This window comes from Aythya marila (assembly GCF_965140915.1).
Source record: "Aythya marila genome assembly, chromosome: 4".
Classification (NCBI taxonomy): domain Eukaryota; kingdom Metazoa; phylum Chordata; class Aves; order Anseriformes; family Anatidae; genus Aythya; species Aythya marila.
The window spans coordinates 2247859-2536216 of NC_139045.1; the positions used below are offsets into that span (position 1 = coordinate 2247859).

A 288358-nucleotide genomic window follows, 5' to 3' on the forward strand; every position below is an offset into this window, starting at 1 on the left:
TTGCGCAAATAGGCTTTCAAAACTGAAACAGTTATTGTAAGGTCATCCGCAGTGAATCCTGAAGAAAGATCATAAGGAATTGATGTGTTTATAGGGTATAGGACCAGTATAACTGGGTGCAGAGTCTAGAGTTCTTTTCTTGACCAAAGGCTAGGCCAGGAATAGAAAATTTGAATCTAACTTAACTTCTATTTCTGAAATATAAGTATCATTATATGGTGGTTATTTAACAGCAAAGTCTGTCTATATAAATTGAAGGAGAATATTTATAATCTGTAAAGTAATAGAGGACAGTGGAATACCTTGTCTTTCATTTTTAAGCTAGTAGAACTCATCCTTGTCAATTAGAAATGTTGCATAATAGGTACAGCTCAGTTCATAATTTAGATATGTATTTCCTTGCATTGTAATAAGTTTACTGCAAGAATTATGTTGAATATTCTTGGATAATTAATGCAACATTGACAGAATAGTTGTATGCTTGCATACTTTACTTAGCAAAAATGTAATATATGTCTTCTCCCAATGACCAGATGTACAATAAATCACAGCAATGATTTAATTCTGTGAAAGAGGAGTTAAGAATTGACAGCACTAAGTCAGGCAATGTCATACAGTTTTTCTGAACTGACCCTGCACACATGTACGATGGCAACACCTACACCAGACAAGGTGTCTTCAGTTCTGAAATTGAGAAACCAAGGAATAAAAGGCTCCCAGAATAAAAGGTTGTAAAATAAATAAATAAATAAATAATTCAGCCTCTCCTTTACTCAGGCATTTTGGCTGAATCCTTACATGCAAATACACTAATATAACCCATACTTGCAATGGGTGACTTTCATTTGCTGGCAGGGAAAAAGTAATGCTTTGTAGTCTGTGGAAGAAAATTTGACTTGGCACAGCTTTTTCTAAAAATGTTGCCTGTTATGTGAAAATCTCATCAAATATAAAGGTTTTTTATTGAAGTCAGGCCTCTTAAAACACCTGTCATGCATGGACATGTGCTCAAAGCCTCATAAAGGAAGGCCAATTTTATTTTTACTATTTAGTTATTAAAGATGAGGAAAACTTATACTGATTGGGTTAAAAATTTGTACAAATGAAGCTGCTCCCAACTTAATAGTTTTGATAAAGTAGTCTCAAGAACAAGACCAGATTTGTTCGCTGAAAGATTAGGTGAAAAGAAACTGCAACAAAAAAGCAACTAGAATCAATTCTCAGCTTTTACAAATCTGCTGTACATACAGTTCATGCATTAGACTATCAGAATTAGAATAAATGAAAGCTGCAGTTAGACTACCACAATTTTTTCCTATATTCATATGTGCCAAATGATCAGAGACTCTCACTAAAAGGAAAGTTTTAACCTGTTCCTTTGAGAACCATTTTGACTGATGAAGGGATGCTCTGGTCCAAAGACTTCTGAGAGGAGAAACCCAAGGGCCCCCTTCTGGCTGGGAGCCCTGCTGAGCACACCAAGGCAGTGGTTGCTAGTCACAAGTAGCTCAGGCTAGTTTTGCACATCCTACTACATAATAAAAATCTGTAAATCATGTACTCGAGAGCTTAACATTGGCAGAAGCATTATAGCTACATTAGGATGCAGAAGCAGATAATACGATATCAAACAGACTGGGATGTATTTACTTAAAGATGCCAGTAAGCCATGGCTGGAATACCTGAGTGGTATATCAAATTCACTGGAAGGGTCACACGTTTTGCTTTGAGCAAGATCATTTGAAGTCTGTTCATAAGAAAGCAAAAGCCTTAGAGCACTCGTGGTTGCTGTGCTCCACTCAGCTTCAACTCTGCTGTACACAAACACACGCTATCCAGAAGGGCTGTGTGTGTATAACTTTTTTATCCCTTGGTATAACCTTTTTTTTTTTTAAAAAAAAAAAAAAAACAAACAACAGCAACACAGAGTTTGGCTTATCACATGTTGTACTTCAACTAACAAAAACCCACCAAAACCACAAGTTTTGTTTCTGGTCCCATGTGTCTGGGTACAGGAAACCCACGTTTTGGAGCCAAACAGGAAGCAGTGTCATACAACACAATGAGCTGCACAGCACCACACACCTTGGATAATTAAGTAGCTGACAGTAATTGAAAATAACCCTGCTTCTGGCACAGTAAGTACCTTGTATTACTGGTTGATGTATTGTAGCTACTGACACATGACAGAATAATTTGTCTTTTATTCAACTCCAACACTGAATTATTGCAACTTGGAGTTGTCTGTGGCCTAGAGGGAGACATTGTGCCCAAGTTTCATTTGCTGTTATTGAAGGCAAGAGGTTTATAAAAGTTAATGAAATACAGCTAGCTAAGAGACTGCAGTGGGTCTGAATCTCAGAAGAAACAAATGCCTATCATTATTACACAGGCAGCAAAAATTCATCAGTCTTTCTAATCTATGATACAATAGATAATATTTAACATTTTTATTGCAACTTTGAATTTGACTTTGAAGTCATCTGCATGAGTTGTTAAGTTCATCACAGGAGAGCTTCTGCTGCAACAAAACCCAATCCTTTCTCCATTCCCTGTTAACAGGCTACCAATTTTCTAGCAAAACGTTCCAGGGAAAAGAAAACTTTGACACTTAAAAATTTAATCCTGTGTAAAACATGGAAACTTGTATAATCCTAGCATAGAATGAAAAGCATTTTGACAGAAAAAAATAACATTATAGCTCTGTAAGTGTTGAGCCATCAGTAAAGGACTTAACACCTGTTTACGTGGCTTGGTTGTGCAGTTTTAAAGTAAATCTCACTAATACTTTGAGAAAATCATGATGCTTTCTGGGATATACAAAGATTAAAATGTCACTGAACGCATCAAATTTCTGAAGATGCACTATTACTGATAATGGCTAAATAACTTTCCCTTATTACTAAGGAAAATGATTCTGTAGCAAACTATCCGTGAATGTCTGCATAAACAAGTCTGATTATTTTTCTTTAAACACTAAGATTTTCCACCAGCATAACTTCATTGTTCAAGCTTTTTCTCTTTTAAGTGAAACAAAGAAAGAATCACTGACCTTGAAACATTCCCTCCCATTACAGCAGTTCCCCTAGCTTTAAAGTCTGCTTCCAATGTTACTGCTGCTTTGGATGCAGCTTACACTGCACATTGCAGCAACTGCTATTCAGGCTGCTCAAATGGTTGCTGAGCAGGGGATGGGAAGACAAGAGGGGCTCCAAGATGAAACCTGTCTGTATGATATGTAAACTGCTGCTTGCACAACTCAGCAGTGTCTGAGGTCTCAGGGAAGATCTTTTCCTATAGCGCACAACACCAAGCTGATTTTCTTCTCCTTCAGTCTTCCTCACACACCACCTCCTCTACATTCATCACAGGAGAGCTGCTGCTGCAACAAAACCCAATCCTTTCTCCATTCCCTGTTAACAGGCTACCAATTTTCTAGCATACTTAACTTTGTGGAAGAGCAGATATAAGCATCCCTGATGGGAGGATGGAGTGGACAACAGAAGAATAACCAAGTGTGTTAGAACTAAATGAAAGTGAGAGAAAGGGAGAGAGTGTGAGAGAGGAGGGAAGGAAGTGGCTGTGCAACACCTCAGGTGAAGTTTTCCTGTTGCTTTTGATTTCTGTTACGTTATGAGCAAAAACTCCTCTACAGTTAAAGAGATCCCTTAAAACACTGCAGAGTAAAACCCATATAACCCTTTTCTCATTTATCCCCTGGTGAGCTCTTAATTGTTCTGCAGGCTGATACTACTGTCATAGCCAGTAAGAAAACCTTGGCCACCTTTCTACCTTTGCATCCAATTGCAATAGCTTAAGATCCTCAAATGCATTTATGGGTCTGTTTCTACCTTCAACTTTTCTTCAGCATTCAAAGCAGCAAGATCTCAAGCACTGTTGGTTTTAATTTGGGGGCTACTGTTTGTCATAGAAGGCATACTCCCACCCTTAAGAAAATTTGGAGGCAACTCTCCACCTGACAGCAGAAAGAACATCCAGGGAAAAAGCTTTTTATAACTTGCAAGATTTCCAACAAGTTAACTGCATGTTAAGTGCAGAAGTGATTTTCTAACTGAAAGTTTAGTCCACTTAGGAGCAAATAAATGAAGAATAACTTCACTTAGTATTTAATGTTCTATGAACTATTTTTTCATGCTTATGCTGCATTGCAGATTCCCTTGGTACACAGAAGCTACACTTTCCTCTGTTATAATGAAATCTTATTCCCTCCAAGGGAATACAACTTTTCCCCAAAATAAGCAGGATTAGAAATAATCTGGCAATCATGCCACCAAGAGTTAATAATTCATATTAAGTACAGTTGCTGGAAAGTTTTTTCAGTGTCTATTTATAAAAGACTAAACACTATATAAATCCTTGAAAATGATTGTATTAAACATTTAATACTCTATACTTCGGACTCACAGTGCTGTATGCACATTTGCCTAAGAACAAGTGTTCAGCCTGAAAGTACTTGCTGGTTCTGCACTGGTGGAGAAAGGTGACAGGGAGTCAAAGAGGTTTCTGAAATATAATGCTTCTTTTCAGAGTTTATAGTTTTGTTCTCAGTTGCTCATCCTTCAATCCTTTGACAAATACGCCTATAAACTGTCTGTTTACTGCCTTCTAATCTTGTCCAAGGGTTTTGTTAGATTGTTTTGATTCTACCATCTCAGTTTTGGCATACTTGTCCCAGGGGTCTAGGTTCTCCTTCCTCACATTTCCCCTCCCACCCCCATCTATGGAAAAAGATAGTCCTCATGCATTATGAATACTAGCAATGAGCTCTGAAATCACAGAGACTCCTACTGTGTATTTCTTAGGTGTGGAAACCTTTCTGTAATTGTACAGAATTTTGTACTCTCTTAATGCTTTCAAAAATTTTGTAGGTTAGAACATGCTCAAAGCTGATGTGATGTTCAAAATTATTTTTCTGCTAAGCCAAGCACAAAGAAAGACTGAACAATGCTTTTATGCTTTTCGTTATTGAAAAAATGCTGGTAGTGTTCAATCAGCAAGATTTGCCTTTCAGAACAATAGCTTCAAAAAATCTTCCTGCAATGCAGGACACCCTCCCAACGCACTCTGCAACTTTGTTATAGAAACATGCTTTTTGCAATGATGAAGTAATCTGTTGATTTTCTTTGGAGGACAACTGCTTCCAACCAAAAAGGGTGGTTAGAAAGTTAAAAATGAGACAAGCAGGTTTAAATTCAAACTCAGATGTTTAGTTTGGTGAACAAATTTTTGTAAAGCCAGAGTAGTGTAGTTTCTGCTGAAAATAAAATGCTTCAGGTGCTCCCAATACACATCATTGTGTCTTTAGCAATATGCTCAAAGAATTTCACTTATTCACCTCAGCGAAAGGGAACAGAGGTTTTTCTGTTCTGAAAGTTACATCAGAAGTCATGACATACACGTTTGAATAAATCAGACACTAAATATTGAATCAACTGTAGTTTCTGAGCTGTGCACAAGGAAATGTTAACCCTATTCTGATTTAATTTCAAATGCTACAATAGTATGCAGTGGTGGACATCAACAGCAAAACCAGAGCAAACCTTGCAGGGCAAAATAGCAAAACAAGCAATAACAAAGATGCTTTTATTTGCCCACCCCTATGTTTGCAGCTGCCAAGAAATTTGCCTGTTTGCACCCCTTCCTGCTCCCCTCATCATGTGCTGTTTACCTCTCATAGATATTTCTTTCTGTATATAACAATGAATTTGTATGGGTTTTAGCCTGAACCCTTGCTACCACCTGTGGCTAATGCTGACTGACACTTCTCAGTGCTTGCTGTTGATGTTAGTTTTGCAAAAGCTAAGCTGGTTGGAGTGCAATAGTCCATGCCAGACAAATGCCTCAGGCCAGTATTTCTGCTAGAAGTTCCTGCTAGAACAGCCTGTCATTTTCAAGAAAGAGTAACTACATTTTCCTCCTCACCTTCTTCCCTCTTCTCCCCCTCCCTAGAAGAGCTTGTTTCTTCCATACAGAAAAGCAAATACCTATTTTTGTTCAGCAGTAGTCAGATTTCCATACACATGCACTGGAGTCTGACAGTGTGTGATAAAGGCTACAGATGAAACTAGTTTTTATGTCTACAAACATTCACCTAAATTCAGAAAAGCAGAGAGATTTTTCTGTTTCTTCCTTTAGAGGCTTTAAGCTTACTTCCATTAATTTCCCAGAACACTAACCTTTTTCAAAAAAATCCATCTCCATAGAACATGACATCAATATCATTTGCAATTGATTGTCCCAGAGAAAAGATGAGGATCTAGTAGAATAAAATTGTGTGATCAGCATTGTCAGGCAGAGCTGCATTCAAGTTGAACAGGTTATATATCAGTTGATGCTTCCCAGCTAGATATGGGTGCTGGTTTTTCAGGACGCGATCAGTCCTGAAAGAAAATGTGATGTATGAAACACAATTGGAGTAAAGCCGCAAAGCAATGGGTACTAACAGTTCACTGCTCTTTTCCTCTCATTTCTGCTTTCTCCTCTCACCCTTTCCCTGCCCTCACACCCTGATTCATCCCACAAAAGTCAAGCACAGGCCAAGCCACACCTCTTAACTCTTCTCAAGGAATATGCTGGCTCCATATAGCTCTTCAGTGTCTCCTTCCATTTTCAGAAAATGGAAAAGAACCAACATTTTAAAAAGCATAAGAACTCCAAAGAAAACATACTATCACTCTGAAGCCAAAACATCTTTTGCTACATTTGTGTCCTGGTTTCAGTTAGAACAGAGTTGATTTTCTTCCTAGTGGCTGGTAGAAGGCTGTGTTTTGGCTTAGGATGAGAAGAGTGCTGATAACACCCCAATGTTTTAATTGTTGCAGAGCAGCACTTATACTAAGCCAAGGACATTTCAGCTTCTTGCTCTGTCCTGCCAACAGGCAGGCTTGGGGTGCAGTAAGAGCTGGGAAGGGACAGACCCAGGACAGGTGACCCAAACTGGCCAAAGGGGTATTCCATACCATCTGACGTCATAGAATCATAGAATATCTTGAGTTGGAAGGGACCCTTAAGGATCATCAAGTCCAACTCTTGACACCGCACAGGTCTACCCAAAAGTTCAGACCATGTGACTAAGTGCACAGTTCAATCTCTTCTTAAATTCAGACAGACTCAGTGCAGTGACCACTTCCCTGGGGAGCCTGTTCCAGTGTGCAACCACCCTCTCTGTGAAGAACCCCCTCCTGATGTCAAGCCTCATACTAAACAATATATAGGGATGGCTAGCCGGGGGAGAGGGCCGGACTGCTCAGGGTTAGGCTGGGCATCGGTCAGCAGGTGGTGAGCAATTGCATTGTGCATCACTTGTTTGTACATATTATTATTAGTAGTAGTATCATCATTGTATTATTATTATTATTTTCCTGTCTTATTAAACTGTCTTTATCTCAACTCACGGGCTTCACTTTCCATTTCTCTCCCCCGTCCCAGAGAGGGAGGGGGGAGGGTGAGCGAACGGCTGCTGGCCAGGTTAAACCACGACAGTCTTTTTGGTGCCCAACGTGGGGTCAAAAGGTTGAGATAACGGCAGATCTGACCAGAGTGTGTTAAACTAAAATTGGTGTAAGTATTAGACCTGCTTAATAGTCACTTGTCATAATGCTGATTGCTTTAATCTCAACTCTGCTGCGCCTGTTTTCCAAATTGAGTATTATAGTACATTATTTTCCGTATGTGCTCTCTGTCATGTTGTTTATCCTCTCTGGGCCCTGGTCTCAGATCATTATGGTACTGTGTGTTGTAACAGTGGCTTATGAGACGATGAAATATCTGGTCATGACTCTAACTTGGTATTTGTACTCAGTGACATCGTTGACTCTATACTTTGGAAACTGTATTTTGGAAACTATTAGCAATTATATCTGTTGCCTTTTTTCATTAGGGAGTCAATCTGTGGAGGGGAAAGGGGAAGATACTTTCTCGTACTTGATCACTCTCCCTTTCTCCTTCACCACCCCTGTATTCTCCTTGATCACTCTCCCTTCCTCCTTCACCACCCGAGCTTGTTACAATAGCTCTCCGAGATATTGAATATCCTTGGGATACTCAGACCAGCATAGTCTTGTTCTTCTGCCTCCTGAATACGCTTCAGATTCTGCTTAAAGTTAAACAACTACTTAGGAAGCTCATCCGGAGATCTGCCCGGAGGCAGTATAGTTGTGGGTGGCAGGGAGTATGGGAGGATATGGGCAGGCATCTAGAGCAGTTGGCACCCCCAGTGTTTTGGAAATTCACCCCTGAACAACTGCAAAATCCTCAAAAACTGGCAGAATGCTTGAAAAAAAGGTGTCGCGATTCGGGAAGTTCCAAAGTAACACAAATCATTGTAACGTGCTGGGGCCTGGCTCATGCCTATCGAGCTGCCACTGATACTGCTATCAACTTAGTGACAGACCCTGCAGCCACTCCAAGTCCTGTGACAGATCCAACGGCCACTGTGACCCCTACGGTGGACTCTGCAGCCGCCCCAGTCCCAGCTCCTGCAGCCGCTCCCGCTCCGGTTCCTGCAGCCGCTCCTGCTCCTGTGGCTGTATCAGAGAAACGAGCTGTAGCAGTGCAAGTTGACCCTGCAGAGAAGGTGAAAAAATGGTATAGAGATTCAGGTCGTTTGGAATGCAGAGAGTCTTCCGCCAAATCTAGGTATAGAGACGACAACAAGGCTGGGCCATCAGGGATTCAGGAGGAGGAAGATGAGGATGCCGAAAAATCAACAGTAACTACCCGAAGCCTAAACGAGCGTGAGCTATGAGATGTGCAAAAAGATTTTGGTCGCTGTATAGGTGAGCAACGACAAGCCTTTGAACAAATCAAGCAGGAAATAGTTCATGCAGTAGCCCTTGGGCCAGTTCGGACAGGACCAGATGTAAAGAATGTGCTCTACACTGCAGCCAGGGAGAACGGCCCCACCCGGAGCCTCTGGCAGAAAGAACCTGGGGAAACTCAAGGTCGGCCCCTGGGGTTTTGGAGTCGGGGATACAGAGGGTCTGAGGCCCGCTATACTCCAGCTGAAAAGGAGATATTGGCAGCATATGATGGAGTTTGATCTGCTTCAGAGGTGGTCGGTACTGAAGCGCAGCTCCTCCTAGCACCCCGATTGCCGGTACTAGGCTGGATGTTCAAAGGAAGGGTCTCCTCTACACATCATGCAACTGATGCTACATGGAACATGTGGGTTGCATTGATTACTCAGCGGGCTCGAATAGGAAACCCCAGTCGCCCAGGAATATTAGAAGTGATTATGGACTGGCCAGAAGGCACATACTTTGGGATATCATCAGAGGAGGAGGTGGGTTGTGCTGAAGAAGCCCCACTGTACAACCAGTTACCAGAGAATGAGAAGAAATATGCCCTGTTCACTGATGGGTCCTGTCGTATTGTGGGGAAGCATCGGAGATGGAAGGCTGCTGTATGGAATCCTACACGACGAGTTGCAGAAGCTGCTGAGGGAGAAGGTGAATCAAGTCAGTTTGCAGAAGTGAAGGCCATTCAGCTGGCTTTAGACATTGCTGAACGAGAAAAATGGCCAGTTCTCTATCTCTACACCGATTCATGGATGGTAGCAAATGCCCTGTGGGGATGGTTACAGCAATGGAAGCAAAACAACTGGCAGCGCAGGGGCAAACCCATCTGGGCTGCTGCATTGTGGCAAGATATTGCTGCTCGGGTAGAGAACCTGGCTGTAAAAGTACGCCACGTAGATGCCCATGTGCCCAAGAATTGGGCTACTGAAGAACGAATTGGGCTACTGAAGAACATCAAAACAACCAGCAGGTGGATCAGGCTGCTAAGATTGAAGTAGCTCAGGTGGACCTGGATTGGCAGCATAAAGGTGAATTATTTATAGCCCGATGGGCCCATGACACCTCAGGCCATCAAGGTAGAGATGCAACATACAGATGGGCTCGTGATCGAGGGGTGGACCTGACCATGGACGCTATAGCACAGGTTATTCATGACTGTGAAACATGTGCTGCAATCAAGCAAGCCAAACTGTCAAAGCCTCTTTGGTATGGAGGACGATGGCTGAAATATAAATATGGAGAGGCCTGGCAGATTGATTACATCACACTCCCTCAAACTCGCAATGGCAAGCGCCACGTACTTACAATGGTGGAAGCAACCACTGGATGGCTGGAAACATATCCTGTGCTTCATGCCACCGCCCGGAACACTATCCTGGGCCTTGAAAAGCAAGTCCTATGGTGACATGGCACCCCAGAAATAATAGAGTCAGACAATGGGACTCATTTCCGAAACAACCTGATAGACACTTGGGCCAAAGAACATGGTATTGAGTGGGTGTATCACATCCCCTATCATGCACCAGCCTCCGGGAAAGTTGAACAATACAATGGACTGTTAAAGACTACATTGAAAGCAATGGGCGCTGGGACATTCAAAAATTGGGATACACATTTGGCAAAGGCCACCTGGTTAGTCAATACTAGGGGATCTGCCCAATCAAACTTGTTACGTGCTGTAGATGAGGATAAAGTTCCCGTAGTGCATGTAAGAAATAGGCTGAGTAAAACAGTCTGGGCTACTCCTGCCTCAGGAAAAGGCAAACCTATTCATGGAGTTGTTTTCACTCAGGGACCTGGATACACTTGGTGGGTGATGCAAAAGAATGAAGAGGTCCGGTGTGTACTTCAAGGAGATTTAATACTGGGTGAGAATAGCCCATGAACTGAATTGCACCATGTTAATTACTATATAATACTGTATGTTATCACTACCATGACTACTATATACTCTACATGAAAATGGTGACTAATTAGAATGTATGGAAAAGAGTGTAACCTGAGCATGACATAAATGGTATGGAATAAGGGGTGGATAGATGTCCTGGTTTCAGTTAGAACAGAGTTGATTTTCTTCCTAGTGGCTGGTAGAAGGCTGTGTTTTGGCTTAGGATGAGAAGAGTGCTGATAACACCCCAATGTTTTAATTGTTGCAGAGCAGCACTTATACTAAGCCAAGGACATTTCAGCTTCTTGCTCTGTCCTGCCAATAGGCAGGCTGGGGGTGCAGTAAGAGCTGGGAGGGGACAGACCCAGGACAGGTGACCCAAACTAGCCAAAGGGGTATTCCATACCATCTGACGTCATACTAAACAATATATAGGGATGGCTAGCCAGGGGAGGGAGCCGGACTGCTCAGGGTTAGGCTGGGCATCGGTCAGCAGGTAGTGAGCAATTGCATTGTGCATCACTTGTTTGTACATATTATTAGTAGTAGTACTATTATCATCATTTTATTATTATTATTATTATTATTTTCCTGTCTTAATAAACTGTCTTTATCTCAACTCACGGGCTTCACTTTCTATTTCTCTCCCCCGTCCCAGAGAGGGCGGGGGAGGGTGAGCGAATGGCTGCGTGGTGTTTAGCTGCTGGCCGGGTTAAACCACGACAATTTGACTAAAGTTTTTCAAGGTAGAACACAGCCCTGGATAAACCAAATGTTTATTTCTTTCCCATGTAGGCAGATACCTCATCTTAACTTGTATTTTAGAACAACAAAGTTTTCAGGAAATAAACCATCTAGACAAATAACTGAGAATAAACTTGAAGATTAGAACAATCTGTTCCCAGTTTCTTTAGAAATTCCCTACAATTGTTTACTGTAGATTTTCCTTCTGGTTCACGCTGAAGCTAGAGTAAGATAAAAGCTAACTGATCATAGCTACCTAAAGAAAAAAAAAAATATCAAGAACTTGGTGTTTGGAACAACATATAGGCAAGATCTCTGAACCTTGTTGTTTCTGAAAGTAACAAAGGTGGTCCTAGGTCAGAAATAAAGCTGCCAGTAACATTTTCCCTGGTTAGAACTTGCATGCAACCTCTGTAGAGGTTCTTATTGCACTGGATTTTGAATGTTTCCACACCAGGTCTGTGAGGCAGACATTAGCCTTACAGCTTTTCTGTACTTTGCTCATTAATTATCTAAGAAATAGCTTTCCTACTTTCATTAAGCTTTTTCAGAGCATCTGGCTTTTCAGTTTTCAGAAAGGCTACAACCAATCCTTGTGTCAAAAAAAAAAAAAAAAGTCAATAAAGAAAAATCTCATGCATATACCATAGTTTTACACAGTTATCTTTGATAACTCCTTCTACCACTACACATTCATGCCTGGAACATCTTTTATTCATAATTTAATGCAGCCAGCCTCACTGGAAGCTGTTACCTCTCTTCTAGCTGATAACAAACAAGATACAACTGTCCCCCTAAGATTAATATAGGCTTATATATTCATTTGCACATGGGAGGGCTAGCAGGTGACTTCACCTGAGGGCCAGTAATGCAAGAGTTAGCTGCTATCCTGCCGCTAAGAAAAAGACAGCCAGGTTTGGTCCTGCTGTGGACTCAACTACAGCTGAAATAGCCAGGAGCAGTTCTGCAGGGGAGAATAAAGGGTTCAAGACCCAGTGGCTATCCTATACATATTTCAGATTGCTCAAAATGCATTTGGTCAGGCATTACCATAGACCTTTTATGGACATGACAAGCTGGAGGAATCTAGCTGGTAAGTTACAATCCAAATTTCATCAAGAAGGCATTTTAGAATAATCTCTAGACTATCCCTGTTTATTGCAAACACTGGAACAGATGCATTATCTGTTTAATCTGACTAACAAGTCCTCAACTACCTTCCTTCCAGCTCTCCTGTACTAGATGCATGGCTTGAAAGAGGAGCCCCCAGTTTCCTTCTGGAAGGGGCTGTGGGGGTTCCTCCAGCTCTGAGGCAGATAAGGATGGGAGGTGACAGAGCTGCACCATACAGCCCGTCAGTGTCAGCATGCAGCAACAAACTGCTTGGTGTTCTTGGAAGCCTCTCCTGCTTCACTTCTGGCCTCAAGTATGGCTCCTGAAGCTGGCCAGAACTGAGGAGGCGGCATACCAGTGACAAAAAAAACAACCTTTTATTATCTGCATGGTGTACAGGGCTCAGTATTTTCCCCCTAGAAACACATTGCACAGCCCGACTCTGACCTTATGGTACAGTACTGCCACAACTGGGGTCTTTAACAGATTGTTTAAGCACAGGTTCTGACACCAGCCCAGTACTATCACGCAGTACACTTCAGCCTGTCATAGCGTATACTTGATTTCTTAGACATTTAAAAAAAAGTGTTTGTCCTTTAATAGTTTACTATTTGCTGTTGTGTTAGACACAACTTTTAAAATACTATTTATTGGGCAAATATTAATGGAAACAAGGAACTCGTTGCACATAGTTTACATAACAAAACAGGTAAAGGTGCAAACAGAGCTAACTAGCCTACCACTGACCAGAATTTGCTTTCTGAAGATGAAGCAACTTAAGAAAAAAAAATCATGCAGCAAACATACTTAGAAATAGAAGACTTCAGATAAAGCAAACTTCTACTAGCTCCCAGACAGAGGAATACAAAGTAGCTTGGACACTTGCAGAGAAGTCTTGAAGAATACAGTTCTCTTCAACTGCTCAAGTCCTACACATAATTTAACTGAAGGAGATTTTTCTACACATTAAATTTTCAGTTACTATAGCTTTTAGATTGCATGTTACAGGGGAGCACTCTCATGAAAGACATTCTGTATGGCATCATGTACATTTATTTTTTATATTAAGCCATTGACAAACACTGATGCATGAGTTTCTAGCCAAATTCACTAGGTGCCAATGAAGCAAGCCTCCCTGTGCATAGAAACAATAGGCAGTGTTTGTTCCTCGAGGGCAATCAAGGAAAATCTTTAGGTTCAACCTTACTTAAGATGGGAAGCACACGAAGCTGTATGACATGTCTTTCTCCATTACCAGTATCATTCAGGCAACATGGTGAAAGAGCTGTCAGCTCCCATCAGTAGATTATTTCCTTTCTAAAGAGAAACAGCCTGCTGCAGTCCGCTCAAGTGGTCTCCTCTCACCAGGCTGAAGAAGGCAGGGGCCAGGAGGAGGCAGAAAAGTTTCTTCCAGCAGTTTTCCCAGGCAGGGATTCAGAACATTTTAATCACCACCTATAATTGGGTCAGTTCAGTCAATACTTTATACTCTAGCTCTCAAAATTGTATCCAAAAGGGAGAAGTATGTTTTCTTTAGATAAAGATTCATTTTGCTATATCAAACCTGAGGCCTTGTCCCAACTGCACATAAATCTTAGAGCACAACACATGGTTTGTAATAGGATCTGACCAGGGGAAAGCAAAACTGCTTTGAATGAGACCTGGTAAATTCAAGAGGCTGCAAGCAAACCTGCTTGGCCCAAGTCTTAAAGGGTTCTCCCCAGTGTCTTTTGAGCTGATTTAGAAGCCTGACTCCCCAGAACATATGTACAAAGAAGGTTGGAAGTCTTTACATCACAGGAGATTGCCTTACAAAATGCAGGGCACAAACACTTCAAGGCTCCCAGACAGATTTTTTTTTGACATGAAAGTTTCTTGTCATAAAGAACATTAAAACCCCACTGTACATTCTTGCATTATTTTTTTCCCTCTACCATACACCCAGTGACTCAGCCTATTACATTTACACTGTAGTGTAATTATGTAACATTTGCTTTTCTCAGAAAAAGGAATAGTTATAGCCACCAAACAAAACAAAAAGTTCTTCCTCACTAGCAATACCAAAGCCTATTTTCATCTCTGCTTACAGAGATTAGTTCTCATTTCCTTTTTCCCCCCCACTGGTTGTTGTTACGGCATTTGACCTAATTCTCAGAAGATAGGCCTGAGGGAACAGCAACAACAACAACAAAGTATTCATAAGCAGGAGTACTTAAGCAGACACATCTCTGCCCATATACAGAAAACACAAGCTCCTGTAAGTAAATTACAAAAATATTAGCCTTATAGATAGACATGCACCAAACAGCAATGGACAGGCAGAAGCCAAATATGACGGTACTCAGTTGAGACAGGTGCAGTTTGATGTTCATATGCAGATAAAACACAAGCAGGCATTTTACACAGAGTAATTTAGAAGGCATCAAAGAAAAAATAAAGAATACAGCCCCAAGCAGCTTCAGAATTACCTAAAATTGTAAAAGCTTAAAAGCAACGTAACTAAGGGTTCCTAAGTCATTTCTTATCACAAGCCTTATACTTTTTCTAATGCACATTTGTTTTTGTTTGTATGAAAATCACTTTAAATTTTTTTTTCAATATAACCATTCAGGCTTACACAATAGCAAATGAGGTGACACTAATAAAGAAACCAGGATAAGGTAACCCTCAATGACTTCAGATAACCAAAAACCCACAGAAGTCTTCTCAGGCACCTCCTTTAAGCATACTCAAACACCTACTGGTTATGTATTTCAGGGATCAATCTTGGAAAAAAGGCCACCTTCCCCATTACTAGAGGTTATACGGGAAGCCTATACTAACCAGGGGACAGAGGGAGAAGCAAGCAGACTGCTCAAACATACAAATTAATCTCTCCCTCTCAATAAGTTCAGTACCCCATACTCTGCTAGATGCATTTCTAAGGTAACAAAATACTCTTAAAAAACTCATTGAGAAAGGAAGAACCTGTGGATTTAGCATAGCACCTACTTTGGCTTACAGTGAAGCCCACAGACAGATGAGGCACTACCAGTGCAGACATTTCCAAGGGAAGCTGACTCACTGTCCTCCCAGCCAGGCCCCTGGGTAGCTCTGAAAGCCCCTGAGCTGCAGCAGCACAGAGCTGTACCCAGCCCAGACAAGGACCCCAGTGCCTGCAGCAGAGAGGGGACCCATGGCACTCTACATCAATCTGTAACATCTCTTTCAGGCAAAATATGAAAAATTCTAACCTACTAGGCCAACAACCCATACCTTCAGCACTGTGGAACAGGCTGCTTCATCCTTGCTTCTCCTCCAATCATCTCACACCTCATTCCCTCTAAGAAAGCTATACCTACCTAACCCCTAGATTTTTGTAAGAGCTGCTCCTAATTGTCTGATATCCTACAGTTGGGGCAGGTAATGAGCTCCCACTGCTGGGGCAAGTATCAAGGCACCTCAGCAGCCCAGGTTGCTGCTACTGCTCCTCTACAGGGAGAAAATAATCCCACCACCTCTGTGTGATGAGGGCTGCACTACTGGCATTTCAAACAATACCTTAGGTTCCCCTCTTCCAAAATGATTTGATCTGGAACAGACAATGTGTGAAGTCTTCTGTGAGTGTGTAAGTGGAACCTTGATCTTTACAACATCTTTTATGTCAAGAAATCACAGAATCACAGAATTTCTAGGTTGGAAGAGACCTCAAGATCATCAAGTCCAACCTCTGACCTAACACTAACAGTCCTCCACTAAACCATATCACTAAGCTCTACATCTAAACATCTTTTAAATGCTGCTCTGTGCATGCCCTGAAGGACTATTTTGCAGGGAGCAACAGTCCTGGTGCTGAATGTTGAAGGTTGCATGAGGATTGCCATGGCTGAGTTAATCTGGTCTCTGCACACCAGGCACTATCTTTGATAAGATTTGTGCAGACCATCCAGCCCACCTTTCAGCCTGTTTTTCTGTATAGCTCTGTATAGTGTGTGACTCTGTGCTGCAAAGCACCTAAGCTGCAAGAGCAGAATATTCTGATAAAATATTAACAAGAATGAAATAGTCAAAATGCTTCTCACACTATCCTCTAGTTGAGGACTTGCATCTAAATGTTTGATGTCACAAGGGTATATTTCTCGCTCTGTAAATGTGTATAACTCTTGTAACACTAAATGAAAATATGCTCCATGATGTCACACTGACACATTCATCAACTGTCCATCAGCACAAAAAGGAACTGACTCACAAGATCAAACTAGAATGCAAATATAAGAAGTTTCTAGCTGCTAGGAAAGAATAAACATCACAGAGAGAATCCCTCTGCCACAATCTGTTCTTTTATGAGAGCTCACTCAGGACATAGTGCAAAGTCACAGAACTTCCAGCTTCTGTAAGCAACTTGCCATTTTTGTGTGTGGTAAAATTCCACAGATTTATTCATTTATTTAGGTTAAAACGGGAAAGAAAGGAAGGATCACATAAGTGCTCAAATGACTGTCACACACACATATACAGGAGGGACTAGTAGCAAATAAGGATTTTAATTAGTCCCTGAAGTTAAAGGTTTACCAACATGAATCATGTTACAGACATAACAGATGCCAAAAAAAATTGAGCCTGTAAGGATAAAGTTGCAAAAATTATTGGTAAATACAGTAGTGTGGCCAGCTTTATAAAAATGTTTTAAAACTAAAAAGTGCAATAACATATGAAGAGAAGCAATGTGGGGATAGGGAAAAGGAAGGGAGGAAGAGAGGAAGGAAGGAAGGAAGCAAGGAAGGAAGGAAAAGCTATTTCAGATGATAGGAACACTGACTACCTTGAGGAATTGTTTATCTGATCTCTCACTTTCTGATACCCGAATCAAAATCCTGATGACCTGTACCTGTTTGCTGGTACCTATATTTTTCTATATAATCTTTAAAGTTATTTGGTATCTATAGCTCTCTTTAATATGCTTTGTATTCTGAAAAACAGCATCAAAGTTTATATTTACTGTTGTCCTCAAAAGACTGAAGTGACTTTCATCATCCCCCAGATCCTTCCTGAAAAGTTTAGATTTGTTTATTTTGTGAAGATTATATACAAGAAGTACACTTTCTCCTCTAATGGGGCAGGTAGATTTTTAACCTAATTTTTCCACTGATAACTCTCTATGAAATGTTTAGTGCTAGAAACATCATTTCCCAGGCTATACTGATTATTTTTCTGTAGGTAAGTTTTCTGTCATTCCTAAAACTTAATTCCTTGCCAGCTCCTAAAAACCAGGCATTTTTATACCGCCTTTGTTGGTCATGACAAACTTTAGTCTTGAATTTGTCAGAGTGGGGTACATACTTGGGTACCTGACTTTGTCCAGTCACCTGTATCTCAAACATCACAAGCATCATTATGGACTTGTGCAAAGGCACCGACCCAAGCAGAACCTGGGAGCCAGATCCATTTTGACAAAACCCCCGAATGACCTGGCTGTCAGGGCCTGGCATCTCAATCTGAGGGAATAGCTTTGCCAGAAAGATGCCCCGTGCAAGCCCACAGGTTCCCTTTATTTACAACAATGTTCCTCTTTTTCTGTGACTTCCCCCAAATTGAGGGTGTTTACAAATTTGCCCTATCTGTAATACAAATTGTCTTTCAAGCACTCCATCCTTGTGAATTATCTGACTTTGTGTGTACACTGACACTTGCTGGGTCTTCAAGAACTTAATCTTGTATCTTAGGCAATACCACCTCTCAAACTGTTTCAGATACATTAAACAAATCCCAGCTATAGATTTAAAAATATATTTCTTAGATCTTTATATCATAATGTCATTAGTAATAACAATATTTCAAATCTCACTTCTTACAACCTTATCTATATAAGCTCAAAATAACAATAATCTCTAATTAATGTGTGATAACTAGTAGCTGATAGCAAAAGGATTGATAATTCACTCTGAGAAACACTAAAAGCCTTTATGCAGCAAAAAGGTTTAATAGAGAAAGATTTGCAGTATTTGCACCCTACAGAACTTGGCAAGTTGTGGCATGTTTTCTACTCTGTGTTTTGCAGTGCTTTGCACACTGAGGAAAAGGAAAATTATTGCCTCATTCTGTAAATTCCATCTTGAAAATCTATAATAGAAAGAATAAAAAGGATTAAATAGGAAAAAAAAAAAAAAAAAAGAAAAGAAAAAAAAAAAAAAAGAGAGAGAGAACTGTGTTGTGTGAAGGTAAGAAAAATTAGATCCAGTTTCACAGGAAAGATTTACCAAACTTTCAATCAGTTCTTTTCACGGCAATTACCAGCATAGTTTTTATGAACTTCTTTAAGATTAGTTTTAATCACAAGGACCGGACCATTTCTTTAGATAAAGCTGGTGAGATTAAGAATAAATCCACTACTTTGAATAATGCTTCATATAATGAATTATATGAGTTGAGACTGAGTAACCTCTGTTAGAGGTAAATTTAGCACAGGAAATACTGCCTACCCACTTTGCAGAATCAAGTTCAGTTACATTAATTTTAATGCGTTACAGCAGAAAACATCAGACTTGGCTTTTCCAGCAAAACTTGAAAAGAAGATTGCACATAATGAATGTTTCACATAAGTCAAGTTAATTCTAGCAATGAGAACTAGCTTTTTGTCAGTATGATGTACAAGAGTTAGATTTCAGCCTGCACCACATTGGGTATTCATGTATGCAAGGAAACACTCCATTAGGCAGCTCCCAGTAGGCCTCTTGTTTATTGCTGTGTTATAGTGTTTTTAACAGCAAATTTCTAAGTACAGTTTTCTTTTGGTCTGCAGAACACCATAGTCTGCAAGTGGAACAGGAGTTTAGGGGATAACAGTAATCAGTGGAAAAGGTACACCAAACATAAATCCACATTTGTCATATTGTTGGCTTTGAAACCTCATTTAGGTGCCTCCTTTATAGGATGTGACAATTTCAGCATCTTAGGAGTTCATTTACATTGCCACTATGTACCTCAGATTTTTTTTAATTAGCCTTCATACTAAGGTAAAATAACTTAATCAACTTTGACTCAAATTATTTACAGTTTTAATAGATGGCAACATGTGGCTCCTCTGTTCTGAAATACAAGGAGAGTTCTAGCATACATGAAAGTGATTTAAGTGATTTTATCAAATTTATACAAGTCTATAGGTCTCAAGTATGGCTTTAAGATTTTCTTCATCTAATTTTATATTGCTTCTTCCCATTTTACTGTATTACTGAACTCAATGAAAAGTGGTTCTGTTTTGCTCATGTCATTTCAGGCTGAGCACAAAATGTACTGAAATGCATGTAAATAGAGGATTTTGCCCCTTTTTCATGACTCAAAGCTTAACTTGTAAATGGCAGTAAGAAAAAGCAGACTGAGTTCTTGCTTTATTTAATTCCCCAAGTGGCTCCTCTATTGTTCAATTATTATTATTATTATTATTTTCTGTAATTGCAGAACCTGGTAAATGGCTTAAATTTAGGCTGTTTGACCAGATTTTGTGCTCTTAAATTTAGATCGCTGACTTGTTAAATACATTCCTTTCAATACGTCCAGGAACTGACTGGCTGCTGTTAATCTCTTTGACATGATAATTATGCCTGCCATTGAGTTTACAGCTTGTACTTTGCACATCAGGGACTCAGAAACCTTTTCGTAAACCAAGGATATAGTTTAGGTCTATGATATTACTGGTATATGAACCAGTGATTAAGTACTGCCATGTCTTGGCACACTGGAGGCCACTAACTTGTCTTTAGCAGTGGCAACGGAAGTATGCCAAGCTATAAGTCTGTGGCACGGCATAGCCACAAATCACTTCCATGTTCCTGAAGATGTTGAAGGATTTAGCATGAAGCTGCTTGATCAGACTTGCTCTTTCCTCAGGTTTCTTTCAGTCAAATAATGCCTTGCACACTCAGCATACTACGCCTTTCAGTATACAGCCCATGTAAAAATATCCCTTTACCTTCATTTTCAACAAGTTAATGGAAAGTGGCATGGAAGTGATCAGGGTTTTAATTTTGTGCCAGTGTTGATCAATGTGGATAATGCAGACACATTTGCTGTCGAACTCAGCAAAACAGAGATGGAGTTTTCACCCTTAACACTGATAAATTTTATCATGGTGGTAAATAGGATGCACTGCATAAATTGACTCCCTCTTGCACATATAGGAAACTAAGGGAATCCTCCACGCAGAAGGTGCTCATAAATATTAGAGGAAGTATTCTCCATTGGAGTATCATGCTAAATGGTATTCCTGCTACTGAAGCAATGGTACTTTTAGTTTTTTATAATGTTTTGCTCAGAGGTTTCCCACTTTGTATCCCATGCCCTTTGTCGTTCACCTTTACTTTGTTGTATGAAATAACCACAAGATCCTGGGGGATATAAATTAATCGCACAGGTCTTTTTCTCTTCTATCTTGCTACTTTTCTAATGGGATTGTATCATTTGGATTTCTGAGTCCAGGTAGGCACAAGAAACTTCAAGTAATTTCAAACCGAAAGCTGTAAAATCTTCCAACAAACCTACTTACTTAAGAATATGCATCAATTATTACTACCTAAGAGAAGATAAAGAAGGGAATAAAAGGAAAATATACAGGATGATCCTATTTCTTAGACAAATTGAATAGTAAGTGTATGTTTATTTTTCCCAAAGGAAAAAGATACCAGAAGAAATGGATTTTTTTACCTTTTTGCTCAGAACTACATAGGAGGAGACTTCAGTTTTTTCAGAAAGAAAAAAAAGAAAAAAAAAAAAAAAAGAAGAAAAAAAAAAGAAAAAGAAGAAGTTCAAGAGCCAGAGCCATCACTGCATGTCTCTGAGCAATGTATACTAGTGCCAGGTTCTACTAAAAATAAATAAACAAATAAAACACAAGTATGAGTTAGTGAACTCTGAACTTCAGCTATAGAGGAAGCAGAAATGGCTTCCACAACACAACAATTCTGCTCCATGGGTATTAGTGTAGATGACAAGAAAAAGCAACATTTAAATGTTCAGAACTGAACTTTTCTTGCTGAAAGTATATTACCTGTGAGAGTAATTCAATATATTTTCAAAAAACATTATCCTGGTCTCGACAGTGGGGAAAAAAAAAAAAAAAAAAAAAAAAAAAGCAATATATTCTCAGCCCACGGGACAAAATTTACTTTTGCAAATGTAAACTCCAGCCAGAACCAGGACTGTCTGGCATAAAAGCATATTATCTGGCTGTAATGCAAGGTGACTTCATCTTTATGCAAACTGTTAATATTTAATTTAAGCATGTATGGTGAGCAAATATGTAAGTGTATTAATCCTTTGCAATCTTCTGATGTGTACAGCAGCTGCATGATTTGATTTGAATTGATTTTGTTGCTGACTCTGGTGACCTCCAATAAAAAAAATTGTTGCATTCACCACAAAGTGATTTATGATGGCAGGACTCTCTATTACATAAATACTTCCCAATGCATTAGTCAGAAATCCACTATCTTACTTCATTAAACCAACAAAAATAATCAATTCTTATCTGATTTACAGTTTTCTTATGCAAGGAAAAAAGATGCTACTTTTATGCCAAATGGAGTTAAAATGTAATATGAAATGTCTCTACCTCAGTATGTAAGTGCCACTAATCAAAATTAGAGTCCACATTCAAGATTTTAGCTCTGATCAAATTCCAGGTTGCACATTACAAGAATTAAATGCCGTACTTCGGCGCTTACAACTAAACATGCATATGCATGTTTTGATAATAAATAGTGGTGAGCATTAACACTGTGCCATTTTGATGTTAAATAGCCACCTAGCTTAAACCGAAGGCATTGCTTAAATACAAGCATTTTACAAATGCCATTAGGAGACAAAGTCATTACTAGCAATACATTAGTAACATACATTTTATGTCAAAACATCCTGAAGCACTTTACTGTCTGTATGCATATGCTTGTGAATGCTAATATGTGCGTGTTAATATTATACACAGGAATTGCTTCAATCACTAGAGAAACCCAGATATAACACTTGGTTTCTATACATAGAGACAGAAAACACATCTGCAGAAATAATGCACTTTGTTATTTAAAATGATAGATTCACTACTGAATCTATGGCTGCTTGTTACAATGCAGAGACTGTAAGGCTTCTCAACCAACTACATGGATGATTCATTGATAATTCTTCCAGAATGCCCAGTTCGCATGAAACTACTATCTTCTCAGCCTAGTCTCAAAAGGCAGAAAGAGTACGATACATGATATTATTTCATTCACGAATTCTAAAGGTTTTTGAAACTTCAAGTGAGACTGTGACACTGACAATCAAAATGATGATTCAGAAGCACCTCAAATTTTTGCTGTATGTAAGCCCCTCTTTGTTACCTCCAAGGCTCTAAAATACCTAAGTGTAATCCTTACAGTTACTCTGGTCCTGACAAAACAGAACAGCTCTCTGTCTAACTCAGATCTAAACCAGAAGTTAAGATTTTGCCTCTACAAAGCAAACCTGATCTAGCATGGAGCCTGAACTTCATTTTGCTGAAGAGAATTTTGAGAAGTCATTATTTAATCCATAATGCCATTATTTAATCCATAACATACAATGTTCAGTTCTTGGTGCAAAAGGCAAGAAGCTATGATTTTCCTCTCCCATATATATATTCCAGTCACTAAACAAAAAAACACGTTTTCTTTGCCTGTAGCCTCCCTCTGGTCCATTTACTTGGATAAAAATTTTGAATTAAAACTTCAAGGGATTGTGAAGGATTCACAATCAAGGGATTCATGGTGACATGACTTCCACATTCACTCTTGTGTTTAAAGTGTGAGGGAAAATTAAGATCTTAAGAATCTCAAGCACAAAATGAAAATGATTGTCTTTGTGCCTGAGTGATTTATTTACTGAGTTATTGGAAAGAGGTGAGTAGGAAAGAGATAGATCCCTAACATCTCTTCCTTTGGCAGCTATGCCTTACAAAGAAAGGAGTGAAGTCATCTCAGTCCTTCAGTTTCATGAATGGAAGTGGCACTTTCTTGAGGAGTGCCTTGAATATGACAAAACTCAGTATCTCCTGTACTTTGGATAGCTCTCAGTAGCTGTGCGCTGTCCAGCCTTACTTCAGGAGACTTTTTCCTCGGCATGTTGGCTGTGCTAAATTCCTGTCTAAGGGAAGAACACTGTTACTGCGGTACTGAGTTCATGCTCACATTTCTCTGAGATATAAAGTACAGGCAGGTCTTCACTGTAACCTTGCACTGTCTAGGAAGCCTAGACAACCTGCATAGGCTCTGAATGCTAATGCAAGAGCCCACTACCCAAACACAAGGCATTCTGGAGTCCAAGCCCTTTTTAAGATTCAGTGCAAAGATGAAAGATTAATAACAAACCCAAGCCATGCTTGAGATTCTGCTGATACACATACATCCCTGATCTTCCTGTACTGAGATGTAGTAACAGGTCTTGCCTGCTGCTATAAGGATCTACATTTCTGTAAAACTATCTGCATATATGCAGAGTACAGCTGGTAAAATCATGTCTAAGCCAAGGACAGCGGGCTGCTTCTGACTGTCTGCATACCTGTATCAGGCCCAGTAGGAATCACCTGCTTGACTTTCAGCAACAATGTTCAGCTATCAACATTTGAGCTAAGGGACCAGCTCATGTAACTATCAGTTTCTGGCATTCCTGTTCTTTGTTGGCACAGGTTATACATCAGTATATTATCAACACACACTGCTAGCATTACATAATTTGCTAGATGAGCTATTTTTGAGCAGTTGGGACTGGCAACACTTCAATTTCTGTGGTGTCTTTTTTCTGTAATGAATTGCAGGACTCTCTATAGATACCTGAAATATCAAGGGACAGACACAGGAATGAATCTGTGTGTCTTTCAGACCCTTGAGCTACATCAGTAACTCTATCAGCTGCCAGGAACTAAGAAGCACCCCCTCTCCGTCTGAAGAAAAACATTTGATCTTGATCACAAACTCTGTGCCTCACACTACTAACAGAAAGTTCAGGAAATAGTGCATAGTTTGGGGGAGGGGGGATACCAGAGGTATTTAAGAACTTAAGAACCAGAAGTATTTAAGAACTTAAAGACCTCTGAGATACTCTGAGGTATTTAAGAATTCTGCCTTCATTTTCTGTTCTCCCTATCTATGCTGAAACAACAGGAGGGAAAGGATAAAAATATTTGTATCAAAGGATTTTCTTTTCAGAAGTATGTATATTATTGCTTTTACTAAAGGAATTGAAAGTGTTTTCAGTTCCTCTAGAGATTTCAAGCATATGCACACCTACTATACCTATGGACTTTTTCCATTTGGTATATTTTCACCAAATGGTGAAATGTTGATATTCCTTTCAAGAGTTCCTACTATATTGATGTTTCTGGAATTAGAGTTTCTTTTATGCAGAGATGATGTTCCTTTCTGATGTTCCCTAATTCCAAGGTACCTACAGAATTCCATTGCAATATGCTATGAAACCATCTTCATAAAGATAGTTACAAAAAAACTACAGATGAATACAGGGAAAGAAAGGGAAAGAGAGGAAGAGGACAAAACCAGAGTTCCTTATAAGAAAATATTTCTCTTAGGCAAAGAGATTATTTAGCCTGATGCACTGTCAAAAGATTTACCTGTAAGACTGGCTCATTATTTTTATGTTAACTTGATGTATAATAGAAGGTATAATACATAGAATTCCTCATTTACTGTCTTCTTATGTGTGTCTCTGTCATTTTGACTGACATTGAGCCATGGCACTACAGAGCATGCATTCCTCAATGCCATACAGCAGGTGTTGAGATGGGACAGTAATACTCTCTTGATTACAAGGCATTTGAGGAGTGGACCAGGTAAAAGCACAGTTTGTAAGAGCTGACATCTGCAGAAATATAAAGTCAGGACAGGAAATTAGTTTTAATTTGGCATCCCCAAATTTCCAATTTAATCCTAGTGCTGAATACTTCAAATGAAGAGCAATGACACAAATAGTCCCCAGGACTTTTTAGGCGAAGGCTGACCAGCTGTTTCAAACATAGCTGCTCAAGGGTCATTAAGAGGGTAAAGAAAAGGGAAGTTTTTTTAACTCCTGCAAAACGATTTGATTGTTGCTCACCTGGCTTTATTTTTCACTGATGATACTTGGGAGTAAAAAGTGCTGCATGAGCTAAGTGCACTTGACTGCCTTTGTAATGGCAGTGTTGGTGGGAATTGGATAGACTTGGGTTAGAAAAACCCTGATTTGACAGAGTCCATTTTTTTCTATGCACATGTCACTAAATGGGAGTTGCAAAATAACAATAATCTTCAAAATATCTTGTTGGTTATAGAAAGAGTAAGAGTTTGTGCATGTTTTAAGTAGGGGAAGGCTTACTTTCAAAGGTCCCACTCATTTCACTGCTGATAACTACTGATAACTGATAGCTATCTTTAGGTATCTTTAACCCTGACTAACCTATTCAGGGTAATTAAATGACTTAACATGTACTTAAAACACCCTAGCAAAACATTGCAATAAAAAGCATTGTAATGAAGTTTGACGTCATTTTCAAAAGAATCAAGGATTCACTGTGGAACAATATGGGTAGCTTTCATTAGCAGGTGTAGTACTATCAGAGAGAAAGAAATGGTGTTTTGAAATTATAACCCACATGCCTTTTTCAAAGCAAATATTCAGGTACAAAGCAAACTATGTTTCTAGGTACTGCCTGCAGATATTACTTTCAAATGCCTTTTCTCCACTTTTTCTATTTTCCACAAATGATTTTGGTTTCAAAATGAAGTGAGCCCATTTATCTATTAGTTTCAGGCTTATCACATGAAATTAAACACGAGAATGCTCAGTAATTACAAATCACCTCGCCCTGGAAAATGGGATAATGACAGAGTCCTTGAAATCAATGAAGGTTAAAGCTGTGTGCATATAACAACGTTTCTATAAACCCCAGATAAGATGCTGATTAGGATATTATATCAGCTACATAACAATTAAAAGTTATATTTAAACCTGAAGGAAGGGTTTATTTTGAGCACTGCATGACCTCACAAATGTATCCAGCAAACAACCCCCCTAACTTGATGCCAAAGATAACAAATACTTTGTTCAAACTTGTCTTATGTCCACAGTCTTCTCACAGCTAATCATTCAGGGACGTTAACTATATGTGAGGTGTTACTGAAATAATAGTCTGTAGAAAATTGACGGGCCCAAAGTCTTTTTGTTTGTCTGTTTTGTGTTTTGTTTTGTTTTCTGATAGGAATGTGTAAAAGAACATTATATCAGCTAACACACAAATTTTCCAATATAATAGCTGCGGATTGTATCTAGGTCAATTTTGAGACTACTGGTTATTATTATATAAGTAGATCTTTTCTTCCCTTGTCCTGTCTGGTGGATATGCTGCCTAACACCTTTTTAACAACCAAAGACCGCTTCAAAATTTAGAGGAATCTGGGAAACCCCATCTGGTACCAGAAAACCTGATTCACATTATCTCCAGTAGTGAAAAATATGGAGAAAGATTCCTATTCTCTAGAGCATCAGGTAATGGTTCTTTCCTTTCCATAGTTATCCACATCGGATTTAGACCTGCATTCTCTATAGAAGTAATTAGAAGGACTTCTATCTAGAGAATAACGTGATATAAAAAGTAGTCACAAGGACTACATTTTCTAACAAAAGCCACAAAGCTCACAACAACAAAAGAGCCACCGATTTTACAGATTTTGCTTCCCAGTGTTGGGAATGGATTGTCTTTTTGCAATGAAGAAGCATGTGCTTTACTTTGAGCATATTGAAAGTCTCATGTGTTCCTTACCAAATATAAGGCTTCCCCAGACTACAGCTAAGGATATGCCCGAGACTTTCTCAAATGCTCAGAAGAATGTTATTTTTCCCCAGAAGTTTGTAGACAATTAGTAGCATACATGAGGATGGTAGCAGCCTTCTTGCACCTGTAGTGCCTGAGCTTTGCAAGGCTATATTTTTGTCAGTGCATGAAAATAATACACTCCATGTAGCCTGCTTAACTTTAGCTTGACCAGTAGTAGTTTTATTCTAAATAACAGTTTTATTCTAAATTACTCTGGAAGTATGCAAAGTACTCCTGACTGATGTCAAGCTGTTTTCATGAACAGTCCAAAATGTCCAAACTAAGAGAAAGTTACTCAGTGACCTGCCAAATCATCTACATGTAAGTCCTTCACTTTCATATTGTTGAACACACTAGACTTTCCACATGCTTAAATTAAAGCACATGTTTTTCTGAATCAAAAGCTGACTTGAATTATGCCTGGCCTTTTTACTTTTGTTTTAAAACCATCTATCTTCCCAGGGGCTTACTGAGGCAATAAATTGTCCATATGAAGAATGCTACTTTTAGTAATCACAGATTACTTCTCTTTTTGTTACTTTAAACAGCTCTAAAGACAACCTTCATCTGAAGTGCCTCTATTTTATTTTATTTGTTCAAGTCAGATCCAAAAGAGGTAATAGTTGTAGTTAAGAAAATGTGTTGTTCTTGCCAATTATAACAATATCAGTTCTGCATTTTCCTGAACAACAGAGTGTTTTTAGGAGTTTTCCACATCTGGAGCCAATATATCTAGGTAAGAAAAACAAAAACCAAAGAAGTTGAGCTCTTTGTGCTTTCCTTGAAAGTATTATATTATTTACCTGCCCTTCATCTGTTCCTTTCAATCAGTGGTCCCTTCCTTGTGTTTCCTTTTAGCATTAAGGACACAATTTCTGCACAGAGTGTGAAGCTGTTATGTAGTGGTGGCAGCTTTTTGTTAGTCTGTGGGTATGATTCCACTGCAGTAGAGAGGTCACTGCAGATTCTCCTGTAAAGCGATACTTCTAAATATCCTACAAGATCTTCCAGTTTGGCATTAGGAAAGATCCAAGTTTTACATAACATGCATGGATAAGCAGAAACTATTCTTGACCCTTTCCTCATGAACTCGCATTAATGATAATCGTGACGCTTGGAAATATTGTGTTTAAAGTTCGTTTTTTAACAAAAGTTTTGTATTTATTCTATGATTTTGCTTGATATAAGAAAGTGTGTATTTCTTCTATCAAAACTTCTATGTTTTGATCTCTCAAGCAATAAGATTCTCCAAAATGATATGCACAATTTCCTATTTGCCACTGAGCAAGAGTGTTTATACAGGCAGTACCTAAAACAATGTAAACCTATACTCTAATTTCTCTGCTTGTATTCCTGCAATTAAACCGTAATTGTGCCTTTGAAATGTTCAAAATACCAAATTTGTTTAAACATAACTTATAATTGGTAAAGATTTGCAGGCAGGTGGAGTTACTTTAGCGCACTTCAGGACCTTCTAGCAACAGGATTTTTTCCACAAGATCTGTTTTTCTGGTCAATAAATGGAAAATGAAATGTTGAGGAAAAAAGTCTGGCATTCTCCAAACAATGCAATTTTAGACACTTAAAATCAGAACTACCTTGCATCACATCCACACAGCACTGTCAGCATGTACATGCATACGAAGAAGAGTTTTGAATCTTTCTGAGAAGTCAAAATCCACAGATTTGACTAGATGTTCCTTTATCTTAGTTCTCTTTTGTGTTTAAATTTACTTTCATGAAGAATCTGTTAACTATAGAATTTGATATAATATGTTTCACTTGCAGCTGCTTTCAACTTTCACAGTCAATGTCCTGATCTATATGATCTATTTTTGTGTCTGTGATTCATTTCTATGACTGAAAAGAAAATCACCAGAGAATTGTATCGTATTGCTCCATCTCTTCATGAACAAAGATAGTGCAGTTCTAAAATGTTCAAAAGCTAAAAAGACCAATGTTTTCAGCTTAAATGGCCTATATTGGTCAGTCCAGGACTTCCACCTGGCAATGACAAAACACTGCAAGGCAATGAAGGCAATGAAGGTTACAAGCTCGCTCACTCCTCACCCTGTTGACCACACTACCCACAGCACAGAGCTGGCCCTGAGCATGGAGAGAGGTGCCCAAGCCCCGATTCAGAAATAGGCAGGAGAAAAACATTCTAATCCCCAGGGAAAACTTTGAGTTTTGAGCAATAAATTCAGCAAATGGACAAGCATCCTGACAGAAACGTATCCTTCCAAAAGACATCCAACTGAGTAGAGTAAGCTGTGTAGTCTGAGGTTTTATAAAGTTTTCCTGTAATTTTTATGGGTTTACGTTTTCCTGAAATATTCATTTATTACACAAATGAAGCACAATTCTGATTCGAATATAGAGATAACCAAGGAAGAATCTTCCACAAATAAAAATTTTAAACTGAGCAGCTGAATTTTAAGCTAAAATATCTACCTTGGGGTAAGCAAAATAGAGCTCCCGGAAGTCAGGCTGATGGGGCAGTGGGTCCAGACAGTAAGGTTCTGGTTGTTACAGGAATCAAAAAGACCATTGGGTTATTTAGAAGGTATTTCAACTGCTTTTGAGCTCACCTAAGAATACCAAAGTATTTTCACAGATAAACTAAACCAGCGTTAAACCTCTAAGAGAAAATACTTGACATTTCTCCATCCTAACAAAAAAAAGCCTTGGCATTACCTTTGCAAATTAGATAACATTTGCAAATTAAACAATATAGCAAGTCATTTCTATGTAAACTTGGCAGAACTTTCACCTCTGAGGGCAAGTCAGCAATAGAAACACCAACCAACAGAAAGGCTGAGTCAATAGCCTTCAATGTTACAAATCTATAAATTACCAAGGCTGTTAGCTGCACATATAGTATAGACAAATCTTTATGAAAAATGTTACATGATAATTCTTTCCATCTCAATGTAACTCTATTATTATGCCTTGTTTATGATGTCTAAGCCAGGGCTGATCTGTGCTTCTGAAGTTAATGTAACTCAACACTGCATCTAAGCACAGGGAAACTTTCTACATTGTGCATGCTTCTACACCAGTGACTAAATAACCAAATTTTCATTTCTCAGACATACTGTGTGGAAGGTTATGTTGTTTAAACAACAGCTTTAGACCCAGACAGATAAAATCAAAACAAAACACATTTGTTATTTTTTTTCTGTTAGCCTTAGTATCTGGGTAATAAAAAGATTCATTTTTCTCAAATGAGTCAAAGCAGCAGGCTTGTTCCGTGTGGGTAACTTTCTGCTTTTGTTGGGTGGTACGTTGGCAGCATCAATTGTACTAATGTTTCTGTCAGCACCCACAATAAATATGTTTCTTTATGGAAGAAATCACATTCCAGCCTACTCTGGAAAACTAAATATACATCTTTCATCACATCCAGATTGAAATCCAGCTACCACCTGGATTTGTGTAGGGTTTACCTAGTTAAATGCTCAGAACATTTCTTCTCCAAATATCAAATTAAAAATTAACCAAAATATATATTTAGGCAGAACAGCCAGTAAACCACAGACGTTTTCCCCTTTTGCTTCTATCTTTCTACTTTTTTGTAGTGTTAGAGCACATTCCCCTACTCCAAATTAGAATTCAGTATAGGCCATGGTCTTTTGGTATTGCTTTAAGCTGAGTTTACTTCCACTTGTTTTACGTGGTTACAATGCCCTAATGCTACTGCAGTCTCCTGCACTATTTTCAATGTTCTGCAATACTTAGAAATGGATACATGAATTTCAACAGGGTCAGAATAGGATCTGCATGTCTACTGTCTGTAGAACCTGGGACTAGAGTTCTGGCTGAGGGTTAAATCACCAGGTGTCCATACAGCTCCTGTTCAGGCTTATGGCCTCATTCCAGGGACAAATGAAGTGGCTTTCTGGGCAGTGGACCTCAGGGAAGAGACTCTGGTTCATGCTTGAACTCTGCCCCTCAATGCTTTGTGGATATACCTGGATACAGCAAGCTCTAAAAACCTGAAACTAAACTTCAGCTGCCAGACCAGATTTAGATACAGCCCTATGGTCTGTGCAGAAAGGTGTTCAAAAATTTAGATCTGCCTAAGATAATAAGTGGGCTTCCTTCTCCAGAAATCTAGACAAGAACCTTCCTTAACAAGAAATTTTCGGTACTGCCTTGTTCATTCCTTCCCTGGGGAGGAAATTGAAGGGGGAATCCATTTACCAGTGACACATCCTTTTTCTTCTAGATATGAGTGATGTCAGTAATCACACTTCCAGCAATATAGATTTTTTTTCATTTTAAATTATTCATACGCTTCAGAATGAGTCTCATTTCTAATTTTACTCAGAAGGTCTGACTGTTCTTATTTTTCATACTTTTCATTACTACAACTAGAACATAAACATCACAAAACTAACTCAAGCAGCATTTTGGGGAGGGTACTATTTTTTCATCTGGCAAATAATGCAGTTCTTCTACAACATGGTTTCTGCTGAAACAGAATGACATTGCAGCTGTGTCACTTAATCACTTTGAAAAATACTCCATATCTTCCTTTAGAGTGCAGTCATGGGTCTACGGATCTTCAAGCAACAGGAACCATTATGACAAAATTGTATTAACTCCTGTATAACATATTAATTTGGCACTGAGATCAATAGCTTCTGTAAAGTGCACCCTTGCAAATATCATCTGAATCAGACATTAAGCAGTGGGGAAGTTACTTTATCCATCTGTGAGCGAGTCAAAAGAATGATTGTTTGGAATCTTACAAGTCTATTCGATACTTTGCATTTGAATTTTGCAAGCCCCAGATTCCAGTCACAGTTCTTGTTATGGCTTTTTGTCTTTCATTGAAGAACACGGTGGGATCAGATTTCTTCTTTTTCTATGGGTAACTAGTTACACTTGGGCTTTGCTTTGGGGGCTTTATGAAGAAAATATCATGATGAAAGGAAATTCATTGTCTATTCAATTCATGTTTTGGTTATCTGCATTTGTGTGAGGCAACTGGTGTTAACATAGTAGAAGTCTCTAGAATTTGCTTGGGCCATACCATAAAAATCAAGATAGGAGTGGTAGACTAAAGAAAGATGTCCCCATTCACTCTCTTTCAGTTTTCTCCTTTAGAAATTCAGACTACTAGCTCTTTTTCATTTAAGTGCTTGGAGAAATTCTTGATGTCAGAAAATTTGAGCCAGTATTATCATATTAATTTACAGACTTTTAAAATCTCGTGCTGACAACAATTGAAGTGAGTGGCTTTCTTGCACTGCAATTAGTTTGCAATTAGCCATGACCCAAGGATGTCAGTGTTAGCTTTGCTCAGTTTGCTGGCCAAGGTCAGGCAACAGTGTTGCTACTGGAGATCTACCACCAGCACATAAATGCTGATGACTGTGGATAAAACATTATGGCAGGATTAAGTTTTCCTGATCTTTCTTTTTTTTTTTTTTTTTTTTTTTTTAGATTTCTGTAAGATTCCAGTGACATTCTTTCTTACCCTCAGTTCTCTTCTGATGATGAGTTACAGAAGGTATACTCAAGGTACGCTAACAAAAGTAGCATACCTTTCAACATAAATTACTGATCTGCCAAGTTGTATGTTTCAGCTTCAGTAAAATAACTCCAGGTACCATATATACCAACACAGCTTTCCGAGGTCTACTTTTTACATTTTGCAATAAGCTATCACTAATTTTTATTCATCTGTATTCAAGATTTCTAATTCATTACAGATGCCATTCATTCTTCAGCGTGAGCAAAGTTATCTCCTTTATCTGATACAACCACAACTATTAACCACAGTTATGTGAAAACTCCGAAAGCAACTCCCAAAGCAAAATATTGCTACATATGGTTTGTTTATTTCCTGTTGTTGTATTTTTCTTTTCTTTTCTTTTATTATTTTTTTTAGAGATGACACTATCAGAATTATTTCATTCAGTCCAGGCAAAGCAATGACAGAATTGAAACTAAGGCATATATTCTGTTCTCATAAAGCTCTACAACAGTATTAAAATTCTAGCTGAAGGGCAAAATTAAGCACATGCTTAACTTTAAACATTTAAGCAGACTTGTTTTGCTGAATTGAGGTCTAAAGCTCCCTAGTTATAATGGACAGCATAATTTAAACTTAGAAATACTGTGAATGAGCTAATGCAGAAATCAATGGTAAAACCTAATGGGAAGCAAGAACATTTGAAGTTTCTTTTTTTCTTTAGTTTCCTTTGCATATAATTATGCCCCTTTAGTATGGTTTTTCTTCAGTCCTCTACACCTACTACATCATAATTGTAAATCTACAGTTTTGAACACTAGTTAAGAACATATTCACAGCAAGAATAGTGGATGGGTAGACAGACCAAATGTGTTCAGGCACAAGACAGCAAATTAATACCCATTAAAAATAATAATGAAAAAGAGGGAGAAAAGGAAATGGAGAGGGAAAAATTGTTTGCTATGTGCCAATAAATAAAGTTGAGTGGAAAATGACACTCTCAGATGTATACCTATAGTCTTTCCTGTAAGCATTGCACCAACTTTTATATCACGTTATTGAATATTATATATATATTCCTTGACATTTTGAAAATTTTATATAAGCATATAGGAAAAAAATTAACAAGTACTCTGCACTTCATCCGTAAGAGTGCTGTAGCATCAGTTTTTGCAGAATAATAGGGTATTAAAGTATCCCTGGAAATGCCTGTTTACCTGCTAAATGGATGTGCACAGCACTAAGTGTAGATACAAATCCTCCAGGAACAGCTTTTCAGGTATCATTTTAGGTGATTTTGATTTTATTCATGTTCACAGATCTTTGTATTCAGGTGCATTGATTTTTTAACATGGGATCAGACTGCTGGAACAGGTGTTTATTAATGTTTGGTAAAACAAAATATAAAATTATGATGAAGAAATGTGCTATCCACTTATCAGAAAATAAAAAACAAACATATTTGATATTTGATTTCAAGTCTTTTCTTAGCCTGTTCAAAAGTACAACATACCGTATTTTAGCCATGCACGTAATCCAGAGGATTTCAGTTCAATCTTTGTATCACTTGAAATTCAAAGGTAGAAAAAAATAAAAATAATAAATTGTTATATTCTAAGTGCCTGGGAAAATACATAAAAGAAACTATTATATATAATGTAGAAAAGTGACTTCATGTTAGAATTCAACCAAGGCAAGTGTCAGGCACTGTAAAAATGTTACTCTTATGTTAAATGTGTTTGAAGTCTCCAAAACAATTTTGTAGTGACTATCACAAATTTATTTGCCATAAAAAGATGAAACGGACGGCCAATATTTAGTGGGTGGTATTTAAGGCCAGAGGAGATAATCAATATGACCAGAGTAATTTTTATCCATTTTTAGCGACCTTTATATAAGAGAGTAATTATGGAAGCTGAAAACACATGCAAAGGAGACTATGCTGTAAAAGCTGTTAAAATGTGCCCTGAGAAAGCACTGAAGGTTTGGATTAACAGTTTAACTAAATGCTGGAGCTGTGAGCTATCAGGGAACCCTTCCACCTCATTCCCTAAGTATAAGGTTGCTCAAAAGTACCAGTGCAGCTTAAATTACAAAATCAGAAGAGTTGCAGCTGTGTCCCTGGCTGGAATTAAAGCTAGAGTTGTGCTTATATAGAAGCAGTTTTATTTTGCTCCCATTATCTGCTAGAAAAAAAATAAATGAGTTAATTCCCTCTAGGGCAATGATATCTATAGATTGAGTGGGGTAATAGATCTTAATGTGTACTACTCTAAATAAACAGTCCAGTAATGAGCTTCCCAAGGAAGGCCAAACATAGCAGAAGAGACCCCTATAATGAAAACATAACCTTTCTCAGTGACACTCAGTGTTAGCCTCACTGCAAGGATACGTCCACATTCATTTTACAGAATCTGAGACAGTTCTCAGCAAGTGATGTTTCTGAGTTCCAGAAGTTGTGATTCCTAATTTGTGAAATGTTGTAGATGCCTTTCAAAATGCTGAGTGTCTGCTTCTACAAAACCTGTTATTTTGAAAGAGCTTTAAGTTGAGGAATCAAAACCATAATTGTCTTGAAACTTGAGGCACCTCTATGTTACTTAATTTCAAGTGGAGAATGCCAAAGATGAAGGTTTTGCAATCTTAACTAACAAGTACCTTTTTTCACAGATATATTGGGAGTAATTTTTTTTTTTATATGCTCAGCCTGCCTGTGGGGAGCATATGACACACAAAAATGAGCAAAACTAACAAACAAACTTGTCTTACTTCATATGTGAGCTGTACCAAACACAGCAGCAAGGTACACAACTGATAAAACACATTATGGATCTTAGTATTTCCAGACTCTTTGCAGAAGATAGTGGGGATCTCTATTTGAAGTTAGATAATTGGTATTCAGCATTATTTGTGTACAAAATGTATAATTCTTTGGATTTCAGGTTATTCATAAGCAACCAATACTCAACATGAAGAACATTTTGATTGAACATTTGGTGCTCTCAATATGGGTTGCTTCCTGATTGTATGCAGAAAATCAGAATGCCGATGCTCACGTTCACAATCCCAAATTTAATTGCTGTAACAGTTCTGCAATTGTTGCTTAAAATGTTTCTGTTTTGACTAATGTTCATTGCCTAGCTCGTACTCCCACAGGATGAGCTAACTCATTTGGCCCAAATATGAAACAGCTCGGTGATGGAGGGTGAGGAAGATGAAATATCCTCCATCAATTTAGAAGACAGGTTTATACAGGTAAAGTTCAAGGGTCACATTCACCAGGGCTGGCACAGGAAATCACATCTGACAACTGCAAGGACAGGTTCATCCCAGAGAGGCAATTCACTTGTAAATGTAATCCTCTCCTTTCCCTTTCACACTGGTTTCCCACTTGTGAGCACATGCTGTGCTCAGAGGAAGGAACACACCAAATTGATGTGTCCTCTGGCAGCTTTCAGTGCAACTGCTTCCTCTGACATCTGGGACAGCAGCAGCTTCCCAGATTAATGTTTTTCAATGTTGTTTCTATTTTTTTTCTTTCTACCTTTCCTTCCATTTTGAAACTTTCAGGATGCATGAGGTTGCGGGTAGCTGACAGAAAGGCAAAATATCCCATCAAATAGTGTTGTGGTATGGCAATAAAACAATATTCTCTCACCCATAATTCTTCAACTATGTAAGTAGAGTAGAATAATTTGGAATCCTGATCTTTTCTTTTTCTTTTTCTCCTCTCCCTCCTTTGTGCTTTACTGATAGGTGAAAGGCTAATTTAGCCTCGAGAGTGGTCTGTGTCCACCCCAGCTATTGTATTTCAATAAATAACCTTGCTGTGAATATGTTTTAATTAGTAATTTCATACACGGAATTGCACAGCTATAATACAGTAGGCGTGGGGGCCTATTGAAATGGTAGAAAAAAAAAGGCATAATTATTTTCAAAAGCCCTGTTGCAGGTAAAAAATTCCCCTGCTGGTGTCTGTTTTCTGTGCCCAATGTATCATTAGTACTTCACATTCACTCTGTTTTTATAAAAGGTTAGATGCTTGGGTTTCAGGTTGTACAGGATGCGTCACAGTCCTGGAGACTTGTTCATTCCTTATTTGCTGCTCCTTGCTGAGATGATTGTAGTGAAGACAAGATTTTGACTTCATTCAAAATTAGACCGAGTTGTTGCAAAGAAAAATAGGAACAACACCATGAGATTCAGAAGGATTTTCATAACTTGATGGGCCTGGCCTGGGCACATTTCCTGTGGTGTGGAGTAATGTAAAATAGGCCTAGAAACAAAAACTCAAACCCTTGAAACCCTTGCCATCTGTGTTACTGTTGAAGGCAGGTTGACAGAGGAAGAGATCTGAGGAGCAGTGAAAGAAAAACCTGTAAGGACTGTAAGCTCATTTCAGCACTGAGTCAGAGCCAGCAAACAAGATGCTGTGCTTCAGCCTGGAGGGATGCAATAGAGAATTAAGGGTGGGGGGGACAATATAATGTGCAACATGATTAAATCAGGCATTAGTTACATTTGTTAGGACTGCTGCTCCATAAATATGGCCATTGCTCTCAGGACACGCACCATGGCACAGAACAAAAAGGATGATAAAGGCCAAATGGATTTTTAAACACTGCATTAGGCTGCATTTGATGTGTGAGTTCCCTTGAAGGGCCTTTTTTTTTTTTTTTTTTTTATAGAATTCTCATGTTTGAGAAAACTGCCAGAAATTCACTGGCACATCAATGAAAACAAGAAAGTGTTCTTAAAATGTAGGCAATTTACACCTACTTGCAGAGACTGTAGTTAAGGAACACGCACATGTAAGCTGTCATATCTGCCCCCTTCAACTCCCTTGTCATGTCACTGTGGACATTTTGGCAAGTTTTCTGACCTGCACCGAGCCTGAATGAGTAGGCTGCGTTCAGCTGTCGTATGCGCTAGAATCCCAGCCAGGCTTTCAGCCCAGGGAAGAGCGCTCTGGAAGCCGAGGCCAGCGGGCAGAGCAGCAGACTGCAGCCCAGTCCTCGGGCTCTGCACAGCAATGGGTTTTGAGTGGCAGCTGCCACTTTATGTAGCGTGGTAGCATCATATATAATGCAGCTAACTGTGGTAATGTTTTAGCCGGTGGCATGGTTGTTCTGTCACAGAGATGCCGTGTTGATAGCTTTAGCAAAGTACCTAACAATAGTCAATGATGAGAGAAAAGCTTACAGCCTCAAAACAAATTCAAAGGAAAAGCAGTGAAATGGGAGAGATGATACTCCATTTGAAATTTTACTAGTTCAGAAAATAAGACTTTTAAAACCTTATAAAATTAGAGATTACGAAGGCAATTTACTGAATCTGCCATGACTTTAAATGTTCATCTCCCCAAAAAGGCTTGACAAGGTCTCTGCTTATGCATCCTGTTGCAATGCAGACTTGGCAGCTGCTCTGTTTGTCCCTCGTTTGTATTCCTTTGTTGCACAATTGACCAGTTCTTCAATTTCTTAAATCTTAGGCACCAGCATCTCCAAAGGAGAGGAGTCTGGCTTCCAGGGAGAAGGAATTGTATGTAGCTTCCTCAGGCCAGCACACCAGCATCCCTCCCTGTGGCAGCATTTTGCTGCTAATTCATTACCTATACATTGCTCTAGGCAGGAAGACATTTTCTTCAAGAGCAGCACACAAGTAGTAGTCTTGTTTCCAGAGAAACCTCAAGGTATAATTATAAAGAGAGGTTGCCATGAGATCACCTGCCCACATTCATTAACACTAAAGGTTGGGAGAGAGGGAGGATGTGGGAATGGAGAGGTTAGAAGACAGTTGGGTCACCTGGAAAACAGCAACCGTACAACCTGGGGTTGAAAACAGGGGAAACAGCAAACGTGAAAAAGGAGTTCCAAGCATGGGTGTTTAGTTAGTTATGGAGGAAATTAAGTTTAAGATGTATTGATGTATTTGTCTGGGTTTTTCTATGGGATGCTTGGGAAGAAATCTGAGAATGATGCATAAACTTGAAAGGAATGTATAACAGAATAATAAACCAGCACAGAGTTTAATGAGTAGAGAGAAGTGGAAGAGAGAAGATGTAAATGTCACTACCCACAAATTTTGTAGTGTATGCATTCTTGACTATCTATGCTTTAAAGAGGGGAGAGAAATCTTTTGGTGTTACAAAGTGGAGCAGTGTGTCTGGTATGTGCTGTGCAGATAAAGCTTACAAAATGCTGTGTATCATTGAGGAAGACAAAGCACAAAAGAAAGTTCTTCTGGGAAAAATAAAGGCTGAAATCAAGAAATAAACAGAAAATAACAACATTTATCCACACCTGCTGCCTTGCAGTTGAAGGAAATTGAACATCTTGGATGTGTCTATCTGCACTGGACACATAATTGCTGTTCAGTGTTCTCAGAGAAAGTCTGGAAAATGTGGGGTGATCAAAATCCCTGGGGCATACCCTCCCTTTTCATAAAGGAGGGTCAATGAAGCAGTGGCCACTTAGATCACCTGATGGTACGTCTCCCCTAGTAACCAAACCTCTACTTTTTTCCAGATACAGCACTCTTAAAAGTAAAAGAGGAGGAAACTCGTCCATTCCATTTATATTGCTGAAATCTGTCCATTCCACTTATTTTGCTGAAGTCTGGATTAGAACATATGCTTTTTACCCCCCAGGAAAAATGGTTTCTGTGAACATCTTGATTCACCCTTGGGAACTGTGTGTACTCCACAAAACTGTGCAAGGAAAGGCTGAGGGACGCACTGCCTTTTTTTCCACCTCCCACTCCCTTCCTCATTTGGCTCACTTATTGGGAGTAACAGAGAGAGGCCAGCTTTTATTTCTGCCTGACTTTTTCAAGGTTTTTCAGAGATGAGCAAATACCCAAGACTGCACACCAGTCTTAGTTCAAAGCACACTGATCCTACATAGAATTACTCCTCTCCTCCTTGCACTGTATGAATGGAATAAGTAGGTGATGGTCCTATGTGACTGAAGGCAAGAAAAGCAGATTGGTGAGGCTACACTTTTTGGATCTCCATATTAGCATGCAGAAGATGAATGCAGCCTCTGCCTTAGCCAAATGCAACAGGAACTTTTTTGCATATTTCTGATATGTGATCTTATCAGCAGACAGCTTTTTCTCTTCAGTACAATAAATCCTTGTAATTCTACAGTACAGAAATCTGACAGTACAGAAAGTAATCTTTATGATTGCTAAAAGTCTGTGCACAGCATATATTGCAGCTTACAATAATTATTTATTACTGGTGCTACCATTACAGAGTGTTTAATGTGCTCATGGCCAGTGGGCAGAAAATAAGCAATACCTAGTGACAACAGCAAGAATGCACTTCTTCAAGTGGCAAGTAACTTTTGAAAGTTCTTGTCAGACCGTAATATTTTTTCCCTCCATGCAAGAGTATGAAAATAAAAACTTTGGTTATATAAATCAGAGCAGGGTGAGCTCACTCCTGTGCCAAGAGGGAGCTGAATGAATCCTGTAGATGTTAAAGCTGAAAGGGCCTCCTAGATCATCTTGTTCTGCCTCCCTTCCTGTCGCTATTAAAAACTGCTGGTGTCACAGGAGCAGAATTTTAAATAGCAACTATGGAAAAGAAATACTGGGCTCTCCCCTCTGGCTGCTCATCAGTGCATTATTGTTTTCTACAGAATATTGACTACAGCTTTCTTTTTCTATACCTTTCTACTTTGTCACGTAACGTATCTAATATTCACGTGACCACCTCTGCAGTTATGGTTCCACAAAAACTTTCTCTAGATAAATTATTCCATTGTAGGACTGACCTTAACTTTTTCTCCTAATGCGTAAGATGAATTTTATTTTTTCTAGTTACAGTCCATTACACCTTTTAAGTACTCAATAATTCCTCGCTATCTTTATCATTAGTAGAGTTACATATTTATAGACAAATACAACCTTTCCTTATTGCTTCAATAAGGGGGTATGGAATTGACAGCCCTATGATAAACAGTAAATTCACTTGATAAAACAAGGAGTCATGTTGGAGACAACTTGCAAAGGCACAAAGAGGAATTAGTGATCCCAAGTGCCAGTATGGGGGGTATGCACACAGGTGTGTAAAAAAGGCAGAAAAAAAGAGAAAGGATTTTCAGCATGACAATTCCCCCCTGAGGAATGGTTCTTTAAAGGTGGTTTGAGAGAAGAAAGATATATCAGTATACAATTTGCTTTATTTCCTCTTCACAAAAACAATCAATCTGGGGACGAAATAAGGCATATGAGGACTACCTCTTTGCCATTTGGCATTGCATCGCAATGCTTCATGTTTCCCATATTTAGCTGCACAAGCATTAAACATTAAGGTTTCCTCTGCTCCCCTGTGTTAGGGCCTGAGCCCTTGGTTATGTCCTGGCGTGCTCTGAAAGCAGGTGGACATGAGCCATCAGAGGTCCACCAGCACCGGAGCTGCACTGCACTTCATGACCTGGCTGAGCTGGGCACAGTGATGCGCCAGGGCTGGATATGATCTTTGTCCCCAGCACTCTAAGTCTTTGCCAGCCCCAGCACCTCAGCCTGTTGCTATCCTCGCCACCACATCTGCAATTCATCATCTCATAAGCAATTCCCCCTCCTTCTGTTTTAATATTCCTTTTATTTTCCCTAAATGGATTATCGGAAATGTGTCCTTGAAAGGAATCTATCATTACAATTTCATGCTCATAGCTGACTCTATTTCCTGGTTTTCCAAGGGGTGCTCTTTTCTTTCCTGTATTTCTTATCTCACCAATATGCTTATTAAAGCTTTTGAATATCTTTAGACCATTTGCCTAGCATTGCCTTCCTGCTTTCTGAATGCCTAGCGCTCTTGTGATATATCATCTGAATGCAGGCTATTTTTTCCTATTATGCAAATTTCATTTTTACTGAGAGTTAAATCTGTTTTCATGTATATTAAAGTGCATGACAGCTATTATTGTTATCAGTAGCTGCAAGTTGCTTATATCCTAAAACAAGTAATGCTAATACTGGTGGTATACGCTTAGTAAAAATATAATAATAATAATAATACTTAAAAAGCATTGGAAAAATAGAAATGGTCCAGTGGGCTGACAAGCAAATGGCGAGATGATTCCTCAAACTGACTAATGTAAGTATTGCTGAATCTCAGGTTTTACATGCTATAAAAACTTTACAGGATGGTCTCACATTTGTTTTCAATTCATGTCTGGTTTTTGTTTTTGGTTTAGTTTTTCAAAAAAGGTTTATTTGTTTTTGGTTTTTTGTTTTTTGCTACAGTTCAAAGTGCCATAAAGTAGGTGCAGAGACAGTAGCATAGCAACCACAAAAAAGTAAGTTTAAACACTGAGAAAATGAGCTTGTTGCTTTCTAATAACAGGGCTTTCATGTTCATATCTTCTTGCTGGGTTTGAAACACCTGTTTTTATTTCAGCTGGCTGTTTGCTTCATTCTTTCAGCACAGGAAACTGTGTGGCAGTTCTGAATTACAATTAAGTACACCTGTTTTCTGGGGATATTCTTTGGTCATCCGCGAACGGTAGGCAGAATTTTGAATGATGAGGAAGTCATTTTGCTTTTAAATGATATTAGCATTTCCTTGAAATAGAAGTGTTTTTCAATATGACACAGAATTGATTTCTGTGATGGGCACAGTAATAAGCTCATTTTTGGCTGCTGACTTGGGAAAATTCTAGTGATCACATTAAAAAAATCCAAGCAATAATCCCTGTGATCTTTTAAATCCTTTGTTAGGCAGTTTGTCCTGTCTGCACAAGAAAGTGAACTCTGTTGACAGCTGAGGTACTGAGAGTTCAGTGTTTAGGCATACTGTTGGCTTTGCCCGTTTACCCAAACTGAGTGCAAAGCTGTGACTCACCTTGGATTTGCATCTTTGTTTTACAAGTTCTTGGTGTCTGGAGAAGTGGATGTGAAATGCTGACTTTAATAGCATTCCCTTCTAATACTATCTACTCTGTGCAAGCCTACACGGCCACATAACAAGAAAAGCAGTGTAGAACAAGTCAATGAAGACGACTTTTTACCATTTTCTTTTTTTGAATCTTAGTTTAGTAAACCTTAAATACTTTTGCATTCTCTATTACATTTTTAATTAGGGTAAGCTTTCCCGCAGATATGTTAACTGTAAGTCATGCAAAACCTTTGAATCGTAGAGTATACCACACCAGGTGCACCCTCTGATTGTTTTACCCTGAAACTAAACAATTTCTACCAAAGTGGAATCTCACTATGCCCACTCCAGTTAATGACAAGTGATCTTTTCACCCAAAATGCCTTCCAAGCTGTGAGCCTCCCAAACATACCCTAGAAGGCCCCTAAACATATACTGGAAAAAAATAGTTTCAAATATGCCTCTGCAGATTTTACAATTGTGTTGGCTTTTTTCCAATACATTTAAAGTATCTTGATGTTTCCGTTCTCAAATTATGTGATTTTTGGCCTCCTCTATGGTCCTTGTTAATGAGGGAATGTTAAAGGCTGAAGGGACTTGTTCATGGAAGCTGGATCTCTGTCAGACATATTGCAGTGCCCATAAAAGACAAAGATTAGGATAAAAAGGAAGGAAATAACTGGATAGCCCTCCCAATCATTAACATGATGGCTTCCTGTGTCTATGATCTGGATGGCTTCCAACCATCAGCATTTTGGATGAGTGGCTGAACAGCTGCCAGCTTGCTGTGCTTGACCCTGTGCGATTTCCCCACCACCCGTTGGGCCCCATTTGGGGTGAGGGGTGCCCAGAGTTTCTCTGGGGCCGTTGCACCCTAATATCTACTTCCACTGCTGCCTCTGTACAGCCCAGCTTACCGGTCTGGCAAAAGCTGTGGGGAACGAATGGCTTTCATCCTCTTGCAGGACAAAGAACTTTTGGAATGGCCCAAAGTGAGCTTCTGACCTCAGACTCACATGGAATAAAAATAATTGTCTATTCTGACACCATAAATACAAATATTAGGCTTTCCCTCTGTTTTTTTTCCAGCCCTGATTTTCCATGAACAGCAAGGGAAAACAAGAAGGGGAGAGGGAGAAACACCTTAAAACTTAAATGAATCTTTTGCATGACTAAGATTCTAGGACACATTTTGCTATATATCTTTCCATTTCTAACTCAATCTCTCTTTCTTTTTGCATCTTCCAACTCTAATTCTGTTGGCAGCATTTCAGTTGTTGTGGAAGTAGTGCTGTAATACCTCACACCAAGCCGTGCAAAGCCTTTAAGATTACGGAGATGTATAATGGACCTAAAATTCTTATGTCCATGTTATGGTGGGGATATCCATAGCCCAGAAGTTACACAGATTGGTTGTAGTTAAGCAGAGCAGAGCTCTGAAGAAAATACTACTATCCTTACTCCATGCCTCACTCATGCCTAATGGAAGACAGACCCATTGCCATAATTATGCTCTTCTTTGACTTATACAGTATTTCAAAACATGTTATTGACACGTCTTTATTTTCCATAAAGACTTTGTAATGGATTATCTTTACTATGACTTATTTGCAGTAAAATAATGACAATTAAAACAAGCATTGTTGAAGAATTATTGATTATTGAATAATGTGCTGCTAAATAGTGAAGTGTTAATGCTTTTTTTTTTCAAAAGTGTATTAGAGACAGTTCTATAGTTTAAGCTGGAGTTTCCTAATGTAAGATTTGTTTTTTATTTATTTTTCAAATTAAATCCATCTTGGAAAGAATGTATGCTTTGTTTATCTGGAATTTAGTAAAATCCAACTTCTGTCAGAAAGAGAACAATTTCATATATTTATTTAGCCTTTGGGATTTTCTCAGATCATCACATTTTCTAGGTAACTCTTAGAAGAGGGAAAAAGGAAAGAGGGTCATAAAGTGACTACAGCACAACCCAAAGCAGGAAGGGAAAGACTGAATTGACTCCATTAAAGCAGAATCTGAAACCAAAAAACAGCTGACCCTTTTTGATCCATTTCATGTTTAGCCAGCTAGGAGTAAAGAAAGAAAGGAAATGGAAATCGAGAAATTTTGTATGTAAAGAAGTTGTTCTTTTTCTCCCTCATGACGGAATGTGAGCTACCTGTTGCTTCATGGTAAGGTGTATTTCTGTCAATGCCATGTCCAAATCCATTGCAATTGGATGCAGTTCCATTATTGTGACTGTTTTTGAAATGACAGGCCTGAATTTAGCCCTAAATAGAATAGAAATTATACTTGCAAAACAAATATTAAGCTTCCTTTTTTTTCATACCCCCCTTTCAGTAGTCTATGTGACCACAGACTCACATCATTCTAGAAAGCATCAACCATACTTACTGGAGTACATTTCTGAATTGTAATTTTTAATCTAAAGTATCCTTGTGTTTCCCAATAGAGAGAGAAATACTAATCGGAAATACTAATTTTTGCTATTGCATCTATAAGAGTTGAAAACAAAAATGTTATTTAAACAGAGATTGACAATAGCTCTGCCAGGGACATATAAAATATTCATCTCCAAGATGTGATGCAACATTCGTAGAATCATAGAATGGCTCGGGTTGAAAGGGACCGTAAAGATCATTTAACTCCAATCCCCCTGCCATAGGCAGGGATGCCACCCACTAGGCCAGGTTGGCCAAAGCCCCATCCAACCTGGCCTTGAACACCTCCAGGGATGGGGCATCCACAGCTTCTCTGGGCAACCTGTGCTAGTGCCTCACTACCCTTACAGTGAAGAATTTCCTCCTAATGTCTAGTCTAAATCTATTCTCTTTTAGTTTAAGGCCATTCCCCCTTTTCCTGTCATTAACAATCTCAGTAAAGAGTCCTTCTCCATCTTTTTTATAAGACCCCTTTAAGTACTGAAAGGCTACAACGAGGTCTCCCTGGAGCTTTCTCTTCTTAAGACTGAACATTCCCAGCTCTCTCAGCCTTTCCTCATAGGAAAGTTGCTCTAGCCCTCCAGTCATCCTCATGGCCCTCCTTTGGACTCACTCTATGTCGTTCTTGTGCTGGAGGCCCCAAACCTGGTCCAGGTGGGGCCTCATGAGGGCAGAGTAGAGAGGGAACATACAGAAATATTTCACTGCTATACTACATTAAGCAAGGATAACATAGATGTATGGACACAAATGCCACCAGGTGTCATTAAGTCACTTTTAAATAAGCATTGAACATGCAAATTAATGAGACAGGAGTTGCACAGAAGTGCAGGGAAATGCTGTCTAAGAATTAGCTAAGAGCTGAAAACTGTAATTTAGAGAACATGGAACCTTCTATTAACCACAAGTTTCCTGTAACTCTTCTCCTTTGTTGAATGTACCTGCTCTCAGAGCCTGACTACTACAGAGAGCTACAGCCTGCTCCTTCCAACTCTTTCCAGATTCCTAAAGCAGTGGAGGAGAGAAAATGAGCTACATGGCCCCGTGCAGGTGCTGGCTGCTGGCACAGGATCCCATGGCAGCAGACAGGAAGCCCCTATAGCTGCATCTTGACCCCCGGACAGAGATGTAGATGGAGAAGTTAACATACAGGAAAAAAGATTCTTGTATTCATATGCCAAAATATTTGATAACTTAGATTCAAGTTCTAGATAAACAGTTTTTGTCACCCCTGATAGCACTTCTGGGGTGTCTCCATGCCAACTATTGGGAACAGGATTAATCTTCACATTTAACATTAGAGAATAAAAGGATTATTTGGAATTTAGAGCTGTTATATGAAGACAAAGAATAAGAAAATAGAAATAAGAAAAAAATAATATGTTACCCTTTCATTATTTATAGATTTCTGCAGTAGACATTTTGCAAGCTGTTTTATTATGTATTGCTAGCACTAAATACCATTAGTATTTACTGAACAGAGTCTCCCTTATAACTTTTCCTTGAACTAGTTATGAGATTTCGTCACTTACTCTGGTGGAAGTTACCTCAGAGCTCCTGCCTTCCCTGCATTTGACAGTAGACTGCTCCTGCACCTGGCAGTGCCTCTGTATCCCGATATCACTTGGCATGAGCCCACACCATGCCCAGCTCTGCCTCTGTACAGTCAATTCTCATGCTATAATTTGCATTCAGTCTGCACCTCCATTCACTTTCTCTCCTCACAGCCCAGTACATGGCCATCAGGGATCAGTGCAACTCACGACAGGCATCAGGATTCATGACTTTTTCTTTCCTATGCTCTCACAAAGAAGGTCAGATGCTTCGCTTTGCTGACAAAGTCAGATAATTCTGGAGAAAAGTAGCAAATAGCTGTTTTCATAGCTGTAATGAGCTATTGTATCCAATGAGATCATAGCAGATATACCTAAAATACACTTTATGTTTTCTCTTGTTTTGCTGTGGTTCTTTGGCAGATGGAAAGAGCTTTTCACATCCCTGTAGGAGCACTGAAACATATGCAATGGGCTGAAGAACTACTTTCGTATCTGTCCCTGCTGGTTGCTTTCCTTTCCTACTCCTTGAAGGTTTCTGAGATGGCAACAGTGAGAAACGCTGCTGTAAGCCTCCCTGGACCACTTAGGATGGCAAGCAGTTGCTGAAACAAACAGTGCTACCAGCTGAAACCTCACTGAGTGAACTATGGTGTGAGAACATTTACAGTGATTGTTGTTAGTACCACTACTAGATAGATTTAGAATAGATAGATTTAAATAAATAGATAGATTAAAAAAAAAAAAAAAAAAAAAAAAAAAAAAAAAAAAGTAAAGTAAAAGAAATAACAACTAAATTTGAACAAGTTAGGTGAGATAATCTGGGGAAAAACACACATTTTTTCTCTAGAGCAATTTGAAGTAGCCCCAAATTCTGATATCTCTGCTTACACCCTTGAAGTCCTTTTTGAGGGCATATCTGTGCTAGGACCGCAGGGTGTGTTTCCCCTGCAGCAGCTCAGCTGCATGGCACACTCATGCAGAGTCAAGACCCAAGAGTCCACCTTCCACAGCACACACCCTGAGCTTAGCTGGAAGCAGCTCATGAGCAGGAGTGAGGAAGCAAGGCAGCAAACTCTAAGAGGCTGTTCCATCTGGATGATCAAAGGACCTCCAGGTGAGGTATACTCACCTCAGGTATTCGACTCAGCCAGTGGCACTGCTCCTAGAAGGAACTGCATGGTAATATTCAGAAAAATACAGAAACCTGGCCCTAAGTGACCTAAACACATTTCAAAGAAGACGGCTCATTCTCTGCCTAAGACCAGCCAGGTGCAATGACTTTCAAGAACAGACTCCTAAGTCTTAAGCAAATATTTTTCATTAAGCAAGCTTCATTTTTAATGAGGTTTGAAAGTAAACAGCGTACTATTCAGAAAAATAATTATTAGTGTTTAAGTCAGGGGGCTTTTGCCGGTACTAATGTCAGTCAAAATCATGCTTCTTGAGATTTAATCACTGTCATCTCTAATCTGACTTGAATCTTTTAAGGACATTTGTAAAGGATTTTTCCCCAGATAAATTTTAGTGCGTTACCCAAAACACCGGGGACCCAGTTCTTTCCAACTGTAGAGATGTAGCTGCAAGGCTCCTGCTGCCCTGAAAGGGGTACTCACCTCTCCCCAGTCATTATCCATGAACTCACACCCAGCACAATGTGAACAACTTACAGGCAGCTTCTCAGTCACACTCAAACTCAGGTAAATAAGGGTAGGAAAGCAAGTTAATACATGCAGTTATTTTAAGGAGGCATGGATCTTTCCATGCTTCAACTTTTGAGGAAGCTGAGAAAGACTGCAAACCAGGGCCTCGTACTGACAACACATCAAAACCAGAAAAGCACAAGAGAAAATGAAAACATGATGATGCATTCACATGAAAAATGTACCAGATACAACAGAAATGCAGACAATTTCACTGTACTCAAGTCACATCTATTTAAAAATCCTGTTCCCAGGACTGACAACACAAAGTCATGTGCATTTTCTTATGGGTTTGCTCAACCAGCTTGAAGAGAGTATTACTACGATTCAGTTACTGAAAAGAAAATTATAAGCCAAAATGTGATGGTTTATACTTTCCAACCTACAATTAGGTAATCTAAAAAATTAATTTCCTTCACCTTTAATGAGGTTCTGTTATGTGGTTTTGTGTGCATTATTGTGGGTATTAGTCACAGCCTGACTGAAGGGAAATGCAGCATCAAATTTATTTTAATAGCATTTTCCTTAAAGTATATTAACACAGATGAATTGGCAGATCCCTAATACATGGCTTAAACCTATCTTTTATGCAATATTGCCCTCTATGGGAGTATAATATGTAACAGATTTGAAGGAAGCATGCTGCTATTCTTGTCTTTTTACATTTTTAGTATAATATCTACTTTCTTTAAATGCTTTTCTTTTTACCATAAAAGCTTTATCTATCAGGAAAATCATTCTATTACCCTCTTATCGTTAACCTATTTCATTCAAGCCTACATACCATATGGTAATAAATATATCCATTAGTTTTTTTTGTTTGTTTCTTATATATGGTAATTTCAGTTCAGTCTCACTGAACTGAAGTGTATATGCCTTTCTGCTATTAAAAACAAAAACAAACAAACAAAACACCAGAATCCACATAATGAAGTATTTGCATCAGTTGCATAAACAGGCAAACAACATTTTGGATATTATTTCTAAAGCGCCCAGAAGTTTGCAGAAAGCAAAGATGTAACTCCAGAACATCATTACAGAGAAAAACAGATAAGTTCAAATGTAACCCATCGAGCATGAGTAGTACAATAAGAGAAGGAATGAGGCGTGAGAAAGAAGTATAATGGTTAAGTCAAGTATCAAGAGCTTATTCACTTGGAGTGCTCTCAGTTTTGATTACTCCATCCGTGTTTTCCTTTGATCATTTTAATTAAGTCACCTTTATTTTCTTCCTATGAAAACAGAAATATTTTTAAAAGGAATCTGAATCGAAAAACAATTGTTTAAAGAACAATGATCATTGTGCACTGTTCTCACCACACAACACTTCATCTTCTCAAAAAAAACATCCTTTCTGCTGCACTCCTGATTTAAGAGAGCAGTGCTGAAAGTCTATAAATAATTCCTACCTCAAGGATAATGAATCTATAGCCATTAGACATTAAAAAATATTTTTTTAACTTATTAACTCTGTTCTCCTTACAGACATTGTAGAGATTTCTCATTTCTAAAGGAAGTCTGTGAAATATAAATATAAAATCATGATCTTGATTTCTTTTGTCAGATTAAAATTTCTTGATGCATGTTAGCTTTCCTTTTGTAGAGGCCAGCTTTGTATGTTTTCTTAAACATTAAGGCACAGCACAGTTGCACCAGTCTAAAAACAGACCGTAGAGGAAATACTTCCATCTTCCTGTTTTAGCACAGTTTCACGGTTTGGGGTGGCTTCTGTGATCTAATGCAGTTCAGTATATCATGTTGTGGCCCTCGAGGGAAATGAAGAGAGCACTCCCAGTGTACTGGCATAAGCTAGACCTCCTGCCAGACTGGAGGTGCTATGGAGCTCCTGTTTAATAAGGGCATGAGTCTGGCATGATCATTGGTGCCAAGATCCCTGTGCAGTTTTTAAAGTTAAGATACTGAAACCTTCCTGTAATGCAGAGCTAGCAGCAATTCCTGTGACACAAATACACTGGACCCAGAGTACTTATTTTCCTTACTCAAGTAATACCAACAAAGTTAACAGCAGTACTCATCTAAGGGAGGCAAATATGTTTGAACACTTCAAGACAAGCACAATTTCCTCATATTTTTTGCCAGCTTTAAAATATAAAGCTGCACAATGCATTCTGAAGACCTTTCTAGTACAGAACATCCATGCACCCAATAATCACCAGAAATAAATCAATTTACTTAAGAGAGGGAAGACCAAGACCCCTGGAATACCAGGGACTTGCCTCAGAGTGGTAATGATTTGCAGAGAAAGGCACAGAAGAGAACCGAAACTGATTTACAAAGGCTCTGGTCAATATCCCATGCCAGCTGGGGCATGTAGCTCATAAGCATAAGGCTCCTCCTATAGGACTAGATGAAGCAGGAAACAAATGATCATGGGATTTCTAAAATAAAAGGAGTTTCCTAAGAGGTGAAACAAAATACTCTGTACAATAGGATCCATTTATTACAGTAATGCCAGAATACCAGTTCTAAAGTGGTTTAGTAAAAGATTTTTTCACTTTGATTTTTTTTTTTTTTTTTTATTACTTATAAATTAGGGTATATATAAAAAAAAAAAACTATGCTTGTGAGAGGTAACCTAGGAAAAAGTCATCCTTAGAATGTAATGGAAGCTCGATATCTAGATCACAAAGACAGAAAAGTGAAAAGAGAAAGATAAATGTTCTTTGTAGTTTTTCCTTTGAAAGTATCATTCCAAGTTTCACCTTTTATTCAGAAGTGGATTAGAGTATTTAAAGAGCCTCTACAGACATGTTAAAGGGGACTCCCATTGGAGCTATGGTCTAATTAAGCTACTTCATGAACCCTTCCACAGTTTAAATAACTCCAAAAAAAATCACTTAATACCTTAAGCCAAGAGTTCAAGCTTCTTAATTCTTAATAATCATGGAAGAAATGCTTAGTTTCAGGATTTATATGTTGTCATTTCGTTTTCTGGATGATGTTCTTCTACATGATAGTGGCTTTGACGATAGCTATTTTGCATTTCTCTTTATTAGAAACCACGTGCCTCTAGGCAGCTCACCAGCCCTACTGCAACTTCACTGTACTGTTTGTTCTCTTGCGTGAGCTGTTAGCCATCGGATCTTCAAAGGATTTATTTCAAGTATTGACTTGCTGATTTATCCAACAGAAAATAATGTACTTCAGTGATACAACCCCTTTCCCCTCTCTCTCTACTTAGAAATCTAGCAAGGCTCAGATATGCAGCTGGCATATGACAACCAAATGATGATAGTATACAGGGATAACTGTTCTCATGGTCTCAAGGGTTGCAACAGTGCAGCAAGAATGAATTACTTCTTTCTTTCCCAAAATATTTCTGTAATTTCTTATATAATTGCTCCTTAAAATGAAGGATCCACATTACTCCCCAGTGGCTGAGCCACAGACCTTTCCTTCAAGCACATCATGGTTCCTTCACTTAATTTCATTATTTTCAAAAATAGCTCTGCTGAGTTTGGACTGGGATAAAGCAGAAGACCTTAAAGGACCTTAGCAAAAGAGTGGTCTAGCATGGAAGAGTCCTTCCACACCAACAGCATTGCCCAATCTCTTGGCTTGGTTTCTTCCATCCCTGGACACAGTCAAATTGTGCATTTTTTACCTCTTCCTCATCTGTGGCATTTGCTCTCCAAGTCAAGGTGGCTTGTTTCTCTTTTACAGAAATCCTAAATTAGTGAAAATCTTTGTGGTTTGTCCATAAAAGAGGTAACCCTTTGTGTATGGACTTCTACTGTTAGACTCAGGTGGTAGGCCGCAGTGCTGTTAGGCCGCGGTGTTACAGGTGCAAACACAAATCACAAGGGGGCCGAGCAGAACAGAAACCCTCTCTAGCCCTCCAGTCTCTGCCACTGCATGAACACGTGGCCTCCTTTCTTTCTGACTTCCAGGCCTACCCCATTCACTTCACTGGAGCTTTCTACCAACCTGAGGCCCAACCTGAACCTAGGAAAGACCCTGTACAGAAGGCAGTGGGAAAGAGCCCAAAAGGTTTTAAGGATGTGCAAAGACATGCTTCTCTGTCACACGATGCGAGCGATTCTCTCAATGTCAAAGTAAGCTGATAACTCAGAGAGTGGTAATGCAGATCAGGCTTCAGGCAGAGCAGAACAAATTCATTTTTTGCTTTGATAGTATCTTGATGACAGTACTTAAAAGAGCAGAGTTTATATTTTTGTAGTTGAGTAAGCATTTACGACATAAAACAGTAATGTAATTAGGGAGATGCAGAGCAACTCTAATGCTACATGCTAATGAATGTATGTTAGTTTAACAGATATTTCAATATTAGTTTATATCAACACACACTCTGAAACTAATACATCCAAAACCTTACAGGAACTAAACCACACTAGGATATTGACATTATTTCACAAAGATATGAAAGGTTAAAATAAAGGTCATTACAAAAGTGGTACCTTTATCATTTGCAGAAGAAATGTGTCCAAACATCAACAGGGGAGGATAATAGAAGCTGTACTGCTGGAGAAACCCGGCAGTCAGGGAACCCAGTTTGTATTTTTGCATATCTGCTTTATTTTGCTTGTAAGACTTAGCAGTACTTTTGCTGTAGATGTTGTTTCAAATCAGTGCTTCATGCTTACTGGCAGCATGATCTACACTGCCATGTGGGAAATAAGAATAACCCACAACAAGGCAGGCACTTCCAGGAGAAGACAGGAATGCCTTAGCTGAGTTGTGATGCATGGAACTCAGCTCCAAGTGTATCTATATTTCATCCCTACATCGCTGAGTGTATAAAACCTCTAACACCTTTTGGGTCTGAGCCAAAATATTCAGATTTTTTAAAAGCAAAAACTTACACATCAAAACCAACCAAACAAAAAAATGACAGTTTTTTCTGAAATGTATTCTTGAATATTAAAAAAAAAAAAAAAAAAAAAGCATTAAGCCATGCCTTTATGTTTCTTGCACTTTTGATGTGAGTGTAATTAAGTTCTGCATATCTTGAGAAACTGCTGGAGAATTAGAGACTAATCTGTAACTCTCATAAGTTGTCATAGTTCTTCTGAAATCAATGGATTTTCTGACAGTTCACACCAGCTGAGGAACTGCTCTGTGTTTTTAATAAAAGCCACACTGTTGTTCAATTATAGGAAAGTTTAAGAAGTCTCCACAGCTCAAGGAAAAGCCGGTCCTTTGAGCCATAGTCAATTTTTGTTTCTTTAAACTCATTATGAACTCAAGTGTCAAAAGCCATCTTTCTTTCAACAAAGACTATACGGATGCCTTTAGCTGAAAGAGACATTCATATGTATCGCAGCCAACTTCATTCTGAAGTGAGACCTTTGTGCTGCAAGGCAGTTTTGGAGAGAAGTAGGGAATACCTATTAAAGTGCCACCAGAGCACGGTAATAACAGGTGATAAAACTGAGGGCAATCGGAGAAAACAGAAGTTCTGCATAACAACAACACAACACCAGCCCAAATATTTCTGTGAATACTTTATATTAGCCCAGAAAGGTGAACAAGAAAGATATCATATAGTATATACTAATTCAGAAAATATTTGCATGCTCTGTATCACATTTCTAAGCACAGAAGCGAAAGAATTGTATTTTCTTCCTTATAATGCACTATGAATGTAACTACCTTAAAAATAGGTACACAGCCATTATAGTGATAGTACAGTACTTCAGACAGCTATGAACACCAGTCTGGATTTAGGCACCTAAATAGGAGAAGGATGCTGAATTTTCAGCAGTTGCCCTTACTGTAAATGCAGATGCCCCTTAAAAAAAAAAAAAAAAAAAAAAAAAAAAGATTCAAAGTCTTCTTAACATCCACTAAACTATGCAGAGAATCGATGTGAAATCACTAGGCTTAAAAAAGTAAAACATTTGTTTGTTTTGTAATGTGTGCAAGGTCCAAAAATTTTGGACAGAACAAAGCCACATTTCCACTAGGGGCTGAAATTTAAAAAAAAAAAAAATGCATGCGTGCACACACATACACAAAACACCACATTTCTAAAAGCAAAAAGGCATGTTTCTGAAGGTAATACTGGTTTGGGGCAAAATTCTAATAGGTTTCATCTACAACTTTTGAACTACTGAGATAGGAGGGCTAGGCAATTAAATTAACTACCTATACATGGGGGAAATAAATCACACAAGAATTAACTAATACAGAATTTCCATCAGCTAATGCAGAATCTGTGCTGCAGGTAAGATACAGGGAAGTGCACATCCTGTGGCAAGGATTTCATCATAAATATGGTATCTCATTGATATGGTACTTCATTATTAAAATTTACCTCATTTTACTCTCTCTCTCCACCCATATTTCATTTCTGTTTCTTGCTGGCCTATTTTTATTTTTATTTTTTTTTTGGGGGGGGGGGGTGGGGGGATATTTTTCCCTAAAGCAGAACTTGAAAATGATATCATGATTGGAAGGACATCCTAGGGAACAACACCAGAGCACATTTGTATCTGAGCAAGACACGTTCACATCTCAGTACTACCCCAAGGAGAGAGAAGTGAAAACGCAAGTGGTACACTGCCTTTTTCCCGAGTTAGTGCGCTTTTCTGGTTGCACAAAGAATGGGAGCAATTCTGCCAGCTGATTTCTGTACATTGCTAATAAGGGCAAACCCTGGCAAGAAACTGCAGTAAGTCACCTGATGCTCCGCTATAAAACGAATCTCCAGCCAAGCAAGCGGATACTGAGGCAGTGCAAATCAACAGCCACACTTCTTCATGTTGAATTCATCTAGTGGTGCACCCCATTAAGCCAAGGCTTTAAGATCAAAGAGCGACTTTAGCATCTGAATTAAAATACACTGCCAATGAGATGCATAACCACTTGGCTGTTGGCCTGCCCTGGGAGCATCTGCAGCAGCAGCCCCGCTGGCACGCTGCAGCTTCAAAGGGGCAGACCGCTGCTCCTGCCACATCTGGCAGCAGCTGGCAGCCATCCTGCCATGCATCCGTGCCTGCAGCAAAGCCTGGCCGCTCACAGAGATGCCTCTGATGCTCTGAGCATAGCTGAGAGCCCAGCAGACAGGTAGCAAGAGGAATAAACATCACCAGGCTTTCTTCTCATGCAACCGTGGCAGCAAGATTATTAATAGGAATTTCCCACTTTCCTGTGGGTTTCACCCCATTGCACCACAACTCTTAATGCTGGCAAAAGAATCCCTAACTTGAACCAGAGATCGTGGTTTATTGCCTGGCTGAAGTTTCAGTGTTCACACAGGATACAAGGAGGCACCTGCTCACCAGCCAGGTCGAATAAGAACCCAACTCCTGACCTTCCCAACAATAATTTGGAAAATAAATCCCAAATCCAGAATCAGACATAGGTGTGAGGAATATTAAAAAGACCCCAGTGAGTGCTTTTTGTAATTAGAAATTGCAGGAAATGACTCAGACATACTTTGAATTTTAATTTTATCTGAGCTTCTAGTTTAGCCAGAAGGAATAAATTAGTCCCCAGTCAGGAGTATCTACCATCTTCGAATCTTGGATATTCACATGGAGTAAATAGCTCTTCATGCAGAAGGCCCCAGCTGAAGGATGTAAATGGTAAAATTCATGGAACACCATTTATTTACACTATTTTGGAAACATGAAAGGTTGAGCTGACCCTCCTATGATTCAAATCTGAGTTTACAGCATCATTCATCATCTCAGAATGGGTTTGTTCCAGTCTCCTTGAACAAAACTATTTTCTCCTCACATTTGTCGCACAGAATTGGCTGAATTTCAATTCTGAGGTGTACCGTACAAAGAACAGTTTGGGAGTGAAAGGTGTCAAGCTGGCAAAAACTGAAAATTAGATTGCTATCAAATCTAATTTATTTTTTTTTTTTTTAACATAGGAAGTGTTCAGGTTTTCCTCTATAATATAATTTCACCCTAGAAAGTTGCATAACAATCCTGTGTCTTGGCTGGGGGTGTAGGTTTCAGCTTTAGCTGGAAGAGAAAGTATTTTAACAAGAAATTATGCAACAAATAGGTGGAATTTGCGTTGCATACATCAGAAAAAAAATGCTTTGCAGTTTCAAGTGCCACTAGTTTGCTGGAATCCACCCAAAGGTGGTATCAGCAAGATCATTTGTAACCAGCTTACTAGGTGACCTTTGCTTAATTTTGGTCATGCTGCACTGTTGCATGAAAAACCACCTTTGTTTTGCCAGGTGATCTTATCAGTGACCCAGCAAGAGTATGAACCAAGACACCTTGTGGTAACGTGATTTTCTGGAGCCTCCTTTAGCATTTGGGGATGGGGATCTGGGGGTTCCCTTCACACACTTGCCTGGAGCACTCCCTGTCCCTCCAGCAAAACGACTCTTTCAACTTTTCCTTTTTCCCAGGCTGTCAGCTGCAAGCTCCGGCTGTGAAATCGGAAGCGGCAAGCGAGCAGCATTTTCCTCCCGCATTTTGGGCGGGAGGAGAGGTGGTCCAACTACACAATGACAGATTATGCGAATCCTCGGGGAGCGCCTCATCAATCACGGCGCTGCGAGGGGGACGCGGCTCATCTCCGAATGAGCCTCCGTCGCGGCGGCCTTGCGTGAAGCCTCCCGCCGCCGGCGTAGCATCAGAGCAGCTCCGAGTCCTTGGAAGTCTCGGGGTTGATCAGCGGGAGGAATTGGCTGCTTCTGCCAATCACCGCCCTGCGAAGCCGCCTCGATACTCGTGCAGATGAGGGAGAGGGAGGCTGACTACAGCAAACAGGAGGCGCGGCGGCGGCAGCGGCAGTAGTAACAGGAGCAGCTGGTATTCGCGTGATTAAAGAGTTCCCGCAGCCTTTTTGCTGTACTCCGGCTGCTCCCTGGTGTAATCCCCATGCCCGAGAAGGAAGCTGCATTTTAACAGTGCGCTGAGCAGAGGTTTGAATCATTCCAGCTGGCTGCTTGTTTGGAAAAGGACAGCCTGTGTATAAATGAGATGTGACTGTGCCGGCAGAGTTCAGTTTCTAGGGCTGGAGCAAGAGGAGCCTTCCCGGGATGCCGCTCAGACAGCTGCTATCAATTTCAAACTCTCTCTAGTTTACCTGGAGCCATGGGAGAAGATCCGAATAGCAGATGTCTCTCTCCTGCACACTAGGAAGAGAAATTCTTCTCTAGGTAAGCTATTCTTCAGCTTCTGCATGTATTGCTACGTTAGCCTGTACTTCTGGGTGCATGTTGGTGCTACTGTACAGACAGTACATGTACTTGGATACAAGAGAACAGCTCTTGAACAGGTATGATACCTACGGAGCGTAAAATAGTCTGCCTAGAACCTATCTGTGTACAGCAAGTACTTCAGAAAGCTGCCTACAGCCTGGCATTCAAAGGATTTTTTTCAAAGTTTGCAATCTTTGCCCTGTTTGTATGCAAGTGCCCTGGATGTAAATAGATGGATGTACGCTGAGGCAGTTGTCTGCCAAAATATGTGAAAGAGCACCGAAGTTAGAGTACTGGAAGTTAGGTGACAGGGAAAAAGAAAAATAAGGTTGTAGTTCTTTAGTCTGCTCCATACAGTTTGTTTTTGTTTGCTACCATCTAGCAGTCAAAGTTAAGCAAAACAAGTGCTTTCACATTGTCATTTTAATGCTTACTATGGGTACATAGTAAACATACACTGTTTAAAGTAAGAGTAACTGTAGTGTGAGGAAGCCAAGACATGCAGGTCTGCTCTGTTCCAGCAGTTTAGTTTCCAAACAACATCCATCAGCAACGTTTTTAAAATGGCATGATCATTTGTGGCATGGAAGCAGGGAACACGTCAAGTAGAAAGAGGTAAAGCAAAGAAATCAGCATTTATTCCTCAGATTACTACAGTCAGACCACAGAGGCAACACAGCGCTTTTATCTTACGGCTGACACACTGACTCCAAGTCATTGCTGCTGGGAATAAACATTCAAAGGAGAATTGTTTAGAGATGGCTAAGTAAATCTCTTTCTACAAGTACTACTGTGGTGTAACCATACATACATACAGAAGCCATGATTCTTAATTCTCTTTTCCCTGGGGAATTTACCTTTTTTTTTTTTAAAAAAAAAAAAAAAAAAAAAAAAAAACTTTTGCAGCTCCTAATCCCATTGATCAGACTCCCCCTCACTGTTTATACATGTTTCAGAATTTGGCCTATCCTGTGTAACAGCTTATTCTGCCTTTTCTACCTCAGTACTCTGAAGGTTATCAGAGCCAAAGAAAAATAGCATCCAGTAATTTTCATCCAGTTTCTTCAGTATTGTTTAAATGATGATCGTTCTGCTAAAAGATGTTCAGCTTGGGGAAGAATATCAGAGTCTCCTTGCTCATAAAGTTTACACAGTTGGCAGTACTGCCAGGTGCTTCCCTGTCTTGCCCAATCATGTCTGCATACTTTCATCATGCACATTTTACCATCAGCCAAGCTGCACTGTCTGATTTGCTTTCTGAAATGCTGTTCTAAAGAAGAGCATGGGGGAAAATGCCAAGTCACATTTAACTAAGGAAATTCTTGGCTTTCAGTTTTCTTCTGAACCTTATCAATCCAAATAATATGACGAGCTCAATTAGATTAGATGTTCCTAATGGCATTGCTCCATGCAGAAGTTTAAGACTGTGTATTAGTTTTTTTGTGCCATTTCCTCAGAGCAGGGCCATTTTTGATTCATAATAAATGCCTTGTATCTGAAAGCCTCAGAAATGAAAGCAAGAGTAGCTTGATTTCTTGTTGACACCACTGTTTTCTGTGAGGTTACAGGGATGATGCTCTATCTTCCTCTTTATTGGAAGAGATCTAATGAGAAGTATTAGCTTTAAGAACAGAGTATTATGCTCCAGTCACTGGCCACCTGCATGTGCATACAAGTATATAGACACTTCTGCCTGAACACCTTGTTAACTCACACTATAAAGTTCTGGAAGTCATATTAAAACTTTATGGATGTCTAGAGGCTGTGATAGCTGTTACATTGCTCTTTGTAATGGCACTGATCACACTTAGCTGTTTTGGCAGCATGCAGAGAATCACGAGCTCTGGAGTTCAACTATCATTCAGTATGAGTGGGGGGACAGGAAATATGCTAATAGTAAAGATTATTTTTTGAAGCCTTACTGTACAGGAATTCTTAGGGGTATAATAAGATAGCTTAAGGAAAACATGGCCACATATTGCAAACTCCGGGCAATATTGATCAAAGAAAATGCTGATGAGTTACCACAAAGTCATGACTGTTTTCAGATAAACAGAAAAAAAGTATGACATTTAACCTTATCCACCAGAAATAAATGTTTCTCATTTGATTTTTCTACAAGCAATAAAGGAGGAAATCTTTTAACAAAAATAAATAAATAAATGTTCCAAATCTGATTTAGCCCACAAACAGTTTTGATTTGCAAGCCCTTATGTCTATAGCGCTAGCTGAGCTTCAGCTGCATGTACACACAGATGTTTGCTTTGCAAAGCTTTAATAATGCTTCAGCATTTTAGGCACATCCAAGAAACTACTCTCCATACCTGCAAAGGGACCTTTCTGAGCAAAACAAACACTAGACTATGAGCAGCAAAGCACATCAGGCTGGGGTCTGGATGACCGAAAGAAAAGGTAACTGCATTGTGCAGAAAGATGTGATTTCCCTAGCCTGTGGAGTCATATCAGAAACAGAGCACAGAGCTAAAGATGTGCTGAGGGCTCTCCACACTTTCCAAGGTGAGGGGAGCCCTGTTGTGAAACAGCCTGCAAGGATTGAGGAGTAGAGTGTAAGGTGGTGGCTGAACAGATTCCTTCTTCTCAGGTCTGGGAGGAAGTTGAGGACCAGAGCAGATGGAGCAGAGCAAGGAGCCAGCACCCAGGGGCAGTACTACATGAGAAGGAGGAGGGCAGTCTCTGTGCTAGAGTTTGCTTGGAGCATTAAAGTGTCTTGTCTCACATTTCAAGAAAGGCAAAAGAATAGTCATATCACAGCAACGAGGCTCTTTTCTCCCTGTTGAGATGTTAAAGTTATGCCCCACATGGAGTGGAAGCCAAGCAGAAGAATGCAAAATAAAAAAATAAGGAATTTATTTTATCTATGTCAACATTTAAATTTGAAAAATTGTTTGAATTATAAAAGAAATCAGCTGCTGGAAGAAAATGTAAGCTACGCACGTCAATCCAAAACATTTATTACAACTATTGTCAGTAATAATAATTACAATGAAATCACAGATTCTTCTGAAATTAGCAGTTGCTATAGAAAATGAATAATATTTTACCTAAACAGTAATGCTACCAGAATCACATGGCAACAGCACAACAGTGTAGAAACCGTGTCAGTATTGAATGAAGAAAACACATTGGCACCAGAAGTAATATATTGTGATGAGATGTTTTAAACTTGATCTGCAAGGAGCAGAGAAGTATTAAAACCATTTCCTTCTCCCTGGCTACAGGAAGGGTCACAGCTGCTTTCCTCAAGTACAGGCAATCAGAGGAAATTAATCCTCCCTCCAATGCTGCAGGGATGTCTTTTGTGGAACTAGAGCAAATAGAGAAGTCAGCGTAGGTTGGGCTTCTTTTATGAAAAATAGCAAGAAGAAAGGGGCTCCCTCTTCTTACTTGGGAGATGAAATAAAAGCCGTATTCAATTTACTTGCTTGACTAGGAGAAAGCCTGCTGAATTTCCGGTTTGTTTCTTGTGACCCAAGTATTCCTCTTACCTCCTTCACATCACACAGTGTTTGTCATACAAGTTTCTTCCCTCCCTCAAAACCTGCTACAGCAAGGTATTCTGAAGTCTGAAGAGCAGCCCCAATACCGTCGGTGTAACGTAGACAGCAATTTAAAAACATTTACATATAGCTTTTGTTACATTTGTTACAGAAGCATTTGTTACAGACCACAGTATAGCCAAACCGCAGCTGGGCCACCAGCAAGGTTAGTGTTGGAGAATTTCAGGCAGGACAATTGTGCAACTTTGGCCCTAAGTGGTCACAAGCTGAGATGAGCATCAGACACCCAGCTGCACCTGCAGCTATAGAGTTTTACTAATGGCTAGGTTTTAATCTCCCATGCTTATATATCATCAGAGACACACAGCAGACGGCAAAGGGATTCTTCCCTGAGTGAAACTGCATGAGACATATCCTCCTGAAGGACTATCCACAGCTCTGGATTTCAACCCGCGCTCCACCAGGCTGCCACTGAAAGGACTGCATTTAGCTCTTAGTGTATAAATAAGTGTTCTGCTAAATAATTAATAGCAACTGCTGGTCATAAAATAGGCTACTGTTTAGAAAGTTAAAACAGTCTGTCATGAAATACGCACCCACCTATGTTCTAGTTTAGGGGATGCTTTATCCACCATCCTTTCCCTGTATCATGGGACCCATATTTTGTGAAAAGGAGAGAGCTCAAGCTCCAGAGCTTCAGGGTATTCTTTGAATTAATTTATTTTTCCTCATTCGGACACTTATCACCCCCTAAACCACAAAGGGGAAGGCAGGTGGTCAGTGTTTCATAGAATTTTTTAGACATAGTAGGAAAATATAGTAGTGTCTGGGCTCCTGGGTAAGATACAGGAATTAAACTTACTGGTCACTTTTGATTTGAAAGCCCTCAAATTTTGTTTTGTGTTATTTTTTTATTTTTTAATAAAGACATAGGACCATCTACCCTGACATTTGTGCCATGCTACCTACATTCTGCTTACCTAAATCACTGGTATAACGAGCTAGGGCATTTTAATTCATTATTAGTTTGTTGTGACATTTCAAATGGTTTCACTGTTCTACCCAATGCGATTGCATTGTCAATAGTGGGACCATAGGTGTGCACAGTTTGCAATCCCTTAGTGCACAAGGCAATGTAAAAGCCAATAAATACCATCAGCAGCTAAGGGTCCAGGTGCGTTTTGAGTTGATAAAGCAACCTTTCCTCCATCCTAAGGTCTAACTTGTTGCTGACTAAAGCGGTGATTCCAGAACATCTACTGATGAGCCTTGTGTCCCCATATCTCACTGTTTCTAAATTACCTGTAGACCCCTACAGGTAATTCAATTAGTTCATTATGTAGTTCAATTTGTACCAGAAAAAAATCACAATTAAAGATCAGGGTATCTCCATGGTATGTGCTATCTGCGAAGCAAGCATTGTGCACATCAAAATACTGTGTCCAGGCCCCAGCTTAAACTCAGACACTAACAAGACTAACTCCTTATCAGGTCTGGAGATAAGGACATCTACATGCCAGCATGAGTCAGCAGCAGTCCTTCCACATATTCAGATTTTTAACTAAAAGCAGCTCAGAAAGCACTTTCTCCTTCATGGAAAATATTTTCCTTCATGCAAAACTTACATTCAGGACATGATTTTGTTGGCTTAAAAGTACCTTTCATAAGGGAAGTCCCTTTCAAAGTGCCAGGCTGGATTTCCTCTTTCAAGATGCATCCTGGAGATACATACTGAAAAGCCCAATCCATAAAAGAAAATAGATGAAGAAACAAAACCGTAATCCTAGCCTGGTGCAGTGGCAGTATATTCAGGTAGAAAGATTTACATTACTGATTAGATTTTCTGCCGTTGTTGAATTGTTTTTTTCCTCCTCCAAAAATAAGTTAATGACTCAGTAGTTTGATAGGTAGAGATTTTTCAAAAAACAGGTTAGTCAAAGCCTCTGTATTCTATCAAATAACTCTAATGGTATTAGTTCTAGTTCCAGTCTGTGAGCTTATTGTGACTCAACAAAAAAAGTCCTTTGAATTCCCAAGTAGGACCCTTATCCTACTGGTGCCATTTCTAAATTCAGCTTTATCTAGACAAAACAAAGAATAACTTGTTTGAAGAATTTGAATAAAAAAAAGAATAATTTGTTTCTGTTTGGAACCAGAAGAAAATCAGTATCTATAGGTTACAGATGACATCGGTAATCTCAGAAGAACTCTTCTAGTTGACTGAAAGTGGCTTCTCTCAGAAGTACCACCAAACAATGAAAGAAACTGGGAAATTAAGTCAGGGTACAAATAATAATAAGGTAAAGGAAGCAAGCACTGTAATACATTGGCATGTACACATGAAACTACAAATTCTGCCCTGAGTTTCCTAAATGAACTGTCTGTAATAATCACACTATATACACTTGAAACAGACATGAATCATCTTAGAAAATTTTGCAAGCTAATAGGTGGGAAAGCTGTAATACTGAAAAAGTCCCAGAGGGCAATACGTGATACCAGTGGCAAAGACAGAATTCAACACTTCAGAGTCTTGTCTTCTCACCACATTTTCTTTCTGCATATGCAAACAGCACCTATGCAATCATTTCAAGATTTTTTTTGAAGTTGAACTTGTATTAACATCTTCCATAAGGTTTTCTTGGACTATCTTGTCTGCTTGGCAGTGTCTGAATTACTTAAATACATTAAAGCAAAAAATAGTCTGTTGGGCATTGTAATACTTTTAGTATGTGAAGTTTCTCTACCTAGATTAGTTTTACTGACAACAGTAATAAGTCCAGCCATAATTGGTTCCCCCCCCCCCAAAAAAAAAAAAAAGTTGTTCTCTCCACTTTAAAAGAATTTAAAAAGTTTAAAAGAACCAAAATCTTCTGACTCTTGCTTACCCACATTAGCCTGTACACCTCTGGCCAGTGCCGATGGCTTAGATGATGCTCCCATCCACACATTTGCTCTCAGAGGCTGCTGGGACAAGATCCAGACTCCCAGCCATCTGGGAGGTGCAAGGAGAGTCCCTGGCTACACATATCCTTGCTCTACTACTTCAGTGATCTTCCAGGAAAGATTTGCTTTTGCTCTAGCTCACTGACCATGCTACCTATTTTCTACAAAATCCTCTCAATAATAAAACCCTTCAGAAAGCAAGGAGAAAGATGGGGAGAGGGAACTCCAATAGAATTTACATAAAGAATAAATATAGGCAAGCTGTTATTAATGTAACTGGAGATTGAGAACTTCCTCTGCCTGTCTGGAACCTGGCTTGAATAAACTTAGAATAAACCACTGTTTAAATTTCACATGGTAAATGTGCTGCTCTAAGGATTTAAGTATGAAGTCTTTGTTATCTGGGTTTAAATAGACTTCCTTTGCAGTGAGTAACAGATCATTACTATATGACAGCAATAGTCTTCCCAAAGTAAGTTAGTGGCCTCCCCGTACCTAGCACAGGTGTGACCACATCAGACTTTCTCAAAACTAGTGCCTGTGACAGCATACAGGCACCACAAAATGTTTAGTGAAATCTTGTCATTGATATGAGGGTCAAGACATTTCAATTGTCTATATGAAAGACAATGTTTCTAGGTCCCATTACAGCAATAAGAAAACAGAAAATGAGGGAAAGCATTAAGTATGAAAAAAATATACAAAGGCTAAAAACTTTATATTCAAGTAAGCTAGAGCCTATGACTATACCAAGTAGACTAAGTGACTCTTTCTTTGTTAAGAAGGGAAATTCTGATCTATTTTGTGGAGGAAGCCTCCAAAAAGTAAAGTTTCAATAGCTAACCAGCAAATTTATAATCTTATTATTATAATATTCAAATATTATTATAATAATCAAATTTACAATCAGCAAATTTTCAAAATACAGATCTGCAGTTATTTAGAATATTATAGAATTTTAGAAAAATATTTTTTAAAATATTGTTTGTGTCTTAACTTTCATATCCTATCAAAAACTGTGCAGAGTTTGATTATTGCATTGATTGACTTCAAGGAGTTCTAGTTAGAAAGCCATTATATTGCACAAATATTATCTCGGCTGAATTCAAAGCACAAATCATTCTGTTGAAACTGCATTGCTAATTGACAGCCTTATAAAAGTAGACAATAGTAACAGAATAGATGGACCGTAATAAAACATCTGATACAATATCTCACAAAAGTTTTATATGAACACTTAAATGAATTCAAATTGGCTTTCATCGAGGCATTAAACTATGAATTGAAAAAGTGATGAAGAGCTGTTAACCAAGTGAGATCAGATTTGCTGCATCAGGTCAGGAGAAGTGTTTTGCAGGCTGTCTTAGGGAAACACTTAAAGCCTGCTGTTATTCATCAGCTTCATTCAGAAGGTCCAGCGCAATCATAGGATGTTCATTACACCTGTATTCTCTATTAATCCCACTGGAAGGCAAAGAATCAACTCCCAGGGCTTGATCCTGTAGGTCATACACAATTTTGGAGCATAGAAATATCAGCTCTATTTTCAACCACAACTTTCTGCCATGACATTTTGGCTCTACCATTGTGGCTTAAGCAGTAAGCTTCTGACATTCAGTCTGTATCTCAAAATCTTTGTTTTCACCCTTGGCAGTACAGTTACTTTTCTACAGATCTCACATGGGTTGTTAAAGACAAACTATCAGTTGAAAGAGGGCATTTTGTAAGAGCAAGTGGCTATTGTTTCCAGCTCAGCCATGGGTCTGCCAAATGACCTTGGATAAGTCAGGCCTATACCCAAGAATAATGCTATATTTGTTTTGAATTTTGGTAAATTACAGGTGAGAAGGGATACACACTATTACCACTAATCAAGCAAGACCAATAGATGTCAGAGAAGGCAAGGAGGTTATTTTTTTTTTTTTTTAAATGAGGTCTTATCACATATCTAAGGTTTTCAGATCGATTACACCAAAATACTATGTATATTTTATATGTATATTATGATGTAGTAATATATTATTATATCGATGTGACATTTTTAGAACTGAACAAAATGTGTACCTGGTCATTAAGACATACATATTGCAATGGTGATCAGCGCTACTCTGTCAAAAAACAGGAAACAAAGGTTCCCCCCCCTTCATACCCTATGGTTCTGCAAAGACCATAATTATATCACTGATTTCTAGGAGCTTTCATACCAGACACTCATGAAAAAATAGAGTTTAAAGAAACATTGCAACCACGTATGTTCTAAAACATGTCACTGAAACATCACATAAAGGATATTGATGTGCATTTCTGGGTGGTCCAAACTGTTAGACTGCTGGCAGTTAATGAGTCAGGGCCAAGGCTGAACACAGGGCAACATTTGACAGAAGTGAGGTTGAGGTAAGTCTTAGAATAGAAATTCCTAGCAGGAGTTAAGCAACATGAAGTGTTACATATGGGCTGGAGAATCAAAGGAGACAAAAATTCTATGAGGGAAGATTTGCCAAAAGAACAATCCATCCTACCATCCTTATAGTCTCGCTAGTGCACATTTGTAAAAGTGTCCCACTGGTTCACATAGAATATCTCTGTGGGGGGTCTCATTAGCAGAGATTATTGATAATTTTTAGACCAGTAGCTTTAAGAAAAAATACTTGGCAAGTCAGCAACTTCAGATCATACATTGAGATCAAAATATGTCTGCTTTTATGTTATGACAGTACAGCTACCATATATGTTAAAGAAGGCGGAACTTGGGGTGAATCAGCAGTGGCTATCTGCACATCTTCAAAAGCATAAAAGGAAGGAGTAGAGATGATTATTACCAGGCTCTCTAATCACAATTCCCCTACTTAGTAAAAAGACAAGTAAAGCACCAAAATAAACAAAATCTCTCAATTAATATGCTTCAAATCACACTCAACAACACTAAGCATGATAAAAATAAACCAACTTTGGTAGTCCTACAGTGAGACTAAATGCTAGCTTTGCATGAATTAGTTTGCATCTGTCACATTATCTACTTTATCAAGACAAGAGTTTAGAGACTCCCCAAGCATTTCTTTATACCACATTTCCCAGCTACCATGTATATTTGGTAAGAGGTGTTTGCACATGTGCACATACATGAGAATATGTATGTGTAAAAATATCTTCAAATAGGCTTACAGCTGCCCTTCAGCCAGGGAGCATTTTTTTCTTCAAAGCTTCAAGTTCTGAATTCACCCAATAAAGTTTAAAGCCAAAGAACCTTGGAAATCAAAAGGGTCAAATAGCTGGTTTCCAAGTATTCTTTCATGCCTAAGGTCATGCTAAGTTTCATTCAGTGCGTATGCTGAGGTATTTCAAGATCTTTGCTTTTCATTCACTGATTACCCACTTCAACCTCGGGCCATCATTTTGCTTTCTGGAATCGCACAATATTATAGGTGCGCTGTAGTTAGAATAGTTCAATTGGAAGGGACCTATGAAGATCATCAAGTCCAATTGGCTGACCACTTCAGGGCTACCCAAAACTTAAAGTATACTATTAAGGAAGCCTGTTCCAGTGTTTGGCCACCCTCAGGGTAAAGACACTTTTCCTAACAGCTGGTCTGGTGCAGCTTTGTGCCATTCCCATGCCTTCTACCATCAGTTACCAAGAAGAGATCAGCACCTCTGTTTCCACGTCCTATCCTCAGGAAGTTGCAGAGAGCAGTGAGGTTGCCTCTCAGCCTCCTTTTTTCCAGACTAGACAACCCAGCTGCCCTCAGCCTCTCCTCACAGGACATGCCTTCCAACTTTTTTTTTTTTTTTAAACCCAGCTTTGTTGCCTTTCTCTGGACACTTTCAAATATCTTAGCATCCTTTTTTACTTTCAAATATCTTAACATCTGTTTTATGTCACGAAGACCAGAACTGCACAAAATACTCAAGGTGAAGCCACTCCAAAGCTAAATAGAGTGGAAAAACGACCTCTTTTGACCATCTGGCTGTGCTGTGTTTAATGCACCCCCAAACTGTGATTTGCCCTCTTGGTTTCTAGGGCACACTGCTAATTCATAGAGCCTACTGTCAACTACCACCTGCAAGGAGAGCAGCTCTCCACACAGCTGCTCTCCAGCCACTCATCTCCCAGTCTTCACCTGTGTCCAGAATTACTCTCTCCCAGGTGCAGAACTTGGCATTTACACTTGTAAACTGGGAATATCATGAAATATGACATTCAACATCTTGGAAGTTGAAGTCTCCCAACAGGATGAAGGCAACTGATCCTCTTAAAATTATTATAAAACCCAAAATTCTGGCAGACACAAAAGTCTTGGAGCCAGGAAGTAATGACCTGGGTTCACCTGTTTCTTTCCATCTCTTCCCATTAGCGAGAATGGAGAAAAACACTACCTGTGCTAGTGAATCCTTTAGCCATCTTCCCAGTGTCTTGAAATCTTTGACTAACCTCAGACTTCTTGTCATGACATCATTGGTTCCCACATAAAAGATCAAGAGTAGGTAATAATCTGAAGGCTGTACTAAGCTCAAAATCATACTTGTTGACTTCTCCAATCCGAGCCCTGGGGAGGTAGCAAAGTTCTCTGTGAAGAGGGCCCAGTCTGCAGAAGGGAGCCTCCATTCCCTTCAGGAGGGAGTCACCTGAGAATGTAATTTGCTGCTGTTTCTTCACAGTGCTGGTCTTGTTGCTTTACTTGCTATGAGGAGGGGGCCTGTTGATTTGGGCGTTGGTAGGAGAACTTGCATGGATACCCCTTCTTACACCTCTTCACACCCCTCATCTACCACACCCAGAGCCTCATATCTGTTCTGTAATGGAAGCTGAGAGAACAAACGGGCTCCTTTTACAGCTCTGTGTAGTACTAGTTTCCTTCCACTCCTCGGTACCCCTCCAGATGCTGCCTGTATCTGGATGCAGATCAGACACCAGACCTGCCTTAGTCATGTCCATGCCAGGCCAGCTTGTGTATACCATCAAGGGCAGAGCACCACTGATGTATTACACTCTCGGACTCCCAGATGCTTCACAGTCCCTCCACCTCTTCCCGAGGCAGACCACCATCTCAGGGACTACCACCAGGCACACCCCACAATCCAAGGCTGCAGACCAAGCCTGCAGGCAAGCAGATCAGACTTCAGCCAGCCGACTGGTGGAGCACATGTCCCTTCTCATGTGCCAACCACCAAACCCTACCTAAGGCCTTCTCCCATGCCCCTTCTGCCGTTTTAGCTGGCTCTGCCCAGCCCCTGCATGGCTCTCTCAGCAGACCAGCCACCAGAGGTCTACACACACAGCACATGCAGCCTGAGGGAGCCTGGGCCCAGAAACATCCTGCGGTGCCCAAGACCTTGAGAGACTTAATAGACTGATCAAATACTTCTGAAAATACTGGAGAATACAAACAAAAACAAACAAACAAACAAAAGCAACTTACAGATTATTTTGAATTGAAACCAAACAAAAGAGATGAAGGTGCTAGGTAGGGAGAGCTCTCCATTCTGAGGTTATCAAAGTTAGAACAAAGTCAGAACTGCAGCACCTTTTTCCAGCTGAGCTATCCCTACCTCAGGTGAAAACATTTTATAAAGACATATGACAAGCCAAGAGCAGCCAGCATCAATGCATATGGGAGCTAAGAGGTCACACAAAACATGTTGTAACTTGATTAAGCTTGAAAAATTATCTTTCAAGAACCAAAGTTTCATGAACTTAGCAAGAAGTCTCTTGGAAATCCAAGAAAAAAGTCTATTCTCTCTCCACAGTGAACAGAAACCTTACATTTTGCTAATGGTCAACAGGAGTCATTTTTCATTCAAATCTGTTTTCTTGTTTCTGTGTTGAATGAGCAGTAAGGAGTAGTAAGTCAGTACCATGGGTCATTAGACTGCTAACAAATAGCAAGAGTCATATAAGCTTGGAAAGGAAGGAAAGGAAGAAAGTTTACATTAATTTTTTAGCCTAAAGGGAAGTTTTATATATAGAAAATAAAGACATAATGACTTCTGATTTATACTGGAATACGATGAGAGGAGATCCCAGCCTGTTTCCAGATGAGTTACCCACAGAGCATTGCATGCAGCATTGCACTGGCACAGAGTGGCAGCCAGAAATTACCATATTGCAGTGATTGCACTGCTCTTCTACATAGGCCTGTAGTCAGGAACACACTTTTAACCTGTTACAGATGTGAAGCCTATTCAGTCAATCAACAACATGGATAAAAACATCCATTTATTTGGTGTTAACCAAGATTTCCACTTTTCATAAGCCAACTAGATCCTTAGCCTAGCTACAAGGACAGGATACAAGCTGATAGCCCTGTGAGGCAGTGCTCTCCCTGCCCTTTGCCCAGGCTGGCAGCCCGAGCATCAGACACCTGCTGCTGTCCTCATGCCTGCACCAGGCCACTCACGTATCACATATTTCTCCTGATAATGCAAAGCAGCAACTCTCATTCTTAATCAAATTGTTTTTATTCATCCAAGCAATAACTTCATTATTACAGTGATCCGTCATTAGCAATTAATAGCTATCTGCCTTTGCAGTATGTAGCTGCATTCCACAATGTCTGTGTTTCCCTATCAACTAGTTGCACCCAGTTTGGTCAAAATGCTTATTAAAAATCAGTGCACTTTGAGAAGGTCCATATTCAGAAACTGGGCCATGAGAGAGTCAGCTTTAATTCCTGATACAGTGCTAGCATATGGTGTTAATAAGAGGTTGTTTCTTTTCACTACAGTGCTACCATTTTTCAGCTGTTGAGCCCTGATCTCCCAATCATCTTTGGTATCAATACGCTTTAATCAGATGCATTTGTATGAGGAAGCAGCAAGTATTATTTAGAAAAGAGGCAGATATTTAAAACAAACAAACAAACAAACAAAGAAAAAAAAACTTCTGTTTTCCTTTGGCTGCTTTAATTTAAAAAAAAATTACACTTCCTGCAGATGTCTAAGACATCACAACAGAATTGTACCATTTCTGTACAACAGAAATGTCTAGGATGTCTGCTAAACACAAGCCAGAAATCCACTACAGGACCAAGTCTGAATGATTGTAACCTGAATTCCTTGACCAAGTGTATCCAGCTGTAGACTTTGCCCCTAAAGAGTCATTGAGTTCTGACCAGTGACCTCAAACACTGGTTTCTAGAATGAAACTACATTAGCAATGATAATTACAAAAGATGGCCTATTTTCATGTTTTCAAATTAATATAGCACAAAAATACTCTAACGTTTGAATTTGAGTGAATATAAAGCTGTTGAACTTTATGGGGGAGAGTTTCAAAGGCACAAACAGCACTTAACTTCCAGTTATGCCTTGGAAAATGTCCCACTAATGGCTAATATAGCTGATTTATTTTCATAAACTTTAATTATTTCACACTTTTTTTTTTTACTGAACAACATAACCACTTCAACTGAGCAGTTCAAACACAATGCACAATTTAAAAGGGGATCTGCTCCAATTCCATGTTCCCATGTGCAAGTTCAAATTTCTTATCAATCTTAATATTACACACCTAGATAATTGTGAATACTTGTTCTTGCTATAACATCCACACTGAACAGATGTAGTCATCTATATAACTAGGTACTATAAACTATTCAAGATAAGTAGGAGATATTTTTAGCATTATTTGTATTAACTAATGTAGGATAAACATTTGTCTAGTATAAAGTCAGGGGCTTTTCATATTTTAGCAATAAAAGCAATAGTAATCGTGAAGAACTGGTTCAAGTGACACCTTGAAATGCTAGCACACAAGAGATCCAGTAGGACAGAACAGTGAGGATAAACGTGCAATTTTAGGTCTCCTCACATGCAATTCCTCTTGTGCTACAGCTGTTGACTGAGACATTTGGTAAGTATTCAATGCAATTTAGCAGCAGATTTCTTAGAACAAAAAACCTGTTTATTTTTACTATATTTATTAAACATAAGAATATAAGTGTCTTAATTAAAGTGTTTTATATGCCTCGATGATTTCTGAGACCCTTCTGGAAAGGGTACGAGCACAGGGCTATTTGCTCTTTGAGTTGAGGTGAGAGCAGGTGCTGTCAGGCAAAAACCAAGAAGATATTGCCCTCTAGTGATGAAAGGAGAAGATGCAAAGTCCGGGGACAGGGAGGGGTTAATTATTGTTTCAAAATACCCACATCTCTCATGCTAAGAAAACCAAAGCTTGCTGCAATTAGCTGTTTTGTGGGGAGATTACACGCCCAGCAAGGCTGTCCTTCGCAGAGAGAGCAGTTCTCCTGATCCGATAAACCCTCAGAGTCAGGCTGAGTGACTCATCAACGTCACTGAAACTGAAGCATAGCCTCACAGAGAACACTTCACTTGGTCAGGTTTTATCTTTTTATAAAATCTTAATTGGAGGTTTAATAAGAAGTGAGATCCTGACAAGTATACACAGAACGGCAGGATGAGGGAAGCACTAAAAGAATTGGGGTTGGAGGGGCAATACGGCAATTCTCTTACAATTATCAGAATGGTTTTAATTTCTTAGTCATTGCTGCATTTCTTTTATGTTTTTCCCTTCACACAAGGTATTACTAAATGCAGGGCACTTTTCTTGCTTCTGCTCACTTCTTATTTCTCTCCACATATAAGCTATCCACCTTGCTCACCTTTTTCGCTAATTGCCACATGACACAGCAGTGTGACAGACAGAGTAGCCCACAGTACAGAGATATGAATCTCCTAGCAAGCTTCTGACTGACAAAGGTAAAGCAGATAAAAACTGATTTCTGGCAAAATTGCAACTGGTCTCAGCAAAAACTCCTTTTTCTTAAACAGCCAGAGAAAGAGCAAGTCTCTCACAGAGTTCTTAATTCACAGTTACTTCAGCAATTGTTCAACTGCTCGATCAACTCTCCAAAGCAGTATAGTTCGAATACTAGGAAAGCAATATGTGTGTGTGTATATACACACACACACACACACACACACACACACTTAGAGCACCAGTAAAGCTTTTTCTTGTATTTTTTAAATCCTGAACTGAAACAACCAAGAGTTTCCTTAGAACTCTATGCCAGAGTCATAAAATATATCTGGTAGACAAGTTTCCTCAATACCTTTCTTGCAAGCTTTTTATAGTTTTTCATGTAAAGATTGAGTAGTTTTCGGAATAAAAATTCAAAATAATAATTCAAATTAATAGACAAGGAGATGTCAACTGACAAGCGTATGCTGTGAAAAAGGTTCTTCCACCTAGCAGTTCAAAAATCATCCATTGTTTACAGTCTCACATTCTTCCAATAGGTAAACAATATAAATAATTCAGACAGATGTTAATTCTTTTTAAAATCCATAGAGCAGCATGGGCTATTTGTTTTGTTAGTTTTAATTGCCTCTGAGTTGCATGGTTCATTGTTAGCATTGGGAATTCTTTGTGAATTTAGGTAGGGCTACCAAGAAGCACACAAGTGCTTCTGAGATGGCCAGGCAGTCCAGTTGGAGCCACACAGTACAGCAGGGACAGCCCAAAGCCCCCATCCTTTAGTGAGAGTTGTCTTAATTCAGTACACACTTTTATGTGCCCACCCAGCAATCACAGAACAAATACCTCATGGCTCAGCAACTCCAACACTACTCATGCCCCATACAATCCTCCATTCATCCCTGGGAGAACAGAAAATGAAACATGCACTGCTGCACCCTGCAGTTTTAGTAACCTACTAATTTACTTGGAAAATCCATGTGCAATTTTAATTTTTTTTTTTTTTTTTCATTGGCAGTCTTTAAATGGGCAGTAAAGTACCGGCCACTCCAGTTACAGAATAGAAACAGGGGAAAAGATATCTCGTGCCTTTTTCTTTGTCTTGATTAGTTTCATTCAAAAACAGAATTTGATAGTCCTTTGCAAATACTTAGCCATAAAATTATGAGTTTGACATAGAACTTGGACCAATATTTAACCAACATTTTTTGTCCTCTTTTTGTCCTACAATCATTAGTCAACCCCACTTACAATAGCAATAACGCATTGTAGCCAAGAAATGGCCATAAATAAAAATACCATTGTCCTCAAAAAGTTTAGATTAATTTTATGTCCTAAGAAAATGGGAGAACTCTGATGTATTAAGATAAAACACATTAAGAAAGCACACAACACTTGAAGTGTTCATAAACCTCCCTCTCAACTCATATTACTGACATCACTGTTTATTAACATTCATTTTTAATTGCTTTATGGATTTTATTTACTTTTTTTTTTTTTTTTTAACTTGTTGCAGATAATGTTGAGAGTCATCCTCATTGATTATTGGCAACTGCTGTATTCTGAGAAAGCCTCTTTCAATTTAGCTTTACAGATCCTTTGACTTCCCACTCCAACAGCTTCATCACCTACCCAACAGCTTCATAAATGTACTGCAATGGTCACATGAACATCTCAGGAGGGGAATCAGCACCTCTGTGTCTCCTCATTATTATGGCACTTTAGGAAGAGAAAACCAAAAAGCAACAAGTCCAACAGAAGTTGAAAGTCCCACAAAAGATGAATCTAATAGTGAGGCTCCACAGAAGTTTCAGAACACTTGTTATTCTTCTGGCTACTTTCTGCTTAGCAAGTATCGTCATTTCTGCCTATTACTTGTACACCAGCTACAAGCAGGAGATGGCCCTTGCAGAAACCACTGGAGAAGCAGACTGTGAAGATCTCAAGCTCCTACCATACAGATCCATTGAGCTGAAAACAGCTAAGCCAATTGATCCATCTAAAACTGATCCCACTGTCCTGCTGTTTGTGGAAAGCCAATACTCCCAGCTGGGACAAGATATCATAGCCATCCTTGAGTCCAGCAGATTTCAATACCACATGGTCATCGCGCCTGCCAAGGGGGATATTCCCCCTCTCACAGACAACGGAAGAGGAAAATACACAATTGTTATATATGAGAATATTTTAAAGTATGTATCCATGGACTCATGGAATAGAGAGCTTCTGGAAAAATACTGTGTGGAATACAGTGTTAGCATAATTGGTTTTCATAAAGCCAATGAAAACAGCTCCCCAAGTACAAAACTGAAAGGCTTGCCATTACATCTTTACAATAACATAGCCCTCAAAGACTGTGTTGTAAACCCTCAGTCTCCCCTTCTGCGCATTACCAAAGCACCAAGGGTTGAGAAAGGCCCACTGCCTGGTGAAGACTGGACAGTTTTCCAGTTCAACCATTCCACCTACCAACCTGTGCTTTTAACTGAACTGCAGACCTCCCGACCACCTCCCATGGCATTGCCAAAGGCTGCTCTGTATGCAACCGTCATCCAGGACTTGGGGCTTCATGATGGGATTCAAAGAGTTCTTTTTGGAAACAACCTGACCTTCTGGTTACACAAGCTGATCTTTATTGATGCCATCTCTTTCCTGTCAGGGAAGAAGCTCACGCTGTCCTTGGATAGGTACATTCTGGTTGACATAGATGACATCTTCGTTGGGAAGGAGGGAACAAGGATGAACATAAATGATGTGAAGGTAAGGCAAAAGCTGGGGGATACTATACCAGATGCAAGTATGTTCAATGGGGCATTCAAAAAGAAACAAAGAGCGACAAACATGGGAGTCCCGTTTTCTTTTCAAAGCTGAAAGTCTACAAATGTAGCCAGCAGAAACAGAAACCATAACCTGAGGTTACTTTAAAGGTCTGGTTACCCACATGCATACAGAGATGGATTCTGTGTATGAATCCATCATACAGAGGATTTGAGTGTGTTGAACCTTCCAATACTTAACAGATTTTTGTTTTTCCTGAACCAAAATAAAAAGAATCTCTGTTTCTGGAGCAAATTTGCTGCTGGGAACTCTGAATTGTTAGATAATTCCACATTTAACACCACGTTTTTATTTTTTCCCTTTGAACATACAGACATATGCGTGTATCTGTACATATGGCATATACTTCAATTTATAGGCATTTAATTGCCTATAAATAATTATTTCTAGAAATTAAACAGAAGAATAGAAATCTGTTCATTTTTTTGAACTCTCCTGTAACTATGTTAAATAGAATTTAAAAACGAATGGAAAAGTTGGCCACAGTTTGGCTTACAATCTTTAGCAGGGAAGTTTTCTTTAGTAGATAAATATTTCAAGTTACTGGTGACAGTATGAAAGTATGGCCTGCACCTCAGCAAATGACCTAAATATCTCATAAGGTGGATTGCTCACAGACTATTGTTTGGAGGTGCTTTTAAACTTCCTTTTCATAGTCTGCAGTATCCAGGGACTCCATTATATATGTTCAGAGTAATTCTGAAAAGCATGTGCACCGTAGAAAGACACAGACTTAAAGTGGTAAACAGACAGAAGTCAACAGCATGAAAGTTACTTTCCTTCAGTTTTCCAGGTGGGGGAAATATCATATTGAGATATTGATAATAATCACATTGAGATTAATTGAGGCTCCTAAATATGCAATATTACATTCTCTACCTTTTATTCTAGGGTTTTCCTGTAAATACCTTAATGCTTTCATGAGCAGTAAGTAAGCCTTTTAGTTTTAAACCCAAATTTCTATTTTGTTTCCTAATTATTATTTCCATTGGAGTGAGTTTTATATTTGTTTGCCTATTCATCTGAATCACTTAGAGATATTGAGATGTCCAACAAAAGAAGTAGTCTCATACAGATAAGATGTTTTTACACATCAGAAAAGTTCAGGTAATTCTGTTAGCCAAACCAGGTGTATGAGAGCTCATCAGGGTTGTTTCTAGCACCCAGATACTCCAAGTGTCTGCATTAGATATTTCTGGTGTCTTGAGATCTGAGCACTATGCACAAGCTCCGAGATCAAGTACCCTCTCAGCACTATATATGATAAAACACTCTGACAAAGGCCCTGTCTAAAAGAGGAAATTAACGGAAAAGGCAATAGTGGAACAAGTTTTTCAGCAAGAGCTTTCTGCACACACATTTTTGAGAGCCTTTTTCTGATCTGGTTTGCCCACTACAAAAGTCTATTATTCTACGTTGGTTAAAGAGTCCCTATTACTAGAATAAAAGCATCCACACGGAGTCACTTGAAAATTCAAATCATAACTTTGACTGGAATAATCTCCAAGCCCCAAGACATTTCCTTCATTATCCAGCAATCAACAACATTAGACAAACCTCTCCACCTGTGCTTGGCAGAGGAGCTGTGCTCCATAGGAGATACAACAGAAAATATCCAGGAGCTCAAGTAGGATCTGGACATCAGAACCCTGGCTGCTAAAAGCATTAGGCATCAATTTTGCATGCTGCACAGATTTACCCATCTGAAAAATGGGCAGTTCACAGCACTGAATACATTAACATGCAAAATCATCTGCTAAGCTTCAGACTTTTCCTGAAGAAAATAATAATAATAATAAAGCAGTATGGTGAGACCCCCCCTCTTCATCACAAAGAAGAAATCATGCAACACACACCACCCATGGTGAGAACTATACAAGCACACACTCAGAGCCAACTTTCCCATCAGGCAGTCTTTTTGGGAAGCAGGATGGGGGATTGTCTATTTGTCATAAATAATGTTCCCATGTAAAGCCATCCTGCGGCTTGACCATCCATTGGTCCACTCTGCACATAAAACTATGGTTTTCAGTTCCAGTCAGTTATCAGGATTTGTTTCTCAGGGTATTGCACAAGTACTTGCTACGCATTTCAGTCTGTACTTACAGACTGGACATTCCCAGAATACATTAACATTCAAAGCAGGATGCTTGCTAATGAATGTAACACCAAAAAAATTAGAGTGTACTTTGGTTAGTTTACAGTAAAAGATAATTACAGTGAGTTAGAGAACAATCACTCAAGTCACTTGGGAAAGGAGGCAATTAAGAACCAGAGGGCCTGGCTTCTCCCCTCAAGGCAGAGCAGCCTCCTTGGTTGAAAGGCAAAATAGCAGAGGGAGACAATGTTTAGGAGGCTGATATTTTAAGTGATGTCGAAGTATTGCCCTGCATTGTGAAGCAGCTGCTGTGACCAGCTGCTCAAAGGGGGTTGTGTTTTCACAGCAGGTGAGAGGCTGCCACGAAACGCATGAGAGGTGACATATGGAGGCATCAAGGGATATAGGGGCAGGTTGTGCTTCTCCTGTATGTGTATCACAGGGGCAAAGGCATGAACGGCTCTGATAGCTAAAGGATTAGTATAGACTCAGTATGTTGTTCAACAAGAACATAGCAAAATTTGAACCATTTCCTCTTTTTTTCCTCTGAGCTGCATATTACAGGTAGATTTAGCGCAAAAATCATAGCCGACATTAACATCATGCGCATCAAAACTCATTTCATCCCAGCCCCTGTAATGCATGTTTAAACTGCATCTCCAACACAGAATGGTATTTATACAATGCTAAGAACAGCATTGAGAAAAAAAAAAACATATGAAACAATGCTTGCAATGAAACAACTTCTCAGCACAGTACAATTCACTGAATTATGCCATATCACTACTTCTCCAGTTCCTTTTTTACTTAGGATTTGTCACTACAACTATCATAGGTTCACCTTGTGCAGTCATATGGGACTCTCATAGGCTCTTCTGAGGTGCCACACACACCTGTGTTGCTTTGGGAATGCTTTTATACATTCCACATTCCCAGGTGTATGCAAGAAAACTGCAAACAGCAGTGCACTTCCCAAACTGTGTTAAAATTACAACTAAATAACATCTCTCTGTTCAAGCTCTTTGGCATTTCCTGCCAGTGGCCAGCTGTATAATAACTGCCAGCCCAAAGAACACATGACTAGATATGAGTTTTCCGATAACAGTACTCGTACATAGCAATAAAAAGACAAGTAACACTGTTCCGGTGTAATTACTTCCTGCAACTCAAATGTTTTTATCCCCTCACAAAGCCTTTCCTCAATTAGGTGCTTCAAGGATATATATAGTTTTATAAAGGGTGGCATCACTAGAGAAACAGAGATTAGAGAACAGAGTTATTATGGGCTCTGTTTACCACAAAAGATCTCCTAGTCCCTTGTATTATAGAAGTTGTGCAAGGTCATATCTAGCTAAGTAATTAAACAGGAACTCAGCAGAGCCACAGAAAGCTATTTTCCCAAGCTTTGCAAAGATCTATCTTGAGACTAGCGAGCCCCTGCAAATGAATTCCTCCCTTTCCCTCCTGCCAATATATTATCTCTCTGCTTGATTTTAGAAGGCAAAAAATAAAATAAAATATCAAGAACTCCTCAGTTACCATGCAGTATTACTGAATTCATGTACATGCAAATTACGCTGGTTCCTGGCCACGCAAGCCCATTGACATCACCGATTTAGCAAAAACAACTAGAAATACCCATTTTTGTTGTGTCTGGGGTCTGGGTTGTTCCAAACAGAGAGAATATAGAACTTTTATCCTTAAAGTTCTCTAGCTGGGCACAAACAGGCAGTAAGAACTTGCTAAGGTATTTCCTTTGTTGTTTTTCTAGTATGAGCTAGCGCAATATTTACTCACACAAGAAGAGCCCAGTGCAGTGACCAGGACTTTTCCAGTACCCTCCACAACTACACTTTCTCTTCTGGGAGCAATTATTAGCTCAAAACAAACAAACAAACAAAAGCAAGCAATCATCCCTACATTTAAAAACAAAACAAACAAACAACAAAAAAAAATAACCATCCTCAACCTTTTACTTTCTGTCCTCTCTTTACGCCAGGACCTGCAATGCAGAACAGCTGCCCTTCTATAGCCTTCTTCCAGGTGGACCCTCTCAGGAGCCACCTGCTTCCCGCTTTTCTCCCACTCTCCCAGCTGGAGCTGGTAATCAAAGAGAAGTTGTTCGTCCTAGCACCATCGCGTCACAAAGTCCCTTTTTCTAAAGCCACCTTTCCCTTTTTTGCATTCCCTCTAATTGCTGTACTAGGATCATTCTTGTGCTATCTGGGATCTGATAAAACGACAAAGCAATGCTTGGGAATGTGTGGTGTGTTACTACTGACTGCGGGCTCTCCTATTCCTTGAAGCATCGGATAGCCCGTCTGCATTCTCCCCCATTCTCCTGCTCTAACCTTCAGTCCACTCACTGCAGTTGAAAAAAGAATTGCATTAGTCTCTGACACCTCCTCACTTCCACAAGTCTGCAGTTTATCTTCGACCTTCATCATCATTAAAAAGCCTTGAACACTTAAAGGGTGATTTCTTGCCCATTTTAGTATTTTAAAGACACGAATTCATGTTGGAGTCACATCTTTTCTGATATTTCCAAATTAAAGAGTACTGGCTCAGCAGGAGCCTGCACTTGGTAACTGAATCTCTCCAGTATATGCTTTTTCTGATCTTTCTGCAAGGCGAATTGCTTTCAGGTAGAATAATTAGAAATATCTGGGCCACACCACCAGGCATGGCAGAACGATATTCAGTACAGAGACACAGGTGGGCATAGGATGGGTAAAACTGTGCAGCACATCTGTGCAATTTCTCAACACTCTTTGAAGGAAGGAATTTAATAAACCGTTGTGGACCAGTGCTTGGTTTCTGCTTCAGTTCTGCTGGGATCCCTTACCTCTCATGCCATTTGGGGTTGATAGCAAAGCCCCAGTCCAGGCATGTGGATAAGGAAGCTCGGCTTAACAAAGGGCAATAGCACAGTTCTGTGTCCCTTTGCAGAATATGGCACCTAATGTTGCAGAATGCCCAAATTTTCATAGAAATTCTCCAGCAGTGGTTAAGACCAGACAAAAAAGACAGGGAGGATTTCTAACTCAAGTTTCTAAAGAGTTTCTCTGGATATCCTCCTCTGCTGCACCTATCTGGTACTCACATACAACAGTGGAGAGATGATGATGGAAGTTAGAGCAGCTCAACATCTAACCTCCCTCCATTTCATTCCAGATGTACTCGCTATCAGTCCCCAGTGCTTCAGCAAAACTTGAAACTGATGTTGTCAATAGGAGCTGGAAACAAATTGCTTATATTTTTATTATTGTTAATTTATCTGCTGCTTTTTCCTTCAGCAGAAGTCGAAGCATCACTTCCTTTCTGATACTGAGATACAATAGTCATCCTGCAGCCTTTTTATAAAAGTAAACTCCTGCCAATAAAGTAACCACATCAATGGGCAATACAGGGGGAAACTAAAAAGAGAGCATGTACGAGCATTGGAAGTTAGAGCAGACAGCCAAGCATTAGTCATTATAGTCTAAGTGTTACCATCATGTCACTCTTTAAAGCACTTTTGAAAATGGCAGCGAAGAACACAATGAATTCAGGAGTTTCCGGTTTGGGATGATTTTAAAGACTTTAAAAATGAATTTAAAATGCAGCTGAGAATGCATTATAAGAAAAATGTAATAATCAGACAATCTTTTTTCAAAATGGGAGTGTCTACTCTATTCGGCTTCAGGAGAGATGACGGATCATTCAATATTTTCCTTGTTCATGTCTCTTGAATCATCCTGTTCTTTCTGCAATAATTTGAGTGTTGAATACTGCTGAAGTGCCTTGTCTAGATACATCATACAAAGCATTTTAGACTTCAACTCTTGTATTTTTTTTTTGTTTCAGTAAAGCCTGCTCTTTCATTCACAATTTCAGCACTGATGTAGTGAAAAAAACATGATTCCTTTGCCGTCAGCAAAACATTTATTTTTCTCCTTGGCAGCCTGGAGGACTGTCTGTCTGTCTGAGCACCTTACCTGAATTATAATAGACTTGGGGTTCTCTCGTCTTACAGGTTTCCTACTGATGATATAATAAGCCTTGAGTGCTTGATACAGTCTTGCCAGAAGACAAATTCTGGAGACTAATTTTCTAGTTTGTTTGTTAGTTTAGAAAATTACATTCTTTCCATGTGTCCCACACATTAACTTTATCATACAGTCTAAGAAATATTTTCATAAACATTTCAAAAAACTCACTTTGTGTTCTCCTCTCCCAGTGAACAGACTGGCTTTTATGCAGTGCAATTTAATATTGTTTGTGGAAGAACCACAGAATTATCAAAAATCTGGGTGTTGGTTTGTTTGCTTTTTTTTTCAAGTAAAAATTTAATATTTCATAAAGCAGGAAAACAAATTAAAAACCTAGAGAAAAATAATCCTTCATTTTTCCAGCTTTTTAATCAACTCTAAGACCTAGATAGACCTTACTCTTCAAAAAGATAAACAATTCTGAATTTAAGACAACAAGCAAACCAACCAACACAAAATAATACCTTTTAAAATACAGAAAGCGCAGAGGTTTTTTGAGTTGTTGGTCTAGTGCAATATCTAATGCTTACAGCCTGTGTCTAGCATCATTGCCTTGTGACATGCTCTTTTTGTCTACACTTCTGCTGGTTTTCTGGATTTACGTTGATTTCCTGAATACCTCCACCAAAATAATTCTGAAATCTGGAATAACTGGAATATATTTTAAAAATGTATGTGGTTATCTACATTTTATTTAGCTTCATTTAATTTCATTTAACTCCCTTTCATTTAGGGAATTTGTAGGAGCCAAAAAGCATGGCTGCTTTATATCAACCTCTTAAGTCACCTATATTAACCTGTGTTTTAAAACAATGCATATTACTTTAAAAGGTGCACTAACAATTGTTTCCTGTATAGCAAAATAACACTATAAGAAATGTTGGAATACCTTTCAAGAAAGGCTAGCCAACGCAGACTTAAAGAGCAGTCGTAATTATTGCCTTAAAAGCATCTGATGCAGCAAAAAGCACGTTACCATGAATGCCATATATATATTGCAGTTACTTTAGTGGCAGTGTTACTTAAACTTTAAATGTGCTTTTGTCATCCAAATGGGAGCAGAAGAAATGACATTTAGAGCAAAACTCAGTTTAGTATCATTAGCATTATACAAATAATTTGAAAACAAAAATGTTCAGTAAAAGAGTGAAGCGATGGGATGGAAGGATGGACAAACAGGTGAGAGAATAGAGAAAATCTCAAAGAGAAAATGAGAACTTTGAAACTAAAATATTTAGCAAAAACTAACTGGTCAATTTCTGACCACCTCTGTATCATAACATGGCATGAAAACAATTCATCTATGCCTGGTTTCAAATTCCTAGGTAAATATGTATGTACGCACATATGTATACACCCACACAAATTAAATTTCTGATCTTTTTCTGGTCTATGAATGTGGTCATAGACCCCTTAAATTAATACTTTTACTTCTAATGCTGTAAGTCTCCACCTGTCCTCTTATCAGACAGAAGAGTGTAAGTGCTTTTAGATAAAAGATACCAAATTACAAAAGGCAGAATAAGAGACCAGCAAGAGCTGCACCTCAAAGTCCAAAATTAAATTCTAGTAAGTGGACACTTAATTATAACTCCTGAAGATATAGATCACATGTCAGCATGTGGAACTTCAAAAATGATAAGTCATAAGCAGATTCTGATAGCAGATAATAGGATAACCTTCAAACTAAATCTTCATCTTCCTTTCAGAAAAAAAAAATAAATGCCAGTGGTCAACATTTAGGATACGAGCACTGCTTTCAGTGAGCTGCATCTATGGGAAGGCTGAGGCTTTCTCCAAAGGGCTGGACACTTTTCATAAGGGTTTCCTTTTCCTCTGGACATATGCAGAGTCCAAATAATTTTACAGAGACATGAGAACAAATGACCTTCTGGCTCCATTGTTCAACATGAGTCATGCATAGCTTGGAATCGTTAGAGTGAATCATATATTGCTTTCAGCAGAGTTTGTTGGAGAATAGTGCTTTGCATACAAATACATCGATTTGTCTGGAAAAATTCACTTTGCAAGAAACCATTTTAGTTAGGAAATTTCATGAGGTCCATGTGTAGCTACTTTAGAAATAAACAAAAAATGAGCAATTTAGAAATAAACAAAAAATGAGCAATTTCACTGAACATTTGAAATAGTGACAATTTGGTATAGCTGTTTCACTGCTGAAGGGGATTTCTGTGCAACAGACAGTTATTGCTTTTTCTGGTTGTTTGTTTTTTGCAATGATCATAAGCATACACACATGCACATATATAACATACACACATACTCAAATGTGATGAAAAAAATCATCCTGCATTTTATGTTTATGTCACCAAATATTCTGTGTCCATGTGGTTTGGCCAAGCTAAAGAAGAGAAAGTCTTAAGCATAAGCTATGATAAAACACTATGTGATGTGTTGTGATTTTCCATCAGCTGCAGATTAGCTTGACCTGAGTGTCAGTTTTTGATCCATAAGAATTGGTGTGGCAATTCTCAGGCATCAACTTTTGTCTCTCGGTCTCTCTCTTTGTATCAGAACCTGGGGCAATGCAGTATCACTAGGGTTTTCAAAGGATGATGATAAGAAGTTGCCAATCTTCAGCTGCACATCTCCTGAATAAGGCTAATGCCTGTCTGCACCACATCGGCAGTACTGAATGGTGATCCATTTGTCCAGGTGCACAGTGCACAGTATGGTTTCAGCTGAATCTTTTTTTTTCTTTTTTTTTTTTTCCCCATTACCAAGATATACAGCAGGATGTACCAGAAATAGGTAGAAGATTGCCTTATTCTCCATCACCATGGCCAGTTCCACAGGTACCTGGCACTGCCAGAAACTGTACTAAGAGTGCAGACCAGTGCTCACAGCCCTAACATAAAGCTCTTTTTCACGTGCCTCATTTGCTTTCATATTTCGATTGGGAATATTCCTACCAAGATTCAGGCCAGTGCTGATGTTATTTGGGGCTACAGATTTGCAGTACTCATGAAACTTTGTCCACGCACACAAGAAGTCATAACCTGGTGAAAATGCACTGTAGTGCTGGGAAGTTCCTGAAAAATCTTCCCTTTCCACAGCCCTTATCGCCTCCATGCTTAGGAATTTTGTACAATCATTTTGTTTCTTTGCTGTGTGATGCATGCATGCCTGGAAGGACATGCTGGGGGCTGGATGTTAACACGTCTCAGAAGCAAACCCCCACTTTGATGTACAGGGCACCTCTGACTCCCTTTGTAGAGATCACTGTTTGTTGCATGGCTACTTTGAACCCCATCAGAGAGAAATTCTCATTTCTTTCATGTGGTTTTGCTGCCAGTGCAGATTACTCATTCACCAGGTCTGGAGAGCTCCTGTTTTTATTTACTGCTTCACACATGCTAGAAGCAACAAGGTTCTCCATCAAATCCCCCTGCTTCTTTATTGCCAGCCTATTCTCAGTTCAGGAGTGGGATGCCAATACCAGTTTTAACTTACCCTTCATTTTCTGGCCTTTAAGTCTTATCCATACATTTATTAGTGCTGCTATCTATATGCCTCTTTTACAGCACCCGCTCCAAATGCACAGTGGTACCGTTCTGAAGTGATGCACATGCATGTAGCATAGCTCTGTATCCAACTGTAATCATTTTCTGCAGGCAGCAAACACTATTACTGCATCAATACAGAAGGTGAGATGAATAAAACTCCTGGCCCAAATGCATGAAGCAATACTTTCCCAGAGATTTGTGTATATATAAGAAGTAAAATTTAAAAATAAAAAAGTAAAGTTAAAAGTAAAAGGTATTTGAGGACTACTATCCATACAGCAGCAGCATCCAAAGAGGGGTGGCAGCCTTTTCTTCTGGAAACATTGTCATAATGAACTAATAGTTCTTCATACATTTAGTCTTCTTGCTGTGCCAGAATACACAGCAGTCCTAAAATAAAAGTTTCTAAGTGTTTATGAGATTTATCAGCATATGATCTTACAGTATAAATGCCTTGTCAGATATTAAAATCATATTTCTTTCACTTTCTTATTTTTTCTATTGAATATGACATTGTAAAAGAACCTCACTAGTTCTACAACATTTAGATAGAAATGATTTTTCATTACTATTAATAGCTATTGCTATTTCATTGCTATTAATATTCAAAAAAAAAAAAACAAACAAACAACAAAACAAAACAAAACACAACAAACAATTTTATTGGTCTCATGGGGGATTTATTAAATCACTAAATAGCCTTACATTATTGTATTATAAGGTGCCATTTCATGTGGACAAAAAGTCTAGACTTGTAATGGATATATTAAATATGACAAGTGATAATTTAAATAGTTACAATGTTTTATACAGAATATTTTATAAAGGTTAAGATTTTCTCTCAAGAAATGCCAGGATGAAAAGAAAACAAAATATTTTAAACTTTTTTTTTTCTTTAACTTTAATTGAACTTCATTTTCAAAATTAACAAGAAAATGAAACAATTTTCTCAAAACCAATATATCAGTAAAAACACTCCAGATTTTTCTGAACAGTTATTTTGTTCACTAGGACTTGATTTATTGCAACACACTGCATGGATTAACGTTTTCTGTTATAACACTCTAGTGTTTATCATTGATTATTATGGCATACAATAAAGGGTTCTTTCCCTTCCAGTTAAGGTTGGCACAGAAAAACAACCAAGGCAACGTGGTGTCCTTCCCACCTGAGAGCTTCTTTAACAAAGTGATGTTGCTTCTTTAGAGGCTGGAGTTTTTCTTACCCAGGTCTGCTGCTCAAGTCCAAGGAGCACCCAAGAGTTGTTCTGTGGATGTGTTTGGCCAGTTCAGTTTGGGAAGGAAAGCAGTATCAAGAAACTGAAATGCTTGAAGTTGAGAGGAACTTTTAGTATTTTTGTTGATGTGATTTTTGTGAGACAGGGTCTTCTAAATCCAGAAGTCCTTTAAAAATATAAAAATCTTCTTTTGGTTTAATTAGCAGTAAGATTTACCACAAGCTAGCAAAGGTTAGAATATTCTGTGCATTGCTGTGGTCGCCAAATTCAAGTGATAAGGGCATTAACACACCTCTGGCTCATTTTAGGTTTAAAGATCAGAATTTCAGTTTTCCTTCTTTCCAACTTGATTACCCATTTATTCTTGGACTAAATGGGTGAAAAATCCTTCTGAAACCGTAGAGTGGCAAAGCATTTATTCTTGTTACTTGATCTGTTTGAACTTCACCAGTGAAATGGCTTCCCATGGCAAAATATTGATTATTAAATGCAGAATGTTCCACAGGAATGTGATTTAAACAAAACAGTATTCTGCCAACTCATCTGCTCTGGCAGGCTGAAGGGAAAGTGGACAGTTTGAAGAATATTCTAAAAAAATAAATAAATAAATCCAAAAGATCATAATTAAATGTAGCTTTGGAATTGCTGTTCTTCCAGAAATTAAAAAATGAAAATAATTCACACCCTGTTGAGATATTTTTTTTTAATATGAGAATATCCCAGAAGATGGATATTTCAGTTTTGTACTTCCTCTTCATTTTATGTAAAAGCCAGAATTATTACTCTAACTTTTACATAACTTACTAAATCCAAAATGTCAACATTTAGGCAATTTTAAAAAGTTGTCTCAATATTATAGTTGAATTGCACTGATTGAATCAGATTGAATCAAAGTCATAGGCTTCAAGGACTTATGTTTTCGACCCCAAATCATCAGACCTTCAAGTATGGGCTATATAAAGAATGTTTGAATTCACATTTTTGACAGCATACAGTATTTGCTTGCCTTCCCTGAAACTCTTGAAATATTGGCTCTTAAAACTGTCAGTGATTCTTGAAAGCACAAGTGCTTTTTTGGTTGAGGTCCAATTGTTTTAGAAGAGTAAATCTCAGTATAATTTTCCATTCCCTTGGTTTCTTAACTCCTCAGAAGTCTGTAGGTCTGAACATTTGCCTGCTCATTAATAGTGTAGACATAAAGCTAAGCTTGGGATCATTTTAGTTAACAGAAGTTTTGATATTGATTCCAATATCAAGAGAGTTTGGCCTCAAACCTCTTCTGTGCAGAAGCAGGTCTGGCCACGATCCCAGGGCATGGAGGGAATGGGGGGTCCCAGCTGGCCACCCCAGGGGTGTCCAAGTGCTCCAGTCACCCCCTCTCCGCTAGCTGTAAGCAAGCATCAGATAGCTCTACATCCAGAAGACAAGCCAGACCTACTGCCTCTGCCTGGTTTATTGTTGTGAATGTACAAGGATGAGAGAAATACAGGAATCACAGATGAAAAAGGGGCTGTAGTATTGTAACGGGAGCAGGTTTTACCATGGGAAAAGCAGCCTGGTAAAGAAAAGAAGAACATGGGAAAGAGGCTCAAGGGATGAGGATCAAAGCAGACCCTGGATCAGGGCTTCCTGTAGCACAGAATCCCTAAGGGAGACTGAAGATCTCCTTTGTAATAATCTTTACTGTAGATTTGTCAACAAACTATCACAAATATTTGGAAATGAATGGACTATGCATGAATCAATAAGAACTAATCTGTATTTATCTATAATTAATATAGATTAAATACTCTATACAATTATTAATTTAGGAAGTTTAATGAAGCTCCGGACATATGTGGTGCTGAAGCTATACTCTACATGGTTAATAATAAAAGCAGATTTCTTTTTTCAAAAAATGGGTTTACCCTCAGAATATGAATTCTTTAATATAAAAGCTCTGCATGTGTCTTCCTAGTAACATAGCCCAAGATTTATGTGTATCATAAACAAATATGGCTGTGGTATTATAAAGTGCAATTCCACTGTATTTGTTATTAGGAAAGGGAATAAGGTTTCCCATATGCTTTCACTATTATTTCTCTTCTAACTAGGAACATGGTGCCAGTACATTATCAGGAAATAAAAGCTACCCATCACTGTTGTAAATATCATGAGGTAGGCTGTTACTGAGCCAGTCTGTTAAAGACTGGAGGGGCTTTACTCCCCACCTTCAGGCAGCAGGTCCATTTCTAAGCTGAGCAATAAGAGGCAAAGCCTTGGACTAGTGACACGTTGTGATTTGTTTACCTAATATAAGGCAGCATTTTGAGTCAACGATACACACATTGACTTCACAAATGTAATAAGATGCTGGAGGGAAGTTTAGAAATTTCCAGAGATCTTGGTTGAGACGAGGTTGTAAAATTACCTACATGCAAGCTACCCTTTTTCTCTTCTTCCGAGATTTCTTAAAGGCTAAGAGGAAATTCCCTTCTGCTCCCTTGTGTGTTGGTAGTTGATATTATAGCACAGTAAGCCATAGGGAAAAAAGAAACTGTCTTTAGAAAGGGGAGTTTATTACTGTTTTACTGTTACTGTTATGGTTTATGTTGCGGGGAGTGGGCACAGCCAACAACCCCCTGTATGTTGCAGAGGGCATTCTCCAAAGTCAATAAAAAATCAATCTGTTGACATAAGGGTACAAGAGGACAGTGCAGTGCTGGTTGAACACCCTTTTAGTGGTCAGCAGGCTGGAGTAAAATCACTTGAAACCATTTAAGTGGATAAATGTGTTGGGGGAAAATTTTGGCTGAATCATGTACTTTCATAACTACTTGTCCTTTCTTTCCTCTACTGTTGTATTGGACAATATTCTGTGCAATGCCAGTGTCAAGCTTGTAAAAGTGAAAAAGCTACAGTTCACCATGATATATAAGGACACAAATGCACACAAAAAGGCTAGAAAAGTCTCAGCCTTCTAATTAAATTAAAACCAATCTTCTAATACTTTTCTGCCATTAAGCTGATGACAACACAGCCAATACTCCTTACATAGATATATTCTGGTTTTACTGATTTCACTGACTGTTTGCTGGACCTATGGCCTCAAAAAGCTTTGTCATGTTAAGCACCAGGAGAGGAGAAAGGGGGCAAAGAAGAGGGAGTGTAGAGCCCATAGAAGAGCTTAGAATAAGGAAGATATTACATAATGGAAAAATACCACCTATCTTTTAGCTATTTGTCATCTCACAGTTGTAAATTGTTTCAGTAGTTGAAAGTACACTTTGTCAAACAATCCCATTTGGGTAGCAGAGCATTAGCCAAATGAAACCTATCAGAACAATCCAGTATTTATGATTTTTAAGCAGCTATTCCCATATAAAATAAAATTATGGCACTCCCCCACAGCTGGGAGAGTAATAGAACCTCTCCAGAAATGAGTGGAAATTTAGTGTTAACACCTATAATTAAAAGGTATATACTTTACTGAACATATTTGTCTCAGTTTAATGAACCTAAGTTGCATGGATTCATATTTTACGCTGCAAGTAGCTACACGGTTTTCAATGGGAATATTTAGAGAGAAAAGTGCTACCTATAATAACTAAGATTAAAAGCAACAAGATTTAAAAGGTAACTGGCTCAGTAATGCCACTTTCATCCTACCACCTAAGTGCTTGAGAATGGCTTTGAAATAGGAATATTTTTAAACAAAAGACAAACAAACAAACAAAAACCCTGTCCTTTCTGTGTATTTTTTGTTTTCTGAAATAATACTTACTATGCAAGTATTTAATATTCTGGTGAGCTTTCTTCACTGTTCCTAAGTGTTAGAAACTTATTCACCATGAAGACTGACAGCTGATGTTCTCACTTATGTGGAAATATATACATATATATATATATATATACATATAAATAAATAAATAAATAAATAAATATAGTAAGACTTATGAAAGGATAACAAACTCTGGCAACAGACATGTTCCCTATATTATTGTCATCAGACATTACTATGCTTGAAAGACATACTCTCCTTCTAGTGTATGGTCTAAATCTTTCACCAAAAATTATGACCTGTGGAAGGATACATATAACATGGGAATAAGTTCCCTCATAAATTAAAAGTTGGGGAAAACAATAAGAAATTTCAAAATTGTTTTCCAATTCAAATATAGACCTCTTCCCACAGCCAAGAAAACATATAGTAAAAGACATCAATAAACAACCTCTGATTAAAACATGCTTGCTAGAAATGTTTGCTCTTCCTTCCAAATAATTCACTTTGTGTACTTACAGCATAGCACACTATTCTTCCTGTGTAATTTAGCAAAGCAAGGACTGAAGAGCTCAAATAGAGAACAAGCATACCTTTCTAACAGGAAATATTTCAAAGATGCACAATGCTTGGGGAAATCCAATGCATTCCAACAGCAAAAAAGGTTGCTTGTCAGAAGCAGATTTAGGAGCCCTGGGGATAAGTCATCCCTGTCAAGAATGATTTAGCAGTACCTAGAAAGGGATGAGCTCCATCAGACACAAGGAAATTCATCCAAATCTTCCTCTGCTCTCAGGTGGCTGAAATTCCCTGCCAGACCTCCCACCAACAGCCACTGCCTTTGCTTAGGGTCACCTCCAGAGCCCCATAAGCCAGATGGGATCTCTCCCTAGGTCAGGAGGCTTGGGATGGGCCAGCTTGCCACGAGCACCTACATGAGGTTAAACTGGGAAGGCCAGGAGGGCTGCTGGGATAATTTGGTGTGACATCCTAAATATCACAGGGCATAGGATCTCACCAATGAGTTTGGGTATCCAACTTCATCTGCAAAAAACACCGGAAACCTGGACCTGTCTGCCGGCCCTGGATCTGCCTTTGGCTTTGCAGCCAGAAGGAAAGGCTTGCTGTTAGCAGAAGATTTCTTCCTCAGGGGTCACTAGAAGTGCTAGGAAAATTCTTCGTACTCTGAGACAATTACCTGATACCACTTGAATTTCTCAATAAAAGGAGGCTTTTTTCCAAATCTCCAATCAAGTCTGATCTGAAAAAGGGCAGTACTTGAGTTTTTGCTCTGGGTACGATTCTTCTCCTTTTTGAAATGGCATGATAATACTCTTTAACTGTACATCTATGACCTGATGCATTTCCTCTGGCTACTAGTTTATAGAGATTTGTTCTCCATTTTACCTAAAATTACTTGCTTTTACGATGAAGTAACCTACTGGAACCTCTGAAATGGCTCATTTCAAATTTGTCAGCCTCACTTGATGATCTGGCTTGATTTTATTGGAGAACATATTGCCCTTTGATGTAACCATTTGAGAGAAGTGAGTATAATAACAACATTACCAGAATGTGAGAGGAAAAAAAGAAGATTAGCAAACTTACCATGGGCATTGCCATTTTGCATTGAATCTTTCAGCTTCCTTCGCTGGACAACCTACTGCGCTGCCTTCAAGTGCTGGGAAAGATAATAAAGCAATGTTAAGCTGGAGGATTTTATGGATTGGAGGGGTTTTGAAGCCATCTTCAAAGACAAAACAGGCTTAATTTCCCTCTACTCTAAGTTTGAAACCTGTAGGACATGCAGGGGGCAGCAACAGTCTGACCTCTGGTTAAACAAATGAGTGTGGTTTAAAGCAAAAACATTTGCCATGCAATTCCCTTTCCATTTTACAGAAACTTTCAGTTCCTGTTAAGAAACACAATCAAACACTGAAGTGAGCTCCCTTGATAATGCAAGATAGCATCATGAAGAAGGCAGAAGGGTCAAAAAAGTTAAGCTCTGCTAGAGAAGTAGGAAACATCTCAGAAGTATTAAGAAGCAACACTTAATCCTTGTGATTATTAAAGCACATCCTTGCCTGTCAAGATTTTGTGAACTGCACTTTTCAGAATGACCAATGAAAGCACGGAAGTCTCCACAGCCCTGCCAAGGAAGGCTGGTTGAGAGAAATTTCCTAGTGAGCCTTCTTTTTGTTAGAGAACAAAGAAAATGTGGCATTGACCCAGATTTATGTGAGCCTACTCCATTGCAGGGAATCCAGTTCTAGCACAGTTACACTTTCTACATACTGCATCCAGATGTTTAATTCCAAACAAATGAAGATAAAAGGGGACCTATAAAACTATCATGTTGATTAACTCTAATATGGGGTTTCCTTAAAATAGAAGCTTTACTAGATCGTTGGAAGAAAATGCAAAGGCGGCTGTGTGGTACAAGGATTTCACTTGTATCTCTGTCAAGAAATATTGCAAAATGTTTAGATACCACTTCCCCAATTTTAAGGCATTATTTACTTTGCCCAAAAGGAATACAAGAAAACAATATTATCACTTTGCAGAAAGATATGGTCTTACTTACAGTACAAGCAAGTATGACTTCTACCTGTTCAGGTTCCATCTTCCTCTCCCCAAGAACAGCACAGTGAAACAGATGGGCAAGGCTAGATTGGGAAGGGACAATGACTGCCATCTACCATCTTGCTCCCACCTATCTGCAAAGCTTCTGGGACCAGCTCTGTGTTTATGGAGTCCACAGGGACTTGGGCGTTTGTAGCTGCTGGCAAAAGTGCTGTGCCTGCCCGGCAGCCACTCTGTGCTGAAGTTGGTGCTCATCAGTATCCTATTGATTTAGACTTCCTGGTTTCTGATTTTTACAGAGTGGGGTGGCAATGGAAAGGCTTGTAAAGGGGAAAATATAGGAAATGAGAGACACAGCTGGTGTATAGTTGCTAGAAGCAATGTGAAAGGACAGCAGGAGCAAGTGGACAATTTAAGATTCCAGTTACCTATTTCAGAAGAGGTTATAGGAAAAACAGCAACAAATGATGAGAAAAGCAATGAAATCAAAAAGTTCTGTATGCTGAGAATATGATTTTATAAATATCTTGTCACAGACAAAAGGTGCCCAAGAGAGCCATGATTCTGCTCTGTCCTTCTACATTTGGATATTTTGGACATTGCCATTTTTTACCACTGACAGCAGGAACAGGAACAGAAAAATTTAGTAGCTGCTGTAGTTTCCTTGTTACCCGCCCCAGACAGAAAGTTTCAGAAGCTTTGATTTAAACATATGGAGGCACCCACTTGGAAGCCACTGATTATATCCATCATAACACAAACACACCCATTCTGAAAACTGAAGGACAGACCTGAATTTTGAATATATCACCTCTGTTCCAATCTCTTTTATGACGGAATGTGTGTTAAAAAAATAATAATAATTCCACCACAAAGCATCTACATCACTTTGGTTTTAAGCAGTAAATTTAAAGTATAAATTTGAGATAGGAGTGGGAGTTCAGAATTTAGAGATAAATGTCTGTGATGAGAATTTGAAGGAATTTTTATTTTTGTGACAAGGTTACCCCAGAAAATGATTTCCAATGGCAGTAAAGGAGCAAAAAACCACTCTGATTAAACCTCAGTACATCCAAATCCATAAATTAAAGAAGATAAATAAGGTGGCCTCCATTATTCCAGCTCTTAAATATTTTAAAACCAAGTGCCCACCAACAAGTTGTTGTTATTTGTGGTGGTTTTTGTTGTGTTTTTTTTTTTTTTTTGTGTGTGTTTCGCTTTTTTTATTTTTATTTTTTAAATAAAGAAGCAATTCTGAACAACCAAGAAACAAGTTAAAGCTAACACATACCATTAAAAGTAAATGTAGCTGTTAATGTTACTTAGCCATAATTATGCATTTGTACTGTGACAAAGATGGGGAGACTTTATTTTTTGTTGTTGCTGTTTTGTTTTGTTTGGCTTTTTTTGGCATGGCCTAAGCGTTACTTGAGATGAAATTGTAAATAACAGTCTCCGTGTTTTACTGTTAGTGACGTGCAGCACAATGACTGACACCAATACAGTTTGCTGCAGTACAGATCACTGAACATGAATATTTTATCAACATACTATTTTAATTTTGACGTTGTCCCCTTAAAGCTTTGAGATGGTTTCCCGTTCAATATTTAATTATTTTTTTTTTGGTGATCAATCAAAGCTATATGATAGATCCATCCACAAGACATGCAGACCCTTATGTACGAGGGAAATGGAACCAGCAAAGAAAGCCGCACGCTCAGCCTTTTCTTCTGACTACCGCGTCTCATCAAAGGGCTGCCTTTACTGACTTTGCTTGGGGACAACCACACTATTGCAGCTGAACAGATTAAAAAAAGAATTATAATAGTGAAAGCTGTCATTTAGGTGTATTTTATGGTGTGGCCTGCATCAACAGGAAGAGGAAATGTTGATGGATGTCACACAGATTCACCATTTTTTTCCAGAAAAACAAACAAACAAAAAACTATTGCTACAGCCATTAAATTCTCGTTCAAATGATAAACAAGCAGTTGCAATGTTGCTAGTGTTGATATTGCTCTCACATTACAAACACAGCAGAAGGACCATTCCCTAGCAAGACAATTGTACCTGGCTGTTCAGAAATACCTACCACAGTTTTCCTTTTAATGGGCAGGTGGCCTGGGAGAGGACAGGAGAGTTACAAATTAAAGTAAGCATTCCTATCGTGCTGTTTGTTTTAGAAACTGCGTCAAAACTCCTTCATCTATAGCTGGCAGATTACCTTCTCCTGATTCCAAGACTGAACAGCCTTCCTCCAAGAGATTTATTTTGCTGAAAATGCTTAAGCTTTTGAAAAATTAGAACTGATAAGAAATAAACTGTCAAGCCTTCTGCTGCACAGCTGGAAGTGCCACAGGCTATTGCATGCAACCTGCAAGGAGGGATCTTTGTCTGCAGCAGGGCTAGTGCCAGGAGGCTGCCCCATCCCTATAACCACAGGGAATACCCACTCTTGATTTGGGCACAGGCTGGATTTTCTCCTTCTAAGATTTGTCAGCAGACCTGGTTAGTATTGCTAAAAAATCCTTCAGCATCAGTAATGATTTATATTAGAGACCCTCAGTGATTTCCCAAATAGTCTGTAAATCTTTTCTGCAGATAACACCGATATAGGACAGTAATCACTGTCCTATAGGTAATGACTGCAGCCATGCTGCTACAGCACCTGCATCTGGTCTCCATGCCTAATCCCTTCAATCTTCCTCACCCAGGTCCTGCTGGAGAGCTGGAAGGAACTACATTAACTCACCAATATGGTCCTGGTTAAAATAAACCCTACTTTTCACTAATGCTCTTCATTTTGAATTCACACTTCCATGGCATCATTGCTCCTAGAGCACCTAACAAAAAGCTGCTTTCTGAATTCTCAAGCAATGTTATTAGGCAGATAGCCATAAGTAGCTGGTAAATTTGGTGCAATATCACCCCATTCATCTCATTCAGCTGAAACTAGCTGAACCTTTACTGGAACAGATGCAGTCCTCTGTGCTGAATGAAATGCAATTAGACTCCTGATTGTTTTTTGACTTTGGGACAGAGTAATTAAATAGTAGCAGAAGCAGATCAGACAAATTGGACATTGCACTCAAAAAGAAAAAATAAATTCTTTTGTTTGCAATAAACATATTACATATAAGTGCAAAACATGACTTTTTTTCTTGCTTCAGATAAACCCACATACCCTCCTGGACCTCACACTAAGACAGCTATTCAAGGGAAATGCTGAACAGACGCAAGTAATAGCTCTGTAATAAAAAATAGATCTGCAGATAGAGCCGGCTGTGTTCAGCATCATCAGAGCCCTTCCTATTAATTATTTATATAGCACTATAGATTAGCATAGTACTTCACAGAAATAAATATGAAAAAGAAGAAGTCCCATCTCACTAACACAGGGCAATGGCTGAAGCTTGGGTCACCTTGTTAGGAGTGGTGAGGGTCTTCAGCAGGCACTTGGAATTACATCATTTGTACGTCACATTATATAAAAAATGTCAGAAAAGTAAGTCTGTGAGGAAAAAGGAAAGGAAAGAAAGTCTGTGAGGGTTAAGAGTTGCCCATTGATCCAGGCCTGGTTAACATCTGTTCAAATCAGTTTTGGCACAGGGTAAATAGTACGAGTGATTTTAAAATCCCATTAAGGATTTGACTAAGTTTAACCCGTATACTCCTTTTAAGATCTGACAAGTCAATAATGTAAATTCTTTATAATCTCTACACTATAGCATTAATGAATTTTCTATTAAAATTCTGTTAAAAACTTGTGAAGTGGGCTGAAATCCGCAGCAAACAGAAATCAATGAACACTTTACTGAGATTATAAATTCATCACTGTGTTGTGTTTTAATAAGCGCAGATACATGTACAGCTGATTAGATTGTCCCCTTTACAGCAGAAATTTGTGCTCCAAACCAAAAAGATAAAACTGAAGAACCCAGAATCCTGCTCTTGCACTGACAGTGCAGTTAGTTAGTCAGTGAAGTTAGGCTGCTCATCACCTCTTTTAAATTCAGTTTTTATATCAGAAAAATAGTGACTAGCTACTTCCACTAGCCTTGTGATGGTTACTGGGATTTACAATTTCATAGTAGTGCTATGAAGATTGTATTGACTTTGAAGATTGCCAAGACTACCTCAGGCACTGTCAGATGTTTTCTTAGCATAGATTTCAGGGAGGAAATGAGCAGGAAGAGGCAATCAAACATCCATCCTGAGAACATCTGCTTCCAGTGGAAAGAAATACTGCCTTGCTTTCTTTCATTCTTTCTTTCTTTTTTTTTTTTTTTTTTTTTTTTCCTACACATCTACAGCTGGAAAGCAAAACTACTACTTTGTAGTCCTTCAACTTTCCACAGACCACCAGCAAATTGCTGCACAGAACAGCTTGGGAATGAACCTCAGAGCTGTATAACTGCAAAAACATTAAAGACAGATGTTAGGAACAAAAATGTATAAATGCATTAAAAGACTTCTTGGTATTAATAACAAGTAGCTACCAAAGAACCTTTAGAAAACTGTCTTAAAGTGAAAAATACAGGGGAAAGCTTCATTGAATCTTAAAATAATTTGGGACGGAAGCAATTTATGGAGGTGATTTATTCTAAACTCCTGCTCAAAGCAGAGGTAACTTGAAAGATAGATCAGTCCATGCAGGGTCTTGTCCATGCCTGATTTTTGTATCTCAAAGTACAGAAATTTCCCAGCCTCTCTGGGCAATCTGTCCCAGACGAAAACACTATTACTAAGCAGTGTATATAAACAGCATACGTAGGAAGATTTACTCTAACATATCTACACTTACATATTTGCATATATTTTGTATCTGCAGTATATACAAATAAATAATAATGTATATATAGGCAGCATATATATAGTTTATGCCCACACACACAAAAGAGAGAAAAAGCTGCAGCAGTGGCACTACTACCCAGCACTAGATTCCATTCCCAAATGAATAATGACTTTGAGTAATGGAAAGTTAGCCCGTTTTTGACAAGATTCTCAGTCATATCCTTCATATGGCGATGGGGCAGAGCAACCTTGGCCGTGTAGTCCTGGGATGCCTGCCACCAGCACATCCTTCTGCATCAGAAGTGCTTCCCAGAATGGTTCTGGGGAAAAGAAAAAATTTAGGATGACAGCAAATTATAGATACATTGAAAAGCAGAAACACCTAACTCCCCCTCCTTCACTTGATCTCCCTCTAAACTGTGGGAAGTACTACATCCTTTTTCATCCACTGTGGAAAGGCTTTGTAGTAATTTGGGATTAGACTCCCCCACAGCTCAAGTTAGTGGAGCACCCCACAGGATGGGGACCCTGACCACAGAGATCTCTGCCATAGAAGTGGGAACTCCAGTTTCTAAGATCTTGAGTTTCGCTCGTTTAAAAAAATCACATTCATTATACTGTCTCTGGAAGGCCACTTGCATGCCCAGGACCCTGAATGATATGTTGGGCTTCCTATTACCCAGTGGGGTAATGCAAATCTTGGACCCATCCTCCACGTCTACTGACGTTCTCAGATTCCTTCAGCAATTTCTGGGAGGGACCCTGAAACATCTCCAAAAGTAAGGAAATTTGGTTCATTTTTGTGGAAAATATGTTTAGAGTTGATATAAGGACATTTTGATTATTTTAGGTTTCATCCTAAACAATGTCTGTTTCACAAAATGTTAGGCTTTTCCTCCAAAAACAAATGTTAGGTTTTCACCAGCTGTTCACACAGACAGTAGTCCCTTCCTTAACAAATGCTCTTCATATCCCTAACACCACTAGCTGTGGGGTGAGCAACTTCACAAACAAGAGATGCACCTGTGACTGGGTATAAAATGCTAGACAAAGGTTAAGGGCTGCATCTTAATTCCTTTAATTAATCCATTATTTGGTTTCACTAAAATTCCCACCCTGTATTTTCCAAGAAGGGGTTTACCTATCCCTTTACCTGCATATGCACACACATATGCAGAGTTGCATGTATCTGCCTCACTATAAACAGCCCCCAGCACTGACCACATTTGCATCACTTTTCCCCAATAAGATGTATGAGATTAGATTTTGTTGGCTCAATTAATATGGCATCTGTCCTCTGCACCCTATAAATCATCACACATGCAACAAGGGCTCATGTTCTCGCAGTAGTATTGATCCACAGATCTTTGGGTTAGGAGTAAAGCCTCTGTAATTACTTTGGATGACTTTTTTTTTTTTTTTTTTTTTTTTTTTTAACCATGTCTTGGGAACACTTGCTACCATGCTTAGTTAGATTTGGAGTTTTGGTCCCCCGAGAAACACCTTCTACCTCAGCCTGGCCTGCCCATGCTTGGCATCAAAATCAGAAAAAGTCATTCTTTTGCCTTCTCTAAGGATTTGATAACCTCTTCACTTTCCTTAGCCAGAGGTGTTTTGACCTTTAATTAAAAGGAAAATTTGTTGTCTTCCATTCAGAAGGCAGCAAATAATGAACTCATTAAAATGAGGTTAGTGTTCAGGCCTTAGAGCAATAAGAACTGAAGTCTCATTAGCAGCTAACAATCCAGAACATAGCACATAAATAAACCTAATATGGCAGAGCAAAATGCCTTGGTGCATTAAATTTGAGCAGAATCAAATGTTTACAGTCAATGATGTCTGGGGCATGAAGTTTTAATGTACTTAATAAAGGAAAGCAAATTGCTTCCTATTAGCCATGAAATGTTACTGCAGAAATCGCCCCAAAAAGTTTATTATGTAAATGAAGGATAGAGTTATAATTAACAAGGACATAGCAGGAAAATATCACTTCTGCTTAATAGATGCACCAATTATGAAGAATAAAGACATGACAACTTCAAAACTACAAAAGGTAATTATATGGATTAATGCAAGATACTGCTGAATGTAAATGCAATATAAAGAAGAAACTGTATCTTGTAGATGTCACAGAGAGAAGCCTTATTGACAAAACAAAGAATCAATTAATAAAATGAAGCCACAAGTTTGGAGAGATTCCTGGCAATGAAGTTTTTGTATTTGAAAGAATAACTTGGAATACTTAAGAAAAACAAAACAAAAACAAACAAACAAACAAACAAAAAAGACTATTTGCTTAACCTGGGACTGAGACATGCCACCTTGTCCATGTGCAAACGTGCTCCGTGGTTCTTTTCTTGGGAAATGGTAATTATTTACCATGGTTAATTTAACTGTTCAACAAAACAGCAATGGTGAGTTACAGCTATTGATTTAATGCAACTCTATGCATTCAATGGCAAAATGCTAATTGCATTTTCACAAGCGAATAGACATCCTCTACTTACAACTCTTAAACCGCAGTACTTGGAGCAGAGGGAATAATCCCACTGACTCTGAGGAAAAAATGTATATTGGCAGATAAGAATTAAATGCTGTGGGAAGTGGAAATATCCAGGCAAAATCTTCTCTACAAGATTTGTCATGCTTTTTCTCCCACATTCCTCTCTTCTCCCCCCCAAAAAAATTATCTGAGTCCCAGGATCACCACATGAGGGGACAGGGATGGGGATGGGTGAGCCTCTGGGGAAGGAGGGCTGCCAAGGGGAGCCGGGGTGGCAAGACAGTGTGAATAGCTGTATTCACACCTGGTCTTCAGTGTGATTTCCAGCTGTTAAAATTCAATAATCCTTCTTCATCCTGCAAAACCCTTCTGTAATGCATTTAGAATACAATAAATACCCTCTGCATCTCGAGTCCCGGAAAGGTTTCTAGCACCGGATGGCAGGGACACACAGATCCTCCAGGCGGCACCATCCAGGAACCCCAGAGACGCTGTTCCTGCCCATGCAACAGCTATCCTTGCTTCAGCATTACAAACAAACAGGCAAACAAGCAGACAAACAAACGACCTATGAATGTGCAAGAAGGCTGATGAAAGAAACTTGTCTGCTCTTTTCCAGCCACAGTACTTTTCTATGCTGTGTGCTGTTAAGGTCTGTACCTGCAGGAGACAAAGTTCTCATTATTTACTCTAGAATTACCAGTGAGAGTAGTGTGTGAGTAATTAGCAATATTGCTTGAAAATATATATTAATTAAAATAGGCATGATAGACCCTAATTACCTAAATGGGTACTGGTTTTGATATTAAGGATATGGAAGAAATCTCCCCTTCTATACAGACAGGCAAGCAGTGACAAAATGTTTGGACTCAGCTGACAATATCTTCTTAGAATTAAACAGGGGTGAGGTCATGAAAATGAAGTTTAGCCACATATCATCTAAATTGATATGCGTATATGGAAATTGCAATAAAACCAAGACTTCAGGAGCAAGCCAAATCCAGTCTGAGTGACAGGTTTGCCCTTTAGACAGACAAAAATGCTTGACACACTGCAGGTTACAGGATTTACATCTTAATCCTAACTCTGTGTTTTTAATGAGACCTCACTGGGATGGAAGGCTTCTGCCTGTCTTCCAGTTTTGTGATCTTATTGAGACATGAGTGTGAGGGAAATCGGAGAGAAAAAATAAACTGATATGATGTTTATTTCACATACTTTCTTGTACTATATGTTAAGCGATAATAATTTCTCAAGGTGATCTTTCTTCAAAGGAAAATTGAATTGATTTTGCTCAGCCCATCAGTCTTTCTCAACATATATAAAATGCTCTTTGTAGCTTGGAAAATTATGTTCGAAAATATAATGACTCAGATTCTATGCTTATGACCTTAATGTTGTCAGTTTATTGCCAGTTTTTATCAGCTGGGGATTTTCCTCAATGTTTTAACTAGCGGTGTTGTAAATGTCCAAGGTTTTATGTTTTGGTGACTATTTAGTTGTTATGTAGCATGCAGATAGAGTGACATGTGAAATTGTCACAGGAGTGAAATAATCAATTTATTAAATACCTGGCAATACAAGCTGGAAACCATACCACTATCTTAATATGCAATGCTCAAGCATACAGCTTACCGCTATTAGATTGCTTTATCCTTTCTTTTAGCAAGGTATGCAGCTATCACTGATAAACACTGTTTTACATCTTCCTTAACACCCAATAAATGTTTCTATTTAAACAAACAAACAAACAAGGAAGGAAGGCCACTTTCTGGCTATCTTTTTTATTACACTCCTGAGCTGCCTGGCACCCAAATGATGCCATTACAGAAGGGAACTCTTAGCTGAAGCTTTTGAGGAGACTTGTATTCCAATATTCCAACATGCATGGTGTTTAAGTGTACATTGTAATTAGCATGTAGTCAGTACATTTAGGAAATTAATGGCCTACAACAAATGCTGACAGTAGCTGCAGTGAAAAGGAAATATGAGACATTGTGCCACCACAGACCTGTTTTGTTTAGCTCTAGTCCGGATTAACATTGCATAGGCCACCTATCTGCAGATCAGCCTCTTAACCCACTGATTCACCATTTACAGTGGACTAACTATATGACTGACTATGCTTTTGGTTACAAGTCACTCATTTGTTCTTTCCTCCCTTTCCGTCTTTTGCTTTTTCTTTTCTTTTCTCTTTTTTTAAATTTTTTCTTTTATTTCTTCCTTTCTTTCTTGCCATATACCAGTAGGTTGAGCAAAAAAAAATGGTGCTATTTTCCTGTACTGTTAAGTGAAATTCCTAATGAACATATGAAATGTAATCTTTTCAAATGAAAGAAAACATTAGGTGGACTTGGACTGTGTGTAAGCCACTTCGTTCACTTTGTATTTGAACTGTGCAAGAACATGAACATTCAATCAATAGAAATGTTATTAATAGATAATGGGAAAAGTTCTCAAGAGCCACGTAATGGAGACATGGAAAATTGATGAAAATAGAGCTTATAACCCATTCAACATTGGCAAAACCAATAGGGAGACAAATGCACTATCCATCTTGCATATGTAGCACGTCCAGATTATGTGGGCTGGTGATTCAAAGCAGACATCTGAGCAGCAAGGACTATCTTTAGAAGCAGTTCAGAGCTGACAACCTAACAATAGAGGTGGATAGCTCATGCAGGCTGAACCACTATCTTCTTCTCTGTTGGTTGGAAATATGTCCATGAAAAACTGGGTAGGTGATGAAGACCTTTTCCTCTGTTTTGTTTAAACTAGTCTTATCTTTTTCATGAAGAGAATAAAAATAAACAGGGATTTAATTTCAGACATGAGAAAAATGGACGTTACTTCTACCATAAGTTAAAATTGGAGTTTCACACTTAATCCTGAATTAGGTCTTAAGAAACAATCAAACAATGAAACAAAATCAAAACAAAATCAAAACAGTTTCTGCAGGTAAGTAAATCCTAATGCCTCCACATCTGGATGGCAGGCAGTATTCCTGATTTTACTCTGTAGATTAAGCACATTTTATCATTTTATTAATAACCCGAAATAAGTGTGACTTAGAGATTTAGTATATTGCAGACTCTCAATTGACTGGATTCAAGTCCTGCCATAGATCATTGCAAATAATACGTAGTATCTTTGTCCATGTTATAAAACCATCATGTACTTCAGTACTTAGATGCTACTACTAGAATTGCTAGATCATCAAACTCTGATGCAGAAAATTAGGCTAACTGTAATAGTCTTAAACGAAGGAAGGAAGGAAGGAAGGAAGGAAGGAAGGAAGGAAGGAAGGAAGGAAGGAAGGAAGGAAGGAAGGAAGGAAGGAAAGGAGGGAAAAAATAAGAATGACCCTAAAATAAAATGTGAAACATTTAATAAGATCTTCTTTGTTGTATCTTCTCAGCTGGACACAATTTTTAAAATGAGGCATACAAAAAAATAATATTCATTTTTCTAAATGCATGTTAATTTCTTATTTATTTCAGGCTTTACTAGAGACTCAAAATTTACTGCGCACTCAGGTTGCAAATTTTACCTTCAACCTTGGATTTTCAGGAAAATTTTACCACACAGGTAAGAAGGAACTTCATGCTCTCAGGTAGCTACAGATAAATAGGTGACAGGATTTTAAACCTAGCTTTAAACATGCCCTTTTAAAATAAAACAATAACTCAGCGGAGCAGTCTCCAATATGTGCTCCAATATTTTAACATCCAGGGTCTCATTCACTGCCCACTGGAACAATGGTAGGCAATGGATGAGGTTCTTAGGTAGGCTATGGATGAGGTTCTTAGGAATACGTAGATGTCATTGGTGCTTTTCTGAAAGATGTGTGGTAGTAAACCTTAGGGTTATAAAGAAAGCAAAGGAACTGCTAAGATCTCCATAATTCTGTACAATGCAGAACAGCAGAGAAGACATACTAGGGTTTTACCACTATGGCAGGTATGATGAAATATAAAACACTGGAAAAAAAAAAAGGTCTCATAACCCCTAAAGAGACAGAAGTATTTTAACAGGATAAATTTGATTTTGCTAAGACTAAAGGTAATCTAGCTCAGTGGTCTGCAATTGGGAGGGATGACAAAGGTAGAATCATTCAATTCAGAAATTCATTCTTATTGCAAGAAAAAGGAAAACAGGATGAAAAGAAATTTGTATTAAATGGATATTGAAACCCTGCTTCCTTTGTACTGCATGCAATAAAATGTTGCACACAAGCACCACGTCTCTGTGGAGATTAGGTGCTTTTACATCTCCTGTTTATGACTCCTTTCTCTCTGTTGGTCCATTTATCCATAGTGTAATGTCCCCCCTTTGTTTTTTTTTCTCCTCTGTCCCTTCACCTGCTCCTTAGCGATTTGGTGCTGCTCCACTCAGGCTTCCTTCTGCTGTTGCTGAGCCATATTGCTCCCTAGTGCTGCCAAGGCAAAAAAAAAAAAAAAAAAAAAAAGACACACATTTAGTGACTCACTGAAATGATGGAAACATCTACTGTCCTTCTCCTTTCCAAGCCTTATACTGTACTCTTCTCACCTTTGAAGACCAACTCCAAAATTCTCAGCTGTCAACACATTCAGCCACATCTAATGACACTCCTTGCCTGAATGATGCTAGGGAGGCCAAGAAGCTTATTTAGAGGAGAGGTGGAGGCACTGGAGCAGCAAGAAGATGAAAGAAGTTTAAAAGCTAAGAATGATGCAGTCCAAGCTCTAACAGGCCACAAAGTAGCTGCAGATCAGGGCAGCCAGCTGAATGTCCCCCACTGCAGCATAGGTGCAGCAATACTCCCTTTTTCACCAGTATTTGAATGCAATGCAGGTGAGCTCATCCACCTCTTATGTCTCCATTTCACTACGAGTTAGAAGAGTACAAAAGACCCTGGGAGAGGGGGACATGATTAGCCTTTTGAAGGATAAGTAGAGAGAAGGAAACCAAAATTATTTATTTGTATCACTGTTGTTCTCAGGCACCACTGAAAGTCCAGGATGTTTTCCCCTCATGCAGACACATAATGCTAGGCAACTGCTGCCCAGGAAACCTTACAGACTAAAGATGTAGGTTGCAGGGTCTGAGAAAAATGAGAGGTAGAGAGAGATGGAATTACTTGCCCGGAGTCATATAACAAGCCAGTGGCAGACCTGTGATTAGAGAGCAACTTCGGAGACAGACCTTCAGTATTCTGCTCACTTCATCTTGACCTGCCTGTATAGTTATTCCTTCTGGAGATTAATTGGACATACACGTAATACAGCAAAATAAACAAAAATAGCCCAAGGCTCTGAGCCACTCTAAAGCAGGAAAGCAGGATGCTGCTATATTGTGGCCATCTACAGAGTAAAGCTGGCATCAGTCTTTTCAGTGGCCACCACAGAGAAAGATAATTCAAGAAAGGGAGGAGGTGGGAAAGGAGATAATTTATTACAAATATTACAACATCCTGAGCAGTGGCTGGCACAAAATACGCAGCCTTCCTACCAAATCAATCCCCTGACCTTCCCATAGATTTTTTCTTTGTCAGTCCCAATGGCCTCCATATGCCATTACTGTTTCTTAGTGAAGCCTGTTCATACCAGTCCACAGGTTCGCTTGCCCAGCTGATATAACACTGACCAATTTCAGATTTACTGCTGCTGTAGAGAAAATAGGCAAACGTGCAAGTGTGTATGTGCTCCGAAGGATCTCAAGGCTTACCAAAATAGCACAAAACTACTTAATGAGTTGAAGCATGCCATTGCCTCCATTAAGGGACACGCTTCTCTCTGTACTCAGTGAAGCATCTGAGATTTTAAGTGAGCACTTCATTTACAAGTCAGTGGCAGCATTTTGTCATATCAGCTTAGCGGAACGATTCCAAAGTATTCTCTATGCAATATATACTTTATTGACTCATTATAAATAAAACATGTAAAGGTATTCTTTAATTACTGTCAATGTAGTTTGTTTACCCAGAGAGGCTTTTAGTATCAGGTATTCAACATGCTTTATTAGCGCACTGAGATTGCTGTGCCTTATTGACTTCCTTAATGTGTAATTTTGCTCTCCTTTCGAAAAACTTGGATCATTTTAAAACTACAGGAGGGAGATGAGCATGGGACTGTGCTGGCAGATTATACAGTTATACATTTTCATCGAAAGATGTTGCTGACATCTGTACTACAAATACCAATCCTAGTTGGTATGCCTTCATACCAGTACAACTGACAAATCAGCCTCACTGCTCTGCATCTTAATGCCACCAATGTTTTCTTCTGTAGCACAGGTAAACTAAGCACTGTATACATGACAAAAAACAAACAAACAAAAAAAAAACAAAAACAAAAACAAAAAAACCTCTTGGTTATACAGTTTTACCAAATATCTTCCTCTTGTTTATGCTGTAGCAATAGAAATTATGATGTTCTCAGGATTTGCATTATTTGCACTTAAGATTTCTAAGATTATTGATAGCAACTTCAAACTTAGTTTCAGTTTTGAGCTCAAGAGACCCCTAAGCTACAGCTGTAACTTTAAAATGTAGTATTATTTATTATGTGCAATCAAACTTTGAATTATTACCTACCTCTGCAAAGTGCATACTGTCTCTCAAAGTAGATATATGTTCACCTCCTTGATTGTAGACCTGTTGCAATTTTCAGATTTCATATAAAAATTAAGGTAGGAAGTAACACAGAGAATACTGATTATACAAGAAATTAAAACTTCACAATTCCTTGTTTTGCTTTCAATACTTTGAATAAAGGATTGGGAAAAAATATTCAAACAATATAAGCACTTAATAAATGTTCCATTAAACCCTTGATTTTTTTAAATACATCCACTTAAGAATTTATAAAAATTAAACAACATTTTTTTAAAGGCTTGTGAAGAAAATTATCCTCCAAAAAGTGAAATCTCTACCAAGTGTTAAACTTCAAACCTTCCTGTTCTAGTTCTGACATTACAGGGCGCTTTTGTTTCTATAAACTTGAAAGTGTTATGCTTTACTTTGTTTTATCTTTGCTATAATAATTTTATAATAATGAAGAAAAACATAAATTGCAAAATTTGGTGAATTGTATCTAAATTCACAAATAAATTAGTATGGAAAAAATGTGATATTGGAATAATTTATTTCAAGAACCAAACTCTACTTTAAATGATGATAAGATATTAAATTATCCATTGACCTAAATCCTATGTCAAATGATCATAGTTCTTTATATACTTGAAATATGCACTTTTTTTTTTTTTCATAACTTCAGTTTTCTAGCTTTGGGTTACCAAAGTGCTCTTCAATGGCTACACAGACTTTTATCCTTTTCTCCCTGTTTTGAAACCCTACATTAAGTTTCTGCCCTCTGATCACCTTTCCTCAGGTGGGTGCAAGTGAACCACATACCCCAAGAAACAAGACAGCAGTCATTCAACAGATGCAACCTAGCAAACAAGGTTGTTTTCTCTTTTCCAGAAGCACTCCCATCCATGGGAGCAACTTTATGCATTCTTAGAACTTGCAGAGTGCTATGGGGGGGAGTAAATTCATTGACACTGGGAGAAAGTTTCAAAGTAATGCTCTCCTTGTGCAGCACCGTTCTTCAAAATACATTTGCAGATGTGAAAAATAAAGAGCTGAAGTTCGTGCACATCTCTATGTGTTCCTGCTTCATACCACAGAATTAAACAGTAACATCTATGGAATCTTTTCTTCCAATGCATTTTGCAAACATTGAGAGGCTTGTAAAAAGAAAGCTATGTTTGCCTCAGTAGACTGATATCGACAATGATTTCTTTGGAGCTAAATAAAAGTATTTAAATTAAACTGATAAAGGAGCAAGACAGGAGGCTGCAATAAACTCAATATTGTTCAGAAATCTGAGGGTGAATTTAGTGAAATGTAACTTTGCCTCCCCAGTTTGAAAAAGCACTGGAGATGTGTGCTGCGGACGGTGGAAGTAGCACTGTATAATTTCTCAAATGGAAGGTTTGCTTTGTTATAACCACACATGCTTGCTTCTGCCTGAAGCAGATACTCTTCACTAACACAGGAATTTTTATTCTTTTTACTTAGAGATTAAATGTGGCAATAATGGAACACTCAACCATAGGAAACACAGGAACTCTTTTGCAATTAGTTACATGGTTTTTACCTATTCATATTTGAAACTATTGCAAACTTCTTTCACATTTTACCAGAAACGATCCGATTTCTGTTTGCTGAGGTTTACAGGGTAGCCACATGTATAAGTGAATTTGGGTTTTAGCAGAACTCTGGTACATAGCACTCTGCAATGCCATCCTGGCCAGCTGCAGCTGTGCAGTACGCACTGAGACCAAGGCAGGTGGGTACAAGTCCATCCAATCCTCCGTCTTCATGGGGAGCCTGAACTAAAAACTTGCATATTACATAGACCAACAATCCACCCTAAAAATTCAGTTCCTGTTAGAATTACTATCAATTATCAGAGCATCAGGAATAGAGTCAGCTAGCACACATAGTATGTCTTATTCCTCCTGTGATATGCTAGAGCTTGTCCGTAGCATGGTGAGAAATCAGAGCCAAAGTCATCAGGTTCTATAGCAGCTTCTGTCTTGAGGGGAAAAACAAATAATATTGATAATAGTATGGGCATTTTCTGCTGTTACTTTTCTATTCTTTTTTTTCTTTTGCAGGGACTGAAGAGGAAGATGCAGGCGATGACCTGCTGTTGAGATCTGTGGATGAGTTTTGGTGGTTTCCCCATATGTGGAGTCACATGCAGCCTCATCTTTTCCACAATGAGTCATCACTGGTGGAGCAGATGATCCTCAACAAAGAATTTGCACTAGTAAGTAAAAGTTACCAGAAGTTTCACCTTTATATATAACTTGGAAAGCATAGTTATAATGTTTATTTAGCATATATTAATGTTTATTAAGCATATATTATATGTATGCTTACATAGGTATAGAAATAAGACTGCAAGATTGGAAAGCCAGCCCCAAAAAACCTTCCATGACTCAAACTTGGGCTGAATTTTGCCATAGCCTTTTTCTCTGGCACAGGCTTTCTGGAGAGGAAGCAGCCTTGCAAGACCATAGGGAACAGAAGCAGTGAAATCTCAGCAGATGTCAGTTGGCCTTTTGAGCTTTAGGAAGGGGATTATACACAGGTTATCAGCTTCCTGAAGTCTGGTGCAAACATCTTCAGAGGTGAGGGAGAAAGTTCCAGTGAACTATGTGAAATGTTATATATGGTTTGTGAGAAATCTTGAAGCTAATGAGGTAAATAAGTGAAGCTGCTGGATTTCAGAGTGCTTTTTTTAGATGACCTGTTTGAAAATATGCTTTTTACATAGCTAACCTGTTACTAATGTTTATAGATAATGATCTTTCATTTTTGCTTGTTTGTGTTGTTAACTTACAAGAGCCATCCTTCTAGCACTGCCCAGAGCTCAGAGTGCTTGTACTCAGAGGTCATGTGGAAACCATTCAGAGTCCATTCAGGATAATTCTACTGGGTTATGCAGCATGACAAAGAAAGCTAAAGTCTGTAAATGCTCTCTTTGGAAAAGACACTGTGGTCTTTGACAAGGCACAGGAATGCCAAGTAACTAGTGCTACCCAAAAGAGCAGATCAACACTGTGTTGTTTTCTCTACTGCTTAGGGGACAGAGATCTCAGCCCTTTGCCGCTCAGAAAGGCCAGCCAGCAGCTGCCCCTTATCCCCATCCCTGACATAAGCCAAGATGGATCAGGAAACCAAGCAAAGGCAGATGCCTAAACAAGCAGTTGGAAGAAATTTATTCCCTTGTTTATGAAAATATTTTCCTAACAATCTTTAAAGCACATTCATTAAAAATGGCTTAACTGTTTACTCTTCTCTCAAGACTTCCCCCCTTCCCATCTCCTAGGGTATTAGCACAGAGGTATTTTGGATGACTTTTCCTTTCCACAGGTCTGTGTTACTGTCAGTTTTTATTCCTGGCATGGCCTGTTCATTCATTTTGTGTGATCAGGGCAAGCTGCTGCAAAGAGTCCTAAGGGAACTAAATACAGCTGAGATTTTAAATGCAAGAGTAATTTTTAAATAATCTGTATCTCAAATACACATCGTCCATTCATCATTAAACCTACAGGGAAATTCTACTATTTTCAGGCAACCCGATGCCTTTTAGGTCAAACCACCTTTAGGAGTAAAATCTATAGTGTAGTCAGAAAAGAGGGCTTGTAAGACAGTGTTTGCAATTTCAGCTACAGAAAGATAAAGCCCATCTCCCTATCATCACTGAAGGGTAGAGTCTCTTTAGGGTGCCTATAAATAAGGGGCTGATGTCAGAGAACAGTTGCCATTATTACAGCTTTATTTCCTGCTTACATTTGGACAGGGGTTGTACCAACCTCTCAACCTTGAATCAATACGAGCTGTGCAATTTACTTATGAGAACATTTCTTTTCAAAAGGCTTCCTTTGAAGTCCACTCGGTGGGAGAAATTTGTCTTCCTGATAACAGAGGTCCCAGCCATTACTCTGGAACAGTTTTGCACTTTCCCCTTCTTTCTCATCCTTATGTCGTATTTGGGAAAGGAGTTCCCTTTTCTAAAGCTGCACTTCTATAAGTCTTCCAAAATTAGTGCAAGCTCCTTCTTATTATTCTTTTACTTCACAGCATAGATCCAAATTTAAATTATGGGTTCAGAACAGTACACAGATGGTCTGCTTGGTGTTATACATCTTATTTATGCTCTATTATCTTTATTTAGCATTATACTCAAGGGAACACAGCTTGATGTTGATACCATTTTCTCTCGCATTTCCTATTTATTGACTGTATCTCCCCACCTCCTGTTTTAACTGCAAGTAGAGAAAACACTTCGTCAGTTTGTGCAAGGAAAGTTGCAATAATTGCTTGGAAGTATGATCACATTCATTTTTCACCTAATTTATTTCTTTGTTCATTTTTTAAATACAGTAAGAAGGTAATGGGGTCTTCAAGATGGGAGAACAAGTCATTATACCTGAAAAAGAACAGTCAAGGTTGATTTAGCATTTAAAATAATAATAATAATAATAAATATAATAATAGTATATACATTTAAAAAAAAAAAAAAAAACACACACACAGAACAACAACAACAAAATTTGCTCATTAAGACCTGTCAGCTCCTCCTGTTGTTTTCATTTTAGAAGAAACACATCACACTGACTGGAAACCTGGACTTTAAGATCCAAATCTCATCACAGTCAGCAGTTTCTTCATGCAAGAGAGTATGAGGCTCGGGAGAGATGTTGTTCACTGGGAGAAAACATTTCATAAAAGGAATGTTCATCTATGAGTGCTGGGGATTAAAGTAAGCTTAACAAACACAAGCCAGTTTATCTGAAACACAGTATTTTATGGATATCATATGGAGCTACAAATGTACATAAGCACAATTTTTACTGGCTCTTGCATTTATACTAGGCATAATCTTCAGTTTGCAGAAGCTTGAGTATACATACAGCCTGCTGAGTACAGGCAAGAAATGCAGGTGTTAGAGCTGGCAACTGGATAAAACACTTTTTTCCATTTTACACTGCTATGTCTATTCCTCAAAGTGATGCTCTATAAATTGGGGGGTTGTAACTGAAGCCTGCCTCAAACAGGTACATCACAAAATACATGTAGAAAGTCAGATATCTAAACAGTTTTGTATACATCCAACTAGTTGCCAATTAGGTATCCAATTCCCTTGATTTGCCTTGATTTCAATTATACCTCTGTGGAGCTCAGGCTTAATAAAATCAACAGTCTTTAAAGGAATCCCTTACTTGTGAGCTGCTTGTGAATTAAAGGAGACCACCTCTAATAAAAGCACTCAGAATGTTATGTGTCACAGAGACATTCGCCATTCCTGCTGTTCCACACCTAGCTGGTGAGAGGAAGACATTTTCTGAGATCTTTCATAAATGCTATTGCCCCACTGTTCTTCACCTGACAGGAAACATGGGAAGTTTTACATACCTGGAACAGTGTCCTTGTAAAAAAATCCTCGTCCATGCGTGTCTGAGCAGTGGTCCTGCAGCTGCCACCACCCACCTCCACTGCCCTTGCTTCCACATCTCATCTTAAGCACTCGCAATATCCTCAGCCTTGGAGGAGCATGCAACAGCAGCAGAACATGCTATGAGAACAGGGAATAATGACAGGAAACAAACGCCTGGTAGGCTTTCAGGCAACCTCTCAGTGTGCTGCTATTTCAGAGGACATTTCACTTGTGTGGGGAGGAAGGCAGCCTGAAGCCTTCATGCTCCCCTGTTAATTCAGTATGTTCATAACTTCATTCTTCTCTCACTTCTTGTAGACAAAGAGTAAAGTCCATTTTTGTAGATTTCTGTCTTAATCTCTGTTACCCATCAGTGTAGATTTACACCAGAAAGCTTAAACCATTAGACACTTCAAAACAAAAGAGCCATAGACTTTAACTCTGGTAATTTACAAACTACCCAGAACTTTGTTAATGTCTTAATGTCTTAATATTTCTGTAAATGTGGATGGTATATTTCAAAACCCAGCTAAAGGAAAATTACATTTATTTTGATTATAAGTTTGTTTTGACATAATTCTTGTTGTTGTTTTGTTGTTGTTGTTTCTTCTTCTATTAGAGGAACCCCAAATCCTTTACTGATACTAATGGATTAAGCCCTGGATTAAGCTTCACAAACTGATAGCATCTCAAGTACTATTATTCTTGCATTTTTATAGGCTATGTAATTGATACAGAGGTAAACAATTGTGCAAGCAGAAATCTCTTGTAGCACATTCAGAAAATAAAACAAATCAAGTTCTGATTTTCACTGCCATCCTTTAATCACAAGATATTCTTCCTCCCCCTCTTGTGCATCTTTATCTTAGAAAAGGTAGAATATTTTTAAACCAAAGCCTGAAGCTCTTTATTTTGTCCCTTGATTTATTTGTTCAGTAATTATCTTCTGTGCTCATTTGTGAGCACATACACCCAAAGCATGGTAGAGATACAGCAAAAATTATCATCAACTGTAAAAATGGAGCTATGATCTGATATGAACAAGTGAGATACACATACACAAACAAATCAATTCAGAGAGATACATATACAAAACAAATCCATTTAGACCCTCTCTAGTATCACTCCTTGGATTCAATTTCCTGTTTCTAAACCAACCAGATTAACATTAGCACATCCTCAGCCTAAAACTCTTGAACTGCCCAAACCACAAAGAAACCATGGGCTTTTAATATACCAATTAAATAACAAGAATAAAAACACCCGCGACCACATATGAAATGCAAAGCTCCTACGTGTGATGAAAGAGTCTAATTTGTCCCATTATTAATATCTGTAGTTAACGCTGGGAATTAGAGATGCTCACTAGAGATTGCCTCTAAAAATATTCTAAAAGTGTTCTGCATATATAGGATAATGTTTCCCTGTACAAACAGGATGAGATTTATTCTGCCTGACTTCAAGGTTCTTCCTGAATTGTCGATCTCCATTAGCGTTTTTGTCCATATCAGGAACGTGCTTTGGAAGCAAATCACTAGAGCTCCTCTCCTTTCTCAGCTTTTGTTAGTATCACACACAGAGAAGGAGCAGACTTGGAATAGGAGTTGTGGTGGTACCTGGCAGTCTGCTGTGCTGTCCCTTCCCACGTGGTTGCCAGTTCTGTATCTGACAGCTACAGCAGAGATCCTGCTTTGCTTAGACCGGATGGGCACCCTACAGCCACTTGCCAAGTGAGCACACAACAGAGATGCAAAACGAATACTAACATACAGAACTAGTAAGAGGTTTGTCACACTTTATGGAAAAAATACGGGGATAGAACTAGGAGCCAGGATTCAGTTTGATAAATCCACAATTCTGAACTGACCTAATCCTGTGACAGTCATCCATGGCAAAATGTTTGTCCACAGCATGCTCCTCTACCATGTAAAATAAAAACAAGCTCTGTGCTCTCACAGCTAGTGCACCTGCAGGCCATTGACCCCAGACAGTTTTGTAATAGTTATAGTCACTCAAACCTGACATACCCTTCCATAAAACTAAGAAAAATATTTTAGCTTTTCACAACTTCAAACCCTGTCTCTTGATAATAATCACCTTTTGTTTGGTGAATCATTTTGTCTAGCTAGAGAGCTTTTAAATAAGATTTTAAGAGTTTAGAATTGAACTGAAATTAAAAGATGAAACGTTTATTCAATAAAAAAAATCTAGAAACATAAACAACAAGAACAAAAATCATATGTCCGTGAAGGTTAGAATACCACACATTTTTATGATTGCTGACAAGCACATAGTGAAATCATTTATCAAATAAAAGAAACTAAGTATTTTAAACCTACATAGTAACATATAATCTCTTCTAGGAAATCTCACTAATCTGTGGCAATATTAGAAATATATCCCAGTGCTAGGAATGTGCAAAGCTTATGCAAATCTTAACTTGGGAAGATAGCATCTTATGAAGTTCTACCTTTATTCTATCATCTACTGTTGAACTAAGTCAAAAATTTTAGCAAAGTTGCCTGAGGTTATTTTAACTTTTTCACCTAAGAATTCTTTACTTCAAAGTGAATCCTGCAGTTCCACTTACTGTATGAAAAGATCTACAGTAGACATAAAATATGCTGAATTAAGAGGCTAGTGTGGGGAGCTTTTCTATTCTCTCCCCAGTAATGTCCAGTACCAGATGTTTCTGTAAAATAAATCAATGGTGGTCTTTAAAAAAATGAATGTCAGTAGTCTTATAGCATGTTTTTTGTTCTGTTTTAGTTCTTACTGTGCTTTAACAAGGAAAAGTAACATTTGGCAGAATCAAAAACTGTCTCTTTCTCAGAAAAAAAAAAAAAAAATCTTGCTAATATAAATAGCCAATTTTCCTGGCACTGGTTTTTTTTTTTTTTTTTTTTTTGTGTGTGTGTGTGTGTGTGATTTTTTTTTTTTTTCTTTAATTAAAATTTCCAACATCTGCTCACAGAAAAAAGGCTATAGGAACTCAAACATACATTTTGAAACATCTACCTCTGGAAAGCAGTGCTAATCTGCATCACCTGTCATCCATTCTTTATCAGAAACTTTTTTTGCAAATGCAGAACGAGTACACACAGCACATACTGACATGGCGAATACAGCTTATTTCTGTACAAATAGGAAGGTCAAAAGTCTTCACTTGCTTGAACAGAGATGATAATTGAGAGAGATAAGCAGCCCTGGCAGATTGCTTCAGCCTTTCAGATCACCTGTGGAAGTACCTGTCTTGCCAATGGGCTCTGGGTAAGAAAGCTTTGAAGCGTGTGCAGACAAGCCAGGCTGCACTGGCAGGACTGTGAATTTCCAATTCCCAGTGCTCTGGCTTGGGTGCATCAGCATGAGTATGAGACAATGGCTCTCTGGGCTCTGCCACATGAAGCATCTGCTGATGGGGATGGGCTGGCCACATGCAGGCATCAGCGGAAGAGTTGGGCTGGAATTAATCTCTACACCACATCCTCACTGTTGTCCACAGGACATGAGTTGTGCTCCTGGAGGGCATCTTCTGGTCAGGTCTAGACCTTAAAACAAGGCAGGTCATGTGCTCTCAGTGCACTCCATGATGCAAACCAAGACATGGGAAAAAGTAGAGATGACCAAGGGTATTTTTGCTAAAATTGCAGCAACTATTTTAATAATATTTGCCCCTAACCCCCAGATTGTAACAGTGATTCTCCTTTAATGTTGAACTCATCCAGGCATCACCGCAGCTTCAGCTTATGCTGTCACTTAAATTACAGTTGGAACTCAATGCACAAGAGAAATAGCAAAGCAAATTTAACCTGTACAAAAACAATGGCTGTGGTCCCAGATAAAGCATGCTCAAGAATGTGATACTGTTCTTCTCAGTGCCAGAAAGGTACAGAAGTTTTCCCAAACTATGCAAATAAATGCACAAGGTCTTGAATATAAAAATAACCTGATGAAATTTTGTAGGAAATTGTTCCTTAGAATAGACAAAATGGCATCTCCCATTTTGTGTGACAGTTTGGATCAAGTCCTTCTTGGACTCAAATGTATGTTCCCCCTTTAACACATTAGTTCTCAATCCTAAACTAAATTCAATAACAAAATAAGAAAAAGAAAACAGAGCAACAGAAATCACTAAAAGAGGATATATATTTAATTTACCCAAGTAAATCGAACATGGAACTGGTCAAAGAAAATCTGATTATGCCTTAGTTTTTCCTTCTTAAAGTTGTATTGGGTGTCTGAGTGACTGACGTGTATTTATGTGATGAACTAAGTAGTGCCCAGGTTTATTCAGAGGCTAATTAGCTTTTTATATTGAGAACTTACAATATGCTGCCTTATTATATTTGTGAATGGTAAATTACCATTTCACCATGCTGTTTCTATGGCAATAACAGCTGCAAATAGTAAGTAGATAAATAGGATTTTACATGTATTCATCCAGATACCTACTTTCGGACATATTCACAGCAGTAGTCATTACCTATATCTCAAGACAGTCTTGCTTTACATTTGTGTATACTCCCTAACAAGTTTTGGTGAAGGTTTGCAGAATTCACGTCAATACAGTATATCCATCCAACTGTGAGCATCATACACTCAGGCATTCTGTTAATAAATAGCCAGACTTTTCAAAACCCCTTAGATATAACTTACTCCTTTATATATGTTTAAAGAAAAGAGAAAAAAAGAAGGAGTTGACACTTACTGTACAGCTCACCCTTAAACTGACTAATGCGTTTCAGGTATGTAACATTAATAAGCAGAAATTATACTTTTCTCTCAGTAAATTACAAAAGAATGAGTTTTGGTTTCTTTTTACACATCCCTCCTTTCCCCATCATCTGGTAACCTAAGATAATTACTAATAAGCAATGGATAATTTTAAGTGGTTGCATTACGTCGTGTATGAGCAAGTGTTCCTCATAGGGTTAGTTTAATTTTGTCAATGACCCAAAAGCCTTTCTTTGCAAAGCACTTGAAGATGCCCAGCAGAATCTGCCACTCCCAGAGTTGAAGTAATTAGATAAAGTTATTAGATAACATGGGCAAGAGAAAGGACAAACACATTATCTCACATTTTAACCATTTTCAGCTGTATTAGTTATATATGAGCAAATGGCTGATGTAGCTGTTCTCCTGGAAGGAGAAGGGAGTGATTTTAGTAAGCCATAGGATAGCAAAAGAGAGGAAGTTTTGCAACATTGAGAGCTGATGCCACAGACATTGTCCCACACCGTGTAGTACTGGGAATAAAACAGATGCAGTAAACACCCAGAGCACAGAAAGTGATCCTGCAAGAGCCACAGCAGTGTGACAGCTTACAGATCTGGAGATCCCATGGTAGAGCTGAAAAGGGCTTGGAAGTTGAGGGGTCTGAAGGGGCGATGGAGAAGTGGCAGAAAATAGCCTTTTTTCCTGGCTGTAGCTGGTGAGGAAATGCTGTGTACAATTCTGAACATCACTCAGACCAACAAAATTAACGACCTGATCAAATAATTTGATCTCTTAAAAACATCACAGTCTTTAAAGGTGGTTAACTGGCCCCATCAGATAACCCCATCAGATGGGGTTTTCAGACAGCCCGTGTGAATGGGAGAGATTAGGAGCAGAACAAGGCAGGAGATATTTGTGAGTGAAGGCACATGCCCAGCATACCAGTACACTCACATTCAAGTGACTTTCTTAATTAATTCTGCCTGCATATAACCTCCTCACTGTTTCATCAGAATATACTTTCAAGATAGCCTATAGATTATATCCATGAAAATGCACATATTTCCTCATAGAAACTGAACTAAATAAATATTTATTTAAAAAAAAAAAAAAAAAAAGAAGTCTATCAGTCTAGCATTTTTGCCACTACCCTAATGCCATGGGAAAATATAAGCAGATTCAGAAGCTATAGGGGATATATGGTTTTTGTTTGGTTGGTTAGTTGGTTTTGAATCAGCAAGGCAACTTTCTCTTACTCTGGTAATAGGAAACAAAAAATAAATGGCACAGCAACAGGTTTTTCTGCTTACTGCTCTAATGCCATTTGATCACTTACTAAATAACTAGCATCAGCTTCCTAGTTTACCTTTAAAAAGAACCAAAATAATAGGACATCTTAAAATGCACACAATATGTAATCAACAGATAGGCAAACCTATTCCATATAACAGTAACACAATGTAATCCAAGAGGATTATTTATCACTCTGCAGTTATCAAACTGTAATTCCAGTTCCCTCCATCTCTCCCCTGTTTTTATCGTGTGCTACATACAAATAGATACAAGGCTGTCCAAGGACAACAGCTTCTCTGATGCTGAGACCTGCAGGGGAAAAAAGAACTTTGAATAATTGTGTGTTCTTTTTCTGCTCCTAAATATATCCCTCCCTCTGCTGTTTTGCAGGAGCATGGCATACCGACTGACATGGGGTACGCAGTGGCTCCACATCACTCCGGGGTATACCCAGTTCACATCCAGCTATATGAAGCCTGGAAGAAGGTCTGGCACATCCGAGTGACCAGCACAGAAGAATATCCACACCTGAAGCCTGCACGGTACAGACGGGGCTTCATCCACAATGGCATCATGGTACACTACATTTCCATGCTTCATAGCAATATTACTTTAAGTGACTCAAAAGTATGCTATTTTTACCAAATGCTTCAAGTTTTACAGCAATCATTAAAATTCTCTGTGATCGAGGACTTGTAAAGATGCCAAAAGAGTGCATTTGTTAGGCAGCCAGTTTAAAAAAGTCACACAAACTGAGGCAACTGCAAATGTAATCCTCAGAAACTAAGTATATTTGTAGCCCAATCAACTATCAACCAAAGTATAAACACATATTTTGAAATTCATTAAACTGCTTAAGACCTATGTTTCAAGGTCTGGTTCATCTTTATGCATGAAAGGATTAGAAACCTCCCACCTGGGAAGATGAACAGGTGTAAGTAATCTCCTCCAGCAAGCATGGCACTCCTCTGGGGCCAAGGTTTCTTTTAGGAGCTGCACTCCTAAAGCTCCCAAGAACCAGTGACCACACATGTGCCTGGCTCTTCCATACCATGCATTGGGGTGAGAAGAGCATGCTTTACCTGCATACTTCAGCTGCTCAAAGGGCAGGAAAATGTGCAGAATTATTTAACCCATCCTACCAGCCATCAGCTTGGAGGAAAAATGTTATGATGGACCTGATCATGTGACTGAAATAGGTGAAAGGAAACTGCAAAAATTATACATGTATATGCATAAACAAAGCAAGAAATACTTGAAAGCCAGGTTCTGGGACCAAACAAAAGCCCCAGCTGATGCAAATATTGCCTGTGCATATAAAGTCTCATTTAGGGGATAAACATTTTGACAAAAGAAACATGTCTTAATCAAAAAAAAACAAGTTTACACAGAGTCCAATTACAATTGGAATAGACTCAAATTCAGCAAGGCATTTACAGTTATTAAAATGGTTTGCTGAATGCAGGCTTTGTTTGTTGCTTTAACCAAATAGAAAAGAAAATCAAAAACAGTGACTGCAGGGAAACAAAAGGCCTAGCCCAGGTGAATTGTGTCTCTGCATATATTAGGCAGTATCTGTAAGCCTTAACATTTGTTGTCTACTTGCTGCACCAGAGCCTTTCAATTGTAACTAGCTAATAACATAACTAAAACATCTAGTTTTCCAAGATCTGTTTATTTCCCCACATCTGCTAGCTTGTAGGTTTCTGACACACAGTCCTGTAATTGATGATAGGATGGAGACCTGACCTCAGGCCAGTCTCATACAAGCGCTCCACCAGTCCTGGACACATTTCACAAGCAGGAATCAGGGCTTCACTCATTTTCACACAATATGTAGTATAACGTGTAATGTTGGACTGAGGAAAACGTAAAGCCACAGCTCATTTGGGGTTCATAGCCTTGAGAAAAATCAGTTCAATGTGTCAAGAACATTAAGATTAATTGTCTGCAATAGTGAAGATGGCCAGGAAGCACTATTTATCCTTTAATAAACTAACCTTGCTAAGGGAAGAAGAGAGGTTTAGCTCTTTCTTCCTCTTCCAAATGCCAGGAAACAAGCCCTTAATTATTACTGGATGAGCTGGCTAAAGCAGTTTGCATGAAAGCTCAGAACATGTGATGCAGCTCTGCAGCTGTGATCTAGAAATCACATCTGCAGGACTGCCTTAGCTTACAGTGAGAGTGTAGAAGGTGCACAAGAGGCCATAAAAACGCCAGGTTACAGAGTGGGAAAGGCTGCAGCTTTGTTCGAGTTGCTGGAGGGATGACAGTGAATGTGCTGGGGTAAATTTGCAGAAATACATTAATATCACAATGGTGCTGTTGTTTTGTTTTCAGGTGCTCCCTCGACAGACCTGTGGCCTTTTCACTCATACTATATTTTACAAGGAATATCCTGGGGGTCCTCAGGAGCTGGACAAAAGTATCCGAGGAGGTGAACTCTTTCTCACCATTCTCCTGAATCCGGTAGGTAACTTCTTTTGCAGTTTTTGGATGCATTGGGTAATAATGGGGAGGAAGGGAAGGACACTAGTTTTCTTTGACCTTGTTTGGGAAATAAAAAAAAAAAACAAAAAAAACAAGACCATTTACTCAGAAGTAACAAGCAGTTTAAGAAGAAGTAAGCAAAAACTGCCTTTTGCAAATTTCTGACTGCATGCAACAAGTTGCTGGAAAATGTATTTGTTTCATTTTCAAACTGTTTCCCTTCCTGAAGCTGAGTCATTGTGAGAGGAAAGAGCACTGACATGTCTAACTGAGACTGAAAGAAAACAGTGACGGTAGAGAAGGTTGTGTCACCTTATCCTGCTTTCTTCCTCCCTGCTCCCCCAACTGTGGCTCTGCACACTCCTAATAGAGCTCGATGAAAAACCCAGGGCTCAGGGCTAATATCATTCCCTTACCACCAACTCTTAAAAATAGGTCTTGTGTAGCCAAATAACACCTCCAGGCAGTACATAGCCTTCTAATGCCTATTCATCACCTAACAGTTACAGAAAAAAAGATGAAATGGGTTGAACGTTACTAATGAGGCAAGTGCATACAGGTAAGAAGTAAGAACGTCACAAAAAAGACTTGCAGAACAGCACCAAGAGCAGTGTTACCCAATAACATGTTTTGTTCAGTGCTGCATTTCTTTTTCTCTGTCAAGAATACATGAACCATAACCTAATACATATGGATGTAAATGTATATGTGCACAAACAGTCTATATAAGTATACATATACACACACATATGGTTTGATCAAGAGTGCCACAGGCTTTCTTAAGGATGATTTGCATAGTTATTGCTCAATTTTTCTCTCAATAAAACAGTCTGAACTGTACCACACAAATATACACATATATAACGCAGGTAAAACAACACAATGCAGGTAGGTACACAGGTGTGACTGTGATCTAACCAAGGATCAAGGAGGAAAGCTGCATGACTGCAAATGCTGTATTTTGAAATGTCTCAGTTTCCTTGCCTATAAACAACAGCTGGTGCCATTTGAGACAGTAGCCTAGAGGTGAGAAGAGGAAGGACAAGAACAAAAACCATACCAATTATTTTTTGTTATTGTCCTTTTTTCCTCCTGTTCCACTCAAGGTATACTACTCACAAGATAAATGTCTTGTGTCTTGGTAGGTGGCCTAATTTTCAGTGGTTTCAAATTGCAGTACTCATTGACTTCTTTGTAGAGTTAAAGAAACTTCTGCTGAAACTAACTCTCAAATCCAGGTCGCTTATTTAGAGACCTAAATATAGATTTTGGTATTCTATAATTAGATGCTTGTGTGTGAAAATTTTGGCTGGGGAGCTAAGTTGGAGTCTGAGTCAAAGCAATTCAGTGGTCATAAAGAAACGGGACATTTATATCAGTATTTTTTCTACACCATGCATGTGACAGCTAATTGGAGAATAAAACACTGTTCTTTGTTCTCTCTCCATTTACCTCTGACTGGCTTTTCTCCCCATAGTTTCCTAAAGTGTAATTTGACTGATCACTGTCTTGAGAGGCTGCTGGGATTTATCCTGAGCTTTATCATACTTTGATCATCATCTGCGCATCTTTCATTTATCTTAAGATTTCCTCAGATTTAGGCAGTTGAGCCCTCAGCAGCAAAGTGTTTTCTCTCTCCAAGAACAGGGATGCTCAGAGTATCCCCATTTCTTCAGTCAATCGCCCATTCCACATCCAAGTTTTTGAGTATGCTCAGGCCACCCTGACTTCTACAAAATCACATCTTCCTTAATTTCAGGTATTTCTTTTTTGCTGACAACAAATAAGCAAGGAGCTACAAGCTCACGGGTGCTCATTACAAATTTCAGCCACTGGATCTTTCAAAGCAATTGTTTCTAAATGTTCTTTCAAGAAACTGATTGAGGCTGTGGAGAAGAGTAGCTGTTCAATTAGTCTAAGAATTTTACTAAATATTTACCCTACCCCTCATTTTTTCTACAGTTTAGCCTTCATGAAGTATTATTGAACTGGATGAAACAGATAGGCCTGTCCCACCATTTTATCATGCTCTCCTCAAGTTGTTATTCTGGGGTCTCCCAGAGCAGGACCAACCTGACAGGTGCTGGAGCATTTCCTTCATACTGTCAGGTTTCCCCCAGCTGGTCTTCACCCAGAAAGGACCAAACCTATCCCTAGAGGGGTTCCTCAAGATACATGGGCACACACAGTTCCCCACTTGTTACACTGCACGTAAAACACAGAAAACTTGAGAAAAGCAGTTCTACCCTCTGCCTATTACAGGTAGTGAAGTTTCAGAGGTGATGCAGCAGAGAAGAGATTTTTCCTAGGAAGGCGGTATGCAATGGCAGGCAAAGCATTTCAGATTTAATCATGCATCAGTGATGTTCACAACAGATTTAAACAGACTATCTTCCAAAGAAAAGGTGGGGAAAAAGGTTTTCTTCGATTTTCTTCAGTACATGAGCTTGTTTTGACCAAGCTATGTTCCAATAACTTGAGAGTGCAATATATATTATTGGGTGGCATTTGAAAAGAACAGCTTTATATCTATACTGTTAATGTTTGATTTTTCCCCCCTATACTTTTATGATATTCTATCTTTACCTCATCAAAACTGATATTTTACTGAGCTGAGCCACACAAGTGAAATACTGACATGCAGTTCCCCAACTCTAAGGTAAGCATGAATCTGCTCCAATATAATGCTTATTCAGACAGGAAGAAATATAATTTAATCATGTGTGAGCTGAAGTAAGATATACCACAGAACCCCACTATCATTCAAGTCAGGTTGGTACACTACCCTATGAAATATGTGTTGACAACAGTAAATAAATAAATAAATAAATAAATAATCTAGCCCCATCTCAGAAAGCTACTCACGTGAGTAGGAAAAAAAATCACCTATGTTCATGCACCCATCTTTTTTTAAATATCAAATCTGGACAGCACACAAATGAACAAATAGGGAGGCCTGGCTTTTATTCAAAGTAAGAGAGAAAGAATACAGATCAGTATCATAAAATCTATAGTACCTCCTGAAAAGGATCAAGAGTGTCTATTCCAAACTCAATTGAATAAAAAATACACTTTGTTGTGTTCTCCAGACCACTGATAGTACATGTATGTATTGGAGCAGCGAGAGACTTCCCAGTGTATAGCCTAGAAGCTTTTCATATGCCTATGCTCATTAATAAGCTTTCTTAACATTTGGATATCAAACTATGCATTTGTGGGGTTTACCAAGAGCAGTATGTTGTAAACCAACATGTGCTATCCAAATGGGTTATAGAAAAAACAACTGTTTGAAATGCAAAGGCTTTATCAATTATTTTTTTTCTTTATTTAATGATGTGCCTAATCTAGTCATGAGTAGAAACCATTCCATAAAATAAAATTCTAACCAGAACACACTACCGCCTACCATGTAAGCTGCTTTACGTGTTGCTGTAGTTACCCTTCAGGTTTTGCAAGGAAAGGAATTGTCTGTACCATTGTTTATTTTTGCACTAGTGATGTTGGTTACAATTTTCTTTTACCCTTAAAACAATAGCCCAGATCTGGTGTGGAAGAGATTCGCAGAAATGGTGTAACTGCTGTAATTCTACTGCCTCTTGGTTCCACAAGTCTCCTGCTTGCTGGGGCCTGGTCTCAACTGCATATGCATGACTGCTACTGGCAGTGTTGAGAATTATGGGCAAAAAAGGGGAGAGGGGAATCCCTCCTCATGAAGAATGCACTTTTCAGCAGAATGAGGATGGGATAAAACTCCTTTTCTGCTTTCTGAAGTGAATGTATGCATGTGCACTCTCATAGCATTGCCAGGCTACCGTGACAACTAAAGCTACATACCAGCTATAAGAGTTATCACCATAAAATCATATTTGAATCCAAGAATGGCCCTGGGTTAAAAAAGTCTTAATGCAGCTAGTTATCTGCCCAGTTCCATGTAGAGGTGTCCACCTCTGTGGCCCAGTTTGAAAAGGACAGGAGGGGAAAAAAAAAAATATCTGGTTTCACAGAATCCTTTCTACAGTTTCAGCAGACAATCCCTTTATTATTTTATGAGATGTCTTCTTGATCAAGTAGGCTAGAAGTTACGAAAGGGCTTCTTAGCAAGTTTGCTTGTGGTTGTTGCATTTTTGTCTGGCTTTTGTTCCCTTCAGCAGTTTTTACATTATTATTTCTTGTAGATGAGCCTAACACAATAGTTGGGCAAAATTTCCAGGAGTTTTCCTCATAAAAACAAACAAATCCTGCTTATAAAAAACTGCTGATATACTTTTTAAACAAAGTTAAACTTGACCAGTGCAGTTCAATGACATTTTCCCAAAGCAGCTATGCAGGGGCCGGAAGTGACAGAGCACACTTCTCTTCATGGTCAAAGCTCAGATATCTGCTACTTTTTCCAGAATTTTTGAGAGCTCCTATTTAAGGCCTAGCTTCTTTTTGGATGACCCATCTTTGAATATAAAGTATCAAGCATGCACTGAAGCATAGAGGAGGGCTGTACGGATTAACAGCAAATTATAACAAAGAGGCAACAGGATTAAAAATCCTGGAACCCTAATGACTGCTTCAGTGATTTCAGATAACCTTGCTATCAAGTTCGCTCTTGAGTCCTGGTGTCGCACTAGGCCTCCTTGCCCCTGGCTTCTCTTTTGGAAAGCCATGAAACCTCTTTGATTTTGCCTCGTTAGACAGAGCTGTCTAACAGGTTAAACTGTTGCTTGTAAGCAGACTAATAACACCAATAAATAAGAGCAAATGGCTGCAGTATGGTTTGACCCCTCTTTCCCTTCACAGCACCAATTCATCACCTTCCCTGCTCCATCTTACTAACCCAACAGCTGCCCCTCTGCACCAAGCAGTACCACATATATTACCTGAGAGTAAGAGCACAGCTGAAAACACTTCATTTCATGCCCACAGTCATTCTGAGGCAAGGCTACCAGAAGTGAAAAGCCATACTTTGCTCTCCAGTTAACAGAATTATTACAGGTTTTCCCCACTCGCTTTGAGATAGTCTTTTTCAGACTGTTTCAAATTTCAGAAATAATTGCGGTGCCTTGATTAAAATGAGCATACCACTACCTTTTGCAGTGGATTACAGCTATTTAGCTGTCTAAAAACAAACGAAGTCAACAATTTCTGGCCTCCTAGCTTACCGCGTCAGGGGCAAAGAAACAGAAACCTGAACATGTGTGAACAAGTAGTGGTATAAGCCATTCTGAAGAGAGACAGATGCACGATAAGGGGATGAATGAAGTTTAGCATGAATAGTAGCCCAGGCACAACAGAACCAAGTCAACATCAGCACCAGCTGCCAGGAGGACTGTCTGCTTTTCAGCTGCTGGACCATTAGCCTAAAGTCTTCTTTGTATTGACATCCATACAGACAGGATAACACAGGGAAATCTCTTTCCTTAGGCTATTATAGCATCCACTTATAATCTTATTCCCCCTAACAAGCGCAAGTAAAAACACTACTTAAATAATCAAGTTTTGATTAAATACTTTTTCAATTATTTTGAACACTGGAGCACATTTCAAAAATAATTAAATGCAGGGCAGCAAATTAACTAAATAGGAATGATGCATGAGATGGGAAGATTTTATTTATAACTAAGTTGGGGTTAGATTGCTACTCCTTTGATTATAATAGTGAGCAATAGCCTATGTAGATTGCAGCATGATTTCTTTGACTGTATGTTCCATATATTTCATAGGAGATGTCACAAAGTGGCTTTGGCAGAGGGATGGTGGGAGATAATTAAGTTTTTGTATGAGCTAAAGAACCCGCAGATAAATCTTGAAATGGGCAAGAAAGAACTTTATATCTGCTTCCCTTTTCCAACATTAAAGCACCACCAACAAAGGTTACTGCACATTCTCTTTATTTCACTCCTGAAGTTTGGCAAGCATGGGAATTACAGAAACCGTATCCATTATTCCAGATGGAGTTAGCAATTTCAGCAAATGTATAACAAATGTATATTAAGCTCATATACCGAAAATGTTTGCACTTTATAAAGAAATGTTACATAGATGGTTAAATTAGAAAATGCCCAAGTGACATTGCATTAGGATAGTTTGTTGAGAGATTGTCAACGGGATCTTCTGATGGATTTTTTTAAATGGCTTCTACTGAACACTCTGTGGCTCAGAGATATATTTTCATTCTCTAATTTATGAATCCTAGAGATGAGTCACGTCTGGCAGAGATGATTTAGTGGTATGCAGAGGAGGGATAAATTCTACCAACACAGACAGAAATCAAACCAACTTTCCTTTGAGTTTTAATGAGGGTTACACGAATCCCAGCCAGACCTTTCCAGGACCCAGCTAATGCGGAAGGCTGCTCGAGTCTATAGTTTGGGGTACTTATTCTTTGCATAAACACTTCAAAGCAAAGCTCATTAAAGTTAGTGGAAAAAGTCTAAGTGAACAGACTGGGTTTGAAATAAACCTAAATAGGGCTACTCTTTCAAAAGGTTTCCATCTTGCTCTTCTCTGAACAGTTTCGTTCATTTGGAGGCTCAGAACAATAACAAGGAGCTTCAAATATATTTACAAATAAGAAATGTACATACAGTTTGGGATGGAAAATGAGACATTACTGTGGCTGTTGGAGTTTCCCTTTACCATTTCATCCAAAAAAAGCAATGAAATATTCAAATAGAATTTTTTTTTCTCCCTTGCCAGCCAAAACTAGCAGTTCAATCACTGTTGCATTATTATTTCCAATGTTACTTACTTTGTGGTTTGACAGCAACATCAAAAATCAGTTGTTCACAAAATTTTAATTAGGACAGGAGTGCAGCATAAGCATTTTCATGCCAGTAGTGAAAAAACAGCAAAACCACCTCGATCAATAGAAATAAGCAATGAGAAGAAAAAGAAAGAGGCAATTAAAACATCAATTGGTCAAAAACAAATTTTACAAAACTGCGTTTGTACCTAATCTCATTTTGATAGCAAAATTAAATCATCTCAATACTAAGAATTAAAATACTTGTCACTGTGCTGTGATAGCACATATGTCTGTATTATATACAGATAAATCATGAAACAAAGAAGTATACTGCTACTACGCAGGACATCTTTAAATGCCAGTCACAAACGTGTTACCCACCCCAGCCCATTCCGGCACAGACTGGCAGTTTTCTTCCCAGAAATGAAAGCTCTGGCAGCTCATTTCTGGTCTCTTTCCCCCTTGTCTCTTGCAAACTTTTCCAGTGAGAACGAAAGGCCTCAGGAGGGTGCATGACACACAGAGGATTTGCATCCAGCATTAAAGGGCAAAAAGCAAGCACAGCATCCCAAGTCAAAGAGCATCGGAACCATTAGGAAGTGTTTGTTTCAGCCCACTAATTCTGGGTTTTCTTTAAAGCACCAGATGAGAGGAATACCATGGCTTTAACATCTGAATCTAACACTAACCAACTACTTAAATATGACAGAAAATTATCTGGTCTCACGTTCTGAGCAGCATTGAAGCAACCTGATCCCTTGTGAAAAAAAAATGAGTTTACTGCCGGTGTACAGCATTCCACTTCAACAGAAAAAAAAAAAAAAAAAAAAAAAAGTTAATTGGTTCTGTGGTGTATTTTTTATTTTTTGGTGGTAGTGGTTGTTTTTTTGTGTGAGTTTTTTTTTTTTTTTTTTTTGGGGGGGGGGGGGGGAGACATTTTTAAAACCATTTTGAACAAACTGTGACATTTCCTTTTCTCTCTTCCTAAATCTTGCCAGTTCCTTAGAACCATCTTGCGGTGCTTTGAGGTGTTTTCAAAGTGTTTTTTTTTTTTTAAATATATGCTTCATTGCTTTATGTAATTATAAATGAAAATGAAAATGTAAGGGAGATTTTATTTCTGAGTGTTCAACATTTCAGTCATTTTCAGCCAGTATTTCTTTTTATTCTACTCATTATTTACTGTTTAATTCCCCCTTAGAATAAGTTTCTCCCTTCCCAGTATTTAATCGTAAAATCCCCCCCCCTCCTTTGTTACCAGCACTGCACCACACTGCTTTTCTGTCTTTTTTTAAATCACTCCCCTTCAAATGTTAACTGTGTGTGCACTTCTCTCTTTGACATCGTTGGTACAGAGAGAAGACAAGTTAACTGGTGTTAAATTCAACCTGCATAAGGGTACCTTGTTTGGAAAGAGAGCTTTACTGTGAAAGCTGTGATGCGCTAGTTGAAGCGATACATTTCTAAGGCACATTTACAGTCATTTCTATCATCTGCTAACGCGAACAAACACAGAGCGTGAGATGCAACAAGCAAATGACATGTAAAGTGCAAACCTGCTCTGCTCCAAAATGTAAACCACAAAAATATGTAATTAAAAAACTTCATAACATCCACTTTCCAAACCAGAATACTTTCAGCCCCAAAAAGCAGGTTTCTCACAAAACAATTTAAGGAATTCCATTGGAGTTTAAATTTAAGCAGGTTTTTCCACATCCAAATGTCAGCCTCAAAACTAAGTGGGTTCAGTCTGTGTTCTCTGACCATTGCCCTTCATTCAGTCTCCTGAGAAATGCTCTGACATATTTAAAGCACGCTCTTACAAACTGTTCTATATATCACAACTGCAGTATCCACAAGGTCTTCCAGTATCTGTTTTCTAGTTCATCTCCTTTACTCCCCTGCTTCACAGACAACAAAGAACAGTCATAAACATTTAACAGCCAAGATAAGCTAATAAATACAGCCCTAAATATTATCACCATTACAAACAAGAGCAAGTCATTTCTCCTAAAAAGTATCTTTAAACCAGAGAGCTTTTTATTAAGCCAGCAAGAAGCAGCACAAAAGGCACCTCAGTCAAACACCATAGCAAGAATAAGTGTGTCAGGCTTTGAGAAGACCCAGCAAGACCCACTTGCTCAATTGAGTGGTCAGTTAATTGGATTTACTTGCCAGTCTGGTTCTCATTATTTGTTGACCTCAAAAAGCAGACTGATAACCCCTAATACTGCCACTCCCTTTACTGCAGCATCCTTCCTAATTTCTGCTTAGTTATATCCCCATTTCAGGTCCAAAGCCACTATCTCCTTCTGAGAGGCACTGCAAAGTTAACTCTGAAACAGAAGAAATAGTTGCAGATCTTCTTGTATGCAAGGACAAAGCTTCTCAAAAAGTATGACTCAACGTCTGCACATATGGCTACATTCAAGAAACAGAAAAGCTTGCAGAAAATGAAACATAAAATGGGACCCCGCCATCTCAAGGCTTTCCTATCTTTGCCCAGTCATGGCTGAATGCAATGAAATAAGATTTTCTGTAGCCTGAACTGGGAATGCCAGATATCCCTTAGAGAGGTAGTTAAATCAAAGTTAAATCTGCACCAAGGAATATCCGGTGCCTTACTCCACAAGATATTTCTCTTTTTCTAATTTTCCTCACTTTTTTTCCCCTATTACAGAGGTGAACTTGTCTGGAATAACTCTTCTTTTTGCTTGTTATTGCAAGGTATTTTAATTCAGTCTTTCATCATCTCCTTTCCATTGTGCCACCAAAAAAAATTTGCATAGGCCATTCCTGCATTCCTTATTTATATATACGTATAAACATTTTACATATGTATGTACACACACACTTAACTCTAGATTTATCTCTCTATCACCACAGAGTACCCAGAGACACAAGCATACCCTGCACAAAATGCTTTTGTCCTAAAAAAAATCAAAATAAGACATATCTGCAACTGACAGACTAAGCCACTTTAAGGTTAAAAAAATAAAAGTAGTAGAAAAAGGAAAACATGAAAGTTTTAACACTTAAGATTCTCTTCCTATCTCAATCAAAAATCCCTAAGAAGCTTCATCCTGAGATGAAATGTAGTCATTCAAGAAGATTAGCTTCTTCTGTGGACATTTAGTTGTCAAGAGTGAAATCAGACCTGTGATTGAAAGGTAACTTTAAACTCAACTCAGGAGAAGCTGCAGACGCACCCTAGATAAGGAATATTATTATTCTAACTTTGCCTTTTTGCAGTGTGATCTTGTTTTGTTCAAATTCTTTGTAAGTGGCATGGGAGGCTTTTAATTTTGAAGGCCACTTAAATGCATTTACATTTTTAAACTCATCATAACTAAAGGGTTATTGTTCATTTCCAGTCTGTTAGATCTAGATTCTCCATGTCCCACATGTGCCGTACTTAGAACATATTGTTCTCGTTTCCTTCTCTCATCACAAAACAGATGAGAATCACATGTTATTGTTTCAGAATATTAAAAGTAAATGCAGAGAGGGGTTCATTCATACCTTCCACAAGAGATCTGGGAACGTTATTATGAAACATCTTGAGTTTCATAATATTTTTAATCTTGAGTGTTAATATTTTTTTTTATTTTTATTTGCTTTGTTTCTTTGAGCATAGCTTCAGAAAGAGTAAAATAAAATAACCTTGGGCTTTGTAGGAAATATGCTGCAATCCAAAAGTAATTCATAATGCAGTTCTAATAAGGGCCTGTGAATAGAGGACCTCAGCATGTTTCAGGAACAGGAGAAAGAAAATCCCCACCACCACAGAAAGGTCAATACTTACTGAGTCATTATTAGCAGGCTACTGCATATAGGTACAGGTGTGTCCCTCTCCAACATAAGAAGAGTTATGTGAATTCTACCAGAGCAAAAGGGAGCTTTACTATTAACCAGCTATGCCAGAATTTCTTTTAATGGTCACAATTATATCAAACCAGATTAAAAAAGGTCCTTATTTGTCTTGGCCCATTGTCCTGCTTGGACAATGTAAGGAACCATTTTACCACATGTATGTGGTCGATAGAGCGAAGCACAAGAGTGACCAGACACTTGTCCTTGTACAGAGAACCACAAGGTTCCTGTCCTTTCGGCATCTCAGCTGGAGCTGTCTGTACAGGCAGCAGCTTTTGCCTGAGTAAGTGGTCAGTATCTCTTCTTTATTCAAAAAAAACGCTTGTTTCCTATGTCCATTCAGCATCATAAACACATCCTGTTTTCCTCCTGCCACAGCTTGTATTGAGGTTCGATACAACCAACATACATTTGTATTGAAAGAGAGCGGGCTAGAAAAATGCCTGTATCTACCCTACAGTCACCCCTTCTCCAAAAGGCATTTTCTTCTCTAACTAGTAGCCCAGCAGGCACTAATAACATGATAGAAATATAATAAACAAACATAAAAGTTTAAGCCACTTTTATCATCCAGCTCCTGGTGTATGATTACATCCACTTCAATCTTGCTCAGGCTTTTAAATCTTTTTTCCCCTTTATAAGTGTTTCTTTCTTTCTTCATCCCACACTGCCACACCAGCTGCAAAGAGCTGGTGTAGGAAAATATTATCCCATGGAAACTCAAGCCTTCGGCAGCATATTTAGAAACTAATTAGCTTAAAATTCATGAAGAAAATGTTTCTAGGATAACACATGATCTTTCTTTTTCTTCTTTATTTCATGACATTTTCCTTCTCTATGGAAGTTGATACTCCACATCATACATTTTGGTACTTTATCAGAATTACTTACCAGCAAGCTAGGTGATGGCAGAAATAGTAATAAATGACTGTGCATCAACAAGAGGGTTATTGGGCAAAAAGAAAAAGAATCTGTTGCCTTCAAGTGCGCACCGTATGATAATTTATTAAAGTGTCAGGAGCAAACCTTTAAGGTAAGAATGAGCTGACTCAGAATTCTCTGATTATTGAAAATGAATCCTTAATAGAAGTAAATGGACAAGAACAAAATTTCCTTGCTGTGTTTGCCATTCAAAATTAATTGGAAAGTGGCTGATTTGAGAATATTATATCCTCTAGTGAACTGAAAATGCTGTATTTTTTTCCTCTGAAACTAAGAGTGGAGAATTAAATTAACTCTGAGGTTTGTTTGCTCAGGGTAGGCCACCAAAATGGATTAATTAATCATCATTTATGAATACTCTGTAACACACAGAAGTCAGCTCTTCATAAAACTGCAAGAATAGCAACATGACAGCAGAAGAGTTATAAAAACAAATGATAAATTTCCTGCATCTCCAATCTTTATCAATTCACCTGGCATTTCTCTCTTTGCTGTTTGAAAGAAAGTATCCTGGTGAAAACACTTACTCAGTGTTTATAAGAGGCCTCAGTTTAAATGGGATGATTTATAGTTGCTCCACAACCATGCACTACACAGAGTCCTGGGCAGTAATTTTCTTTGCTCAGAGATTTTTGCTTTCCTCTACCTGGAGACTATGATGTGCCTCATTAATGATAAGAGAGTAATTCCTTCATTCAAAACACGACTTGGAGAAAATCTTATTTAAACATCTACTAAAAGAACTGTCAGAGAAATGGTCATAGTTATAGACATTTAATCAAACTAGTGATCACTTTGGCTGTTATTTGCCATTAGCATATACACAAGCATATTCCTCCCAAAGTTCAGGTGGCTCAGAGGATTATGTTTTAACTCATTGGTTGGAAAGGTAAACAGTGAAAAACATCTGAAAATCCAGTTAAAAAAAAAAAAAAAGTACTGTCACTAGGTCAAGCCACTGAACTTACTGAAGTCCTGCTGTATCTAATAGGGCTAAATGCATCTTTGCCACTGTATTGAATTGTGATCTGGGAAACTATGAGCTTCCTTCCTCAGGTGCTAAAACTGCCATGTGCCAAACATTACGCACCTGCAGTGCCCATGCACATGCTTTTTTTTTTTTTTTTTTTTTTTTTTCCCCTGAAGGCAGTCCATCTGCTAACCTTAAAAATATCCACAGTTACTCAAAAAGTAGTTTCATCTAGAAACTACCTAGAAACATCCACCCGTAGAAACCGTCAGAGTAGTCAGGGGACATCTCCAGGGCACAGGATGACAAAATTTAACCCCAGGTCATTGCGGTTGAGATAAATTTGAAGGAGCACGCCCAGATGACACATAGTGCATATGTGGAGAGATCAGAGTCAAACACGTGCATTGGCCTGTGCACACCGCTTGGCTCAAATGCAATGTTCATAAATATTTATTACCACTGTTATTAGTTATTTGGCAGCCTGGACACTGCTGGCTTCCCTCGCTGAATGGCATCCAGTTATTTACACAAATTCCTGAGTGGCAGAGCCTCCTCTTTTTATCCAGGAATCATAACCACGCAGGTGTTGCATGGGTAGAGCAAATACGCTCAATTATATACCATATCCTTTGGGATCTATATAACTGAGGTTTCGCATTGCTTAAAACATAAGCGTTGCATTTAGATTTCCTCGAAGTAATGAAAGAGACGTTTATTTCCATTAAAAAGTCAAACAGGAATAAATTTTCTATTTTCCACTTGCAGAAGAAGTAAGAGCCCCCCTAGGATATTTTGGAAATTCTAGAAAAATAATTAGTTTTGTTGCAAAGATATTAAATCTGCACTAAAATGTGTTCCCTCTTGGATTGTAATATCCACAAGCTACTAAAACATGTCATTATTTAATTAGGTATCAGACATTTAAGAACAACCATATGCAAATAAGAGGGCAAAGCTGACCCTTTTCTAGAAATAAGGCTAAGCAGTGGGAAATATGGTAAGGTTAGAAGAAAAAGCCTAACAGCTGGTCCTGGGGCTAGGTGATACTCATGGCTTCAGTCTGAGCACTGCACTATTATCCATATATATATGGGTCACACTATACACAAGTGTTCAAAGTTGATCCAAGTATATGCATCCATATCAAACTCACCACTTTATGTGGCTTTTAATCACGCTCAATAGAACTTGCCTGGGTGTCCCTTGTACTCTATAGCTCTGCTCCATGTTGCAGAGCAGATTTTATGACATCAGGCTATGTGCAGTCCTTTTACCTAGGCTATGCAAGTTAGGAAGCAAAAGCACAGACTTCAGGTACACATGGAGACCATAGTTCAGGATGAGGAACTGCTCGACCTACCTCCCAATTCCACAGGGTTAGGTAGGGCTGCCCCCACCATCTGCCTAACCAGCTCTTTGCTGAGGCTTCTGAAGGTTAATCAAGGTACTAACAGTTGAGAGCAATCAGTTTCATCAGCCAAAAGAGTCAACCCTCACATGTGGGGCTTTCCTCCATCCACAGCCCATGTCAGCCTACTCTGCTTCACAAAAAACAGTATTGACCCATGGCCTCTTCCCCCTTCCTTATAACTAATTACAGTTATTCTGCATTTTTAACCATGTTGCAATAAATACAGTGCTCTTACAAGCCTTACGTAGGTATTGCGGAGGACCTTGGACAAGCCAAGTGTGGTCATTCACCTGCTGAATCAAACCAGACCTTCTGTTGGGATAGTGGTAACATCAGGACAGTATATGTAGCTTTAATAACAGTAAGGAAGAGCTATTATTACTTCAGTGCAGTAATAGAGAGAACTTCGCAAGTTGCTGTAGATAAAGCTAGTCAGAGCAGAATATAGCTTGGCAGCCTAAACTGATGCCAAAGAATATTCAAATTAATTGGCACAAAATAATTGAGGTTGTACTGATTTTGATATGCAGAGGATTATAGCTAAGAAGGTTGACAACCTCAACCAGCATTATGCAGTTGCTTGATACAAGTTAACAAAGAGCACACACTGTACACAGTCAAGGAAATGTGTTACTGAGAGCTACCTCCTTATACAAACTCTTTGATCATCGTTGAAATCTGAAGACTAAAACAATGTGAGACTTCTCAGAGCCACTTCTTTAATGATACTTTCATTTTCTTTCAGAAAGTTTGTGTACAGATCTGACTTGAGACAATAGTACACAAATCCTTTTTCATCTGGTCTGTTTTTGTCATTTGAAATTGTGTTCATTCTTGAGCCTAAACTGAATAGATTTTTTTTTTCTTCTGAGGGAAAGTTTAAATATTTTCAATGAGAACACAAATACCAACAAAACAAATCCCTATATCATGACTTTCACATAACAATTATTTTTCTTTTTTTTTTTTTTTTTTTTTTTAATAACAGGATTGAATTGTTCTAGATTTTGCAAAGACTTCAAAGGGCCCACAGGTGCAATTTGCAGCATGGTGTTTGTGCAGAATCCATTGAGCTTTGCCCACAATTAGATGTGCTACTGACCACTTATCCAAGTGTGCTGAATGAACAGACATAAAAAATCCATTTAAGTTTTCCACCTTAATGCAGCTTTACACTGATAGCATAAAGTCAAAAGCAGCCTTTTTTTTTTTTCCTCCAGGCTGAGTGTACACCCTTAAAAGTAGTAAAAAGATAATTACAAGATTTTAAAAAAAATAATAATCTAATTAATGGAGTGGAACCACCTAGTTTTCTTCATCTAGGGCCAGAGGCATCAGGCATATCAAAGATGTATATAACAAGGGAAACTTGCTATATTGAAATGTGGTCATGATTAACCTTTAAGAAGTGACACTTGGATAGATACTAGAAAAAAAATAAGAAAGAATAATAGCAACTTTATTCACACAGGGAAAGGAACAACACACAGGAGTTTTCTGTCAATAATAAAGAATTTATGTATAATCATGCCCACTAAATAATAGAAAAGTAGAAAGCTTTCCCAGGTAAAAGACAATTTTGCTTTTTGTGGAAAGGACATTAGAATAAGAGATGCTACAGCATTGGTATCATTCTCTCAAAGCCCTGTAACACTGGTGATCAACAATGGCTTCCCCTCCCAGCACTGGGAGCACTTTGGGTGGAGTACAACCACTGTAAAGTATCTATACACAGGAAATAATGCCATTCAACATTTTTGTTTCCCCTTCAATCAAAGTCAAAGATGTTTTTTTCCAAACACTGCTTTTGCTGCTTTCTTCAGAGATATCATATTTGGAAAATATTTGATTATCCTGTCAAAAATGCTAGAATATAAAAAGATGTGCGGAGTGGGAAGAGTAAAAGTAAAAAAGGCGATTTTCAGGCATATAGATGACTTCACTTAGTAGCAGGAGGGTCATGAATATGAATAGTGCTGAATTCTAGTGAAACAATTTGTCATTATTAAAATTAGTGCTTTGTCAACACAAAAATCTCGGCTCTAGCTTCCTTTTTGTGCTATTGTACAAACAGCTGCATTAAGGGCCCAAGCATTCTGGGATTCATTATCAGTGAATGGGGCTCTGGCTCATAAGGTACAAGAAAAGTCTGCAATTTGTAATAGGAGGCTGTCAGGATGTGAAATACATTGAACACTTGAAATTGAAAGAGGTATTTCTGTGGTCAGCCTAGCATAGAGCTACTTGGTATTAGTAAATGGACACTTGACAGTTTTGCATTTCTCAGCCATGACATGCCATTTACACATTCAGAAATACAACATGCTGCCATCTAGATCCAATTATGAGAGTTTGTTCTTAGAGCAACTGTATAGCATTTTCCAAGCGCAATGGAAAAAGAATAGCAAAATTCATTTTTTTCTGGGAAATATTCATGCAAGAGGAACAGAAGAGCAGTAAATATGCTACCAACTTTCTACAATAATGGGATGCTTGCACCATACATTTCCCAACATGTGCAACGCTGAACTATAACCCTCACTTATTTTGCATGAATTCACTCCTTCCTTCTCACTAAATTTCATTTAAGAGGTGCAGAAGCAAGAGAAAAGGCTGTTAAACTAAGAGCAAAACAATTTCCTCTTAGAGGAGGGAGGATACTTGTGTGAGACCTGCCTCTGTGCCTGGGCTTGCTAGCAAAGGGGCAGTGCAGGGGGATGACCTGGAGGAAGGGACTACATGTAAGATTGCTTCTGCTTTTTTTTTTTTTTTTGGGTGAGATAGGATGAGGTAGAGCACATTATTTATAAATAACTTTTGTCATCGACTTTCCCTGCCAACAGGAGATTGTCAGCTAGGCACAGTTTAAAATATCAATGTGAAGGTATCAGCCAGTATTTGATTCCCGCTATGCTATACCAGGGAGGTTGGTGGGGTACACTTCAGCTGGACACTGGAGCACTAACAGCTCTTTTCCCAGGAATTTCTGTTCTTGTACGCGGGCATGTTATTTGCAAGCAGAATCCAGAAGCTTTGTGATAATTTCATAATTTTTAATTAGCTAAGATAGCAATGACATTGTCAGCTATGGAACACAAAGCTTCTGGGATACACACAGGAAGCAACTTTATTTAATATCATTTCCTATACAAATAACATAGCTGCACATTTCAGTCATGCTGGATTTACACTAGCTGAGGGTGGGATTTACCCTCAGTCTACTAAAGATACAGCTTTGAAGTGAAGCACCAGACATTCCTGCACTCAAAGTTGCATGTGAACAAAATCCTGTAGTAAACAAATGCAAGCACACAGAGGATGGAACTCAAAAGCAATAGGGCTCTGTTTTAGGAAGTCAGTTCACTCTCTAATATTCAGTATATTTGTGTTCCTGACGTCACATGCAAAGGAATTGAAGCCCCTGAAAATGTAGCTAATGGGATTTTCACAGCTACCTGACTGCTGGTAGCATGATCTGGATCACCCAGACAGGCTAAAAATCCCACTAGAGTTCAGCTTGTTTTTTGCCAACTTCTCTTTAAAACCATGTCCACGCCGCAGGTTCTACAGTGGTCTGCAGTTCTCGGGAATGATCCTCCCCCCAAAAAAAGGAAATAAATATTGCTGTTTTAGAGTAGACTAGTGCCCTCTAGAGATAGGCAGCCAACCTTTGCCCAAAAACCTGCTGGCAGGAAAGCAGGACAAAGATGTGAGCTCTGCAGTAGTTTCCCCGATGAGATACTGAATTTTTTCTGGCATTGCAATAACACAGAGTCACAACCAAGGAGCTTGGAGACAAGTCTGAACACAAGCTGAGGTGGCAGAATTGTGTAGTCAAAGCCGCACAGTTACCAGTATACCTGAGGTCATATCTTCAGTTGTAGAAACACCAATTCCCATGTCCAAGTACACTATAGTAAACAGACCTTCCTCTGATGTTTTAGGAGACAGCGCTTAGCCACACAGTGCTTAGCAAAGGCACATTGTAATGGAGAGCTAAAAGGTACAATTTCTAGATCTAATCATCATTATACCCTGCGGTATAATCTGGAAGATTTTACCCAGCAATTCAAATACATAACACGATATTACTGTGAGCATGCATATTGGTAAGACTTCATTAGCCTTACAAAATGTTTCTATTGGGTTCTTTGACAACTGTTCTCATTCTCATTCTCCATATTACTAAACAAAGCAACAGCTAAAATTAACAAAAAACCAGTCTATGCATGTTAATCAGGTATGTTATAACATAGTTGTGACTCCTTTTAGTTAAGGCTATGCTGAGTTTTGCACTTACTGAAGGAAATAAACATCCATATTATTCTTGAATAGGTACATGGGGCTGTGCTTCTGGAGAAATGGAGTTAACTGAGCAGAGAATGCAGTTTCTACTACAAGTAGCTAAAGCAAAGGTTGATATTCCAATAATTTTGGAAACAAACCTTTTACCATACTAGCAAACCCAGATATTATTTTACATTTACATAGATACATAAGGAAGAGCCAGATTTTTACAGGTAGCAGGAGCCCCTTCCCATGCTGCTTGCTTATCCTTATTTCTTTAACATACCATTCCAGCACCTCCCATCAGCCAGACACCAAGGGGCCCCAGGATTATCCACTACACATTTCTAGACCTGACCCTGCCAGAGTGCCCTAGTGCAGCAGGAGAAGGCCCAGAGAAGCCTGCTGCAGGGAAGGATGCTGGGCATCGCACACCAGTGGCCAGTGTTGGATGAGTCACTATGGAAAGCCTCGCCAGCCAAATCCAGCTGTACATGAAGCCCCCAGCCCCCTTTCACTTCCATCTCACTAGCCCCAGAAGTTTGCACCCTGCATTAATTACCCTCTGCTTGGGGGGTGTTGTCTTTTTAATTAGCCTGGCAAGCTCTCAAAGGGAAGAAAAATGGGTCATCATCTGACCATGCTTTGAAATACAGCAGGAGCTGCCTGTTCCCTGCCGGAGCAGCCGCCCCAGCCCTGCTGCTTGGGGAGCTGCTGACAGGTTCTCTGCTCCGGAGGAGCTGTTTGCATACTCAGCTGTCTTGGGTCACAACAGTTCAGGTTTGTTAATAACACGCTAACCAAATATTATGACTTACAAGCAGAGAGGCTGGTAAATATACAGATGTAGGATGTAACTTCTGTTGGATCCTGTCAGATAGAGATGTAAAAAATCCTTCCGCCTCTGTCCATCCAAACTAATGGAAAAAAATATGATTTACCTACCAGAATGACATTAACTGCACAACTGATCTGAGAAATTTAGGACCGCTGTTGTCCTCTCACCTCTCTCTTGTAGAGAAGATAAAAGTTACAGACAATTGTGCACCTATTTGAAATGTTAACAGAGTAGGCAAAAGAAACAAGGAGGAAAAAAAAGCCTGTTACAATAGTAAAATTGGAACTTCCAGCTGGTGGGCTACATCTCTCCCTTCATTCCCATGTAATATAGGTATAAATAAGATACTCCTGGAAGTGCTGAATGTCTCATCCCACACAGGGTACCAGCCCCGCTGCAGTATCCCATGGCCACTGAGGCAACACATACTGTGCCAGCTCCAGCCACTCTGATGGGGCCACCTGCACTGATTTGAACAGTTGCAGTGCTGAGCAACAAAAAGCAGGATTAAAGATTGAATATTTTACATAAACATATTTACATAAAAATACATAGGGCAGTACGTGCCAATGACTTCAGCCCTTAAAGATCTGTTGCTCTACAGGGAAAGGACTTCATGTTAACTCATCTCCCTAAATGAGGAACAGGCTTAAGAAGAGAAATCCCATTGACTTTATAACGCTGACTCCAGGTATTTGTCACTAGATGGGTAAAATTCCTTTATACAGAGAAATCTACCCATTCAAATTGAACTTAACATCAATTCTCTTCTTCAGAAGCGACAATGCTTGTCTTTCTGTCCAGCAGGTATGGAGGTGAATCAAAGGTTATCTGGTTTCCTTTTCCTAATCTTCCATTAGCATACTGATTAATTCTCTGCAAATGATACCATCCCTTCATGCCTCAGTTTTGTCACCACCAAAATGTAAGTCTCCAAATTCCCAATTTCTATACAAGTCTTTGAAAGTCATAGCTTTCAGCTAAAAAGGTGTAGATGTTTCTTATCTGCATACAATAAAACGGGGGATTAAAAAAAATAAAATGAATGTTTCTGTAACAAAAGGGCCTGACTAAAGAGGAGGCAAAGTGATTTTGAGAAAAAATGTATTATGGAGTATGAGAGAGAACAGCAAGTGAGATCAGGATCAGAGGGTGAATGGCAGAAAGAAAAAAGCAAAAATTTTCCTGCCTACCTTCAGCATTCTCTCCCCTTTAGCCCTCTAAATATTACTGATCAGTTACAGAGGGAGAGGGGAATTGCCAAAGCTAATGAGATACTGCATCCATATGAACTGCAGCATTGTCTGAACACTGTTCTCCTACAAAGTGTCTGTGTTCTAGCTCCTTGGCAAGGCAAAATCACCAGCAAAGTGACTCACAACCAACCCTGTTTCGCATATCTCTTTGACTATAGACTGTATACTAATAGTAGGGGATTGTGTTCAGCATCTCTCTGCACATTTATTAACACACATTGCTTATACTAGCTTAACCCTAAGAGAAATGCAGTTCACACAGGGCCCTTTCTGTAGCCTCAGGAATCTGAAGCCATTGATTGCCTTTGTACTGTACTGCTGCACAAGCAGCATCCTGCCTACCTCCTAAAAGCATTACCCCACCTTGACAAAGTGCTGGCTGCTAGTTATTGTCAGGCTGTGTTGTATCTTGCATTTTGTCTCAGGAAGTATAGAAACATGGTCTTCTCTCCTTTATTCCCCAGTTTTGCTTGCAGCACTACAGGAAGGGACGTTCATTGGTTTTCAGTGGTTTCCTCATTCCTGCCCATGAGGCTGATTCCCTTCTGTGTTGATCAAAACAGCACAGCAAAGCAGTGCAGCCGTGTTGTGCATCATAGTGCCAGCCCCAAGGCATGCAGCAACATTATGCTTGCTCAGCACATTTCTAGGCTATATATTGAAGCATCAGCAGGAAAACAGACTCGTCTCCATCCATGCTCTAAACATGAACAGTTAAAACCCATCAAATCTTTTCTCTCAAAAGATTTGGAAGCAGATGGCAAAGAATTAGACAGTTTTATTGGTGTATAAAACATCACATTTGCTTTCTTCACTTTAAACAAGATCAAAGGAGCAAATAATTTGAGAGCTAAGATCCTTTGAGTCTATAAAGAGCGATCAACTGGCTCTTTTGGACTGGAGTGAAGCCTAATGAAACTCTTGAAATATCTAATATCTATCCCCAGTAAGTACATTTTTACATAAAAAGTCATGTCCAAATTCAAGTGTAAATAAGCAAAAAGAGCAAGTAGATTTATGTGCCTATGTTATTTGCTGCAATAATATTAAATTGCTACAATAATGTTGTCATTGACGGGTGCTTTGATACTTAACAAAGAATGGAAAACACTTAGAGACAAGATGATCTTCTCTATCAAGATTTCCTACAAGTGTTTTCCTTCTCATCATTTCTAAATAGTTCGTAGGAAGCACTTAACACATTTTTAGGAGCTGAACTCTAAATCTGAAAGGGTTTGCATGAATTCTTGGAGGGGAGACATATTCAAAAAAGGCCAGTAGACTGGAAACCCGAAGAAAATAAGAAAGTTACCTTATTTATAAGGTTCTTGGGTACAACATATGGACATGCATAAAGTCTAAAACAATTTTAATATTAATTTTTGTTAAACTTTTTCACTCATAAAATACATAGGCATTGAAATCCACCAAGTAAGGCAGATAAAAAAAAATCTTGTATAGTTGCCAATCTTTGCTCAAAGGAGGCTCAGAACAGAATAAAAGTGAAGAATAAATTACCTTGTGTGGAATAAAATAGGCACAGTGCAAACACACTGCAGATGGGCCATAAGGGACAATTTCTCCTAAGCTCCATCCATCTTCACCTTATAGAAGTACTAAAAGCCTCATAAATAATCTAACAAACTAATGGACATGTTTTTAAACATTGTGAGCTGACACTTAAAGTACCACCAGGGTGGCAGAACAAGATGGTGAGAGTGGAAAGCTTGTGGCTTTTTGTTATGTGGTTATTCTGAAAAGCAGAACAGCATGGTGCACTACAGACACAGTATTTTTGTCCACAGCACTCAAGCCCACAACTGCCAAGCAGCCACATACTGAAGGGTGAGCTTAATCTTCAGGTGGTACCAGTGGTTTGTTTCAGAAAGCTCTTAGCAATCAGGTGGACCATCCAAATGGATTACTGGTAACAGCCCTCCTGAGAGGCACCTGGGCACTTAGCAGCCAGTTTAAGCAGGACAACCCTAGTTTTGAGGCCTACCACCTCCCAGCAGTTCAGCTGCTGGGGTGCCCAGCCACCACCCCGCTGAGACACACAAATCCAGGACAAACTCAGAGACCTGGGTGCCAATACAGCCCATACACTTTGGCATCTCCAGCATGCCTAGTTTGTGCTTCAGACCTCAAAAGAAAAAACACAGCCTAAAAACCCTTGACCCTGCCTAAGTCATGTGCAAGACACTACTCAAACTACTCCCAGCTTCACTCCAGAGACAAAAAGTCCACTGACCTGAGCGCACACTGAGTCTGCTGATAACCAAAACCCCCCACTGCCACCCTGGAAACTGGCTGGAACCTTCTCTCCTGCACTTTATAAGCTCACACCCGCTGCCAACAGCCCTCAGCTGTGCTGTCAGTTCCCCTTCCTGATCATGCAAGAGGAGACTCACCTGGCCATAGATATCCAGCTGTAAAGCAAGCACTTTACTTGTGAAACAGGAGTCCGCACTGCTGATGACTAACCTCTTCATATTCAGGTGCTTCAGAACCTAAAAAATTCCAAAAGATGCAACCACCCATCCCTGTCTGCAGACTTACATCCTGGCTAGGTTATGCAGGTTATGCTAGGTTATGCTAGGTTATACCTGGCTCAGGCCACGTTTTGTTCTCAGGCTTCAGGAGTTCTATGAAAGGGCATTTCCATAAAAGTCATCCATAAATATATAAACTATATGAAGATAGTTTAAACTTCATGTGAAGGAGGACTTCATGTGTAAGGACAGTGATGACGTTGTGCTTGTATAAATTCTTCATCTGCCCTATGAAATTCGCAGCTGCAGCAGCTGCACAACACTATGGGAAAAGCAAAACTCTTACGGACTCTGGATGCATTACCAAGAGTGATCACTGAATGCACAAGGCTTTATTTCACTTTTCCCAAAATTCCTGCATTAAGGTACAATGGCAAAATCCTAAATGCCTCACCACTGTATTCTGGAGCTTGCTGTACTTGTCATTAAAATTCTAGTTTTTTACTTCACATTAAAGACTCCTTGAAGCATGGCGTTGTTAAGAAGCTCACTGCCTGACGTGCCTTTTTTTAATTGCTGTAGTCACATTAATTAGTACTTACTTTCTGGATATTATTGATTGTCAGCTTCAGAGCTGTTGCTGGAAATATAGGTACATATATATATATATACTTCAGTTATCGCTGTGATGTGATATCTCCATAACAGTATAACTAAATTCCACTTTCACTATGCATCCTATCTGAGGCCAATGCACTGAGCAAAACAGACAAATAACAACAGCCTGTTTTACAGCATCTGCAGAAAGCTAAATACTGACAACCTACAGGTAAAACAGACCTTTGCAATGCTGAAACTGAGTTTGATCACCTCGTCTAAAGAAAATAGTGGGAAATATATTCTGCACATTATTCTTACAAATTCTTCTCTTTATCCCTCAGAAAGATATGATGAGATCTACAAAGCAGCAGACATAAAGTTCTTCATGTAAAGGAGAACCATAATAAGACTGGTAAAAAGACAGAAGTTTTATTGCCTTTGAGGAGAAATCAATGACACTGATATTCAGCTGAGATATCATCCTCCATAAAGGCTTGAAAGTTTTATATTTCAGATTTTTTTTATCTTCCATTTTAAACAAACTGGTCAACCCTGAATTTGGAGGAGACAGCATAATAGTCAGATTTTTGTATTAATCCTGTAAATAGCAGCTCTGTAATTAATCCTTGCCTGCCCATCTGAGGAGCAAGGCTGGTGCTCTGGGAAGCAACACAGTGCTGCCCCCCACAAATCCGAGCATGTGGCATAAACTCATACCCCATAGTGCAGGGATAAGGAAGCAAACAGGGCCATGCAAGAAACTATTTCTGTGTGGTTTGTCAAAAGAAATAAAACCAGAAGAATAAAGAATCTCCTAATGCATCTCCTGAATGCCCGTCTGTGGAGAGCCCATGAGTGAATACCATCCCCTGAGATGAGAAGGGGGAATTTAAAGGCATGGTGCACATATGGCAAAGTCTAAGCTTGAAGCTGGCAGACAGATTAGCAAATAGGACCAGTTCAACCCTCTCCTCTTCTTTTATTGTTTTTGAGTGGGGGAAATAGGGAATAGCCAAGATCCTGAGAGCCCCATGACTGCCCTTCCAGGCAGATGCTGCTGTCCCCTGATGTCCTGTGACTGAAAGGTTTCTCTTCTCTCCCAGATCAGCATCTTCATGACCCATTTGTCTAATTATGGGAACGACCGCCTGGGGCTATACACCTTTGCGAACCTAGCCAGCTTTGTGAAGAGCTCGACAAACCTGAAACTGCAGACACTGCCCCCCCTCCAGCTGGCACACAAGTACTTTGAGCTCTTCCCTGAGCAGACGGACCCTCTTTGGCAGGTAGTGTCATAGCCTCTTCCTACCTCCGATTGCACTGTTTGTTGGAATAAGGATCTTCCTGGAAAAAACAAACAAACAAACAAACAAACAAACAAACAAAAAAACAAACCAAAAAAAAACAAAAAAAAACAAACAAAAAAAACACTTAAATTAAGAAGCCTGCTTCACATTAAAATGTGTTATTTCTTCCAGTATGCCTTTTTAGGTTATTTAAATTCTCTTGAAAGACCACTTCTTTCAAATAGAAATGGGTTAGCTTACTCTTGCTCCAAATCAGGCACATTTAAAAGCAACTAACTGCCTTACACTTGAGAGAAAGCTTTCCTCCCCTCCTCTCTTCTTGACTCCCCTTCCTTCTGTAGCTTTTCTGATGCATCACACTGTGTTAACTAATCATGGCACGCTACCAGCAAGATGAACACAGGCAGCCCGTAGCAAGTGCTACCCCAGGGCAAACAACGCAGAACTCTTGCGTCCATTGATGGGGAGTCACCAGTGTTGCATCACTGCAGCTGCAAGGATTTCACACCACCCGGACCCCCTTCACTAAAGCAGCAAGGAGAAGGGATGGCAGAGCAGTCAGCGCTGCAGAATAGCTGCTATTTTAAGAAAGGAGAAGGGTTTCTGCACAGCCCACCAGTGGCTATTTTCTATCTCTGCTGTAAATGCACGATAGTGCTGCTTGTAATCTCGGCACTGTAATTTCCTAATCATTGTTGTACATGTCTGGCTCTTCTCTTATTCAGAATATGATGTGCCACACTGTGCTTTTAGCTATGCAGGCTTGAATCCAGAGTGACACCATGGAGATCCATGCAGTTATTTCAGGCTTACACTGGTACAAAGGAGCAAAAAATTTCCCTATTATTGTTGGCCCAGATGCAAAAGAAGTATAAATCGATAATATTCCCATTGAGTTTAGTGGAGCTGCAGCAATTCACATCATTTAATGATTTTCTCCATTATATTTTGCTAACTTTATTCACTAGCAAACTGTATCTTCTATTACCAGCCAATACCATACAAAAGCAGGATCCATACACTAACTGCTTTAAAGAACTGTCAGTCCTAACCTTTCCTGTGGGGTCTTTTGTTCACACATTTTTATTTTGCATTCACAGGTAGTAGAAAGATAAGGAGATCAGTAATATCCCACATTTCTATTTCGTCCTTCCTTTTGGGTCTATGTAAATTAAAATTGGCACTAAAAGTACTATGTATCTGAAACCATTTTGTCACTTTTGAAAGTAATGCCTTTAAGGTATTCAAACAGAGGTTTCCATTCTAACGTCAAATGAAAACTTGATTAAATCAATGTGTTAATCTTTTTTTTTTTTTTTTTTCCCCCACTAATGACTGAACTTAATCCTCAGTCATGCAAAACCATTATATATACATTCAATTTTAGTCAAAGGGACCACATGCCTGCATACCTACATGCCTATAGACTACAAGTTCATGAAAATGGCTGGACTAACAGAGAGAAGGAAATGCAGTAGTCACAGAGGGTGTGGATTTTGACATGGATCCTTCCCTTCCAGTATTTGCAAAGCTGTTTAGCTTTACTGACTTCTTTGGGACCCCTGTAAGGATCAGTCCTGGAAGATATTAAGGGGCTTGGTGTACCTGAATGCTCAAGTACCTGCCACAATGGGAGGGCTTCTATGGATCTCTACCAGTGACCTCAATATTTGGCAGGAATAAACTCTTATGTGGAAATATGGAATTTTACTATTTTGTGTAATGCACTGGTGTTAGTGCATAAGGTATAGATCCTACAAAGTCTCACATGCATACAAAACATTTAGGACATCCCTGGCATGATGTACACAGATGTCTTTTTTCACCTTCAGAATCCATGTGATGATAAACGACACAGGGATATTTGGTCCAGGGACAAAACATGTGACCACCTACCCAAATTTCTTGTGATTGGACCCCAGAAAACAGGTAAGAAGTAATGAAAGCTGAGACTGTGCTGGCTTGGTGCTCCGATGCTTTCCAGGGCTGGTTCTTGCTGTCAGTGAAGGTGCTGAAATCCTGGAACCCCTGAGGACGTAGCAATTCTGGCAGCCCTGTCCCAGCAATGAGCAGCCTGTGCATACACCTGCCTTGCACGCCAACTGCTGAAGGGCAGCCGTAGATAAGAATAACACACAGAATTGCACCATGTGGTTGGTGGCTTCAAAGTACTTTTGCACTTTCAAAGCCAGCTGACACAAGCCGTGGGGAGTGAAAGCTGGAAACGTGATAGCTGTATACAGCTATTCTGGATTCAGCCCACCGCAGGACAACACAGGAGAAAGCAATGCGAACTTCCACCATAAAGAAACATGCTGTCAGGGTGCCCTAAGTTAAGTTTGTTATTAAGTTACTTGACAAATTACGTCCCCACCGTTTGAGACCCTAATTGACAGTCAACACATTTACCACCTTTCAGGCCTCTGGGGGTCTCAGGGCATTATTTAAATTAAGCCACATATTCCCACTCCCAAGGTAGCTATCACTGTTGTTGACGTATTGCAGAAAGTGGATGTTGAGGCAGGGAAATAAATGACTAATCCAAGATTATATAGAAATTCTGTGACAGTGACAAAGAGACAGCAGGTCTTGATTCATAGTCCAATGATAGCTTGTGTAGCATAAAATCATTGAAGAGCAGTTTGAAAGACACATTTTCCTGAAATTTCATTTAACAACATATAACATTTTCAGTTATTTTTTAACAAACAAATAACAACAAAAAGTTATTGTTACTGGAATTTTAAAGCACACTTATTACATACAGGTTTGTTGGCAGATAGACAATATAGACAAAATACACAATGTCACTTGGAAGACTTGAACAAGTTTTTATTCCTCAACAACACCAGGAAACCCAGGAAAAATACACAGAGGACAGAAGTGTGGTTCTGGGAGCAACAGAAATATAATTCCACGATTAGTACTTTTGAAATATTTGTGCATGTAAATAATTTAAAAGCAAACCAGCCCAAATTCTATCACTGGATAAATAAATAGGTAAGCATGCAAGCAAAGTCAGCACCAGCAGTATCATGCTTGCCCCAGAGAGTAGAATTCAGAGTCTGGAAATGGGAAAAATTTAATGAGCACAGAAGAAATCTGCACATGCTCTTCACTCTCTCTAAAAACACCTTGTGCTTTCCATCAATAGGAAATTTTCTTATAAAAAGGTAATCTTTCTAATTTTCCTGTATATTTCAGTGTGAATTGATTTAGAAGTACTTTCTTAAATGAAAAAAAAAAAAAAAAAAAAGTCAATGAAGTTTTTTTCTGTTCCTTAATGCTATTTTTTGTGTTGTAGGAACAACAGCACTTTATTTATTTCTTCTGATGCATCCTTCCATTATCAGTAATCTCCCTAGTCCAAAAACTTTTGAAGAAGTTCAGTTCTTCAATGGAAACAACTATCACAAGGGTATTGACTGGTAAGAAGAATAAGAAAAAAAAAAAAAAAAAAAAAAGTGTCCATTATTAATACACTTTAAAACACAATGAAACAATTACAGAAGCATGTATGACATCTACATAATTACTGATGAATTTGTTATGCTTGGCATTATCAGAGAGAATAAGAAACTAATTTGTAATGATGGGACATTTAATCAAGTCCTTAATTTTGTTTAGATATTACAGTCACAAATTCTTTTTTTTTTTTTTTCCAGAAATGAATACAATAGCAAGCTCAGTTACAATGTCTGTCTTAATAATGAATAGCATCTCTGTCTTTTCATAGCTGTATCAATTTTGAAGGGGCTGAATTACACTCCTTTTCTTCAAACGGTGCTTTTCATGAAATAAGGGTCGGCTTCTCATGAGAAAAAAAAAAGCCCTCCATAAAGAATTTCATCTGATACTCCTATTACAATTTTAAACATTGCTTTAACTATTTTTGCTTAAGAAAAACATTTTGTAGGGCTTTTGTTTCCCCAGGGAACGGCACTCTTCATCTTTGTATGAAAACTGAAATACAAGACAAACATCACACTATGTAGAAACAGATTAATCTTTTTCAAGGTGTCATGAAAAAGGAGGAGAAAGAAATGCTTCTCATTTATTTTTCATACTGCGTAAAGAAAGAGCTTGCAGATAGCAACCATGGAGTATACGGTGTACTACACAAGGAGGAGAAGGCGCAGGAGGAGCAGGGCTGGGAGAGCAGGGCTTGTCCCACCAGTGTGGCAGTGGCTGGGGCAGCAGGGAGCCTCATGAACCAGCCTTTCTTCCACAAAAACGCTGTGAGAGTGCAAGCTTCCATCAAGGTACTTCTCTCTTCCATGGTGGTGATGGGGGTTCTCCTCTGCAGCCCTGTGCACACAACATAGAGGAAGAGGCTGGCTTTGCCGAGACCCCTTCTGCCACATTTCGCTGAGACTGGCCTGTAGGCTCAGAGGTTAGTAGGGTTGTGTGCACAGGGTGAGGTCCCACATACTTTACTTCCACAGAAAGTACACAAAAACAGCTAGCCACACCAAAACTGGAAGCTCACAGAGTGCTCAGCCAAACTAAAGGGACCAAAAAATGCCTCCAAAACAATTTTACTTTTCGCTTCATCTGAATTCTTCACACTTTTGATTGAACTTCCTATATTATACATTTTTACTTCCAATCAATTTTGAATGGAAAAGACCGTTCAAAGACAAAATTAAAATCTTGCTTCCTGAAAATGTCTAAGAGAAAAGACTTGTCAATTCCAAGATGAAATATTCCAACAATGTTAAAATTAAATAGTTGACATTTTGAAGCTTTGCCCATTTTTTTTCTGCAGTTAAAACTGAACTCACTCCAAACTGGTGAGATCTCCCTCTGACACTGAACTTATTAGCAAAAATCCCATCCATCAAAGAAAAAACCTAATTACCTGACTTCATGGAGGCTTTAGCTATTACCAGTACTGAGAGCCAAGTTCTCTTCCCCCTATTCCATTCCTGGAGTGAGCTGAGAAATTTAATTTTGCTTGTTGTGAGTTATGGCTGAAAATCCACCTTTTCACCTACAATGAAATGGGATGCAGACATATCATTTATGACACTGCTTGTTCTAATTAGTTTCTTTGCCTCCCAGGTACATGGATTTCTTCCCCACTCCTTCCAACATCACGACTAACCTCCTCTTTGAGAAAAGTGCCAACTATTTCCATTCTGAGGAAGCGCCTAAACGAGCTGCTTCCCTCATCCCCAAAGCCAAGATCATCACCATCCTCATTGACCCATCCGATCGGGCATACTCCTGGTACCAGGTATGGACCTTGCCTTCAAGAAACGGACAGTGAAATCAACAGCAGGGGATGATGGAATTTGTGTCCTTGAGAAAGAATGGGATTTATTGCAAAGTGTTTGCACTGTGTAGAAGTGGAAGGATGCTGAATGCCATCTTTTGCAGTTGGCACCTGTGACACCAGTGTCATAAATGATGAAACTTCTCAGCACAGAGCTGCCACTAGCTGTAAACAAACAGTTTAATCTCAATTACAGTTGACACTGCATGGAGGAAAAGCGATGCTCCTTACCCAGGGAGATGCACTGGGGAAAATAAGCATGGCCTAGCTAGAAAATCAGAGCTTTTTATGCTGAGAATCTGGCACCTCATCCAGCCCTCCAGTTTCCAGGCTGAGCAACATGCGGTAGTGTACAAATGTATGCAATGCCTTCTAAAGTTTCCAAGGAGTTAAAATGAGCTGTGTCTGTGGAGTAGGGTTTGTTATTGTTTTGTTTTTGTTTATGTTTTTCTCTCCTTGGAAACAAAAGAAAGTCTGTCAGTTTTCCTAGGAAACTCTAGGAGGCTCTTTCATGCCTTTTACTGAGTCCACACCTCTCCATAAGCAAGTCTGTATGCTGTTTTTTAAAGAGTCACTTAAGCATGTAGTTATACAAATGACAGAAATACTAAATGCCATGTTTAAAAGGACACAAATGAATAATCTTACCATAAGCATAAAGTACACCGTTTCTGATACTGTTATCAAGAGTTCTACAAGAAATAAAACATGGCTTAGAGCTGCAACTTGCTCCATTTTAAATATCTCATTTGCACCTTTACGAATGCCAAAGCGAGATGCAGAGTAGTAAAACATTGCGTCTGCTTTGGCAGAGCTTGCCTCCCCAGCTCTGCTTGTGCCCGGGGCTCCAGCATGAGGCAGACAGAGGTGCAGAGTGGGGCAGCCACAGCCTTCATCCCTCAGCACATTGCAAATTCTGGGCTAAGGGCAGGCTGGTCATGGCCACTTGAGAGGAGAGTTACAGGGTGTATTGGAAAGGAGGCCATTAGGAGACATGTTTTCCATCTTCGTGTGAGTTAGAAGTACCAGAGCGATTTGTTCCTCTTTTTCTCTTTGATCATGGCTTAATCTTCAGGGTCACTGTGACATGTGCCTAAATATCTCCCATTAGCATCAGCGATCCCACGAGGACCCTGCTGCCCTGAAATTCAATTTTTATGAAGTCATAACGTCAGGCCACTGGGCACCCTCAGAGATAAGGACTCTCCAGAAGAGGTGCCTGACACCTGGATGGTATGCTGTCCACATCGAACGGTGGCTAACTCACTACCCAGCTTCACAGGTAATTTCCATCCTGTTATTTCAACAAACTCATCAGCCCTCAGAGAGTCCCAAAATGAGTACGGCCTCATCATTAGAGGTGACAGGATACTTCCCACTGGAACTCTTAGCCATCAGGAAGTTCAGATTTGTCAAGATCAGAACATTTACCAGAAACGTGTTGATTTTTTCTGTCTTCTGATGGATAAAATGCAACAGGAAGACTATGACCTGTGGCCACATGGGCTTGCTGGGGGGCTTGAGACTTTCCTTCCAGGATTTTCAAGGCTTCTGGGTCTCAAGAAACAAACAGATGCAGCATGAGATGATGTGGGAAGGTTTGACAAATTCATTAGAAAATGCCAAGGCTTTTTCTAAACAGAAATTTCATTCCCTCTCCCACTCACTCCCTTTCATAGAAAATTTCACATTTGTTTGATTCTGATAGGGGATTAGCCCTTCTCAGTGTTAGAGCAGGAATTCTTTCTCTTGCCCCATCTTCCTTCAGATTTTTATCAAAATGTGTTTTATAATGTTTTCCATTAAAATTTTGAGTAAAGACACAGGCCTAAACAATATTGCTATTACTAATAAAATAATAAAAAAAAAAAGTTTCCAGATATAAACCTTAAAACAAATGCTTTAGTACTACAAAACATATGCAGGGACACTCTTTACCTGTGTGTATAGCCCACTGATTATATGTCTGTCTATTGTTAGAAACATTGTAAAAGGGTTTTTAGTGAATAAGCCTAATGCACAGGTATCCCCAAAGCTTGCTTTATGTGGGACAAGATTTTGCTGTATGGAGGTAAAACTGAGCATTGCTTATTTTTTCAGGGACTGAGGAAAATAAATAAATAAATAAATAAAAAGGAAAAAAAATAAAAATACAAGCTCTGTCTTTTTGTAATCCTCAGTTTTCCTTTTATGCAGTCTCAGCTGTACTACAAAAAGGAGAAGCAGGTCAATCCCATTTCCAGTAACAAGGAGAAAGTCTCACTCATTTACTTTCTTCTTTCATCGCTGGCCATTCTTCTCCTTCCTCAATGGGAAAGGAGTACTGCCCAAAGCAGCAGAGCTTGCAGCAAGGCTGTCCCCAGGAGTTAACAGGGCACATCTCCTCCACCTCCTCTCTACGTCCCAGCTTATTGCTCCGAGGAGAACAGGCTGTCCTGGGAAACTCAGAGCATGCAAAGGGTGACGAGCATCCCGTGCCCCATTACCTGTGCTCCTTATCCACCCTCATCCTGGGCTGCTGCAACCTCTCACAAAGATTTCTCTCAGTCCGCTGCAGCAGCGAAGAGCAAATGCATTCCTCTTATTAAACATGCAAGGGCACATTGACATATTTCTTGTAAAACCAGTAACCACTCATGTTTCATAGTTGTAGTGATTAATTTTACAAGATACACAACAAAATGCACTCATTCTTAATAAGGTGCGCAGAGAGTGCACTCACGGTGCTTACTAATGGGCACTCAGTAATGTGCATTCACTCGGCCTGTGCACTCAGAAACTTAATAATTCATAATAAGCCTTCACGATAAATATAAAACACATCCATCCAGAATAGTTATTAGCAATGCCGCCTGGTACTCCAGGAGACTTTTGATACATACTCTTAACATTTGCTTGTGGAGGTCAATGTACCTTTACATCACATCAATCTTTAATTAAAAAAAAAAAAAAAAAGCCTTTTGCCAACAATTTTGTAAGTCTGTACAGTTCATAGGCTGGTGGTAATTCTGAATTAAATTGCCACAATATCACTTTTGAATGTTTAATTGTATAGCTTCTGAGCATTTAATTCGAAGACATACATGAGCTTTTTATCAGTTTCGTATTCCATACCAGATTTTCCATGGACACACTGTAAATCTTTGCAATGTTTTTACATTCCTTCCTTATCTCTTTTACTCAGAATTCTCTGGGAATCAGGTTCAGCTTGTGAGATTTAACTCTTTCATCTGAACAACAGCACACACAGAGTTAGAGGGTGCCCACCTATACACATTGAACAGAATAAAGTACAAAAGCAAATTTTAAAAATGTTCACCCATACGATTGTTATTAATGCTGTGTGAAATCACATGTTAATGTCACAAGTAAGGTCACAAAAGGGAAATAACGTCATTATTTAGTTAACCTTAGTCCTGTTTCTAAATAGCCTGCATATTTGTTCCTACAGTTGCTAATTATTGATGGACAGCAGCTAAGAAGTGACCCAGCTACTGTGATGGATGAAGTGCAGAAGTTTCTTGGAGTCTCTCCTCATTACAATTACTCTGAAGCTCTAACGTGAGTCTGTTCCTTTAACATCTGCCCTATGGAAACACAGTGTACATCCCCTCCTACCAAGATCAGCTGATCATTAATTACAAACAAAACAAAAGACAAAAGAAGAACAATTTTCCAAAGCCTAGGTTTTGTTTACAGTTGTGTTTAATACACATCCAGTCTCCTCTTAACTCGCATGCATATAATACACTACAGAACGTAATTGCATGACTGCATGCATTTCCACATGCAAATTCCACATCATACGACATACATAGCAAATGACTGCTCAATATTTTGTATTAGACACAGAATAAGGCCCATGTTCATGTAAAATCATATCTGCTAAGTTTGAGTGTTCAACCAGAGATGCCCAAGACATGTTTTCTATGGGAACCTTGTTCTGCTCTCCTAGCTGCACTGGTTAAATGTGGGTTCAGCCAACATGAACTGTGCATGTAAGAGCTCAGCATGCATTTGCAAATCTCCCTGTTGAACCTTATGACAGTCTCCAGAAGCAGAAGACCACCTAGCGTCAGCTGTTAAAAGATTAGTTTTAACATTTTTATCACATTTATGGAGAAGCCTAATGACAGAGATTAAGAGAGAAGTATTCAGTACGATAGGGTTCATTTGCTTGCAAGGTTTCTCTGTTTGTTTGCTCTTAAGGGAGACCAAATGTACCATTCCCTAATCCTATTTTCACAAGTGGTTGAGCCAGTTTTGCTGCCCTCCTACCTGGTAGCAGCCGGGCAGGTGGCACGGACAAGTTCAGTCTGTATGTTTACGGTTTGGTGCAATTACAAGTCAGCACTGGAAGTGCCTGGAAGTGCCAGGCACAAGCAAAGCTCCTGGGGTATGGGGCGAAGCTCAGATCTAACTGTGAAGCTGGAAACCCTCAGACCAAGCAAGCAGCCTGACTGTTCATGGGCTGGGGTGCCAGTGCTGAGACTGCAGTGCTCTGCAGGAGCCCGAATCAAGGTCCTCAGCACACAGTGAAAGCCTTTTGATTGACTTCCCATGGCCTCTGCTTCGGATCTAGCAAAGGCAGCTGTGATGAGCCTGGATCATATTTCTCATCCTTGCCACCAGGAGGATAAGGCTTTCCCCATGAAAGAGGATTAATGGTCTGTGTGGCACTCTTTTTGACGTATTTCAATTCCCTGCAGGAAGACAGAGCCTCTGCCGAGTCAGGAGTGGGCTGAATTTATCTCTCCCCTCCTAGTCCGGCAGAGAATTGTAAGAAGCTTTTACACTGACTCTCTTCGTATAAGGAGCATCTTGTCATCATGGGCAGAGCTGTGAGGAGCTGTGCTGGGGGGGCCCTGGGACTCAGTGGGATGAGGAGCCTCGTGCCACAGTGGAGGCTGCTCCCAACCGGTGCACAAGCACAGAGCACCAGCCCAGCCTCCAGCCCACAGCAGAGCCCCACGGCCGTGGCAGGGGGTGGTGCATAGGAAAGGCTGTGCCTCACCTTCCTGCAGGCTGATGTCTGGAAAACTGCTGGAAAATGAGGCCACTGAGCCTCCTCCTACCCCACATTGCCTCCTCTCCATCTACATCTTCAATATCTCCTCCACTGGGAGGGTTATACTAACTCACATAGCAGGTATAAACTGATAGTTGAGTGCTCGCTATTGTCTGAGTCTGAAGAATGTTGCTGTGCCAAAGTCTTTTTCTAGAGGAGAAATTTTGGATTTCAGAGTATTATTTTTTAAGTCATTGGTTTCTGAAGTGGAGGAAATACAGGAGGAATACACAGCTGAGCTACTGGTGTTTGAACAACTGCTGCTGCACATCTGCAGTGCCTTCTGCTATGCTTTTAAAAATACACACCCACATCCATATATCTTCCTTTCTTTAACTAAATTAAAGTCAGTGGAGCCACATAACAGGAAAAACTTGGCTTCTTGTATGTATTTGGACAGAAAAAAATGTATTGTAAACAGATCTATAAAATTATGCAATCACCATTTAGAGACATCGAGAATGCAAATGTGTTGTGGAAGCCTCCATATCTGTATGGATTTAGGATGGAACAGAAAAATGCATTAAACAATGTAGTGGCTTATCCTAGGACTGTCAAAATAAAAAGGACTGCGTAGGATCATTCTTCATCATTACTGGCTAATAACCGCATACCACAGATTTTTGAAGTCATCACAAAGCAGCCTAAGGACCTAGTCCTGCAAACACTAGTGAGCAACAAGTTCATCACCCCGAGTAATTAGGTGAACGTCTTACAGGAGAGTAACATTAATGCAGGCACAAGGAAGGGGCTGACCAGAGCACCAGCCACTTGTCAAGCCATGGAAAGAGCAGAGGTGGGAAGTGCACGTCATGCCAGGTTAGCAAGAGGGGCAGCAGAGACGAGCAATTAGATGACTTCCACACACTGCTAAGCAGGACCTGCACTTCTTGTTCGAATAATAAAAAACAAGGAGGAAAATCAGCTGATATTGAAAGGCTTTTACATATAACAGCATCGATATGAATACACTGGGATACCCAGACAAAGTGCTAGGAGAGGGAAACAAGCAAGCAGCATTCACGTTCTTCTATTCTGCTCAATTATGTTTACAGGAGTCCCGAGACCTTGAAATACCTGAACACAATGGGTTGAATTCAGCCTGGGATGTTTTTTCCTTTATCCTGAAAAGCCTTCTCTCCTGCTCTCCAAATTTGCACCTTTTAATAATGTTCAATATGCTCATTCCGAGGCAGAAATATTGTTTGGGGCATAGTTTAGCAGTTTTCCTTTTACACGGCACACTACATTACTTCTCCTCTTGGGAAATCAGTGGAAGCCAGCTAAACTACTTCAGTATGCAATGAGCAGATGGAAAAGGCCAACGTAGAAGTGAGACTATCATCAATATATCCATTTAATCAATGATTTATTATTTTTAATTGATACAGCTCCTGAAACAATTTAGGAAACAAGGGTCAGGCCTACAATAATAGGCTGGGCAAGAAAAAAAAAAAAAAAAAAAAAGCAATGTGAAGAAGGTTTACCCCTCTCCAGAAATCAGTTCAATTCTGTAGAGCAGCACATCACAGGTTCACCCATGTCATACAGACAGACCCAGGGCAGAAAGGTAGTCTGTAACTAATTAACTGCATGTTCCAGCCAATTATACTTCATCCTTTTCAAACATCTGCTGAGTAGCAGAAACACAGACCTTCTCAATGTTTTATGCGTGCTGCAAGTCCCACAGCAATAAATTCAAAACTTAACATTGCATGTTGTTCATTCCTTAGTGAGTATGTGTTTTAATGCCTTAATCTAAAATTCCTATATCTTTGAATTTTAGACATCAAAATCAAATTGCATATTTCAGATAAGATTGCTAAGACAGAGTTTATGTTTTAATGTCTTCTTTAGAATGAAAATGATATCTAGATTTAATGATATGGCGCAAACAGATTCTCAGGTGCTGTTAAGCTATCAATAAACAACCAGCAGTTCTTTCAGAAGACGTAAGCGCTGCTTATTTCACTCAGAAATCAACATAAAGCATTTCAATATTATATTTCTCATCGTGTCTTAGTCCTGCAACAATCACACTCTATTTTCTATATAAATATACTTAAAGATTGAGTCTGTGTCTGTCACAGCCAGCAAACAGATCAGATTGCCCCTTTTAACCTCTTTCCCATTAACAGTACTAACCTATAATGTAATCAGCTTCTGCTGGCCATGTGGAGAGCTCTCCTTGAGCACAGTGATAATGTTCATGAGAATACAGCGCTCATACTTCCAGGAAAAGGCCTGGCCAGTAATTTTCCAACAAAAGGTTCTTTGTTCAAGTGTCAATTGATCAAAACCTAAGCATCTTGCTTAGACACACAGAGCAGTCTGACATGGATAAAATCTCTAATCAAAACCAGGTGACAAAATGTGAGTGACAGTCTGGAAAGGAACTGTGTAAGGTCCTTGAGGCTGTGGTTCAGGACTGTGACTGGCGTCCTATAGAGCAACACTTGAAACATGTACCCTATATGGTGGGTTAGTAGAATAAAAAATAGCATAGTCCAGTGTGAAAAACTTGTTTCCTTGAGCTGCTCCTAAGATGAATTTGTGGACAATATTAAATTCCCAGAGCTTTCCCAAAAGAGGAAAGCAGCTTCCCACCCTGTTCTCAGTATTTCCATCATCTAGAGATGTGGCCAGCCATAGTTGTTGACTAACTCTGATGGTTTTGTAGCTGGGAGATTCCTCTGTAGTAAAATATTTCACGCAATATAATCCTTTATAGGTTTGACCCTCAGAAGGGCTTTTGGTGCCAGTTATTGGAAGGAGGGAAAACAAAGTGCCTGGGAAAAAGCAAAGGTCGAAAATACCCACCCATGGACCAAGAGGTAAAGGCTCTGCAGAGATTTCAGTTAAGATTCTTTTTTAATATGCACACTGTGTTTGACTCCTAAAATATAAATATTTTTTATTATTTCACTGGCTTGCTATATTTAAAAACCAGAAGCTTTTAATGCGCTTTGAATGAGAGGAGACTCTCTGCCCCCTAGAAGAGCCTCTGCCTTGGAGCAGAGCACAGCTGACAGGCAGCAAAACCTGGGGTGGGGTGGGATGGGCTTCCTTGTTTGACTGTTTGTGTTGTTTTCACCCCTCCCAGTCCCGGGCTTTCCTGTCGAGCTACTACCGAGACCACAACGTGGAACTGTCCAAGCTGCTGCACAGGCTGGGACAACCCCTGCCCTCCTGGCTGAGACAGGAGCTGCAGAAAGTCAGATAGCACACGAGGGCAGGGGACCAGCCAAGGACAATTTCCTTCACCGTGAAACCCCTTGCTTCTCCGACTCACCTGTGATCGTCAGTAGAGGACCTCATGAATAACGCTCTTTCTATTAAAAACAAAAACAAATGAATAAAAAAATCCCAACAACTGTTTATATGCACGCGCTGACAGTTACTAGCATCGACCCCTTTTGTCAGCTTCCAGGAAATAATACGGAGCTACGTGGCATTACTCTTTATCCAGACCCGGATTCGTGCATAGTCTAGTTCCTCTGTTCACCAGAAAGTACCAGAAACTGTATGTAGGACAGATTGACTTCAGTGTATATGACAAATTGCAGTCTGTCAGGACACGAGCAAAGGATGGGAACATCTCGTTGGACTGTGAGGTTGGTCATCTGTTGGTGTTTTTCTCCTGTTTATTTCTCTGTGTGTGTGTTGGTTTTTCCTGTTTTGTTTTGTTTTGTTTTCCCCAGTCATGTAAGGTGTCCTATCATTTTATAGGAAAATTCAGCACTTTGCAGTCAGGGTCCCTAATGGTTATAATATATGCACTATCAAACTATTATTGTTTTCACCACAGAATGAGGTGGGCTAAGTTCTTTCCTAAACTACTCCCCTGGGATTCCTGTAATAACTGCCAATCATCCATGGTCTTTCTTTTGTTGCTTTTTTTCCCCTTCACAACAAGATATATCCCAATTTACTGAAGTTGTGTGGGTGGTTGAGGTGCAACGTGGTGAGGTGGCTCTACTCCTAGATCTCAATGAAATCCATTCACTTTCATCTTGGCAGGGCTACTTTGCCACCTAGTTGCGTTTTTCATCATACCTGCTCAGCTCCTATAGCAGCTGTGACAGCTCTGAGATGTGAAGTCATAGTACACATTTTCTTTTCAAAACGCCATGGGACTCCTTAAAATACTATCAAAACCTTTTAAAAGCTGAACAGGCCATTAGAGCAGCATACTGACAATAACCTAATGTTGACAATTTTGTTTCTAACTGAAAAGCAATGTTTTTGCTCTGAAGCCTTCAAAAGAAGAGAATGGGTTAGTCATTTAGGGTCTGAAAGCTATTACAGGAAAAAAAAAAAAAAAGAAAAAAAAAAAAAAAGTTTTAATGACCAAAGCTATTTATTAACGCTTTGGGAAAAAAAAAAAAAAAAAAAAAAAAACAAACAAAAAACAACAACAACAAAAAAAAAAAAAAACAACAAAGCCTTCTGAAGAACAGACTCTTTCTATAGACTTTAACGGAGAGTTGAATGCACAAGCAAGCATATCCACTGCGTGTCTTATACGTGTATATTATGAATATGTTTTTATGCCCGTGTATCTACACATTGTGCATCGAGATCAAATACACACTTAGTTTTAAGTATCCAGTTTTTGTGCCCATAGATAAATGAAAGGGTTGGTTACCAAAAATATTATATTATGAACTGTATTTTCTTCTCAAATCCGTACTGGCAGGGTTGACAAGGCTGGGCAGAAATTCACCATGAAATTTAAGCTGGGTGAACAAATATTATTTAGGCGTTTTAGCTCTGTAACACTTTTTCTCCAGAAAACAAAAGCTGTGTTACGTGTTATTTATGCACCACAAAATGGAGTAAGTTTCAGTTTTCAGACATCCCTGCCTCAGTTCCTAGGTGCAGGCCATTTCAGATGCTGCAGAGGCTTTGAGTTTCTCTCCACAAATTTGATACTTATGTCTTAGCTCTGGAAACAGAACAGGACATCAAGGCTGCACCATTAATTCAGAGTCAGAGCTACCCCTCGGGGCAGCACAAATTAATGCACATCATGGACAATGGTATTAAAGGGCATTTAAATAAATTTAGGCTTAAAACCAGTTAATATATGTAGATGTCCTTCTTAGCACTGTCAAACTCCTAAGTCATGAGACTGTCCACCAAGGTTATGATACTAGCTCATTTTGGATTGACAACTCCAATGCTTCCCAGAGTTATCCTGGACCCGTCCTGCTCTGGACAGTGGTGGCACTTCCCCACAAGTGTCCTCTGGCACCACATGTCACCACAGTGTTTCTTCTCACCTGGCCTTCACCACTTTCCTCCACCACTGTCCATCAGTACACACCTGGCTCCCCCTTCCTCCCATGCCTTTTCAGCCCTCTTCTCAGCTAGCACTGCCATCCATGGTCTCGCACACGCAGCCCATGGTGTTGCATAGAGAAGAGGCTGAGGTGCAACCAGCACTGAGTTCCGGTACAGCCCGTTTTGCTCCTGCCCTCACTCTTTCTGCAGCAGGACTCACAGCAGCGGTGGGAATGGTGCAGTGTCAGGTATCTCCTGCTGCTGCAGGAGCATGACACATCCAATGCCACCAGTCCAGTGCCTATGTGCACAGGGACACATATCAATCTACAGGAAAGCCTGAAAGACAAATGCTACCCAATCTCATATTTTCTTTTAAATACTGAAATTAGATTTATCTCATATAAATGAGTCACCTACTTTATTTTATAGGTGATGGAGGGAAATAGCACTTCTAGGACCTAATTCATCTCATCTCAAACTAGATTTCTTAAATGAATGAGATTATTATTGGCTGTTCTTCTTTACTGATTAATAAAGGTCAGGAGACAACTTGTTCTGAGGTAGGGCCCACCTGAAAAGGAGGTGGCATTTTATCTCGCAGCTACAGCTGCTGGACGTTAGAGCAAGAGACTGGGAGGTTTGAGAAAAGGATATGATTTTGTCTTGTTAAAGTGTTGTGCTTTTTTTTTTTTTTTTTTTTTAAGAAAAAATACATTTTTTGTATGTTATATTTTGTAGGGAGAACTCTTCAAAATGAGCTAGGGTAATGTAAATGCCAAATAAAAGGAACCTTACATGTATCTTTTTTTTTTTTTTTTTTTTTAATAAAGTCAGTTACATACTCTGATACAAATTCATGCTCTTTTAACTTTTAGCGCTGATAATGCCAAAGACAACTAGTCTGATGAGAGCTTTGAATAAGTTATAGAAAAATAACTAAATCAACTCTTTGATAAAATTTTAGCTGTTAAAATGCTTTAAAAGTGGCTTTTCCTTAATTAAATGATGAGTTCAAAACTACTTTTTAAAAGCTAAAACTGTTTCAGGATTTTTTTAAGTAAATGAGGCAAATACCATAAAATCTGGAAAAAAAAATCTTTCTTGTTTTTAGCTTTTCATTTGGAAAAATAAAAAATAAAAAAAATTAAGTCTTCCCAACACTCAGCACTGTAATAGCATCATGTCCTTAAAACACACTGGACATTTTTATACCTCATTGTTATTTTTCAAGTTTGAATGGGCATCGCATTACCCAGAGATCTCATGTTCCATTGAAAACTGACATTTGAAGTGACTTCATTATGTGTCACATAAAGATGAAATAACAGTATTTCAAAGTTTCATTCCTTCCACTCGTAATAGGACCCATCAACACAAAATTTCTCCAGATCAGCGTATTATAGAAAAGCCTTTGTGAGCTAGCTATAAATGATCTCAATTTCTTTTATGCTTTTGATATCGCTGACCACGTAATTGTTGGGATTCTTAAAGACCAGCAAAACAAATGCAATAAAAATGAAACATTTATTCACGGCAAGGGGGCTGTAGCTGTGAAAGATAATGACGGGCCTTCTTTCCTATTCATAAGCTACAGGATTCATCTCCACAATACTTCCACGTGGTGCAGGCTGTAAATCAAGAGGGGGTTTTACCTACTAAAGGCCTACAGCTGCAGTTACCTCCCCTTCCCCTGCAAATACTGATTCCTGTGTAGATTTGAGGTAGTGCTGCAACACTGAAGACTCCTCCTGCCCTGTGAGACCCTGGGGAGTCTTCCTGTTAACTCCAGCAGGCCCTTGCTGACTCCGTGGCCTGGTCTTGTAAAGCACAGTCCGTGTGGTTCAAGTTTCACCTAGCGCTATCGCTGCTGGAAATCCATCAATAGCTTTATTTCTATTATTGATTGGCAATTTCTTCCCACCTTGCCATCTCGGTCGGTGCTGCACCATGGCTGGGGCTCTCGGGCCTACTGCCACGTGTGCCGGTCGGCAGCCATCAGCTGTGCTTCGCCCCCACCTCCAGCACTGCGTGGGGCTGCACTGTCTTCAATCTCATCATACTGCAGGGGTCTCCACCTGCCCTGGTCTCCTGCATCTCTGGCCCCAAGAAATAGGAAATTGCACAAGCTGACACAGGTGTCAGAGTCTACATAAAGCAGCAGGCTTGATGGTTAAAACAGGACTTCGGCCCTCAAAACAAAACAAGCCTGTGTAATCAAGGTTCTCTTTATGTACTGACCTCTCAAGGTCAAGAGGAAAAAAAGCAGTTAATCTGGCAACTTTCTTTCTTATAGATGTTTTTTAATAAAACAAATTTTCTTTCTGATATGGGATCAGACTGCCAAGCGTCCCCCAAACAAATTAAGATGGTGGCATTATAAATTCTTGGGGGAGGAAAACGTGGTGTAATGAAAGCACTGATGGGTCCAGGCTCTCTGATGTGATAATAAGGCAACAGGGACATGTCCTGAATACAAAGGCAAAGGCTGAATATTTTCCTTCCTCCTTCCCCCTCCTCCTCTTTCTTCTCATTTATGTTAAATTTTGAGCCAGCACAGCGCATCTGAAAAGTATGTGACAGGCAGATCCTGTTAGGTGGTGGAATATCATTCATCTCCCAAACCATCCGCCAAGAATAAATGGGGCATGGGGTGCTCCTTTCAGGGGTGCTGAGCTTGGCCACCTTACACATCAACTCCCAACTAGTCATTTAGTTTCCATCAGTAGCAAATTATGTTTATAATGGGTTTAAAATTTACGTTCATAATAGGTGTGTAAGCATGTGACAGCCATGCAAAACAGGTACAACATGAGTATATAAATCAGCAGAGATTGTGTCCAATTTTATTGTATTTAAGTAAGATTAAGTTCACCACTGTTGTCAGGAGAAGGTCTGTTTGCACACGCAATTTAGAACTATAATCCAAGAGCTAAAATGATGAAGCTCTCTTTCTCACCAGTATTTTCTTTCTGAAAGAGCTAAAATCTCATGCTATACTTGTAGCATCACCTTGCTATACTTGTCCCCATCAATATCAGATCAAGAAAATTAGCTTTAAAAGTTAGCCTGTCCACCATTATATTAGTACATCTCTCCATAACTATGCCAGGAACTGTTGCTTGAAGGGTTTTTGTTTGTTTGTTTTAAAGATAGGAATTTTCCTGCACAAAACTTTTTCTTATATTGCCCTTGTTTTCTCTTTTTTTTTCTTCCAGTTCATCCTTTAGTGTGACTGCACAGGTGTGGACCTGTCTATGGATTTGACTCCTCCATCACTGTCCTATCTAGAAAAACTACCAAAAATAAACAAGGATTTGCAAAAGACACAGATTCTGAAGTGTTCAGTGTTCCAATGACTGGATAACTTTTGTAAGATTTAGTATCACTTCTGTAGTATTTCAACACAAAAGACATCTTGATAGAGCTGAGGAAAAACTTCACTGTCTTGCCCAAGCTGTTTTTTTTTTTTTCCTTTTTTTTTCCCCTCTCTTATCTGACGACAGCAAATCCAGTTGAACAAATTCTTGGTGTCGAAGAAAAATCAAAATACATTTTGATTACTCAAAGTATTTTTAGTTGGGGGGTGGTGAGGGAGGTCAAAGTCTGTATTTGCTGGAATTGTTTTAAATAATTGATGTGCATACACCTTATTATTGGTTCTTCTCACCTCTGCAGAATAAACACTTCTGATGGTGTATTACAAAGAGAGCGTTTCTTTCCTTACATCCTGTCTCCCATTTTCTGCGCCAAAATCTGCTCTTTGGTAACCTCTGCAGCATATTTCACATTGCACACTGACTCAGCATCCCCTACCTCAGCAAGTCCTCTGCATGGCAGATCCTTTGGGACATACAGTGCCATCAGCCCCATCCTTTGCCTCCATCCCTGTCCCCCAGCTCCCAGGCAGGCAACGTTAATCCAAGCAAGCCAGCTGCGCACACGTTTGTTACACTGCAGAGCTCACATCTATGGGTCTGACCTTCGTGAGAGATGTGGTTATTCAGCTGTGTAGGTAAAACAACCCCATGGAAGCTCTTCTTCTAATTATCACACCAAGCTTCTTTACTGCTCTGTTTGAGGAGTCTTAAAAGGGCCTGATTTCAGCTGATGCAAATTGCCTCCAAGGTGTCTCCAACTGTGCACTCAGAATTACAAGATACTGAAGGTTTTTTTCCCCTAAAATATCATAATGCTTCTACTTTTTATTATAAAATATTCATTTGTTTTACAGATCCATGTCAGAATGAGGTTAAATCATATCACAGGCAAGAATTCTTAGTGCAAACCTTACAGAATAGCAAATTACGCCTCGCTAGAGCTTTTACCGTTAAGCAAATTAGAAATGACATTACAGACATCTTAATACCAGTTTTGGCTTCTTTCCGGATCTGCTTGATGCTTTCAGACAAGGGAGACATGGTAGGCAAAATTTTCAAAATATTTTCAGGCTTCAAGTCTGCTTTTCAAAAATGACTTTTAGGCCCTCAGAAACCAAGAAGTGATTGGCTTTCTATCATAATTATTTGTTATCAATTGAGTCAGACAGCTAGGCTCTTTTAAAAGCTCTCACAGACATTTTGCCTGTCTGCTTCTTTAGATTCCAAATGCCTTTATACATCTAAATGAAGAGATTACTGAACAAATGTAGCCAGTTTTTCCTGTCACTCACAAATCCCTGTCCTTTCCTGACCATGTTTCAATTTTCCTCTGTATTCCCACGTTGGAAAAGGAAGCCATCTGGAAATAACCAATGAAACCCACCAACAAACACTTAAATTTTCACCTAAAAGAGAAACCTTATTTAGTATAAGGATAGTAGAGTTCTCCCCATACCCAGCCTCCCCCCAAAAAACAACCAACCAACCAAAAAAAAAAACAAAAAAACATTACTATATAGAGGAGTTCTTCATAAGAATTTACCATTTCTATTACATTCATTATGCCTTGCATTTTTCTTCTAGCTTGTGGAATCAGATTATTCCCTCCCAGACAAACAGAAGCCTGGAAGCACTAAATAAAGTTCTGATATCATCCATTTGTAGAAGGGACCCTTTCTGTATGCAGGTCGTGAGAAGAGAGGAAGACCACTTTTTCATGTATGTAAATATCCAAATTCCAGTTAGAAAATGATTTATAGAATTACAGAAATGAATACAGAAATGAATTATACATGTAATTTATACTCAAGTTCCCATTCATGAAGAATTAACTATTTCTAAGAGAAACCAGATTGATATTTGCATTTCAGTCAGCTGCAGCTGTTCAGTGGGGAGAAAAAAGAAACACATTTAAAATATCTAAATAAACCTGTAACTTCCACTTTTCGTTTACAAAGCCATTTTTCCTGATACAGCTAAGTCTAATCAAACATGGGCTAGTTTTATAGTACTCCTATTTCTTCTGTAAGAGGACTGTGACATGTTAATATACAAATCTGTTTTCACCACAGAAGGTCAACTAACTTTATGAGCTGGTAGTTAGAATTATCCTTGTGGGCTTATTCAGAGGTTATTTTCAGCCAGAGGAAGGTCAGCAGTGGGTGGAGTGGGATTCTTTAATCCGTCTAACTTGCAATTCCATAAAAAAATCTATGGGGGTTCAAAAACACACCCTATACTTTGGGAGATAATTGCACGCCGTTCAATTGACTTTGTACTTACTACTTTTCTAACTCTGACATACGCTCTGCTGTCTTGCAGAACTTATCTGTAAGCCACATACCCTGTTGGGTAATTTAACTTCCCTTCATAGTATGATCTGAATTACAAGAGCTAGATATCTGAGAAAATGAGTTCTTACGGAACTTACTGTGAGACAGATATTTATTTATAGATATTTTCTTTAATATTTTTGTTTCACTGTGTTTGCCTAGGCCAGGGAATCATCTCAGTATTAATCTGCGTGCCATCCAAAGACGCACAGTTCCCAGTAACATCAATGACAACTTGATATTCTCACGAAGGAGAGAACAAACCCACCAACAGAAAATGTTGTTTAATGACACCGTAGCTATAGCACATCTTCCTGCAGAGCTTTGTGTAATCACACCAAGTAAGCAAAGAAAAATTGTTCTGCAACGTGAAGTGCTTAAAATTTCATAAGCAATCCTGTTTAAATAAAAAGCAAAAATCACCTTTCAGTTACCCCATCTTGACTAAGGGCTGGAGCAACCTCATGCTTTTATTGATATGAAATTCCCCCTGCAATACATAGACGGAGAGAAATTGAGTTCGAGATCCAGAGCCAAACTCACTACTGCTCATTGCTAGGTAGGGCACCCACGCCTTCCAGTTGCCCAAGGCATATCTCAAACCACACACCACAGACTCAGGGGTTAGAGGTCCTACAGTCACTGCTCTGGATATATTCAGCAGTCTATGTCTGTTATCCCCCTCACAGTACCCAGATGAAAAGTCACCAGAGCAGTTGCTTGCCACTCATCTAAATCCATGGACTGAACCTAGATTTCCTCCCAAGAGGCACTGGGACCTCTGATCTGCTCCACAGGACTAAGAAGGAGGTTGAAAGCCTCCGAAGTTACAATATCGACAGAAATGAGAGATTTCTATACTGCACCTGGCAGTAAAACTTGGCATGAACTGAAGCAAGGGCTTTTTATACGGAAAAATAAAAATTTGTGTTGAAAGAATCTGCTTATATTTGTTTACTGTGTGGATACACAGGCCTCATGAATATCGTATTTCAGGATAAAGTTTTCTGTCATAGCTATTTGCTGTTCTCTCTCCTCCTAAAAGTACGCCTTCCCTGCTGTACTGCAGCCTGCTTCCACTCCAGTTTTCTTCCCTACCCACTCTCTGCAGGGCTGCCTCTCACCACCAGTTCCTACTATTTGACCAGTAAATTCCAATAGCAACTGAGTGCCTTTCTGTGCTAATGTCTTATTAATGTCTTATTATTAATGCTCTTGGCCTTCATAGAGGAAAAAGATCACAAGTAGGGAACCTCTTTCATTTCATAAACTATATACACTTTAATTACTTTTAAATATCCTAGTTAACTAAAATACCACACATCAGGAGCATGATGAGGCTTTCCACACTTTTGCTATTTCTCAGGTGCCCAGCCCTAATTCAGGGAAGCCACCTAGTTATAAAGCAAGACAGAGTTGGATGGCACCATGTGTAAATCTGTCCTCATTAAGTTGGGAGATGTAGTTAAATTTTAAATTGTCATCTTAAGCATGAAGAACATTTTTATGTTCATCCTCTGCAGACTTCACTTATTTCCAGTAACTGCCACACTGAACACACTAAAACTCGTCAGCTGCTTGGAGGAAAGAGTTGAGCCTAGAGATTTAATTCCCTTCAATCTTCTTAAAAGATAGGATCCAACACCTCAAGATAAAAACATTGCTGGTTTAGGGAGGTACAAGGAGGCAATCCGAAGCAGCTGGACAGAATGGACAACATCTTTGCATAACACTTAAACTTATATTTCCAAAGGTTAGATGCATGGCAAAAGCCACCTCTTTTCTTTCCCTTGGTGTTAGAAGATCTGGCTGAAGAAGAGGTATTTCAGGGCTTGCCTAGACTGCTGTCAGAAGCTATACTGAAAGTGCTATACCACAGACCATGTTGTAGTGGTCTTTCTAAAGCCCATTTTGCAGGAAGCATTTTTTCCCCATGCACACATGGGACAAGCTGAGATGGAAAATTCTGACAGACATGTTTTACTGTGGTGACATCTTGCATCAGCGCTTTTGCTTTGGCAAGGAGAACATCTGTATAACGGAGAATTTTTATGACCAGGGGAGCCTGCTAGGAGCTGTAGGTTTTAGCACAGATCCTAAATCACCATTTCTGTAGTGCTGCAGACTTTTTTATTTTATTTTTTTTCCAGCATGGCTCTATATTTTTCATAAACCCCAAGTACTGTTCTTAAGTCTCTGCACATCCACTTAATGGAGCCAACTACTAATCAGGCAACAAGGTGACTTGTCCAACAGGAGAAATCATCCAAAATGAATGAACCTCCCCAATAACAGATGCAAAATCCTACTTTTGTGAAGCATTCTATCCTTGGAGATTTCACCACAGGGCTGCCCTCGGCACAAGGAACACAGCCACCACTGCCTCTGCCTGACCATGAAGGCAAGGCCGCAGCCTCAGTCACTGCATCCAGGCTGAGCCCATGGGAGAAGTGTAGGCAGCAGCCCAGCACCATCCCACAGGAAGAAGAGGATGGCGGCAGAGCTCACCCTCATGCTACACCCTGTGAACCCCAAAACAAACATCTTTAGACCTCAGACTGGCTCAGATGGCAACAGGGATCCCCTGGGACCTCCCAACACAGAGAGGTTCAAAAGTTATTTCAGCTGGTCTCCCACTACAATGTCACTGTTGAAATAACGTTGAGTCAAGAAGTGTGTCTAGAACAGAAGTGTAAATCAGAAAAATCATCTGAAAAATATTTGGTTATTTGTGAAAAAGAAAAAAAGCATTTTCTAAGGTGAAATCCTCAAGGAAGAGAAATGTATGTCCTCTCAGAATCTGTGGCTATGTTTATAAAACCTGTACGAACATCTCACTGGCATTACACTTCTGACTTGTCTGAAAACTATAGCAATTAGAAATTGTCAGAAAACTACATGCTGTGAAATTTCTCACCCTTCTCTCTGCAGTCACATTGCCGATACACCTAAACGCACTCAGGATTTGTCATCCATTTAAGACGGACATCAGCTCCAGTCATGGATGGTCATATCACAAGGGTCTTCATTTGTCTTAGACACCACAAAGACCCCCTCGCATGTGGACCTGTGCATGCCATTTCCATGCAGTCATTACTCTTCCTTTGTAGATGAAAAAATGATTTTTGTTCCCTTCAGAAATACCACGCTTTGGAATAAAGCTCTAAGGAGAATGAAGCATTTAGCCAAAGCCCACTCTTTACTCTGTATTTCCATGTCTTCCATAAGACATTGACCAAATAGTGAGTACTAAAGTAGAAATATCCTTTGCAGACTTGTCTTTCCAATCGACCTATAACACTGGCACATTATGCACATTTTTATTTTACTCATTAAAGAAGAATAATTCTGGACACTTAACAGTGACACAATGAAGACATAAAATTCTGTAGTGTGCAATAAAACCACTTTCATAAATGCTCAACCCTGAGTACATTCATTTTCTGGTTTTCTCCCAGTGATCAGTTTTGCACTCTTGCACTTTTGATTACGAAACTTAGAGCCAAATTAAAATTATTCATTTGTCCCCGGATAATTCCATTTCATTTTGGCTGCCTCCTACGTTTGCCACCTGTTGTTATCTTAATTATTCCTTTATAGCTTTCTTGTTTTACCAATAAAAGACAAGTTGAATTTGGGGGCAGACGCCGATCCTGTCTCTGTGTAATAAACAGCACAAGGAAATGCTACTGTTTAGCATGTCTGGGTTACACAAATCTCTCCCACAGTGGCCAAATTCCTACCAGACAGTCCTACCTGCAGAGGCCAAGCACTGCAGAACACCTTCTCACACCCGAGTAAGAAAGCTAGGAGATTCAGTTTGAACTAGTCGCTTCCTCTGCCGCATTGCTAATGATAATCATCATAGTTTAAGGTGTGTTAACAAAGAGACTGTAATGATAGTAAGAACTATTTGAAAAACATAATGAGAAGGAAATGACTAACATACCCTGGAACAGAAAGCCCTTATGTAGAGAACATTTAGTCTATGGTAAAGAAAAAAGTCTTGAGTCCCAGAAAAATCTCTCACTAAAGTGAATCCCCACAATTGCTATGTAAAAGCCCACTTACAGACCTGTTATATATGGTGTTTCCTAAATTAATAAAAAAAAAAAATCAAAATCATATTCAAGTCCACCCTCACAGCAAGTCTATCCTTTGTGAACTTCATTAGAGGGTTAAGAGTGTGTCTCATTCAACAAAAGCAGAGGCAAGATACTATTTCAGCAGGTGAGAGCAGGAGACAATTTGTGACAGTGGGAAGCACCAGCCTTTAAAGGGAATTTAGTGGCAGTCAAATTAAACGTCCTACCTTAAGAGGGACTCTTGCAGGGACTAGATCAGAGAAGCAATTGCCATTTTAAATACTCACTATTATTCAATAGCGGTTCTTAAAAGGGGAACTAATTTCAGACACAAGACAGCCTGCTAGAAGCAAAACCAGGTGTGCCCAATTTCACCCAGGATCTCCCTTGCTGCAGGAGCTGCTGGGGACCACCAGCATACAATGCCCCACAAGGAGGGAACAGCAGCCAGAACAGTCCTGGGGGTGTTGACCCAACTAACAGCTCACAGCAGTTGATTTTGGAGATTCACTCGGAAAGACAAAGCTTTCTCCAGCAAGCTTCATCCTTTCTAGCGTGAAACCTGCACTATGTATGCCACTCTGCAATTAGCTCAATGAATCGCACCATCACTCACCAGCTTCCAAAAATAAGCAAAGCCTGTGGGAATCCAAACCTGATTTCAGAAATGTTTCTCTGAAGCCGGAATCATTCTGGGTATAAAAGCATAATCCTATTAGAGTGGCAGAGCTTAAACTCTCTCTTTAGCCGCCAGAAAAAAACATTATGGCTGGTGTAATGATCAGATCCCTGTCATGCAGTGGTCAGACCTGGTTAGAAATGCCTTGGAGGAGCCTGCTGGATACAGCTGTGGGTATAGCTGGGGTGGAAGAGGACCATGGTCAGATCCGCATTTGGAGAATGGAAGAAGAAAACAGGGATCAAAGGAAAAAGCTGTGGTAATCACAAAATACCAATTCACCATGTTCAGGAATAAGGAGTGTAATGCTCTAAAATCTGCTGGCTGATTCCAAGAAGCTGGAATGACTCACGGGTCTTGAGTCACAGGCCATGTAGAAAAATCCATTCAGCTGAATAGAGCTGAATAGAATAAAACTGAAAATAAGGTGATTAGAACTGAAAATAACTGCATGTACTTGGAAAACCAAGTTTCTCAACAGCATGAGCTCAAAGTTATTGGATAGTAAGTTAGAAATGAGTAACACAGATCTCAGAGAGCATTGTGTCCTAATGCAGCTGCAAACACAAAATGCAAAGATGCCAAAAAGTACATTTCTTTGCTTTGTTTCCTTGCAACATTTCTCATTGGTGCACAATGCACAAACCACACTTTAATTGTGAAATTAGCATCCTAGAATGCTATAGCATACAGCTCTGACAACAATTGCTTGAAAATACTTGACCTGAACTACTTACTATGCTGTATTAGCTGCCATTTTTCTCAAGATAGTATTCTAAACATTTTAGTATGGGTTTGTGATATAAATGCATACAACCTCTCTTAAATCTGCATGCTCTCTCTCATGTGTTCACACACATTGAATATCAGGTGGACAAAACCACTGTGAACAGTGCATTTATGAGACATGCAAATGAGGTATCTTTACCAACCTCTTCTTCATTTAACACCATGGATTTCAGAGCATTTCTGTGCAAAGTATTATTTTAAAAACAATAAACAATATTGTCCATAAAGCACTGAATCTATGTAGGCAGCAGGCAAGATTCTTCCCTGCTATAACTTGACTGGACTGCAATGGAGTCACACAATACTTTCTGAAAAGGTGATTTTATTGTCCACTGAGGCATTCTGCATTCATCAGAAATATAAAACACTGCATTTTTCCAACCCAAACAATTCTTTGATTTCCTCCGCCCCAGCATAGAGAGCTCTCTGTAACATAAGGCTGGTTTGGACACAGCATTTCTTCCACTTGTCCAAAGATTTTTCTTCTCCCCATTCCTGCAGCATTCCTGCTTCACACAAAGCCCAGCAGCCAGCAGAGGGGCAGGGAGAGAAGATCCACCCTCCTCTCCTGAGCACCCAGCTCTCAGAAAAGGGTCAAGTGCTGCTCCTTCTTCCATTTCTGCTAATGAAGCTACTCCCACAGCAAAAAGAGGGTCAAAAGCATAAACTCATCACTAATCATAAAATGCTACTATTAAAAGAAAAAGGAGAGTTGGGGGAAGCTTTGCCAAGACATTAGTTAGAATTTAGCCAGATTTAGTTAGAAATTAGCACAGTATTCAAATTTCTCTTTCTTTTCACCTCTAAATATCTCATAAATGTTTAACAGCAGATTTCCAGAATAACCTTTCACTTTTTTAGACTTGTTATGATTATTTCTTTATGTAAGGGAAGAATGGAAACTAGCATATATGCATGTGTTTTTGCTCTCTGAAAACAAAAACAGGGAGCCAAAAAACCAAGATGGTCCTTTTGCATGAGAGAGCAGTTTCAGGCTTCCTAAACTTTTGAAAAGCTTGTTACCCTTTAGGTACCTACAACACAACCATGCAAATTTGGGAATTTCAACCATTGGAATTTGAGAAAGACACTTCTGGAGCAGGTCATGGCCTACTAAAAAGGAAAAATGAAAATCACCTGTGCCTCATGACATGGGCTCTGAGAAGACAGCTTTTGAGCAGTTTGATTGTGTCCAAATTATTGTGTCGTAGAATGGTTTGGGTTGAAAGAGACCTCAAAGACCATCTAATTTCAACCCCTTCCACACCTCCTACTAGACCAGGTTGTTCAGAGCCCTGTCCAACATGGCCTTGAACACTTCCAGGAACAGGGTATCCACAGCTTCTCTGGGCAACCTGTTCCAGTGCCTCACCACCCTCTGTGTGAGGAATTTCTTCCTTATTTAACCTAGCCCCACCCTCTTTTAGCTTAAAACCATTACTCCTTGTCTATCCCTACACTTCCTGAAGGAGACCCTCTCCAGCTTTCCTGTAGGCCCCCTTTAGGTACTGGAGCACCTGAGGAGCACCACTCATTAGGGTTCTCCACTTGGACATTCAGCCTTTGACCACAACTGTCTGAGTGCAACTGTACGGCCAATTCCTCACCATCAAATGGTGGTCCATCCATCAAATCCACGTGTCTCCCATTTAGAGACACGGATGTCATGCAGGGCAGTGCCAATTGCTTTGCACGAGTCCAGGTAGCTGATGTCAGTTGCTTTTTCCCTATTCACCAATGCTATAACCCCATTGTAAAAGGCCACCAAATTTTTCAGTCACAATCTGCCCTTAGTGAAGCCATGCTGGCTGCCATCAATTGCTTCCTGATTTTCCATGTGCCTTTGCATAGTTTCCAGGAGGATTTGCTCAGTGATCTTGCCAGGCACCAAGGTGAGACTCACTGGCCTGTAGTTCCCTAGATCTTCCTTTTTCCCTTTTTAAAAACTGAGGTTATGTTTCCTCTCTTCCAGTCAGTGGGAACTTCATTGGATTGTCACTTCACACATGATGGCTTAGCAACTACATCCACTAGTTTCCTCAGAACCTACAGATGTATCTCATCAGTCCCATAGACAATATACCATGGACAGTATACCATTGCTGGCTGTTACTTTCATACTGAGCAATATAAAATAGATGAGGTTTATGGGGAGAAAATGAAGAAACAAGACTGCCTTGATTGATATTAGTTCAATGACTGTGTTTTATGTTAGGAGATCTGCCAGAGGAAACACTGATTCCTTGGCCAACATGAGCCCATATGGAGATAGATATGGTCACATGGTTTGGAGAGCCATCAGTCATCCCTACAATGGGGACCATGACCAGCAAAGAACACCCTATCACTATCAGCTTCCCCAGAAAGGATAACCAGGAGGACCATGCTCTGCCATCCAAGCACCCTGCCTGTCTCTGGGTCTTGCTGGTTGGTGTCAACTCCCACATATTTTCTGAGCCTGCAGGTATGTTCTCCAACCACAAGTCAGAGTAAAAACAGGTCAAATGATGTACTGCACTGGATTTTAAACTACTTTGGAAGGTGGTGCCACCTGGCATAGGTCTCCAGGGAACCTTTTCCAACCTTCTGGTAATGCAGATGGGACCACTCTCTTGGCAGATATCACAATATTAGAATATAAATTCACCTGCCAGGAGCCCTGCAGGTGCTGAGTTTGAGAGGTTAAAAATAAGATTCCTCCAGATGCAAAGCTCCCTCGTGTGTCAGCCTTAATTTCCCTACCAGCCTAGAAGCAAAGGAGGCACCTTTAATTAAGTGCAAGACAAGTATGGAAGACTGAGTTCAAGAAACAAGGAGGAATAGGATTATTATAATCCAATGAGACATAATTAAATGCAGAAATCAAAGGCTCTTAGTGGCAAAGAACTTGTTAGAGTCTTCAAGCGGATATTTGCACTTTAATCTGACATACTGCAGCTTCTTCAAAAAAAGAAAGCTTTTTCAAGAAGGAATGAAACAATTACAATTTCGTTTTTAAATCATTAAAAAAAAAAAAAAAAGCAAAGTGAGCAAAAATCCATAAATGAACATTACAGCAAAAGCCTGTTCCTCACTGAAACAAAACAAAGCAAAAAAAAAAACACACACAAAAGAAAAACACACAACTGATAGCTCTGATGAGATGATGATATTATTTCTAAATCTATATTGTTTAGTGGCTTAATACTAATCTCAATGTACCAGCATTAGAAAACAGAACACATCTTTGCCTAAATTCATTCATCTCTACTTACTAATCACCCTGATTGGCTTACTGTACTCGGTGAAATGTAGGCTCCCAGATCTCATTCAGATCTTTCTTTAAGTTGAGAGTATCTCACTGACTCTGGATAAGACCCTCCTCAGGCTAGCTCCACCTTCCTGCATCAAGAGTTGGACTTCTGTGTGCCAGTGCTAACAGATCCCCATCCCAAAGCCTCCCATCCCACCCGGCTTCCACAACCTACACATACTTACAGGATTTGCAGTCAGTCCTAAAACACATTTAAACAGTGGAAGAGACAGGTTCATGTATGTGTTTCTGTACCACCATGTTGTGCAATACGAGCTAGAGCATAGCATAGTTTTGTAGGTTTACAATACAATTTACTTCCCATCTTACTGACCACCCCTGCAACGGACTCCAAGTTTTGTCTCCTTTTCTGCTTCCCGAAGGCTGCTGTTACCATCACAGTGAAAGTCAGAACAGGTCAGACTCAGAGTAAGAATGTCTCCAATAAGACATGCATGAAGCCATCTCACAGTCAGTCACAAAAATTCATCTCACGTACCTACAGCTTTGTGATACAGTTATCAGCTAACAGAACCAGGTAGCCAAAATAAAAAAGGAATAGCTAATGCTGCATAGTACAGAGATAAGGTGAAGGTTATTGTACAGACTAGGGGGATTAAATTTAAATATTATTTCCTCACGTTCATGTTTTATTGTCTACTATTACACTTTGAAGAAACATAGTCATGATCTTTTTCCTCAGACTACCCTGAATGTAAAGTTTAATTGTGGCTACTGCTAGAAAGAGATTAATGAATACATGGTCCAAAATGGATCATAACAAAAATATGATTGTCTTGAAAAAGGTAGTTTCTAACTTTATGCTTTTGCGGGCAGAAACAGCTCCCATCATACTTCAGCTGCTTTTATTCCCTGATAACACAGACAATTTATTTTTAGTAGCTAAAGTGGCTGGATTGGGGAATACAAAGATGCCATGAAAGAGCAACACTTTGCACTGGGAACAGTGATGATAAAGTTTCAGGGAGGCCTCTATGATGCAAGATAACGTTATTTCAAGTAGGCTGTGCTGCAGACACAAGTTCTGTTGGGATCTAACCATCTTGACAAAACAATACACATTTTTAAATCTTTTTTTTGCAGGGGGTGAGGGAAGAGGTAAAGGTTGAAACCAGATTACTGTTCATTTATTGCCAAAATCTGTATCTTGTACAGAGCACAAAGCAAATGAGAGCTTCTTCATTCAGATATGCAAGGAAAATTCTCCAGTGAAGGGGGAAAATGTTTGTCATTCCACAGAATTAAACAAAGCTTCAGTTTTACCCATACTGTCATTTAAAGTGCGATGGTTCAAATTCCCCCTGCTGTCATGGACATGATGTGGATGCCATTACTACACATACATGCATATATGTACTTTTTGATCATGCATCCAAAACTGCATGAAGCAGCCCGGTGTCCCCTGAGCCAGAAATCCCACCGCATTCATTCCACCAGCCTTGGATGAGGTCCTAGGCCCAGACAGTGCCACAAAGAGCTTTGCTTCTGCAAAGACAAATTGAGGGACCACCTGCAAAGGTGAGAATTTGGGTCATAAAACAATAGGAAATTCTACATTCATGAACTTGCTCATACGTGTTTTTTTGTTTGTTTGTTTGTTTGTTTGTTTGTTTTTGGCCTCTCCCCTGCTCAGGGTGGAAAGCAGAGGCGGCCATCTTAGGGCAGCAGTGGGGTGTCTCAGCAGTGTCCCTGTCAGGGCACCAGCCCTCCCACTTCCAGCCCAGGCCCCAAAGGGACCGTCACCTCCACACCCCTCAGGTGTCCCCAGCACACCTTGCTGCCCACAGGCCCCCCTGCCTCCTGCGGGAGGATCAGGCCCCTCAATACACAGACTTTTTTGCTTCAGAGCCACACCTGACCATCCCCAGCTGGTGCTCGGAGCTGTTGCACACAGGGCTAGAGAGGGCGATTTGACATGCGGTCACTGTGTGCCCGTCTCCGTGTCCACAGGGAGAAGGGTTGAAATGAATATGAGCAGAGTAATCAACAGTAATTCTTCAGGAGCCCATCATTAAATTCGTCGTTAAACAGAGTCCGCAGCTACCTGCCTGCCCAGACACCAGCGGCGAATTGTGCACGCCGCGTAATGGCATTTTGATAGACTGTCTTTCCCGCAGCTCTCCCAAGATTGGACTGCATAATTTACACCACCAGCACAGCATCGCCTCACTGTTATTTGAGCAGCGAGACCCTTGTCCCTCTGTGATTAGACTGTGATTAATTGGATGCTTGCCCGCGGAGTCCAGGTATGCCGATGGGGCCGATTGCCAAGCGCCGGGGACATGGCACAGAGCTTGCTATCCCCAGCTAACCAGCCTGAGTGTCTGCACTGATTCATCCTCCCTCACATACAGTGAGGAAAAACCAACCACCCTTTTTATGTTGCGTTTAGTATATAAAGAAGGGGAGGTGATGTCCCAGAGGCAGCTAAGCCCCCTGCCTGGAGATACCCTCTGTATCCTACACATCTCCCTCTCTCACCACACGTATAGCCATTTACTTCAGAGCCAGTCACCAGCATCACTCAACATAAGATTGTCACATTTATGAGAGAAGAAAATCATGCATATTTTAAAAGCAGAAAAACACGCTATCTCCAGGCAGGCTGCACAGAACAGGTCTCAAGCCCGGTGCAGAGCACTTCCTTACCCATGGCTGGTTCCAGCTTTTCCTTTTAATCCCACAGTTCAACTCTGCCAGATGAAGTGATGCATTCAGCCTCGTCAGCAACCTCTTATCCGTGCAGATTTCTGGACCCCTCATAACACTTCACAGTTTCCAGTGTACACATGTAGAAAAACAAAATAAGGCAATTTCACCAAGTATCAGAAAACCACACACTCAACAGACAGGTTTATTGTTAGACAGTCACAGAAAGCACTACTGGCAGCAACTACTCACCCTATGGAAATGTACAACAGCCCCCCCCTTTTTTTTTCTCCCACCAGCAAACATCATTTTGCTTTCACCTATGCCTTTGCATCCTCTAGCCACATGCCACCCTTTTGGTGGGAATTCTCAGCCTCTTAGCTAGGCAAGGCTAATTTTTTTTCTTCTTCTTCAGGTCATAACTCATCAAACATCAACAAACACTTATGGTGCTGAGACACCAGGGATATGACAGGGGCATGAGAGCAGCTCTGTCCACAGATCTTGCCCGTGCAAGGTGGAGGTGCGACGGCAGGGATGCTCTGGCTGAGTGCTGGACACAAGCCCAGCCAGGATTGCAGGAGCATGAAGTGAGGCATAAGAACGTTGCTGCTACACCTTTGGAAGGCACTGCGTGTGCTGTTGCTTCCTTAGATGATGAATGTGGCTGACTCCAGCCAGAAGCACACACTGGCTCAGATCTCCCTTTGCCACAGGATAATGCCCTGGAGTTCACTAACCCATCATAGACACAGTTATTTTTTCTGAGCCTAATTTTCTCCATAGGGGCAAAAACTTTAGCAGATGCAGCTCAGTGAAAAGCCATGTAGACATACACATGTCCATTGGGAACTTCTCAGTGACAAGCAATATTTTACAGGGAACCAGGAACTAGGGCACAAAGCTTCAGCTCTTCCCTTTGCAACACCTTGCCAGGCAAGTCACCTGCTTTTCCAGGCTTCACCTCCAGGCTAACCTGATTTACTATCTTTATTGCTGCAGAGCTATGATCACTGGACATGCATATTTTTGACAAGCAAAGACCAAAAAGTACATCAAAGAGAGATGGCCTCTTTTCCAAAGAGCACCTGTTAATTGGAGGCTTGTTAATTGGAGGGTGCACAGAACCAGCCAGCTCATGAACCCTGGGTAGTGCGGGTAATTCAAATGATGAAACAAAGTTTTCTTTCTTCTCCAGTAGCAATTATTTACACAAGAATAAATAAATAACCTCATTCAGTTTAATGAAATAGCTAAGAAAATATTAACAAAACAATCAAATCATGAGCTGTATATGCACAAGCATCACTGCACTGTTTTCACTCAGTTTCCAACATATGCACTGGAACAGCAGAAGAAGGAGGCAGCGTTGACTGTAGTTTGTTTTATAAAAAGATGCTATGGCATGCTCTGAGTCTTTAAAGATCATATGGGAATTCTTCCTGGACAGCAAGGGAGCAAGAACAAGCTTTGTTTTATAGATGTACCTTAGCAAGCCCACTCGTTTTCTTTTCCTTCTCTGAAAATGCGCAGACGTGAAGGACTTGATGCTGTGCTCGCACTTTGCTCTGATCACTGCTTTCCTCTGTGGACATCTCACTCAACAGCAAGGGGAAGCAACTGGTATCTGGCTCAGCTACAAGTGACACTGAGACTCAAGGATGTCTTGTTTGTGCAGAGCAATGCAACACTTCAGTGTCCACCTTGCTCCCTTGACAAAATGAACCATAATGAATATGTTTTGTTAAAGGTTACCAAGCTCGAAATATTCCACTTCTTTCATTTGTGCCCTGGCACCTCCTTTACTCATCACAGATCTTCTCCAAAATGCAAGAGACACTTGCTGATGGAAACAATTCAAGCTTCTGCAGCGTAATTCAGGAGATAAACTGGAGACAAGTGTCCTTGAGCAGGTGGCCTCGCTGCTCGCCTACTTCTGCAATATGCAGAGCACATCCGGCAAGCCCGTGCTCTTAGAGCCCCTGCATCTTGAGTGGGAAATATTGTTCCAAATAGAGGTCTAGTGTTTGCAGAAATAAGGTTAGATCAGGGCATTACGGAAATCTGTGGTACACAGCTCCCATTTTCCATAGCAATGAGGGGGTAATTAAATTTGTTTTATTTTTTTTTCTCCAATATTTCAATACTGAAGCAAATATTGATGAGATTAGTCAAAAAAAAAAATGTAAAAAGTCATCTTTTCAGGATGTTTTTCCTCTTTTGGCATTCTGTCCCTTTTAGCTGTCATTCTCAATCTCTCCCCCCAAGACAGAATACAAAAGTAAAATAGGGCACATTAGCCTCCCTGCCTCTCTAAACAAAACCCAACCAACGTCCCCAAGCTCCTGCCACCTTTTCCCAGAGGAATAGAAAAGAGAAACAAGGCATTTCTTCCTCTCCCACATCTCCCGTGTGCTCCTGGTGGAGCTGAGAGCAGCCAGAGGCACCAGCACCATGTGCCCAGAGGCCAGCCAAGCGTCCCGGGAGCTGCCCAGCAGCGTCACCCTTCAGAGCCCAAAGGCTCACACCACAAACTTGCAGCCTCAAAGCTGTTGCTGAACTTTTTGGCAGTCAGAAGGGGTGAGCTCTTGGGGGCATGTGAAAACCCTGCTTTTGGTTTCATGCTTCCTGAATGTGAATGGCACGCATCCACGTCCCTGGGTGGTGCCACCACGGACACAACCAGCCTGCCACAGCTCACTTATGGGTTGAGGGTTTAACAGGCTTCCTGACAGAAAGATAATCTGCAGGAATTTATCGTCATCCTCAGCAGCTGGCGATCAATATACCTGAAGAAGTGTTCTGTATTGATCTCTAAGCTCGTGTATCCTTGTGCTGGCATCAAGACTATATACAAGGATCCGGGGCGGTGTATAAACAGAAAATAAAAGGCAATATGTCTGTTGCAATGTATTGATTAGCTAGCTATAAAACTGTTTTGGAAGAGTTATACCTAGGTGCCTGTCCTTTATTTATGTCAAAGGCGTGGTACTTGGGTTGGAAGCACCTTTGATACTCACAGAGATTTTCTATTTATGGAAGACACAGCTTGGGAATGAATAGTATGTCTCCTTTTAGAAAAATCTGTTTGATATTCAGTCAGCTTTCTCTAGCTTTGTTTGGAGGCTGAGATATATTCTGTCTCTGTTGGTAGGAAAAAGATCTCTTCTCCCCACAAAATAACACTGACAGTTTTGCACTGAAGTACTTGGTTCATCTGTGAATATATAGATGTTAACTGGATTTTTTTTCCTTTAAAATATGTCTAAGATGAAGCATACATCAGAGCCCTTTGAAATGGGTGCACTAGTCTGTGCTCGAGAAGACTCTACCACAAAAACAGCGCAGCGTGCAAGCACCTAATACAAGAAAAAAAATCCATGCTGTTATGTTCATCATGAAGTATTGCTTGTACTGAGTTTTTTGCTCAGAAGATTTCACTACATGCCTGCGCTGCTGCCCAAGCACACTGTTTATCCCCATTATTTATGGGAAGCATCTGCTGCTGTTTTCCAAGGGCTTGCAAGCTTTCTGTACGTGTTGTATCCCACTCTGCCTTCAGCCAACATGTAGATACATGTAAAAGCTTCCCAAGCCAGAGGCAACTGGAAGTGGATGTCATCTTCTTCCTTGGGGTGTCTTAATGATAAATATCTACCCATATGATGCAAGTAATGCCAGTACGAATGTAAAGCCAACCAAAAATCTTTCCTCCTTTTCAAATCTATGGGATGACAATTCTGTTAGCCAAGTCTTAATCATTTCAGAGGGTGCCTGCAGCACACCACAGCAGTTACAGCTTTGTTGCAATAGACCGGAACAGCTGCTGGGGGTAACACAGTGGCAGAAGTCTCTTCCACTAAAATAAACCCATTAGTCTCCCCATTAAAATATCCCTGGAGACAGTCCAATGGCTTCATGTGGCTGCTAGTGGTATGGACTCATAGATGTGGGCAGAAAGGAAAGCACCACTCTGGCCATCGAGGTATTTCAAAGCTGATCCTTCACCAGGCTGGCCAGAGACCTTTCCTCTTAGAGAAGGAAAACCAGCAGGAGTTCACCTGTGACTATGTACTGTTACACAAAAGAGCATGAAAACAGCATCAGAAGAGTAGAGGGATCTATTTGCCTTTCAATGGTTTATGAAAAAAAAAGAATCCAAAAATGCTCAAAAAAGAGAAATTTTATTTCATTGCCCCTTCCTGGACTTGGGCCTTCACAAAGCTGTTTCATCTTGCTAACAAGGTGGTCCTCTTATCAACTACAGACTGGTCTTGGCCTTTGCTCTACTCTCTCCGTCTTTAAGAGCTTAAATATTCTCACAGTAGGCAATAATTATTCCTTCTTTCCTCATTTAATTTATTAAGGTTCAAATGCATTTTCCTCCCCTTCCCTTTCTCTAGCAGCAGATTTTACCCCATTAAGGCCTTCAGCAGTTTTCAAGACAAACCCGAGCACACCAGGAGCCATGTTCACATGCACATGGGTTCACACTAGCCTCACACTTAGCAGTATAGCTCCTAAATCCACATGAAGCTAAACCTCTTGATCATTGAGCCTCTTTGTTGTTCAGTCCTTGCTACACCTTCTGCTGGCGCACCTGCCACTATCAACACCCTTGAAACAGAGCTCTAGCCTCCTAATTCTACATAACACATGACCTTCCTAAACTAGCCACAGTAACCTTCAGAAACAACCATCTCTTTCAAATAAAAACTGTATTCCAACCCCCCCCCCCCATATTACATATACAAAAAATAACATAGCATTAATGTTTCTGCTGCATACAGCAGCCAGCCCTGGTGCAGACAGCATGCTCTCCCCCTTCCAGCCCAGGGAATGAACCAGCAGGGTGGTGTCACAGGATTATAAAAGCTTTCAGTGCTATAGTCAACTAACTTTCTCCTTGTTATAGGAACATGTTTTTTTCACCTGTGTTCGCCTGTGAGAGGTGGGGAAGAAGTACACAGGGGATCTCAGAGCGGTACAGAGCATGGCATTTCTATACATTTTTAAAAATCTATATTAAAAGAGAGCTGGGCAGAGTAGTTATGTGCAGTTTATGAGCTAGAAGCTTGTCATGGGCAGGCTCCATGTATGAGAGGTGGTGGTTCACAGACACATGCTACAGAGTCCTCCGGCCTCCAAAGCCACTTCCCTACAGCTGTAGACTGCATGAAGATCTGGGAAGTGTAACTAATTCAAAATTAAAACCCAGCAAAGTAACTCAATACACTGAAGCAATTACAGGTTAGTCTGTGTTATTCATTCTCATAAAGAATACAGAACAAGAACATTTTCCAAAGTGCCACAGGAGAGTGGCAGCAGATTTAGGTCCAGTCCATGCAGAAACACAAAGCCATGCCAACAAGGTGCCACATCAGAGAGCAGCCCTGTGCAGGACACCTAACTAGTGATGGATAATTCAGCAGAGCTCCAAATACCTATTCAGTGTGGCATTTATGGGTAGAAATATCACAGTGGAGCTTACTGGATTTATTGAGTGCAGCATTTATTGTATTCATTGAATTTCCTGGTTTTATATGGGACTCCTAGTAAAAATTTCATTCCAGCTCTTACATATTAACATATCCAGAATTACCTAGCGTGGGTTTTCAGCAATACAGGGACGTGATGGACAACACCACTCACATTTAGAGCGACGCAATGGAAAACAATAATACGGATATTACAAATAGCTTAATGTGGGAGCAATATGCAGTGCAGAACAAGAAAAAGTATTAAAATGTCACTGAGCCTCCTCACAGGTGATCAGAGGAGCAGCAGCAGGACCACATGGGTTTATACTAGCAGAGATCAGTACAGTCCACTCTTTTAAGCCTCCTGCAGGGATGCTTAGCAGCATCCCTGGATGGCCTGTTCCCTGCCTTATTACCCTTATTGCCCCATGGCTCTGACCTGGCCTGCTAGCTTCTGCTCCACCAGCTCCAGTTTCTCAATGGACTGAGCTCATGACTCCTCACTGCTGTCCAGCATCTGTGGAAAATGGCTGACTTAGTTTCCATTTTATTATAGTCTTTTGCATAGCACTATCCCTTCCAGCTTTTTTCTCTCTCCCTGCCCTTTGCTCCCTCCCTGACAAAATCAATTCATTTTCTCCAATCTTTCCCTCACCGTCATTTCTAAATCTTTCTAAACTTGATTTCCAGCCACTCACACTGAGGACAAACTGGTGGGACAACCAGCGGACACCAGCTTTAAGTTTCGAGAGTACAGCTCCATGCTATCTCCTTCACACAGGTGTTATCACTGGTCCCAATGATTTTCACCAACACCCCTGCGACATCCCTCAGCAGTGATGTTGTTCGTAGCCATTCTTAATGTGATTCAGGGCCAACAGCCAGCCAGAACATTGAATCAAAGCTGCAAAGGGTTTATCTCCAGACATCAGGTCAAAGAGAGCACAGCACCCTGCAGAGGCAGCCTGTTCCAGTGAACAGAGGATGCAAAGACGGAAGGAAAACCAGCCCCACCACCAATGTCCTGGGTGGCTGAGTGAGTCCTTTGGTGTTTTGCTCCTCTTTCCCCCCCGAACATCTATCTAGAATTTCTGGGGACAGGAACTCTCTGATGTGTGTTTTACAGGGCCTGAAGTAGCCGGGTCACAGTCCCAGTGTGCAGGGCAAACAACACTATTAATGACAGAACTGGGTTCCTAAAATCCATCATATATTTGCAGCACTCACACGAAGCATCACAGGGAAGGCTGGAGCGAGGGTGTAACTTCAAGCTTAAGAAGAGTGGGCAAGACCTGATCTGCCTTGTAGCTAACACTTGCTACCACGTGGTTTATTTTCATTTAAGGCCATGGCTTGATGGCCTCAACTCAGTGATGGAGATGATCTGAGGCTCTGCTGGAAGGAAGCACGGGTGCCACCAAGAGCCCAACCCTTTCAGCGTGATGGGTGCATAATGCATCCCTGTATGTTTTGCAGGAAAACGTAGGCACAAAGCACTGAGCAGTTTGCAGCTTTCTGCTTCCTGCGGCTGCTAGCTCCCGCAGCACCCCCCTTCACATCGATCCCACCTTGTGCCAGGTGCTGCCAGCAGCAAAACCACTACCTGAGGTTCAAATAAGCACAAGGGTTCAAATAAGGCTTTGGTGCATGGCAGGGGATGATCATAGTACCTAAAGTTGACTTTGGCAACATTTGATCAAATGCTTTTTCCACATGCACTGAGCACTGCAGTGATACATAGTAGGGATGCGTGCTTGTTTTCCAAATGTTTTCCTGTCTGTTCTTATCTCCTTGAATCTCTCAGAATCCTCCTTGAATACAGAGTGCTGTTTCTCTGTATTTAAAGGTTTTTTCGACTCATCCTTCTGATTGATCTATCCCTGTGTGCAGCAGAGACCTGGAAACCCCCTTGGAGGCTGCCAGCTTCTCCCATCAGGCTGGGTAGCAGCCCATTGCAATACCTCTAGCCTATACAGGAGGAGGAATCACCTCTGTATGGTCTGAGCTCCTATGAGCTGAGCAGCCAGCTCCACATCCTGAGCTCTCTGCTCACCCCGCAGAGCAGCATGCCACCAGCAGCTCCTCTGGCTGCTCCCACAGCATCATCCAGCATCCACCAATTACACCAGTAAAACCTTCTGGCACTTCCAGTCACCTTGGGATCAACCTCCAGACACTTGACTTGGATTAAGCCTTTACTTCAGGGTCTGGAACTGACACAAGAAAACATGAACTGCAGCAATCTTAATTATTTTGTTTGTTATTTTAAGACACAATAAAGCACACAGCAAGTATAAAGCCATGGCATTATTTTCATGGCTGTGAAAGAAGCCCCGGTTGCAATGCTTGCATGTGTCTTGTCTGGTATTTGAAATTTCCAGCCTTATTAATTTTAAATATCACATATGCATCGCTTTCAGCAGATAGAGCGGCGAAGAAAGAGTATTCTCAGCATCACCTGTGCATTAGAGGAATCTGAACGCTGAGACAAAGCTAATACCCTAATTTGGGTATTCAATCCTTAATAAAAAAGAGATCAACATAGTAAACATAGCACTGTCACTTTCTGGGGTGCTAACAATTTATTTTCCATGTGGCATTTATCCACTAGCTTTCTTTAAAAGCTGGTAGTGTCACTTTGCAGTTTCACTATAAATATCAGCAAAGTTTGTTTTCCTTGTTTGCATAAGCTTTGTTACACTTCAGAAGAAAATAAATAAATAAATAAATAAATAAATAAATAATCTCAACCCATATAAAACATTTCTCTGTAAGGTAAGTCCATAACATATTTTTTTTGCATATACATGTGTGTGAGTATAAAACTTAGATTAATGCACCACTTTACATCTTTAAAGCAGATTGTGAACCTGAACTTGGTCACACGATACTTTCAATATGAAATAAATATGCATTACTATCCCAACGTTTCTAATTGCAGATTTGAGATACCAAGGGGCATACCTTTGAATCTGGAGTCACAAAACCCAAAAACAAAGTAGATGAATCAAATAATACAGCTTCCAGAAGAGCCTTTGCGAAATGAGCCATTACAAAACAAGTATGCGGTGCTTTGGAAGTAAAACCTTTTGTCACTCGTGACAACGTGAATAGCAGCTTTACAGGGAGGGTATAATCACAGCAGAAATGTGCATTGCCTTCGTCATTATTACTGAGAAGATATCCTTCCTAATCCAACCAGCATAGCCATAGCCTTAGTTATATTCTTTATTACTGCTGGGGCCAGTGGACTGGCACGTAGAGCCGGCACTTCTCTTTAGAAAATTGCTTGCAGTCTTGCTGGGCTCTCACATTAGCACAGAAACTTTCCACGACAGGTGTTTGTCCAAAACTCCTTTGCAGATGGGAGAAGGGATGTTTGAAATAAATGCTGTAGCCATCCTAACACCAAAACTATTAATTGTCTTTGCACATATTTACCCCTTAGTTCACTTGAAACCGCTGATGTCCCTGCTGCGGCACTTCAGTGCTGTCCCTCTGCCACTATGAGAGCCAGGGCACCTTGCTTAAAGTTGCCCTTCTCATTCAAGGTCTGTCCTCTCCCCATTTCCTCTCCTAGCCCCATGTCCTACCCCTGAGCTCTGCCCAGAGCCTGTGCTTCCACAGCTCAACCACCCCGCAGCCCTGTTGTGCACTACAGAGAGTGCTGCACAATGCAAAACGCCTGAAAAATGAAATCCCTGCTTGTTATTCAAAATGAATCAACCCATTTCAACTCTTGATTTCTTACCCATTCACAGCAAATAATAATAGCCCTTGTCAAACAGGAGTTATTAGTGTATAAAGGCAGAATTACTTGTGAGGGAACTCACATACTGTTGTGATACTTCAGGTAGCGTGGTGCCGTGTTGTGTGTTCGAGCACACACACCACAGGGAAGCCTCTGGGGAAATAACTCCGCTGGCAGCAAATGCACACAGCCATCCACTTATGGGCCCCTGCTCCTTCAGAGCACTGAAGCTGTCAGATCCCAACCCATGCAATGAAATCCTACAACCACATATATACATGTCAGGAAACCACCCACAATTACTCAATCACTCTTGATGCCAAACTTCTGCAGTTCTCATGCTGGACTTGCTAACTTCCATTATTTTTTAACATGCAGTGCACCTGTGCAGAATAAACACACATCACATATAGTTTGAATGCTTAGTGCACTGAAAACTAGAGTTTTGGAAACTTCTGGTTTTACAAGATTTATAAGTATGGAGTATTTCCACCTTTTCGCTGACTAAACAGCACGGCATTTCGTGGCATGTCCAGCAGAAAGCTCCCAGTGCAAAAATAGGCCTGGGGATGAGCAAATATAAACAGTGCCAACCTGGATTTGGGCAAAGACAAGAAGACGGGACGGCAGTGCCATTATTCCTCATACCCAATTCGTGTCCAGCCGCTGTTCTAGCTGCTCTGGCTGACAAAAGCACTGAATGAATTCATACATTTTCAAATCATTCTGGAAAATTGCCCTCACGCTGGTAGTTTGCATTGCAAATGGCGCTGGGAAATGTGGAGCATACATTATTATTAGGTGCCTGACACACCTCCGATTATCCAGAAGGTGCTAAACAGCTTCTGCCTTTCACACCTTCCGATTCATTTAAAAGAGACTTTGATAAATTGCAAGCAGGTGCAAACCCACAAACTAGCATGTACTGGATGATAAAGCACAGGCCTCGATAAATCCAGTTCCTCTGGGCCAGGAAATGCATGCAGAGTTAAAAAAATCACTGAAACCACACTGAGGACAGTTTCACAATAAATATCGGGACCAGGGGCCCCATGACTACCCAAGGCAGCAACTCCATACTAATCACAGGGAAAAGAGCACCAAGTAATAACAACAGGCTTTTAAAAACTGGCCTTTCTAAAGCAATTGGCACTGCTGTTGTCCCCGAGGCTGAACAGCGGCATCCTCAGGCATTGCTCGGGCTCCCACAGCCCAACATCTCCTGCTCTGGCCGCTGGTAAGTGCCCACAGCAGCTTGCTCAGTTCCCAATTGCAGGGACAAGTGGTGATAACAAAACCAAGACAACACGGCGTCTGGTCCATATAGCAGGCTGGCCAGCCAAAACCAGTCCTGGGAATATATGCTGCGGTATGCATGCACTCCAGGCTCCGTAGCCTTTGCAGGCTTCTAACACTTGTTAATCGTTTACGTACTACTTAAACACACATTAATATCAAGTTTCATCATGAGGTTAATAGCAACAATCTGTTCTTGCTTTGAGACTGCGGAGATGTACTCAGTGAAATCAATTTGAAGGGCAGGAAAAACGTGCCCAAACATTTCCTGCTGAAAGACTGCTCTCTTTGTAGGAAGGTCAATTCTCCGGGGCAATGCTGGAGAAGATAGCTATCTCTTTTATGCCCTTTAAAAAAATTCCACTAGTTGGAAGGCCGTAAAATCTTCAAACTTATTTAACACAAGCCTCTTCCTGGATGATATGGCATTAAATTGGTGAACTTAGACAGTTAATGTCTCTTAATACACATCCTGAGGACTACAAATGTATCTACGTACTCATTATCTGTCCACAAATAGAGCAACAAAATCTTGCCTTGTTTTACTGGTGGTTTGCGGTTAATAAGTAAACATATAACTCAGAGATCTCACAAGGGCAAAAGATAGCTCTGATCTAGAAACATTTGCACAGGGAATTGCACATCATGAGCCCAATGTGCTCATTTTCTACAGCTTTCTATCAGAAAATTCCCAATCATTTCCAGCGAGCCAAATCAGTACAATAGAGCATCTCCGCTCGGCCTAATACTGAGTTACCACACTTGTGCGTGGGTTAATTTGGAGTACCACACCTGGCCATATGAAAACCCAGCTATTAAATCACCCTTTGCATCAGGCTCATTTGTTTAACTGCTGCCTTTCCCCATGCCTCTGTGCAAACTGGCACCGGACTGTCGTGGCCAGGAGGAAGGGAAGCAGCACAGTCTTCTTGCTTGTCTCTACCACCAAGTGATGCTTCACAACTCCTGTAAGTTGCCTGTGTGTGGCAGCTTTCTCACCTGGAAAAATGGATGTATGGCATCAAAGTGCCTGGAAAAATTGTCTATATGAAATTCAGGGAGATGTTGTGGATAGGAGCTGCAATCTGAAAGAGATTCTTGTAGCTCACTTCTGCCTCTGGTTTTGCCAGGGTTACCAGCAGCATGGGAGTGGTCTGTGTTTGCCAAGCAAGGTTTCCCAAATGTGCAAGCCCTCTTCTTTGCTCTCCTGTAAATCATTCACACGTCAGTATCCAAGCCTCCCGAGCTTGGATAATTTGGGGACATATACACCTATTATGGGACATGCTAAGACACTAACCTGTGGTGTGGGTTTGTAGCAAGAGAGAGGCAGTGAGGAGCTGATCACAGCCTCTCTCTCCCCTCTGTATGTGTGAGAGGCTCTCAGGTGCACTCATCCTCAACCAGCAGCACCAAAAGCTATCAGCAAAAACCTCAGCTCTCGGGGGAGAGGCCAGGTAGTAAACAGTCAAGGGTAGGAGAGACGGGATGGTCTCCACACCTGCTCCAAATCTTCAGCCACATTACTGCTCAAAGGAGGTAAGGGTTAGTGTCATAAAGGAGAATAAATAAATAAATAATAGGGACATTCACTGGTAAGGCATAAATACAAGCTAAATTTCTTGTGCTCACATCTGCTGACTCACACCAGCCTCCCGTGTGTGCAGGCCCTGATCCCTGGCCTGTGACCAGCGCTATAAGAACAGGCGACTGACAGCCCATTTTCCCTGGCAAAATGATTGCACGGGGTCACTCTGGGGCTTCTCTTGGGAAGTTTCCAAAGGCAGTTCAGGAAGGCACTGAACTGGGAAATCTGCTGGTGTTGAGATCATTGCCACGAGGAGCATACTGATGAGCCCACTTATGGAGCCTGGCCTACTCTTCCTGCCGCGTTGCATAAAGCCACAGAGCTTCGTTGTCCTGGTCTTCCCCTGGTGTGCCTGTACTGATTTTGTAGAAGCTGCTTTGCATTTACATTGACTAAGCTGAGATCAGAACCAGGACCTGGTTTTGGGGTGGTCATTTAACCCACAGGTTGGAAATATTGGGCAGGCAGAGACCGAGACCTGCTTCTTGTGGACTCTGTGCAAGGAGCACGGCAGCAGAAAATCTCACCCTGGGAGTTTATGATCTCTAAATACTTCAAATTAAATTTTTGAATATAGACTTTTTTTTTTTTTTCATTCCTCAAGATCAAAGCTGTCATAAAGTGTATAACATTGTGATGCCTAGAATACTCATAAGCTGTCAAAGAGAGAGCCTGACTTTATTTTTTACATATTAATTATATGCTGCCAGATAGGAGACTTTGCTCTTGTAGGGCCACCTACTAGTGTCATTATAAAATGTCTCGTACTGAGCCAAAAAATGCAATAAACTGTACAATGACTCCATAAAGCCATATAGAGGGTGTTTATGCAGGCAGAGTCAGGCTGTGGTGATCCTCCTTCTGCTCTGTTTACTCACCTCTGTGATGGGATTTTTAGATGTATGGTATCCTCAGCAATATCAAAATGATCAGATGCCATTTCCAATATCTGCAATATTGGTGCCAGGCTGTCTGCTTTGGTTTGCTGTCTTTGTACCCCCGCAGGCTCCTCTGCTCTGCGCTGGGGAACGGCAAGGACGGACCTGCAGCACCCCTCTCTGGCTTCCTCCTCAGCAGGACTGAGCTACTGCCTGTGTGGCAAGGAGAGCAGCCTGGGGAGGAACAAATTCCTGCCCTACAGCTCTGCCGTTCTGCAGCCTCTGTGGTGGGGTGAGCCCCCCAGGCTCCGGGGATAAGCCCATTTCCCCTTCCCTCCCAGGCTGGCTGGGGATCCGGGAATGAAAGGGGAGGAAAGAGGACCCGCACACACAGCCTCCTAAAGCCCTGCAGTGCTTACCCAAAAATGTCCGTGAAGACTGCATTTCTTAGTGATACTGCAGTGCCTTTTGCCATCAGGGCTAGGGAGGGGGTGGATGGTGCCTTGTCTCTGGACTGCCTGTTTCTTGGTGTCTGGCCTCAAACAGCCCGCATGCACCCAGGTGTGGTGGGACAGAGCCTGACGTGGCCCCGAGTCTCACCCTGGTAAGAAGTTGGATGTTGTTTGTCCACAGAAGCATAAATAACAGTGGCTTTCAGCAGCACTGGTTAAACAGACTGAGTCTGTGAGTCATCTTATGAAGCTGTCATCAGAACATCACCCGCTCCGCCTCAGCTTCTGGCTTCTGCGGGCTTAACATATACACATAATCTGCTATTAAAGCACCTCTTTTGTCTTCCAGCAGAGTTGGCCAAAACTAAAATGAGCATTTACAACACTCCTCCTCAGCCTAAAATTGCTCAGTGAGAACTTCATGGGGTTTATTTGCTCGCTGATCGAGCCAAAATTTAAGAGGGGCTGTGGGAACAAAGTCACCTTTGTGGCACTTGCCAGCGGAGTTTTATTACTGTTTCGATCCTGATGGCTGTCGAGATAAAAGGAGGAGTCCTTTCATATCATACAATGGATGTAACTTAATAAGTGGTCAACAAAATTGCCATGAGCAAAGAAGAACTCTGTTGTTTCTTTTTTTTTTTTTTTTTGCCTTTCCCCTGTGGTTGAATTATGAGTTTCACATCCTTCACAATTCCTGGTATCAATCCTTGTCTGTGGCAGGGGTGCCTACAGAGCACACACGAGCATGCTGGGGAGACACCACATCTCCCCCGTCCCCTGCAGCAGCCTGTAGGTGCAGTGAAATGATTGTCCTCTGCCCCTGAGTCCTCATCCAGACACTTTGTGGAAAGAAAATAGCAGGGACTGAACATGCATTTGCAGCACTGAAAATGCATTACTCTTTTAAAAGAAAAAAGATAGCCCTCCAGTAAAGAGTTCATTTGGAAAACAAGTTTTGTGAGCAGAATTTTGCCTTTAATTTGGAGAGGAAACTGGGGGGTTGCAAGATACCCAGGTATTTACTGCTCCTTACATTTGCAGGGCCCATCCTCTTCTGTCGACAATGACTTCTAGAAAGAACTCTGCTGCCCACAGTTTTAGAGAGTCATGCTTTCTTTTGAGGTCAGTGGGCCTTAAGCACGAGTAGTTTGACTTTGGCCATACATTTTCAAACTGACCTTTTTTTCTATGCACAGTCAGACATATAAGTTTTACCTTCGTTTTGCAAACCTTAGGTTTTTAAGGACATGAGTAGCTTAAAGCAAGAGAATATGTGACAGTGGAATATTCCTGACCTTAAATTTTGGCAGATGGTTAAATGTCTACCTGAATCATGCTCTCATGGAAAATAAAGATGACTTTCTGAAAAAGAAAAAAAAAAAAAAAAAAAAAAAAGTAACGTGTTTTGCACTGTTATTTTCCTTGTAATTAATTCTCTTTCTTCCCTTATCTGTCTGTGTAATACAAAATTATGTCTGGTGTCCTCTGAGGAAAATGTCATGACCTGTTTTTTTTAGCATCATCTGCAATCTTCCACTCTTAAAAATGAAAAATAAAACCCTTCTTAGACTTATTATTAACAAGAAGAAATGTGCTGACAGTTTAGCAGTACATGTGAATTATAGGAGTGATAGGATGAAGACAAGCACTGGGAGATTTACAGCCGAAACAGAACCGTCCACACAGCCCTGGGGCTCCCTGCTTCGATCCTGATCCAAACACCATCTGCCTTTGCCATTCCTTGGGAGAATGGCTTAGCAGCAGCTATATTCATAAATATTCTGCCACCTCATAAAACACTCCCTAAAAAAAAAAAAAAAAAGAGAGAGAGAGAGAGAGAGAGGTTTCTTAATTCCTAACTGAGTTTCCTTAATTTTAGGGATTTCAGAATCCTGATTTAAATTACTGAGAGCTTATTTTAGCCAGTCTCCACCAACAGAGCCACCCACTGAAGAGTGCCCTATACATTTCATAGTAACATTCCAGTAAGGGAAAGTTATGCAGGTCTGAATCTAACTAAACCAAAAGCCTGAATAAACCTAGTTACCTTGGCTTGTGGTAAACAGGTCTGTTATCATCACTTCTGCAAAGAAACGCTTTGTTTCTTATTTAGGTCATTGCATCCTGCTTGTCAAACAGCCACTGCCTGCATGGCAAACACCACACAGTGCCATCCAAACCAGGCACTTGGTGCCACAGCCGGCCCCGGGTACACTGGTGCTCCTGCACACGCAGGAAGAAGCAAACACCACCCTTGAATGAAAGTGGTTGGAAAACCACTTGGCAATCCCAGATCGGTGGAACTGGGGGAGAGGCTGAGCTGTGGCTGCTCCCACACGCTTTGCTTAATGCATGGGATCTGCTGCAGCAGCCAAAGCAATTTGTGGCCATTAACGGGAACACCAGCTGCAGGATTACAAAAAGACCCCCCAGAGCCCAGCAGACATGGGGAGAGAGGGAGCTGGCTCTCAGATGGCTGCTGCTGACAAACCTCCTTCTCCTCTTCCTCCTCCTGCATGGCCCAGCTTCCTCCCCAGCCCCAGCACTTCTTGCGCCTTCACTCGCAGCTCTGCTGACTTTGGCGTATGCTAATTGCATCCTGTTGGGATCACAGATGATCATCATTCAGTGTAATTTGCAGCTAGGCCAATTTTTAAATTATTTTGGGAACTATATTACTTTGTTCTGTAAATGTTTACCCGCTAACTATCAGATGTGTGAGCTTCTCAGCATACTGCAAGAGAAATCTGCATATGAATGAAAGGGAAGTAGATATGGTCTCTGGTATACAGATACACATAGAATTGCAAAAGCTTTGGATCCAAACACTTGGAAGACACTATGTTGTTTTCTCTGATTTATCTTGTGTTGTTCTAGCTGCAGAGCCTAAAACCTCAAATAACTTCATAATTTTTGATGTCCGGCTATTATGAATTCCAAGGAACATTTATGGGAACATTTCCCACTTGGCCTCCAATTTGAAGATTACTTGAAACACATTGAATATTTTTCCTTCTGCAGACAGAACAGCCCCTCCAGGAGGATGTGGAAATAAATAGCTGTGAGGGACACAAACTCAAAAGCTTCAGTCATCAGGTAAAGACAAAGCCATGTTTTTTCCCCTTTGCAGTATGTGTTGTGAAATGAAGACTTCTGCAACAGAGGTAAGTGCATGAAAGATATGAAAGTATTTGTCATTTTATGTAATGGGCTTCAGTACCACACTGGTAAAATTACTCTCCCAGCAGAAAATGGGCTCATACGGAGGCACATAAATAGTATCAGTGCAGGCTGCATGATCAGATGAGGTGTCAATCCTTGTTGGCACTCCTCCGTTAATTTAATATACGTTTTGAAATGCTGAAGCATGAGAAGCATGTAGTCTTTTGCCTCATTTGTTCCCTAGCTTTTGTTTTCCATCATTGTTAAAGTGATTCATAGTAAGGGATCAACCAAAACTAAACTGAGGCTATTCACGGGCTAACCAAAGGCTTTACAGAGCCATGCAGTCCCAAGGACAGCAGCAACAGGTGCTCAGAATTACAGGCCCACAGATTTAACATGCTTTGTTCCCTTGGTTACAGAGGAAATCCGTGTGGGCCAGCAGTAAGGGCAACAAAACCCACAGCCATGCCAATTCCCAGTCATCCTCAGGATTTCATGAACTTCATCCAGAACAAAGCAGGAGAGTCCCCTGGGTAGTGCAAACAGTGCTCTCGTTGGCTGTTAGTACAGAGGCAATTTCAGTCCCATCATCTCTGAAAGACAGGGCTTCTCTGGTGTCCGTGGGAGCAGAGGTCCCACTCCAGAGGAAGAAGAAGTACTTGGGACTGTGTGGGGATGAGAATACATCTGACAAGCAGGCTCTGGGCCATGTAGCAAGACAGAGTGTGGGGCTTGTTCCCCTTTATTTTCTTTCATAGCCACCCAGGAGAATTATCTGTTATTTTTTTTTCAGGGGATTAATATCTAAAATGGGTTAATTCTACAGTACATGCCATGCCTATGAAGCATAATAGGAAATCTTCCTATATTTAGATGATACATATCTTTTTTTTCTCCTTCTTTTTATTCTTCTTCTAACTGTTAGGGTATTGAATCTATACAGATGATAATTTCCCAGAAACTCTGAAGAAATTATATCCGTGTGTTTTCCACAGAATGATAAAATAACCCCAAAGAAGAAACCCACTGAGATTTCAGTAACACAGAAGAATAAACCTAACAAGAGTCCCCAAAGCTTCCCTGGAGTCTGATCAGCCATGGTTTAGCCACCACGAAACATCTTCAGAGCAAAAGTCCAGCAACAGCAGAAAACAAGATGATAGCTTCAAAGCCATAATGTTAAGGAGGTGCCCAGCCAGTTCCTACTTGTAGAAACATGGCAGTCTACAGAGAATAGGAAAGCAAACCCCATATGATATCTGTTTTCCATTGCACTGTATTTTCGGAATAAATTCAATGCTGGAGAGAGCTGAGCCCACCATCCTGCTCGTATGTCCAGCAGGGCAGGGCAGCAGGAAGCACAGGGGCCTTCCTCCTCCATGGCTCACAGATTGCCCTTCGTGAAGCCAGAGATTGTCCCTCGATGGCTGTGCTAGGCTGAACTCTCTGTAACCCACATTCAGGCCTCTGGTGGCAAACACCTCTCCATGCCACAACAAGGTGAATCATTTTTTTGGCAAAAGGTTTCTTTATCTTTTTTTTTTTTTTTTTTTTTTTTTTTTTTCCCCCCATGTGACTAATCTGCAAAAGGTTTTCGTTTCCTAATTCCCGTGAATTACTTGATGACAAGCAGATTTGTTTCTCCAAGCACATCTATTGTCCATTGATTGAGCTTTCTGCAGATACCACAAATTCTGCTGGGCCTCGCAGCTTGCACAGCACAACCACTCCTCCCTGCCTGGGGGATTTTCTAGATTCAGCAAGACAAACTAATATAACTTCATGTTTAAAAGGAAAATGTAAATACTGATTAGTTACCCGTGTGTTTTGTCATAAAGCCCTCTGTCATGATAATATGCTTCAGACAATGAATAAAAAGGTTATCCGTTATCCATTCTTTTCACCAAAGTTAGAATATTTTTCAAAATATGCGGTTTTAAACATGTTTTCTGCAGTGCAGATCTAAGCCTACTCAGTCTTACGATTCCTTACGATTGCATTCAAATACAAAGATTGATTCCGATTTAATCCTTATGGCACACAGGCAAAGTAAAGGGGAAAAAAAAAAAAGAAACCTAAGTTAAGCTCTTATTATCACTGGATTTGAATGTGTTCTTTATATATCTAGTGAGCAATGTAGAAACATTTTAACTGAAATTTTTGCATCTGCTGCACTGGGAACCAAGAGGAATTAATTTTGCAAATATTTATACTTGTTACTTTGCAACTAGTATGTGTTCTGTAATTATCCATAAATTAATTTCTGTAAATATTTATTTGTGCAAATAGTGATTTGGCTGTCCACTAGGGGAAAAAAAAAAAAAAAAAAAAAAAAAAGTGGCTTTTTTCCATTCATGCAGCCACACTTAAAATTATAAAAAATTGTATCTTTCTTCAGAGCTGGAGGCAGCCATTTGCACTCTTCTGCTGGGGTTTCAGCTCCAGGTCTGGTCAGAGCATGTCCCACACGCCCAGTTCAAGTGAGACAGCATCCCCCAGCTGGTGATTTCATAGGTTCACTCCCCTGTTCCCATTTATCTCAAAAGCACACAAGTGAAAAACCTAACGCTTGCTCTTCAGAACCATATGTTCTCTTTTGTTAGCTCCAAGAAAGATGTCAAGAACTTGGATTGCGAGCTGGTTGCGAGTGTCTTCAGCTAGTTCAGATGGAAGACTTCTGGTTAAGGAGCATAACACACGTGTGAGGACAGGAATACTTGCTCACTCTAAGCTCTCATTAGGGATTCATCTGAGGAAACGATAGCCTTTTGGTGCTTGGTATGCCTAGAGCAATTCTGAGCACTTATGCAGGTATTTGCCAGGCTTCTGCCATGTGAAGTGACTTCTGCAATTGGGGCAGTCTTGCTTACATGTCCCCAGTTCACTACAGAAGAATAATTTTACAGGGCTTCATTATACCACCTGTGGGGCCCTTGACAACTAAACATGCTATAAAGTGAAAACAGTAGGAAATGTCCTGCAGACTGTATCTCTTGCTCGTTTTGCATTTTTCATTTCCCTGGCATGCTGCGTGATGGCAGCCCTTTGCAATAACAAAGGCAGTCGTCTTTCTATCACCGTTCTGTCAGCTGTCTCTGGAGAATCAAGAATCAGATGAAAAGTACAGCTTTCACTACCCAGTGTTGGCGTTGCCCTCCTTTTGTCTGACAGCAAATCCCCAGATCTTCCATATGGGTTTATTATCCATATCAGAAATGTCTCCATTTTGCAGGCAATGATTCAAGAGAGCAGGATGCATGCAGTGGCACTCCGGCAGACAGTGGCAGGCTGGGAAATGAACCGTGAGGAGTGGGTCAATGCACTTAGTATGAGTGTCCTCGTTTATATATGTGAATTTTGATTCATGTTTTTGTGCATTTAATTTATCTGTGAATAAAGCCACTGACAAAACTCACTCACCAGATGTCACTCCCTACTGTCAATCAGATACTCAACAGTTTAAATCCCAGCAGTGACCAATGCTTCATTTTTTTTGCTTGTTTGTTTTTTAAGAAAAGAACTAAAAACTCACATAAATCTTAAACAAACTTGGAGGTTTTGCTTTGTGCCCAGCCCTTCCCTCCTTGCCCCCACCTTGCTCAAGTTTATTCTTTACCATTATACTCTACTCCCTCCCCTCCATCTGATCTCTCACCATTTGGTCTTTAAAATAGAAAATAATTTAAAAAATATAAAAATGTATTAGTTTTATTAGTGTCTGAAAGCAAAAAGTTGCTATAAATGCCATCCAATTGCCCCTTTTCCAAAATCCACCACCAAAACCTGGATTAAAGCTAACACAAATCTGCTGACCCTCACAAGAGAAAACGTGCTGAGGATTTCCTTACTGCTCCACCATTTAAATGTACTCTGCTAGGTGAAGTGGCAGAGCTTCCTTAAATTGGGGCTCAATCCTACAAGAACCAGCACTGAGGTCCGATTCTAAAAAACACAAACGTGAGCCAAGGCACAAGGCATGTAGATATTTTCAGTAAGGCTGTGGGGACTGCTCATGTGCTGGAGTATTCAGGGGGTCACTAGCCCCTGCTTTGGGTGGCTGAGTGACTTCATGTAAGGTTTTGAGCTCATAGGCACCTGTGGTAGATAGGTGTACACATTTATAGACTGTTTTCTAACTGATCTTGAGCTCTGTCATCCTTAGATGGTGGTGCCAGGTGTATGACATGAAGGAGTAGATGGCAGGTCCACTGACCTGCACACATAATTTTGAGCTTTGGGCCCTTGCTGGACAGACAGAGCTGGGTACCTGGGCAGGGGTGGCTGGCAGCCAGTGAGCCCCAATGTCCCTGCTCTCCTATTAATCGACATAAAAGGTGGCAGTGGGCCTGAAGAAATGTCACTGCCACTGCTACCAGCCCTCAGGCTGCACGTTTAGACCCACAGCCATGGTTGTATGAACATCTCCTGGGCAAGGTGCAGCAAAGGGCTGTGACCTGCAGGTCTGCGATGCCACAAGTCACCTGCTAGAGGCTCCAAGCAAAACACCACCCAAACTCCAACAGAGCCTGAAGTACCTCTTTCTAGACTACATCTGCAAGAACACATTTGCAGCAGACTGCCCCAAACGGACCGTGAGAACACCAGCCCCCTGGAGGTGCTCACCCAGCAGCCGCAGGACTTGCAAAAGCACAGAGAAAATAGCTGCAATGTGCAAAATTGTGGTCATCTTGGGAGACCTGCCAAATTGCTGGGGCTTGGAGCTCCAGATTCATCCATCCTGAAGACCTTGGCTATAAGGTAGCTTCTGTGTCAGATAAAATCTATCCAATGACATTTTATTTGAGAAAGTGCCATCCATCCAGAGTAAATGAACCTTTTCTTTATAATCTATTTGGTTCATCTCCAAGATGTGGCAGAACACCTTGTACACGGGGATATTACCAAAAACATCTTCCGTGTCAAAGCTTTCTGATTCCCTCCTGAGCTTCTGCTGTGAACACCACAAAGTCCCATTTCATGAGAAACATGAAATCTCTGGTTCACATTTGTATTTAATTATATATCAACTGTCTTTCTGACTTCTTCTTTTGTAAGAGAAGAGTGATTGAAATTGCTCCTGTAATGGAGAAGTGCAGTCTATTTACTTCTTTGTTGTAATCAAGAATTTGACAAAATATTTTTTCAAAGCCTTCAGCCAGTAAAATTATTTAGGCCATCAAGGTTTTGGCCAGGCAGCGTAAGGCAGACTATTTTCCTCACTTAGAGTAATGGCCGGAAAACCCTCCATGCATCATTATTTATTATACACCTCATTTACTTTGATGCAATGTTAATACTAGACCAAAGTTCAAAGCATGTGCAAGTCACATTTTCTTACACAGGGAAAGCAAATTTTGCTCAGCTGAAGCATCAGGGAAGGTACAATACAACCCTGGCAGGAACAGACAGTGCGTGGACATGCTTGAGGTATTCCCCCCAGGATGGTGTCTGTCCTCCCACATCCACGCAGGTGTCCCCACTGCCATGCATGTGGCTCTTCCCAAGCATCACCCAAACAGACGGGGAGCTCTTGCAGAAAGTTTAAAAAAAAAAAAAAAAAAAAAAAAAAAAAAAAAAAAGCGGGGGGGGGGTGCAGAGAACAAGAAAGTGGACACAAAGTGACTACAAGTGCTGGAAGCCCTTGTAAGCAGGGCCACCAGCTGGCAGTAATCGCGCTGGTCCATGTGCAACTGCGTGCCTAGGAAGCTGTTGAAGCACCGACTGCTGGGAGCTGGCAGGAGAAGCACCGACCATAACAGCCTCGTTTCCTGTCTGCTATCCCCAGTTTTCTGCTACTGATTGTTCTCACTAGACAGGGCTGGGCAGAAATGTTGCCAGGCCTAGCTTGACAAGGTCTAGCTTTCTGTGTACACCAAGAGCCAGAAAACAGCAGAATTACATTATTTGAATATATGCGACTGACTTCTCCAAACTGTGATCTGTCCTATTTATCTCTGTCCACTTTCATTCTGTACAGGCTGTCCCCTTGCCTTCTTTCATTTAAACCTTTGGGTCTTGATTTATCTGTTAACCAAACTATAGGTCATGAGCAACGTGGAGCGTGATTTTTTTTGTTGTTTGCTTGTAGAATAAATAGAAAACAAACAAACAAACAAACAACACAATAGAAGATAATAATGAAAAGACTTGAAACTCACCTGTGCAGGGGCAAGCTACAGACATGCACCACATTACAGGCAAAAGACTCAGTAATGTTTGAGACTGGGATGAGCAACTGCCTCTAGCAGAAAACTGAGGAGGGTAGAGTCCCTCCTCTCATCATCACAGAAATGGAGAAAAAGAGAGACTGAAAAGACTGCAAAAGGTCTCCCCGTCCATCCTTTTGCCCCAAACCAAGGTGAGTTGCACCTACAGCATTGCAGAAAGGTGCTTTGAACAGTCTATTACTGACACCAGAGCCCTGCAAGCCCATGCAGTTCCTTGATGTCCTTGAGGTTATGCAGCTTTCCTAGCTGGAATCTTTCCTGCTGCAAGTTCAGCCCATCATTCCTTGTCTGATCCCCATGGTTCACCCCGGGGGGTACCTCACACACAGGTAAAAGGCAATACACTGCTGCATTTCCAGCTCCTCCTCCCCTTGCAAAGAGCAGTGAACCCACCCGTTTTCCCATGTGGAAAGTTTTGTCAGACCTTACATCATGCAACAGCAAAAGACTAAGGCCAAGAAAGGAGATAAAATGCTCCATAGCAAGACAAGGAGCGAATCTGAAAGCCAATCTATCAGAACAACTTGAGAAAATGGGGCACAATTCAATCTAACATTGCACATGTAGGATTACGCTGAGCTATGAGATTTGACATGTGTTGAGGAACGTTTTCTGCCTTGTATTTAAGAACAGCATATTTCATACATTTATCCTTCCTGAAGATGAAAAAGATGCTGTACTCTATATGTCATTTGGATAACATCTGTATTTCTTGAGGGCTTTTCTAAAGCAATACCAGACTTCTGTGCTCTTTAACCTCCTTCCTATAGCTTTTTTGTTTGTTTGTTGGCTTTTTGTCTTTGTCACAGAGGATTTCTTATCTATTTGGGTGTCTTCATAAATCGAACATGTACACAGCACTGGAACTCCAAGAAATGAAAGGCAAAATAACAAGGCTGCAAAACCATATGCTTAATTTCACAGTCCAGTTCCTCAGTATGGAAGATAGAAATGTCTCCCTCCTGCATCCTCCAGCCTCATAGGCCTCTCTTGTATTGCAATTTATACCCATCAAGCACTTGACATGCACTTTTACAGACTAAGCTTTCAGCCTGAAGCCTATTAAAATGCCAACTGACAATGCAAGATTTATTAAAAGTTTAAAAAAATATATAAAAAAAAAAAAGTCACCAATTGCCTGGCCCCACACAGATTCATTGCAGGTAACAAAAGTTTAGTAGCTGAGACTTAATACACACAGATACACACCTATGCCCTTCTGAAGACTGACTTTGCTTCTGAAGGGTCAGGATTTCACTTTTGTCATTCAGGAACATCTCCGCTGAGGTCAGCAGGACAATGCCGTGGCAGGAGAATTAGGCCCTGCATTTCTTCAAAACTTTACATCCTCTCCCAAACACAGCGATAGATCTGCATGCTTGCAACTTGTGTCTTTGCATCGCACCATTGCTTTTCCAATATGATGTGTGTTGTTTTTTTTTTCGTTTTGTTTTGTTTTTGAGTTAGAAACTAGCCCCTGGAACTTCAGGCTGTCCCTAGGATGTGTTTTAATCTTCTTTGCAATAATTTTCCCTTCGTAAGCAGTCACGTAGTGCAGTCTGATACGGGTAAACATCTCACTGTATTAATGAAGTTTGAAACAAAAAGCATTGCTAGACCAAAAGCATGCGACTGCAAACAAAATGAGGAGCAAACATGTCCTGGGGGGAAGCTCATCTGCCACATGAATCGTCTCACAATAAACTGCACCGCTATGGCAGGATGGTTTGTATATGGGTTAAATCAAAATAAGAACCTGGAATTAAAACCCTTCGCTCCTCTGATGGTCTGATTCATTTCTGCTGATAAAAGACCTGAGGTGCTGTTTAAGCTATAAAACCTGCAGTATCTTCCCCCACTTTGTGGATTTAAATGCATCTGAAATCTCAAAAGAATGATTAATCATGGCAAATTCTCTGCATTTTGCCTCAGAAAGAGAATCTGTCTAAATCCTGGCAGTTGAGATCCAGGCGTGGAGCACAGAGTGCTGCCCAAAACTGACAAAGCCCCAAAACGTAGCAGCCGCAGCTCTGGTTTGCCCAAATCCTGCAGCAGCAGCAGCAGCCAGCCGCCTGCAGCAGCAACCTCCTTGCTTCTCCCAGAATGCAGCCCCCAGAGACAGCGCAAACTCTGCCCCCTGTTAGCACCAGCTTCATCTGGCTTAGCATTAGACTCGCTAAACTATGGCAGAGGTTTTCCTCTGGTATAAAATAACAGAGCTTGAGGAGAGCATCTCTCAGAAATAAAACATTCCCAGGTACTTTATAATGAGCAAGATCCGGCCGAATGTATTTCCTCTTGAGCCTTTGAAGTTTTGCTCACTTTTTTTTTCCCTTTTATAACTATTGCAGAATCCTTTTGGGTTAGATGATGAATGTCACAGAAAAGCAATTCAACAATGCCACCGATGCTTTGAACAACCTTCAAAAGCACCTTGAGGAGGTCAGTGTGTTAATTTATCAGGAGCAAAATATTATTTGCAATATACATTGACTTTCACTCCACAGCTCATTTGCATCTTTCCTGAGTAAGGGCATAGGGAAGAAATACACTGAAGCCTTGAAACAGCAACTGTCCTTTGGTGCTTAGCATGTGATTTTACAATGTACTCAATACAGTCTACTCTATTTTTGCATCTGACAGCAAGGGAAAATACTTAGAGAAAACATGCTCATTTCTCAGCTAGGAAGCTGAGGAATTCCTCAACACACACAAAAAGATGAAGGTGGCAATACAGCTTAAAAACATGTGCCTTTGAGAGTGAGGATCCAGCATAATTAAGGGGAAAGATGCAACCTTTGGTACCTTAACAGCAACCCTCATAGGAGGCAGCACCGCATCTAGCTGTTCTTCCTAAGGCTGAGAGAAACCCAGAACTTGCATTTGTGCATGTGTGCTTGAATGTGACTCCCCTGTCCAAAAGAAATCTCTGCCTGGCTAAGTTTCTGTAGCACATTTCTTTGTCATGAGTAACCCCATTTGCCACTGCATTTACATCCAGATCTTCTTTTCTTCATATTTAAAATTGAAAGCCCTGCAGAGCTGTAGTAGATTAGTAAAACAAGGCCCCATCCTCAGCACAATACAAGGGCTGCAATTTCATCCCTGAGATTTGGCTGCTCCACTTGAATTGTGCTTTTGTGCTTCATGGCATCAACAGAAACATCCCCCTGAATTGCTGCCTTGTATTCGGTTTCAGAGAGCACTCAGTATTATCCGGCTTTTAGCAAAACGGCATCTGTGAGTGTATCCCCAGTGCACTGGGAGGAAAAGCCTGGACGGGGCTGGAGGAGAGAGAAATATTTTCTATTTAATTTTGCAGGACCGGAGTCAGTGTTATTTAGACCTCAAACTTGCACGTCAGCAGCCATATCACTCGTCAGAAGCCACAACAAGATCAGGTACATCTCAGGTCAGCGTTGTCTGCCACAAGGTGCTGCAGGCTGATGCCAGCCGATTATTTCGGATGAAGCAGACTGGAAACGGGAGTGATACCGTAAGTTTATGCTACAGAAGGATGGTTGTGATTCATCCCTCTGGCCTGGAAGTTCACCCTGAGCTGTGATTACTCAGAAGCAAGTCCCGGTGAGGATTTCTCACAGGAGAAAAGGCTCTTTGGAGACGTGGCACCATCCCAGAAAACAGCAAGACTTGAAAACCACAGCTGGAGCCTGCAAGGTTTACAATCTCTTAGAAAAGAGGATTACTGCATATTCTGCTACAAATAAATATTATCCTTATCTTTCACCAGCCTTCAACTCCAAAGTCAGGCATATTAGCTGCGATGATTTTTGCATCTGACAGCAAAGGCCTAATTCTGCACACTGAGACTTGTAAAACCCAGTTAATGTCACTATGTGAAATTAGTGAGAAAACTAATCCCCTGTACCACAGCGGTCCATTGGCAGAGAGGTGATAATACACGGACATGATGAAGACAGAGAGCTCCACTTTAATAATTGCAGTTGTTCATTTGTATGATCTATACTGAATTTTATATTTATTTTAAAAGCATATCAACTCTACAGAAAACATTACTGGCCCCAAGCAAGCAGAACGAAGCACTCCCCATACACTGACCACAGGGATGTCTCATCTGTCAGCAGCAAAACCAAAGCAGGGCCGTCTGTACACACACATCCCAGGCTGGGACCCCAAAAACCTGCAGAGTGCTGCTCTGCAGCGGGGGGCTCCAGCTTGGGGGGCAGGAGGTGAGCAAGAAGAGAGCAGGACACTGGCAAAGGGCTATGGGGGTTAGCAGGGACGGGGATAGGGATAGTGATAGCAATAGGGATAGGGATAGCTTACTGCAGCAGTGCTCAAATCCCAGCTGAACTATCTAATAATAATATATAGTAAAGGATATATAATTACATATAATAAGAAATTCCTGCAAATGAGGAAGTTCCAGCCTTTGGGGAGATGCTAGATGCTAGCAATGTAGTTTTGCTCCACATCATTATTATTATTTTTTTATTCATTTTATTTAATTAACGTGTGCTTTTTTCTTTCTTTTTTTTTTTTTTTTCATTTAACTTTTAAATTATGTATCGATCGATTATGCTATTTTTCTGTTGCATTTCGTTTCGGTGCCTTCTCCTGCCTTGTGCAGCCGGGGGGGCGGCAGAGGGGCCGGCCCCTTCCTTCCCCGCGCCCTCCCGCGGCGGCGACGCCAGGTGGCAGCGCAGCCCCGGCCACGGCCGCACACGGCGGAGGGGGGAAGAAAAAGAGAGAGAGAAAGAAAAGAAGAAAAAAAAAAAAAAAAGCCATAAACCGGCAATTCAAGAATAAAAGATTGCAATCGTTTGAAAGAAGTAACAGAGAGAAGCAAAGGTTCCACTAGGAAATATATATGGGGACTGTTTTGACACAAAAGCTTTGTTTCTAATTTATTTCCAGCCCCAGAAATGTCCAGAAATAGAGGGGGGGGGGGGGGGGGGGAGGGAGGAGAGGGGCCCCAGGGCTCCCCACAGCCATCCTGCTCCAGGGTGAAACCAAGAAGCATTCCCCTCTCCTAACTGTACCTAGAATCCTGGCCTGCACCTGCACGCTAACATTAGAAAACTAGCAATTTAAGCATTCTCCAGGCTAACTTCTATCCCTCTTATCTTTGCCTCAGTATCGTTCTTTGCCTAAAACACCTCCCTGAGCCCTTTTGTGCTGCGCTGCTGCAGAGCCACAGCTTCTCCTTGCCCTTGTGCTGTGGTTAGGCTGGGCCGGCTTTGTTCCATCCTGGGCGCTAGCCTCTCTTTTCCTGAGACTCATACTTCCTCATAAACAACTTCAGTGTCAACAAATTCGCTTCTGCTGTTCCAAAAACCACTCAGTTGCGAGTTCCCAGACCATGGCAGCTCCGGAGAGCTGAGGAGAGGCCAGGAGCAGAGGGCCAGGCACAGGCCTCGCAACCAGGCCCCACAGTCATTGCCTTTGGGATGTGGCCGCCTGGAAAATGCCTACACTCCACACAGGTAACAGAGAAATTGTGCTAAAAAGCCCCAGATCGCTCCTTCTGGGGTTGGTTTTCCCAAGCAGTCTGGGTGGGCAGGACATCAGGGGGAGGAGGGCAGGCAAAGGGTCATGGCCACCCCTGGGTTTTGTCAACACGTGGAGCAAAGAGCAGATGGCATGCAGGTGACATATACAACTGCGTGAAGCAACGCAACCTTGACCCAGATGGAGGTCACGCCTCTTCTGCTTTAATAGTGACTGTATTACAGCCCATCTCATCTTTATAGAGAAGCTTTCTTGAGACCTCAGTAACCTCACCTGCCATAAATACCTCAGATACCGTAACTCCCCAGCAACTGCCCCTGGACCACGTGGCCCAGTCCACCGCAGGTCGCTGAGGATTTCAGGGCTCATTTCCTGACAGCTCCTTCCTCATGTAATTCCAGCAAAGCCAAAGATTATATCTCGTGCATCACTGCTAATATCCTTCTTGCGGAGCTGGATGTTTGCCAAGTACTTGCTTGGCTACTGATCTTGTCTGAAGTTTGTTAAGCAAAGAGCCAAGTGCAAGCTGTGGCAATCTAACCACAAAACCCAAGCAGCACAAAAGATGCACTCATTATTCAACACCTCATTGCACAACCTAACAAAAAGGCAGCACCCTTTTCCCCTTTTCCCACCCGTGTAACCTCTCCATATGTTTTGTGTGTTTTTTTTTTTCAACATACATATTTCACAACATTGGTGCTGGGGAGGTAGAGGTGAACTTCCAGTTAGCAGGGACTTTTCTGGGAGGCCGCTGTTTCTCCAGACTTCTTACAGAGACCACAGTGAAGCCAAGTATGAAGAAGAAAACACAAATAAAGGCAACAGGAGAGGGAGAGGGCAGCAATGCTCCAGTATTTGTAGTCATATCTGTGTTCAGCTAAACTGAATAGGGCTGAATTGGACCCCAGACTCTACTTGGCACTGGAGCAAAGTTTTGGACTACACCCGTGAGAATTACTACAGAGAAGAAGGAAAGTACTTCTGTATTATTTTGTGGGGGTTTTCCATTTAACTGGAAACACACACAAATTAAATAAGCAGTACACCAGTTCACTTTGCGTGACTGGTATCTCTAACCAGAGATAATAATCTCTCTAGCACAACACGTGACATACCTGCTTGTGGCCCTGCGTTGGGTAGGGACTGGACAAAATGTTCTCGCAGATCCAAGCAATTTTGTTGAAGCAATCCCAGCTTGAAAATGGATGGTACTGCAAACCACACGGATATGGAAAGCTTAAAAGACCTGTATATTCACATACATATCCTCACTGGAAACTGAAGATGGACCTACAACTTTGTCTTCATTTAATCAGAATCACGGTGATTCATGTAACTTTGTCTAGCATATTGCTTAAATTGATAGTTTACGGTCAGAGGGTTAAAAGCTTAGGAAATGACATTGCTTACATAAAAAACTACCCTCCTGAAGCCCGTCAGCCTGAACAATGATATTTTCCTTTTAACTTGACCTGACCAGCAGGGTAGCCTCCGGTTGCACTCGCACACTGTCCACACTTACAGCTCCGTTATTCCCCACTCCCATACAGCAAATTCTCTGATGTTCCCAACAATCAGAAGAAAAGGGGCGTCTCCTCCCAGCAGCTCTGGGTTTCTGGCAGAGCTAGCCGAAACCCTCCAACTCCTCTTCATCTAGGCACATGCAGCACTGCAGTCTCAGCACCCAGACCGTGCTCACCATGCACATGGTCCCCATGGGCTACTGCATGGCACAGGGCATCTGCCTCCTCCAGGGTCACCCTTGACTAGGTGGCTGCTTACAACACTGGGGAAAAAACAGAGCAGTGCAGGGGTGTTGTTAGCACACTGGAAAATAACATAACAAAATGAGTGAGATGATAATTCCCAGAAACGGTGCATCATGCAAGGTATTGCATAGAAAGATCACATTTTAATAAGGATGGGACAGAAAGCTGATATGTTGTAGGCACATGAAAAAACAAAGATGTTGCGCAGAGTGGTGCAGGTCTAAAACTCAGTAAATAGCTCAAGAATGGCAGTCAGGAACACCCTTGGCAATATTTAGATCACAGCTAAAAGCAAAAGTGAGTGATGTGGCTGAGAGAGAGGGATCCATGAGGACCCCCTGCACAGAACATAAAAGCACCCAAGATCAACTGCTATATGGTGGAAATAGCCCCTTCTGACTTGGAATGGAATGTGAAAAATTCTTCATGCTGCTGAAGATTGCATCCTGAGATAGCTTGGCCAGAGAAGGGTCACAGCGTGTGCTTTTTTGGGAAGACAGCTATGTGAAGAAGAGCTGGAAGGACATCACAGAAGCAAGAGGCAGACAGTAGAAGGCACTCACTGCCATGGTGGGACAGCCCTAAACCTGAACTACCGTTAGCCTTCACAGACCTCACAGCATAAAATGGGAGAGGGGGAGGAAAGAAAGGAGAAGGAAAAGGTCACATGCTTGCTCTTCCCCCTGAGAGTTATCTCTGTTCTCTTACAGCAACAGCAGCATTGCACTTATACCAAGGTGTGCCTACGGCTGGACGTACGTTGGCTTATATTACACAACTGAAAATGTCAAAATTACCCACCAGCTTAGCCCTTTCCTCCCACACCCAGCAGAGCAGGACTGCCCAGAAGCTGTCCTTGTGAAAAGACCTGGTGAAGAAGTTTGGGTACATGCCCAAAGGAGACAGGTTTCTCTCCAAAAGGTACAGCAGTAATTTTGTCTTTCACCCCTGAGGGGACATGCCTGCTAGGGAGCATCAGCTGCCCCGCAACACTATTCCTCTGTCCCAGCTATGAAGTCCCTTCAAAATACTTTCCAGGACAGCAGGTTGTATAGGCTGTGTTCACCCAAGAAAGTGTCCTGATGGGCAAAGGTGGAGATGGTGAACTATAGCCAGGATCCAGGTGGATCATGCTTTCTCCTCGATTAACACTCTTGGGTCCATCTCCTACATGAGCTCCCTGGTCTCCAGGCTGATGAAGGTGCAGTGTTTCTACAGAGGTGCTGCTGGCCAAGACCAGTGCTGTGCAATTAGAGTGTTTCCCTGCAGCTGGTTTCCAGCAGCTACAGCTGATGTTACCAACACAGGAACAGCCCTGGGTTGCCTGCTCTTCCTCTTTTGCTCATTAAAAAAGAAAAAAAAGAAGCCATGGGGACATGGGGAAGGTTGATCAACAGATCAACATTTTGAGAAAAACAAGTGCTCACTTGACCTACTCACTCACAAGACATTGACATCTGGCCACCCTGACCTGTCTGGGCACTATGATGAAAGGAAAGCAGCACCAGTCATAGCTAAGCAGCTGCTCCTTGCCCTGAAGTTGCCCAGAGGTCACCAGTGGGCTGGCTGGCTGCTCTGCCAGAATATGCCCACAAGAGGAGACAACATTGCCCTGACTCCTTTGCTGTGATCTGAGAAGATACCCGCTGGAGACCAGCAGCTGTTGGTGGGACCTGCCTGTGGCCCTTCCCCACCCAAAACAACCTGGCAGACAGCAGAGGAAGAAGAGACTTGGCCTCTCCCATGGACCTGCTCCCAGACCATCCCAGGGGTACCCGTCAGCACCTGCCATCACCCACAGCAAGAAACGTAACTCTTCTGGCATCAGTCCCTGTCCATCACAGATCAACTGCTCCATATCAACCGCAATAACATGCAGAATAGCTGCCTCCATCCCACCACCCAAGAAATGAAAAGATGGATCCCAACCCCAACTTTCCCTTCTTTAGGACCTTTTCCTTTGCAAGTGAAATCTCAAGAGACTCTGCAAAACCATTATTTTATCTCCTTTTTTTTTTTTTTATCACGTTACTAATAGTTAAGCAACCTTCCCAGCACTTGGCAAGCCTGGCAGACCCCCATTCCCCCTTGCACCTTCCCCCTTGCCTCCCCAGCTGTTGCAAGTGAATGGATACAACAAGCCTCAGCTGAAGGTCTGGGAGAACCTCTTCTCAAACCAGCTGAGCACGGTGCTTTGCCTCTCCTGTGAAACTCCTGTCTGGCCTGTCTCTGTGTCTTCAGGTACATAAACTGTTTAACAGAGACTCTCCAAATGTTCTCAGGACCCTGAAAGCCAAGAATGTGAGGACTGTGTAATTATGAATGAAGCTGGTGGCAAAGAAGTTGGTCACAGGACTGGGAATAAACTGCAGAAATACAGGGAGCAGGTATCCATATGCCTAAGGAAGCTAGATATAAGGCAGGAGGGGCAACATTTTTGACTCCTGAAACCTTTTAATTCTTTTGCTGGAATTGTTCCTATATCTTCTCCAGGTAAAGGCAAGCCTCACCTCTTTAAAAGATCCTGACTGATCATTGAGGACAACTTGTTTATTACTTAAAGAGAGAGTTGTCTTATAATATTACTTCAGCCTCCTTAACTAAAAGCTTTTCTTATTCATGAACTTAAAAACATCTTACAGCAATCCCATGAGTGATCCTGTGGAAAGGCTAAAATGATTTCTGTAAGAAAATAATGCAGTTAGTGGGTATTAAGGGAAGAGCACCTCGAGCCAACAACAGGAAACAAAGGAGAAAAAAAAAAAAAGGAAGCTGACGAGTCTTTCAGGAACCTAAGTGCCATGCACAGGTGTGGAGTCATTTGCCTTTTTGGCAAAAGCATCATCATATGGTCCTTCATTACATGCCATACCTTACACATTGCATTCTTCACTGCTCCATCTGTTATACTAATACAAATTTTGTAAGACTGCTTTGAAAAAGGAAACAAACAGGGAAATGACCTAGGTTTTGTTTCTGCAGGGTTATTTTTAACCTGAATCTTTTCACCAGTTTTGCTTATGGTGCAGCTCCACCAAAAATAAATAAATAAATAAAAGAGAGACAGCATGCTGCAGTTCATGGCTGGTGGCAAGGATTCCTTAAAAAAGAACATAAAAAGCTCTTGCACCTAAGTGATGTGCTCCAGGAAACAAAAAATTGCTGCCTTTGCTGTTGCCTGTGATCAATCACATTACAAATTCTGTATGATTTTGTATTTAAAAGAAAAATCTATATATCAGCTGTCTTTTTTCCAGTAAAGTAATGCAAGAATTTTAATGCATGTCTTCTCCGACAATAGACAGACTTGTTATCTTCAGTGTCACCAAAAGACCCAACATCATGCCTTCTGTATCATCAGACAGAAGCTACAGAGCTAAAAGCAGCAGAAAGTAAGGGCAAAATAAACTTTTCTTCCACCAGGACACTTACAGGCTAGGCTCATAGCATTGAAAGGCATTATCTGCAGTGAAACTAAACAACCAAACTTACAGTCTTAAGATCTGAGCTTGAAAACCTTCCCCAGAGCAACAGCCCCCCTTGACTGGAAAGCCAACCAAGCCCAGAAAAGATGCAAGCAGTATGTAGGACCTACGTAAGCTTTCTGTACGCGCAGAGTTAGGATGGGGCTGCTGGGACAGCTTCTGGCATAGTTACTTCGCCACCAGGAGTGTTACCCAGGAAAACAGTGCCAGGAGGACTGCGAAATGCCAAGAGGCCTTGGTAAAGTGGTAGATCAATGCTTAATGTACACGAAAATTATACACACAAAAAAATCTAGTTAGAAAAATTGTTGCAGCATAAAGGGAAGATACAGAAGCATGTAGAAAGGCATAAAGGCAACATCGAGACTAGAAAAACAGGGCATGTCAGAGAAGAACCTCATAAATACAGGCAAGTACTTTAATTCCTTGTAGAGCTCCGTGTTTTCTATGCATTTGTTTTCTTTATAAAGAGTTTTCTCGGTGGGCATCTGCTGGAGTTCAAAATTTTCTTGCTCTAAATCTCACAGGAGTCAAAGAAGAGAATTTATTCAAAGCCTGTATCTGAGATTATCACATATCTGATATTTAGCTTCAAGAAGTAAACAAGTTGTTTGTGTTTTGAATGAGGAAAACATTTTCTTCCTATGAAGCTCTCAGGGGAATTCAGTAAATCTTTGCACAATGAATTTTGAAAATGTCCATAGAAGTTTTAGTCGTCCTATGAGAAATACAGATAACAGAGGGAAAAACAAACAAACAAACAAACAAACAAAAAAAAACCTCTATAAAAGTATCTGAGTATCTAAAGTGGAGATCTATCACCTCTTTCCTCACTTTATGATGGCTTAATATTTAGCCCAAACTTGCCAAACCAAGTCAGACTAATGATCTTTAAAGCCCGATGCACCATCACTGCAGATCCAGCCTGTAACTTGGACTTCAAAGACCAAAGCTAGTGATTTGTCTTCTAAGTAAGCGATATCTGAGCCACCAGGGAAAAGGATGAAGCTTTGTAAGAACAAAGGGGAAAGTTGCTTCCCAATTTTACCTAGCTATTGCTTATGTCTTGAACAGAGAGGGACATCTACCACCTTTTAACCTAAGCAAGAATCTGTGTTATTACCGGACAAGTTGCCTACAACACTGATGGCTCTTGCTAAAGCTGTGTTAAAAGGCAACATGGCAGTAGCTCAAATTAATTGCATATTATGCAATGCAGCATTTTAATTTCTTGAATCATTTTTAAATGTGCGGCTCTTAAATTTTACTCAGTTCTTTGCCATTGGGAAAGGTACACAGGTGAGTTCAATTTTGCCTTCCTGTACCATTATTTTAATACCTCAGGTTTATAACATCACGGTTTTGTTGAGGCAGTGGTTACTGCAGCTTCATGCTGGTGCAATACAGATCAGGTACTAAGCTTTTTTTCTACCTTTTATTTTTCCTCAGGCTGAATGATTTCCATTCCTCTCATTATTTGTTCACTCCCTGAACTGTCTTTTGTCCATTTTATCTGTTTAAGATGGCCTAAAACCAAGGGCTCAGAGAAACTTATCATTGGTTTACCTGTGTTTGTTTACCCCTGAGCACAAGGCTGATACATACATTAAGATGTATGAGTGCTGAAGCTTGTTTTATTTGTTGCTTGTGGCTTATTTCGAACTAGCCCCTGGTTCAAGGCTTCCTTTCTCATAGTTCACCTTTGTGCCCAAATTACTAAGCTGGATCAGCAGTTCCTATATGACCTTTGCCATGTCTAGTTTTGAACAATTGATGCAATTGTGCGTTTTCTTGTAACGCCAGTACAGATAAAGACATAAAACACTGCTTATATCTCTCCCAGGTTAATTATTACACTACACAGCCCAATCAGAGCAACACCGTGCAAGAAAAAGTGAGATAAGGAATCCTCCCTGATTTCTAAAGAACCGACACTTCATACCCACACCTGCTTTCCTAATCTCAGCTTCGCCCCTCTGCTTTCCATGGTGAAACATTTCTCAAAAAGGAGGAAAATAGCTGTACATACCTATTTCGCTACATTATCTCACAGTCTGCCCAAGTAATTTCCCAGTTTTATAAGAGGTGGTAAGATTATTATTATTTTTTGGAACAGAGAATAGAAACATAGATATTAAGATTTTGAGCATTAGCTTGTCCTAGATGATGCTTAAACTTGCAGGAACATAGTAAAATATTTATTTCCATGGAACCCAGACAATGAATTATCTAAACTTTTGATAAAATCTGGTTTTGTCACGCAGTATGCAATTACCTGTCACAAGCAAAATGAGACAAATTGTTTTCACTGCCTCCGAGAAGAAGCACACCAGAGTAGCTCCCTCTCCATCCCTGTGTCATTGCTGTTGGCAGGGAGGGCTCACCCGAGGCCAAGGAGCGCAGCCCTTCCACAGCTGCCAGGAAAGCAGCAGGACACCGAGTAGCTCAGAGCTTCCCAGCTCCAGCCCGACATCACCTCCCAGCTCCTCCCTGTGAGGAACATCAGTCCTCTGGGAGGTGGGGATGCAGGGTCAGGCCCTGCAGGGCTGTGTCAGACACGGCCTGGGAGGAATGACTTTGCCACTTGGGCTCTCCACATCGATTTGCTCTCAGGACTTCTACAAGTCAGCTGTGTCAGTGCTGATATCACCCCTTCCGAACCAGGCTGCATTTTCAGGCTGCCACCATTTTAACCCCAAGGAGCCTGCTTCCCCCTCCAGCCCACCCCCAACTCACTGGACCCGAGGCTGTGAACCTGCTCAGCAAATTACCAACAGCCCTTGGGAAACACGCACCTCAAAAAAAGAACTGAGTCTGATCATAATGAGAATATGTATTCATATCTTCAACTGACAGAAGCCCTTGAACTTCCAGGCAAGGTTAAAAACGAGCAAAAACAAATCATTTGGATTTCTTAACTAGAGGCCTTCTCCTTTCCTCCAGCTCTGTCTCTGCTTGCTAGAGGATGGATTTATGGCTTGGAGTTGTACTAAACTGAGCACTCTGAAATAGACAACCATATCAAACAGGGATTTTCAGTGCAGGGTCACAAAACACAGCAAAATATACAACTAAAGTATGTGTGGTGTTCCTCTAGCTATGAAGACAGGAGCAAAGGAAAGCACTCCTGTGTCAGAGGATCTTTTCTCCCCATTTGCAACAAGTTGAACTGGAGAGTGATATCTGGCTGGAATAAAAGTGTCTGTGTGGCAATTTTTTTTTTTAAACCATCTTAATTTATACTGAATTTTGATTACATTTTCTGTCTCATGCATGAAATAAAACGGAAGAAGAAAGGTGGCAGAAATTCTGCATCTCCAGAAAGCTGGCAGTACTGCAACTACTGTGTAGTAGTACTGTGTAGTTGGGACATTCCCTTTGGAATGGTTTGCTTCTCTAGTAGGTACCTTGACATCTAAAATTGTTCCAGTAACATTCCAGTAAAACTATAAAGAGCGACACAATCAAGCCAGATGCCCTACGGTTCTAACTAAAAATAAAAAATTAAAAAAAAAAAAATCAAACTAAAACAAACAAACAAAAAAAAACCACCAAAAAAAAAAAAAAAAGCAACACTGCTATAGACCAACATCCAAAATTATTTCTTTTTCCCTATCAAGCAGTGTTATCAAGGAAAGGTCTCCAAATCTGCTCTAGAGCCATGCCCCATAGAAGGCAAAGTTTTGAAAGAACTTTTTTTTAGCTGTTTCTGGCATATGGTGAGATGGAAAACAAGATGGAGACCCTGGAAACAAGGTCTGCCCTTTGGACTGCTGATTGTTGGCCGTATCTCCTGTGAAAATAAGAGAGACCTGAGGCAAGAGCAAAAGGCTAGGAACCAAATTTGAGGTACCTCGCAAAAATGAAAGTGGAAGTTAATTCACAGACTTAATAGATGGCAGGACAGAATCAGATAAATCATACAGGGAGATGAAGACACCACATGAATGCTCGTTATAATGAGTTAACAATGACATCAAACTGTTACAGAAAAGAGGGCTCTCAGCACTTGGGCATCAGTGTGAAAATCATCAAATTTAAAGATACCAGTGCACAGGACAACTGACTGCCAAAAATGTGCAAGCTCATTTGCAAGAAGTAACAACGCTAACACTAACTCTTACCTGCTTCTAGTTCTTGCGCCTGAACATACAATTATGTCATTAGCAACATATAATCATAGTGACATTTAATATAAAAGAATTTTTAAGAGAACACTTTTAAACTCATTGAAAGTCGCTGTCTGTGGTTCAAACAGCAATTTGACAAACTTTATCCTTCAATCCAAATTTCCCCAAATCATGCTGAAATGTATGGTGCTGTTCTTCTAACAAGCAATTCCTGAATTGCCTCACGATGGTATTGCAAGAAAGCTCAGAAGGGAGGTTTTGGTATTCCTCACCTCTCAGTTTTTTGGGTTTTATTTGATATCTAGATAATATAAGCCAAAGGCATCCTCTTTGCCATAAGGAGCACACAAAGATACGAGTAACTTCCAGCAAATACATTCCTAGTTTTCCTTAACCACTGCTCAAACTTCCAGCCCTCAATGAATGTGAAATACCATCTTTTCTAAAAACGTTTGTTTCATTACACAGTAACTAAAATCTGTTGAGGTATTTTTGAAACAGCAAAGATCCCATGGCTTGCTGCAGCTGAGCAAACCAAACTACCAGGACAACTGTGAGAAGTTCCCATGACAGCGTTCCCACATCGCCCAATTGAGGAATTTAGAAAAATATTGTTACCAGCAGCTGGCTTCAAGGACAAGGTCTATGTGACTGCTAATCACAAGGGGGTTGTTTTCTTGCAGGTGGGGTTGTTTTCTTGTAGTTGTTTGTCTGAGTGTTTTTGACCAATAATCTTGTGTGAGACACTATCCGCCCCTGTTAAGTTCACTATAAAAGCTAGGCTATTCGGGCAATAATATGGAGCATGATCTTACCATGTCTGTCATGTTTTCGGCCGTTCTTCCTGCGAAAAAAATCATCCAAAGATGCATGCCAGAAACCTATTTTTGTTACTTTACAATGATGTAAGTCAAATTCAGCAGCTTTGTTTAAAACAGGCAAAAAAAAACTAGAGGGATCAGTTTCACGTAATGAAATGTGTAGTTTTCATTAGGATAAACTAACCCTCAACTCATCTCTGGTATTTGCCACAGTGATCAAGGACTGAAGGCTATCTCAGAAGATTGTTTTTTGGTTGTCTATATAAAGACTGTTTTCTCTGTTTAGTGCATAACAAACAACATTGATCAAAGAGGCAAGTAAACCCTCACATTTAGTATCATGATTTGGTATGCTGCCTGGAGCCACATATGTATTTTTACCGTGCCTTGGTGCCTTTTTAACATTCCCTAAACACTGACTTATTTAGATTCTGGCTGAGAGCTGATACCAATCTCTCTTGGATTTTTTAGTCCTGAAAAACAAAAACATTTGCTTATTATGGCAAAGAGGGTTTTTTTGTTTGTTTGTTTGTTTTTTTCCCCCCATTTGCCCACAATACAGATTTGGAATATATACCAAAAATACAGGTGGGTTTGGGGCTGTTTTTTGATTGGGGCAGTAGATATGTGTAGCACGTACAGCTTTCCTCAGGTGACTACATGCTGGCATTGACAATATCAAACTCCTCTTCACACAGGAATGTGCTGGAATACAATTTCTATATTTCATGAGTAAAATAATTATCCCAATGAAAGGAAGGAGTTAGGGTCTTCCTGATTATAGCCAAGTCTCTCCTACCACTGCTGCTGGAGTAAATAATATATTATTTGAGTATTTTACAGCTCTGTAATGAAATAATTCACAGAGAACAAACATGACATTTCTCTGAGGAAGATCGCTCCTACCCCCTTCTTCTCCTCAGACAACCTTCATCTCCATCCTTCCATCCTATTTGTGAATTATAAAAAATTGAGCAGCATTTTTCAAGAAGCAAGTGCAATAGGGCTGTAGCTCTCACCTTTGTTCTGTGAAATGCATATACCTTAACTACCCTGAGCAGTGATTAAAGAGCAGTGATGTGACTCCAGAGACTCTTGTCCCATATTTCCATAACAATCTTCTCCTGAAAGGTGCTGCCTTCGTTCTTAGAAATAGGAGAACATTTCCACTCCAGGGAATCCCAAAATATTTGGAAGCGCTACTACCACTCCATTTATCTTGTTTTTGTTTTTTTTTTTTGATTGCAAGTATGCAGACCTTGTATCCCAATGCACAGAGTATTTCTTGTACAGAACTGGATTTGCTGTGTCCATCAGCTTTGTCTTTGACCCCTCCCCTTTCCTTCCCCTCCCCCCACGCCCCCACCAAAAAAAAAAAAAATTCAAACAAGTAACGTGATCTCACTGAAGGAAAAATTACAGTAACATTATGTTGAAATTTGCCCTGTGAACGACAGAACAATCATAACTCTTGTATTTACTGGCCACTAGCCATCTCTAGCATTGTGCAGCAAGATGAGTCATTTATCAAGACACCAAAAACACCTGAAATTTACTGAACATGTTCATGTCTTCCAAAAGCCACCAGAGCTTTTGGATAATATTGGATAATTTTATAATTATTAATTTAATAATTTTGGATAATATTTGATAATAATCAATTTTTCTAATACTTGATAATAATCAAACACCTCTCTTCTGTTCCTTACCAATGCAGCTGGGCACATGTGAGTGGGTTTATTTATGTATGAAATTTAATACAGGTACCCGCACAAATTAACAGGAATAATTTAGCACCCTGGAAATAACAGGGTTATAATTTTGCTTAAATGTGTGTATGTACATGTATGCACATAGAATAAAACCAGAAAGCAATCAGCTGCATGAGAAGTAGTATCTTTCAATAACATCAAAAAGATTAACACAGAATAGTATTAGAAACTTGGTCTTGCAAGTGCTCTGGAGAGTAAGAAATAAATGGTGGCACATTTATTGATTTTCCTTAAACTCTGAATACATAACCATCTCTAGAACCTATTTCTGTAGGTGATAATTAAACTGTCCTGCTTTTATGGCTTCTTTATTCTTTAATAGTTGAGCTATCCAAAGGAAATAAGAAAGAATATCAAAGCCTATGGTGAGTGCCCAAGTCTCAAGCACCTCTGAAGACCTTTATGGAAGTGCCCCGCATCTGCTACACCAGTTGTTGTGGCTACTTCTTGGCTGCCGATTTTTTACATTGAGTATTTTTTTTTAATTTTTTAATTGTTCCAATTACCTTACCCCACAGATACGAAGCACCTGTTTGGGAGAGCAGTTAAACCCACTGACAAAGCTGCATGAGGGCTATACATTACACAGCTCCGCTGTGCTGTTGGCAAACCTGCCCCAGGAACAGCTCAAAACCAACTTATTTTGCACCAGTTTTACTCTCCTGTCAGACATGTCTTGTGGCAGTGTTCCTCCCAAACCATTGCCATTAACCATTTATTTCTTCTAATACATATTCTTGTATTACTGCAGGGGTGAAGTGAAAAATAGCTACAGCGTCAGATCATACTCTGACTTACGAGAAAGGAAATTTGAACAAAACAGGTGTTTTTATAGTTCAGGTTGATCAGACTAATAAAATTGATAAGACTAATATTGTGCTAATTTCCTCTTCATGCAACTGAACTGAAATTGTTTCTGAATAGTCTCTATAAACACATCTCATCTATCACTGTTTTTGGTAATGCTTTCTAAGAAAAAAATATAACATGTACAGAAAAATAACAAACATTCACAAACTAAAACATTTAAACTGACCTAAAAAAGTCTGATTAAGCATTCAGTCTTTCAAGTGATTCAACAATCCTGTAGGAAATAGATCTATGTTCACAAAATATAATGTTTTGTTTCAAAGACATGTCATGCATCACTGCATATACTGAAAACATGAAATTTGTGCATCTTAATAGCCAGTCACATACACACACACACTTGGGGTACTTCAAAATAAACAGCACTCATTTGAATAAAAAATACACTTCCAACAACAGATTTTCTCTATTAAATCCATGTTTATTGCTTAAGTTTTATCACAGTGGAGATTAAATTACGCTTAATCATCCGGTCAGTGCTTTTGTACCTTCTTCAATACCAAAAAAACATTTAAACCAAGTCATTCATACACTCGAAGTCTTATTACCATCCCACCATTCATCGCCTCTGTGTGCTCCTTTAGTTGCCACAAACTGTAAGATTGTAAAAAGGTATAGCTAATAGACCTATTTGTAACACCATTTTCTTCAAGTATTCAGAAAGCAGTACATGTAGCCGTACTGCATATTAGAAACATATCCGTACGGTTATTTATTGCTATAGGACAGAGGCTCCTGATGGAATGGTAGTGAAATATTGCATCACCGTGTATGAAGATGATCTCAGCGCTCTGTTAGCATCACAACTTTTCCCATGTTAGTGAACAACACTAAGTAAAATGGGTTTCCTTCCTTCCTCTTCCAGGCATGGGATTTCAAACTACAAATAAATAAAGCATACACTCACAACGTGTGTAGTGCAAATTCCAAGTAAACAGAATGACATGGAAATAAACGCATAGTTGCCAGCTCTGGTTCGGCAGGGCCGCGATCATTTATTTTTTATCTTTTTTTGTTTGTTTGTTTAACGCCCAGCCTCCCCGCCCTCGGTTCGCACCGCACCGCCGCAGGAGTCCCGTGTCAGCTAGAATGATTGAAAGAGATTGTTGCAGAAGGGGCCAGCCGGAGCAGGGGGTGGCAGAGACGGCCACCACAGCCCCTGCGCTCACTGGGCTGGGCTTGGCCTTGCGCCTCCCGCCCGGCCTCGTGCCCCGCAGTCGCAGAAGTGACATTGGCAACTATGGGAAACATGGATTGCGCGGCCCAGACCAAGAGAAGGTAATAGTTTTCCAGATACAACCGTTCGAAGAGAACATCTACAACATTGTGATTTAGAAAAAAACGTAATAGTAATGAGAATTAATAGGAAAGACATTCAAACTTGTAGTGTTTTCCTGTTCGCTTGTTTGTTTCCTAAACCTCACACGGTGGTTTGATTCTGCACTGCTCTGGGCCATTATGAAACATTCTGCATTAAGCACAGGGTAGATTTTTTTTTTGGTTTCATTTTTCTTAATTATGCATATCTACTTCCCACACAGCCATATTTTAAACTGAAATAAAACTCCCTAATATTTTCATGGCATAAATTACATATGCAGAGAAAGGCAACAAATACAGTTTTGTATAAATTAAGAATTAAGACCTATTGTAGGCTTGCTCAGTACCCTTCTCTCTGAAGTACTGGTAGTGAGCAGGAGAGTCATGCAGCTTATCAGAAAAGATAGTACACATCTTTACCATTTTTCTTCAGTGCTCATTTTAAGATTATTTTTTTTTTAATATCTGTGTTCTCATTCTGCAACTTACTATTTCTTGCAAAAGCATTGGGATTTTTTTTAAAACAGCTTTCTTATACACACTGAGCCTTCAACAAATGAAACACAGCTAGCACTAAGTTCTCTCAGCTAAAAGATGGATATATTAAAATAAAAAAATAGAAGGATAAAACTCTGCAAATAAAAAGAAACCTTTCCTCATTTGGGACACATTTAGCTTTTAAAAACTGAAAATTCATAAATACGATCATCATATAACTTTAGAGAATTAAGGCTTCTAAAAACTTCAGTGCCAAAATAACCTCTCTGCATCAGTATTAAGAATAAAGTATCTTCTATTTTCGGTTGTGCTTGCTTTTCTTTCATTTTTAAAAAAAGACTTTCCTTAGTTCCATAGAATTTTGTCACGTAATATTACATACTGTAGGGGAGTGTTAGAACTGCTTATTGACATTTTAAGTAGTTGTTAGACTAAGTTACAGCGATAAAATTTGATTACTGATCTGATTCATTACTATTTTACATGGGGTGGTTGGCTCATTTCACCTTTTTTTCATGTTTCATGTGGCCATTTCTTCTATACTTGCCATTTGGTATCCCGTTCTGGTAATGTCCATTAATAGTGCTATGTTCATCATTTGACCAAAAATGTTTGCTTTTTTTGCGGATAAATTTTGTTAGCCTGGCCAGAACATAATAAAATAAGGCAGCACCCACTATAACAACAAAGGCAATATCCAGTAAGAAATACTGATAGAAAGAGATGCTGTAAACAGCGGCACGTAGATGTTGCGCTCCGTTGTGACGGAGGATATAGTTAATCCAGTACACAGTCCGGTTAACGGGATGACCGGGTTGGTCTTTGTGAATTTCAGACAGCCTCTGGGCCCGTTGCCTGTAGCTGTGTGAAAGAAACAAAGAAAATGGGACAAGGTAAAAAGCACAGCCAGCACTCTGAGCAATGCAAGCCTGTAAACACGTAAATATACTCTAGAGGCCAGAGTACGTCATTTACTGCAGAACTCTCACAACAACCCACATTCAGAGGAACATACACAAGGGATGACCTCTCTGCATCAGTCTTTACAGCTCATTGACAAAGAATTACTACAAATACAGACCCATGGATGAGCCAGGTTGAAATCCACCCTTCAGCAACAGGCCTGTAGCAGTGATGAAGAACCGAACTGACCTGCTGACAGATGGGAATCCTATCTGATCTCAGATGAACATATTTGCCCTTCCCACTCAAAGTGGCAACATACCCTAACACGCTGCTCCCTCACGCTATTGTGCAACTGTATTAATAGGGAAACAGAACAAAGTGAGAATCTTGGCTTGGGTCTAGAATTCCTCTTAGGTCTTAAGTTCAGCCTAAAACTGATTTTTCATGATGAGCTGCCCCTGGAAGCTGATCACATCAAATTCCTTCCCTTCCCTCTGCTGCAGGGTCGACGGGTTATTTGTGCAGGACTTACCTTTATACTAGGGATAATTATACAAGAAAAAGCCGAAGCAACTGATGCTACCAAGATGACTTCAGCAACTCTCCCCTTCACTGAGATTCTGCTGCTAACGAGCTCGTTTTGTACAGATTTCTCCTTTTCCATGGCAAGTGCTGCTTAAAAACTTTGCTCCCATGAGAGCAAGAAACATTGTCTTCACTATACTCTAAAATGTCTATTAATTTAATACAAGAAGCAACCAGCTAAAACATCACTTTTTTTAATCCAGAGATAGACTGTAAATTGACTGTCCTCATACTTTAATATTACTGAGCAAATTGATTTGATGGGATTAAAAATAGTTACAAAACCCAGTTCATGAGCTTGTATTTATTCCACCTGAATGACAAAGAGTTACAGAAAGGCTGGCGCCCTCATTCATAATAATTTGTTGCAATGACAGTGTTCTAACAAATGGCCCCCATGACCCCTACACATATATTACTGGCCAGAAGACAAAGAATTTTGGGGTTTGGTTTTGTCTTTTTTTTTTTTTTTTTTTTTTTTTTTAAAGTCATGGGACTTTAGAACAGTCACTTTTTTTTTAGTACCTCCACATTTTCAGCTACAAACCAAACACATGACCTGACAATCATACAGGTATATTTTCCCACAAGCCCCCCTAGGGAGCATAACAGATTTAAATACATTATTGTGGTGTAAATCAAGACACAAAAAGAGGTGTTGGTCTACAACAAGAAGCTAGTCAGGCCAGGTGTGTTTCTATAACCTTGCTGTCCTTCCCATGGCATCTGTCACAATGACAGAAAAGCAAGACAATTGAGTTTTGGTATGCTGATCAGTGAGCTTGGCATCTATACAGGAACACGTTCAGTTGAGTAATCTTGTGAAATGGGGACATCTATCCGAAGACTTGCCCCAGCTGTACACACAATTAGTCCCAACACAAACTTTTCCCCTTGCGTGAAGGCTCTGCATATACATATCTAACCCATAACAGTAACTTATGACAAAAGCAAGAAACAATCACTCGTTCCATACCTGGGATCATTAATAACTTTTACTAGTGCTTCATACAATTCACTCTCAGTGACAGTCTTCCAGTTCAACAATATTCCCATGCCTTTGGCCTGTACTCGGGTCATAGTATCGTAATGGTCTCCAAAAAGGGGAATTCCCACCACCGGGACCCCATGGTACATGGTTTCAAAAATGCTGTTCAAACCGCCATGACTAAGAAAAGCTTTAATGTTAGGGTGACCTGAAAATAGAAGAGGCATGAAGACAAAAAGAAACTTTTACATCTCCTTAAGGTAAAGTTATCGAAGCAAATGGTACAACACATTTATCACTGGGTTCCTATGACTCCAATTCGGGAAGGTAGAATGAATCCAATTTGTTCTGAAGTTCCCCTCCACTTAAACTCTCTCTGCAGAAATTTTGCATGCATTAGATTATTTCCTTATATACAAATCGAGAGGAAATGGCCAAGGCAAAAAAAAAAATATCTCATGTATACAAGTTGTGTGAAATTATTAATGGATTAACTAATACACTGTCTACTCCTGAGTAACTGCAGTTGGTGACTACAACTGTTATTTACCTATTTAGCATTACAAATGAACCAGGGAGAGAGCATTTTTCCTCATTGTTCATATGAAATACAAGCTATTTAATGACGGGACAACTCATGTTGCATTCTCTCTAAAGCTTCACATGCCTTACTTCAGGCTAGCAAGATATGACAACAATGACAGCAATATACTACTGCTAATATACAATGGAAAAATGAGACTGCCTCAGAGCAATTTAGTAACCAAAACAAATCTACCTGGTTTAGAAGTCATTTGCCTAATCACTACATTATGATAAATACTCTGGTTGACATGCACGTACATTGACGCGCACACATTCTTAATGCATTCATCAGCACTCATCGTAGTACAGGAGTTATTTTGCAAACACAAATAGGCATCCCAGAGACAACACTAAGCACTTTGCAGTCCCTGGGATCCAAAATATTCAGCTGCATTTCAACACAGGAAGAAGGGAAAGAAAAAGTAAATACATACACTCTAAGAAACTGTACCAGAAGATGAAAGAACATCAAGCTTTAGCTCTGCATCTGAGAACTCAGTATCTCAGGATAGTTAAACAGAGAGGTTATTATCAGCTTGCAACACATTCCAAATTTCTGTTAAAGATTTAATTGGAGAAATATATATATATATATATATGTATTTCAAATTAATATTAATAATAAACATATAACATTATGTTCAGAGTCTGAAGACTTGTTTTGGTGTGATGGGAACAAATTTTCAATGTCTGGTTTGATGATTCTTCCATGAAGAGACCAATGAAGACCATACCACACTTCTTCATAACCAAGACATCAGTAGTTACAGGCATCAGTTACCTAAAACAGCAGATTCTAGAAAACTCCTACTTATCCTTTAGGATTATTTTTTATTTTTAACTGCACAGACTGCATACAAGATTTTGCATAGCAAATGTCCCTATTATTAAGCTAAATAGGCTTTGGAATAACTATGCTTTTCTACTCAATTGACCAAAGAAAAAAATGGAGGTGATACCAGGTAAAGAGAAGTACCATCAGAAAGATGTTTCATTTCATCATCATGTGTGAATTCTGTATTCTTGCTCTGTGACTTGTATCACAATGACTGCTATTTCAGTAGAATGTTGTTGGCTGTTGGAAGAGCAAACTGAACTTGAGTGAGAATAATCAAAGTATCATTGTTACAGATACTCACCGAGAAGGTCGTTTTGTGGTAACCATTCTATAAGCTTTGTATTGTTGCCTAGATTCCTTGGTTTGTTTCCTGAAAACCTAAAATAAAATCAAATTGAAGCTAAGTTATCAAAACCTCAAAAATTGATAAACTCTAAGCAGAGAATCAAACCAAATGATCCATGAGAGCCGAGCACATTTCTAGTTACACAGAGATACCATTTATTTACCATTAAAAGAAAATAGCCTCAACCAAAATACTATATAATTAATAACTAGAAAATGTTTTTTCATCATTCCATTTCCTTACAGCCTAGTTCAAAATTCAATGTTTTCTATTTACATAATGGCAATGCAGTTATTTCTAAAAATGTATACAACTTACCATGGTGACTGACAGAAGGTTTTATAACCTCTCTGTGGCTCCAAGTTTGTTACTTTACTGAAAACACTGATTAGCACTACATAACTCCACTGAGAACATCCCATCAGCACAAAAATAATAAGCCCTATTATCATTAACACAAGGCACTCCCTTTCAGTTAGCCTGTTCCTTACAGCTTTTAAGAACCGACACCATCTCATTTTAAGAGAAATTAATACTACATGGAAAGGAAAGGGTGACAGCTCAGTTTATGAGGCGAGAAGCTATTGGTAAAAAAGTTGAGATTAGACTGTAAGGTGCATTTCTGTTACTTGCCCACCTGCCTGAAATCTAATGGAAATGTCTTGGTCACCTGAGGTTTTTGGAAGCTTTATGAACAGAATACATCCTCGAACTGATTTATACATCATGTACAGTTTATATGTAAATTAAATATATTTTAAACAAAATAAAGAGGGGGAAATAAGCTAACAGTGACTAGAGAATTTCTTAGTTTGACAGGTCCATCAGAAGACCTAAAAACACTCCTGGTTATTAGACAGCATTAGAACTGTAGCTTCATAGAGAATCACCTACAAATTCCCAATTACTTGAACCATATAGAATATATAAGCTATTTAGAAAGACATGTTAAAAAAAGGCAAATTCCTGACCTTATATAAAAGCAAATAAGCCACATTACTGGTTTTGGTTCTAACTAGTATCACATAAGCAGAAGAACATAAAGAACTGCAAAGATTCCCTTGATTTGGCATCCTGACTTAAGAGTTACAAACAGTACCACCTTTCCTATTCTCAGGAATGCCTAGTACAAAAACCACCTGCTTCCAACACAGATCATAGGTGAACAATCTGAAGAGCAAAAAAAAATCTGAGTAAAATTGGACTAAATTTCATATTTAGGTGTCTAACTGTGGATCTCAAATTCCCATAGATCTGACAGAAAGCCACTCGCTCAGCTCTCCCAAAGGCCATGTCTTGCACCTAGTCCCAGAGACATCTTCCCATCGCCTGAATCATGCTGGAAAGAAAGAGAGTTAAGTTTCTTTATCCAAAAAAGCCCCTTAACAGATAATAGATGATAAAAACAGAAGAAGAAATGGGAGAAGTGGGGGAAAAATGTTGCATAGACTGCTAATACAACTCTGAAAGTTCAGCAAGAACAGCAGTCAAACCATTGACCTGATGAAGTGTTACTTGGAAGCCAATGGCTCACGTGTATCCTCCGAATCACACTCCAGAGAATTACGCATCCAGAGAGTGATGCTGCACATGAAACAAAGCTGGCTAAGGACAGTTGATACTGCATTTTTACAGTAACTTTAAGGAGCTGCTCAAGTTTTTACAGCCAAAAAATCTTACTGATTCTTACTTCTGCACATTTTTCTTCCTCTGATTTCTCACAGAGAAAGCCAAATAAAAGGAGCAATATTGAAAGTCCCTGTTTTCAGAGGATAGGGGGGAAGAAACGAAAGCAGGGGGGAGCAAGCCTTGAATCCTTCCTAAGATTGTATCAGCAGAATGTCATTCTCACTCCCTACAGGGATTTCTTTATCACAAGTGATGAGAGCATGTCACAAATGTTATAACCTCAGAAACTCTTTTTGCTCTCCCTAGTCCTTCCAGGATATGAACTCAGCACAGGCGTATATAACCTATGCCTTATCCTGCCACGAAATCGTTGCTCTTGCTTGTTACCAGGGGAATACAGCATTTCCATATAGACTGTCTTTCAAAAGAGTCAGGTCCTCTGTGCCACCCAGACTGCCTGCATTTCAGATTCTGCCTTAGATGCGACTCTAAAGATGGCACAATAGGAAGTGACTGTGCTTCAAATTACCCCAAATACATCTGTCATCACACTTACCTCCAAATAACTCTCTGAGGCAGTCTTCCCAGTGCAAGTGCTAACTTATTTGCTATGTCTTCTGACAGATATTTCACTCCAGCTCCGAATGAAACGAGGACAAAGCCATTTTCATTAGCACCATTCACCCATGCCTGGAGATCCTGTTAAAGCAAAATTTGCATTGAGCACTGTAGAAGCACAGGCGTTTACCAGCTAAATAAGTAGAAACAGATTAAGTAAGCATTGCTTAGCACAATCATTTGCTGGTCCCTGGTTACTTCATAAGGCAAGTTTCAGAAGTAAAATGCTTTGGAAATTACAAAGTACAATGACTCAGAATACAAGGTATGGGCTATGAACACCAAAATTCTGACAGGTTTGTTTTAGCTTCCGTATTAACAACTAACTTCCTGAGACAATTTCTTTTCAGTTGACACACAAGTAAAAAAAGAAAAAGAAATAACTCTGCATTTTAACACAGCAAAATATAAATAGATCTTGTAGTATCAGCCTGGTTGCAAAACACAGTAAAAACACTAAGTCAGGGACTCAACTGGTTGACCTCTGTCCTTAAAGACAGCGAGAGGTTATTTTTTATTTGACTTATAGAAAAATAATAGAACACAACAGAACCCAGAGCCTTCAAAAGGCACCTGGAGGCATCATGGTGCTCCAGCCCCTGGCCCGAAGAGAGGAAAAGCAAGCAAGAGAGGACTGCAGCAGTGTTGGTGCCAGCCTTCTGGGTGATGGATGGATCCCAGGGAGCGCTGTCACCTCCACCCACACATCAGCTTGGAAGCAAGTTACAACGCCCACCTCCAAGCGACCTTGGTCACCGCAGAAATTACAGGTGAAATTTCCCCTGGGCTTGAAGCAACCAACAAGCCATAAATGTAGCCTGAGCCTCGCTGGCACAAGACACTTCAGGGCTGGTACGCTTACACAAATCCAGCCCAAATCCTGCTGGGCCCGGGGTTTTGCTGCATTGAAACCATGCTGCGCCGGGCCAGGCGCAGGTAATTCACCCGCAGCTACTGCTTCAGGCAAGCACAGTTAAGTTATAAAGGAGACAGCAAAATCTGAACCCTGGGGCTGACTTTGTGGAAGCAGGGTTTATGTAACTGATGAAAATGCAAGACAGCAGATGCGAGTACCTAACACCACCGGGATGGCAGAGCTCTGCAGAGTAAGAGGAAAAACCATCTTAGTGTAGTAGATGGAGCAGAGCTGCAAGCTAAACAAGTCTCCAACACCAGAACAATGTCATTGGGCTTCAGGAAAAAAAAAAAAAAAGGCAAAAAAAGGTCCGGTGTACCCTTGGTTTGTCAAAACCAATTAAATTTCTATTTCTAATACAACTGTTCACAGTGGAAACTAAAAAAAACTATACCACTGACCTACAGACATGTCAGTCTCCAAAGGATATCTTATTTTTCCCAGGATATGGTTTAATCCTAATCCCATCCAAACTAAACATAAGCCTACTCAGCACCAGAAGAGCAATAGGAAATGAGTAAAAGGAAAACTAAGCACTGGGTTCACAATGTGCCAGTAATGGTTCACTCTTGTCCCAGTAATAAACAGTGGGCCAGACAGTAACAGGGCAACGCTGCACTGTCGTACCTCGGTGCATAAACACAAAAACCAGCAGGCACAACAACGAGCTGCACATCAGGCTGGGATTGTGCACTAGCCCAGTTATGCAGTGAAAAAAGGGATTTCCATTTTCTCTTGACTCCGTGCTTCTTCGTTTTATTTCATCCTCTTCCAGTGCCCTTTCTTTTCTATTTTTTTTTCCTTTGTCTGCAGAGGGAGGGGGAAGAAGGGAAAGCAGAGGGAGGGAAGTGTCTGTGACCTGCCTGGAAGCTGAATCATTTATTATTGGCTACACTTCTGGCACAGAAGTTTCCAACCGGGTTTGTGATTTAAAGTTTGTCCTTGAATTTTACTTAAGGACCTAAGGCATGCTCCAAATGTAATTATATTATAGTCGCGTAGCGGTTCAACTACTTACATCTTGAGCTATTTCCTATCTCTTCTTTAAAGCTAAAAAAAAAAATCCACTTTGGGGGCTCCAAGATAAACTTTTCTAAAAAGCAATTGCCTACTATGCTCTAAAAGACCTATCTGTGCCTGTCTGTAATATTTCATCAAGTTATATTCCAGGAGCTGAAGTCACCTATTACGAGGTGGACTTTTTTAGGCTCGCTTGTCTCCCAGCCCCTGCGTACCCTGCACTCCCTTTGCTAGGCACCCTTTGGTAGGCAGGTTGCAATTTATTTCCTAGGAAGTGCTTTCAGTACGACTAATCTTTTGAGGTGGAGCTCCTCGTGGCATTGAAAATATAAGACAAAATACATATCAGATCTGCTGATAAGCTCCCCAGCTACTATCAGCTTAAATTTAAACTAGGTCCTTCCTTTGGAAGACAGCAATGCACACACAAAGCCCGCATAAATTCTCTGTGATGATGCATTGCAAGCCCCCGGGTCTCATAAAGCCCTAAAACCTGGTGTTCCCTGGCACCACAGAAGTGCCCCACAGCATGCCAAAGATAATCTCGGTGTTTCTGAAGGTGTGGAGTTCTGCCTGGGATGGGTGATGAGCCCGCAGGGAGCTGGCAGACGAAGGTTAGCAGAGCAGCACAGGCTGCAGGGTGTGTGAGGAAGAAGTGTGAGGTTTGCTTCAGACAACTGGAAGGAGCCTCTAGAGGTTCCCTGGTCTTCACAGGGGACTTAACACACTGATACCTGCTGAAACCCGGAGGTAACTCCTGCGCCTTGCTGCCAACTTCCTGACAGGCTCAAAAAGCCAGTGAGGGGAGACACTCCATCAGACCTCATCCTTACAGACAAGGAGGAACTGGACAGGAGCGTGAAGGTCAGGGCAGCCTCGGCTGCTGTGACCGTGAGATGGAGTTAGCTGTTCAGGATGCTGAGAGGACAAGGAAGGCAACAATCTCCTGGACCTCAAGAGAGCCAACTTTGGTCTCTTCAGGAAGATGCTTGGGAAAAAAAAAAAAAAAAAAAGTGAGATAAAGCCCTGGAGAGAAGAGGGGTTCAGGAGAACTGGTTGATAGCCAAGCATCACCCCTTCCAAGCTCAAGAGCAGCTGGAAACGTGTTTGCTTTAAGAAGACAAAAACTCAGTACCCAGTGCTACTGCTCAAGTATTTCTCATGCAGCATCAGAAATTCCTATCATTACTTACGCTTGGTCAGACATGGGGTTTCTACTAGGGATCGGCTCGTTCCAGCTCGGATAGGGCTCCCAAGGCTCCTGCTCCTGCCCCTTTGTGCCTAACTGGGAATTGCAGGAGACTTCACAACTCTGTGATCCACTCACAGAATGACAAATTACATGTCGTTACGCATACAGCGAGGACGTTTCCTTGTAATGGCATTTCTAAAACAGCATTTGAAAAGCCCCATGTCTGTAGCACAGCTAATAGAATTACAATTCTCAGTACTTAATAAGTATTGAATAATGTAGGAAGAAAAAAGGACACTTTACGCCATATTGTGGCATTAGAGTCACCCTACAAACAGGCTTTTGCATTTTATTACTGTGCAACATAAAGCTGGTTGCCTTGCTGTTATTATGACTCACTTCACGGCCAAACTTTTGTAACCCTTCCCTTTGAAACACGTCTCTGGTTCAACAGGATGCAATAAATGTATAAACATTACGAAAACAGTCTTTCCACTGAGGAACTTAAAATCTTGACAGGCGAGACAAGAACCTGCCATCAGGCTCCAACAAACAAGTGTTTGCTGTCTTCAGTAAGATTATAGAAATTAACAGGATGAGTTGGCTCGTTTTGTGCGAATTGCAGCTTTTTGAAGGGACAGGTGAGACGGGGTTTGCCGTGCTTTGAGCTGGGCAGGTGCAGACCAACTCGGATCCTCCAGGGGTGTGATGATAAATGCAAGCACAGCTGGCAGGGCACTCCGCTCAGAGGAGTAGCCCACATGGCTAAAGCAGGCTTCCAGACCACAATGCCTGCTCGACCCAAATCAAAAGCACAGGAACTTGAATTCGTCCTCAGGTTTTCCTCTACAACACAGAATTTTACAGGGCAAAACTGCTCTGCGGCACCCTACAAAGGATCCAAAGACTTTCAACTCAGTTCATCGTACTTTGACATCAACTGAAAGGCTCTTCTTTCACTCAGATTTGTTCGAGTTTTCCTTAAGCTTTAATTCATGCTGGTAGCAAGAGGAATTGCTCGTCTGCCTTCTGATACGCAGCTTGGAAAAGCTGCCTCCCCAGAGGGGTGCTGGAAATTAGCGCGGTGCAGGAGCTGCAGAAAATGAACTGCAGACTTGTCAGAACAAGGGTTCTCCTTGCATATATTTGTATAATTTCTGGCAGAGCACAGCATTAATTAAATAGGATCACTAAGCATTGCTAAAACTGCAAGTCAGGATAAAAGGAGGAAATGAAGGATGGGGGAACCGATATCCCCTCCTGGTAAGGCCACCAGAGTTAGTGACCTGAAGGATTCTCTCTCTCTCAGGTTCCTTTAACTTTCTGTAACTATTTCTCCAGACAGTTTTCACTACGGATTTTCTAAGATAAAGTTCTAGCACAACTGAATCCGAGTGAGTGGTATTTGTAGATCGTTGGTTGCAAAACAAATCTGCATGCCCCGCTACGTTAGCTGGGCCATGGTACAAAGGCTCAGTATTTTCTTCCCCCGTTCTTTGTGTGTCCTACAAGGTATGGAAGTGATACAGCAGATAAAAAGCAGATTCTGATCTTGGCACATGGAAGAGGCCACTCTCAGTACTACAGCTACATACTTCACTGGTGCAGATACATTCCTAATATTTACTTTATGAAGCATGCAGCAGGAACTGCAATGAAGGATTAGCAGCCCAAAACTTTTGTTTTTCTCTAATCTTGCAAAACCCGAGTCACAGAAGAGAACACAGTGATGCAACAGGACTTCTTTGTGTCTAAAATTTCAACATACCTAGCCACTCTAGTCTGTAGTCACCTTCCTACCTGTTACTGACTTAGACCACATTAGCCCTAGCGCTCCAACAACAAGAAATCTCCTGCATCAGGGCAGAAACCAGGGAAACCAGCTTGGTGCTCAGCTGGAGAGAAAACAACACACACTCAGTTAGGTTCCAGTTAGTGAGCTCGGGAGACAGGTGGCCTCAGAAAAACCCACTGACTTTCACTAGAAAACAACTGAAATCACCACTCCAACTGGCACTGTATGAACTCCCAAAACTGTCTATGAAACTGAAAACTTGCACAGAGATCAAGGCTTACCCAGTATGAACTTAGCTATTTCTTCCTCCAAATCCGCTTACATTTTTGTCCTCCAGCACTCGCTGTCTTCCTGATTCAATTACGCACCATATGAAAATTGAGCCAGAATGAGTCATTAGACCCACCTTTGTTTAAGAAAAATAAAGCGTTCCTTGTTGGGGCAGCATTTTACACTTCTCATTTGCAGCATGATAGCGACTTCATTTTCCCCAGTTTAAACGACGTTCACATTTGTTGTAAATGCAGCGTGATTTTTTTTTTCAATGCAAGGGAAAGATGATTAATAACTGAAATTACAGCTTCTGAGGTCTACACCTACAGTAAAGGTCTGGGGCAGGGAGTTATTACATAAAGAGCTGCATTACTGAGCCTTCTTCAACGTTTTCTTCAAACTTCAGCTGAACACAGATGCACCTTTGGCTTTTACAATTAATTCAAGCTTTACATACACGTGGTAAAGACAAACTAACTTTTCCAGTGACTGTTGTAGAGTCCTTGCCCATTTTTTTTCTTCAGGTGTAAGTATTTTCCGGTTTTGTTGCGTAGAAGGAAAACCTCTTGCCTCAGTTACTTCACATCCTAGCACAGCCAGCAATTGCAGACATTTCCTTCGCTGAGGCTACCCTGCACACTTGAGAAACCAGACACTAAGAAGCACAGACCTTGTTTCCCCCTTTCCAAAATAGGAATCAAAACCAGGACAGCTAAAACCCCAAAACCATGAAGTACCTGACAGCAAGGTCCTCAGAAGAAGGTAGTCAATTCTGGATTGAGCTGCCAAAAACTTAAATCAGGCACTTATACAACTTCCAGCTAAAGAAAGATTATTTTCTTTTAGTAAAGTTACACAGAAGAGAAGCTGATGTTAATGAATTACCTTAGACACACAGGTGCATTCTGGGGTTCCCCTGAAATTTTATGCAAAGCAGAGCTGAAAAGCCTAAAATCTGGGGAGAGATTCACAAAACCCCCTTGAGTGAGGGAGGTTGTTTGGTTCTCATCCAATTATAACTTTACATATTATGACCCCAACAAAACATCATCATGTAGTAAATACATTCATTACTTACTATTTTTACTGAGGTGATTAAGATCCATGCATGCTAAGGTATGAAACATTTAACGGTGTCCCACTTATTCTGCTGGGCCAAACCCTGCCAGGTCCTTGTCTGCTTTCATGTTAATGTCCACGCACATGCATGCTCTTTGGGTAAATTAGTACAACACTAAAGGACTGAAATAATAAACTTTCCTCTGAAACCACCTGCCAGTTGAGTCATATCCCTCATTTCACAGGCACTGACTGCCTGATCCTGGCAGGCAGGGTCGCAAGGAGGTACCAACTGATGTTCAACACCACCTCACACCAGGTGTGCTTTCCCATCCCTTTCACGGTGGTAGCTAAACATGCTCGTGGGTTTCACGGGGGGAAGAGCACTTGCACAGCCCAGGCAGAGGCAGCCCGCTGCTGTGCCTTCCTGCTCCTTCCTTCTCTAGGGAGGGAGCTGACAGGGACTGGCTGGCCTCGTGCCCGATTCGTCCCACATTTACCTTCAGAGCACTCCTTGAGCTCCGCATACGCACTGCGCGCAGGCTGCTGCTTTTTCAGTGTTGGCAATATTTATTGCACTCACAGCTTAGCACAGGCACAGATACTACGACCCTGCCACGTTCTCTTTTCTGGTTTCAGCTGCCTGTGTGCAACCATCCTGGTACGACGCGATGTTACGAAGAGTGAAGGGTTTTGCATGTACGTTGCTCTTTTCCTTAAAGCCTCCCTGTGCTTGCATAGGGAGAATAAGCGCTTATTGATCTACGCTCTTCTGTAGGCAGGACAGGGGATGGGGGAATAAATAAAATAAAAATCTTTTTAGCATTCTCAGACAGGAATGTTATTGTGCCGAGCCCACTATGCGAGCTTTGTTCAGTTTGGTTTTCTAATTAGCAGGCATAGCTGCTAAATGCACAGCTGTGACTATAGAGTGAGGACCCAGCTGGCAGTAACCAGTGGTGCCTAATACTGAGCCTTGCTTCAGATAAACAAAGTACACAAATACAAACATAACCGGGTTTAATATCCGAAGCTTCCCCTGTTCAGCTGCTCGATTCAAATGTGTGATAGCACAAGTGTCTGTTCTTTGAATATGGTTGCGAGCCACCACTCTCCAGCGGGCAGCACAGGCACGCTATGCAGCTCCTGCTGCAAAACGCTGCTCAGGGTGGACAAAACCAGATCTATTTGAAAATAAATAAATAAAATAGCCACATGAAGTGATCTTTAGAAGCAAGACACTGAGAAATAAACAGAAAGGTACACAGAATATTTTTTTTTTAGTGGCCTAACTTTTTAGCATCTTCTAAATAGCACTTCTCTCATGTGAGGTACTTAAATATTGTATTAATACATTTTAACTTAATTTCAAATTTTTATTTTAAAACATTGCTTCAGCAGAGGCAGCTAAAGGCCATGTATATGCAACTGTATGACCTCTAATATCACTGAGCAAACAGGGTCCTATCACATTGCCTGAAAGCTCTAAAATAACACACCTGCCCACAGCAAAGCCAGAGCAGCAGCAGCAGCACTCTGGGCAAAGTTTGACGTTTGTATTGACTTGCCATGAGCTTGCAAGTTAGCTTACACCTGATGGCAATATCTGCTGTGACAAGCAAAGGACAGAGACACGGCCACGAGCTTCTGCCTGCAGAGAGCAGCGGACAGCCCGCACGTCCCTGCCTCAACGCCGCCAGCTGCCTGCTGGCTCAGCCCAACCCTCTGCGTCGGCTCACCCGCACAACACGATGAAGGTGATTTTTTGGCCAGCAGCCTTCCTGCGTTTTAAAAGCAATGACCACACGGCCAGTGTGCTGGCTCCACTGTATCAGGACAGCGTTTGTGTTACCAGGCACCACTTCGTGAGCACCAGCCTTGCAGCTCCCAACCAGGGCACGACCCTTCCCACCCCACCACCTGCCTCTCAATTAATTGCGTCTCAATTCACCGCAGATTTTTTGTTCTCCTTCCTCAGGTACAAGCTGCTGTTGATCACCCACTTCTCTACGGGGATCCTGTAACTAAACTTACTGTTTCTGGTCTGTCCCCTCCCTTCTCTCCCTGGACTCTTCCTGCTGTATGAACTCAAACAGAAACTTTAAAAACGAAACAGAAAAGGTCACGTTTTTTAAAACTCTCAACAAGCTATGTATCCCCTCTTCCCCGGGTACAGTGACATTGTCTGACCTGCACCACATACCATTAAGCAGCTCATCAACTTCAATTTATTAATGAGACCCGCTGTAAGCAAAAAAAAGTCCCTCCAGTTGATTTTAAAGTTTTGTTCACATCAGCAACAAATAAGGCAATCCCCAAACCAATAATTTAGGCAGACTAAATTCCTCTATTTTCTTGCTGGTTAAAGCCATCTGTAAGCCACACTAACACACGAAGCAAGATGTAACATCCGAGCTGTTTTCTGCGAGGTCTCCAAGCAGCGGTGAGCGTGCTGCTGGCACAAGTCACCCAGGAATGCTGCTGATAACAAAGTGCCTCTTTAATAATACTAGGCACAGATTCAGCCTTGCTGAGAAACAAATTCAGCGTTTTCTACCGTTTCTCACTAATTATTTGGTATACACCGTACATTTGCCTCATCAAACATGCACTGAAAAAAATGTTTTTAAAACCTAGTGAAGCTTTTCAGCGCCTGGAGGGCCACATTCTATTGTCCCTGACCTTTGCCCACTTACAGTCCAATACCAGAAGAATGGTTAAGTCCTTTTAGCTTTGAAAAAGAATGAATTTCGGACCCCAAACACAGGTACAAATCACAGCACCACAAGCTTTGGTCTTTTGTCCTGCATCTCATCCTTCTCTAGAGTTACAGGCGCATCCAGTGAAGCCTCCAAGAACGCGGTCTACCCAAAACTAGAGGTCAACCAGAAAACTGCTGCGCAACACTCTGATGCAACTCTTCATCAAAAATCCATTACTCACAGGGACTTTGGCAAACACCCTGGGAAAGCAACCTTGCTTTGCAAAGGAATGGGAGGCAGTGGAAACAAGAAGCTTGCCCTTCAAGAGAGGTTATTCAGACAGCTGCATACCGGTGAAGGGTACACTAAAGGTATCCTCACCTCCACGATTCAAACAAACAATATTGTTGGCACTATCACAGAAGCACCAATCTCTTCAAAAATAAAATCTGCACATTCCTCAGCACGCAGCCCCCTCATGTAACTTGTAAGCATGCACAGTCAGACTTGGGATTATTAAACACACACCAACATTTTGTCAATCCTACCATTTCAGTAGTTGCATATATAACAGAAAGAGCAGGTTAAACTCTGTGGGGAATATTTTGTTGGTTGTTTTTAGAAAGAAAACTGTAAGTACAGAGAAATGCTTCTACTGACACCACCTCTACACTTTCCACCTCCAGAACACTCGGTCAAATTGAACTTCCAGAACTACAGTAACAAGAAAATGGAAGAGAAGATGAATTTTAAACCTAGACCTCTGTGTTACAGCTACTGTCCTACAACCTCTTCCATAAATCCATATTATAAAGTAATTTAGGCAGGCAATTTTGTCCTTCACTGCTCCAGTACAACGCCTGTACTCTGTGGATGGCAGGAGATCTAACTAACCAGCAGCTTTGATTTGGATAATGACAAGTTGTTACTCATTTCTTGTTCAGGTTGACAAGCCCTTCACTCTCCTCCTTTCTCCCTGTATTAAAATACCTACATGTATATACACACACACATGATGTATGATATAAAACATGCACGTTTTTAACAAGACAGTCATCACCTCTTCTTTAACAGGCATAAAAACAGCTGGCTTCTGAGTCCGTGCTGAAGCCATCATCTCTAGCCTTCCAGAAATCCTCGCCAAGCCTCTCCACGCACACGGACACCCCAGTGGGTACAACCAGGGGGCCATAAACTGGGACAGCTCCTGGCCCCCCCCACGTCCACCTCCCAAGCCTGGGATTGCTTGCAGCAGGCACAGAGCGCAGCCTGAGGAAACCCGGTCAGGCACAGCCGAGCTGCAGGAGCTGGCAGCAAAGCAGCAGGGGAAGTTAATGTTTGATTGCAGAGGTCAGCGATGGCAAAACTTCATTTTGACATGTTTTTGTGACCCAAAACAATTCTGATTTGGGTGAGGCACAAATCAATGCTTTGTTGTCTTTAGTCTGGGACCACTTATCCTGCCCCTGGCTAAACAAGGCCATTGGGGCAGTCTTCCCAAAAAGCGGGGGAGAAAAAAAAAAAAAAAGAAGAAAAAGAAGAAAGGAGAAGAAGTCCAAGGAGAATTATTTGCAGCTTTAGTTCATCTCCCTGGAGAAAGGAGGAAGAGAGTTCACTGACAGGATCACTCGGCCAGGTAATGAAAGCCTTAATTATTTCAGGACATTTGTATACAATGGAACAATGGACAATGAACAAGGTTACTGTACAGCAAGTTTCAGTTGAACATTCATCGGTTCCCCTAAGCTACGACTCCCTCGAAGGCAAGTTTGCAATAAGAATGGCATTATTTGGCAGACAGATGCTTTGTTAGAAGCTGAAGAGGTGTTACCAATTTTCCTAGCACTCCTCAAAAGGTCAGAGAAAAGGCGCTTGAAACCACACTGCTGAAGAGGTTGTGTGCTACCTACTCTTAGCTGCTAAAAACACGGGGGCAATGAAACCATGGGTGACAGTGGTGGGGACTTCTCCTCCCTCACCTGTCCCATCCTGTTCTTCCTCACACGTCACCGATCCCTTCCAGGTGACCCTGCCACACTCCCACACGTCACTGCCATGACGGATGGCTGCCACCTGAAGCTGACCAGCATCAGGATCAATGAACACCCAAGCAGAGTATCAGCCAAGCACAAGGTATCTGCTTTACCTAAATAACCTTTAAGCAATCAGGACATCTGACAAGAAAAGTTGGCTTGATTACAATTTTTTTTTTTTTAAATCAATAACATTATTCATTAGGCTTGCTGCTCTTGAATGTCAGCTCTGAACACATCCCTAACTATTCGAACACTGTTCAAGCTGATGCGTGTACCGAACACAAGAGAAAAAAACATGCATTTGGAAATAAGATCTTACCTTTTAAGATCTTACCTCCACGATATTAGAAATTATAGTATGCCAGAGAAGACAATCATGGAAATAAATCTAGCTCATTATTTGTCCTACATACAGCTTAGCCTTAAAAACTCTCAACTGACATTCACCATTAAAGCACTGCAGATTATCAAAGTGAATTAATTTTGTTGATTTATTCATTTTCATGTTGAAGTGCACAAGACCATTCTAAAATCAGAAAACCTGTTTACAGGTAATAGCTTATATTAACTTTTTTTTTTTTTTTTTAAATGAAGGAAATACTAAAATACCTTCTGCTGCTTTTAATTTTCATCATTTGACCTATGCAACACCCACACTGAACCTTGAATTCTCCATTCCCAGTACATGCAATCATTTAGCTAAAAAAAAAAAAAAAAAAAAAAAAACACAAAACACAACACATTATGCAATTATCCACAAACCAAGACAACTTGCTTTTTGATGCACTGCTGAAGGCCAGGAATGAGGACTTCCATTCCCAACGTCTTGAAGAGGTTCGGTGTTTGCCCCTCAGAGCGCAGGATGCCAGCTTACGTACTCAGAGGACCTCCTTCCCCTTCCAAAGTTTTACTGGAGATACCGACCTGACTTCTGAAATCATCATGGCACCCTCTTCCCCCTCTCTTACTGTCCAGATACACGCTGAGTCACATTTCTTCCCAAATTTGAAATTCAACACTACAGCTGGAATGTGGTTTGTCAACCTAGCAATACTGCTGCATTTAAGACTGGAGATTATGACAAGGAAAAAAGGCAATTTTTATTTCTGATGACAGTACCTAAGGAGCTCAGGTTATGTCCTTCCTTGTGTAGCAAAAGATCAATAGTCAGTGGTGATGAAGCTGTACGTGGAAATATATTTAAGGGGCAGAATACATGATGATATGGTACAGTACAGAATTCACACAGTGGCCCACAATCTTTATCGTCCTCAAGACTTTTTGCCTCCCCAGCTGATACATCACGTGCATTTTAAAAGAGCTCTAGAATTGCTTCACATTGCCAGATATTTATTGTCAAATGTATCTCCATAAGAACTATTTTCCCAGTCCTTTAAAACAAAAAATAATAAAAAATGGTACTATCAATGTGCTAAAATCTAATGCTACAGTCTGCAAGAGCAAGCTGTAAGGAAATTGTTCTTAATATGATGAGTGAAATAAAAATCTGATCTAAGAAACGTGTCCTTATTCTTCCACTCAACTGTAAAGACAAGTCAACCAACACCAGTCTGAACAGGCAACTGTCTGCAAGACTCAAAAAAAAACTTTTAATAAAGATATTTCAAAGCCACCAATTTGTTACCTAGATCTAGATGAATACAGTAGCAAGATTAGATAAGAGATCTACAGGGAGGAGCAAATAAATTACTCTAATTACTATTTGATGACAACTATGGCTGAAAGGATAGCTTTTACTTCTGAAATGTGAGCATCCTCCTTTGCAGTGTAAATTTACTCAGGTAGAAGAGAATTAAAAAACAACCTGACGTTTGTTTCTGTCTTCATAGCAATAATAAGTGGCATTCAGTCCAAAAGAAGTGCAAGACCAGCACTGAAGGAAAGCACGATATTACAAAAGTAGCTAAGAGGCTTTAAAAGCTGAGCAGGTATGAAGAAAGAAAAGCTCAATTTGCATGCCAGACAGTAGGCATGATTTTACTTTCAGTGATGTTTTTGATAAATGCTAATACAGATGATCTCACACACAACTGTATCCAAGCTGTGGGATCCAATCTGTGTCCCAACACACCCGTACAGACAACTGGTTGATCTAAACAAGTCTTTCAAAATAATGTTTACCTTCTTTTCTTGCAGCACAGTTCCTCCTCATTTTCAGTGCCCTTTGCCCCCTCCCTGACTACGCAGTTGGCATTTCCTGGCGCTGCTGCTTAGAAGAGCCATAGGGTTTCTACCCTTATTCAAGGACGTATCTTATCAGGCTGATTAATGCCTAACTGCCTAACAACCTACTCACAAGAGGTTTCCCCATTGTTTCTTAAAATGTGCGTTACTTCAAACTCCAGTTTCACCCAGCTTAACAGGATCCCCCTGGAGAAGTGCTACAAGGAGGCGGCGGAGGAGCCTTTTTCTTTCTAGCTGCCGATGCCAGCTAACCAGAAAATACAAGTAACGCCATACACTTAGTATGTTAAGTCAGCAATCACCTTAGAGACTGATATTTAGCGTCTGTCTCCAGCTTTGGGCCTGTTAAGGCAATCCTACCCTCTATAAATAATTCAAAATGCACTATTTTTGCAGTTACCTGTACAAACCCTGGACTCCTTGCCATACATATGTAAGTTTCTATTCATTTATGGGTAATGCACATAAAGAGGCAGCCACGGCCTCTGGGCACGGCAGCCCTGTCACCCGGCGCCCCTTCCAGCCCAGCTGAGGCAGCTCGGGGCCACCTCAGCCCCAGGCAGGAGGCAGAAAGCTGCAGGAGCCGTTTGGGTGAGGGCTCCAGCCCCAGGACAGGGCAGCAGCTGAAAGCAGTCGCGGCACCAGCCATCTGCTTTTCATCTACCAGGGTACGGTGACAGATCTGAATTTTAGCTAGAAAATGAACCCTACTGCCCAATTTACCCACAATACGGTGCCACAGGAAGTAGGATTGCGCATAGCAGCATGGACGTGGATAAGCAATATGGTAGGAGAGAAATGCTCCCACTTTCATATGCAATCACAGCCCACACTTAATGTAAGAATGCATTACCCAGTAAAACTGAAAAGAAGGCAAAAAACGCCTCACAGTTTGCTTTTGTGTTTGTTTTTCTTTCTTTAGCCCCACTGCAATAAATATTTGCCAATACATACGCTACCCATAGGTCTACCTCAAGGTCACTGGCAGCCTGAGTACACTGAAGACGATACTTACGGCTCCCTCTCCTCCCATCACAACATTTGATAGCAACATTCATGGTTCCAGAGCAAATTTAGGAAGCAATTTAAGAAGGTTTAAAAATGTATATACATGTCTATGTTTGTATGTGTGTACAGACATGTTTATATACAAACATGCATTTTTATGCACACATAGGTATAGGTATAACCCCATAGTAAAACGGCAAAGTAAAACTGTTCTTTCCATATTCTTTCATCTCATTTTACAGAAGAGAAAATTCCCGCTTGCTTTGGGGACAGTTTACTTTTTACCCTGAAGACCAATCCAAAGAGACCATAAAAGACAATGACGACGTAGCACCCAAATTTATCATGCAACAGAACAGACATTTTTCTTCTTACAGAAAAAGAAAATATCCATTTGGAAAATGAACAGCTGAAATTCAATCCAGTCAGAAAGGCTGTCCTGGAGAGAGTGTGGTTGAACTTTGTTTAGACAGCACAAGACCACCTTTAGTCTGCTGTCTCAGGATGTCTGTGTGCTGACTTTCTAAACATGTGTCTATCTATACATTAAGGGAGAGCTCCTTAAAGAAGCACTGTTTTGTTCACTAATACAAGTAACAAGCTGCCTGTTAGGGGGATCCATCAAATGAAAACCATGCAAAATATGATGTTCCCTAACCTGAATTTCTTCTCCAAAAAACAACAATAGAAGGCAATTGTATCCTCCCCCTGTAGCAATACAAAGAGATACGGGTAGAGACAGTGCCCTAAATGGAGGCCTAGAATTACCCTAAAGCAGCAGACCTTGCAAAAATGGCTCTAAGCAGGAATCTGCAGCAGCCATCTTACCCCCAAATACCTGTTTGAGAGTTCACCTTTTTTATCACCTCCAAAAAATAAATAAATAAATATATATATATATATTTATAAATATAGAAATCACACCTATCACCATATTGATAAACACTCTTTGGAACCACTCTGATGGCTTGAGTAAGAACAGGAGTATAGTGCTGTTAGTTCCTCAGCACTTCTGTTTCCAGCAAATCTGAAAAAAAGAGCCAGAAGATTTTGCTCAGCTGCAAGTTAGGCTACCTACAGGAATGCCCTAATCTGTGCCAAGACTACACAAAGTCTGCCCACTTCTGAATTTCTGGGAAGATGCACTGGATAGTAGCATACAATCAGACAAGCTCCTGCATGTTCAGAAAGCTCAGCAAGTGCTCAAACACAATGGAAGTTGAGCAGGGAAAAAAAAAAAAAAAAAAGATAAGGAAATTGGTATAGTGATCCAAATCCTGCAGCCTGAAGCAGAACTGTCTGATGTTTTCCTGATCTGGTGAAAAAAGGTACTGCTAAGTCAGAACAGGAAGTGTAAAGAAGAGAAAACAAGCCCTCCAACACCAATTGTCAGGGGAAAAACAGATGAAAAGTGGGCCTGAAAGTTCTCATGCAAAAAGCAAAGGCCAAATTAGTCATTTTCAGAAGCAAATCAGCGAGTGGTGCAGATCTACCTACCTATTGCCCAGCCAGAAGTGTCTATTATTAATCAACTCCAAATCATTATCTATTTGTTTATGTACAGATAAATAAATAGTAAGTGCAAACGACATGATCTTCTGTGAAATTTTGTTCTGCCTGTCACGCTCGCTATTGTGTTGCTGAACAAAGGCATTCTTGGCTATCAGGTATCAAGACCACATGGTACACTGTATTAATCAAGCTTAATTATTAATCTGTGCAGCCAGGATTTCTGGAATCTATCCATCCACTATTACTATTTCAGTCTGAAGTTCATTACCTGATGGCAAATAAGAGTACTGTAAATTTTTTTTTTTTTTCTGAATACAGCACTGGTGCCTCATTGGTCAACTCACATCATCTCCATTTGTTCAACTTTATAGTTTCTTCATGCAGATAGCTTTAAAGACATTTTTACCTATAAAACCAAAGGAATCAAACTTTCCATACAAACACTAATACCATGAAATTAAAGATGGTATAACCTGTTAATGGGCTTATTTAAGCGTAAGTTTCTTCACCTGTTCATTCTCCTATTTTAACCCACACTTGGTTAGAAGTAATTTTCATGTTAGTGTGTACTGCCTTTTCCTCTCCTCTGTTATTAAGCACTTAACTCCAAAGAAAAATACCTCCTGCAACCACAAAAGACTAATTCTGGTGAGCTTGCATCTCAGTTTCTCCCCCCACCCCAAACCGTTTCCAACTACTTCAGGGGTATATTCCCTCGGAGAAACAACAAAACGAGCTCTAAAACATCAAGATACTGATCCCTTTTAAAATTCATTGCTCAGAACCGCCACTCATCATATGAGGTAAACCAGATACCACAGGAATTACTGTAAAGCTCAGCAAACCTTACTTCTGGCAGCGGGCTGGCCGGTTTGGTTAGGATTCCTCCCACATAAACAACATTTGGTAGCGTGGGTCTTGGAAACTCCAGTGCTACATCAGTACAAAGCATCCACAGGCTGGATCCATGAACCAAGTCATACATGGACCGTTCTGGCATAACCTTGTATTTCTGCATTATCCTTTCGTATTTTGGCAGAACCAAAAAGCTGACTCCAAATCTTGAAATAAGATACACAACAGTATTTTTAATCCTCTCAAATAGGTTCATGTGATCTGTGAGCAGCGAGTTAAACTCTGGAACGTAAGAGAGGGGAGCTGGAGCACCCACTTCTGCTGGATACCAAAGGCCAGTGGAAAAGACGGCGTACTTAACCCCTAAAAGGTGAGCTATAACAAATCCACACATCTCATTGGGATCTACCAGGAGCAGGTCAAATTTTTCCTGTTTCAGGGTACGCATGAGGTTTTGGTTGCCAACAATCATGTCACAGTTCTTGGAATAGTGGTCCAGGATATCGAACAGTTCCAGGGCCGTCAGTCTCCCAGAGAAGATACTCCTCATCTTGGACTGGAGAAAGTCATCCGAGGTGCTGCTGTTAAAGATCCCTGGGTAGCGCTGAAGTCTATAGTGATTAGATGGAGGAATCTCTCTGCCCTCAGAGAGGAGAAACACTGTCTGGTGACCTTGGTCATGCAAGGCTGAGGCCAGAGTCTTAAAAATATAAAGATGGCTTTCAAACATAATTGGCGGCACAACAACGATTTTGGCAGCCCTTGCTATCCCAACAGCGCTCCACAGGAGGATGAAAGCTGGAGTGTACGGCTTCATAGCTGAAACAAAAAATAGAAGCATTACATCAACAGAAAACAGGTTGGCACATTACCTGGGAATTAGGGGGGAAAAAAGTTATGTAATACAACTCAGTAGACCCATGAAAGCTAATCACATCTCCCTATCTCAAAAATATCTTTGCAACAGTCAAGGGGGAAGAACAGAGCCACTAGGCTTCAGAATACATTTGGTTGTGCTCGTTTTCCAGCAAGGTCTGCCTTTTTCCCCCCTTCCTCCCTTTCCATCTGGAACAGAGAGTAGATGAGACTTCTTCCAGCACAGATATCTATAGGGCACCTGCACTACAGGCAGGAGAACCGACACAGACAGCGAGGCTTGTACCCTCCACAGAGATACTGCGCACGTTGCTTCTGAATTATATACGCAATCCAACAGCTACAAGATTTTGAAGTCAGCTCAGAAAGCCAGATCCTGCTATGTTCGGGATTATACTTAAAATCGCAACTGCATTACTGTCATCGTGATATACTGAGCAAATTAAGCATTCTTAAAAGACACCACACGTGCAGACCCAAAGGCCAGAATTCCTCATTTATTCACACATCAGATACTAAGGATGAACGTGTCATTTATTATTCCTTTCAGCACAGGATATAACACTTTTACAGATACATTTCAGTCTCGCATCCTCAACTGGAACTTCTAATATACAATTCTTGCTTTTTAGTTTGTGCTCCCTGTACTGAGACCCACACCCCCTACCGCTGACGTGGTTGTGAGCGCTTCTGCTGCAAGTGCTTCTGATGGGTGCCCACTGCCTTCAGGCTTCCACTCTGATTTAAGGACAGCGTTTCCTGCTGTTTTATTTTCATATAAGCTAATAAGAACTAAGAAGGTAAGTTTTTCCTCTAAAAGGACGTGGAAATTCAGGCAATGTTTTTCTTGGTTAGTGTGACACTGATCGGCCACATCGGGATGGAGAATCGAGATCTGGCAGGGAGATGTTACCAGTAAGAACCAGTGTGACTACTTCCTTCTCTCAAAAATCGCACTCTGTGTATGAGAACAAATGAAATAAAGGGAGTTATACCACATACACGAACATCAGCCTCCACTGAGGGACTTCTACAAGTGCTGGACTCTCCAGCTGCTTTAATCGGCACTTGCACAGACATTCAGGCATGAACTCTAGCCTACACCACAAACAACGTCACTTTAAAGGCAGTTCTTGACAGTAGCGGGCTTCAAGGGAATGGGAAAAGAATTTTCCTTGTGTTTTGGTGAATAAAGCCGGATGAAAACAAAGCATATGAAAAGCACAGAGAGGGCATGTCAGAATGCCCCTCAGTCACATTAACCCTCCTAGCACAGGGAATTGAGGACAAGCCAAACCAAACAATCTGCTCTTGTCTCGTGCCAAACCAAATCCATGTGGAAACAGGAGTCTGTTGCGGTGTCCTTTAGAAATAAGCAGTACAGAAACTGATAATGCTACTACTCGGGCCTTGTTATCTCCTCACAGTGCTCTCCTGTAACCCTCCTACAGATTGCTTAGTTTTTTGTTTCATTATTGTTTTTTTTTTTGGTAATGTTAGGTGGGTTACCAGCTCACCAAAAGAGCACCTGAATTGTATTGCTGCAATCTAACGTGGGTCTTTCTGAATTATGTCCCATTTTTTTCCCCTACTCCAGATTTTGCAGCTTGCTTGACTTTGAAGCTTTTATAAGCATGCAGAGCCTAACTTAAAGCTGCAGAATTACGACAAGGTACATAGATTATATTTAGATCAAATTTCTCGTGTAATAAGTCTTCTTCCTGTACTTGAAACCTGTCCCACGCTTGCCTTCAGAGAGCATTACCACCACCTAGGAGATTACTGACCAGCGCTTATGAAAATCCTCCCAACTTATTACCACCAGCAGCCGTGTGCCTGTGCACACAGGTACACACAAGAAAGTTCACACAGGCAAAGAGACTTTTTTTTCCTCCTTTTGCTGTGAAAAAGCCCACACCAGGAAGAGGCACAGTAAAACCTTATGGTACCCAAGAGCAGGTGGTAAAGAACTGAAGCACGGAGAATTCACTGAGATCCCCCCAACACAACACATCCACGGGCTGAAGTACCTCTGGGAAGAACTTGGAGAAGTTTTGCTGTTCCTAGGCACAAAGCTCAATTTTACCAAGATAACACTTCAGGGGGAGAGAGAGGAAATTCCTTGCTGCAAATATTACCAGCGGCTTTCAAAGCCTTTGCTACGCTGCATTCTTGCCTGACATCGGATGAGATCGAGTTGTTTGCTAAGCTGCCTCAATCAGGGTGTCAGAGGTGACCCTAAAACACCTCCTCCCCTGCAACAGCAGTAATTAACATCAAACGAAACAATAGCCCTGTTCATTCTCCAACAGAGTTCAAAAAAGCGTTCTTTCTACATGAAAAACAGCTTGCCTCTCCATTTTTTTTTCTTAAGAACTATTAAAGCTTTGACAAAAAATGAACGATGACACCAACGCTGAGTAAAGAGTCCAGTACTGCATGGCTCCATTACTTCTCATTGGTTACACTTCCAGCACAAATGCTGGACCTCACAGACCAATTAAAGCATTAAATTGCCGTTTGGGTCCAGGCCTTGGCTTTCACTGGAGGCTTTCTAAAAAACCACAGCACACCACGAGGCTCAGCTGCCCTCCCAGGAGCTCCCCGTTGACGGATGTGACTACCCAGGCCCCCGCTAATTACCTCACTGATCACCTTGTTTCGTTCCCAGCTGTGGGGCTGGCAGATTTTACACAGCAGCAGGGGGCTGTGCTGGGGAAGGATGAGCCCAAAGGATGATGGCTATCACCATCAATGCTGCTGGAGGAGAGCATGCACTACGTAAGCTTGGTTTTAAATAAAAATGGTTTATGAATGAAATATGAAAGGAAAGCGATGAGTCAAACTTGGAAAAAACACTATTGATTACCTCCTCGTGCTATAAGCATTCCCATGATCTAAGTTACTGCTTCTGTCAACAACAGGGATGTTACAAAACCGTAGATGGATTGGGAAATGCAGAAACAGTTGATGTTTCTGAGATCCCTGTAAATCAGAGGTATCAGAAGCCTCAGGGCACGCCGTGACCCAACCGGCTGCCAGCTGCAGGAGCCCCGTGCTGTACTTTGATCTCCTGACCCGACGCGGGCTCCGAGCACAGCACGTCTTAGTGAGCACGCAGGTACAATCCTTAGCCCTAAGGCGCATTTTCCACTGCTTCATCTCTGCACATGCCACCGAAAGCCACCCAGAATTACCTCTGCACTTCCTTAGGATGCTGTCAGTATCACACCACCTCTTCTGATCCCCGCCCTCACTGCACAGCGCTGCCTTACATGAGAACACGTCGAGTGACTTCATCTTTATGAGCCTCCCATAAAGCACGAGCTAGCTAACATGTAAATCTGTCACCAGAATTACAAGCAGCTACGAAACACTAGTTTTTCCTCTCCTGCTGTGCATCGATGATAACAGATGACACTCCTCTCTAGAAGCCTCTCAGCACCTTCACTAGTCAGAACCGATCCAAAATGCTGTTACGGAGTTCCCCTTTCCAACGCAAGCATCTTCCACAGGGACAAGAAAATATACGTACAGGGCCTGCCAAACCACAGAGGTAGTAAACACGTGACTCTATAGAGAAATGCCCACTAAGGGACCCTTTTTACTGGAAGCAATGGCATTGACCTCATATTGCACTCAACCAAAGTCTCCACCTGTGGTGGGAGCCCCCAGGATGTGGCCTCGTAACTTCATCCCTTGGCCAGCCCTGGGCTGGGAGCTTGCAAGGTCTGCATCGAGCAGAAGCACGGGCAATATGCAACAGCACTCAGTTCACCAACTAACCGTGCTCCCAATTCCCATTTTGCAGACCAGGTAGCAGACACTGAGTGAGGTACCCCCGGCAGCAACACACAACCCCGTGCGTTCAGCTCCCTGCCATCAGCCAGGGGTCCTCTGGAGACCTGAGGTACTCCCAGCACGACACAGAGAGCTGCTGATGCCCATCTCGATGGGAATCTCCAACCCGTCTCACCTCCGAGAGCCACAAGGCTCATTTCAGTGCCAGCCCATCGAAACCAGAGCACTCCCCCTGCAACCCATAATCTACAAACCCCCAGAACAAGCCATTGGCAAAATATCTAAAAGGGATCAGCATCCAGCACCACTGCGTTCTGCTGCAAGGGATCCTGTGAAAAGGAATGGTCAAATGTCGGTATAGTAGGAACGAAAAAAAAAACACAAAGCCAGAGGGTGACATTTCTCCATCACAGTTAATAGTATAAAAAATGTCCTAAATCTTTCTGCCTAGAATTTGCCTGCATACAGTAAGATTTCCTTCTGGTGGCATATACTAGCCTCTTAAAACAGAAGGCATAAAAATGAGAAGGAACAAAACTCAATTTTATTTTTTTAAATACTTAAGACTATTACCACGGAATGAAACCATTTACTCCTCTAAGCCAAAAAGCAAGAAGAGGTATGGAGAAAAAGGAGACGTAAGGAGCAGCTTTATACAAGTAAACGCAACTGCTTTCTGTAGAGAGTTCAGCTCTTGGAAGAAGTTAAACATTAAACCTATTCCAATGGCTTCTCATAAAGTTAATGGCTTGCATGTCGTTCTTCAAATGAAAGAGAAAGTACAAGTTTTAACGTGGGCTGCAGAAAACCAAGCACCTACAGAGGACTGTTGAAGGGATGTTTCCAGCTGATTAAGAGTTCTAATTCCTGGTTTATTTTTACTTTAACAGAACATGTTACTATTCACCCAGAAAGACAAAGCAGGACTGAGAACAGGAAATGTGACTGTGCAGATAAGAAGTCCGCGTTTTATTTGTGAAGGCCCTATACAGAAAAATTTGGAAACACAGAAAGAAATGGGGTGACATTTAAGTTCATATGAATTACACAAAGAAGTCCTAATGCTTAAATTAGTATTTTAAAAGTGAACTAACACTACGTTTGTATTTCAATCCTAAAAAATATTTTTAAATCATCCTTATTCATAATTTATGCAACAGCCAGCTAGAGCACTGAAATACATACCGAAGATAAGATTTACTGCCAACCCTTAACAATGTGCTAACCACCCTGTAATTAAAACCCAGACTTTTTTCTCTGGTTTCTTCCACTGGCTGCCTACCTGCCTATTTCTGAATCTCCCAGCAATACCCATTTTCAAACCAGCAATACTGTGTTCAGTGTTTTTTTTTTTTTGTTTGTTTGGTTGGTTTTCCCTAGAGCAGTCAGTTCTAGAAGCCAAAGCAGCTCCCAAGCACCTTGGCACTCTGCACAGCTGGAACAAACTGTGAGAATAGTCACCACTACTCAAAAAAGCAGGCAGTACTTACACACAGTAGTAAAGCAGTACTTTTTAGTCACTAATAACAGAACTCTCCTCACTTCTGAAGAAGCAAATGAAGTTTACAGACATGGAGTTGCGTGACAGGAGGGACTTTTTCAAGTCCCTTCCTGCCTTTCAGCCTTTCTTTAGATTTGCTACGGGTGGCTGAGTTTACCTGGGCAGTTTGGTCAGAAGACTGGGAGCTAGGAAGGTGCCCTTCATACCAAACAGCAGCACTGCACCGACAGCAAAGGAGCAATCTTCCCGGCCACTGATCTCTCTCATCTTACCCAAAGGTTTCCAATTTCTCATTACAATTTAACAGATACCAGCACGCATTAAAAAAAGCAGGCTTACCAACTAGATTTTCACCTCTGCAAGCCCAAGTGCAAATGCTGATTAGCACTGAAATGACTAGCTGCAAGTGGGAAGCTAATAAGGTGCCTCACAGAAGTATAATTACCAAAAAGGGGGAAAATTGAGACTTACATGCATTTCAGCGAACAGCATTCACTGCAAACTGCCAACAGAGTCCTGGTAACATACAGATTTATCACCTGAGCCTTGCTCACAGTATTGTCCTCTCTCTCTACTATCAATTAGTTATATAAAACTCAGTATTTCAAAAAGGAGAATAAAAACCTTACTTTTACAGCTGTCAGCTCATGAATGACCTGATCTGACTCGAAGAAAATGCAGGAAAGCAGAAAACTTTTCTGGACAAAGAAATGAGGCATATTTATCAGTGAATAAGCTGAAATATAAGTTGCAAATCTGATGCAGTTTCCACACTGGGATACACCAGGGCACTGCAGAGCAGGGTGCTTTCCGTCACTGAGTCAGATTTGCCATCTTTGCTAACCCACTGGCTCGCATCTCCACCTGGGGGCAAGAAACCAGCACCATAAGCAGGACAATAAGCAGGACAGCGTCACCTCAGCAGTCAGTCCCACCTTACAGCGCCCACCACAGGTATCAACACACCCAACGTGGTTTTTAGATAGTGTGCCTTCTAGCTGTAGCAAGAAACATGTTGTGGAAAGCACCGTGCCTTAAAGGCTGCTCTAGGCTGTGGCTGAAAGCCAACAAGTTACCAAGAGCACCAGAAGCTCCCCGTAAAGCGCTGGCAGCTACTGACTGTGGGTTACTACTGCTCTTCATAAAACTGAAGCATTAAAGAGGAGAAAGAAAGAGCACAGGTTATCTTGGGCAGTGGAGCGTGAGGCAGGCCGAAAAGCAGGTTGTTACCTGAAGCGTTACCCACATTACCCAATTTATTGGAGCCCCAGTGCTGCGCTGCCTGTTCGAAATCCCATCAACATCCACCTATTTTATGTGCAAATCTGTTTGCTTTCACTGTTATTAAACACAGTTTCACAGATAAAACATGGTATCCAGCCTTCATAGGCTTGTAAACATTTCAGTTAAACAAATAGAGAGCCAAGCCCTACGGAGCTAGTTGCATGACCAAAGGCCCTGTAAGCAAAGCATTTTATCAAGCCCAAGATAGCAAGGAATGACTAACAAAAACCATTTACACTTAGGTGTAAAGCTGAAAGAGGAAGAAGATATTCCAAAACAAATAAATGGTTCTCTAACAGTACTTACAGCATGATTCAGTAATAAAATATATGCAACCCAAGCAAGCCTCAGCTCTATCAGACACAAGCAAATAGTTGGTGTTAACAACAAAAATACAAAATATATAAGCGCACACAAGCGTGAATGCAGTGCATTACTTATACCAGGGAACAAATAAAAGAACAGGTCTTCCTTTATATTTGTGATGTGCTCCAAGACATCGCTTCAAAAAAAAATAAATTTCAAGTTCCCCTCAAAACATTTTCTTCAACGCTTAATACCAGCCCACATCAGTATTTCTTGTCAAGCACTGGTATACAGAAATGCCAAAATTTGAAGAAATTCACTGACCAAATCACATGTAGTAGCATATTCAGAAGAGGATCAAATGATCACAGACACGCGAAGGTTTTTAATTAAAGTGACATAGCAGATAAGGGTAAGAGAAGACCCTGTTCTTCAATCTGAAAGTCCAAGTTGACTCCTAAACCTTCAAAGCTGGCAATTGCAAAACACACAACCTATAATCCCACTTACTGTGCTGTACGTATTCTGTAGGTAATAGGAAGCATTATGCTATAATCCTTTAGGAGCATTAAAGGAAATCAGGCCCATAAACTGACTTCAGGCAGCACACTGCAGTTTAAGATTAGGAAGTAACCGCTACTAAACACCCCATGTGCTCTCAGAGATGAAAGCATCAGAAATGTGTGTATGTACAGAGCCTTGGAGCAGCAAAATACATTGTCTAGGAAGAGATTCTGATAACAAGGACTGCAGAACCTTCAGATTTATATTCTTCAGTTTTTCCTATCACAGATCTTTCAACAAATTACTGAGGTAGTGCATGCTCTGATTGTTATTTTGTGTTGCAATGGTTTAGATAAGTACTGAGATTTGGCTTGTAACTACAGGCTCCTGTTTCAACCAAATGAATAAATTAAGATGTTATTGGAAATGATTCGAAAGAAATGGTGTGCACACAAACAGGGACAGGCCTTTCCATTTACTTTGTGCAGTTTATTCAACTACTGCATTCTTTTACCCAGTGACTGAAGCATTTCCATGACTACAAGAGTGCCACATCCACAGCTGAGAGGAAGATCCACAGACATGATGACGTTGCTGTAAGCATCCATCACAGACCCACTGTGCCACTTAGGCAAACAGCAAAGCAGTTATGAAGGAGTCCACAAGCTATGCAATTTATGACGCCCTTTTCAGTGAGGGCTCATTATTTGTGTTTTATTAAACACAGGGTTTTACCTAAGCTTTTTGAGAGCTGTGCAAAAAAAAAAAAAAAAGATTTAAATAAAAAACGTCACTCAAAAAGTGACATTCAAAAATACAGGTTTTAGAATCAGCAGGCAAAACACTGAATAGACATGCTAGTAGGTAGATTTTATTAAAAACATTACATGGGAATAGAACTCGTACATAAGACTACGCTTTATTAAGGTGAACACAGAGCAACAGTGACTGAGGTCTAACGCCCCTGCTAGCACTTCACCACTGGCTTTCTGAAATAACTGCTGTAATTAGAAACTTCGTGGCCATGAAAAGTAATCCTAAACATCTGAAAAGACTGATTATCTCTAAAAAGATAATCTTTATTACTCTATGAATATATTAGAAATTCCTACAAGACTGGTAAATTATTAACAGTAATATATTCAATCGTTTAAACAAGTCACTTATAAACCACAGCAAGCCCCACACGCCTCAGCATGATAATGCTGCAACATCGACAGCACTGGTCACGGAGAGATTTCCCTCAGAATAAATGATTCCCAGAACAGTTGTGGTTGGAAGGGAGAGAGGCACCCTCCCAAATAACTGCATGAAAATAAGCTCCATAAAGATTTTGCACCCTCTGAAATACTCACATTCCTAGAGCTAGCCAGCAAGCTAGTTAAAAACACTTCACAACAAAGGAAGAAGAGATGTTAGTAACTCCAGGGAGAGCACAGAGGGCAGGAGCAGCAAGTGGTCTTTTGTTCTGCTGTGTGCCAAGCCATTTGACAGGGGACCTGAAGCCCACCGCGGGGCCGTGGCTGGAAGGGGACATGCAGAGACATCAGTGGGGCAGCTCTTTGTTTTGAGCCCGAACCAGAGGAAATCCCAGCAGATGTGGCATGGCAGCGGAGCTGACGTGCTGCCCTGGGCCTGGGGACAAGAAGGAAGCTCAGCACAGAAACCTGAGGAAGCAGCGGGCTGCACCGGCACCCTGCGCCCTCACCCACAGACAGCTCAGGTTCTGCTGCAGCACGCCCCGTATTATGCAGGTCTCCTCTGTGCTGTCTGGGGTTACTTTACCCCCAGCTCCTGTGCTGCCTACACACAGCACAAGTCACCTGCTTTGAAGTGTGACACTGGTATTCCTTGTCAATGAATCCGTCCCTAAGAAGTGAGTGCTCTCCCATCAGCATGGTCCTGGTGTAGCTTATGGCAACACATGCAGCACTGCACCACCAGGAACTGCAGCTGCAAGCCAGGGAGGAAAATGAAGAAATCCTTTTACCTGCAGAGAGAGAAGAGAAAAGCATGCCTCCACCAATGGGACGAGCATTTCACTAGAAAGCAGGAAAAGTCACCCCAAAATCCTTCCCTTTCTCACTGGCACAAGCTGAAATATTGGTTTCATTAAGCACCAAAAAAGAAAGGGGGGGGGTTTGAGTAAAACTTACTTATTTTAAACACTTATCAGTGCCAAGATTCTTCTTTGGTAAAATGACTCTTTAAAGAATAGGATGGAAGACATTGCAGTGCAGGGCTGTGTTGCAAACTTGACATGACAAAGCCTATGCAGGCCATCACAGGGTCATCTAGGTTGGAAGAGACCTCAGGCCAGCATAAAGTCTGCCTCAAACAAACCTCACAATCTGAAACAATGTACTCCTCCTAAACAAACATTTTATGGGGGTTTTATTCCAACCTTGATAATCCTTTGGAGGAGCAGGGGGACGCTTCATCTTTCACTACAGCTAGCTTCAGCTTGGTACAAGCTGTCCCTGGTCACGCCATCACATGACACCTAGCAGCACTGAGCAATTCTTTGTTCTGTTGTGACTTCACCCTATAGCAAATAACTACATTTTAATAAGCTGCACAAACAGATTCACAAAGGAAACCATGGCACATTTGTTACTGCAGTGGGAAATAAAACTTTATTCAAAGTTAAAATACTTTATTAAAAATGTTTTCCTCTTATTCAGCTCAATTAATTGCATTGCTCGAGATCATATGCAGCAACAACTTGTACTCCAACGAGATCCAGCTTGGACAGTCTGTTCAGTGCTAGGTTGCTTTGAAACGTTTGCATCAACAGGCAGGTTTTTGTTACTACTTTTTTATTTATTTATTTTCTGCTTTCAGATACGTGCATGTTTTGTGGTGTCTGCTTTGAACCAACTCCTAGTATGAGTCGATAGTTAAAGAGAAAAATTATGCACACAACTGCTTTTCTCCTTCTGAATACAACGTTCACGGCCTGTCAGAATGACAGAAGACAAAAATCAGCTCAGGAACCTTAAGATGTACAGACTGCACTCCAGCAAGGGCTAACAAAAGACTCGAGCTTATGCAGCTACTGCATAAGCAATTTTAAATACACAGAAGCTTCCTGGAAGTTTCTAGTATCAGCAGTGGGCTAAAATTGCATTATAACTTCAGAAAGGAAACAGTCTGAAGATAAGGTTTGTTGTTTTTTTTTTTTCTTAAAAAATAAGATTGAGACAATCTAAGAGTTAAATACAATTTGTTAATTTACAAATATTAAAGAAAAATTGAACTTGGATCCAACTCAGAGTCACGGTAACGATGACTTGCAGTTCTGAGAACAAGATTCACAGAGGTCAATCTGGGTGTAAAACCAAAACAAATCAAGAAGCCACCCAGATGTGCACCAAGTGCTGTACAAGTGCTCGTGCACCTACCCTTACCCAGTAAAATTCCACCTTCAGGAAGATGTGATCATCTTAATCCACTTCTGGAAAGCAACTAGGACTTTTTGGATGCTACCACTGTGTAATAAGGAATAGTTGATGGTTGTTTATAACAAACATGCTCTCTTAACTACAGCCCTACTGTAGACTATCAAGTTACTTCAACAGTAAATTAAAAATTATGGTACTAATGCAAGATTGACCGTTCCATAAAAAAGTGAGACTACAATAATTTGGAGTATTCTAATCTTCTAGAGTGCTTTCATGAAAATAAAGCTAACTAATAAGCTAAGCAACTGCCAAAGTATCACAAGGGAGAGTAATTAATGATATATCACTACAACAGTTAAAGACTGTAACAAAGCTGCCGTATTTCTAAGGTAGACATGGCATACAGGAGAGTAGGATCTCTTTTACATGATCCTCAAGCTTCAAATGAGATTTCTCATAGTCAAATGTGGGTGAGTTTCCACGCAAGCCTTCCAGATTTACACTAATAACTCATTTACAGACTTCTAGACCCCACAAGCAACGGATACGCCAAACACTAGGCTGGCCTATCCAGTCACATTACTAAAATCACCTGAAATCTTCCATCCCAAGCTCTCTAAAATGAAGAATTTCTGTAAGCAAAACTTCCCACGGGTATTATATGCTCAATTTCATTTGAGAGACTTCTGTGCCCAAGAAACACCATACACAAAGACACAGCTCTGAAGGTTGTTTCTTTGACATCGCTGAAATATCCCAGGGAAAGGCAATAACAATCTTCCAATGACCAGCAAGGTTTAATCAAGGGTCTAATTCTACAACAAATCTTTCTTTGTATTTAAGATGGTGTACACATTTTATTTAGACTGCTGTGACCTCCAATTTCCCTCAGGTGTAACAGGCTTAGTGGACGGAGCCCTAGAAAGAAACAGAAGAAATTCACATCTCATTTTACAGCAAGGTACAGAATAGCAGCAAGATTTACGTGGCCTGTAGCTCACTTCAGAGTATCAGTGCAGCATGCTCAGTGCATGAAGAACTGATGCACCTCTTACACCACATGAGTATTTGCAGCCAGCACTACCCATGGCCCACAAGCAATACCCAGAATTTCAGCTGATGCCCTAAAACCACCAGGAATACACACAGATGTGACTTGGCAACCATGCAGCAACCCGAGAGGTACAATGGTTGAAAATAATAGTAATAATAATAATAATGCGGTGATCAGAGTATGCACTTGCTTCTACCTTACCAATCCACTGTGTCAGATGTTCCCATTTAGCTTCCTAGCCAAACTCCTTAGCTATCTGTTTGCTCTTACTGTGGGGAACAGCAGCCACAAACTGCAGCTTAACGAGTCCCAGTGTGACACTGGAAAAGGTTACCAGGGAGCATGTGGGATTTCCATCCTTGGATCTGTTCAGGACTTGGATAAAAAACAGCCACAGCTGATCCAATCTTATGCTGCCAACAATCCTGCATTGATTGGAAGTTTGTGTAAGAGCCTCCAGAGATCCTTCCAGCCAACAGTTCTTTAATTCTGTGCACCTGCTGACTCGGCAGGCACCACAGTTGGTTGAGCCTTTCCTTCCCCCAAGGGAAATTCCTGCAAAGGCATGGCAATCTGCAGCACATGCTCTATCCTGAGTGCAGCCGATGCCAAACTTCACCTGTGAGACCTTCACTGGCAGCAACCTCCCAGTCAAGAATGCACCTCAAGGTACTGCCACTAAGGTCCAAGTGTAAGCCCCAGCACACCCATGTTATACAAAAGTCGTTTTCAGCACTTGCTTACATTATGATAAGATGGAAAAACTGGCTTCCCAAGCAAACGTACAGAATAAACACTTAACTACTTGCATACGGCATCCACGTTCTCCAACAACTATCCCGTAAAAAAAGTTCTGAATCTTGGTAGTCTGAAACAGAGCAAACTACTTCTGCAGTGCAGGAACAGCATGTAAGAGGGGGGGAAACAGAGTAAAGTACTCATTTGAAGGAATATTTCACTATCTAGTTTCCAACCACATGAAACATTAATGTATTTGGCACATCTCCTATGTTTGCCTTGTTATTTCTGGAGTCTTTTTCCCATGTTTCATCTTAGACAACAGTATTTAATCAACTGTGATGGGGGTAGGAGGTACTTCTTTCTTCCATGGAACAAAAGAGATTGAAATGACTAACTATATCTGCAGTCTCAGCGAGTTCAAGGAAAGGTGTAGCCGAGAGGAGAAACGCACAAGCGCATTCAGAAGAGTGCATTCCCTCTCCAGGTGCTGCAAGTTGCAGAGAGCACATCCAGCCACACTGCTGAGCTGTCAGGTGCCGTGGGCTTCGCAGCTCTGCTGCCCATTCCTCCTCAAAAGCAAGCTGTGTAACTCCTCGCTGCTAAATTCTTGTGATGTTCAGAGCACTACCCCGGCCAAAATCCCTGTTCCTAGCCCACATTTCATTCAGACAAATATGCTTCTTTCACAGTGTTAGCTAGGAAGTATCTGACTTTGCTCTGAACTTGAAATCTCTCATTTTAAACATTAAATCGGGGGGGAACACAGAAGTTCTGAAAACAAAGTTAAGTACAAGTAAGTAGCAGTGTGACTCCTGGCCATGCTTTTGTTGAAAATCGTTACGACCCTTTTTTAAACACCCAGACTTCATGAATCAGTGTACTTGGCATTAAATTACAGAACCGTGTTCATGTGACTTATGTGAAAGTCAAATGACTTCCAGGTTGGGAAAAAAAAACACCAAATTCAGCAGATGTGAAGGCACTGATTAAAATGCAGCTACAACCTAGTCCTTGAACCAGGGAGTTAATGTTTGAAGGTTGCTACAGCTATGCAGTCAATTCCCACATGTAACAGAAGTATGAAATGTCAACTTCCAAAAAGACTGCTGTCACTGTACAGGTGAAAACAATTTTTCCAATTGTTTTAAATTGTCTTAAAATAAGGAACTCTACCTTTTACATTCGCATTGCTACCTCCCCTTGAAGAGAGGGCTTTACCCCACCAAGAAAATGTCATCAGTTTTTGTTCTTTTACAATGCACGTTGTTTCAACAGGGCTCATTTCCAACTCAGCTGAGAACCTGAGGCTGGCTATTGAATTCCTGACTTCCCAGTAAAGTCTCCCTTCAGTTGTTGAGCAGGAGGGGAAAACACTCTAAAATCACTCACTTCCCATGAAGCTGAAACACCCATTCACAGAAGGAAAGCACAGCACAGAGCAAAGAGGAAAGCTGTGCTTGTTTCACTATAGGAATAAAGTTATGTGCATGACAACTGTGCTACTTACCAGAAATCGTGGTCAGGAGTCATGTTATTGCAACTCTGACCCATAATATTTAGAAAACAAGCATCTACACTGTCTTTCAACTGCTCTTTAACCCCTAAATCATAACTGTTACATTTACAGGTGTTTGTTTTTTTAACATAAGTTTTGGGGTATTTTTTCTCCATTTAGGATTACTTCCCATATAAAGATTTTTTTTTGAACTGAGCTAGTAGCTATGCCTGTTGTAAAAAGTGTTAAATACTATTTCCAAGAGTCCAATATTCAAGCAAGGATGTTGTGTGTGTCCTTTAGCCCCAGACACAGTTGATTATGTGCATTCTAACGCTAAACAAATGCATTATTTCATAAAAACATAGGTAAGAATGCCAACGTATTTAGGGGTTGAGAACACAGAACACTATGTTAAAACATATAAACATTTTAAAAGCTTCCAAAGGGATTCACTACTTCTCCAGTACACTGGATCCAAGTAAAGAACTGCAATAAAAACCTTCCACATAATTAGAAAAAATAAAGCACATGATTTAGGAGCAATAATTCTATTAAACGATGCTACTATATTTTACTTCCTGGAAAACTGGCAGAAGAGCCCTCTAAAATGCCTATTCATAAACAACACCGTGATCTGTATCAGAATGTCTGTTTTAAGCCCAAGATACTTTCCAAAAAAAAAAACAAAAAAAAAAAACACCAAAACCAAAAAACAGCCACGTATGCTAAAAATTGTTAAAAGAATAAAACTCCAAGCAAGACAGAGTGAATGATTTCAGTTGCTTATCATGTATCAGCATTTGTCAGCCAGTTTTAGTCTCTTCTTAAATATCACTAATATCACTGAAACTGTAATAAAAGCATTTCTGTTAAGTTCGGAGCTGCAGAGAACAGACATTTACTTTAGTAACCATCTCTTCAATATGACCTTACAACAAATGTCTCAATAGATTTTGAAGCTGTACTGTGATTTTTCTAGTAAGTAAGTGATAAGGGACTCGTTCAGGATAAAAATAAACTGATGCAAGTTCTTGGTACTAGTCTAAAGCAAGACGCCCGACAAAAGCAGCGATGTGGAAAGATGCACCTCAAGGAGCCCGAAGTGGAACACACAACGGAAGGTAGGTGTTGGCAATAAAATACTCAGCTGTTCAAGTCAGAAGTAACTCAGTTCACACTCAGGAAGGTCAATTAGAAAATAATAAAGTCAGAAAAGGATTTTTTTTTTTATTACAGTTATTAGTATAATTGCAGAAGGCCCTTGAAGTGGTAGGAGCGTTCCAGCTGAGCACAAGCCTCAACAGGCCTGTGCCATAGAAGGCCATACACAAACTGATGCATGGTGGCATCATTTTGGGGATACAAGGCTTGCCACAGTGCCTTCTTACTCAATGTCTGCGTGTGTAGTAACACGCCACAGGGAGAAGACACAAATTTGATCATTTGTTTTTCTAGTCCTGGGAATAAAACATATTTCCAGAAATCAATCAAGTCAATCTGCATCAAATGGCATTGTAAAGAAAAATTAAGAGAACTTTCTGCCAAAACTAATTTATGTTGTTACAATTCCATAGCACCCCCAGCATTCATTTACTAGCTCAAACACAACTCCTCTAGGTGAATCTATTAAGACATTTACCATTCCAAATGGCTGACCAGGCTTAGCACATAACCTCTCAAGTCTTTCAGATACGATAAATATGGCACCAAAGTCTCACAGACTACGTTCAAGTTCTCTAAACAGGAACTAATTTTCCTAAGCACATTACAGGGGACCAACCCAGAGTTACAGCAGCATCCTTCCTGACCTTAGACCAAGCCCAAATCCAGCGGCGACTCCACTGAACTGCAACAACAGCCCGCAGCCACTGCGCAGAGCTGACCCACTGCCCTCTGCCCTGCAGGTGAGCCCAGCCCCACACACCACCAGGAGGCCAGGACGTCTCCGAGGCTCTCTTCCACTTGCAGGTCTCTCAGTCCACATCCTATTTCAGAACAACCCAACTGAGCTCAGTGTGCATTAATATAAAAACTAAGGGGTATTAATAGAGTACCCTAATGTGATTAGACACGTTACAGTGCACTCAGACTCACCTTAGAGTCCCTATACTTAATAGGCATATGACACAGTGAAATGGATTTCTTGTTTCAAGCGTATGACTTCTCTTGCACGAAGGTCAAGAACAAAATGCAAGCAATGCACGCTCACTCCCCAGTATTTCACAGATAACTCTTTCAACAAAGACAGCTCACAACGCGTGAGAGCCATTTGGAAGAATTTAAGACCCTAGCACGAACTTGTTAGTAGTTCTGGAAAAAAAAAGACATCACTGCAGCACCCAGTCTGGATCAATGGCTGGAGCAAGGGAACAACAACAAGGAAATGTGAAGTAAAGGTTAATTGCATACAGGGTTGTGTCAGTGCTATAAAACTAGCTCAGCTAAAATACGTTAAGTGACCTTGGGTGATAATTGCTTGGAAAACCAGGCAGGCAGTTTCCAATAGGAAGCACAACTCAGGCCATTTTTAGAATAAACACCTAGAAACAACTGATATTATGCGAATTACTTCAAAAACTGAGCGTCCTAGTCATGGCACGAAGAGCAAAAATACTACTTTCAAGGTGTTTGCTTCGGGGGAAAGACCTTTAAGATTATCTTCTACTAAACTTATCCACTGCTGCTCTTCCTAGGCAATCCCAAAGAGCACACAACACAGGTTTTTTTTTTTGTTTGTTTGTTTTTGTTTTATGATTTCCTATTGCTCCACAGCCATACTCCAGTGAGTGCGCAAACAAGCCATAAAAGACAGGACACCGCTTAATACCTGTCCTAACACCGGGACTTTTATTGACCTCCTCCCTTCGCCGCTTAACTCCTTTCCTCCTAAACCCCACAGAGCCGAGGGGGCAGGACGCCACCCAGCACCCCCCGCAGCAGGGCAGCCCATGTCCCTCGCGGTGAGGTCTCCCGACCCCAAACACCTGCGGTGCCCCCCTTTAACCCCCCAAAACTTCTCCCGGGCGCCTCCCCTGCGCTGAGGAAGCCGCCGGCCCCTCCTTAGGGGCGCTCGACGGGCGGCTGGGGCTGCCCCCTCCCCTCCTCACGGCGCCAGCCCGGGCTCGCCTCAGGGGCGCGCAGCCCCTCCTCGCCCCACAACGACGCCCCTCGGTCCCCCACCAAGGGCACGGCGCTGCCCGCTCCCCCTCCCCGGGGGACGCCACAGGGGCGCTGCTCCCTTCCCCTGCGGCCCCTCTCCACCCCGCTCGCCGCCCGGCCGGCACCCCGGGGTGCTGCCCGGCTCCCTCACCGCTCTGTCCTCGGGGCCGCTTCTCCTCGTCGCTGCCTCCGTTAACGCCGCCGCCGCCGCCCCCCGCTCGGGGCTCCGCTGGCCGCCCTTCAGCCCAGGCCCTGCTCCCTGCGGCGCTGCGGCTCCGCTGCACCTGCGGCGGGGCCGGGAGGAGGAGAGGGCACCCCCGCTCCGTCCTCCCTCAACTTCTCATCCCTCCCCTCCGCCTCGCCGCCCCGGCTCTGCCCTCGACCCTCCCGGAGCCAGCGGCGGCCCCTGGGCCAGACGAGCGGAGGCTCCCCCCTGGCCGGCACCGGCGAGCCGCTGTCCGGGTCCCCGGGCGCCCTGCCGCCCCATGCACTGCCCCGGCGCCCCGGACGGCGGGCAGGGGCTCCCGGCGGGGCAGGTGCCCTGGGCACGCCTCTGGCGGGTGGGACCGGGGCCGGGCTCCGCCAATGGGCCCCGCTGCGGCGGGAGGAGGAGGAGGAGGAGGAGGAAGGAGCGGCCCCGGTGGCTCCCCGCAGCCTCCGGGTGCTCCTCGCCTCCTCACGGGGCGGCCGGGTCCCTCCGTGGTGGTTGTGGAAAAACACGAGGCACAGGCGCTGACGAGCCCCTCATTTTTGTCTCCCCGGTTCGTTAGAGCTAATTACGGTTGCTTAATCGATCCTGGCTGCCTCGAGTGATGCACGGTCCCTTGCCCTGCCGAAAATGTGAGGTTCCTACTGCTCCTGAACCCTGCTTGGGGAAAGCTGACTGACCGGGCACAGAGCACTTCTGGTTCCTCTCCTCTGCCATCCTCAAAGAGACCTTACAGCAGGCTGCCAACTATCACCCGGCAAAACTTAAATACAATTGGTAATTCTCCAATAATTATTTTTGTATTTGTCTGTGGCTTTATTTTAACTCACATACCAAACAAAATGGTAATAGACACAGCTGACAGAACAAAATTCTGTGAGACAACAGGCCACACACCCCCACCCACCACACACCTTTTAAAAACAAATTGTTCCTCATGAACAAGTTGTAAGTTCAGAAGTGTTTTTTTGGGGGGTCTACTGAGGTGAATGGTTCTTCCTGTTGAAGTTCTTATAATGAGCCTCAAGGGAAAAAAAAGTTTCAGGTAGCCTTTCTGATGTGGCTGAAGATCAAGTTGCTCCTTCAATAAAAGTGGAGGTTTAAGTCCTATCAAACAAAGCAAGGAAGTTAATGAAATTTATAAGCCATCTTTAGGTAAGGTGAAAGAATGCCACGATAAGAAAACTCAACATAAGCTTTAAATTGATCTCCATTCTAGTAAAGATGGCTTGCAAAAGGAAATGAAAGGTTAATTTAAGTTAATCCCATGTATTTGGGACATAGAGCTTCCTACGATATTCATCATCATGGCACATCTTAAGAGCTCTTGCATTTCCCACATATAAAACCAATCATTAAAGTTACTCAAATCTCATGCCCCATATGACATCTAGTCAAGATTAAATCAGGTATTAGGCTTTAGTGGGCGATACCCAGATCCTACAAGCTAATAGTGGCAGTTAGCTTTGAGGTAGGTGTTGAGGAGCATCTACAAATCGGGTTCTGAAGTTAAATGCTCCAGAATCAAGCATATAGAGCCATTATTGTACTGAAAGTTTTTGTTACTTCCAGGCAAAATAAAATTCGAACTGTAATGCTAGTTGAAGGCAGAAAGTAATAGTTGAATAAGTTCAGCTTCTCTGAATGTCTGAACTATTGTCTTATTCTAGTGATAATTGACTTAGTAAAATCCAAATTAAACGAATCCACTTTTAGGTTAATAGTGGGCTTAAGACTAGATTTGAACCAAACGTAAATTTTGTTCAGGCTTCCCTGAAACGTGTTCATATTTCCTGCATGTTTCTGAGTGTTCTTCTCATTTCTTCGTTAGCAACTTTAATAAAGCTGTTCTGGTCGTGGAAATAGAAACGCCCCAAAGTAGCTATTGATGCAGTTATCTGGGGAATTTTAATAAAGTTACTTATCTGACCTCAGTAAGAAATCATTTAAGAGACTTTTCATGGAATTTCTTACTGAAAATGTCTCACAGTGATGGTAACATTTTCAATTTAATTACTACATACTATTTAATACTAACTAAAGAGGGAATGTTGCTTCTAGAGTTCAGATCTTGGAGAGTGTTTTTTCTGTTTGCAGAACTATGTTGTCTTTCTGCTAGAGTTTATGTCATAAAAATATAGAAATACTGCATTAATTCCAGATTTGTTTTTCTTCAGACTTCTTTTCTTAGATTGGACAATGCATGTACATTAAATGGAAAATTACGTCTCTTATGATTTTCTCCTGATTTGCACTGCTCTCTTGGTAAAAGAAAGTAATTTCCTAGATTCCTGGATTGTGATGATTAACATACAATTCTTCAGCTATTTCTTCCTAGTTTCTCCATTGTTTTGACTATAAACGCATACTTTAAGGATTTCTACAGGGAAAAGTAGAAGTATAACCTTTCTTGTAACTTATGTAAGATAGTGTTAGCTAACTTTGGTTGTTAATTGGTATGAGATCATAAGTAGCCAAACTAATTTATTTAAATAAGGTTTTTAGTTCTATTGCCTTACCAATTTGCCAGATGGATCTAATTATCTAAAATGTATATTATCTAATTTAATTGCAGTGTTGCCAGACAACCACCTCTTTCAGATCTACTTGCCACATCTTGTGACGTTGTTCACAGATACACATAAGCCCAATAAAGGTGTACAGAAGGGTCTGCCTTTACTGTATGCAACTCTTGGCCTTATTATCTCACATAATTGACGCTTTCACAAAAGTGGTGTTTATTCTACTGGTATAGGTTGCTACCATAACCATATGTTATAGCTCTGAATGGTGGTTTCCAATAGACAATAACTATTGTTTTATCATGCTGCATTTTGTGGATTTTGTAAGTATGAAATGGTAATTTCCACTTGACTAATAGATACCTGGGTAGCAGCAGAACATGGGGCTTCTCTGTCATTTTTTCACTTAGAGGAGAAATCTGTGGTGCAGTTACAGTTGTCTCTGTGCAACCTGTATGTTTACAAAACATAAGTTCTGTTTCCTCGAGCAGTAATTTCAATAAAGGAAGAAGGACTCATCTATAAACAAAGTTAGGTAAGATCTCATCTTTGTCTACTGCTTGTCTGGCAATACTGTAACTTTCTGAGGAGTCTTTTCTTCCAACTGTTTATTTTTTATTTGTTAACTGTAAGGTCAGAACACGTTCATGTAGAAAAATGTTAAAATTATTAATGTTGCTTCACTGTTGTTTTAAAGTACATACTATGATTAGTGAAGGTACAGCGTAGAGCACGTAAAGTGTGTAAGGGGGTAGAGCAGCTGCCTTATGAGTAGGGACTAAAGAAGCTGGCACTCCTCTGTGTAGAAAGGAAAAAGCTGAGAGGTAGGATATGGTCAAGATTTATTAAATGGTGAAAGAAGTAGAGCAAAGAGATACACAGCTCTTACTCACTAGATCCTTTAATCCAAGCACCGTGTGGTTCTCACTGCAGCAATTATCAAAACAGACCAAAGAGATGAAAGGAGCGGCTGAACTTGGTTATTTATTAACAACGGAAATTGTGGAAGCACACAGTTTCAGTATGTTTGGAAAGGGGGTAAGCATTTTTATGGCTACAAGTCCATAAATGACTATTATAGGGTAGGGTTACACCTGCAACTGTGGCAGCACAATCAGTGTTTGACCTAGGGAAGAGAGAAGAATTGATTACAGGAGGTGGCTGGGCTCTCACATTCTCTCTAAAGTTTTTTTTTTTTTTTTTTTTTTTTTTTTTTGTTTTTCTCTTACTGGCAGAAACTGGGTGGTGGCCTGGAGGGGCTTGGTTCACCCACAGTGTATTTCTTTTGTTGAGAACTCAGCTCAAAGGCATGTGAACTCACGAGTCAAGTTTTTTATTTGTTGTTGTGTGTTTTTTTTTTTTTTCCCCACTAGCTTTGTATCAATTTAAACAGAGAATAAAAACTTTGAAAAACAAGATTTGAAAAATCTAAGGACTCTTGCTTTTCTTGTTGGTAGTAAAAGGGAGTGTATTTTTTCAAGGTTTAAGCTCTGGAAAATTAAATTGTGTACTTATTTTTGAGCACTTTGAGGTATTAAGTTTGTATAGATGTTACTCTGAAACGTCACATTCAGGTAGGAAGGCTAGATGTGTGGATATTTCTTGATTGCTTTTTGTTGTTGTTAACTATTGTGATATTTTGTTCATTTGTTTTCCATTTAGCTATAATTCACTGGAATCAGTTCAAAGCCTGTGTAACTCAGTATATTGTTCTCACATTGTAATGCTATTTGACATTGCATGCTTGAGTTATTCTTTAATAGTGCAATAGCCACTTAGGCCTTTTTTTAAAAAAAGGCAGAAATACCAAGATTTGGTGTTTGTGTTCATATTCCAACTGAGCTGTCTTCTTTTCAAAGTATATAAAAAAAAATCACTAGAAAAGTCAGGTCCAAAGTTTTATTTATTATTATTGTTTCTGTCCATAAACTTCTATGTTGAGTTATGATGCCTTCTTTGGGAAGTGAAATGGAAGCCAAAAACTGAAAAGTTATTGGTATCATTCAAATGAAGTTTCAAATGACAAATTATTGTTGCATCTTTTACCAAGCTAATCCAGATAAACTCACAAACCATCTGTATGGCTTTGAAGATTGTAGTTTTAGCTGTAGTTAGAAATACTTTATTATTTACAAATGTAACTCTTTATTTTTCAGGCTTCCAAACTGTGTGTGCAAGTAACGCCATTTACAGCCATTGTTATCCTGTTTAAAGAAGGTAAGAGTTATAATTTTACTTCAGTAAGCTTGAGGAAGAGAACAAATAGCAGACACTAGTGATGGTCTTTTGTCATTTTAAAATATCAAAAGGTATTACAAAATCAAATGTTTAGAGTCTATTGTTATGCTGTGAGGCTTTTACTTAATCTACTTCGTTCATTAAAGATGAAGAAGAGGTTACAAAATGCTGTGACTACTACAATTAAAAAAAAAATAAATCTTCTAAATACTTAGCAAAGCATGGAGGTGGTACTAATTTTTAATCCTAACAGAGGTAGGCTGCTTCTTCAGAACCAAATAAGATTGCTCTGGTTTGTTAGCTACATATTGTAATAGGTACTGAGTTAAAAATCTGACTGCATACAAGGTGAATCAATCCAAAAAAATAAAAAGCCTGGATGTGCTTTGATTTTATACTACTTTGATACACGATTTTAGGAAGTACTGGTTAGGCTTGCAGATAGTTATAACTCAAAATCTCACATGACGATAAGCTGTGGTGCTGCGGTTGATGTTATCTTTTTTTTAAAAGCAGAAAAGGCTAGTACTGTGTGACCAAAAATAAATAAGGTACCTAATAGTGCTCAGAGGTTCTACTAAAACATCTTGCTGTTTGAGAATAAAAAAAGGCAACAAACAGATCTATTACTCCAGTAGTATTTTATTTGATTCTTGTAACATTTCCCACTAATAAGAGTATTGGCTTACTACACCTACTAAAAAAAACACCAGACCCAAAAACCTTTGTGAATTTCATCTGTTCTCTTTACCTCACCTGAAAGGCAGGAGTAACAAAGAGACCCAACATGTCCCTCAGTAAGGACTCAAGGAAATAGTTAACTGAACTGAGATCCAGCTGGTCATTCGGTACTGGGGTAATTGACAGGGGTGTGGTATGGTATGTTTGTGTGTTCAGTTTTCTGTTTTATAAATGGGTGTTCATAGTCTTAATTGTAGAGTAGCAAAAGCCTGACTAAACAAATACTTACTCATATGGGTTCTACATTTCCTCTTAGTCTCACGAAGTAGACTTTTTTTTTTTTTTTTGGTTCAGTTTTGAGAGGGTAAGATAAGATAGATAAACCACATTGGTCTCAGTGTTATGTCTTTGTTGTCAAAGGTCACACTTGGCAATAGTTTAAAAAAATATGCTAAACAGTGTTTCAGCCTCCAGAGAAGAGTTCAGGTCCTTCCTTCCAACAAGACACCTTCTATCACCTAGGACAGTGCTCTAGCTGCGCTCATTCTCCTTGGTTAACTAATAATGACTGTAATTTTTTGCACATTTTCCGTTTGTCATAACAATACTGTTTTTATAATGAGCTTGATGAGTCTATGAAAGACATTGTAGGACAGAGTTCCTGCAATAGTAGGATAAGAGTCTCAACCCAGGAGGTCCTTTTCAGTCCCAAATTGTTGACTAGAGACTTACAAAACGTGAGGGGGGGTGGGGAAGAATAGGACTCCTCAGCCTTCTTGTTAGGACATTTGTATGGGGTACAGGGCAAAGATCCTGAGTTTCCAATGCCAGGTGACTGTTTAATATAAATACTCTGTCTTCGTGACACAGAAAGCTAGGAGAGGTAGGGGGGACTGTGATCCAGAAACTGGATTTATTATAAAATAAAACAACAATGCGATGAATCAAAATGGCTAGGGTAATAAAATATGGCCACTAATTCAAGTCCACAAAGCATGAAGAATGTATGAAGTTTTAAGTGCCATAGGTCAGCTCAGCAGCTCTGCAGTGCTTTAGTAAGTCAGCAACTTCTAGTATTAAATTCCTTGTGACATCTGTATACCTTCACTAGCAATGCCTGTTAATCTTCTTATAAGCCTTGCATTGGCTGTGATGGGAAGCATACCAAAATCACCCTGTGTACCAGCAACACACCAAAAAGAAGTTTACCAATGTTTGAGTAGCCACCAGCAACTCGCAGTGTCACGTATTCTAAACAAATTCTTCCCTTGCATACCTGTGTTTCAGCCTGCAAACACCAGTATACTCTCACAGAATGTTGTACTGAAGTCATCACCATCCGTTTTAAAACTCGGCAGATGAAAATTTTGTAATTTGTCTAGAGAACTAGAAAGGCATTCCTTTTTGTTCTTCAGTTTCTAAAGTAGTAAGTGTCTTCACTGAATTTTCTTGTCCCTGTTTCATTTTTGCATGTTCCAGTAGGTGCTTTGAACTACTTGCCACCTTCCTTGCTTTTAAGCAGCCCTGGTAACAAAAGCGTTCTGTCAGGTTCTCTTCTGAGTGCTGCACAAGCCTTTTTCTATCTTATACCTTTTTTCAACACATCTATGTGCTACAAGCATCATAGTGTGTTTCCTTTCTTCCATTCACATCTAGGAAATGTATCCATACTCTGCAATTCCACAATCAAAATCTATTTGAGATGCCAGCCATTTGCAACTAAGGTTCTCTCTTGTTTTTATTAACTAGCCATTCTGGAATACAGGCTGTGCAATTTCATACTGCCTCTTCTGTTACAAGTGGCTTTACATTTTCTTATAAAAACACTGTGTAATTATTCCAATATTAATTCTGTATTTTTTTAATCAGTTTTTAAAAGTATATCTGCTGACGCTTCCTAAAATATTTTTTCCTTTTCTTCCACCTATTCTGTTATCACTGGGCTGAAAACAAGCAGAAAGCTTGTAAACCTGAATGTGTGGAATGATTCACTTAGGGCAGGGGATGTGCTTTGGAACAAGTTGAAATTAATTTTCTCCCCAGACTACTCTTACTTGTTAAGTTTGTAGTGTGGCCTTCTCTCATTTTTAGGAGTGGTGCTAAATACCTGAAGAAGGATGGGAAATAAACTTCCAAGAAGATCAATTCTTGATTTCCCTTTCTCCCCAAATCAGAGAAAAGAACAGTCTTAGCAGAGTAGACTTCCAACAACCCATGAAAAAAATTGAAAATTTTAATTACATATTTAACGTATATATAGATACTGGAAATCTGTTTCCAATGCTAGCATACTTATTATTTTTGTTTTAGACCAGTGGTATGGCATGAGTAATCATTGATATGTGTATTTGACTATGTTTTTCAGATGAATAACCCGTGCACTAACTTTTGAATTTACTTCATGTATTTAATAGTTTAGATTAAATTCTCAACAGCGTAATGGCAAAAAGCTGTGTAAAATAAGAATGTCAATCAGAACAAGGAATTTTGTTTTAAATAGGATTTATGTATCGCCAATGCTGATATTCTACAGAAACAAATTCTAGAAAATCTACTGTAAACAGTTTCAGGAATTAACTAATATTTTACATAACTGAAATACACATTATCCCTCCTTTTTGAATAAGCATTTTGTTTGCTTTTCTTTCCTAGGTATCTTTCCTCCCTTTCCCCTTCTGGAGGGGTAAGTTTGTATTAATCATCACAGTTTATTTTCTTTCTCTTTCTACAAATATATTGTAAAATGTAGTTCTCCAAATACAGAGCTACTTAGCTGGTATCTTGTTTGCATCTATGAACGATGGAGAATGTTGTTAATCACTTTTAACAAGCATACCTGTAAATCTCCTATGCTGATTACTACTAAAGATTTTCTTAAAGCTACAGCTTTTCCTGTAACTTTATAGTTGAGCGTTGCTGTAATGATGTTATCAAGAATCTTAGGTGGTGTTTGTTACTTCAATTTTCCTTTTGATAAACTTTCTTGACTAATGCAATTTGCTTTTGTTTATTTTTCCCCTAAAAAAAGTCACAAGCTTACATTTTATGTTCCTTACATAGGGAATAAGATGAACTGTATTCACTGATTCGAATGCAGCAGATACTTAGATTTTACATCTGAAGTACTTAATATCTAGAACAAGGAAATCTGAGCTCTATTTCCTTTTGCTTGAAATCAGATGAGGAAGGAGAATAATTTTCTACCCAACACTGTTATTTCTGCTTAGAAACAGTTAATACTCATGTAACCTGGTCCATGCTTACAAGCTACCAAGGAAACTGAGGTTGGACAGGATTAGTAGAACGAATAGGTAACTGCTGACAGAGAAACTGCTAACAGAGACATGTTGGCCCAAATTTGTGATGGAGGGAGAGCAGATGAAACATTTCTTAATTTTCTAGCTCCTTTGCAGTCGTGTGCTGATGCTGTCTTACAATGATACATTCCGTGTGTTGTCCTGTTCATATGAATGATCTTCTGCATGACCCTGGATGAACCTTTGGTGATTTAGTTGAAGCTATTATCTGTGACTGTGTACATTTATATTAAAGTTCTCTTGGGAGCTTTGAGTAATATATTGAACATTTTGCTAAAGGAAATTGATTCTTCTCAGTTTTGTTTTAAGGCTGTGTAAATTATACAAGTGGATCAAGATATTTGGAGTAGTGATCCATTACACTGTAATTTTTCCCATTATCCTATTAATCTATTAGGAAAGAGAGAAACTTGGATGATTATCTTCTGAGATTTTTGGATCTATGTGCTTTATTTTTCTGTGAACGGGGAAGTGTACCAAAATTCACTATAGAAATGTTCTACATCTTGCTTTGATTATTTGGAAGCCATGATGAATCTTCCTTCTGCAGAAGAGAAGTCTGGTGCTTAATGTTGACCCAGTAGGAGTTTTAGAATGAAGTCTGGAGATCCTGCCTATCCACAGTAGCTATGACCAGTAAACAGTTACCATAAGGATAGGATTCTGAGAACAAATTTAACTCATATATTCATGGCTCAGATCAATTCTTGAAATCTGCAAAGGCTGGAGTGAAGACAGAAGTGGTTCCTCTCTTTGATTTATTTCATCTCTGTGAAACAGCTGAGAAAGCACTCTTGAAGGAACTCATTACCAATAGAGGAAATTTGAGAGGTGGAATAATAATAATAATAAAAAAAAAAGGCATTGGTAAAAGCAGGGCATGACTGGAAGTTAAGGATAGATCATGAAAATAAAAGAGCAAACTATAATTACCGTGTGACGGGCAAATGGTCACAGAAATCACTGTGTACATCTTATCAGGCTCAGGGTTTTGTGGATCTAAGTCATTGAGGAACAGGAAATTACTTCTTTTTCTTTTAACTCCACAGTAATTTATTTGTGGGCAAGATAAGAGGAAAAAATAATACAAATATTGCAAGAGAGGAGTCATGGAAACCATTGAGTTGCATTTCTGTGGAGTAGCGGGGGGAAATCATTGGTAGAAAGGGGAGGAGAAATTTGCATTTCAGCCACTGTTTTGAATAATGAAATATTTATTCCCTAGGAGAAGAAAAACGGAAACAATAGAGCTGTGTTTGTAGTAAAATGGTCATTTGTCCAGACTCTGATTTCTGGTTCATCAATACCTCTTTGTGAGAGGTACTTCCCTGAAATATGCCTTTGTTTCAAATGGAATGCATCCAGGGGCGTATAGTGTAAGGAGTCTCAGTTGAACAGGCTTAAACAAACAATAAGACAGTGCAAGGGCTGAAATTAAAATGTATATATACTTTTTCTGTACCATGTTCTATTCGTTACCTGATTAAAGCACAAACCAAAGCAGTGTCTTGAAGCTTCCAACCAGATGAGTTACAGCTATGTTAAGTTTTTTTTAAAGCAAAATGCAACATCTTTCAAAAGGCAATTACCCCACTTTTCATACTGATTGACTAGGTTCTAAATGAAGAAAATACACTGCAGAGCTCTTTCTATTTTTGTTTGGTCACAAGGATGAACACCAGCTTTTTTGTCTTTTCCCAGACCACTGAGCCCAGCAATCCAGGGTTATACTTAGAGGTGGTAACAGAGATGACTTCAGGGCACTTTCAGTGCAATACATCTATTTTCTCAACAGGCCATCTGCTTGCCCAGAGGCTGCAATAGTTTTTCTTCTCTCCATGCCCCAGTATTATTTGTTGGGAGCAATTAAGAACTAGGAATCTTGTATTAATACATTCTTATTGGTCGTGTCCCTGTTGTGATGGCAGTGTGTTTTAAGGCTTCCTTTCTCTGTCACAGAACCACAGCGTGGCCTAGTCATAGCAGAAGATTTTGATCACAAGGAGACCTGCATCAGTGCTTTTTTTCTGCAGTAAATCTTTTCTCTTCCATTTGCTAAACATAAGGGTCAAGAACATTTCCCCAGATTCCTTGCCAGCCTAGTTCCAATTTGAAAGCCAGCTGGGTGCATCCCACCTCTCTGTTGTGTGCTTTTGCCAAATGCTTGAGTCAAAAGGACCAGTCACCAAGAAGTATAAAAGATGACTGCTATATTATAGTCAAATAGAGATGATGCTCTACCAGTGGAAGCGCCTAGTGCTGCTCTAGAGGTAGATTAGTCTGCAGCGAGGCTAGATGAAGCAGAGCTCTGCCCCCTGTTTGGTGGTGCTGCAGGTGGTGTGTGTTTTTTGTTTGTTTGTTTTGTTTTTCCCATCGGTAAAGTGATTTACATATATTTTTGATACAACAGAGTTCTTCCAAAGCAGTAAACAGCATGCAACGATGCTGTGATTTCCACAGCAAAATGACGTGTACCAGAAGGCTGGCTTCCAAGGAGCAAGGTGCACACAGTTGAGAAGCAGGGTGCAAAGTAAGGACAAGGATAGCAGACAGGGGAGAGACAGTTTCTGCCACCTGTTGTAAAAGCAGCAAATGCCATAGTATCAAGGGATAGATATGGCTAAGAACCAGAAAGTGAGGAACTACAGGAATAATAAATCATAGAGAACATAGATGTGAAGGCAGAGAATTAGGAGCATCTGAATACCACGGTGCATGGAGAGTTGACAGAAGTCAGGACAAGTCAAAGAATTTTTGAGGTGACTTGTTCATGGCAAGGTTGGCAATAGTTTCTTTGTTGTATCTATATGATAGCTTGGTTTCAATAACATGAGCATCTTTAAGTCTGCACAAATAATTGACGTGTTCTGCTCACAGAACAAAACATAAATTCAGCCCAATGAAATGAACAATATTTTTGCTACTGAAATAGTACTAGTGAAAAACGTTGCAGTTACTTTCAACAAAATGAAAGAAATTATAATAAAATTTAGCTGTTCATAAACATTGACAACCACAGGGATGAGCAGATGGTGTCACACCTTGCTCTCTGGCATGGATCAAATCCTTCCTCTCACCAGTGGGTCTTTAAAAATCTCTCTCGCTCCCAGGGTAATGCTACCTTTCCTTTGCATCATCACAGTATTAAAGAATACTAGTGTTGTCTTTCAGTCATTTGAAATATCAAGGAAAAGCAATGTTTTCTGATCATCATCAAGTATGGATGTACATAAGTGCAACATCTTAGCAGATAAATCATGAAAGACCTGTCCTGCAATATGGTGGTTTCTGCTTGTGGGAACATTTAGAGAGGAAGATATAAGCTTTGAGCCTCTTTAAAAAGAAAGAAGTTTGAAATCCTGTGGTTTTGTTGTTGTTGTTGTTTTGTTTTCTTTTGTTTTTTAAACCAAGGAAAATGGCATATAATTAAAAAGATTATGAATAAAATAAGAGCTTTAAAATAATTGATTCTAGAAATATTTTCAGCCTAATTTCAGTTTTGAACTAACAGATACATTTTGGGGTGAATAAATTCACAATGAAACAAAAAAGTTGCAGTGTTTTAATTATTGTGCTGCATGCAATACATCTAAAACATTGGGAGCCAAAACATTTCTCAGTTTTATGCTTACATATTACAGCTATTTGTTACAACAAAGGCATAATGTTAAGATGGTAATTTAGACGTAGGATTCATTGTTAGCATTAAAGACCTCACTGAGGTCTGCAATAATGCTGTAAAATTATATTGCTGTATAAGCTTCCAAGCACAGATGTGGAGAAAAAAAGGATGAAAGACAGCCATGGCTAACTCATTCTGTTTGAGTGAGGTGCAGTACTGGTGAAGTTACTTATCTTTAAAGCATACAGCAATAGAAACATTACTAACAGGCCACTTCATATCTGTTGTGGGATAAAGATCCTGTAAATGTTTTTCTTAAGTTATAAAAGAGGGTGTATCCTCACAACATGAAACCTTGAGCTATCACAAGATCTCAATTCTTGTCTTACCCGTCAAAAGATCTGCTGGAGTTCATTTGCTTCTTTTCTGCCAGAACAGATGGCACAGAGGCAAAAGGTGCTGGAATAAGTGAGGTCAAGTCAACAGAGCAGTCAGGTAATTGTAAAGACAGTGTTTCATTATGTGACAAGTAAGGACATGATACTGATAGTGACTCAGAAACTGTGTTGTAATCCATGCTGTACTGCAACTGTAGATAAGAAATAACCCTCAAAAACTTGACTCCAAATTGTAATTAGGTGTGAAATATCATACAAACCTTAAGGCATTTGTGAAACAGTGTGCAAGTGGTATTAGTGTGGCTATTGTATAGAGAATAGCAACTGAATTTTAGACAGGAGTTGCCGAAATGCTTTTCAGTAGCATAGTAAACGTGATATCAAACTTACCTTACTCTGTCACTTCTGATGTATGTGCGGTTATAGCTTATGTTGACCAAACCATGCATTTAAGGAGTCATACAATTAGTGTAATCAGTAAGAAAGCATTGTTATCTGTTTCTTAAGCATCATTGATGAGCTTCTCACAAAGTGAGTGTCTCACATCTACGTAGCTGGAAACATTTACATAGATACCTTCCATACATTGTACGCGAAATGACTGAGTATGGTGCCTAGTACAAGTAGATGTCACCATTTGGGGGGTGTTGTGCATGGTAATAATTGACTCCACTTTTAAATGCGAGTTTTGCTGGGTCACTAAATTCTCTAAGCGCAGGAAATTGGATCTTAAATTACTCTGGCATTCTTGATCATTAATGTTGCTTTCCTTATGGGGAGTCTAAAAAGGGAGTGTTCGTATGAGAACAGACCACTTTTGGACTAGGATCTCTAAGGCTCCTTATCCCTGAGGCAAAAACCTGGAAAACTTCTGGTCCCAGGCTTTGAGTAGAAGTATGAATGAAAATCTTTGTTCAGTTTGCCCCAAGAAGCCAGTTACATCTCCACTCACTGTAGGTTTCAAAATAAATTTTAAAATATTTATATACCATCACAAAATACTTCGTTTAAAGGGAATGGATATTTTTCCAATGCTAAAACTTCTGAACATCCGCAGCAAGTCTTCTCATGTATAGGCCTTAATATTGCAGTCTGATACTGGCTTCTGTTTACTTCAAGGCTGCTGTGTAGTTTCACTAGTTCTGAGCAAACTTTACAACTGCATTAACAGACAAGAAGGTACGTGTGTGTGTATGTATATTCTCTATATATAGGCCAGTCAACCAGTCACACAACCTTTGTTTAGTACAGAGGATTTGTCACTCCTAGTTAAGGGCTGACGGTGGCATCAGAATTGTTTCCCAAGAAGGGCATTAAAGCTCGTCAGTTCTGTTACAGCTGTGATGTAAAAAGTGACCACGAAGGTCTGTGGAAATTGTGGTGACTTTACAGGGTGTATTTATTGTGCATAGAGAGGAACTGTACAATACGGCATATTTTTTTTTCCCTCTCACCAGACTTCGGCAACAAAACTCAGCCAGACTGGGTTTGTGTTATTTCTCATGTGCTTTTGGTAATGGTTGGCCAAGCATGTGTCCTTGGGGAAGCCTCAGAGAATGGTTCTTGATCCTTAATGTATGTTTGCCAGAAAGTACAGCTATCCAGGAAATTTTCTTTGGCTCAGAGTATAACAAGCAGTTTCTTGGTGCTGTAGGTGATGTGATTTACTCGTCAAGAAAAGATTCCACTCGGCAGAGCCAAGATGACTTTAAGCAGGCAACTTATTTTCAAAGGCATACTTAAATGAGCAAGGAAAGGACCATTTTGGCTAAGAAGGAGGATAGAGTTGATAAGATGAAACAGCCTGTCTTCAACTCTTTTGTGTACGCAATACATAACACCAGCTCCATTTGACTGATAGCACTAGCAACATAGATTACATCCTGCTGTGTCTGGTACCATGGCAGTATATGGCATGATGGGAGACAGAATGAAAATCTGTGGACTGAAATACAGGGAAAACAAAAGCATGGTAAGCAAATAAAATGTTGTGGAAATGCATTATACCCAGAACATTGCTGAAGCAGGAGCAAGTAAAATAATTACATGAATCTTGAGGGGGGGGGGAAAAAGAGCATACAAATTTCTATTCCAAAATAGCAACATCTAGTAGATGAAACATTTAGTAAAATAGTTAAACTAGAAAGATGTCTGTGTAAGGTTGGAAGTTATACCCTTTTTTTTAACAGCTGCATCTAAAGGCCAGAGTTATGCCCTGCTGCAACATCAAAATGATGTTAGAAAATAATTACATGCCAGCTATATGAAACAAGAAACTACAGGTAAGGCTCTGGCTTTTCTGTTGTAGACTAATCCCTTTGAGTTTAGTGGTTGTGTTTACCTCTCAAATTTTGACTAATTTGGGGTCTGCAGCAATACCAATTAGCACTGAAAATCAAGGAACTGTACTACTATACTGCTTGTCATGCACTGCTGCTGTGAAAAAAAAGCTATAACTTAAAAAAGCCATACTCTGTAAAGTACTACTATTATTTGTACTAGCTAACATTTCATACAGTTGCAGATTCTAATAAGGTTAAAGACTAAATAAAAAGCAAATCAATCATTTCAGGTTTAAGAGGCTTGTGATTTATGATCCCCTATTAGGGCATTGCATTAAGAAGTTAATTCTTCTGTGCCATCAAGGCAGAGGTGGAGTAATGAGTGTTGATGTCTTATTTGTGTTTGCAAGTCAGTCCTTTCATTTTGTGCAATTTCTTATTTTGGCTGGGCTGACTTTCATCACTGAGGTTTTTTTCATCACTGAGAGTTTGAAAAACCTGACTGATGCTTGTGCCACAGTGTGGTGGTTGGTGAATAGCCTAATTTCCCAATCATAGTTGTAGTGATGCTTTCTTTTTTAAAAAAAACATTTTGGTGAAATTAGGATGAGAGTTTAACCATGGAATGAAGAAACTGGTAGTGACTTGTTCTTTGTGAGATACTGGGAGGACTTCAGTGAGGCTTAAATAGAGGCTTAACTCTGTCTCTCTCCACAGGGATAAACTTCCTGTCTGTCACGCATAGTTTTAAACATCTTCTAGAAGAGAAGGAAAGGGTTATAGATATGGGACCCTGCGTAACAAATCCTGCAGTAACAAGCTCATGTGGAGGGACCCATGCTGAGCATTCAGATTTCCTGTGTGATGTTCGAAGGGCATCAGGCGCTGGGTACTGCACAACTGCTTTTCAAATGACCCTCCAGCCCATCTTGTCTACCAGCCATCCATATAGAGAAACTGCCTTTGAAGCCCACTAAAGATCCGAATAAATATTTCAATTCTTCTTATCACTGGTATAAGAACAGATGTTTGGTAAAGACAATTCCCTTCTTAATCTTCATGCTTGACTCACTCTTAGGCAAAAATCACTGGATCATGTCATAGGCTGAAATCTACCTTGCAATCCATGCAGTTTTAATCTATTTACAGTGGCAGGACTGGATTTCCCCCCCCCCCCCCCCAACCATGCCTGTCAATGTCAGTGCACTGATATTTAGATGTATATCTACCTAAAGCATCATCAATTTGAAGAGGCATCGGCTTTCGCCTATATGCGGACCACTGGATTCACGAGTACAATTTGGAAATCATTTGTACGTGTGACTAGGAATGATGAGGGCTTGAAGAGCTGAAGAAAACAAAAACTGACCATTTATAATGTGCATGACTACTTAGGCAAAAGGTTTCTTAATAGCATATACATCATTTCTTTCCAGCAATAGTTTCCTGGAGGATGGGAGGTGAGGTATAGATTATGTGTCAAAGTGAATATACAGATGTCACAAATCACTGTGATGCACCATGATTGTTTAAGTATTCTATAAGGAGATAAAGATTTTTTTCTGAAAAATATTACTATGTATGGTTTCCCTGGAAAGATTAAGAACTCCATGGACACAGAATGTTGGCTGCATTCTGCCTTTTGAGATACACCTTGAAAAGATGGTATAAGTGAACTGTGGACCACAGATGAAGCAATGTGTTTTAAAAGGGATATATTAGAAAAAGCAGAAGAGGAGAATTTCAGATCAGAACAAGAGTGCACTGCCCTCTTATTGTATAACTTTACATAGTTTGGGTCAGGTAATATTACTATTGGACTTTATTTCATTGCATGCACAAAGTCAAACTCTTTTCTCTGTCAAATCTGTGCTATTCCATTAATAGATGACCAGGAAGATCTGTAGCAAAGTGAATGTTTGTAAGTACTAAACTCAGCTCAGACGTATGGTAAGGCTTATCATGGGATTAATGTGAATCCTCATTAAGGTACAGCTCGCCTGTTAATAACAATGCGTCTCAAACAGTGTTGTGTGTTGAACACACATGCATAATAAAAACTTACAGAACAAAATATTGGGGGGCATTTAAATCATACTGGAAAATGTGTTATCTTTAACAGCATTTTATATCAAATGAACCATCAGAGGTATAACTGATGACAAAATGTAGTAAGATCAGGGCAAATCAACTCCATCTCCCTACCTATCTACTTTCACTCGCATAAGCCAAAGTTTTTACAGGTCCATCTTAGCCAGGTAGAGAAGTCAGGTTAAAAAACTGCTTTGTCTCACCACAAGTGTATAAAACAGCTGAATGAAAGTGGTTCTGTAAATAGAAGTAAAACAACAGATGAGCACAGCCTTCAAATTACTGGGCTATAAAGGAGTAAATGAACAACAATTTTATTACTGAGATTATTGTAGAATTCAGTCTATAAATTTTTTTACTCTTGCTGACTTTAGAGAAATATGAAAATACATGGCAAGAAATCTATATAACTTCTGTAAGCTGAGATTCATAATAAATTAATGTGGTTGTAATGTGAATGAGAATCCCTAGCATTACATATTCCTAGTGTATATCCATTGATATTGTGCTTTGCTATAAATGTTTTTAAAAAGCATTGGACTTGGAAGCTTAATTATTTATTGAATTAGGATGTACTTACTAAAGTCTTTTGAGCTTGAGGCTGCCTGAAGTTTCCACAACAGAAAAGTGATCCTAACAATGAGTAAGTCAAGGTAACTAGAGTAACGTGATAAATCAGGCTAGCTACAGCAGTGACTGTCTTCCTAGCATGCTGCTGTTTGCTTAGTCATTGCAATCTCTTCTAAGAGAAGTCTGTGATCCGTGTCAGGATTTTCCAACTGAAATCCTGTATCATAAGTACATTGTTCATGACACTGGATTAACAGCACTGGCTTTGTGCTGGCTTTTTGGTTCACCTTCCTACAAAAATGTAGTCTGTGAAATAATTTTAGAAACTTCTCTGCAATATGTATTTGAAAGGACACTTCACATTAGAATTGTAGTTAACCATTTTTTTAAAGTTTTACTGCAATGCAATCATAGCATGAGGAAGTCTTAATGAATTTGATAAAGTCATGTAATTTGTGTTGCTTACGCCATGTACTTCTGCATATATTGCCTTTTGTGTATTTAAATGGTCAATAAAATCAACACATTTGTAATTTAAGTTCAAAGGGCTCCTGTGAGTCAGAACTCAGGAGATCTAGTTTCAGTTGCTTCATTTGTCAGGTCTTTGTGACCTCATTCACATTACTCCCACTTTTGTTGCCTCAATGGTATGGCTTGTGAAATTAACATCAAACCAGTTACTTCTTCCCCAAGCTTTATCCACGCATCTTTGAGGCCTAAAAGGTAACTAATTCTACATGTTTCTTGTAGCAGGGTTGGGAAGGAATAGCACAGATTTTGCAGCATCATTCATAAAAGCTACTGGGGAGAAAAATGCAAAGGTTTCACATTGAAAATAAAGGTTGTCTTGTCACCTTGATGTTGAATAGCAATTCTTCTCAGTGTGTGACTGCAAGATCCCCAGATAATCAAATCTACGTAACCTTTGTTGAATGGACTTTTTCAACACTGGAAGATAGTTCTAGCTATGCAACCACTTCTTATGCTGTTAATTTATTCGGAATGGCATTTGATTGTGCAAACCATAAGTTGACCAAAGCTAAAAATCAAGAGTTCTAGGTTTCTTATTTTTAAGGGGAAGAAACATCATGTTATAATATATTTGACTTAGTTTAACTATGTAGTTAAGGAGTAATTTGTTTTTATTGTAGCATAAAATCTGGGTCAGCAGTGTAGTAAAAGATCTTTTAAGCCAAATCAGAGAATGGTTATACATGTATGCTGTGGTATTAAAAACCCTCTTGGTGCTAGAATGCTTTAAGGAAAATTGGCACTGTTATTCTGCACAGTTCCTCTGCACGGACAAGCCTCTCTGACCTTGTAGTAGCTTTCCCCCATGTGTTAATGATTCAAGAACTGTAACATTGCAGGATCAAATTAGTTATGCTTTAATGCCTTTGGAGGGTACTTTGGTTCTGTACCAGGCTTTCCCAGACCTGCCGCTCTGACATAGCTGTGCTAAATTGATGCATTAGCGTAAGGAGGTGTGACTTAGAAATGTGTTATGTGTAGTTAAAATTTTACTAGGACTAGGGACTTCCAGTTAAATTATCCAAACTTCTCATTAAATTATCAATCTTTTTGGAATCCCTGTGTAAATCAGTAGTTTGTCCAGCTGTATAGTTTGACCTCTTAATCTCTAAAGGGCAGAATCCCAAATTCCTCAGCAGATGATATGCAGCAGGAAACCTGGGACTGTATTCTGGCTCTGGCTGCAAGGACATGCTCCAGCCATGTCCCTGTGAGCATCAGGGCAGGCCTGGGGGGCACACTAGCTCTGTGCATCACCCTGCTCCCTGCTGGATGAAGTTTGAGGAAGGGGAACAGGGAGACAGTTCTAGAGGACGCTGCTGGGGAGAACAGCACTACAAGTTTTTTTGAGAGCAGTGATCAACCTGCTCCACAGCTTAGATGTATCCAAAGACAGGTAGTATATGTGGAAAACCTGGCTATTGATATTCTCTACATGAAATCTTTGAAGTGCTGCTGGGCCCCTTCAAATATCTAGTTCAAAATCTAGATACAGGTTTGACCTTTTCTTAATATATTTTGTATTTTAATCATAGCAAAGTCTTTTCTGATCGGACCTTTGTATATTTACAAAGAGAAATACTTTTTTTCTTTTTTTTTTTTTTTAATGCTTATTGTATGAGCAAATTAAATTGCTCTTGATGAAGAAGGCTGATGTCAGGGCAATGCCACTAACAACTTTGTTGCTGTTATCTGTGGAGCTCTGGATGCTTTCCCTTTCACAAACTTAGCGTGAATTCTAACACTTTTTCTTCCTGTTAATGTAAACTGCACATGTTGTCTAGGCCTCTTTTAAGAATAATCAGAAGAACGTAATAATCCGGCTTGCTCCCTGTGGAATTTAGAACTGAATTTTAACAAATGGCTCGTTATATATATAGTTTTTATTTTGATGTGTTGCTGTTTTGATTCATTCTTAGATTAGATTAAAAGCCCTTTGTTGTACCTGTCCCTTGTTTCTGACTTCACTATGTCACTGAACGCAGTGAGCTCCATGTTAGATACCAGGAAGTTACACTTTCAAGGTTTTACAAACATCAGACTCATTGTAATGTCATTCATTAACCAGTCATATGAGCTGTTTTATGGGAAAGCCCACTTTCCATTGCTGTACTACTGCTCCCAAGCAGGACTTTGGGAACCCTTGACTTCACCCTAGCTATGGCTGAATAGAATAAGCATGCGTTGTTTATGCCTGTTAAGGCTATTAAGTAAAGAACACAACTATATTTAGAATCAGAGAATCGTGTTTATGAACATAACCCAAATATTGACATATCATTGAGACCCTAAAGATGTATCTTTAAGATTGGTGAGTAATAATACAATGAAGTAACAAAAATGTATTATATAAATCTTTAATCTCTTGGCAATGTATTTTTATATAACTTATGTACTTGCTGCTGTGATCTATGACAGCATCCAAATAGCACCCCTAATGGCATTATAGGTAACATGCTGTTTTTTAATGCAAGTCACAGGTATGTGCTCTAAGGATTCACTCAACCTTTCCTTTCAAGTCAGAATCTATGCAGATTTCTTACCTTTGAAGAGGTTGCCCTCAACCTTCCCTCTAAAGTTAGTTCAAATTTCTTACTTCTCAAATGCATCTTTTGCAGCTTTGAAAGTATAGTTACTATTTCACTAAAAGGATAATACAGAGAGTTGCAGTGTTTCTGCCAATTTCCTTTTATGTGTGTGTATATATGTATGTATATATTATATAAAATCTTGTATTTGGTTATTCCAAATCAATTTTATAGTGATTGCAGTAGTAAGAAATATGGATAAAAACATTCTGTTAAATGTATTAATCGGTAAAGGAAAGCTGAAATTTCATTCATATCCACAGGAAATAATGGGTATTGTTTTGATTAGAAAACCCCCCAAAAGCCCTACTTAGCTAGGCAGTTTGTAGATAATGAAGACTATTGTTTAGTTTTCATTAGTGCAATTGTTTGTATAAAGACTATTGTGGTACTGCTGCCACGGGTGCCTGGTTTTGTGCTCACATTGCTTCTTATGTAGTACATTTCTCTGTTACATGCTACAAATTTGGGAAGCTCCTAGAACTAATTTTGCACTTTCGTTAAGTAAAGTACCCACATTCCCACAGATCCAAAGCTGCAAGTGCTTTTGTCTCTTCTCAGAAAGAAAAGCTTATAGCAATGTCTGCAATATTGTGGCAGTAAAGGCATTTTCTTTTTTCCTTAAATGAGGGGTAATGAGATATCATTCAGCTGATCTAATAAACTTGTTCTTTGGAACATCTGCCAACCAGCAGCCCTGTAGAAGACTTTCAAATGAATGTGAATACAGACAAGATGGTTAAAAGTTTTACAGGTACTGTTAGAAAGTGAGAGGATCAGCAATCAGAATAATGAGATTAAATACTCTAAAGCATTGCAAATTTTTTTTGTTTCTTGGAGCTCCCTAAGGAGTCACTGATATAAGCAAAAGTAAATGATTATTGGTTGGGGGAAGCAATTTAAACCACCAGCTGCTTTCTTTGCGATGGCTTCTTAGCTACACTATAATATTTTGTTTATGAAGAGCCTTTATGACAGGAAAAATTGTGTTCTGATGCTTTCAGTCGTTATTTTATTAAATTGCCTCTCTTGCAGAATACTTAGTATCTGTCTCCTTGGTTTTACTGTAGTGAGTAAACCCACAGAAGAACATTTGCTCCTAGACAGAAATGAAGAGTCAGTTTTAGTAGCAGAGGATGAAAGAGCGAGCTGGTAAATCCTCCTCCAAATTTCCACTTCAGTAGTCATATCGAATCATAAAACAGCCCAGGTTGAAAGAGACCTCCAAAACATTGTCTGGCCTGGCCTTTCATGGAACATGGAGCTTAGACAAATTATCTTAGCACCCTGTCCACTTGCATCTTAAAGCCACCACTAATGGGAACTCCACAATGTCCCTGGGGAGGCTGTTCCAGTGATAGCTCTCACTGTTTTAAAAAAATGTTTTAGACCAAGATGAAACCTCTCCCAGCCCAACTAGTTCCTGTTGCCCCTTGTCCTGTCAATGTCTCTTGTGAAAAGAGCAGCTCAGCCCACCCTTTAAGGACTGGAAAACTGTGGTGAGGTTCCCCAGATCCTTCGCTTTTTCAGGGTGATCCCTGTGTCATTTTACAGCTTTGTCTCTGGCCTTGCAAAGTGTTTTTCAGTTAACTCTATAGTAGGGGAAAGCAGCTAGGAATGTTTTAATATTATATCTTACATATCTGTGCACATAGAGACAAACAAAAGTCTGTTTCTTGCAATATTTGCAGTCAGAGATTCATGGCTAAATCCAAATGCTCCTTTGTGCTCCAATGTCACAAGATGAACTTAAGGTGCTACCACTGCCCCCTGTGCTTACCCTTCTCAAAGGCACGGAGTGAGTGTAGTTCCTCTGCTGTGAGAAACTCTCTGAAAGTCCACGGCAATGCAGCAGCAGGGAACAACATATTCTAGCTTTAGCCACCTACAGAGCCTTCAACAGCACTGTTGTGGCTGTCACAAAGGTTTTGTAAACCCAATTCCAGTATTGTCATTTCAAATACTCTAGATGCAACAGAGGAAGATATGAACAATAATGATTATTTGCAAAACAGGGTGACTACATGCTGTTAAAATCATAAAAATATTTGTCAGACGAGTAAAGAACTGGAAACATTCTCTCCTATTTCTCCCCAATAAATTAAATTCTCATTAATGACCAGACCCCTGTTATAAATGGCTTTTTCACAATGGCATTTCACACCCCTTTGTAATTCATGCTCTGTGTACATTTAGGGCAAAGTTTGATAATTTGCCTGTATACTTCTTAAAAAAAGAACAGGCTTGGGATAGTAATTTGGAAAAAAAGTAGTGATTGGGGAATAGGTCTAGATTTTGCAAGGAATCCTCCAAACCATAAAGAAATCTTATTTAAAATGATTAAGTTGTGGTTTAGGATAACAAGAGAGATTATCACCTTCCTAGCCAGCTCAGACAATTCGTTTAAGGGTACTTAGTTTACTATTTTCCTCTGAAATCTGATAGTGACCTTGAATTCTGGTAAAGCTCCTTCTTTTTAGAAAAAATAATTGCTTTGCTACTGCTGTGAAATAGCCAATGTGCTGGGCCTTGCCTTTGAAAAAACTATTGCATTCTCTGCACACTTAGATTTGCCACTGAATTAATCTTACCTACCTCAGCATATCCCATTTCAGAGCCCTCCATTACTGCTGCTGCCGTGCTGGCAAGTGGACCAAGCAGAGAGAGGGCCCAGATGTCTTCTGGCTGTTGTGTTCCTCAGAGCCTGCTGCTAAAGGCCACAAGTAGAGTTTCTGTCCATGGTTTAAGCTATAACTAAGATGAATCCTTGACTCTGAAGATAGGAAGGTAAACAGAGGAGGAAAGATGTTGTAAGGAAAAGTGATCTCTGTTTAACTCAGAAAGGCTTTTAATAATCTTTATAAATGTTACAGCACTTTCAGAGACTGCTTTATTCAGACAAGGTTTTTACCTTTTGAAGTAAGCAAAATAGAACTGTAGTTTCAAAGGTGTAGGCTGTATTTGACTATTCATAATCTCTACTTCCATGGATGTTGCCACCATACAGATGAGTGAGCCCCTAGGGGATGTTCTCTTATCTTTTATGCTTGTTCTTAGCAAATTATTGCATCTATAGCATGTGGCTCTTCAACTTTTCAGATCTAGTTTGGGGAGTTTGAGGATATCACGGTTTGGAAATCAGCTGTAAAGATCAACAAGTAGATATCAATAATGAGCCCTTTATGTTACTTCCACTCACGTTGTTAAGAACTTTGGCATTCCTCTGATGTCAGCAGCCCAGAGCTCTGCCGTGCTTCTGCTGCTTTTTCATTCCTTGCTGCAAAGTAATCAATAGCCTGACCTGGTTGCCTTGCAAATCCTGTCGTGTCATGTTAGCCTCCTCGGATCCATAATCCTGTGGACTTGCTCACAGGATTAAGGATTCTGGGTTTGGCCAGAAGTTTTCTCACTCATCTGTGCTCCTTCATCTTAACACCTGACAACCAGATAAGCTGTAGAGCTGTAGCAGAAACAAGCCCTAGAGAGTCTCAAAGGTTTTACAGAAACTGCGAACCCTGGCTGCTAGACTTAGATCAATATAAGCAAAGCCAAATGTTTGCGTTAGTGGGACTATTCCTGTGGAAAGGCGTTTCTTGGTGGAGCTCAGCCTCGTGCAGCAGGGGTGTGCTAAGGCATGGCTGATCAGAACTGAAATGACCTGCTGTATGGCCTAAATTGTGACCAATACGAGTAAGATGTTGTATTCAGGTGGTGGAATTGTCATTCACTTCAGTTTACTTCTTAGCAAGTCAGAGGGGATTACTGAAATACTGACTGCCTTTCATCTCAGTGCAGTTTGGCTGAGAAGTTGAATGTGCTTTTGGTTTGCACTGTTCTGCGCTTACAACTGTAATTGCCAAGTATTTTTTTTCTTTCTTTTTTTTTTTTTTTTTCTTCCATGGCCCTAAAAAAATCAAACCGAATCGTATTGATCTGATGAGCAGGACGGCCACATCTAGGAGAACAAGCTGTACTTAAATGTTTGATGTCAGAATGTTCAGGTGGAGGGGTGCGCGACACATTAAAAAAGGAAGAGGCAGGCTTCTGTATGAAATGAAGCTTCCAGAACTAACAGGGCATGCTGCCAACCCGAGGCAAGCTGTGTAGGTCTACCTACATGTCCTTTTGTATTTCCAGATTGTTCACATTGTAGAGCTGCTGGAGCAACAGCAGTAAGACTGTAGAGGTGGTTTGAAGTGAGGAAATGAAGAGAATTCTAAAGATGGTTAATCCTAGCAAAACTAGAAGTGTTTCAGCTCACCTAGTTTTCTGTTGGAAGCTTTTTGCTTTTACTGGTTAAGTTTGGGTTATTTACGTTTCCACTTCTGTCAGTGCATAGAAATTAATGAGTAGAGACATATTCCAAGTGAGATATAAGATCACACTTCAAAATGAGTAACTTACTGTACACTTCATCATCATCATCATCGACTAATCTATCAGTCAAAATCCAAAGTACAACTTGTGATTTTGTATAGGACAGCCACATGTCTCTGATCTTATAATAAATAGACTTGTAAACCTTTATTGATCAACATAGAGGTTTCCATGTGTTTATCCAAAATATGAGTGTTTATCATGAAAAATGATATGCTAAAGCATAATTTTCTCTATTTCTACAGTCATATCTGTGTAGTACATCCAGTTTCAATGAACTTGACAGTGTGCAACCTCCATTCAGTTCATGCTGAGTTGACTCAGTTTCAGTTACAAACATTGCTGGTGCAGTAAAAAGGGCAGGCAGCTGTTAGATGCCTTTTAGAACAAGGAGCCTGGTGAAAATAACAGATCTGGTTGATTGTATCAACAGGAGCATTACTGCAGCTCTTCTGGCTCTGTTTAC

General features: G+C 40.2%; 2 protein-coding genes across 4 annotated transcripts; one reads left to right on the top strand and one right to left on the bottom strand.

The window, feature by feature from the left end:
* The first annotated feature begins 57476 nt into the window (after positions 1–57476).
* LOC309877421 (bifunctional heparan sulfate N-deacetylase/N-sulfotransferase 4) lies at positions 57477–164629 on the top strand. Of its 3 annotated transcripts, none has more exons than XM_082758730.1 (15): positions 57477–57607; positions 74343–75586; positions 103698–103785; positions 108865–109019; positions 118596–118781; positions 120546–120674; positions 145207–145389; positions 147243–147339; positions 148715–148838; positions 150475–150649; positions 151800–151970; positions 154140–154249; positions 158488–158590; positions 158860–159370; positions 164261–164629. In XM_082758730.1, exons 2-14 carry the CDS (start codon positions 74606–74608, stop codon positions 158977–158979), a joined length of 2622 nt encoding a protein of 873 aa, XP_082614856.1. In that variant the 5' UTR covers positions 57477–57607; positions 74343–74605; the 3' UTR covers positions 158980–159370; positions 164261–164629. The 3 variants fall into 3 exon arrangements, with proteins under 3 accessions (XP_082614856.1, XP_082614857.1, XP_082614858.1); XM_082758731.1 differs by having other exon boundaries at positions 74413–75586; XM_082758732.1 differs by lacking the exon at positions 145207–145389.
* Positions 164630–219859: 55230 nt separating this feature from the next.
* Positions 219860–262958, bottom strand: UGT8 (UDP glycosyltransferase 8). Its single transcript, XM_082759630.1, has 6 exons — positions 262619–262958; positions 244335–245158; positions 227705–227847; positions 225475–225551; positions 223739–223958; positions 219860–222132 (listed from the first exon to the last, which is right to left on the bottom strand). The coding sequence occupies exons 2-6, from the start codon at positions 245154–245156 to the stop codon at positions 221769–221771; spliced, it is 1626 nt and encodes a 541-aa protein (XP_082615756.1). The 5' UTR covers positions 245157–245158; positions 262619–262958; the 3' UTR covers positions 219860–221768.
* Positions 262959–288358: the final 25400 nt, after the last annotated feature.

What these genes read in the sequence shown, in the direction of transcription:
- LOC309877421 (XM_082758730.1), top strand. Translation starts at nt 74,606, where the DNA reads ATGAATCTAATAGTGAGGCTCCACAGAAGTTTCAGAACACTTGTTATT. An exon ending in TCAACAAAGAATTTGCACTA is followed by an intron (nt 109,020 to 118,595) that starts GTAAGTAAAAGT and finishes GCTGTTTTGCAG; the next exon opens with GAGCATGGCATACCGACTGA. An exon ending in ACCCACCCATGGACCAAGAG is followed by an intron (nt 158,591 to 158,859) that starts GTAAAGGCTCTG and finishes CACCCCTCCCAG; the next exon opens with TCCCGGGCTTTCCTGTCGAG.
- UGT8 (XM_082759630.1), bottom strand. Translation starts at nt 245,156, where the DNA reads ATGAAGCCGTACACTCCAGCTTTCATCCTCCTGTGGAGCGCTGTTGGG. An exon ending in ACCACAAAACGACCTTCTCG is followed by an intron (nt 223,959 to 225,474) that starts GTGAGTATCTGT and finishes TTCTATTTTCAG; the next exon opens with GTCACCCTAACATTAAAGCT. An exon ending in AAAGTTATTAATGATCCCAG is followed by an intron (nt 222,133 to 223,738) that starts GTATGGAACGAG and finishes TCTTTCACACAG; the next exon opens with CTACAGGCAACGGGCCCAGA.